Source organism: Macrobrachium rosenbergii, chromosome 55 (assembly GCF_040412425.1).
Source record: "Macrobrachium rosenbergii isolate ZJJX-2024 chromosome 55, ASM4041242v1, whole genome shotgun sequence".
Classification (NCBI taxonomy): domain Eukaryota; kingdom Metazoa; phylum Arthropoda; class Malacostraca; order Decapoda; family Palaemonidae; genus Macrobrachium; species Macrobrachium rosenbergii.
Window position 1 is genome coordinate 58,481,985 of NC_089795.1, and position 267,500 is coordinate 58,749,484.

Consider the following 267,500-nt stretch of genomic DNA (forward strand, 5'->3'; position numbering starts at 1 on the left):
ACTCCTCTGACACAACGGCCAGGCCACACTGAAGGAAGAGATATTATCCCAACTGCTGGCTTTGACCGCTTCATTTGCATGGAGAAAAATAAGAGCGGAGTGAATCTGAAGGAGAGCTGTAAGTTACAAGGCTTCAGGTTCAGGTATTTAGAATGTGCGCACTAGTTGTGCAATACAGTCAGCGCCTACTGGAAGCGTGTTAGTTAATATCAACTTGCATTTACCATTTACCTTGACCTGGGAATAATTTCTCTTCTCACCTCAAAGTCATCTCTACTGGGTTATCAGAATTCAGCGCACCTTTGATTATACTTTGTTTGGGAACATCTCTCTCCTTACTTATTTATTTCACCAGAGAGTTTTGCTATACTCGTATATTTTGCAACACAAACAAACTAACAATCAATTTTTCGAAATATCAGTACACTTGCTGTCCAAGGCTTGTTTCCATTATAAATCCTCTTTGTATACTAGCCTTTTAACTCGTTCTATACCATTCATATTTTCAGCATCATTTTCCAAATATGGTCAAACTCTTTATAGTTTTGTCTCACGATAATGCATTGGTTTAATCTTAGGATATTTTAATTCAGTCTTAACTTCACTCATAATCCGTTTAGCTTAACATTGTGATTTTCAATAAACATCAGAGAGGAAAGCACCAGAAGGATAAATGCTGAGAGAAACAACAATGCGATTGTCAATAAGCATCAGAGAGGAAAGCACCAGAAGGATAAATGCTAAAAGAAACAACATTGTGATTGTCAATAAACATCAGAGGAAAGCACCAGAAGGATAAATGCTAAGAGAAAAACAACATTGTGTTTTGTCAATAAACATCAGAGAGGAAAGCACCAGAAGGATAAATGATAAAAGAAACAACATTGTGATTGTCAATAAACATCAGAGAGGAAAGCACCAGAAGGATAAATGATAAAAGAAACAACATTGTGATTGTCAATAAGCATCAGAGAGGAAAGCACCAGAAGGATAAATGCTAAAAGAAACAACATTGTGATTGTCAATAAACATCAGAGAGGAAAGCACCAGAAGGATAAATGCTAAAAGAAACAACATTGTGATTGTCAATAAACATCAGAGAGGAAAGAGCCAGAAGGATAAATGCTAAGAGAAACAACATTGTGATTGTCAATAAACATCAGAGAGGAAAGAGCCAGAAGGATAAATGCTAAGAGAAACAACATTGTGTTGGTCAATAAACATCAGAGAGGAAAGCACCAGAAGGATAAATGATAAAAGAAACAACATCGTGATTGTCAATAAACATCAGAGAGGAAAGCACCAGAAGGATAAATGATAAAAGAAACAACATTGTGATTGTCAATAAGCATCAGAGATGAAAGCACCAGAAGGATAAATGATAAAAGAAACAACAATGCGATTGTCAATAAGCATTAGAGAGGAAAGCACCAGAAGGATAAATGCTAAAAGAAACAACATTGTGATTGTCAATAAACATCAGAGAGGAAAGCACCAGAAGGATAAATGCTAAGAGAAACAACATTGTGTTTGTCAATAAACATCAGAGAGGAAAGCACCAGAAGGATAAATGCTAAAAGAAACAACATTGTGATTGTCAATAAACATCAAAGAGAAAGCACCAGAAGGGATAAATGATAAAAGAAACAACATTGTGATTGTCCAATAAGCATCAGAGGAAAGCACCAGAAGGATAAATGCTAAAGAAACAACATTGTGATTGTCAATAAACATCAGAGGAAAGCACAAGAAGGATAAATGCTAAAAGAAACAACATTGTGATTGTCAATAAACATCAGAGAGGAAGCACAGAAGGATAAAATGCTAAAAGAACAACATTGTGATTGTCAATAAGCATCAGGAGAGGAAAGCACCAGAAGGATAAATGATAAAAGAAACAACATTGTGATTGTCAATAAGCATCAGAGAGGAAAGCACCAGAAGGATAAATGCTAAAAGAAACAACATTGTGATTGTCAATAAACATCAGAGAGGAAAGCACCAGAAGGATAAATGCTAAAAGAAACAACATTATGATTGTCAATAAACATCAGAGAGGAAAGCACCAGAAGGGATAAATGATAAAAGAAAACAACATTGTGATTGTCAATAAGCATCAGAGAGGAAAGCACCAGAAGGATAAATGATAAAAGAAACAGCATTGTGATTGTCAATAAACATCAGAGAGGAAAGCACCAGAAGGATAAATGATAAAAGAAACTACATTGTGATTGTCAATAAGCATCAGAGAGGAAAGCACCAGAAGGATAAATGCTAAAAGAAACAACATTGTGATTGTCAATAAACATCAGAGAGGAAAGCACCAGAAGGATAAATGCTAAGAGAAACAACATTGTGTTTGTCAATAAACATCAGAGAGGAAAGCACCAGAAGGATAAATGATAAAAGAAACAACATTGTGATTATCAATAAACATCAGAGAGGAAAGCACCAGACGGATAAATGCTAAAAGAAACAACATTGTGATTGTCAATAAGCATCAGAGAGGAAAGCACCAGAAGGATAAATGCTAAAAGAAACAACATTGTGATTGTCAATAAACATCAGAGAGGAAAGCACCAGAAGGATAAATGCTAAAAGAAACAACATTGTGATTGTCAATAAACATCAGAGAGGAAAGCACCAGAAGGATAAATGCTAAAAGAAACAACATTGTGATTGTCAATAAACATCAGAGAGGAAAGCACCAGAAGGATAAATGCTAAAAGAAACAACATTGTGATTGTCAATAAACATCAGAGAGGAAAGCACCAGAAGGATAAATGATAAAAGAAACAACACGACAACATTCTTTGTTACCGCAATCGACAACAAATTGAAACTCTGACTGAAAAATCAAAATGAAGGCATGGAAATAATAATAAACTGCGAATGAAAACAAAAATGGACCTAAAATGACAGGTACAATAAAAAGGACAGATTAACTTCCAAAAAAGGGACTTCAACCCAAAATCACCTTACGTAAGCCAAGCCCAATTATGTTCAGTGGAGGAGAAACTGTAATATGACAAGAAATGTGAAAGGGTTATGTTAACATTACTTAATGATATTTGTAACAAGATGACAGCAAACAAGGATAATCAATCACACAGTGAGTAACTACCTAATACCGAACATGAACCACTGACTTAACTCTGCTAAAATATCAATCATTTTCTTTGCCAACGTTCACCTAGTCACCTCGTCTTCCTCACATCTGCATCCACTTTCGCATAAGAATTTCAATCACGTCGTTTCAAATCGTGGGCCATCGCTATGTATAATGCATCAAGCACTGTTCGTGATGCGAATCACTGTGCTCTACTCTTACACAACTCTGTAATCACAGGTTTCAGTGCATTTCACCAAGTTTTTAGAATAACGATAAGTAAATCTTCCTCATTAAATAGTAATAATGGCTAAAAAAACAGAAATCTGCTTTGAAAATGAAAGTAGTTTCAATCCGGCACTTGAATATTTATAAAATCTTGTTTTCATACTTTAAATGAAGATTGAAAATATCTAAACAAACATTATCAAGCAAGAATTTCTATCTTGTAAACAGTTAAAGTATTCTGAATGGTACCGATCTGTTATGCTCCTTTTTTTAATATCATTTCACCACGAGCAGTCATTTGCATGTCTTATGTGTATGTTGCTAGCGTCTTGTGCTGCAAAATGTATGTACATCCAAAGTAATCTTCGAAGGTGATCTCAGTTTCGATATGTGCCTAACCCCCAAAGGGGATGGCAAACTTGCGCAGGACAAGTCTGAGAATATATTGGCTCCTCTCATGAAAAATTTAGACCACGACCCAACTGGGCCTCAACCGCCAGTTAGACAAGATTTCTTAGCAAACGATAATGCAAATAACTTCAAGTTGATAATGTTAACAGGCCTGAAAATCACTGATGATGATACATAGTCCGTAACAGACAGTGTCACTCCTGGCTATAGTATATTTTACCAATGGCAATCGGATAGTGACTACAGGTTTTAGGCAACGCTTTTAAAGATGGACCTCATGCCTGACCCAGGTTATTAGCCAATGCGGGTAAGAAGGCGGTTCTTCAGAAACCAAAAGGCCGGGCCTCCCGCATATTGGCGGCTCCTTTCCCAACCAACGGCAGCGGCTGTTTTGCAGGCCTAAGATAACTCTCTCCGTGAAGAGAGTTATCTTAGTCCTTAGGCCGTCTTTATTTTGGGTCTTGCGTTAGGCTTCTTGAGTGTCATCGCCGGTGTGAGCACCCAGGTTCTTCCTCTGGACCGATTCCCTTTATTTCCTTTAGCTGTTATCAGGAATTTTTACTTGTTCTTATAAGACATTAAGTCGCTGTTTGTAACGTCGAAAATTAGAAAATATAAAAATGTAAATAAATTTCCCAGAAGCATGAATATGAGAGCCTGAAAAAAAGTTGTATGTGTGTATATATATATATATATATATATATATATATATATATATATATATATATATATATATATATATATCTCTCTATATATACTGCGTACAGAGAGTTTAAGTATTTATAATTTTAAAACAACAAAGATGGGACGCACACACGTATGAAAATGCTCTCAACTAAATGGATCATAATATCAACAGGAAATATTTCCGCTATTTCACAGAATCTCTTTTTCATTTTTGTTTTCAGTCAACTTTTGTCTCTAGTGGATTTTGTTGCAGCACTCGATTTGTTTGAGTTCCAGCACACTAAAAAACAGACAAATGAATAAATAAAAACCTAAAAGTTTTTGAATTTTATTCTCACTGCTAAACTCTGACCTTCACACTATTGAAAGATAAAAACTGAATTCTTATGAACTGAGTTTCTGGAATTTCAGCGATGCTACATTTTTTTTCTCTCTTTTATTCCCGTCTTCTTTTTACTTCGATTTCTTATCGTCACCCTGAGTCACCTTCATAAGTCATCTTCGTTCGTGATGCCAACTTTATTTTGAAATGATTGATTTTACCATTGATGACGGCCACCTTAAATATATTTTGTTGCCATGACCTCCCGCTTCCATACGTTGTTAGGGAAACTGCGCAATTTACCATGCGCAGTGACCTTACACTGAGAAACTGGATCAAGGTTTTGGTAATTACTCTGGCGAGATTGCTAACTGTTTTTTTTTTTTTAAGAACAATTGAATAAACTCAAACTATTTTCCGATCTTTCCTAGATAGTGATCCCCACGGGTTTTAACCTGGTATACATTCCACCTTTGCGGTGTGTTTAGTACAAGCCTATTGGGGATGACCATAAAAACATAAACGAAAGACTGTAAATATCAAAAAGATAATGACCCCAAAGAAATATTGGCCCTAGATAACGGCCACCGAACTTTGCTGGGGGTCGCTATTTTCCTCTACTGTTTCGAACTACTATAACAGTTGTTTGCAACACAGATGCCACGTTTAATATATGACTCCCGCTATCAATCATCTCTGCATGTCACTTTTCCACATTACAGCTGTCCTCAAACACTCTTATTGAACTCTCTGTTGATGCACAAAAGTCATACGCTCTCTAACGATAAAACTACGGTTTTCCAGGGAGACACAAGACACACGCAAGAAGCCTTTTGGCCACCAATAACTTGAACGGATAGTCAAGTTTTGAGGTGGTTTTCTCCGAAGTTTGGCAACCCTGGACTTGGCAATAATTTCAGAACATTAATGACAAACAGAAAGCACGCCACAGACTGAAGAATTAGAAATTGTTCATTAATTTCATTTATTACTTGTAATAAGATTCCAGTTGATGTGAGCACCAACTATTAGCAAGTTTCAGTTACGTTTTAGACAATTCTTCTATAAGAAAACAACTTTGCTCTTCCATATACTGGTCTTCAAATGTTGCTTTCTCTACACTTCTATATCTAAGCATTGTTACATTTATGCTAGTTTTCATTATATATATATATATATATATATATATATATATATATATATATATATATAAACACATACCCCACTTATTCGCAGCTCAATATTCACGGCTTCAGTTATTCGCTAATTTTTCTGTCACGTATTTTTCAATAAGTCGCGGGAAACTGGGTAATTCGCGTATTTTTTCGTAGAGTAGTATTCACCGATTCCTGTATTTTCAGGTTATTTTCGTGACTAAATACATTTTTATATGATGAAAAATTATTTACTAATTTTCAAATAATAATAATAATAATAATAATATAATATAATAATAATAATAATAATCATAATAATAACAATGATATGATAATCATAATAATGTACCTGTAATAATACAGGAAATAGGTACCAGTTTTCAAATAATAATAATAATAATAATAATAATAATAATAATAATAATAATACCGTACCTGTAATAATAATATTAATAAGATAAAATAATATAAGATGAAATAATAACTCAGAAAGAGCGAGATTGATGTGGAAAGAAACAGGTTTCTAAGCTTTGACTGATAATAAACCGGTTTTCTCCCCTCCATACCATAGGAGGGACCTCTTTATAGTACTCGACCTCCCTATAGGAACCTTCCCAGTAGCCGCTCAGAAATGATACGTACTGAAATGATACTGAAGTGATATACTGAAATATTAAAATGATGTTAAAGTGATATTGAAATTGTTTAAAAATTATAATAAATAATACAATGACTGCCGCAAAAAATCGGGCATTTGTAGTAAGAAAGTTACAATGGTAGCCTCTTTTAGTTAAGTTAATTCATTGTTGGAATATTACAGTTCACAATGAATAAACACGATCTCGTTTAACTTTCCTCTTCTAAAAAAGAGAAATTCAACAGTAGTTTTAACAATGGATAACTAAGAAATAATTTAATTAACATTTGCAACGAGAAATATAAAGAAAGTATCCTATTACGACGCCACGACATTTAACTTGTCAATTGTTAAATAGTTAAATCAAATCAGTTTTAGTGATGGTTTTTAAAATATTTGTTTCGATTAACTTTCATCATTTTTACTTCAGTTCATAAACAATGATTCTAACATAAGTGAGTAAATATCATAAAAAAATCAACTATCAACGGGGGAAAGATTCATTATTCTTATATTGTAAACAAAAATTCCTTTGAAACTTCTCACTTTTATAGATTCAGATTGAAGTTTTATTTCCCACTGTGCGATGTAAATGTTTATGTAACTTTTTTTTTTTGTCTTTTGTTCCACTTTTTGTTGTGGTGTATGTTTACCACTCTCTTTTACTTTTTTCAGATATTCGTTTTTTTATCGTTATATTCTTAATGTATTCATTTTTATCCTATCATTTATATAAATTCTTTAATAAAAGTGAATCCAGAAAGCTATACAAAGGGTAAACACTTTGAAACTTGAAAATTCCAATGTCTGGTCTACTCTATTCCTGCATTTTGAATTATCTAATGTCTTTCTATATTGTAATTGTAAATAATGTAAGCTCAATCCTTTCAATAAAATAAATAACCAACAAAAAGAAGCCAAGTCAAAGGATTTCTGACAAAAATTGTTATTTGCATCAAGGCTTCCGCAGGAGTATTTCACAGAGTGACTGTAGTTTCATTGGTGTGTAGTTTCAAACTGTCAGACATAATGATAATAATAGATTGGTTATTGAATAAAAATAAGTCTTTATTTTAATGGGTTTTCGGAATTCTGTGTCTTTACGGCTAATGGTTCGTTTCAAAACCAAAGTAGCCGTTACATATTACCTTCTTTCCTCTTCTGAAATTGTGATCATCATGCTTGGGATTTAGATGTCCCACAAACAATTTCATGTTTGCTACCTTAATTAAATTAAACCTCCGCCATAGTCAAAACCGAATCGCGAATAGTCTGCATCGTTAAGATTTCCTTTTAATGCCTTATAAAAGCTCTGAAAGCTCTTGAATTAACGTTATTACTGAGGATTTGATGAAATTACTGTTCCCCTGAATTTTGTCCTTTGTTTTAAAGAAAAAATGATTAAGCAACGCTATCTGTTGTCCATGGATATAATATTTCATATATTATCTCGCTACTCGGAATTATGAAGCCGTTTCCACGCGTGTGTCGAAACTGTTTATCTCTCTTTGAACGCTCATTTGTCTGTCTGTTTAGTTTCTCGTCTCATTACGCTGCATCCTGCATGATAAACTGCATCGCGTTTGAAAAGCTTTTTCCGCGTAGGTGTTCACCACAATAGTCTTCTGGCTTATCTGCTTGAAAACCTTTGACATTTGCCCACACGCTTTATTTACGGGAACTTTGATTTTTGACTTTTGTTTACTATAATATTTATTCAATACTATTTCTGTCAGCGAGAAGTGAGGGAGTCATCATTGCATCAGTGTTTGACCTGACTGCAGGAAGTCTCTGAGAACCATTAACAAGGTTTAATTAAATCGTTGGAGACTTGATGAAATAAAGACCTTCTGACTTTATTTGTTGTTTTCGTAAATGGAAAAGATACCTCCTGCAGAAGAAAATGAAATTTGATTCTAAGAAGAATCTGCCACATCCAGTAAATGGTATTTTTTAAGTTTTCATTTATGTCTCTCGCGATAACAGTCTATTCACCGGATTTCTGATTCCGCGTACTAGTCTTCGATTTCCAGTGTAAATGTTTATATGCTAATCACTTCATTGGTTAAGTAACTTACGTAAAGAATGTCTAGTTGTAGATTTGATAGTATTGTTTCGGTTTTCTTTATCGGTTCTTTAAGTAAATTCAGTTATATATAATTTATTCATACAATAAGAGCAAGTATTCGTGAAGTGTATTTCAAAGTATATCTTGAAAAGCAGTCTGTTCTACAGTCACTAAAAGCAATTCATAACATTTCTATGCACATACATACATACATACAGACACACGCATAGATACATACATACACACATACTTATACATAGAAATATATATATATATATATATATATATATATATATATATATATATAATTATTATCCTTTGTACACGATTCATTTATCACACATAACCACAGGTGAAAAATAAGAAGCAGGGTGTAGATCCTGACCGGTTTTCGACTTTATTTCCAATAGCTTGAAATAAAGTCGAAACCATTACGTTTCTTATTTTCACCTGTATTATGTGATATATATATATATATATATATATATATATATATATATATATTTTTTTTTTTTTTTCATTAGTAACGGAAGTTTTTGTTAGTGTTTGCATTATTAGTATATATCTTAACACTTCCAATATAGAGGCGTGGACGTGACTGCATATTGGTGGACAACAGCTTCTTAGATTTGGGCTGTGACAAAGTAAATAACAAGAAAAAAAATAGATATGTGTGCTTTGCAGATTATTCGTTGCTTGCTAATAAAGCATAATTGTCTTTTTGAAACTCTCTCTCTCTCGCTTTCTTTCTCTCTCTCTGTATATATGTATATATATGTATATGTTGTATGTATATATATATATATATATATATATATATATATATATATATATATATATATATATATATACATACACAACATATACATATATATATACGCATATACAGGGAGAGAGAGAGAGAGAGAGAGAGAGGAGAGAAGAAAGAAAGAGAGAGAGAGAGAGAGAGAGAGTTTCAAAGATAAATGTATAAGCTGTTAGCAGAAGCAATGAATAATCTGAAAACTTTACCTCTATTTTTTTGTCTTTTACTTTGTTGCAACAAATGTTGATGTACTTGCAATGTAGATTAAAGTAAATTGCCTATGCAAGAAGTGATAAGATATATACTAATAATGCAAACACTAACAAAAACTTCTGTTACTAATGAATATATATATATATATATATATATATATATATATACATACATATGTTGTATGTATATATGTATATATATATATATATATATATATATATATATATATATTATTTATAAATATGTATATATGTAAGTATACATATATATAGATGTAATACATGTATATATATTATATATAGGCGTATATATACATATATATCTATATATATGTATATATGTACAGATATATAAATATATATATATATATATATATATATATATATAGAGAGAGAGAGAGAGAGAGAGAGAGAGAGAGAGAGAGAGAGAGAGAGAGAGAGAGAGAGGATGCTAACGAATTAAAAATAATACTCACTGTGTTAATGTTCTTACTCTAACGTTAATTGAAATGAGACCATTGCACTTAAAGATATTTGGAAATAATTGGAAAAGTTTAAACCTGTTTAAAGATTGCACATAACTGTTATCTTCTTATGCGGAACAGATATGGCAATAATTATCTTATGCCAATCAATAGAGATATAAATACTTAGGGAATATAAATCAATTCTAAAATAGAGAACTCCTAACCTTACCCATTCCTTTCAGGCTTTTCAGATTCTTTTGTAGTTGGAAAAAAAAAAACAGTTAATAAACACAAGAGATAACTTAATTGCCTGCGAAGAGTACCCTGTGTTTTGTTATAAAAACCTGCCGTGCTGATGCGATCGAGCGAGGAATAACATCTGAAGTATGAACAATATGCCTGAACAGATTGCGAGCAAAAATACACATGTATCTGGGCGTCTCTGTGTATCACGTAATATCTGAGTGCAGCTCTTTATATCATGGTATTCAAGAGTGTATGTTCATGTTTACATATTCTATTTGTGGGAGATCAGCAGAATTAAACAGACTGCACGGATTTCGTGGTTTACACGGAGTGAGTAAAGCAACTTCATCCTGTAAGAAATCTTCCTTCCTTTTTTTTTTTTTTTTTTTTTTTGTAAACTTGGAAGGGCAGATTAAATTTCGCTGTTCTTGTGGATTTGTGTCGAATAGCCAGTACAGCCTTTTGAAGACTTGATACCTCAAGTTTGGGTTGCGGGGCTCGCTAATGAAGGTGTATGCATGCATATTTAGCAGGGCTGAGAGGCCACAATAAAACACTTCAAGCGAAGTTTGGGAACCCGCAGCGCTAACAAGAGAAGTTTCGATGAATACAAGGGCGGGTAAAGTTTTATCAAGTGGTTTTGGGAACTGGGATGTAATTAATAAATTCAAATTTAGTGTGAGAAATGGAGGTAATACAACTGTCTTGATGCAATGATTAAGGATGATGTTGTAAAAAAATAGACGGTGGATAAAACGAAATAAGACTGTTAAAGAGTGAAACCTATATATTGAAAAGAAGTATCAGCCTTAATTGCAGTAATCTGACGAATAATACAGTTAAGAAATACTGTGTAAATTAATAACACGAAGCAAAATCCTGAAAATGATAATATATACACACACACACATATATATATATATATATACATATATGCAATGAAATGAAAAAAATATAACGTCAATATATTTCGAAGGTTCTCGATAGCATATACGGATTTTAAGTACTCGTTTAATATTCTTGCTCACCAAATATACACCGAATATGGAGGAAGTGTACACACGCGCATACACAAACACACACGCAATTTTTTATTTACTTAATATGCTACATATATATATATATATCTATATATATGTATATACATATATATATGCACATATCTTACAGCATATAAGTAAACACACAAATATGCAAATTGTAGTTATTTCTTAAGATTTTATGGTTTCAAAAGAGAACGAAGAATTAGGACACTTACAGAACACTAACTGGCAATAATGAGTACATTTAGAGCCCTTTTACTTCAGTAGGGGTGAAAAGCATTAGTAAGAATAGCTGGATGTATATCTGATCGTTATAAACATGAGCATGTGAAAAGTTAAGTATACCTTAGTTTTACCAGACCACTGAGCTGATTAACAGCTCTCCTAGGGCTGGCCCGAAGGATTAGACTTATTTTACGTGGCTAAGAACCAATTGGTTACCTAGCAACGGGACCTACAGCTTATTGTGGAATCCGAACCACATTATACCGGGGAATGAATTTCTATCACCAGAAATAAATTCCTCTAATTCTTCATTAGTCTGTCGGAGACTCGAACTCGGGCCTAGCGAGAGCTAGCCGAGAACTCTACCGACTCGCCCAACGAGGAACTACATGAGCATGTGGAGGGACTAAAGAGCGTCACGATAAGCAGGTGCGAACAGACAGAAGTACCTGGTTATATATGGATACACTATTGAAGGGTTTCGATGTGTCAGCCATATTTTTCTTATGGCAGTAAACATCAGATTTGCATACGGATGTTCAAGAATGAAGGTTAAAGAAGGTCGTGAAGGGAGAGGAAGATGAAGAATTTTTTTTATTGCGAGGACATGTTTGCTGAAAATAATTAGACAAAGTATAACAAAACGTTTAAAGTTCCAAGTGCAGTTAGATATAAGAATAAGGTTAAGGCAAAATACAATGAGTAATGAGAAATTCTAATGAAAATGTTATTTATCTTGCAATTAGGCGTGTATATGTGACAATGTAATAAATAAATAAGTGCTAGAAAATGGACATTGTAAGATACAAAATCAATACAATCAATGCAGGATGGTAGAGTGCTTGTATGGCCGATAAGTGCCATTGAAGGAGATGCAAGGCTAAGAGAACTAGATATTACCAAAATAGCTAAAGATTTGTGGCAACGGTAAAAACTGTGTTGGTAATAACGCATAGCTAAGAAGGCGATGTGCTCTAGAATAGTCAAAGCGATGCCAAGCGACTGTGATCTATATTTGAAGGGATTGGTTGATTTCAAGGTAATATGAAATCAAATTGCGTATTACGATTTTTATCGTGTTTTTCTTTTATAATTTGTCAATCTTATAAAACAAAACATGAAGAAGGAAGGTGACCAGACGTGAGAAGAAAGATGATGAGTTACGCAAGGATATCTACCTTGGTGTAACAGATGCATGAAATGGTGTCAAATAGTGCAAATGGCAGAAGAGTGATGGCATGTTGGGGAAGTTTCTCAAGAGTAAAAGGACTTCTGTGCTGTTGATTATGTAACAGAAGTGAGAGGGGCAAAAAAAAAAAAAAGTAAAAGAATAAGTTTTTATTTTATGTAAAAGATCTTCATTTGGAATAAGATGGTTTTGGTACCGAATACAGTGTGTTAAGACAAAATTTCGTTCCTGTGATAAGAGAAAATCTATATAAAAGAATACGGTGATGATGTGACTATGGATTTTTTTTCATCTAGGTCAGCAATAGGAGGAGGTATTTTTCAAGACGATTTTCTCATGTATATAAAGGTGAAAGTTCAGGCTGGCTGGGAATTCTAGTAACGGCAGTCACTGACAATAAACTGAAGTTAACTGGGTAAAAGGATGATAGGGAATATATACAAAAGTGCATCGCAATTTATGGAAGAGTGGCCGAGTGTGAGAATACTGACCTTTGTGTAAACGATGGGTTCATGCAGAACGAATGAAAAACGACGAGGTAATTCAAAATAAATATGAGAGGAAAGCTTTCGAGAACGGGAGGAGAGGAAGATCAAGGAAGCTGCGAATCAAATGGCCAGAGCAGTGTTCGTATGAAATGAGTTTATTATCCAGGAAATTAATGTCCCTTTCAATACGAACTCTTAAAAAATCTACACTAAGTAGGATGAAGCCAAGACTGGTAAAGCGGTTTTCAAGCTGTGGCCGTTTCGTTCCGTTCTCTGCGTTGGAATAAACACTGTGTTAGAAGAGGAAGAAGGCAAAAACTTGTTTTCAGTTTGAGAGGATCGATCTTTCACTGACAGAAATTGGAAGTTTTTCACAAATTATGGTTACTCACATGTTCACATCCGGAACTTCGATGAAAGCATAATCCCTGAGAATGAAGTAGAACCTACCGAATTTTTAGATGCAAGGACGAAAGAAAATTTCTAGAAGAGGATGCTTTAGCCCAGAACTACACTTAAACTAAGATATACTGAACTTTAACTACATTTACATGGTTGCGATACAAAGAAAAGGTGTATGTAGGTCTTTGCATTATGCGATAGGAGGATGGGTATTACCTTAATATTTGGGGATAGAAATTGCTTTCACACGAAGTTACGGTATAATTAAAGAGGTCGATTTCTGATAATGAGGATACCGTTTAGTCATCTGAGACACTTATGAAGGTGTGGAATTATGTCATACGTCCTTTTCCTCTTTGTAATTCTTACCATTTTTGCAGGGAAGGGTACAGAAGTAGATAAAGCATGACAGAAAAGGCAGGAGACAGATGAACTATTTGGGTGCAGAATCATACCCATTCATACGTACATATAGTGTGCTTTTGTAAACAAGCAATTCACTGTATCTGGAATTTAGGGCGTTGCGTAACATTTGTGTTCCGGCAAGTTGATCTCGCGGTGCTACCTGCCACAAGTAACTGAAAAGTAGGGGAAATTTCCGTGGAGTTTTGCCCGTTCCTTCTCGCTACTGCTTTTGTTGTTGTTGGTACTGTCGTTATTCCTATTGAGGTTTGTGGCTGCTGTTGTTTCTGAGGTTGTTCTTTGCATTACAATCACGAATTCATCTAACCTGCAATGCGCGGATCCGTGGGGAAGAATGAACTCCTTGTCCGAAACCTTTCACGCAGCTAATGCGTCACAGGCGAGTCGGCAATTACGGGTTCTGTTGGTAATTGGTTCCTTTAATTGGGGATTCATCGCTAATTGCGGCTAATGTTACATCCTTAACTAACACATAAAAGAAAAACACAGACTCTGTCTATATGTCAAAAGTGAAAGTAGTAAGTTTGTTGTCGGACATTAACTTCGTGAATTTGGATATTTTCATTTCCCACTTGGGTAGGCATCGTTCGTTCGTTCTAGATCCACTGGCCTTATGCCAGCACGGCCTAGGTAGAGATCAAATGTGTTTGAAGTCTAACAGTTTTGAGATTCGATGTGTCCGAAATCCATATACACATTTATATTTTTTTTCATTCTGGTTGATTACGCATTGTGTTTAATGACAAGGAAACTGGCTCTCTCTCTCTCTCTCTCTCTCTCTCTCTCTCTCTCTCTCTCTCTCTCTCTCTCTCTCTCTCTATATATATATATATATATATATATATATATATGTGTGTGTGTGTGTGTGTGTGTGTGTGTATAGATATATATATATATAATATATATATATATATATATATATATATATATATATATATATATATATTTATATATATATACACACACACACATATACATATATGTGTGTTTGTGTGTGTGTATGTGTTTGTGTCTGGCAGTCAGTAATTATCCCCGTCCGACAGCCTCCCCCATAGAAAACCATACATAGCCATTCCTTCCAGAACGAGATATAGAAAACTCATTTCTGCTCCTGTTGTTCCCCATGAACTTTTGCATCCTACGAGGATCGTTCCCTCTGACGTCATCCGAAAAGGGTGAAAAATGACCCAGATTCCTTGCACTGACTGCTTTGCTCTTTATCACCGTATGATCTTTATTACGGGAATATCAACATGCCTGATGAATCTTTTTCGTTAATCGTTCTCTTTTAAGAAGAAATTTTCAAACATGGGAATATCCGCATCAATTTTGAAAATCCCGATCCCCTTATTGCGTTAATATCAACCTTTCTTTTCTTCTTACGTAGTGTAATATTCTTGTTTATAATTGCGCGCTTGTCTTCCTTAAAAATACTAACTTCCTTTTTTTTTGTTCGTTTAGTATTAACACAAAGCCAGATCAACAAAATCATACCATCATTCACATGCATCGGTGGAATAACATAGCATTCAACATGTTATTCTTAAGTTAAATGGCGTTTAACTGTTCTGACATCTATCTATTCATTAAAAACTGATAGAAAGTATTACATATTCCATCACCTGAAATTTTTTTCGAATTAGTTTGATATTATGTTGTAGTGATTGTTTGCCAACAAAAACAGATCATTGTTTTTACAGTATGTGTAAACTTTCTGCATTGCATGTAGTGCTATCTGCTAATTGATGTTAGTTCTAGAATGCGTGATTGGTTTCAGCTTTGCTTAAGCAGCAAAACAAAAACTTCATATGCGTCATTCCATTAATTTGACCGAGGGTCATTCCATTAATTTGACCGAGGTTATCCTGATTCAGATTTGTTTTATGACTTTGTGTGCCTGAAACAACATTTTTAAACTTGAGGTCAGGGTAAGAAAACCTTTCCAAGAGATGCTGATATTACTAACCTCTTCTGTTTCATTTGTGGTTTTTCTGCAGACAGTTGCAATGCGAAATTACCTCCTGCAATGTTTTTCATGGTGACGCCTCGATGTTTGTGCAACTGTTAGCTAATAATCTTTGTGATTATAGAATACGTATGTAGGGAAGCGACGATTTTTACATTTGTTTTGATAAAAATTCTTTGTCTAAGAATTGCATAGCTCTAAGCCAACGGTTTACAAATGAAGCCTCCATTAGGTTGGTAATCGCAAGAAAGTTGTATAACCGGAATCCCACTCAACTGCTTCGTATCTCAACGGTGATAAGAAGGCTTTTCGGTACGAGGGGAATTTTCTTTAATTATCGTCATCATCCATCTCTTAATTTCAAAAAGAACTGGAACCAAAGTTTCTTCCAAAAGTTTTATATGGAAAATGTTATCCATGGTGTTAAAGGCACTTATAACGCTGTCTGGCAACTCGCATGTTGAAATGGCAGCCCCAGCACTGGAGGTCGGCTGGCTCGCTGGCTCAGCAGTGGCTCGCGAACAGTTGTTAAGGGGAGATTCCCTCCAAAAGTGAGTCTCCGGCCGTCCTTATCTAAAGTGTTAGTTTAGGGAAGAATAATCATACAATACTAAGAAATGAATTTTCAAGCGCTGACTGTCAACGGAATAGTGTAAAGATGAACCACGGAGGAGTTTAAGTAGACAATAAGTGTGAGTGAAGTGATCACCATATCGAGAAGGTTGCTTCACCGTTGTCGTCGGGGTCCCCACGAGCCCTCAAGTTGTGCGTAGTGCAGTGGAGAGAGAGAGAGAATACTTACTTACGTGGGTCTGGGAACCCTCCCTCTTTATGATGTATCTTCCAGTGCCTAATTGCTACAATGAAGTGTCTTCCATGTGGTGTATTCCAGCAAATTTTAATCAAATGAAAATCGTGCCGGAGAACGGCGGGCTGGAAGAAGGTGCTTCTCCATAAAAAGTGACTCTCTTGCAGGACCAGTGCCAGGGATATGAAGTTGCTCCGACCCATCCAGATTTCTTGGAAAGAACTATTTTAGTCTGCTCGTGATAAGAAAAGTCTCTCTCTCTCTCTCTCTCTCTCTCTCTCTCTCTCTCTCTCTCTCTCTCTCTCTCTCTCATATATTATATACATATATATATATATATTATATGTATATATATACATATACATATATATGCTTTACAGTATTCCCGGTCCTATATCAAGATAAATTTCAATCTTCTCTCCCCTTTGGGTTCATGTAGGTAGGTCTAACCTTATTTTGTTTATTCGTAATCTCTCTCTCTCTCTCTCTCTCTCTCTCTCTCTCTCTCTCTCTCTCTCTCGCTGATTCACAAACATGTAGATGTCAGCCGGCAGGGATCAGCTAATGATGGTATCTGGTAATGCTCTGCTACTGGTGCGTGGGCGTTTTGTATCGTCTCCATATTTTTTTTTTCCTGCTGTGCTTTATGGCTGGACAAACGTATTCCATTGAAAGCAGAGGTGTTACGGTTGCAATTATTGGTTACATAACGGTTAAGTGATCTGCGCCATCATATATTCATAAAATGCAAATCTGGGTAATGTTCACTAGACATCAAGTTACCAGTTGCAGAAGGAAATGAAAATACCATTGTAGTCATTTTGTAAAACTAAGGCTCGATTGTCACATTTGAAAGATTTGTGCATTTGTCAGTTTTAGACACCCGACAGCCTCTCTCTCTCTCTCTCTCTCTCTCTCTCTCTCTCTCTCTCTCTCTCTCTTTTTGTCAATTCCCAACCACCTGCACCAAGATCTCAAAGTCTGTCCTATATATGTTTGGAAAAATTGTACATGACTACCGATCTTGCATTGAAGCGATAAAATGGTGAATAACCATTAATATTAAAAATAATTGAATTAAAAAGAATCATTACGATTCACATACATGAGAAATATGATGCCCGTAAGAGGACTTGGTTTGTCTTCATCTACATACGGTGTCTCTGCGCATGACAACTATAGTGACGCACATTTCGATTCCGCTCGAGTTAGCGTTATAAGAAAATTAGATATTTTGAACGAAGTCTGATTTTTCTTTTGCTCATTCTCCACTGTTGTAGTTGCCTTCTTCATCCACCTTTGCTCCATGTAGTTTAAAGAAAATTATTCAGCCTGCCATAGTACTGGGCTTGTCTGAATAACTAATGACCCCATGACAGCCTTTCTCTGCCCTAGAGATATACCTGCGTGATTGAAATTCGTGATGATTATGCTTTTCTAATCTAAATTCCTTTTGATGTAAGTTCAACGTGACAATTTGGAAATTATATTGCTTTGAAGTTGGGAATATTGTCGGCATATTAGCTAGTTGCTTATTGTTACGGAGATGACTAAACTTACATTCATAGTCATTTTATTGTCGTGGCGGTAGGTCTTTAATCGCATGGTCTTAGCAGTTTCTACTTATTTTCATGATGTTGAATAAACTGCCTTTCTATCATTCCCAAGAGTGGACTCTGGCAGATGAGACTAGTGAAAATATGACAGTGGTTTTATTGCTTGTGCCCCTGAAGACCATAAACATAACCAGTCACTTTGGTAACGAAGCTGAACGCTCCTTATAAACCGACAGTATGTACTGATAGGTTATTATTAAATCATAAAAAAAAATCGGATTAGAAGTGTTTCAACTACCGGTATTTCTCAAAAGTCAAATTTTGGTTATGGTATCCAGTGGCCTTTGTGTTTGCTCAGTTGCATCGAAGGTCAGTTGTATCTGATCTCATCTGCCATTAAAAAACTCGGAGGATTATTTAACTCCACTCCATTTCACCAGCTTTCAGTATGTTTGTTTCCTGCACTCATTAAAAATTCCTTAAGGTCAGAACTTTATCTTTAAATTTTCATCTTCCTTTCATTTATTATTCGGTGTTGTTACCGAGAGGAAACTTTGACGAGGTCTGGATAACTCTTGTGTCTTAATATTTCAGTGTTATATACGCCCTTGTTTACTTCATACGGAAAAATATATTCTTCATAGAAAGGAATTTATTTGTGATTATTTTTCGTTTTTCCAAGATTAAATATTTGCTAACGCGTCATTCAACAATATATTGAACGCAGCTCGTTTGATCTGTGCCCCTGCCCTCACCTCATGCCAGAATCTCTCTCTCCCTCTGCTTGCCACTGGATGGCTTCTTTATCAGTTTTCTGAATTCATCATTTCGGTCACTTATTGTAGATTCTAGAAGTATCCCTCCTCCTCCTCCTCCTCCTCCTCCTCCTCCTCCTCCTCCTCCTCCTCCTCCTCTCAGGCTGGTTTGTAACACCCTTCATGACACCTCCTCCCACATTTATTGTATGGACGGTCCTTTTGCTGTCAAGCTTTGGAATGCTCTTGATTCTCGGATTTTCCCAGCAAGAAACCTTCCTTCCAGTGGGAGTTTAGGTCAGTTGGTTCTTCCAAGGTAAAAAGAGGCTGTCATGTGTTTTCATTTCTTTCTTGTTTCCTGCGAGCGTGGGCTGGAAAGAACCATTGCATTGCCTATCACGTGATGATTCCGGATGGTGTCACTTATTGGTTTCTGCATGACTTTTGGAATGAAGTTGCTACCGCCATGCCCTTTTCCACCGTGGTTGCAGCTCACCATAATCAACTAACTGCGAAGTACACAGTACAATGCCGAGGAATCAAACTTGGCCCTGCTGAGCCTCCCTAATTGCTTTCACCCAATAGATTTATGCAGTATTTCAAATTTTCTTTCAGTTGCGTTCACAGGATGCCTTCGATAGTTAGGAATAGATTTCAGTAATGTTATTATTTTTTTTATAAATTTACATATAAACCCCTTGAAGGAAGGACGTAGATTATCTGTAATGAGGCCAAGGAGGTTATGATAAAATTTAATCAAAATTGTCCATACACATAGATTGAAGACATTTCGTTGCTAGGCTGAGTTAAATTTCCGTGTATCGAATGATGTTATTATGTAATTGTGTAATGTTAATTGCACAAAAACTATAAGTTTTTTAAGCTTTCCGACCTTTTATGTTAGGCCTTACAGTAATCGCTGGAACTGGCTCCCATCACTCAGTGTTTTGACAAATCTATTCACTCTTTTTAACATCGCTTGCGAATAAATTCATTATTAGATATATCTCTATTTTGCACCCGTCTCCCCCACCAAGTTCATTTTTCCTTGTCTTCGCTCGCAGCATATTTCTGCATTGCAATAGACTTCAGGTAACATTAACTTTCTCAGTTACCGATGTCATGCTGTTCAAACTTTTTTTTTTTTTCTGCGTATGTTCCCAGTCGGTTTTCAGGGGAAAGAGGGATGCGAATAGGAAAATTTATACGTTAAATCTCTTTATTGATGTAGTTATATATATATTTTTTTTGAGGGGGGGGGCGGGTTGGGCCGTTTCCTCGAAAGCCAAAATAAAACATTGTAAATTCTAGAAGGACTTCTTTTATAAAATAGTAGTGAGGAAATCCTCACTGGAATGCTAGCGTAAAATTGTAACTCAAAAGAATATTGAATAGTCTGATTGTCAGTGGAACGCGATTGATTTTGTTCTTGATAATGTTAACGTTATTGCACCCTGGTCAAGTGATGAAACCCTCAACACAAAGTATATACCTCATAATGAAACAGTTTTGTAAACTTTGTTTTGAGCCAGTACACCTTCAACGGGAGAAATTGCCGATGGAAATTCACACTGAAACAGAAATAAAATGGAGAGCCGAAATAGACGAAACAGAAATAAAGTGGAAAGCCGAAATAGACTTGTAGCTACTATAAAGTAATGGTGTTGAATAATCCACGAAGCTTCAGTTGCTGTTCTTTTGGAACAAGCAGAAACGCCGTAAACTTCACATAGTTTCCATGGAATGGAATGCCCATAGGTAACAAAAAAAAAAAAAAAAAAAACTAGGAGAACGCTTGTAAATGAACAACAAACAAGTAAAGTGTGGTTAACAAATAAATTTTACATGCACAGGCAATGTCATCAGCTAACCCAAAAATATCCCAGGTGTTCTTGAAATTATTTTAAAGATACAGAAAAGAAAGACTCAAGATAAATTCAGGTATACTGCGTGGCGCCTTGGCAGAATGTCTTTGCTGATATTCAGCAATAGCGACACCAGATAACTTAACAAAGCAATCAGTGTTCAACAAAAGCCGGTAGAGACAGCTCGATATAGTGGTGCCGGTCCATGATGCCAGGCGAGAAAAGCTTTCCAGAATTCCACATCAACTGGAGCTGGAAATATAAAGCTATGTAAAGACATTTTTGCAGGGACAGTGGAATGCCGAGGAAAAAAAATGGCCAAAAATAAACATTGTCCGGACCTTTTTCATTGCTGGAAGAGGTATTCACTCACGGGGTCCCCCGAAAGAAAAATATTGTTTTTACTAAAAGTTTAAGTGAAAGTTGATGTTTCTAATGGCACTATATATTTCGTTACTTGACACTTCCATGAATGAGAGGGCGATATAGAGAAGACAGTATCTACATAGAGAAGAAAAAGTAATGTCTCTAATGGCGAGAGAGGCCATTTCTTTTATCTGTAAAAGGATTAGAACAGAGTTGTACATATTTTATTAAGGGAAATGGTTTAATACGTCTTAGACGAAAATTCTCAGATCAGTAAAATATTTTAGATATTTTGCCTAAGATCCCAAGTAGTGTGTACGGGGATGAAATGGCGCACTATACCTAGCAGGAATCGAATGCAAGAATGATGAGGCTTCCATGTAGGTATTTGAAACCGTTTTCAGGAAGGATGCTATTTTTGTTTATACTGGGGAAAGTCATTGCGACTTCGCAGGGATTCAGTATCTTTTCCCATGTTTTCCTCAAAAGCCAGTCATTCGAAAAGAGGAACGACTTATTAGTGAATGGATGTAATTAATATGACAATTGTTCGGTTTCCAGAGCCTTTTACAGCATTCAGAGAAACAAATAATGATGCCAAAAATATAACTCTGGCAGACCTTAATACTAGTAAAAAGGTCTCGACAAATCTTGATTTCCACTTCCTGCAACTGGCAAGAACGTGATCATTAAGGCTTTCTTTTCACTTATTTATTTAGGCTGCTACTCTTTTTCCTTTCTGTTATATCCTTATGAGACATGTTTTGTCATATGTTGTTCGTTATAGTCATATATACATATATATATACATGTATATATATTATATATATATATATATATATATATATATATATATATATATATATATATATATATATATATATATGAGAGAGAGAGAGAGAGAGAGGAGCGAGAAAGGGGTCGTAAGCATACTTCGTTAAGGGCACAAGGCAGCTTATTTCATCATGTTTATCGTCAAAGTTATTTTGTAGTGTAGTCTCATTGTTAAGGTGTAATTTTGTATGTGTTTGTTACATTACACAGCATAGACGTATGGGCATTTTGGATCACGTGATTATTTGCACGCGAGTTTTTTTTATGATACCTATAACTGTATTTTTCAGGGGCCCGACTCTTTTATTCATTATTCTTCGAATAAGTATCGACGTTTGGCTTCCGCCCCGTCGGCCTTTTCAGTGAGAAAAACAGTGAAAAGCTGAAAAGGATCCCTCCCTCCGGAGGAATCTCCCAGTGTCCGTCCTTTCGGTGCCACAGTCAGCGTATGAGGTTAAGGGGAAATCCCGTGATTTGGCTCTCTCTCCTTTCGCCCATCTCCATTGCATAACCCCCTTATGGGGGATCGTGCTGTCAGTGCACCTCATGCGGTGCGCTGTAGGCATTACTTACGGTTCTTTGCAGCGTCCCTTCGGCCCCTGGCTGCAGCCCCTTTCATTCCTTGTACTGTGCCTCCGTTCAATTTTTGTTTTTCCATATTACTTTCCACCTCTCCTGACAATTGATTCGTAATCTAACTGAGAGGTTTTCCACCTGTTACACCATTCAAACCTTTTTACTGTCAGTTGCCGTTTCATCGCTTTGGCCTAAATTCTCTATGTATTCTATTCGTCGCATTAACGTGCTTTTATTTCTGACAGTCCCTCTTCCAAGCGCAATTTCAAGCCCTGCAAATGAAATGCGCAATCAGTGGTATACCCTCTATTACAATGAAAGTATTTCTTACTCCCAGAAAGAGTGCTGTAACATTACTGAAATTTTCTAGATCTTTCCATACAAGCTGGTAAGCATTCTTTGAACCCGCGTCTTTGCAGTTAATTACGACTACATTTGTGCGATTTCTTCTCGGAAATAATACTTAGTGATTTCCAGTAAAGCTATGTAAGACTGTTCCGAACCCATACCTATGCAGCATAGCACGCCATTTCTTGGAGGACTCGATCAATTCTTGTAAATGATTGGCGGGTATTTTAATACTTTTATTAAATTGTTAGTTTTGTTTAGTTTTTTTTTTTTTAGTTTTCTTTAAAAGAAAACTATTGAGGTGGCTATTTTTCTGTTCGCCCTCAGATCTCAAAAACTACTGAGGCTAGAGGGCTGCAAATTGATCATCCACCCTCTAATCATCAAACATTCCAAATTGCAGCCCTCTAGCTCCAGTAGTTTTGATTTGATTTAAGGTTAAAGTTAGCCATAATCGTACGTCTTGCACCGCCACCGCCAGCTCGTGGCTGAAAGTTTCATACAGCATTATACATTGTACAGAAAACTCGATCGCGCCGAAGAAACTTCGGAGCATTTTGTACTTGTTGTTCTGTGATTTAGCTTTTGCATGGTGCTTTGGTACTTAGGTCTATCATTGTAGACCTATTGCTTTTTGCCTGGGGTCTATGGTGCAACCGGGTATTTTACAATAAACAAAGGGTTTTTTATCTTCAGTCATCGCAGCCTTCCATTTGATCCGCCTTAAAATTTTTGGGTAATTCCATTCAAATCTTCTGTGGATGATGGAATAGGTGATACTAATTTTAATTTTAGAGATAGCATGATGCCACAGTGGAAGGAAAGGTGAAATATTTTAATAGCTTGTTGCTCATTTAGCCTATTCAGTCATTTGATTTATTTTCCTTTTGAAAATATGCAAGTAGTTTTACAATGGAATTGATCTTTGAAACATTAGAATCCAACTTATGAGATTTAAGGTAATGACCTTTTAGAATTAATGCTTAGGTATAAGATCACATGAATAATAATAATAAAAATAATAATAATAATAATTATTATTATTATTATTATTATTATTATTATTATTATTATTATTATTATTATTAACTTGGGATCTCAAAATTAAATCATCCAGTTTTCCATTTATAGATATCTATTTTATTTTTATTTTAATACCAGTTGAATAAATAAGATTCCTTATTCATATAGGGAAAATTAATTGTCTTCATCATAACCGATTATTCGCAACAACAAAATGCGAGTTTGAATTTGAAGGAAATGTACATTTGAACTAATACATTTATGATAATTATGCTTCATTAAAAGTCGATCATGACCAAATACTGCTTATATGTTAAATTGGATAAAAACATATACATTTATCTTAGCCAAGAAGATTGAGTAGATCCATTAACACCCATTTCTTGCTTTATTAAAATAAATTATTTGTGTTCCTAATGCATATTGTTTATATGAAAAAAACAACTCATAAAATGCCCAATGATATAGCAGCAGGTACTGATTGAGTTTTTTCTATTTCAGTTTGCATAGAATAACTATTCAATTGTCATGAATCAGTGTGCATGAATTATTCGGCAAATAAATATCTCGGTAGCATGGCTGGAACGTTATGAATTTCGACGAAAAGTAAGTTTCAAAATCTTGATGGGGGTCACTAACGGGCAAGGCATCTTTTCCTCATTGACACTTTTGCCAAGTTGATTCATTTTTACTGCTATGAAAAACACGACCGATGCGAAAGTGTTCCAGTGCCGCTTCAAAGATGTCAAACGCACAGTCCAGTGCATGTATTGGTTACGGACAATTTAGCTGCATAAATAATACATTTTGATTTACGGTTACTGTACATTGCCACGCAAACGGCCTGGGTGTGATAGTATGTCTGTTTGTTTTATTGCTGGTTTATATTCAACACGGCTTTATTTTTAGTTATTTTATGGTTTTGTTCCAGCACATGTGCTCTGCATCTATATTGACACTGAGGAAAAAACTGGATAAAAACAAATGGTTTTGTCATATCTTTTAAACTGCATTTTTCCTTGATTTCTTTCATCGCTGTTTTGTCAGTGCTGTCTTCGATTTTCGTTTATTTTTTTATTGAGACAAATAAAACTTAAATTATTTAATTGCAAATAATGTCAGTTTATAGTTTTCATAGATTTACGCACTAGATTACCTTTTGCTCTGTTATTTAATTAAGGATTTAGAAAGAGGGAGTTTTAAATATTCGTAGGATGCTTTTAAACATGCCATATAATTTTACTAGGAGTCGGGGCATTAGTAATAGCAATTGCAAACAATAAGAATTTGTGAATGATCCCTTATTTAATCAGTTCTTCATCTGAGATCACTTGAGATCTGCCGCTGCATTTATTCGCCTGAACACTAAACAAAAGTCTTGTGGTAAACCTGTCAGACGCAGTTACACAGCCATGTTTTATGAGTTACCATAGCCAGATACTGTAGTGGAGAAGCCCCTTGGGAGGGTTGCGCCATCAGTGCACCTCACGCGGTGCGCCGTAGGCATTACTTCAGGTTCTTTGCAGCGTCCATTCGGCCCCTAGCTGCAAGCCCTTTCATTCCTATTACTGTGCTTCGATGCTTATTCTCTTTCTTGCATCTTGTTTTACTGTCCTCCGTTCATACTTTCTTTCTTCCATCTTACTGTCCACCCTCTCCTAACAGTTGATTCATAGTGCAACTGCGAGGTTTTCCTCTTGTTACGCCTTTCAGACCTTTTCACTGTCAGTTTACGTTTCAGCGCTGAATGGCCTTAGGCTAGTTGTCCCGTTGCTTGGCATGTATGCCTAAAATCTATGAATCAGTCAATCAATAAACCTCTTTACTGTCAATTCCGTTTCAGCGCTGAATGACCTCACAGGTTCCAGCGCTTGGCCTTTGGCCTAAATTCCATATTCTATTCTCTCAGTTACCGGTACTGCCCAAATTTTCAACTCTTCTGGGTGAGTTGGTCTCCCGGTACTGTTTACTGTGAGGATGAATTGTTTATTTATATTTTGAGGAAGTTATCCTCCTTGTTTTCTTTTCTTATTTCTCGATCTTTGTGAAATCAAGTGACAAATTTCTTTTGTTATTTTCTTATCATGGCCAAAAATAGTCGTTGAGATAAAACTAGTTCTTTTTTTTTTTTTTTTTTTTTTTTTAATTGCTTGGGCCCATCCGGGAACCCAGTTGACTAGTAAAACTGCCTGAGACTCAAACAACGCTGTTGCAGTTGACCTTAGTAATTGGAAGTACTTTCTACCGGGTGTTCCTGTCACACGCACATGCACAGTATGACAATCCAGTCTTGACAGAAACTAATAGCATTGAAAGTACTGTATAACCCTTGTAAACCAGTCTCTTTTTTTTACTTATTTACATAAAGTCTTAGGAAGTCAGTTATATTATGTAAACATCGCCGATGACTTTGTCATCGTAACGCCAAATTACTCTGCATAACCTGTTTAATTAAGGAATCAGTTTCCAAGTACTCGTCATTACGTCATTATAACCCGTTTCAGAAGAATATTATGAAATGCAGTTTGTTAAATGTATTCATGAGGCTGCAGATGAGAACAGACCGCCGCAAGAACATCACCAGGCCTTAAGCCGATCTTATTTCTTCATCTTTCCTCTTTTTTTTTTTCACCTTCCCTTTGGTCATGTGATACCCGGGTGCTGATATATCTAATAGATTCTCTTTTCAATCTCAGAGTGATGCTCCTGCTAGACTCGCCTTTCAGTCATTACTTCCAATGTGGTGTTTTGATTATCTCCTTTTTTTATTTTGTTTTATTTAGGGAAGGATTAGCCTAACTCGGGATTGGTTTTTGACCATCACGCCGTTGAATATCGTATTCTGGATGTGTAAGCATTGTAATAACTCCGAATAACAGTGTGATTTTTTTATAATTTTTAACTTATTGTAACCGCTACATTGACGTTATATGGGACACGACATACCAAAGCTGGCATAGTGATATCGGTCAGATTGCCAGGTCAAGGAGAGCTACAGTGCACGTGTTCAGAGGACCTGTCGGATGTTTAGGCATGGTCATTTTGCGGAAAGACCCCATTTTTCTTTCTAATTTGGTCCCGTTTATTTTTAGGCATAGGTTGACCATCGTCACCTGGGCATTACAAAAGACAGTGTGTTCATTGATAGTATGAGCTCTTGTTTCTGAACTTAATTTTGCAAAGGATTCTTATAGCCGCTTTGAGATTGCTTATGAAGTATTCTATGTCACCTGTTTTTTTTTATTACTGTTAGTTCTTCGATTTTTTTTTGTTTTTTTTTTTTCGTTGCTTTCAGTGTTTTCTGTCGTCGCTGTGTAGGTAGAGGGCGGTCCTTTTTTTGTGGGTAACTAAATGCACAAATCCAGGCCAGTCCCGAGAAAGAGAGTTTGGTAAATTGCAGTAGAAGCTCCGTTAGTCTGCTGTTCATACAGAAGAGTAGGAAGATTATAGGAACCTCAAGGGTAACCACGGTAGTGTAACTCATGATGCATCATAAGTACTTCGAAATGAAATTTTATTTTCTTGTTTTCATGTTATAATTTGTTGCGGAAGGTCAGGTTCTTACTTTTTAACACATGCTTACAAAATTACGCATGAAAAGCTATCAGCCGCTGGTTAATTGTTCACGGAAGCATTTTGTGTTCCCACGGCCAACCGTCAATTGAAAACTGTAAACTCATGTATCTCTCTCTCTCTCTCTGTTCTCTCTCGTCTGCAGTACTCCTTGTTCCTTATTTTGTTTATAAACACTGTAGAGTTTTCTACTATATTTGTCACATTTACCTATGACATCTTACGATTATGGGTATTTACTAAAAAGTTCATTGGAGCTTTTTAGGTATGAGGAACTACCACTGACGTTCTAGTTTGATGAATAACTTACGTTTGTTTGCGAGTTTGTCTGTGTCTCGAATTATCTATACTTATATGCTGCTATGTATATGTGTGTGTGTGTGTGTGGGTGCGTATACTGACGTTGTCTTGTCATCATCGACAAATATTGCTGCGATTCATATTCTAAGAAGTCGAACTTTTAATTACCTCTACCAATCGCTAATTAAGTTGATAATAAAACCGGATCTCCTTTATAATAACTTTCCGGAATCACAAATGAACTAAACAGATATCTACTTTATCCTATTAGCAGACGTTGATGCAGTTGTTTTCTGTCATTAGATATTTTGTTCGAAAAAGAAAACTTCCTCATGGCACGCGAACTAACGTAGTTGACTGTAGCATGCTGTTTAGTGCCAGGCCATTTTATTAAACCCTTACTAGTAACTAGTGTTGAGGCCCCAGCAAGTTGCATTTTTTAGTAATATCCTATCTTTTCGATTTCTCTTCTTTTTGTTTTTATGTAATTTTTCTTTCTAAGCTTCTTTGATATGAAGTAATCCATTAAATTAGGTAGATATCAAGTAATATCGTATCTGAGTGATTTCTCTATTATATTTTTGTCATTTCTGTTACTTTAGCTTCTTTGGTATGATATGACCTTTAAATTACGAAGATATTAAATTCGTCTCCTTCATTAGTTTTGTTTGACATGTTATTGCAGTGAAATTTTCATACCAGAGCGCCTATGCACGAAAAAAAATGGACTTCAGTCGAGTTAAGGTTAATCTACTTATTCTGCTCTTCTCCAATCATAAGGTCGGGATTCCACCACAATCACTTTCCCTTGGCACCTACAGTCTCTCTCTCTCTCTCTCTCTCTCTCTCTGCTAGACTGTCGTCGACTAGACACGCTGGGTGATAGAGAAGAAATCAAAAATGCCCCTGGATAGAATCGGACGATTCCAGGAAGTTCGCACGTCGTTATTTGGTAACGGCATGATTCATTGGTGTACCCAAATAACATTGGCAGACTCAAAAAACAAAACTGAAAAAAAAAGAAGCTCTAGATGGATGCAGCATCCGGGTCTGGCCCAAAACAAACGACAACAGAGAGAGAGAGAGAGCGAGCACCGTCTGACTCTCAGGTCACACTGGCTGGCGCCCTTTGAAGGCGTATTATTGCACAAGATTCTGACGTCACCGAATTGTTAAAATGTGAATAATGCAACGGATATTTATTGTATAATGGAGCCATCACAGATGGCTCTGTTTGGCTAAATGCGTGTCGACATTTGTCAATTGGATCGTTGATGAAGGAGTCATTGTCTGCTCCTCTTCGCTTCTCGGGCTGGGATCCTCGTGGAAAATAGGCTCACTCTTTTTTTAGTTCTTTCCATACAAACACAAACACACACATGCGGGCATAACGCTTATATTCGATTTTGCTCTTAAATGTTCATAGCTCAAACTATTTATAAGAGAGCTAGGTAAAAATACATTGCCTATATAGGGGGTATTTTTTTCATTATAGCACGAACTGATTAATTCCTCTTTGTAAGTTGTATACGATCTTCGATGAAATTTTGTAAGCTCCATTGTTTATTTCAGGTAAATGTTTTTCAGCAAGTTATAGTACAAATTCACAAGAAGTGTGAATATAGCTATATATATATATATATATATATATATATATATATATATATATATATTATATATATATGGCGCGTATATACATACATACATACATATATATAATGTGTGTGTGCGCGTGTTTGTTGCTGTTCTGGTAGTCGGACTGGCGTGACTCAGTGGCAGCTGAGCTCTCAACATTACAACCATGGTTCCCACCCGGCCTGACACCACCTGTCGACCCGACTATTAATGGGTACCAGCGGCAGGTGGGAATCAAAAAGAATGCGTGAGACTATATAGTATACACATGTCTGCAAACTTCCTGAGAAAAATAAGTATGGGAAAAATTTATTTATAATTATATATATATATATATATATATATATATATATATATATATATGTATGTGTATATATATATGAGAGAGAGAGAGAGACGTGCACATCAAATATCCAAGTTCTGGTTATTTTTATTGAATACTTATGGCATTCCTCACAAGAACAGCGATAGAAGTGTTGTTTGCTAGATTTACAGTTTTCTAATTTCTATTTATTTCCACACCATGTCAAGTATATTTGTTACGCTTCCTTTTATTTTGTGATGGACTGATGACTACACCCAGCCAGATTTCGGTCATTATTTAACTGTATATTTGTAGAATATTTGAAGATAGTCGAATAAACATTTAAAAGCTGGCATCACGAACTCAGAACAGTTCAATGATTTTAAGCGACTTGCTAACCTCCGCAGTTGGGGCCAATGACTCTTCTCTTGTACGTCAGCAGAATGTATGATACTTGAACAGGTCATATCATTAGTGTATATGATCGCAAGTACAAGTGTTTCTGGTACTATGCCCTCGCATTTATTATCCATTAACGATGACTGTTTTTTCTCCGCATCGTTTCTGAAGTAAATTTAGTCTGTATATTTAATAGTGAACACCAGACGTTAAACATAACTTCGTACTTGCATTTTGTGTTTATGTGAGTGGCAATCAACAACTTCTGATTTGTGAAATGGACAAGTTTTAGTTAGCTGTAGGTGTTCGGTTAATTCGTTCAATTCTGCAACCAGGTACCTACCACTGAGGTGGCTGAACTGATACAGGGAACCCTAAGTGCCTTTGTTTTTAGTTTGCGAATAACAATGTATACCGACAATAAAAATCATTCGCCGTGGAACTGCCTGCCTAGAAAGTATCCACTTGAATCAAGAATTCTGTTAACTCGGCACAGAAACTGCAAGCTCAAAACGTTTCGCTATGTACTTTATCAGGTCGGAATACCAATTGACGAAAGGCCACAAAGCTTCCGTACAGTTAGGCTACGAGGCTGACGAGAATCCGCAAGTGCAGTGAGAAGGGAAACAGAACTTAAAAAAGAAAGAAGGAACTGTTGACGATGCGTCGTGGTCGTCTTCGTGCATGATGTGAAGAGAGTGTATTGGAGAGTCGAATGGCTAATGTGCGTGCGGAGGTGTGGGCTGAGGGGCGGAGCCGGCGGTTGTGTGCCGACCCTGCTAGCTTGCTGGGGGGTGTTGACTGACGGGGGCCCCCGCTCGTGTGGGTAAGCGGGAGGTAAGAGGCTCCTTTCGGGGGTACGCACAAATGGGTATGAGACGTTTTGCCAGGGCCCTGCTAGGTTATTGACTTCGTTTGTTCCAGAATAAATGTATTGTCGATGTTCGGTGAACGGTAGTAGCTCAGTAATTGTGAAGTGTTATTATTACTCAGAGTGTTAGTTTATGTTGTTGAGAAGACCTAATCACAAATTATTAGTGAATATACTTTTGTCCAGGTTATCAAGAACTACAGGTCTGATTTTATTACTTTTCTATCATTTTTGCGTTAAATCACCAGAGTGTTATTATTGCGAAGTATGATTTTTGTTACTATACTATCACTGCATTTATTGCCTCAATTTATTTGGTCAGAAAGATTAGTTTCGAAAGTTTTCTTAAATACTGTCAACTTACTGAAGTAATTTTTTATTTGTTTTGTGGAGCTATGTGTTGAATTGCTTCGATGTTAGAAATAACGGTTATTTTGAATGTATAGCACAGAGCCATTGGAATTGCTGAAAATAGATTTGCTAATCAATCTTTTCCATGGAACCAATTATCCTGTGGATGCACAGGAGGGTGATTCCCGTCAGCCCCAAAGAAAGGGGTACCTCCCATATTTAGTCACTGCCCTCAAAAGGGGTCTCCAGCCCTTCAATAGAGAAATTTGCCTTAGAAACCGCGCGTTAGGCGTGTTATAAGACGCTGCCATTTCCTCAAGGCATTGGTGGCCTGGTTGCTTCTCTGCTTGTTACCACAGCGCTAACAGAAAGTCATAGACTAGCTTGACAATAAATAATATGATTGGATATTAACGTAGAGGCTGAAGTTGCTGTGATATTTAAACTTATAGTTTCGTGTAATATTTTAGGATCCTATGACTGTATGAAAATTTTTTCATAGGGCATTTGAATGGGCCATTTGGCTTTCAAATTACTCTGCATTTATATACTTGGTTGCTGAAACGTGCTTCACATTTTATTGCAGGCTAAGTTACCCACTGAATTCGTATGTGCAGTTCACTTATGTTGTTAGGAGAGCCCATTTTATCTTGAAGGCGGTTTATGTGCGAAGTATTGAAAGCTACATAATCGCGTACTAGCTACATCCTCTTTTTCCTAAACATGTTTGCTAAGCATGTTCGTCTCCGTAGGGGGTTAATGCCATCAGTGCACCTCACGTGGTGCACTGTAGGCATTACTTAAGGGTCTTTGTAGTGTCCCTTGAGCCCCTAGCTGCAACCTCTCTCATTTCTTTTGCTGTACCTCCGTTCATATTCTTTTTCTTCCATCTGACTTTCCACCCTCTAAACATTGTTTCATAGTGCACCTGCGAGGTTTTCCTCCTGTTACACCTTTAAAACCTTCTTACTATCAATTTCCCTTTCAGCGCTGAATGACATGATAGGTCCCGGCGCTTGGCCTTAGGCCTAAATTCTATATTCTGTTCTAAACATTTTTGCCTCTGTTTGCAAGAAAAGGGAACTATAAATTTTACTAACATTTACTTTTGAAAAAAATAACAACGATTATAAGAGTAAGTATCTAAAAATAACGTCATTATTCTTTCACATGCAGTGAAGAAACCCAGGGCAAAGAATAGCAATAGAATTACAATTGCTTGTCACACGTTAACTCCAATGTCGAGTTAAGCAATACGTCTTATTTTCGCTAAGGTCTGATTTATTTAGTGTGCCTGAACCTTGAATGATCCTTGTGTTGTTTTGGTACTTTGCGATTTTACGAAATGGTAATGCACTAGATTTGCCTTTTTATTTAACGCATCTGAATAAGAAACGACTAACTATTCCTTTTCGTATTTTCTTACAATCTTGTAGCATCAAATGAACAGTGTTTTTGATTAAATCAATTTAAACTCAAGTGCTTGGCGCTTTTCAAGTTGAGCGGGTGTCCTTGCAAAAGGGTTCAGAGGTACTGTGAGGTTCTCAGACACAGTTGTAAGAGCTGTGCATAGATTTTAATGATCCTTATCCTTATCATTTTGTCATTGTCCACCGATTAGGGTGAATCGAAAAGAAATAGTTTTTAACTATTTGCATATTGCTTGGAGCGATATGGTGCATAACAAGCTTTGTTCGAAATACAACTTTGCTTATTTTTTTTCTTACAGTTGAGTATATATATATATTGCAAGATTTTAGTGTCCAATACTAACTGTTAATGCCTTGATATTTAATTCGAATATATTTTCACGGATAATATACAGTCAAAAGTATGGCTACAGTAAAGAAAAATTCCAGTCTATACCACAAGATAAATGTCTTACCACTGTCGTCCGCCACTTTTTCACTTGGAATGAAGAAGACATTCTTTTACTATATCCAGAATACAAGATTTCTTCCTCAGCTTCAGCGTTGACTGATGAAGATGTCTCGTGCCTTAGCGTTTGTCTCTATTCTCGGAGCGAGGAAGGGAGAGTCAAGAAGTCGAAGCATTTTCTCGCGCAGTGATTTAGTTAGCATTAAAGAGATGTTGGAAAGGTGCCTTGGTTATCAGTGACATCGATATTGACGTCATTGCAGGGGAACGGGAAACTAAAACCATATGTTGGTATTAGAGCGTCCACTTACATTTCGTCCTAACAAGGCCGGGATTGCTGCATGCGGAAAGTGCGTAAGGGCTATGTATGGAAATTGCGCCAGTAATTTGCAAGTACAGTAGATCAGTATAATCTGATTGTCATAGAATTACTCACTGTAGGGAGGTAATGCCGTCAGTGCACCTCATGCGGTGCACTGTAGTCATTACTTAAGGTTCTTTGCAGCGTTCCTTCGACCCCTAGCTGCAACCCCCTCTCGTTCGTTTTACTGTACCTACTTTCATATTCCCTTTTTTCCATCTTACTTTCCACCCTCTCCTAACAATTGATTTATAGTTCAGCTGCGAGGTTTTCCTCCTGTTACACCTTTCAAAACTTTTACTGTCAGTTTCCGTTTCAGCGCTGAATGACCTCATAGGTCCCAGTGCTTGGTCTTTGGCCCAAATTGTATATTCAATTAATAGAACTACTTCTTTCTAGTAGATTTAATACCATAGTTTCTTAACCTGCAATTCTAAAAGCTGAATTAACAAAACTGGAAAGAAATCTTCAAAAAGTGTATCCGATAAAAAATCCTACCACTAAATCGTCACTTCTTGCCGCTGTCCCAAGGGAGTCGACGTCGAAATTAATGCTTATGTAGATTGATTCCAACTTCTTTCAGGGGAGATTTGGAAGTGTTTCAAGGACAAGCGGAAATAAAAGGCTTTTTCTCTAATTTAGATACTGGAGTTAAAGAGGCAATTAATTGTAATTCTTTTACCATTAACAGTCAGAAGTTTCATCACTGCATCTGCGAGGATAATTCCGTTATTCATTAGAATGTTATTAATTATTATTATTATTATTATTATTATTATTATTATTATTATTAAACCGGCGTCTGTGCTCTGTAGAAATAAGGCTAATTATTCCCGCTATTGTTGACAATATGATTAATATGTGCATAAATGCTTTTTTATTTTCTATATCAAATGTATGTGTCTATGCTTTATGTTTTTGACACAAGATTCTTTCTTTTATTTTGTTTATCGGTCACTGATGCTTATAAATTATTGCATCTCCTCACAGAGGGGTGGACACTTAGTGATCTTCAACGCATTTATAGGCAGGGAAATATATATAGTGTCTTTTAACCTTGGGCTCTCTCTCTCTCTCTCTTAGGAGAGTGTATATATATATATATATCATGATGTGTGTACACACATCTAAATATATATATGTATGTACGAGTATATCTATATATACGAGTATATTATGCAGTCACTCACAATCTCACCCCCGCTCGTAAATTTTACTGCATTGTATATTATAGGAATAGAAGCTTTTCCTATGAGCTCTCAGCCATATAATATAATATGCAAATTACTTACCAGTCAAGGACGTTATTTAGGTAGGGATTATTTTTTCATGATCCATGGGGAGAGCTACTATTATAATTTCACTAGTTATGGATACTGGAAATACCTTTTTGGTGTTTTGAAGTGGATATACTTGTCTATGTATGTGTGAGAGAGAGAGAGAGAGAGAGAGAGAGAGAGAGAGAGAGAGAGAGAGAGAGAGAGAGAGAATATGCTGTTGGAGAATAGGAGTAACAGGTAATGCGTGATACTGAAGGCACACGATTCATCCGCTGAATCTTTTTCTTCGCACCTCTTACTAACATTTCAATTGGTTGTGCGATGTAGATTTTTCGTTCAAATTGAAATTTTGCTGCAAGTTAATCTTAATATGAACATGCAAACCCTCAGCCAAATTCCCTCTCATCGTCGTTTCCTGCCTTCCACCCATTGGTTGAGAGATAGAATCAAGGGCTGATTTGGTCCTCATTGGCGCACACTTTTCTTTTGCAAGAGTTGATATCCGGTTAAGCCTGATTCCACAGCCTCTCTCTCTCTCTCTCTCTCTCTCTGTCTCTCTCTCTCTCTCTCTCACCAATGAATTATACCTACTTGTCTTCTTAAGAGGATGGCGGCGTCTGCTGTTATTGAATTATGAGGCCTAATGCCCTTCCTATATGGGTTGAATAGTAAGTACTTGCCCACATCCTCTGGTGAATAAAGACTGACTGCAGTTGATAACGACATAGAATTCCTAGGAAGGGATTTTTTGACGAAAGGAATTCGGAATGATCTTGTCGGGTGCCTGGAATTTTTTTGTTTCACGAGAAAAATATTAGATTTCAATCCCCTCTCGCTCTTCGTAGGAAAAGAAAGGGGGTGGGAGGGTATAGGAGGGGGAGGAGGAGGTATCGCGAGAAATGAGAAACCGGTTATTAAGAAGAGCTGCGTCGACTGTCAACCTGTTAGGCTTAGGGAAAGGTAATGAAAACTCTCCTTCCGTCTTGGCTGGTGACCAAGTAGACCTCAAGTAGATACGGCCTTTTGTTGATATTGTTATCGTCAGGAGATCGATAAGGGACGTGGAAGGGGAGGCGAGATGGAAGCATGTAGGGCTAACACCACTCATCTCAACCCCTCTTCCACCTCCCCTCCTCTCCCCTCTCCTCCATCCACCAGTTCCTCCATCAACAACATTCTTTTGAAGGCCTATAACCATAAATATGAAGGAATTTCTAGGCAGGCCTGCCAGCCGAGCCCTTCGTGCACACGTCACTTTCGTCACGGAAACGAAATTTAGTTCAGGCCAAATTACCCTTTTACCGTTTTTGTATACGCAATGTCAATCCCTTTTTTGTATACTCGTTGATATTTTTAAATGTTCTTCTAAGGTTATGTATGGATTGTTGCAACTCAGGTTTTATCGGGAGAGTCGATTATTATTTTTGTTTAAGTGTAAATTAGTGCGATTGTGAAAATATCACCTTTTAATCCAATATCGAGAGAAATGAAACCTAATTGGTTTTATTTGTTTCATTTTATTATTATTATTTCGTTTTGCTAAAACGATGTCATCGTATTTTGATTGTTATAGTTTTCTTTAATAAAAGGCGTTTCCCTACAATGAAAAAGATTTAGCCTATCCTGTCTTTTAAAAGATGAACACATTGACAAAAATAAATAAATTGATGAATAAATAAATAGATAAACATCTTTGCTACTTCATTTACATGGGGTAAAATTATTACAACGTAATATTTGATTAAACAACTATGTTTTTTTTTCTCTTTTGGACAATTAATGACATGTCTCTTTAAAGTTAAGATTTTGCCACATTTTCAGAGAATGTATAGAATAATATTTTTTATCCACGTCGTACAATTAGGAGGCCTATTCAAACGGCTGGCTATTCCTAACATCTTCGCTTTGAGGGTTACTTTTAGGCCTAAAATTCATTGTGCCTGCCATATGTGTGCTTATTTTAGGAAAGGGAATTCGAGGAAGGATGAGCTTTATTTGGTCGACTGTGATGGATAGAAATGTATCTCGAATTTTTGTTGGGAAATGTGCAAACTTCCAATTGTCACGAGATGCAAAAGAAAGCTTGATGTTTGATAGGGCTCTCTATCTGCCTCTTTAGCTTAGAGTGTGTACGCGACGTGTTTGTGTGCGTTGTTTTAAGATTTCTTCTTAAATCTGTAACAATTCGGCGAGGAAATCTTAAGCACGAAACAGTTCTTTCACAGTTTCTTTTCTGAGTTGACATCTTTAGACAGCGTTATCTCGTCTCGGGTAAATACACAGTAATGTTAGATATAGCAAAGGATGGGCTACCATTTGGCAAAACTGGGCTGTACCGTACGGCATTGTGGGTAGAATAATGGAGTATGATGTTGAAAGTTATGTCTACCGTGCATGGACGGGCAGATCTACAACCTGCTTATAGCGAACGAGTGGCGATTGGACTAGGCTGCACCCTAGTCTCTTCACTCGCATAGATTAACATATTTTAAATCCACCAGCGTGGAACCCTAAACGTTGGTAGGCTGTACTTTACAGCCGTCTCCGGGTATAGTAATCGGTCTGCTTATGAGATGGCTGTAATGTGGTGCCATGCTAGCTAGAGCTGATGTTTGGCCGCTATCGATTATGTGTGCGTTGGAGGCGGTTGGTTGGTGTGCAAGTAACCTGTCTCCTGTACAGTACATATTCCTTCGGTGGTTTGCTTCGTCTTATATCTTTTTCTGTCTCTCTTTCTCTGTCCCTTTACTTGTCTTATGACCAATGGAGATATCCTGGTAAGGGATGATTAATTGCTTCTTAAGACTAGCCTAAGAGGTTTTGGCAAGGATGTGGAGGTTACTTAGAAATGTAGGTTACAGCTGTTATTTTTTCTCCTTTTGATAATCCATTTGCGTCTTTTTTCATATGATTCTTTATTACTGTACGTCACCTATTGGTTCCTGCCGAGGAGTACCTTCCAATTCCTTTGCTTTAGTCCCTGCGAGGTTTGGGTACGTTTTCAGTCGTATTCCCTCTTTCGCGCATCCTGCTCTGCACATGTACAGCCATTCACCCAAGGATGAAGAATGAACCGCGCCATTTCTTAATCGTATATATATATATATATATATATATATATATATATATATATATATATATATATATATATATATATATGTGTATATTATATATTATATGTATGTATATATATAAATATCGAATGACTGACATTTCTTCACGTAATAACTAACCATAGAAGACACATAACCATAGTTTTGAGAAGGTGCCTTCTACAATAATAAAAGAAGACGCCAAATATTGATAGAGGTGTTCCTAGATACATTATTAACCATGATACCCGGCTGAATGTCGAAGACTGTCCAAGAATAACTGCGACTTCCATATCCTCGCGTAAAAATTGTCTCTAGCTACACGTAATAATGTCGTGATCAGGTGAATGGGGAAATTTGAACCCGTTCTCGAACAAATGTTTTAGTGCTGGAATCGGTTTTTTTTGTATTTTCCAGTTGTTTTTTTTAATATTGTTTCTTTTTCTGCCCTTACATTACAAGAAATAGATAACAGCAATGAATAGCAGTCTTTGTCATCGATGGTGATGCAGCATTCCCTAGAGGTTTCTTCACTGAGCACAACCGATGCCATAAATTGCGTGTTTTGATGATTAACTTGATTCTAGGTTATCATTTGTGACGTGACCCTAGAATGCGCAGGTTATTCGTTTTGATTGAGGTGGATCTCATTTTTGCCTGGGGAATACCAGTCTTTCATTTTTTCTGCCGTATTTTCATTTAATAATAAATGTGACCTGCGATATTTGCTTGAACGGTGCTACGGTAGTGGGTTTTTAAATCGTTGTATGTAAAATTGGAAGGTAAATGATCATTGGCATCGTTGCCATGTTAGAAGATTTTCTTGTTCTGAATACGATATATGATTGTGTGAGATACCCAACCAGGTCGACGACATTTTTGGCATGTGGATAAACTCGTCACAAGTTTTGCTAATGAGGTGCTCAAGCAAAATATGTCGAGTGATAGTTTCTTAAAGTAATATGGCACTGGCTAGTTTAAATTCCCTTTTGATCATGTGACATGAAGTATTTACATCGGCCATGTAAGAATGCTGAAAAATTTTCTTAAAACAGTAACATGATTGGAATGTTGAAGTGAAATATATTTCCCTTTCGTAATTAATGTAGATGTGGTGTCTATTACTACAATGCGATCTTTTATGCATTGTAAGCAGTTTCTTTAGGATTCGTTTCAATCTCTCTCCCCCTTTGTCTCTGAGTTCCTTTAGTAATTTTATTGTAGACTTAACGTTTCGTAAACTGCAGCGTATAGTCTTTTCTCTCTGTATTCTTGAATGATAATTTTGCCTTGCGTGTTCAGCAGAGCGCGATGGAAATTGAAATGAAAAATTTTTTAGGAATCATGATTAGGATGGACGTCCTCCCGCAACAATAGGTTATTGTTGTCAGAAATGAAAGTCAACGGTTATTTTGAGCCCGCTGTGAAATGCCATTGGCCTAAAGAGAAAAGAGGGATCGGTGAAATAGCTCCGTTTCTTTCTCTGGCGATATTCATTAGTATTATTTAGTAGTTTAACGAGACATCTGCGTACTGGCGCAAGGGAAAAGTAAAGAAGTTGGACAAAGCGGGGAAGGAACTAATGCAATGTGAAATTGTGAGAGATCTAGCCGGAGAGACGTTGCAAAGAGTTTCAGGTGTTGTTAACAGTTCGCCAGGCAGAGATCACTGTTGGCCAAAACCTCCTACTGGGTCTTTCTCGAATCCCTTCGGTTTTCGCAGTGAACTTCTTACGTGGTGAACTCTCTCTCTCTCTCTCTGGGCGTAATATTACGCGACACAGTGCATAGAACTTATGTACCAATCATTAGTATCTCTCTCTTACTCCATTAGTATGGGAACTTATGCAATATTAACATGAAGTATATAGTAGAACTTATGCACCATCTCTCTCTCTCTCCATTAGTATGGGCGTGTAATATTACTCCATGAAGTATATAGTAGAACTTATGCACCATCTCTCTCTCTCTCTCTCTCTCTCTCTCTCTCTCTCTCTCTCTCTCTCTCTCTCTCTGCACCAGTATGGTCGTACACTATATTACGCCATGCAGTGTAAGGGAACCTAAGCACCAACCCCTCTCTCTCTGTGTGTGTGTGTGTGTGTGTGTGTGTGTGTGTGCGTGCGTGCGTGCGTATGGGTTTGCAGTATTAAGCCATGCACTCTATTGAACTTATACGTCAACACTTTAACCCCTCTCTCTCTCTCTCTCTGATTCATGCATTATGTCAAACACACGGCATTTATGTAACCATAATCCTCTACAGTAGATTTTCAACTTTTTTTTTTGACCTTTATACCATCCATGTAGCCTATATGACGTGCATTAAGCTTTTGATATGTTTTATAGACCTATAAAAATGCCATCTTGATCTTCGTCGTTGGTACTGGCCGTGGGCTTTTTGCTTTAAATAGCAACTAAAGCTGAATAACTGTCTTTCTAGGCGAAAGGTCCGAATTGACGCTCTTCAGTTCCCAGCCTACATTGTGCTCGAAAATAACTGATAATGATGGAATGGTGATAAATGGCGTCCGCTGAAGATGATAGGAGTGTAGATGGAGATTGCTGATTGTGACAGAATAGTGATTAGGGAGTGGTGTTGACGATGATTACGTGATGAGTTCATGTCGTTGGTCATGGGTGTATGATGAATGGAGTCTGTTGTCGAGGATAGGATGGAGAATGCAGTTTAGTCATACTAGGATGGAGGATGGTTACTGGAGTTTGCTGATGATTTGGGGGATTTGTTGAGTTCGCTGACAGTAATACGCAAGCCATCTCCCTCAATCTCTTTCTCTAAGAATAATAATTTCTCTATTATTATAAGAACTGTTCGTAGTAGTAAGCTCTTTTATTTCACTGAAAAGTTCTGCCGAGAAATATCTTGTGCAATTGTTGTTTTAAACATTAATAGCTTCGGTAGGGTTACGTAGTTCGAATCAATGTTAAGTTGTGATGTCTTGCCTTCAATGAGAAACATTTTATGAAATAATCCTTAGTAACTGTTAAAGGCGAACTCTCCGGCGTTTGGTGTTAGACATACTTTTCCCAAATGAATGCTGAGAGAGAGAGAGAGAGAGAGAGAGAGAGAGAGAGAGAGAGAGAGAGAGAGAGAGAGAGAGACTCTATCTGTTCGATAAACAAAAGCATTTTTAACAGACATCTGCCTTTCGACTACTTCAGCCTTGACATTTCTTAGATTATTATGTATTTTGCTCATCGTCGGATGTGCTCTGTTGCCTTTAACATTGATCACTTACGTTGAATCGTAACTGTAATTCGGTATTTTATTATTTACTCGTTAATTTTCACTTCACATTGTCTGAAACACAAAAAAATATATACATATACAAATAATCGTATAAATACTCGTGTTTTTATATATTCAGGCACAAAATTGAATTTAACATTAGTTGAAAATTAAAAGGTCGATGAAACTGTAAATTATTGAGATTCGTAACTTTACTGATAAATATATTTTTTAATAACTTTTGAAATATTAGTGATCAGGAACGTGGTAATAGTAAGACAATTATTACGCGCATATGTTCACAACCTATTAGGATAACTAGCATGGTTCATTGACCTAGACACCAATCACAAAGAAATTAATAAATACATAAAATGGAATTATATATCTTAATATACATATATATAGATAGATACATACATGCATGATATATAAAGTATATATATATATATATATATATAGGCTATATATATTGTGTATATGTGTATATGATATATATATATATATATTTACATTGTTTGTTCATCTTGAATAATTGTGGGTGCGCTAATATATATATATATATATATATATATATATATATATATATATATATATATATATATATATATATATATATGCTATATATACTAGGCTATATATATTGTGTATATGTGTATAAAATATATATATTATATATACATGTGTGTTTGTTCATCTTGAATAATTGTGGGTGCGCTAATTGCACTTGCGAATGTTGCATAAATGTTGTTAGCAATATGTCAAAATACCTGCGAAGGAAGACTGTGTTTATTCACCTTGAAGCTGTACCAGAGGAAAAAGTGCGACTGATTCCCCGACGTCAAGTAGGCTAATGAGAAGCAAGATTGACAATACCCTCATACAGTGAAATGAGGTCCTCTTTGTCTGTTCGACCTACGACGCTAGTGAGAGCACGGCTGTGCTCATACCTTTTTCTTGTTTCCATTATTTGTTTTACGTTTGAATGCTTCTCTTTTCATTCTTTTTAGGCTTATTCCTTTTGCGTTCTCTGATGATCAATATTAAGCCACCCGTCTGTTTTCCTTGCAGATTAAGCGGCTTAGTTATTGCTTAAAATTGTTTTAATGATAAATAATCTTTTAGAGGTTGTAGGGTTGGGCACAGTGGAAATCACGCATCGTGTACAATTATATCTCCGGTTTCATCTGAAACTTTTGATAATGCCGTGGCCTTTCCCTTTGGAGCTCATCTTCATTATTTCGGAATATTTTTTGTTTTAAAGCAAATGCTAGATTTGTTTTTCTTTACTGTGGACGTTTTCAGAATGTCCAAGTAATTCGGCTAAGTCAGTGGTGACTTTAAAAAGCACTCTGAAGTACTTTTCAGTGCAGCAGTGTACGGTACTTTTTTTTTTTTTTCTGTCCGACCAATCCAGAATTTTTGCTTTGTCATACAGGATGCAGTACCGATTTACCTTTCACTGCCTTTTTTGCAATCCATTAGATAATGATGATGTATTTATCTTGCTGTTGAGATCGGTCATATCCCTATCAGTTAGGTAACTCTACATTCAGTTACGTGCAAATTGTCATTTTCCTCACACTTAAAAGTAAAAAAAAAAAAAAAGAAACTTGCTCACCCAAGAAAGGTAACTTTATATGAAAAGGTAGTCATTTTTGTAACAATTTTCTTCATGTGGAAGAAATTGAAAATCCTGTGTGTATATACATATCTTGTGTATAGATAGAAAGAAAGATTGTGGTTTTTAAAAGGGTTTATTTTCTGTTTCTTGTAATTTAATTTTATTTTGTCATCACTTTCGGTCATACTTTTTACAAGAAGCGAGGTATTACAGGTTACTGTTTAATAAATTTTATACAGGAATAGGACCATATGAGGAAAATTTTATTCAGTCTTTACTTTCGCTCATTAATAGGGGGACTATGAGTTTGTCATTAGGGCTTTGCATTGTGACTAATAGCACCTGGTGAGCCATTTATTCAGAAAGATTATAAGATTGCTTTTATTATTTTGATATTTTTAACGAGTATTTTGTTTCTCCGTAATTACTTGTCTCTCTTGAACGTTTTGTAGTCTCTGACTGTGATGAATAAAGCCAGCGCGTCTTTGGCGCCGTCTTCTGAATTGGAGCTTTTCCTTGTAGAAGGTGGCTGGTTTTTACTAAAGCCTCAATTCCCTTGCAGGTATTACAATATAAGTTTTGTGTGCATACAAGACTTAATTTAGTTTTTTGGACGCTGCACAAGACCACTGGAAAATTAATCTACCTTAAAGTGTCAATAGTGTCTGGAACCAGTATTGTGTTTTTGGTGGAATAGAAAAAATAGAGAAAATATTAAAAAGAAAATAAAGTGAATTGTGAAGCAAGCAAGGAGCACTTCAAGCTTTATCCGGGTCACCACAAGTCTTTGGATCTTAAGCATAGAGTTTTCCATCATCTATTGGAAGAAGGTAAGTAACAGCAGTTGAGTGCATGACATTTCGCTAGTTATTATTATTATTATTATTATTATTATTATTATTATTATTATTATTATTATTATTATTATTATTTCTTTTATATAGATCCCATTCTGGTAAAAAAGTTATCAGTACATTCTGTGTATATTTTTGTCATATGTTTACGATACCATTTGTGTGTTTTCTTATGTTAGTTGTCAAAGAAAGGAATATCCTTTATCGTAATTCACAAGTGTCATTTTTCGATTGTGCTCTTATTTTTTTTACCATGTCCTATTCACGCCGAATTGTGCATGCACTGAAGAATGAACAAACAACAGCTAAACCAGTTCTTTCTCTCTTATTATTTTTATTATTATTTCTGAACAGAATTTAGGAATTGCATTAAACAGACAACACTTCGAATAAGAACTTGGCAATTTTGCTCACGTATTTATATGAGTACGGTATGTAGTTCGTAATGGTGATTATAATAGCAAACGTAAAGTCGAATATGTCGAGTATGGTCTGGTCTGTCAATATACAGTAAATCATGAACTTTCCTGCATCTTAGCAATAAATCCCTTGATCTTATATCCTTTGGAACCAAGCGGTTTGAAATCGACATTGTGATTCGCAAAGCCAACTGTTGACAGGGAAGCAACAAAGCATATGAGCTCACAAGGTTAGCCTGATAATAACTTGGAATAAGAATTGTTATTTCCCTTATTTTTATGTTGTTTTTTTTTCCTGATTGTAACGTGTTGCCTTGCGGTATTCTCTCTAGAGCACTAATGCAGTGAACAGTTTTGCTCCATGTGCAGTTTGGATTCGGTTGAACTGCAGTAATAGATTATTTGATGGAGTGCGTAGTAGCAGTAGCAGTAGGGAGAGAATTAAGATGAACAATAGCAGAAGAGAAAAACAGCAGGCTAGACCCACTTGCTATTGTCACGACCACTGAAGGTGTTAGACCGCAGTCGAACATTAAAATGAGCAACGCGAAGTCTCTAGAAACGGAGAATCATGTTCTGAACACAGAATCATTTAGGCGACTCAGGCGTTCAAGGTTATGTATATTACGTCTTTGCTTGTCTTTTTTTTTTTTTTTCTTTCTCTTTGAGGAGACAGAAATATCGCACCGTTAGGTTTTTATTAAACGTGTGTGTACATAACAATAAGGTGTATTACTTGAGGCTGATGAGAGCGTTTGTTGAGAACCACTCCAGTAGTGTTTTATATTTGCCAAGTTGCTTCATGAATCGTTTATTTACGTTTAATCATCATGTCCATAAAACGTGACAGATGTAATATACAGCAGACAAAATTATGGTTCTTTAGAGGGTGGGCACTGCCGAAATGTTTTAACCCGCCCTTGGGATTGGGTCGTACGCCTACATCTGTGCTGTATTCCTTGAAATACTACTCTTCAGAAACGCATGAAAACATTCTCAGTTGTTGAAAAATTTAGAATATTTATGCAACGAAGCGTCACTGATTTTATTTCTACTGTTCTTGTGTAAGCTGTGTCTAAACGATTTGGATGTATGTGCATATGGGGAATGCGATCAAGGTGCAAGAAAGACTTAGCTCGAGGCAGCGCCGTGTATCAAATATCTGATGGTCCTTCACCCATGTTCAGAGGCTGGTAGCCCACATTGGATCGACAGAATGTTTTATACTTCTCTCTCTCTCTCTCTCTCTCTCTCTCTCTCTCTCTCTCTCTCTCTCTCTCTCTCTCTCTCTCACGTAAATCGACGACATTTCATATCTTCTTATGCTGGCATGAAACACTCTATGGCGGAGAAAAATAATAAAAAAAAAAACTAATAAAAAACTAAACAGGTCATGAGCCACGAATACAGCAGATACTGGAGCCGGCGCGGCGCTGCGGTTTACAAGAGTGGTAGCGATAGATTTGGAGGTTGGATGAAGGGGAGGGTTGAAGGCTGTTTGCTGGTGGGGCTGGGGTTTCAGGGGGTAGTAGTGTCTTGAGGTTCAGTTAGCCGGGGCCCCTTGTTGCACCGGATACACTCGAAGTGATAAGGTTCCCTTGTTGAGCCCACGGAGAGTCGTCGTGACCTGCCTGTCCAAAGTGGAAGAGCGTCGCTTGATGGAATATTTTAGAGGAAGGCCTTATCTCCGTTCTCCTACGCCTGGTCATAAGGTTCAGGGAGGAGACGAAGCAGTAGGAAAGGCTCATGCGTCCGAGGCTTGCCTCCAGAGAGAGTGGCCATAATAGATAGTACGTTAATATCAATCTCAAGTAACTCGGTACTTAAGGAGTGATAATATTTGTTTTTTTTTTTTTATATCTGTTTCAAGTAATTCATATTACGTAAGGAGTGTTAATATTTTTTATATATAAAAAAACGAGGGTGGGAGAATAAAATTTCTTTGGAGGAGGAAATTAAATGAAAAGTATAAGATCAATTTCAAGATGAAGGCTAATCAAAATGCGGTGTTCATTAAAAGGGGAGAGTAATGATGCGGAAGAAGGGAAAGACAAACCGGGGGAATTCAAGAAATTTACCGAGAATAAAGGAAGAATACAGAAGAACGTGGATTGAAGGGTAATAAAGAAGACTGAGAAACGGAATGAAAATCTGGGAAGTTATAGAGATAAGCTATTTTTACATTACACGAATTTGGAAATTTTTCTTTTCACGTGGCAGCCATCCCTGCGAAAACCGAAAAAGTATATACTATCATAAAGTCATTTGGACAGACACAACAAGAAGTGCAGAATATTCTACACAGAAAAATAATGTTTGCACGATGTCTAGACAAAGCTTCCCCTTTCTATGGGCGTGCCCCTGCTTACACTGTGGGTGGAGCATTGGGCCCAAGCAACAGTGTGGGTATAGGCTAAGCCTCCGAGTGAAGAGCCCTAAACCCAGCATTGCCGACACCGCCATCGTCATAATTATGTGGGTTAGAACGCCTGTCAGGGTACCGCTAAAAGAAAAAAAGAATGTCCGATTGTTCAGTCATCATAAACATCCATGTTCCAGGAACGAGTTTGTGGCCTTCCATCCCTTACCATAAGGTCGACGAGACCTCGGTGTTCGCTGATGTTTTCGCTCCAATGGCGTCGTTTCTCTGCGTTTCCCTTTCTTGCTATCCAGTTTATTACTACATTTGCGAAGGCAAGGAGCGAGTGTATTTTTCTTTATTTTTTTTTTTTTTCAAATTAAGAGGAACAAAGAGTTTGCCTAATGAATGCATATGGGCATTGTGCTTGGTGCAAAAGAGCAAATGAATACGAAAGCTTGTGTTTTGCTCTGCACAAAACGAGATTTAATTTTTAAGAATTCTAATTGTGATATTCACATCTCATAAGGTTTAGCTTTTATATTTTGTTGCACAGAAGAAGAAGAATAAGAAAAGTGGAAATTCGATTTGATCACCCTACATTACAATCAGTCTAATGTTTTAAATTTGTTGCTCAGACAATGAAACCGGCCAAGAATTTAGTGGTTATATATATATATATATATATATATATATATATATATATATATTATATATATATATATACATATATATATATTATACTGTATATATATTAATTATATATATATTATATATATATACATATATATTACACACAAACGCATACATAAGTGTAAGTGTGCAGTGGATTATCGCAAAGTCTATTGAGTGTTATGCATGAACCAATCTTGTTTAATCTAGTTGCCGTTAATCGATTTTGTGATGTCGATGAAGTGTTCATTTTATTACTCGTCATTGTTAGTTAATTTGGTAAGCATGTCTCGTATTATCTGCGTAAGCGGTGAATTTTTATTACCGTTTACGCAATTACGGTTCCAGAAGGGAACCAATCATGTATGATTTTGACCTGCGGTCTCACGAATGGTTACATGCGCGGTGATCATCAGTGCGTTAATACCTCGGTTCTCCAGCGTCATCACGAAACCCACGTGTCTTGCTTTTGGCCGAACCACCCCCAAATTTCTTCCTTGCAATATGTTGCCCATTTCACAAGACGCCGGATGTCGCCTTTTCTCTGGGCTGAATTCACCGCCTGTGCTCCGCGCGCATGCTGTCTCCCCCTGGTTTACGCATGACCATGATTACTTCTGGAAGAGTCCTCTGGCTTTGCCATCCCCCCATTTATGTCAGCATTAAACGTAAACACAATCAATCAATATATATATATATATATATATATATATATATATACTCGTGTATATATATATAGATATATATATATATATATATTTGTGCGTCAGTATAGCCTATTTGTTTGTCTGTAGCCTATATAATTTTTATGGCCAGAATGACCTCTTGAAGTTATAAATATCTGGTGAAGGTGACTGTATATATGTGTAATATATATATATATATATGTGTGTGTGTGTGTGTAATATATATATATATATATATATATATATATATAATAAATATGTTGTGTGTGTGCATATGTGTGTATGTTTGCGCGCGTGCATGTGTGTCTGTGCAAGTGCGATTGTATCTGCATTTGTAAATAGCTACCTAAATCAAAGCGGACACCGCATAGAAAATTTTGTGTACATAGACCTCTCTCTCTCTCCTCTCTCTCTCTCTCTCTCTCTCTCTCTCTCTCTCTCTCTCTCTCATATCACATTTGCTGGAGTAAGCAAACCCTGGCACAAAGGCTGCATTCCCCCTCGTCAAAAGTAGGAGTCGCTTACCCGCTTTGAACTGAGCTTCATTATATAGGTGAAAGCAGAAGGCAAGCAGCCGAAAATGAACTGTTTTCCGAGTATTCCATATTAATTTTAGTTCACCGTCTAGTTTTTTTTATAATCAATCTCAGTTTCAGGGTGTTGGTATCTGTTTGTCCACTGAGATAAGTTTAAACCACTGAATTACAAGAGAAGTTGAGCTATTATGTTTTGGATATTTGAATAAATAATGGCAAGTTTTATCAACAATATTTCAGAAATTTAAAATTCAAAAGCTTGAACTTGCTGCTGATAATTCTATAAGTGACCTGCCAACTTACTTTAGAGTGAAATTGATAATTTTTACATACTTTTTTGTTTCGTTTCCGCATTGAAATCAGCTTATTTTCTTATATGCTCATGCACAATATTTGTTATTAAACCATTAAGCTTTTTTACATTTCACTGTTGATTCTCCATTTGCTCATGCACAATATTTGTTATTAAACCATTAAGCTTTTTTACATTTCACTGTTGATTCTCCATTCGTTGCTATTTGGTTTCCTATTTCTAGCATGCCACATTCCTTGCCATGCCTCAGTTAATGATTTCTCGCTGTCATGTAAATTTGTTATATTGTCAGAGGAGAATACGGCCTGTCGATTTCTCTCTCTTTTACTTCCTTACGTCCACGCCATCTCATTATCCGCGGCCGAATACAATAGCAATCAAGACTCGAGAACCCTAATAATGTATCGGAGATGACTCGGCGGTTTAGTCCTTACATTCTAGCTTCTCGCCTCCTTGCCTCATCTCTGCTGGAGTGGGAGGTTGTGGAACTAGGTTTAATGTAATAATAAATGATAATGCTAATGATAAAAGTAGAGTATGTATTCAGTGATCAAATCAAGTAGAAAGATTAGTAATACGTTGCAGTAGTCTCATAGATAGAGCCTAAGAAATTTACCAAGGACGAATATCATACTCCTGAAGTTCATTATCAGAAGTTTATTTACACTTGAGAAAGGAGAGACAAAATGAAACGGTAAACGTAGAAAGGATCGGTTTGGACATTGATTTATTTCCTGTATAAAGATTTACCAAGGGTACTGTCATGATTGTACCTTTAAAAACATGCCACCGTACACCGGACTTGATATAGGCCTAGCTGTATCTGTGGGGAGGATGTTGTCGCTTTTAATTAATTTTTTTTTTATAATGAGCCCGTTACAAAGGTAATATAGTATTTATCTGACCGCATCTCCTCAAAAAACTTTAAAAAGATGGTACGGTGGTTACTAAGGAGCAATTAGTAGTAATGTTAGGGTGCTATGCTAAGTTATTTTCCTTATAACGAATAGGTAAGGGTGATGCTGTAGTGATATAATGAATGAAGTTTTTATATGTGGTACTGAAAAAGGTTTTAGTGAGCTAGGACGAATGAAGTTCTTCATTGTGATCAATGTTGTGGTGTTTTGAAAAGAAGACTTCATTCTATATCAGCGAGAAGGGTATTAGGGTCCTGTATTAAAGGAAGATTTTATCGGGATCAGTAAAACATGTTATGACGTTATTTCTCAAGAAGCTCTTTACTGGTATGTAAAACGAAACAAATATTCATTAGGGTCAGTGGGAATGCTGTGTTGACGGAAATTATTTACTGGGAGACAGTGAGAAGAAGGATTTTGTGGTGCTTTGTTAAATGAGGCTTTGATTAGTGAGTTCGGTGTGCAGAATACCGGCTGTATCAAATAGAATGATTGATGAGAATAATGCCACAGTCCTAAGCGAATGGTGTTTTTATTTAGTGGGGATCCGTGACAATGGTTTCATAGTGCCATGTGGAATAAGGCTTCAGTGTGTAGGGCTAATGAAAATGATGTTATTGATTGTTATGGTACTGCGTTAGGCTTAAGTGGTATAAGACTAATGAGAATGAAGTTATTGATGTTGTGGTACTGCGTTAGGCTTAAGTGGTATGGGACTAATGAGAATGATGTTACTGATTTCATGGTACTGCATTAGGCTTAGTGCTATAGGACCAAAATGAGAATGATATTATTGATGTTATGGTACTGCGTTAGGCTTAAGTGTTATAGGGCTAATGAGAATTATCATATTGATGTAATGCTACTGCGTTAGGCTTAAGTGCTATAGGACTAATGAGAATGATCTTCTTGATGGAATGGTACTGCGTTAGGCTTAAGTGCTATAGGACTAATGAGAATGATCTTCTTGATGGAATGGTACTGCGTTAGGCTTAATTGCTATAGGGCTATTGAGAATAATGTTACTGATGTCATGGTACTGCGTTAGGCTTAGTGCTATAGGACTAATGAGAATGATGTTATTGATGTTATGGGACTGCGTTAGGCTTAAGTGCTATAGGACTGACGAGAATGGTCTTATTGATGTAATGGTACTGCGTTAGGCTAAGTGCTATAGGACTAATGAGAATGAACTTATTGACGTAATGTTACTGGGTTAGGCTTAAGTGCTATAGGACTAATGAGAATGATGTTATTGATGTTATGGTACTGCGTTAAGTGCTATAGAACTAATGAGAATGGTCTTATTGACGTCATGGTACTGCGTTAGTCTTAAGTGCTATAGGACTAATGAGAGTGATGTTATGGTGATGTGTTGATTGAAGCATTGTAATGGGAAACACCGAGGAGGATGTTTTGGTGCTCTGTTGAACGACCCTCTTGATAACGATCAGCGAGAAGGATGCCATGATGTCCTAGTTCCGAACGCTTGTAAGTCGTCGTGTTTGTGTAGGTCTTTGTAAAATAATTATCTTGGAGTCCTTTATAGCCGTAGCCATTCTCTGTGACGTAACTGCCTGTATATGGGACACCTTTGGAACGTAGTGATGATCAAAAAGTTGTCTTTCCTTTTTGCAGATGTTCTCGTTAGTAAAAGAGCGCGATTTGTGTTTTTTTACTATTTTTGTGAGGTGTTTCTATGAGATGACAATGGGCTTTATTATGCGATTTTTTTTATCTGAACACTGATTTTTATATAGAAATGAAATGTAAAATACAGGAGTACCGTATTTTTGAGTATGGTGAAAACATTACGAGAGAGAGAGAGGCATTTGCTTCACCACTGACATAAAAGGCATCCGTTAAGAGAAACTGGAAAGGGATGAATGAATTATGTTTTGGAATTATGGCTTAACTGGTTTTTATTTATGGGAATACGAGATTTCTTTTGTACGTTCATTAACGATATGTAAGCAAGACACTAAAAGGAGGGAAGGGAGGATGGACGTAGAGGTCAACAGAATAACTGCTTCATTTGAAATACCGGCATACGAATCAAACAGCCTAACTTCAATGGAACATTAAAACAAGATACTATTTAATTTAGGTTTTCTTTCTTGCCATCACAGTTGTCATATGAAGTCATTTCATATAAGAAAACATGTCTTCATTTCTGCTGTCTGCATCATGCAACAAAAAGACACTTTTTATAACTTTGTGACTTTAAGCTATTAGACATCAGATTCAGCCATGATACTCTTCTGAACAATGCATCGTCTCAAACAACCGAAATTCTTGACAGTGCGCAGGCGCGGGGAAGCCACAAGGTCGGCTGTATAGCCTTGCATCCGTTATGAGCAGCCGCAGTGGATAACTTAAGAAGCGATACATTTTTATTATTGACATCGTACCTTGTATAGCGTCCGTTATGGAATAGTCCAGTACGCCAGTCACCTTGATTACTTTTGGGTGACTGTTCCAGATGTTTAGTCCTTCTCTCTCTCTCTCTCTCTCTCTCTCTCTCTCTCTCTCTCTCTCTCTCTCTCTCTCTCTCTCTCTCTCTCTGGTTTCTTGATGTTTCATGTTAGTGTGTCCCTTTGGACTAGAGTTGTTGAATTGTCAGGAAGCGGAATTTGCCTTCAGCCTACGTATGCCACGAGTGCTAACTTAAGAGAACAATATTTCTGTTATGAATCAGCTCAGCCATTTTTGTTAGGCTTTTACGCATGTCATGAGTTTTGGATGTGTTTATGTGCGTGTGCGCGCGCGTGTGTGTATAAAAATGTTTTTCTGTGTGTGAGTGCACAAGCTACAACGGCGATGAGCGGAACAGATGGGCAAGTTCACCTGTGAAGGATTAACCTTGTGATGACAAGGTAGTAAATCTACCTGCAGGTGAAATTATTTTCTTTATTCTATGTTTGTTTCTTTGCTATTGGTACTGTTATAGTGGTGATGCTGGTCTATGTTATGGACACCATGTAGTTTTTTTTTTTAATATTAACGTCTTTGTTATTACTACAAGTACGCACTTCTCTCCTCATACCATTACCATGGTCAGTATTGCATTTATATGTTATGGGAGGAAGATCTTGGTTGTGAAACTGACTGGGAACTGTCAATAAATGTGAGTTTATTTTGCAAGTTTCCATCTAACAGTGACGATTTATATATACATATGGTATATATATATATATATATATATTATATATATATATATATATATATATATATATATATATATATATACGCTTTAATTATTGATGGTGGTGATATCGACATTGTCTTTCTTAATTATTCTAACTCATAATTATTCTGTCTTAATTTTGTCTTAAATTTAAATTCTTAATTATTCTGTCTTAAATTTAAATAGACATTTTAGTCTACTTGTTGTGAAAGAGTCAAGCATCACTTATCGCATCCGTCTGTTTTGTAGGAAACATTACTATTTGTAACATTATTTTTTTTTCCTAATTTCAGTCCTATTCTGATTCTTACCACGAAGTAAGACCTTTGTCAAGTTCTTCATCAATTCTGGCCGGAGTTCGTAAACACTGACAGCGCTTAAGAAACAGAAGATTCTACTTGGGTTGTGATTATTCATCCTAAGCACATACTCTCTCTCTCTCTCTCTCTCTCTCTCTCTCTCTCTCTCTCTCTCTCTCTCTCTCTCTCTCTCACACACACACACACACACACAGGCATACATACATAAACTCACACACACACGCGAACATACATACATACATGCATATACATATATTTATATACTGTATATAATATATATAGGCCTATATATATATGCATGTATTTATGTATGTATATGTCTGTATGTATGTGATTGTGTGTATTAAGAGAGAGAGAGAGAGAGAAGAAGAAAGGACTAATCGATACCAATTATCTAATTGCTAAAGCTGGGTGAGTCTCCAGTTCCATACTAATACGGCGCTATTTTCCTCCGGGTAGAGATGAAGGGGATCTTACTTTCTCAGTATGAATTTAATTTTTTTAGGGAAATGTTAACTAGAGGGAAATCTTGTCGATTTGTACCATTTATTAAAGCTCTCTTTGCTCTTACCCTCTTGTTATTTTCCTGTTCAGCCAACTGCTTTTTCTTGACATAGTCAATTGTTTCTCTTCCCATTTCTTTCTTTTTTCTTTTCATCCTCGGGCTTGGATCAGAAAAGGTAATTTGTCATCACTTTCCAATGGTCTCTGCACTTAGAATAGTAGCGTAATTCCCAAAGAAAGAGACAAGCTTAAGTCGACTCAGGTGGAAAGTGGTACAAGTCAGAATAATTGAGTAAGGTCCCTGTGTTGGTGTGAAGAGTCAGGAGTTCCTCACCAAATTTCCAACTCCTCTTCACATTTTACCACACTTAGGGATCGTGTTAGCATAAGGCCGGCTTTATCTAAACTAGCCTACCTGTGGCATTGTGACAGCGTGACACCTCCACACAATGTGGATGTTGACGTACTGTTTTTGAGACAAAAGTTAAGTACATCTTAGCTTAACCAGACCACTGAGCTGATTAACAGCTCTCCTAGGGCTGGCCCGAAGGATTAGATTTATTTTACGTGGCTAAGAACCAACTGGTTACCTAGCAACGGGACCAACAGCTTATTGTGGAATCCGAACCACATTATGACGAGAAATGAATTTCTATCACCAGAAATAAATTCCTCCAATTCTTCATTGGCTGGTTGGATTGTCGAACGCGGGGCCAGCAGCGTGCTAGCCGAGAGCTCTACCCACCCTCCAATGAAGAACTTGTTTTTGAGACAGACTCTGGTCCAATGGTGTAGTGTTCAGTGTCGTGACGTGCCACGCAGATGTCGCGGGTTCGCATCTCACCCAGGGCGATGAAAAATCACTGGCTCTGTATCATGATCAGTTACTGCTGCAATGTGGGGTCTGCGGTGGGAGGCTGAAACCAGCATTCTTTGAAAGCTTGAATTTCAAGTCAGTGGACCTTTGTGCTAGATCCATGTTAATAGATTTCATCTACTGAAATAATAATAATAATAATATAATAATAATAATAATGGGATAACGGACGTTTCGTATTGAAATAAAGGCCATGCAGAATCAAACCGACATTTTGCATACAAGGAAACCACCATTTTGAGCAATATTGCCTGACAGAGGAAGATCATAGTCGCTTTCCATTTTACAATTCCACGTTTTCTAAAATGCTGCTGTTTGCAGAGTATATTCCCTTCTGTCGTAAAGAAATACAGAATTATCGATATTTTGCTCACTCCGTAGGTCATATATTCACCACGTTTTTACTGATTGAGTTTTTATTTGATTATCTAGCAAATGAAATGATTGATTAGTTATTTTCAAGTAATATTGTCGGTACTTATTTATTAAGCTGCATTTTTAAATTTACTTGCTTACATGAAGTCATATGGCTTTAATGTGTGGTGTCAGAAGATCGTAATTAATGATAATGCAAAATGTGACGGGTCTGGAAAATAAACCTGAATGAAAATATAGCTGCAAACAATAACAAATAAATGTTTCACACAACGTAACCTTTACTGCGATCCTTTTTGACATGAATCACTCTCTTACTAGAGCGTTGTATCAAGCCGTTTTTTGTAAGTTTAAATAACGTTGCAAGATTTTGGCTTTCATTTAATATACTTAAATGCGATGAGATTTTCTTCACACACTTATCTGTTTAGACAGGAATGAATCTTTTCGATTTATATTGAGATAGGATGATAAATACCAGTTGTTCAAGAGAAAATTATGCATTCGACGAAGTACACAAGAAACTATAATAGAAACAAGTAAAAAATGCGCCGAAGTTGCTACGGCGCATGGAGGTTTTCTTTACAGCCGCTACAGCTTATAATCAAGGCCCACCGAAAATAGATCTATTTTTCGTTGGTCTCGGTATAATGCTGTGTGGGCCGCGGCCCATGAAACGTTAACCACGGCTCGGTGGTGGCCTACCCTATATCGTTGCCGGAATCACGATTATGACTAACTTTAACCTTAAATAAATAAGCCAGGCTACAGGGCTGCAATTTGGTATGTTGGATGATTGGAGGGTGGATGATCAACATACCAATTTGCAGCCCTCTAGCCTCAGTAATTTTTAAGCTCTGAGGGCGGACAGAAAAAAGTGCGGACGGACAAACAAAGCTGGCACAATAGATTTCTTTTACAGAAAACTAAAAGTCATATATCTAGATCAGTGGTTCTCAACCAGGGGGGAAATCCCCCTGGGGCGGGGGGATTTCAGAGTTTCGGAGTGGGTTGGGAATTGTGACCACAGATTGGCAGGCTCAGATTGGCTCTAGGACCACATAAAACGCAGTGTGCATCGATCCCGCGCTATCGAATTTTAGTATTATATACATATTATTTGGAATGCACCTTTTGAGGCAGACAATTTTGGAAAGGGGGGGAGAATGACATTCTGACGTATGGTGAAAGGGGGCATGGGCCAAAAACGGTTGAGAACCACTTATCTAGATGATGCAGCAAAAACACGCCCGTGCGTATACACTGAACTCTCTCTGTCAAAGAATGCTGGTGTAGCTTTGATAAGACTTCGCAGGGTTAATTTTTATATATGGATATGGTCAGAGTCTGAGCGCGCGTGCGCTGAATTTTAAGTAAGGCGAGGAAGGTAAAAAGCTCTTGAGAGTGGGTTAATGGCCAAGAGAAGAGGGGGTGGCCTTTCTACGAGAAGAAGGTTTGATAGGTGTGGATGGAGTTGCCTCATGATTATATTACTTGGAAAACGATGCTGTGTAATATTTGTATGGGTAATGCTTTTTTTATATGTTTTCCGTGTTTATGTAAACAGGTTGAATTACACATCAAAACAGAACTTGCTGATAAATATATGTACACGAGGAGAATTTTGCAGACCAATAACATAGCCTACACGCACACACTCACACACTGTATCCACCCGTGTTCACAAGAGCCACGATTCTGGCCGGAAAACCCTTGAATTCTCTGAAATCAGAAGCAAAAAAATATTGTAACAGGTGATAGTATAAATATCAAAGTAGTATTTCAAGATTTTAACATATTTTCAGTAAAAAAAATGTGAAATAAACATTGATCATCTGTAAAAAACAGTTCTTTTTAAAGTTCGTTACTTTGAATTGCGTCGCATAGAGAAACAACCGAAACGGCAAAAGGTTTGAAAGAAGGATGTGTTACTTACGTTGCAGAACACTTTTGAATGAAGTTCTCGAAACGAACGTACAAGAATAGTTACTTCTAAGAATGTAGGAAGAACGATCAGAGCAATGTTTATTTTTACGTCAGTTCAGTTACACTTTCACACATGTGCCATCCTGACTGCATCTTAATTGATTTCAGTACGAGTGTTTTTTTTTTAATCATGAATTCTATATTGCAAAGAAATTATTTGTAAACATAGAGCTCTCTTAATTAAGTCAGCTGTATCATGGCTTAATCAATTTCGATACAGTCGGTCAGGAGGCATCAGAATCGAGGCAAAATAACTTGCTGACAATTATGCAGATTTTCAGTGTGGCCTTGAGGCAAGAATATACTATATTTTAATGTTTGATCACTATATAATGTAAGAATTCACCAAATGTGGCGTATTTTTTTTCCTTTATGTTTTTCCCACAGTCAAAATGGTCAAGTTCTATAGGCATAGTGATGGAAAAGAGACAAGTTTTGTGCAGGATAGATAATGGAAAACAGGGTAGATAATCCCCAACAATGCTAATGTGAGTAGAAAATATGTAGAACATAAAAACGTAAGGCCCTCTGTTCTTTATTAGGTATGTCTATTTCGATGCTACTTCAAAAGTACAATTTCTAATGAAATATTTTAAAAAATAATTAAAGGTTGAAGCAGAACGCCATATTGTAAAGATAATTGATTATGTCAAGATATATCTAACAGAGGGTTCATCTTAATAAGTGTTTCGGCACTCTGAAGAAATTTATTGGGCTCAGAACTGTCAAATGGGATGAGGTACTTTGTCCTTGAATCTCTCTCTCTCTCTCTCTCTCTCTCTCTCTCCATACAGGAATGTGATCCTTTTATTTTCGTTAACCCAATTCCCCAAAGGAATGAGGGTCCAATTTTTTTTTTATTATTTCTTGCAAGTCATTGAGTTGCTTATTAAATTCAGTGGCCAAGACTGGTGTGTGTGTGTGTGTTAAAGGAAAAATTTGAAATGTAGGAAAGTTTGCAAAATTACAGCACTTTGATTTTCATTAGTTTGGAAGATTGAAATGTACCGCAGTTAGTAATGAAGTGGGGAAATAAAAAACAAAAGGAAAAAAACATGAAGTAAAGCATCTTCAGGAAAAACCTCTAGCAATTTCAGGTCGTGAGAACTTGCTAGAAAAAAAGAAGGAAATAAAATAGGAAGTCGAGGTTTGAAATAAAAAGCGAATGTGCTACAAGGCACACACGTCCGCGCCAGGCCATACCCTAATGAACTACACAAAGAATGAGGAGTGAGAGAAGCAAATTTCGAATGAATGAAGACTCCGAGGCAAGCCAGGACTCCGCCAGTGTCGCTCCTGGATGTAAAGCCATAGCGAAATGATTACAGATAAAAAGAAAAAATAAAATAAAGAAGGAACATTTCATTCCGCACCCATAGTCCACCTTGTACGAGTACATCCATCCGGAGTGTCATCATCATCATTCTCCTCCCCCTTCCTTCCCATCCCCTTGCTGTCTCCCCCCCCCCCTCTCTCTCTCTCTACCCCGAAGACTCCCTCCTTTTGTGCCGGGAAAGCCCAAGTTGGACGTATGCATTGCTCGTTCTCAGAACTAGGCCGAGGGAACTCATGAGCGAACCGACGACGAGCGAGTTGGTGGCAGCGTCGGTGGTGGGTTGGGTTACGGGAACCCGTTTTTTATCATCCCGTGTTTTGTTTTCTCTCTTTCTGTTCGCTTGTTTTCTGGGCACAGTCGAAGACGTTTTCATTGCGAGGCAAATTGCAGTTCAGCTGTCCGTCGCTTTTCTTGCTAGTTGCTGCTCTGGTATGTTAGTCAACTGCAGCATTGTGTATTATGATGACTTTGCCTCTGAAATGATTAACTTCTGAATCGGAAGATTTCGTTGGAACACCCATTTAATCTGCTTTCTAGCATACTTTTATTAATAATAATTAATTTGATGATTTCAGAGACATCCGTATTTCGCAAAATACAGTATCATGTATAAACAATTTAATTAAGTTATGTGAGTAGTTTAGTTAATGTAGTTAAGTGATGTCAGACTTCTAAAAAAGTGATTGACCGAGACGTTTTCCTTCATCCTGAAAGTAGCCATTAACCCGCAGCATTCGAACGTCTCAAAGGAATAGACTTCGGGCCTTAAGTGTTAGATGCCGAGCACATAACTTAATATCATAACTGCTAATTAAGAGTTTAAATTAGTTTCATTTGCTTGGCTGCCTTATTTAAGAGGAATGTCAGGCTGTTATGATCGTGCTAGTGCCAGACTGTTTAATTTATGGTCTGTTTCAGAAGAGGGATTCAGATTATATAATTCATGGCAGATTTTCAGGCAATCTTACACATATCAGCGTCAGATTGCTTAATTTGAAGTGTAAATACATCGCTTTTATAAAAATATATATATTTGTATGTGAGGAAACATAACCCGATGACAAAAAATTTAAATTAGATAAAAAATTGCCAAAAGCTTGTCTGAGAATGTCATCTGTTGCAAAAAAAAAAAAAAAATACCAGCGCCATCTGAAAGTGTGACGTCAGATCATGAATATAGAAAAATAAGAAAAAAAAGTGACATGGCTTCCTGCTGCAGAAAAAAAGTATTTGTCTTGATAAATTCACTGATTCTTATGAATACGCATTTATTTCTAAATTTATAGATGTCATGTGCTAAGTTGGCAGTGTCCAGGTGTTTTTGGGCAGTGGGCCCTACCAATAAAGGCAATGGATAAAAAGTGAACCAAATGTATACAGTGGACAAAATGAACCCAGTACCAGCAGACTAAACGTACCCCAAGTACCAGATGTACCTAATGAACATTATTTACCCAAAATGTAAAAAATTTACCCAGTTAACTAGATGTACCAAGAATACAGTATGTACTTAATGAACAAGATATACCCAATATACCAAATTTATCTTGAAGACAAAATATAATCAATGGAAAAAATACAAAATGTACTCCGTGGATAAATAATAAAAAATTTACCCGATGGAAACAAATTCAGAATGTACTCAACGGAAAAACATAGAAAAAGTACTCGATGGAAAAGCACAGACAATGTACTCAGCGGAAAAATGTACTCAACAAAAAACACACAAAATGTACTCAACAAAAAACATACAAAATGTACTCAACAAAAAAACATACAAAATGTACTCAACAAAAAAAAAACATACAAAATGTACTCAACGGAAAAACATACCAAATACACCTACCAAAATACAAATAATGGGGAGAAAATATAAGCATTTGGTACACTGGCTATATTCTGTCTAATTGGGGCCCAGAGGAGCCTGGCTAAAGGACTTGTCAAAGCCATCGTCATCTCCCTTCCATTATTATTTCATCTACATAAGGACCTTCATTTCATCTACAGTACGTATAGTACTTCCTTAATTCCCCTTACAATATCATTTCTCTCGCAATCCTACCATGTGACTCCAAGTATTCATCTGAAAGCTTTCTTGTCAAATGGACAAAATCATTGGGCTACGCTTTCATTGTAACAAATGACTTATGTTCTTATAGCATAATAATAGAGTAGTACATAACATTACATTCGTATACAGCCTCAGTTCATTTCATTATCAGATCTTATTCAACCTGCTCATTGCTTGATTTTCCATTTTAGTCCTGCACTAAATTGCAACTCAAAAAGGCGTATATTAGGTGCCGTTTTCCTAACTATTTAAAAGAATTGATTTCATTAATCCTTCTCCATCTAGGCTAATGGCATATCAACCCTTAGTGCATACTTTATCTTCACAATTCCTGTTTTCTTTGCATTCACCTCATGGCTCATCTCTCTAGATATACGATGCATTCTATCAAACAAGCTCTGTAAAGCCATTCTAAGGCTGTCCACTTACTATCGTTACTCCGATCTGAACTTTTTATTTCATCTCTGATCACATTTTTTTGCTGTAAAACCCATGAGGTCAAACGGCAAATGCTACATAGCATTTCTCTGTAACATTGTGCTGTTTATTGCAAATCCACGTGATAAGACTCCACCAATATTTATTTTTCCATCTGTTCCTTTCATGTACTGTACACTTTCAGTTCGCTATATTTGTATCCATTGTGCTTTTCAGCAGGTAACATCACCTTAAAAACAGGGTTAGAGACTCAGGACATTACGTAATACTTCAGGTTCGGAAATATCCACCGATTCATCAGATATCAGTGGATATCGACTCTCTTTTCAATGTAGCCTCAGATATACCTTCTCTTTCTCTGAGGTAAGTCATGTTGAATGTTTCATTTTTTTACTTTCATATACTGACGTCACGCTAGCAGATGGCGCTAGTGTGTTTTTCCGACTGCCTATTGCATTAAAATAGGCAAATAGATTAAGAACTGACGCAAGAGAATGTGTTTAGACTGTGGATATATATTTATTAAGCTGAAGCACTCTGTAAAAGGCGTGGTACTCTAGATGCAATGTGATTGCCTTAGAAGTATTTTAGGAGTCGATATGCTTTATTAAATCGGCAAATATGTACAAAATAAAGACAATGGGTGTGTCTTCATCATTTTCAGTGGACGCTAACAGATAGGAAAGTGTGTTAGTGGAACTATCTCTAGTGGAAAATAATGGAAACGGACATGGTTCACGCGGAGAAGAATGGCTATGTTTATGTCTATGGTTATGTCCCTAGAGGAAAGTAATGACAATGAGCATGTCTCTGTAACAAAGAAAAAAAAATGTCTGCTGATCTGGATAGATTTTCTCGCAGTCAGATGGAACGGCGCCAGAAGGGAAGAGATTTCCGTTCCTCAGTTTCTCAGCAAACCTTTAGGAATGTGATCACTAGCACTATTTCTTTTTCTTGACCCCAGTTGATGGTAGCACATATTCACAGCTGGTTCGACTACTGGGCGGTAGGAGGGATCAAACCACAGATTGCACGTGAGAGGCCAGTACTCTGCTTTTGGCCATATGCCGGCGGCCACCATGTATCTGAATAAATAGCTACAGTATTCGTAAATTGTGTAGAAGTATAATTGCCCGTGAATCCCCCCCCCCCTTTTTTTCATAGTATTGTGGCGCTGTGTGGTGCATGGAAATGTCTGAAGCAAGCAGACAACTCTCATTTTCCAGATAATATACGTTCCTTGGTGTGCTGTACATTTAAACACACAATGACTTCCCTGTTCTACAAGCCCTCCCCCCTCAACCATCTCCAACCATCCCCTCCCCCTCTCCATCCTCTCGACCTTCCCTTCACGTTCCCCCGGCGGCATAATTGAAGGCAAAAGAGGAAGGAATCATAATTCGTGTTTTATAGGAGGAGAAATTGGGGTTATTTTAACCCTTCCTCTCCCATAATAATTGGAAGTATTAAGAGAGTTTTCCACGTAGCATAGTGAGGCGAAGAGGGAAGGATGCCCTGCGATTAAGCAAACATCAATGTTGTCTTTGTAAACAAAGGTAGGTGGAACACACATACACACACACACACACACAGAGAGAGAGAATCTTTTGAACCCTTCATGAAAGATAAAAGGGGGGGGAAATGAATGGTTAGAAATACTTGTCCACTGCCTAAGTAAAAAGTGGAACAAAGGAATATCCTTGTCGTTGAACTTTCGCCTCTGTTTACTTAGAAGTCTTATTTAGGGGTTATATAGTTTTTTCCAGGTTGCTACATAATATGCATGTAGGAATTTTCAGGTTATATTATTCGTTCAAAGAACAAAGTTCATCGTATTGAACAATCTGGAGACAACTCTATTCAAACGATAAATGTCCAAATTATATTCAGTAAGTTCAGAAACATCTGGAATACTACAGTACATACAAGGTGCGTCTTTTGATTTAAAGTTCTGTCTTATACTCTCTCCCTTCTTCCTTCAAGGCATAGGTTTTGTCTGTTATGTTTGGTTCTTGTACGATTAAAGAAATCCCGGTATTGGGCGTTATCTGCAGTTCATACTTCCAGTTGCACGGCGAGAGTTAACAAGGGGGATCCTGACTCCACCAGATAAGACAAGAATGAAAAATATGAACAGCTTTAAGGGTAATCAAACTAGCAGCTTGATTGTGACGCGAAGGTTTAAACCATGTGTATAGTATGTGCTGCGTTGAATGAATATTTATCAGAACACCAAAGAATGCCATTATGTTCGCAATTTTTGGTGTAAATATCTAGTTCAGTGCTCATTGCTTCATTCTGGTGAATATTTACTAGAAAATTATATTCGCCGTTAGCCAGGTTCTAACTCTCTGGGTTGTTTTTATCTATTTCAAGTCAGGCTTCATAATAATAATAATAATAATAATAATAATAATAATAATAATAATGTATGTTACTTTGCAGCTTCATGATGTTGAAAGAAACCTTGCCTGCACGTGCGAAATTTCCCTGGAAACCCTATCTAAAATTTTACTTCTATTCCAAGGAAAAGCACATATAAAGCTCCTGTTGTTGTTATTGCTGTTGTTGGTAATATCTGACGGTTTTTTTCTCTTACATCCGTATTTCAGTTTTGTTGTGACCACAGAGTTAAATGTCCGAGAAAGCCTTACTGGGTCGAGACAACTTTTAGAATTTATACATTCCACTTTTTGGAAATGCTTCTCTCTCTCTCTCTCTCTCTCTCTCTCTCTCTCTCTCTCTCTCTCTCTCTCTCTCTCTCTCTCTCTCTCTCTCTCTCTCTCTCTCTCTCTCTCTCTCTCTCTCTCTCTCTCTCTCTCCTGATGGTCAGTTTCAAGTACACTTCCTCTTCCTGTTGAATGGGTAATTAAGTGTAATTTCCCGTAGACGTAATTGTGATTAATTGCAACGTGTTCAGTATTCAAGAATGATGAAACGCGTAAGTCCCTCCCCCGCCCCCAACCTCGCCCCCAGCATGACCGTAGTCATTATTATTCTGTTTTGTTCCTGCGGAACCGCATGCTCTGATGGGCATTCCCTGAATCCAAAAACTTCCGTGGAAATTAGGAGTTAGAACAGAGGGAACTGCAACCTAAAGAGGGCATTGTTTTTCGTTTGACTCGGCTGCCTGGTGCTGCTAGAGAGCTAGTTACTTGCCTCAAATGAGGTAGTTCTTAGGAAAGTTCATCGAAATTTGAAGTGCCGACAGAAAAACAAATCAGAAATATGACAGGTAGAGGAAATCTATGGAGAAGATACATAGGTAAATGGTAATAGTAATATGTAGCAGTATGCTTTTTTCCGTATCAGTGATACATTTTACACAGAAAAAAAGTATAAAATGACGTATAACAATACAGACATATAAGAATACATAAAAAAAACATCAGAAAGCGTATGTTGTTCAATTAAATAATAACATTGAATAGCAGATAGATAGATAGATAGGTAGAACAACACTTATTGAGCTATGAGCAACTGACAGAGAAACGCAAACACTGGAAATAACTGACAGTCTTCAGGACTGAATGAAGCGTGTTCTGACCGCAACTTCATGTTTGAAAGCGGAGCGCAGTTCTATGTAACGGTACAGACATTTAGGAAGAAAGAATATCTCGAAATCCTATCGTACATATTACGATATTTTTTATCTGCTCGCAAGACTTCGTATTTTGAATAAATGAAGGATTTTAGCAGTTTTGATATTGCTTTAATTTTCTTTCTCTCAAACCCTGTCTCTCTCTCTCTCAAGAGTAACGTGAATGTTAAAGGACATTTCATTAATTTTAATACCAAAGGGCCCTTATTTTGTGAAACAAACATGAGTCCTGTTGTTCATCGACTATCTGTGTTGGGATGTCCAGTTTGAATCGATGATTCATGTAAGCTGGTCTTCCATTTTATTTTTCTTAGAAATTGCTCATTTGTGCGACTTGGCGTTTGTTCTCCTGGAAACTTTTATTTTAGCTAGAATTTTTAAAATGCATATACAGTATTCGTATTGATAAGCAGCTTACATATTGCAAATAATGATTGCGTCAAACCGCTGGCACTGTGATCTTTGGCACCCTGTTAAATATTGCAGTAAAGTGATGGATTTTTCACTTCCTTAGTTAAATAGTGAAGATTTCATTGTTAGGTGATAAGAAAGATTCGGAATTTCAGGTGAGACGTAACTGACTGTACATGCTCATCATTGTTAAGCGTCCAACATGAACAGATTTTATCTAAAGCGGTAAATAGAGAAGTAGAAAAAGTATAGTGAAATCAGCTCCATCGCCTTCATGTTTGAATGAGATTAAGCAGTAATGCGAAAGGTTAACAAGTCGGCCGATTCGCTACGGCGTTATTTTAAACCCTGGCCAAAGAGCGGGACTCATAATTCTCTCGGAGATTCGACTTTCCAATCTCAAATCGATTCCATCCCCATGGACTGATGTACCATTATAGATTGCTGTGCAGTGTAAGGTGAAGGACTGTCTACCTGACGTAGGGTCATGTAAATTTGATGACTGGTCTTGCTCAGACTCAGACTTTCTCTTGGGCGCGTTGTTGAACATATGGACACAGCTACGAGTTAAAGGTTACTTGCAAACTTTTCGCAATCCATATTGCTGATGGGGAATAATTGTTCGTTCATGTTTATCATTTTCAATTTGTGTGTGTGTGAATGTTCGTGCATATGTGCAAGCTTTTCGCGTCTGAATCCTTTCCCTAACCATTCATGAAGCCCTCCGTGTCTACTACAACTTTATCGCTTATTTGCCTTGCTGTGTTGCCTTTTTTTTTTTTTTATTTATTATTTTTTTGTCCTCTGACACTTTGACGCGTCTTTGTTTTCCCAAAAGGACGATCCCTGACACCTGGGCGATCTTGAAGGAGATTGGCAGTACTGGTCGTCAAGTTTGCTTATCAGGGATGGATGAGCTATGTTAGGATTCCTTGATCTTAGACGTCATCTTTAGAGAGACTTTGGAGGGAGGAGTACTTGACTGATGGGGCTGATTTAGGGTGGGGTAATAATTTACGTGATCCGTAATTTTTTGTGTTTGTGTTTTACTTTAATAATAATACAGCGTAAACGGTTAACTGGGACTTCATGGGAAATAGTCAGGTCGGGAGGATTTGTGTGTGTGTGGGTGTGTGTGTGTGTGTGTGTGTGTGTTTTTTTTTTTTTTTCATTTCTTGTGGATATTGTTTCAGAATCTTGATAGCCGCTATTTTCTGAAAACGCAGTATATTGAATATTGCAGTTATTGTACATTTCATTTGCAATGGACAATAAATGAGCTTAGCTGCGGCAAAATAAAAGAGAGTGCAGACGTACAAAGTTACGTGCCGCAAGACCGTTAGAATATTAAATTCTAATTTTCATAGTCAGGGAAATGAAAACTTTTGGTTTGACAAATCCCAAGAAAGTATATGTTGTTAAGAATTGGCACGCCCTGAAAACTTTTAATGCTGACGTTTATTGGTAATGCGTTTGAATTCAAATATGAATTTATATAAGGAAATGTCGACTCTGGAAGGCGGCTATGGGAGACACCGTGGGAAATGAAGACAAAAACTGTAAATGACAAGAAGCTAATCAAACCATACAGCAAAGTCAGCAGATTAGCAATAGAGTCTAAAAAGACTACGTGAATCATCACAGTAAAGACACTGTATGTGATGAAAAACAAGCCCTTTAATGTAAACGCACAAAGTAAGCGAGAAGAAAGCGAAATAAAGTAAAAATAGGAGAAAGGAAGAAAGCGTCGGGATATGACGGACCGAGAGGTGTTCTCGAGTGCAGCTGGGATTGAAAAGAAGACGCTCTCCGAGTGGAAGGGCTTTTTTGGTCACCGGGGGAAGGAGAGGGGTTTGTGGTTTCTTTGGGGGGGGGAGTTGAGGGTATGGAGGGATGAAACAAGTGGATCGAGTACAGAAGAGGAGGAGGAGGAGGAATGAGGAAGAAGAGGAGGAGGAGGAGGAGGAGGAGGAGGAGGAGGAGAACCCACAAAGGAAAAACTGGATACAATGGAAATGGACGCCGTTAAGGGAAAGGCACCACCAGATAACAGCGTTGAATGAAAAGAGACAGAGAGACAGACAGAGATCATATTGCAATTCCGAGCTTAAGCAGCGCTTCTTTAATGAGAAGATAAGAGTCCCCCACCCTCTCTCTCTCTCTCTCTCTCTCTCTCTCTCTCTCTCTCTCTCTCTCTCTCTCTGGAAAAGAATTCGTCGCCGGAAATCCTGCTCGCATATATCGAAAAAACAGGCGAAAAAGAGGAAATGGAAGTAGATGAAGCTGGTGGAGTGGATTTCGAAGGGAGAGTTTCGGGGGAGAGAAAACACTCGATAGAAACTCCCCTTAAGGATTGATACGTGGTCAAGTAGTGTGCTTCAGCTCACCAATATTTCACTCCCGTGTGTTTACCGGGATTTTTGTTTCGCTTCGATTTTTATGCTCTGGCGAACTCGCCTCTCTATGACGTCCGTTGACTTTAGATATGCGCTATTAATGGCTTCTGTAAATCATTTTACGACGTAACTCGATCAATATTATTTGGCTACGGTATCACCTGGCTGTCTACCGGACACAAGCTCAGATGTCGACTGTTTTAGTTTTCCTTAAAAGAAAACTATTGTGGCGGCTTTGCAATGCCCTTCCGCACTTTTTCTGTCCGCCCTCAGGTCCTAAAAACTACTGAGGCTAGAGGACATTTTGATCATCCACCCTCCAATCACCAAACATACCAAATTGCGGCCCTCTAGCCTCATTACTTTTCATTTTATTCAAGGTTAAAGTTAGCCATAATCGTGCGTGTGGCAGCGATATAGGACAGGCCACCACCGGGTCGTGGTTAAAGTTTCATGGGGCGCGGCTCATACAGCTTTATAGCGAGACCACCGAAAGATAGATCTGTTTTCGGTGGCCTTGATTATACGCTGTATAGAAAACTCGATTGCGCCGAAGAAACTTTGGCGCATTTTTTTACTTGTTTATATTTGTTTTTAATTAGGTATGGTAAATTTTACGGTTAATATTCGTACCAAGTTCTTCATACTACACATTGTCAGTATCCTTAACAGTGACCAGTTTTACACTTGGCTCGTTTACACGAAAACAACAAAAACGTTATGTACAGATCGCAACCAGTGTCGCCGTAGTTTCTTCCAGAACAGGGTAGAGTTTCCTGTGTCCTGCCACATAATTAAATTGACTAAAAATCCATAGTTTTTTTTCAAACACTCAAATTTCACTTCTAAGACTTCACTTTTAGGTTAGGTGAGGTTCATGGTTGTTATATCAGATCTTTGATGCCTTTTCGTCCCCATGTTAGTGAAAGATGTCTGACGCTAATATAAGATTTCTGTGCTCGCGTGTACAGTTGAAAGAAGGGTTTGCAGACCAAAATCCTTTCCTCATGAATATAGGAATAATGAATATTATTGTTGTTCTTTTGAGAAGTAACGGAATATTCCATAATACATTACTCTGAGATAATATGCACAGATGAGTACGGGTTTACCTCCAGTTATTAGCGGTAGTATATAAAAGGTCATTCGTAAGTGCAAAAACAAACGAAAGCCTGTTTTTAGTTTTCTGTGAAAGAAAACTATTGAGATGACTATTTGTCTGTGACCGCACTTTTTCTGTCCGCCCTCAAATCTTAAAAACTACTGAGGCTAGAGGGCTGCAAATTGGTATGTTGATCATCCACCCTCCAATCATCAAACATACCAAATTGCAGCCCTCTAGCCTCAGTACTTTTTATTTCGTCCGTCTGTCACCGTTAAAGGTGCCAACAACACAGGCCACCACCGGACCTTGGCTAAAAGTCTCATGGGCCGCTGCTGAGAGTTTCATGGGTCGTGGCTGAAAGTTTCATGCAGCATTATACGCTTTACAGAAAACTCGATTGCGCCGAAGAAACTTCGGCGCATTATTTACTTGTTTTCTTGTAGGAAAAGCTTTAGATTTAATTTGAATATGACATCCTTGTGCACTACGACAATCAACAGGATATATATTGTTTTAGGAAGAGGCTGTGAGACTGCACTCTTAGGAAAAGTAAAAACACTTTCTTGAAGCTTTCGTTGAGTAGTTATACAGGTATACAACTACCCGTACTGTAGAGATACACCGACAAAATATGAATAAGGCTCGTTAAGAGAAAAACGGAGACCGATATTTATCTCTCTCTCTCTCTCTCTCTCTCTCTCTCTCTCTCTCTCTCTCTCTCTCTCTCTCTCTCTCTCCAATGTGGCAATCCCATTTATATCTGTGGATGAATACTCACATACCCTTACAAGCAAAGTATTATTACAAAAGCAAGTAGGTTTGTGCATCTGACTTACTGCAGAAATCCGGCCGCTTAAGAGTCGTCACTTATGCAAAAATAACAAAGTAACTAAGAGGATTAAAAACGTATGTAATACTTTGCTGTATAAATAACGCAAATCATGATAGTCACTTCAAATGATATGTTGCGGGAATGTGATATATATAAAACATGCGTAATAAGAGACATTCAGGAACTGCTATCGTATTTTGAATTAATGTCCTGACGGCTTTTAAATGCTAGTAACTGTCCCTGCTGGATATCGCCTGATTCTTCTTCTTCTTCTTCTTCTTCTTCTTCTTCTTCTTCTTCTTCTTCTTATTATTATTATTATTATTATTATTATTATTATTATTATTATCTCAGTCATTCTATTCGATTGGGTGGTATTTATAGTATGGGGTTCCGGGTTGCATCCTGCCTCCCTAGGAGTCCATCACTTTTCTCACTATGTGCGCTGTTTCTAATAGCACGCTCTTTTACATGAGTCCCATGTAAGCTTCGGCATCAAGTTGTTCCAAGTTCTTTCCAGGGATCTTGGGATCAAAGCCTGAATGTTCCCGATTGCGGGTACAATTTCCCCTGGCATATCCCAGCGTCACTTTTTTTTTATTTCTATTTTTTCAGGTCTTGATACTTATCAAAGGGTTATTATTATTATTATTATTATTATTATTATTATTATTATTATTATTATATTATTATTATTATTATTATTATTATTATTATTATTATTATTATGCCGGTAGTAATAATAGCGGAAACCTTTTTGTAAATCATCGATTCGCTTTTCATATCCAGAATTATAGCTAAGCCAAGAAAATAGATGAAAAATTTAATGAAGTATAGCCTGATGGACATCCATAAAATCCAGTTTGATAGGAAGATCAATATATCGATGATGTGGAATAACAAGCATCGCGTAATAATGCGAAAGACATATACCAAATTAAAATTCTCTTTAAAATAGTTTGTATGCGAGGAAAATTTTGGAACCACGAATTAACTGGTCACAAAGAGTATGTTTAACGTCCTTGGGAATGTAACATTAGTCTCTATCAGTATCTTACATTCCAGTTTCTTTTTTTTTCACTATGGTAAGTTGTTGATTACTCCTTTCATTTTTCATCTTTTTTTTTTCTTATTTATTTACTTAGGGTTTCTATTCTGTAGACCGTTGCTTCGCAAGTTGTAGGCTTTCTAGATGTCTTTATTGAAGGGTTTTTCGCTTTAAATAATAATAATAATAATAATAATAATAATAATAATAATAGTAATAATAATAATATGCACCTTATATTGACATAGATGATAAAGCTAACTCTCTCTCTCTCTCTCTCTCTCTCTCTCTCTACTGTGTTAAAATAAACTATTCATGTCGAGTAACCTTCATGGTAAACTATCTGTAGCTGAGATCAGCCCACGGCCTTAAGGCATCTATTTATATCTGTTTCCATTAGTCACTCGTGTGTAGTGTTTCAGAGTAGATTTTCTTGTCAAAAATGAACTCGCACTATCAAAACGATAACAGTTCTTGTGATATATATATATATATATATATATATATATATATATATATATATATATATATATATATATATATATATATATATACTAATATATATATATACTGTATATATATAAATATTGTAATAGTGTGTTTTGCAGAGAAAAATAGGAGTAATTATAAGTATATATATATATATATATATATATATATATATATTATATATATATATATATATATATATATATATACACATACATGTATGTATGCATGTGTGTGTGCATGAGACTGGTGACTTTTTTCTTAGTTATGGTTTCTTATCATGTTAAAAGGTTCTTTATGTCAGAACCTTTTCACAGCAAAATTTGATTTGCATGAACTGTTTAATTTTAAGAATCGAGTCGAGGTCAATTACTATTTCCTATTCAGGGAATATTCCACTATTGTCTAGTTTATTTGAAGTATGTTATTAATGACTCTCTCTCTCTCTCTCTCTCTCTCTCTCTCTCTCTCTCTCTCTCTCTCTCATCCCTAGATGCTCTTTACATTCTAGAGGGCAGGTTTGTTTTCAAGTCGGCAATTTTCCGTATTCGTCTGTCCGTCAGCTGTTTGTAGCCACAGAACCTCAACAAAGAGTTTAAACTTCGCTTGTCGACGTTACATTTCGTAGAATATTAAATAGTGTATACGTTCATTGGTATGTCTCTCTGTGGTATGTCTCTCTATAGGATCATTTTTTTTTTTTTTTTAGTATACAAGGACTGTTACTAATACCAACATCCTTACTGTGTACGCCAAGGGGGTGCATGAGATTTTGCTTAGCTATTTTTTTTTTTATTTGTGTAAACTATAAAGTCCATGTCTAAAAACACATGTAATTTCTTTTTATCCACATCTACGTGCTACCGATACATTATTGCCCAATATCTCCATTTTCTCATTGAGAACTAATGAACTTGTTATCGTTGGCTGTTCTGCGCTGATTAAGATCCAATTTCAGTACTTGAGACTTCGCGCCTAAGAAAACAGACTGTGGAATGTTTCATAGACAGTTGATGAGGATGGTAATAACTATTTGGATTTGCTCTTCTGAGCAACTTTGGAATTCCGAAAGCACTATAGAGATTAGGAATAATTAATAAGTCGTAGATCGGCTGAAGTTAGTTATTTCGGAATGTAGCTCGAGGCTTTTGTTCAGCATTTATTGTTTCTTGTTGAGCCTTTAAATTCTTTGGCAATGACTTTACTGAAAGAGGAACTGAGAGACCTTGGGCTTGCTACACGTGTCACCTATTATTTGTCCTATATACTTAGCCTTAATAGATGTTATATATATTATACTTCATATATATATATATATATATATATATATATATATATATATATATATATATATATGTATAAATTATGCAAGAAGAATATATATATATATATATATATATATGTATATATATATATATATATATATATATATATATATATATATATATATATATATATATATAGACTATATGTCATTCGTCTCATGCAAGAAGAAAGAAGACAGAGTGACACAGTGAACTTCTTGTATCATGACAGACTTTGAATGTGATCAAAGTACATTAGAAACAACAATGTAATATGCGGTTAGTTATACTTTATGGTTTACACAAATAAGCTCGGTTGTTATCCGTTATACAAAAGGGAAAACATCATGACGAAGCCTTTCGTAACGGAGTGGGTTAAAGCCTTTGATGGCAGCCTGAAGAATTACGAAAAAGGAAGTCTGAATTGTTCATAAATGTGAATAATTAGTTGTATCATCAGTGCCTGACTTTTGGGTCTCTTGGCTGCCTTTATCGTTTCTGCTTTTAGATCAGGAAGTCCAAGAGCCTTGCACTTGCGCGTTCTTTGGCAAACGGTTGTAAAGAGAGAGAGAGAGAGAGAGAGAGAGAGAGAGAGAGAGAGAGAGAGAGTTAACTGAGAGAGAGAGAGTCGTCTTTGAAATGTCTGCTTTTGAGGAGAATATATATTCATAATTGGGTGATGTTGCAATCAACCGTCCTTTTTCTCGTCGCAAATTATACTTTTGCGCTGAAATTTCACTGCATAATTATATATATATATATATATATATATATATATATATATATATATATATATATATATATATATATATATATATATATATATATATAATTGCGTGTAATTTTTGTGTGTGTGTGTGTGTGCCAAATTGGTGGAATTCAAAACATTTGTGCCTCCCTGCGTGGATATGTAAAAGCTTACGTTTAGATAGCAGCAAAATACAAATGCTGTGTTCTGTGCGAGATACGCATGCGTGGGCTCACGGTGCCAGCGCTCCAAATCCCATTACAACAGATGTTGATGTCCTGGCTGAAGACCGATTCAAGGAAACCGATGAGTGACTAATGCCACTCCTTTCCTCAGGCTGAGATGGCATCTTTATATGTTCCTTATCCCAGACTAACAGTTAAGAAAGAATTTTCTCAATGCCAAAACATGGATGCAATAGTGCTCTCTCTCTCTCTCCTCTCTCTCTCTCTCTCTCTCTCTCTCTCTCTCTCTCTGTGGGTTACTTGCGCGCTCGCTTACAAATACACATAGTGCTTTCATCGCGTGTTCGCTAACGTGGTGGTTAAAAAGTATACCTTAGTTTAACCAGACCACTGAGCTGATTAACAGCTCTCCTAGGGCTGGCTCGAAGGATTAGACTTATTTTACTTGGCGAAGAACCAACTGGTTACCTAGCAACGGGACCTACAGCTTATTGTGGAATCCGAACCACATTATAACGAGAAATTAATTTCTATTACCAGAAATAAATTCCTCTAATTCTTCATTGGCCGGTCGGAGACTCGAACTCGGGCCTAGCAGAGTGCTAGTCGAGAACTCTACCAATTCCTTTAACGAGGAACTGCTAATGTGGTGGTGGAAATGGCAGTTTTGTGGCCGCATGCCAAACATTTTAATGACCCCCTTCATAGTGGTTGGATAGACAGACAGTCTATCGTCAGTAAGAGACTTCTGTTAGGCTCGTTACAAATAGTTGTCATACACAGGGAAACGTTCAGATGATGTAATTTTCTAACAGAGAAGTCGAGTTCCTACCATGAAGTTTTAAACTATAAAAAGAGAATAGGGAAGAACAGCTAATATGATACATAGTTAAAGTTTCCCAGTTCATGTTTACAATTCGACCACCCTGAAGTTTAAATAGATGTTGTTCAGAGGTTGTGCCCGACTCCTGTGGAAATGGTCAGTATGTAAACATTTTTTTCACAAGTAGTTGAACAACTGCGCTATGCGACATTCTGTATATCTGGATCAAGTAAAGGAAAATGTTTACCTTTTTTCTTTAATGCGATGTTGAATTCTCGTTTTATTACGCCAGCCGTACTACATAGTGCATCTTGTTATGTACACAATAGGAGAGCAAGTGAAGAGATTCGAGCTATCAGTGGTGAGATCTGAACTCGCGCTCGATGTGGTGTTACGGAGGTCAAGTTATATGTACAACATTATTATTGTTCGTATGAGGGATGCCCCCTAGAAGAAACAAGGCAGCAGTTACCACACTTCTTCTTCTTCTTCTTCTTCTTCTTCTTCTTCTTCACACTCAGCCTTAACCTGCTGAACCAAGAATTAATCCCCGTGCAAAAAATCCCCCCAGCATTTTGCACTTCGTATGCCTACACATCGGGGAGAGAGAGAGAGAGAGAGAGAGAGAGAGAGAGAGAGAGAGAGAGAGAGATAAAAGTTCGTCACACGGCAACCGTCGTTAACACTTGGTGCATAACAGTTAATGAATGTATCGGATTTCCAGGAGAGAAGCTCCAAATCGCGTTCCCGAGAAGGGCCACCGACATATTATGCAGCTGTGGCGGAGAAATGTCGCCATGAATGAGAGCAGCGGATGCTACTCTTTGCCTGCTGCCTGATGACGTCACACATGACGTCACCGAAGTTAAGCCGGACTGAGGGAAGGGGATCAGCGGTAGATCATGACGTCACTCTCTCTCTCTCTCTCTCTCTCTCTCTCTCTCTCTCTCTCTCTCTTCAAGTAAATCTAAGTTAAGCTTTTTTCTCATGCAGTTTTCTCTCTCTCTCTCTCTCTCTCTCTCTCTCTCTCTCTCTCTCTCTCTCTCTCTCTCTCTCTCTCTCCAAGCAAATCAAGTGAAGCTCTTTTGCTCATACAGTTTCCCTCTCTCTCTCTCTCTCTCTCTCTCTCTCTCTCTCTCCAAGCAATTCAAGTGAAGCTCTTTGCTCATACAGTTCTCTCTCTCTCTCTCTCTCTCTCTCTCTCTCTCTCTCTCTCTCTCTCTCTCGGAATGTTTTCTTGCCTTTGCCCTCCACCATTTATGCTTCAACTCTCGCTATCCCCTGATTGTTGTAGCGGAGACGAAATCGATATCTTAGGGAGTCCTGCCTCTGTACCTCGAGAGAGAGAGAGAGAGAGAGAGAGAGCCAGCCTACCCGGCCTTGCCGTGTACATAGACAAGACACCACCACCATGGCTACCGCCGTCCTCATAAGCGGCGGAGGAAGTGTATCTCCCTCGTCATCGGCAGGTCGATATGAGGCGCTGTTTCGCTATGAGGGATGTGCCGGAGATGAGGGTTTTGATCTTTTTTTTATTGTCTCATTTATAATCAAGTGGGTTATTGTGATACCGGTCACTGGGCTTTGTTTATGTAGGTCTAACATACTTAGTAAGCACGTCGGCTTTAACTCGCTGACAGAGAGAGAGAGAGAGAGAGAGAGAGAACATGACTGCGTTTGGTGTTTTGTCAAGTGCCGTGGTTAGGAGGCGGCCTTGATTTTCAGATGTTGATGGCTGTGTTGTTGTTGCTATTGTTGTTGCTGCTACTTGTGTTGTTTTGCCCTTGACCCATTTCCATGTTGTCCATAGCAAGATTTCAATCACTAGTACGCTTCAGAATTGCCCTTTTTCACTGACAGTCCGTGTTCTTGACGGTAATACCAACAAAATATAATTATTCTGTCACCTGAGAACAAATAGAGCATCGTCTGCATTTTGTTTCCTCTAGAAGGTACCCTTGAAAGAGCAATGCTTTGTAATGTGATCCAGTTTCATATGGATCTCCAGACCTTCAAACTGTAATGTAGCCTCATTGTACAACACAACTTGTGACATCAGGGACGGAAATTTGCATTGCATATACGGGGAGGCTGCAGGTTGTCACTGCACCCAACTACGCTCCTGCAAGGCTATTGTTGCTAGGATTGTGGTCGTCAAAATGAGACAGACAGACGGACAGACAGACAGACAGACAGATAGACAGACAGACACAGACAGAGAGACCGCGGTAAGCACGAGTAAAAGACTCGTCACCTGACAAAGGGAAGAAGACAAAACCGTCGAAATGAAGGCTTTTTGTTGCAGATGGAGATGTTTGTTGATATAAGGGCGACCTGAGAGATAGACGTAGAGGTAAAAAAAAAAATAGAGTAAACAGAGCCCAAGGCGGTTTTTCTGGTGAACTGTTCTGGAACCCCGTACACGATCTGCCTTAACATATAGTTTGCCGCCATTAAATTATGTGTCTTCTTAATCCTCTGACATCTCTATTATAAGGTTGCCCCATTCCCGGAGTGCGCGGACTTCCATTGTATTCCTTTCAATTGTTTATAGATACGGCATCTGTTTGTGCAAGTACCTGAGTGTATGTGGCGAAAGAGGCAGCCATCTATTCATACATCGAGGTAACATTCCAATTTTTCTGTTTAATTTCAGATAGCTCTCTCTCTCTCTCTCTCTCTCTCTCTCTCTCTCTCTCTCTCTCTCTCTCTCTCTCTCTCTCTGAATATATATATATATGTATATATATATATATATATATATATATATATATATATATATATATATATATATATATATATATATATATATATATACAGTATATATGTATGTATGTATTATATATATATATATATATATATATATATATATATATATATATTTATTTATTACTATATATATATCAATATATATATATATGTGTGTGTGTGTGTCCGGATGTCGTCCGCAAGAGTTTCTTTTGAAAATTATTGGGGGGCCGATGTCCGGTAATGAGGTTTAGGATGCGTTTGGTAGAGGCACGTCCTCGGTACATCGGCCCTCAGTGGAGTTTTGGAAGTGGCCTTGTAACGTTGCATTCTGCGAACTCCTCCAAATTCTCGATGTCATGTGCTTGCATATGTGAGCGACCCAGGACGTCTTTCGAATGCAAATAATGGACTTATGAGACCATCTACGTCTATTGCTTTTGGTGCCGTTCCTCTTACAACATGACTTGCAGTCAAATTGAAGGACGCGTACATATTTCTCCGTTAGGTTAATCTTGCCACATGTCAGCAGAGGTTTTATTTACTCTAACCTAGTCCTTATGTTGTTGGAGAGCCTTTGTTCTTGAATGCTGTGTTTAAAGTAGTAGCTGTCTCTATAGCTTAGTAAAATAGTTTAATTATTTGTGAGTATGCGCTTCACACAGGGATTACCCCAAGTAAAGGTCATAAGGGAAAATTTATTTTCTTGTTGTTGAAGAAACAATATTTTAAGAGCTACACATGAAACGGGGGGCAAACGTTATCTTATTCTGCTTAGTTATAAGAAATCACGTGGAAAGACAAATGTTTGGCTTATTATTTTTATATAATAATAAGCCCAACATTTGGGAGCAAAACTAGTGGCGAACTGAGCAGACCTTTTGAATGAGTGATCATATTACGATAAACCAATTGGACAAGCTTTTCATGTGTCGTAAAGTGTCACAAATATGGAGAGTTCTTGAAATTTGGAATGAAAAGCAGAATAGCAGTGGAAAAATACATAAGAAAATACATACCAATGTCGTTACCAATCTCGGAGCGACAAGCCAAAAACAAAATGAAATTAAACACGTTTAATTTGTGTTACGTAAATGTGAGAGAGAGAGAGAGAGAGAGAGAGAGAGAGAGAGAGAGAGAGAGAGAGAGAGAGAGAGAGAAGAAATTGTTAGCTCTAACGATTTTTCGTAACAGTACGAAAAAAAGAGAATAATAAGCAAAGAATGCTTTCGAGTATGGTTTTTGTTACATGATGCAATGCTTGTCTGGTATTGTATTGAGAGTCTTAGGGCTCGGGGAGAGTGCTTGAAGAGGCTGCTGAATCTAGGAAAACTTCTCGATACATCGGTTGGGGACGAGAGGTACTCCCAAGCATCAGCCGTTGCATTGTGATGAAGCCCCGACGATATTCTTTGTCTGGGGCGTAGTAAGGGATGTAAAATATCTGGGAACTTTAATGACCCTTTAAAAAATCATAACTAATTGTTAGACCATTTCTCGTGTTCTTTATTGTGCGGCTGTGACGGGAATTTCTTTAGCGCATTATTTGCTCTTTAAAATAACTAAATTAGTAGTCTTTAAAACACCATCGAAATTTTCGTAATCATATTAAATAAATTAGGCGCTTGCAGATTTCCCGTCGCTTGCAAAATCTGTGCACCATTAATTTTTGTATAAGATGAATGGCTGTTCTTTAAATAATTCCACTAATAATTGAATAGGATAAATTTTCAAGGCCAATGGCGGGCAAATGGGTATGGCGAAGTGTTGAGGTGTGACAGGGCTGGGTAGAGTAGACCCCACCCGCAGGGTCACAGAGTGTAACGCTAGTATGACTGGTGGTCTGATGGCGCAATTGTGGGATGCAACGAGATCAGAAGCTCTCAGCGTTTCGAAATCCTCTAAGGCCACGTCTCTCTCTCTCTCTCTCTCTCTCTCTCTCTCTCCAAGCCACCCAAACAGATGAGATACTTCAGCTATAATCCCATACTCCTACGCTATCCTATCCCATGTTTCTCCATCCCTCGGCTTGGTCGTCGTCGCTTGTTTATGCACAAGCTTTGACAAATAGAACTTGATTGTCTTTTCATGCGTATCTCCACTCAATGCCCATTTCTTTCCTGCAGGCGTCTGCGTCGGTTATCGCTCTTTATTTTCTCTTAATACTCCCGTCTCTCCTTCTTTCTCTTAACACTCAGTCCTTTCTCTTAACTCTCCCTGCTTTTCTTCTTTCTCTGAACACACCCTTCTTTTCTCTTTCAAATCCTCTTTCGTTCCTATACGTTCTCACATGTCACCCGGCCTTGTCGTCGTACTTCATATAACCCTCGACCGAATAAATAAAATGGATAAGGTCTTGGTCCCTCTTTTTTAGTCTCGGAAAGAAAAAGGATATCCATTTCACAGTTGATGCCTTTCAGTACAGAGATGGCAGTGGTAGCCACTTCTGTATTCAGCGTGGTTTGCTTTTTAATTCCCGAAGTGGAGAAGTTCTTTTATTTTAATTGAATGATCTGTTTTTTCGCCTCTCTCTCTCTCTCTCTCTCTCTCTCTCTCTCTCTCTCTCTCTCTCTCTCTCTCTGATGAAGCAGTGTTCGGAACATTGCATTATACTTGTGCTGTTAATTACCTCGTCTTGATTAATTGGCTTGAGAGTCCTGCTGTGCTAATTGGCGAAAGAGTTACAGTTTTTTTAGTGAAATGATCACAGGAGTAAAGCATCTAGAAATCTGAAGAATCTCTCAGTCAGAACCTACTGAACGCCCGCGTAAAGGAAAATAAGCAGCCTGAAGAATTCATAATTTGAGTTCGATGCTCAGCTATCGATATATCTTTTATGAAATTCATATCTTTCTCAAATACTCTTGTAGGAATCATTCGTGTTTCCTTTACCGGGAAAGTAATATCCCAAGACTTTTTGATCCCATGAGTCTCTTTGTTATGGAAATGCAGACCATAATCGCCTACCTCAATAATAATGGTATACTATTCCTCTTATGGTCCGGTAGTATAGTGGTTAGTGTCGTGGAATGCCACTCAGATCCCCCAGGGCGATGAAAAACCACTGGCTCTGTATCATGATCAGTTACTGCTGCAGTGTGGGGTCTGCGGTGGGAGGTTGAAACCAACATTCTTTGGAAGCTTAAATTTCAAGTCAGTGGCCCCTGTGTGCTTGTCCCTTGTGAATAGTTTTAATCTATTGGAATAATAATAATAAAAAAAATAAAAAATAATAATAATGATAATAATACCGTACTAATATTTGCAAAAACCTGTAGGAAAATGTTTTTTTTTTTTTTTTTTTTAGATTTTCTATTTTTTAGGCTTTCCTTTTGTTGTATTCATTAAGGGAGATGATGTATGGTTTATATTGCTACAGTATTCTTTAGTAGAATGTGATAATTCTCGGAAAATGTTCCCTCCCTTTTCCTCCCGTACCCTAGACTCAGTGTCACCTTATTCAAATGCTTGTCATTCCATTTTTAAGTCACCATAAGAGGTCAGGAACATTTAGAAATTTACGTGAGGTCCCATAACCTGAAGGTAAGAATTCTTATATATATATATATATATATATATATATATATATATATATATATATATATATATATATATATATATGTATATATGTATATATATATATATATATATGTATATATATATATATATATATATATATGTATATATATATATATATATATATATATATATATATATATATATATATACATATATATATATATATATATATATATATACATATATATATATATACATATATATATATATATATATATATATATATATAAATATATGTATACACACACATACATATTATATTATATATATATATATATATATATATATATATATATATAATTTGTGTGTATATGTGTATGCATATACGTACTTGTGGGCTCTGCTGAATGCAGTGCCCAAAGGTCCACACCAGGCCTCTTAATCTTTCACCTTAACCGGACTATAAAACCGCACTTATAGTCCTCCTGTAGGTAAGGATCTAAACCACCAACCATGCGACTGTGCATGCAAGCACTGATGTACTGAGGTCATTCAACTATATTTCAAAATAATACGTGTAACCTCATCGTTATCCTGTTGACACAATTTTACCTTTTAGATCCAAGAGGCGATTATACTAGATAAAGCAGAAGTTATCATTGAATGCATGTCAAGGTCAGTCACTAACAGGAAAACGGCTTTTGAAAATTCGCTTTTGAAATGCGTTGGTAATAAACGAAAGAATCACCGGAACTGGATCCATGCACAAGCGAGCAAAATGAGAAAGAAACAAAAGCAATTGGACGATAATTCTCTTGATGTTACTGGAAACATAAGCATAATAACATGTTTGCTGTAGGCACTGTGATGGTCGTCAGACCGTTTCTGAATGTAAGTTTGTTACGGAAAAGTGGTTTGTGATCTTAGCAAGAAGGATGAGAATGTTTGTTCACTTAGGTCGCAACTCGCTTTCAGTATTTCTTTGAAATGAATAATTTGTTCATTTTTATACCTACAAACATTGTGATCCAGACGATTCGCAAATGACTATTCTTTCATTCCTATTATGAAGTACCAATCGGATTATTAAACCGGTAATGAACTGGACCTTACGAGCCAATTAACGGCAGACCTCAAGGCATAATTTTTTGTTATTCCTTCCTTGAAACCATATCATTATATTTCTCAGTTGCATTGGAATTCGTACCGATCCAACTTGCATTTAATTACGGTATTTGCAGTAATCATTATTTATGGTAGCAGTATTCGAGCTGATATATAAAATGCTTAAAGTTAAAGACCAAAATTCAGAATGTTTGTGCACAAACGCCTGGACAGCAGTGATACCAAAGTAGCGGAAAGTAAACATACTTCCTTTCTTCCTGTTGTTTGTCATACCGGGTGTTTTGCAAGCGTATTCATGTATTTCAGGAAACAGAACGAGGGGAATATGGGGAACGAAAACAATTTTTGATAGATTTTTGTATTTTACTCTACATTTGTAAAGTGTCGCGTAAAGGGTGTGTGATGATGATTTCATTATCATTTTTGGGGGTGATCACAGCTAACAAGGTAAGAATTATTCGCATATTCCTGCGGCCCTTCCACGTTCTGTAGAAAAGTTGTAAGGGAATTACAAGTACATTTTTAATTCATGAAATTACACATACATACATACATTACAGGCGCCTATGTAAACACCAAGGCGAACTGCTTTAAAAATATATATATATATATATATATATATATATATATATATATATATATATATGATTTATATATGTATATATATTCATGTATGTATAAATACTTATGTATGTATATATATATATATATATATATATATATATATATATAATATACATATACACATACATATTTACACACACACACACACACACACACACACACTTGTACTTCTCATGTTCTTATGCTCATATATGTATGCTTTAGTTTCGAGTGAATATTAACTGCTCACGTTCAGTCATATGTATCACAATGTTTACATAATCAGCATTAATTTGAATGCTGATGGAATTGACTGCTCGCGTCCAGTATGTTCATCAAATATACAAGGAAATTTCTTGCTAATTGAGTTTATGATGCCTCGTTAAAGTGAATGAATGTAAGATGAAATGTTCTTAATAAATGTAACTCAAATTCAGCAAATTGTTATGTCTCCCTATAAACATCCAGCGCGAAAATTAAAGATAATCTGTTTCTATATATGAAGCTGCCACATAAGGTTTGAACCCAAGTTATATTAAGTAGTCTGCTTGTTAATAGACTCACGAAATGTAGATTCATGGAAAATCTTGCAAAATATACCAGAGTGTACAAGAAGAAGATGAAATAAAGTTCACACTAACTTAATCTTGAAGCTGGTGAAGCATAACAATAAATCAGTATAGAATCTTATCCAATACATGAGTAAGATATGCGCCGAAGTTTCTTCAGCCTCAATCGACCCCTTTCTGTACAGCGTATAATGCTATGAAACTCTCAGCCATGGGCCCATGAAACTCTCAGCCGCGGACCATGAAACTTTCAGCCACGGCCCGGCGGTGGCCTGTGATGGGTGCCAGACGCACGATCATTACTAAATTTAACCTTAAATAAAATATAAACTACTGAGGCTACAGGGCTGCAATTTGGTAAGTTCGGTGATTGGAGGGTGGGTGATCAACATTCCAATATGCAGCCCTCTAGCCTTAGTAGTTTTTAAGATCTGAGGGCGGACAGAAAAAGTGCGGACGGACAGATAGAGCCATCTCAATAGTTTTCTTTTACAGAAAACTAAAAATAAAATCTTGTATCTGAAGTGGTCTGACACACTTAATAGAGATATGGACCTTGAAGGCTACACAACTCATTTTTTCAGCACTGCTGCTGTCAGTTAGGTTAGCGAATATATTAAATTTTCTGTATTTTTATGATGGAGAAAAGCCCTCTGTAGGTTATAAGCATAACGCAGGGGTTACTTTGTTAGTAACTAATACAGTGTAAGATTCCGTGTTTTTTTATAAGACTCAAATCAAGAATTCAAAAGTGAGCCGAGTCTCATGCTTATTGCTGTGTGTGTGCTTGGCCACTTTCAGCCTTGAAAGACTTCGGCGTTCAATAACTAGGCAAGAAAAAAATGGGTGGGTCGTGATGGAATTTGTTTCTCGCCCACCATGCTTTTATCGTAAGCCCCGTCGGGAGGCAGTGCTGTCAGTCCACCTCATGCAGTGCACTGTAGGCAATACTTAAGGTTCTTTGCAGCGTCCCTTCGGACCCTACTTAAACCTCTTTCATTTCTCTTGCTGTACCTCCGTTCATATTCGCTTTCTTCCATCTTACTTTCCACTCTCTCCTGACAGTCATTTCATAGTGCAACTGCGAGGTTTTCCTCCTGTTACACCTTTCAAACCTTTTACTGTCAGTTTTTGTTTCAGCGCTGAATGACCTCATAGGTCCCAGCACTTGGCCTTTGGCCAAAATTCTATATTCCATTCCATTCCATTCATCGTAAGGTTTTATGAAATATTTGAGTTGCAGTGCAGGAAGGTAGGAACTGTTCGCGTTTTCATGTGTCCACAAAATATAGAACCTGCCTGAGACGAGAACGGAGCCATGATTGATGCTGTAATAATTGCCATTGGTTATAGACATTTTATTGTACAGCCTTACCACTAGTATAACTAAAGTCTGGTGCTGTTAAAATTGTTTGTTATTGCTCAGCGCACGAGAAAGTTGTGAAACTGTACATAACATGGATTATGATGAGTAGTTGAGGATATTAATAGAAAACATATTCTAATATTTAAAGCATACATATTGGGATTTCATATTTATTTGCCTTGTTCTTTCATTTTTGCTGAACACGAGCTGTTGTTTTTGCCAGATATTTAAAATTGTATATTATCTGCATAAATATTATTTTTAGTATAGTAAAGACAGAAATAATAGTTATCATCATTATTGTTCATGGGAAAAAAGTTTTCGTCCATCCGCGTAAGCTAAGTAAATTACAGTTATTTACAGAACGTTTGTATTTCCGGTTATCTTTAGTACTTAAGTTTACACCAGTATACGAATGTTTTTTTTGGTGGAAATGCATTTACAGTTTGAATTTTAATGGACCTCATTAATATTGCCTCAAGTCAGCTTTAAGGGCATTGAAGTTCAGTATTTATATAATGTCATGAAAAAATATTATGATGTAAAATAATATTTTTTTTTCGTCAACAAAACTGTTGGACCAGTCTGTGAGATGTGCCCGTGAGGGAGAGGCAAGTATTCTTATGATAAAAAAAATCAGTTAATAAATCTAGATTTCAGGCATCTGCCGAAAAACTACAATGCCAAATGCAATTATTTTCTGTTGCTCCGTATTATTATTATTATTATTATTATTATTATTATTATTATTAACAAAAATAGTTATAGCAAAAAGAATAGATTTCTGTTATTGCTAATAATAATAATAATAATAATAATAATAATAATAATAATAATAATAATAATAATAATAATAATAATAATAATAATAATAATAATAATAATAATAATTCGGGATAAACGAGTCGAATTTCCCTTGACATTACAATTTTTTTACCGGTATCTGAAAATTTAATTTGTTTTTTCTTAAAATGTCTTTGCATGACTAATGACGTTAAAAAAATAGACGCTCGCTGTTCTATCGGGGAAACCCTCCTTCCTTTGACGCGGCATCAGTTTTACCATTAACACGAACTGAGAAATTTCCCTCCTTTCTAGCTTTCCATCGTGTTGGGTGTAGAACAGTGGTTTTCAACAAGGGGGGAATTCCCCCTGGGGGGAATTTCAGAGTTTCAGGGAGGGGGGGGGAGGAATTGTTCAATGTTCAATCGCTATTAGATTTGTAAAACTACAGTATAAAATTTGTATGTACATAAAGGTTATGTGCTAATATGGAAGAAAATAAGGATTTTTAGTATCATATGCATATTATTTGGAATGCACCTTTTGGAAAGGGGTTGGGGGGCGACTGGGGAAGACATTCTGACATATGGTGAAAGAGTGCATGGGCCAAAAAAGTTTCAGAACACTGGTCTAGAAGATCACGATAATCCCGCCAACATTTCCCTAGTCGGCTCTGGATCCAAAATACTGTTAATCTGCGTAAATTGTCCTTATTCGGGCTTCCTGGTCATTGAGAATTATATCCAAGCCTTGGCTAAGTCTGGCGCCACTGAAGTTTTTTTTTTTTTTTTTGTGGGGGACGGGGGGTAGAATCTCCTCGCTTGCAGTGTCTTGGCAGAATCCCCAAAATCAGACGACTGCTTTGAAAGCTTTCGGCAAGCACCGGCCGAACAGTAAAAGCGCAATTCAGCTAATTCATATATGTGTTGAAATGATTTAAGATAGTGACTTTTCAATTTCTTCTCGTACTTTGTATGAGTGTATGACATATTTATTCTCCCATATTATCTTTTACATTTGAGTGTTATCTATACCAAACCGAGTGACTAGCCGGAATGTTGTGTAGACTAGAACGGAATCGTTTACGCAGGGAAACGTGAGGTACGTGAACACAAATGCTGTTCTTGATAATTATCTGGCCTTTCTTGATAGTCAGGACGGCAACAGACGTGATTCAGGGGCCGAAAATTACCTGTTTTCTCAATAAAGAAGTGCGGTATTAAATGCAGCGAAGTTATTTTGAGGTTTTTGCTCTCTCGACTGTTGAAGCATGGCCGTCTGTGTATACTCGTATGTTTGTGTATGTGCGTGCGCGCGCGCGCGGGTGGAAAGCAACTTGGTACATTCCACTGGGCAAAACTGTGCTGTGTTGGCAGACAGAAGCTAACACTACCTATCCAGATGATTGGTGATTTTTTCCTACATTCAGTATAGGAAGAATTAGATTGGTAGCAGCTTCTGTTTATTTCCTTCTTGGAAAATTTCAGGAAATTAAACATATAGATCATTGTATGATCGTCATTAATATTTTGTGATGAGGAAGCAATGCCATTCAGAAAATATTACTATGCTCATGATTCAACACATTCAGTTGTTATTCGAGTAATTGTGTCAAACTTTGATTCAACAAGACTTGTCCACCTTTCAGAATATTTCTTCTCTCTCTCTCTCTCCTCTCTCTCTCTCTCTCTCTCTCTCTCTCTCTCTCAACCATTTAGAAGCATTAGCATTATTCAGCTTTCTCGAGGAAGCTTTGAGTCACCGTTTAAGGATGGCTATGGGAGAATAACCAAGGCGATTAAGTGATTACAACCTATGGCCGTTTTATTTCATGTATTCTTTCACCATCTAAAATAGAGCTCTTGCTGACATCAGTCCAGCTCGTTCTAAAACGAACAAATATTTTTTGTTCGTTTCCCTTGGTCAGTTAGGTTGATTAGTATGTGTACCAATTTATTTTCTCAACCGTAGTAAAACTCGTGCTTCAGTAGCTGTGAGAGAGAGAGAGAGAGAGAGAGAGAGAGAGAGAGTGACATTTTCACATCAGATAAGATCCAAGCCAAGTCTTCAAAGGATGTGAGTCACGTCATGTAGTTTCGTGTTCTTTTACTGTCATGGTTATGTGTTTTAGGCTTAATTTGTTTCAGAGGACAACTGACTCAGCAGCATGCAATATCTTTTTTGTAAGTGGTGCATTCCGCTTGCTCCGTCAATTCTTAAATGTTCATTATAAGAATGGTTTATGAATACGGAGAAGTGCCTCTGATTTTTGTTAATCGTTTTTGTAAGTCATAAGGGGAGTATGATTCTTTGATGATGCGGTTGTTGATGAGAATTATGGTAATGATGGTGGTGAAGATTAACCAGGCGAACGCTTTCTTGGCAGTTCCGGAGGTATGAGAGACAACGATATGCTTGCATGAGTGTTATGCTTGGTCATCCTTAGCTGTAAAGCTAAAGCCACGCTTAAACATTGGTTTTAAGATGACGTTACGACTGCACCGAATTTGTTTGGTAGTTAGAAATGTCGTGCACTGGACTTTTCCTACAGCAAGTACTAGATTGCAGGACATTCTCCGTAAAGGCGTCGTAGAATTGAGTTAATGGTCCTAACAATGAAGTGCAGCCTCTGAACACCCCCTCAAGAAGATTCTTTCTAAACAGAAAGTGTACCTAAACATTTCTTAAGTGAAAGAATACCGGGACTATCTGTAGAAAAAGAACAGCTGGACATCTCTTTGGGATAAAGGACCCTTTCTATACATTCCTTATATTGAATTGAAATATAGAATTTAGGCCAAAGACCAATCACTGGATCTATGAAGTCATTCAGCGCTGAAACGGAATTTGACAGTAAAAGGTTTGAAAGGTGTAACAGGAGGAAAACCTCGAAGTTGCACTATGAATCAATTGTTAGGAGAGTGTGGAAAGTAAGATGGAAGAAAGAATATGAACGGAGGTACAGTGAAAGGAACGAAAGGGGTTGCAGCTTGGGGCCGAAGGCACGCTGCAAAGAACCTTAAGTAATGCCTACTGTGCACCGCACGAGGTGCACTGACGGCACTAACCCCCTAAAGGGCACATTCCTTATAAGAAAGGGTACTTTCTAAACATGTCTATCAAAGAAGGCACAATAAAGGAAGGCTTCACTGAGCCTTGAATCTAGACAGACTTTCGTGCTGCCTTGTTCGAAATGGGAAACTGGAACTTTCGGAAATGTCCCAGTGGTAGCTATGTTTACACAGATTTAGTAAATATTCGAGAGAAATAATTTTTTCCATGGAATGATTACCGCCTAAAAGGATTTATAGACCTCAATATTTCATATCAGGTAGAATCTTGGCTCGAAATTACCTTAATTTTTCTAGTAGTTTTAATAGGGAGAAAGATATCTTGAGAATTGAAAATGACTTACATTTCCAGTTTGTAAGTAGTAATAAGTAAATTAATAATTTTTCCTACCATCAGTGTGTATTTTTATGGTACAACTAGTGCACTAAATGATGCTTATAGGAAAAACGTGAAATGTTAATTATTGCCGTTCTGAAGTAATGTTTATAAATATGTAGATTCTGATATCTTTTATAAAGCTTCTGATGAGCTCTTTTGTTCCTGTGTCGTATAGGGATAAATGAAATGCCCAGATATGTTATTACCCCCCCTTATGACTACTCTTTTTCATCGTGTTTATCACATCGAATCCCACACTTCTCACCCCCCTTCCTCCACTTTCGTCCTTTCCCCAGCATCACTCGGTCCCTGTCCGTCTCCCACCTCTCTCATCCTAGGCCAGCTACTGAATGTTGGCAAAAAAATAAATATCGCATCTTTGACGGAAGTTATATAAATAGACAAGCTTGTGGCGACGTCGATATCCCTAAGGCTTATTTTAAGAAGATTCGACTCTCCTCCACGATGTTCGTCCTCTGTACTGGTAATTAAAACGGGCTGCAACTGGTAATTATGGCAGGTATGAACGCTAGTGACCCCGTGTCCTTTCGTTGGTCGTATTGATACAGCAGCTCTTACTTAGTTTGTCGGCAGCAGCAGAAAGGTTAACAGAGTGTATGTGAGTGGAAGCTGGATTTCTTGCTCCCCACACTGCAATGTAACTCGAGCAGATAAGGTAAATATAAAAGGATGCGAAGTATTCCTTAATTTTGGACGTATGAGCATGTTAAAGAAGCTAAGATGAAATGCATAGGATTATTAAATTCGAAAATACACGACTCGTCACATCTACTTATATATATGTGTGTGTGTGTGTATAAATTTTATATATGTATGTATAAATATATATATAATATATATATATGTATATATCTATATATATTTTTATATATAATGTATATATATAAATATATATGCATGTATAAAAATATTATATATATATATATATATATATATATATATATATATATATATATATATATATATATATATATATATATATATATATATATATATATATATATATTTATTTATTTGTTATCAATCTCCCTGAAAGAAGTACATCTACCTTCTAACACTGAATCAAAGGGAATCCTTTTTCCGTTGTTGCGACATACACAGTACTAAAGTTTCGTCAGCGGTGTATCATTCCTGAGCATAGATATCACCGGCCCTCTGCTTTGAGTGGTAGAAACTGTTCCATCAAACTAGATTCTATCATTCTTACCACGTGATCAAACCAGTTCAGAATATTCTGATCCGTCTCCTCACTCAGTTGACGTTTGACCACATTTTCAAGCAACATTTCTCATCCATCCAACCCACACGCGTGTTTGTATGGTTTCTTTGTCATTTATATACTTATGAATTTACAAATATGACTCTACAAATATAGTTTGATACCCTGTTCACAATACCTTGGGAATAGTATGCACTCAAGGGGAATTATAATTGACAAGGGAAAGCATTTTGCAATCTTGGTTATACAGTCTTTTCACCAACTTACCGTTTTTCGTTCTTTCCGGACAGTAAGCCTTCTCAAAACACCGATCCATTCTGTCAGCTATATTAACTTCTGTTCCATTTCCAAGTATCCTTACATTTTTCACCCTCTCAATTCTTCTTACCCCATAAGAACTATGTAACCTGTTCATGTCAAGTACCTCTACCTTTTTCTTTCATTTGCATTCAACAACCACGTTTGACTTCCATAAAAGATTGTACTAGCAACTCACACAGCTTCCATAAACACTTATCCCAGCTGTTCGCCCACACCCTGTAACTTCCATGCTTCACCTGTTCTGTGAATCACTTCATCTCTCATCCTATCATCCTCTGTAAGACTTACTCACAAGTACCTATGCAAATCAATCTCTTCCATTCCTTCAATATGTCCACTGCTTGATCTCTATGGTTACATGCATCCCCGTAACTTGACTTGCTCACAGTTGCTGCCAACTTCTGGAAACACTTTCAAGCTCAATAGTTTTGAAGTTTGTCATTATTAACACATTAGTCATCAGTAAAGATATTAAGTAACCATTGAAACATAACACATCTTTGTCTCAGGCTCAATTTTACAGCAAACTACTTTATTGTGTACATTTTGTAATGCAAGATTGGGTTTCAATGGGAAAATTCCGTCCCTTTCAAGAGCTTGTCTTATACAACATAGATCTCAACAGTTTCCACATTACTTCTTATTTTGCTCTAACCAAAGCTATTTCTAGGAGTTCCAGAATTTCTTCTATGCCCATATATGCCCATTGTAGATTTTTCTCTTCACTTTTAAACTTTCACATAGCGGTTTCATAAGATGCACTCGATCCACGCGCCATTTTCCCTGTCTAAACCCGCACTGCTCTTCCCCTATCAATCCTTCTGTCGTCTATACTACTTTATAAATCAAAATTCTACTAAACATCTGCTTTGGTATTTTAGGTAATGTTAATTCCATATAATTTTTGTACAGTCGTCTTTATAATCTTGACCTTTAAACAGCGGAATAATTATTCCTTTTGCCCATTTCTTTAGAAGCTTTCCCCTAACTGAGACATATCTTAAATTCCTGTTCGCACACTCAGTGATACTATCACCTGTTAATTGCCTTCCTTGTGTCCTCAACAGACACTCCCACGTGAATTTCCAAACTGACACAAACATTTTCCCTTCCTACGTCAATCAACCCTGCGTCTCTTTTGGGGTCTATACTAGCGTAAAACGAAATCGCCTATCTAATTCCCTTTTTAGGGCAAATGCATAGAGAGGTACTGTGCATTCCACCATTCATTTTATGAACGCAACTTATAATTACTAAAATTCGTCGATTTTCCATCATAATTCCAAGGAATTTTGTCATGTTATTTTCAGTGGGAATAGACATTCGATTGTTGATGAAAGGCAATATGGCGTTTAATTTATTATTTTTCTATTTTTTCCTGTGGCAAAGCATTCAATGCAGTTCTACCTCTGGCACACAACCCCCGGCCAGCCCCGCTTTTCCCCTAGCACCCAGCGCGGCCCCGGGCTGCCCCGAGACGGCTGGCGCCAAAAATAGTTTGTTTACGTCAGTTGGCGCGATTCCTCCTCCCTCGTCTCCATCTATTGGGGGAGGATTTTGTCCGGGGATGGGGAGCTAGACCCTGAGTAGTAGTTGTTGGAGGAATGAACACCGTTACCTCTTCTCTCAGAAATTGCCTTCTATATCAATGCCCGCCCGTAATCCTCATGTCAAGCTAGTGGTCAAGCATAGGCATATATTATCAGGCTGAACAAATGTCATCGATTTATAAGCAGTGAATTAGGTAGGGTTTTCTTATCTGCCTGTATTTTCCCGTCTTTTGCAGACACACAGGCTCATATATATATATATATATATATATATATATATATATATATATATATATATATATATATATATATATATACATATACTGTATATGTATGTGTGTGTGTGAATAGATAGATAGATTTTATATAAATGATATATATATATATATATATATATATATATATATATATATATATATATATATATATATATATATATATATATATGTGTGTGTGTGTGTGTGTGTGTGTGTATATAGGCATAGGCAAAGCTATGGATATAACTATTAATTATGGTTCACAAAATTCTAGGATTTAGCGAAGAGTGTACGTGCAGTTATTTGATTTATGGTAAACATTTTCAAGCACAGAAATGGTTACTTTTTTGTTTTTCTTTGTGCAGGCGACCTTTCTGTATGGAGTTTTGTCCATGAATGAAACAAAATGACAGCTAAATTTCTATTGATCGTCTTTCACTGTGTTGCCTTTGAGTGAATTAATTGCATAATTTTGCACGTTTTCCCTGGTCAGTAACCTAGTTGATGCAACAATAGAATGTGTGCATGTTAGGTAAGTTATTCAGAGGTTTATTGATTCATGACTCTCAAAGTAAGATGTATCAGTGCAGACATACAGTCTCTCTCTCTCTCTCTCTCTCTCTCTCTCTCTCTCTCTCTCTCTCTCTCTCTCTCTCTCTCTCTCTCTCTCCGAGATACAGAGGTGACCTTTCAAGTCTTTATGACCCAGTTTCAGGTTTTTTTTTTACCATAAAAACATAGCAGGTCGTACATCCCTTATGGTCATTAAAACGAAATGAATGTTGACATTAACAATATAGTGGACGCTACTTTTCAGTAACAATTAATGTTTTGTTCATTTTCAGACGAGTACTAGAACTTTGCATTTTAAAACTTGATACCTAAATGGCGTTCAACTTTATGTCATTCCAGCGTGTGATGAAAGCTAAAATAGCTATCACTACTTAGCTAAGTGGGATTTCATTCCTCAGTATATGTATATGTATATATGTATATATATATATATATATATATATATATATATATATATATATATATATATATATATATATTATTATATATATATATACATATATAAATGTTTGTAATATATATATATATATATATATATATATATATATATACATATATAAATATTTTTGTAATATATATATATATATATATATATATATATATATATATATATATATATATGTATATATCTTAAACCCGTTTTCCTTTTATTTCCAACCAACGTCAGTTAGTAAAAGTGAGCAGAATACGTCGTGAAATCAGTTTCGAGTCTATCAAACTAAAGTGTCCCATGGTGCTAATCAGTCTCGATCTGCTGACTGCCAAAAGGAAAATTATGTATTTTTACTACGCTAAGAAAGGGTCGTGAAATTTATGTGTTTGTTTTTTTTTATTATTCGATATTATTTACCTTATACATGTGATTGTGTGACCCGAATGTAAGTGAGAGAGACGTTTCAGCGGCATTTTGTAATCTTTGCTCGTTAATTGTTTATGTGATTTAATTGACAATTTATGTATGATCTTGTATTGATATTATTCACTATAAAATTTGTGTTAGTGTGAATATATGATTTTGCAGGACAATACTACAGATTTTAGAATGGTCAATTTTTTTTTTGTTGGGTGGACTGAAACTAAATTTTTAGTTTTCTGTAAAAGAAAACTATTAGATGACTATTTTTGTCTGTCCGCCTTCAGATCTGAAAAACTACCGAGGCTAGAGGGCCGAAATTGGTATGTTGATCATCCACCCTCCAATCATCAAACATACGAAGTTGCAGCCCTCTAGCCTCAGTAGTTGTTATTTTATTTAAGGTTACAGTTAGCCTCGATCGTACGTCTGGCAACGTTACAGGACAGGCCACCACCGGGTCGTGGTTAAAGATTCATGAGCCGCGGCTCATACAGCATTATACGCTGTACAGAAAACTCGATTGCGCCGAAGAAACTTCGGCGCCTTTTTTACTTGTTTCTTTCTGCTACGGATTGAATTTTGCGATTTTCGAAGAAATAGCCTTAGTTGTAATTGACTATACAACTAGCCTCTGAAATTGAATGACGTTTGGCTTTATGCTAGGGTTAAATTTGTGGTTTAAGGGGAGCATTTCTCTTTTGTTTTTGAAACGGTTCGAATTAGGGGTTTCGGAGAACCCGACATTTATGCTTTAAAAGCACTGGGGTTTTAGGCTGCCTAAAAGACTAATACTGGGTCTTTGGCAGGGCTGTTGTTCTTTGGACTTTGGCTCCATTTTGAGAGTTTGGAAATACTGAACTTTGGTTTTTAGGAAACCCCTAACTTCGCGATGCCTTATGTTAGTCTTAGTTTTGTTCACAGTGTAGGCTATGTCTATTTTTATATTTTCGATAAAAATACATGTATGAATGCTTATGCAAGAAATATTCAATCGTGACTTTTGATTCATTTTACCTCTTCGAATCGGGATTATTATTATTATTATTATTATTATTATTATTATTATTATTATTATTATTATTATTATTATTATTATTATGGGTGGGAAGTAGACCCATTTAGTTCCTCGTTGGGGAGTCGGTAGAGTTCTCGGCTAGCACTCTGCTAGGCCCAAGTTCGAGTCTCCGACCGGCCAATGAAGAATTAGAGGAATTTATTTCTGGTGATAGAAATTCATTTCTCGGTATAATGTGGTTCGGATTCCACAATAAGCTGTAGGTCCCGTTGCTAGGTAACCAATTGGTTCTTAGCCACGTAATATAAGTCTAATCCTTCGGGCCAGCCCTAGGAGAGCTGTTAATCAGCTCAGTGGTCTAGTTAAACTAAGGGATACTTAACTTTTTAACTCACTTAACAATTTCGGTTAAATGAAATGGCAACATCAGTCGGATTGATTCTGCATTGAGTCTTTTCAGCTCTGCGTACAATTCAGTGTTATGGTTAGACGCAAACTGACCAGTGATCATAGTATGGCTGGAAGAAATGATTTTGTGGAACATTATAGAGTTGAAGCGAAAAGAATTATACGTTGAACTGAAAAGACTCGATATAATGTCAGTTCGACTGATGGTGCCATGTTATTTAACAGTATATTGTGTAATAAAAATTCACAGTTATATAGTAAACTACATTACTATGTATTTTTAACGTTAACACTGATGAGGATCACCGGTCAGGTGTTCGAAAGTATTCGCTTGTATATATTGTACATAGTAACACAGTTGAATATATAATTGTGGATTTTTATTACACAGATTGTTTTTCACTAGATTGTGAATTTCTTAGCTAACAGTTTATTATTATTTTGATTATTATTATTTTTTTCCTGTAGTATAACCATACCCAGTGGATTTGGACACTAGATTCAAGAGTTTCACAAATGAATCTTCAAACATTTCAGATTGGTGCGTCATGCAGTAACTGTTAGGTGGTTAATATCCAAAATGAGACTGCGAGGTTTGTTGGGTCTCATATTCGCTCAATAAAGAATAAGTCAAATCCTTTGGTGACTTTTCTGTGGAATGAACGTGGAGTTTAATTTTTCCCCTTCAATGAGGCTGTGCTTTTGGAGTCAAGAAAGAAGACAGTATCGATTGTAAATAAGAGAATAGCAGTTTTCAGTAGATTAGGCAGTGCCGATGACTAAGTCAGTCAGTCCAGTAGTCTGTTAGTGAAACTCGAATAAGCGAGTGTGTGTGTGTGTGTGTGTATGTGTATCAGAATGTTCATGCGATTGTTGTATGTTGGACTGTTTGTGCTTGCGTGCGTTTGGCAGCTTCGTGACAGGCGATCGTGGCAATGGCAGCCTTGCTGTCTTCGACTGAACTCCCTCGTCCGCACGACATCTGATGTATCGACATCGGTCGAGGGCTGCCTCTGCTCCATGGACCTTCTTCGGAGGTGGAGGAGAACTTCCGAGAGACGAGATTTCGAACATTTCTTACAAGAACTATTGATTTGTTCTATTATCACTCTTTCGCTCCATGCTTGGGCTCTCTCTCTCTCTCTCTCTCTCTCTCTCTCTCTCTCTCTCTCTCTGGAGGAGCTTCACTTGGTAGTTTACTCGAAGCCTTCTTTTCCTCTATTGTGAAGTAGGTGACAGTCAGGAGACGTTTCCTCTTGTTATTCTTATTATTTTGCGGTTATGGATGATTCCTTTTTTTCATTTTAGGAATTATACTTGAGAATTAGATTTTCAATATGCATTTTGTTGAAGGAATAATATTAAGACACATTTGATAGGTAAATGTACACAGCAGCTGGTGTTGGTCGTGAATCAGACGAGAAAACCAATACCGTCATAAAACATTTTCCTAACTGACTCTATCAAACGGATCCACCCTGTACTACGCCTTTCTGCTATTTTCCCCGCAGGTATTGACAAAAAAGATAAAAAAAAAAATGCGACGAAGTTTCTTTGGCGCAATCGGGTTTTCTGTACAGTGTTTAATGGTGTATGAAACTCAGCCACGCCCCATTGAACTCTCAGCCGCGGCCCATGAAACTTTCAGCCACATCCCGATGGTGGCCTATGTATGGGTGCCAGACGCACGATGATGGCTAACTTTAACCTTAAATCAAATGAAAACTATTGAGTCTAGAGGGCTGAAATTTGGTATGTTTGATGATTTGAGGGTGGATGATCAACATACCAATTTGCAGCCGTCTAGCCTCAGCAGTTTTCCAGATTGAGGGCGGACGGACAGACAAAAAGTCATCTCAATAGTTTTCTTTTACAGAAAACTAAAAAAGACTTGGGAACAGGTAAATCTTTTACCTGTGATAAGGTGGACGGGAATGGTAATTCCATACTCATCTTTATCTTAGGAGTGAAGGGAGAAATAAAATTGGTAGGGAAAGGTGAGGTTCCTAAGACAGAAGCTGTGAGAGCGTACCTCACATTTTTCAGATCACCGAAGTTAATTCAAGAACAGCTATCACACTGGGAATTATCCTATCCTGCTTTCACGTAATTGATTCAGTGGGCACCATAATTCATGTAATTTTGATAATTTATATGATACATGTGGATCATCATAGAAGTTTTGTACTCTCATTCTCACCAGGCAAAAACCTTTCCCGTGTGCTCTGCTTATGATGTCGAGGTTTAAGAAAGAAATTAAAAGATCCGATCTAAAATGGGTATACAATATGTATATATGGAACCATGTATGAATGTTTGCTTGGTAAGTGCGTTCCAGAAACATTGAAACTCAAGTTCTATCTGTGAGTATGATAAAATAAGAAAATAGATCGCGTGCAGTAGACCGACGAATAGACAGACTGGCAGACAAATGAGAATACAGAGGAGAAAGCAGACAAAGGAGAGTAAATCCAAGTTGAACTATGAGACAAGATGATGTGCCAGTGTTCAAACTTCTGTCGTCACAAGAAAACTGACATGGACCTTAAAATGCCCATTCAAGTCGACAGGAAAGGGAGACGGAATAGTAGACGATGTCTTGTGTCCGTCCATTTTGAGTTATCTTGCCATCTCGAGAAACCGTAAACTTGAATTATTTTGGAATTTCTTGGAAACTGAGCGACAAACTCGAGAATTCCGAGGAGAACTCGAGCGCTCCTCGGAACTTAATGAAGCACATCAGTACTTTGAGGTTTTCTTCTCGTCACCTCGTAGTTTTCCCGCAGTTGCTTCACATACGTTAACGAGTGTGCCCAGCTTGCATTGTACTTTCTCCTGCAGTTTAGGGCATCCTGCAGTTTAGTTTGCCCTTCAGTTTTCGCTCTCCCTTGATTGAAACTCCCAAGTGATACTGGAGTGTAGAATTTTCGTACGTAATTATTTCCTCGTAGCTTGGAAAATAACAGGTGTTTTAGTACGTTTGGAGGAGATTACAGGTGTATGCATATCCAGTAAGTATGTGCCCTCAGACTCGGGAATAAATTGATTGATGTATAGATACAACGTGTGAGTGTATACTGGAGTGTATAACGCAAGTGTATTGTCACTATATTGTACCAGTGAAAAAAACTTGGTGGGAAATACTCATTTCCAGTATAGTTCGTTGTTATTCGAATTTGTGGCATTCGTTCTGATTTAACTTCTCTTCATAGTCTGCTAAATATACAGAAAAACTATTTGAGAAGTAAAGTCCTGTGTGATGATAATCTGCTTCGCCCTCCCGAGCGAGAAAGCTGCTAAAGAAGAGTAGGTTTCACGTCGCGTGTTCAACGGACGATGCAATATGACATAAAACGAAGCACTGGCGACCACCAGTAAGGTCACACTAATACTTGGAAGTGAGATGCCAATTTGCCTTTTCGCTGGGTCCGAATAGACATCTTTCTTATTAAGAAATGAGATAATACCAGTTAATCTATAATATTATTAGGTTAATATCATTTTGCACTTGGTTTTATTGCATTAAGTGTTCCCTTGTTACAAATATGAGCTAACTATTTATAATTCTGGCAACGGCACTCGCCTATTTTCGTGCGTCACGAGCAGTCAGGAAAGGTTGCAGGACGTTGTTTTTTGTTTTCTCTGAAGGTGTTTACATTTGACTATGGAGGAAATATGGTGATGAAATATAAGTTTTTGTTCTCAGAGAGTAGCACATTAAGCACAGCCATTGCTTACATTGAGTTCCATTTAGTATATTCCTTTACCGTAATTAATACGAACTAAAAATTTACTCTGGCAACTTTCTCCGATCGATGATTTCTAAGGAATTGTTCAGAAGGTTCGTAGAATTATGAGACCCAAATTTCTAAGCATAAGGCTTCAGCATCTATGCGAATCGCGGTGTGACGTCATTATTAACTAGGAAAATCATGCAGGAACGAGAAATAGCTCTTGAAATACTACCTTACCCCAAAACTATCAATAGTTGATAGTCTTCATCAGGTATAAACCACATACAAACATGCAAACGCACACATACACAGCTAAATGCAAGTAGTTCATTTATAGGTGCTGCTCCTTGGGCCTTTCACCTTATATGGCAATTCATTTACCACCGGTCATATATCAATGAAATAGCATTCCACAGACACCTGAGCTACGAAGTTTTCCACTTAACAACGCAAGCATTATTCACCGTCTGAAATTTGCCGATTTACCTCTGCCTTCCTTTCGATGGCAACACTGCAATGGCGCCTACTTGGCCACACTTTTACGTCGGTGGAGGGGGAGGGGAAGGTCCTGATATCTCAGACGATTGCTTACAAACCTGTTTAGCTCAGCTCAAACAGAAGAGCAGTGAACGATGTACAAAATCATTACTTCAACCTGGTGTTGGTTTGTCTTGCTACCTGAAATCCTCAGACAGTAGACCTGAATATATTACTTTTTAATAAGTCTACAGAAGTTCAGTACCAACAATACCTACGGATCATCCAATGCAGTCAACTTCAGCTAAGTGGAAACTCTCTCTCTCTCTCTCTCTCTCTCTCTCTCTCTCTCTCTCTCTCTCTCTCTCTCTCTCCTTATCTATTAAATACTATATATATATATATATATATATATATATATATATATAAATTATGTACAATATATACATACACATATATATATATATATATATATATATATATATATATATATATATATATATATATATATATATATATATATATATATATATATATATTATGTGTGTGTGTGTGGGTGGGTATGCTAAATTTTTTGTGGAAATCCCCAGAACTAGATTTTAAATTTTCGTGCCATGTTGATAATAAGAAAGTCGATGTTCATGCGCTGATAAGAAGGGAAGACGAACCAATTGTAAACCTCTTCTTTTTTTTCATGAATTGTTGTTGCTTCGTGACAGATATTGCACATATGTCTGTATTTTATCATAATATTTTCTTGGACTATCCAGAAACTTGATAGAAATGAAGACGTAAAAGATCGTTACCATTCGAATCATTAATATTAAGCCTTCGATATTACCATTTTCGTGTAATTGAGATGAATCAGGGGAGGCTATTTGAAAATTGCAACCTTGCATTATATCCGTGACAGTGGTAAAAAAAGTGATAACCGTTGGTAGCGACATGACTGCAGTAAGTAGAACAAATACTGCAATTAAAAACTAGCGATTGCATCAGTCAAGACCGTCCGAAAGAGTGCTCTTACGATGCTCAGTACTAAAACAAATCACTCCGCAATATTGAGTCGTTGGATGGGGCAAAGAACGACGTTGCTGATTCCCGAAATGGATTAGTTAGTCAGGAAAGATGTGATCTGTATCCAGTAGGAACTAAAAATAACTGGTGAAGTCAGGTTGCTGGGAAGAACTTTCCATTTATTCGGAAGAAGATAGTAGTCTGTTTGTTCATGCTGTGTTTATTTTCAGGTTAATTTTGTGAATAATTCACTGAAGAGTAATAGGAATTAAATTTAACCCCCCCACTCTCTCTCTCTCTCTCTCTTTATTGATCTATAAACAGGCAGACATAAAGCACAAGATTAGTAAATGGATTCTGCTTGGAGAATTTTGTACAATTGTCATTAATTATAACGCCCATGACCGTATCCTGTGAATAATGCAATGACTGAGAGTGCGTTTTGTTCTTTCAATTTTTTATGCTAAGAAAATTCAGTCTCTTCCACACCCCCCCCCCCTCTCTCAACTCTCAGCCTCCAAAAATAATGTCCTTCCCCATTACCTCGAGAGGTCAGGGAAAGACTGATTAACTTGCTTTTGTAATTTTTAGATTGTGTAGTTGATGTTCGCTACATATATAATTCGAGTCTGCATAGCTGCCCAAAAAAAGCCATTTACTTATATCCCATTTCAAGTGTTCGTTTATTTATTTAACTCATTTCTGAATGTTACTGATTTATTTTAGTTAATTTTAAAATGTTAATTAAATCATTGGATCTTTCCTAGATAGTGACCCCAAGGGTTTTAACCTGGTATTTATCCACCTTTGCGGCGTGTTTAGTACAAGCCCGTTGGTGATTACCGTAAAAACATAAACGAAAGACTGTAAATATCATAAAGATAATGACCCCCAAGAAATATTAGTCCTAGATAACGACAACCGAAAACCCTTGGGGTCACTATTTAGGAAAGATCCCCCTTTTCAAGTGTTCATTTTTTTATTTCACTCATTTCGGAATGTTATTGATTTACTTTAGTTAACTATAAAATGTTAATTAATTCATTGATTAATTAATTAGTCTATTTATTTATTTATTTATCATTTGCGTTTGGCATCATTAATAAGGAAATAGGTGGCCGGTAATCAAATCACAGGAAAAAAAGCACAGAAAAAAGTCACAATTTTGGCTAGGGAAAAAATTCACAGGAGAAAAGTCACATTAATTTATGGTGGCCGGTAATCAGTAGGCTAGGTTGGGTTGGGTTAGGTCAGGTTAGGTTAAGTTAGGTTAAGTTGGGTTAGGTTAGGATAGGTTACTTTTTTTGGTGACTTTATTACCGGCCACCATAAATTATTGTGACTTTTTTTCCTGTGACTTTTTAAGCTGGATTCAGGAAATATGGCGGCAAGCATCGCGTGTATGTCATGCTTGTATGGAGGTCTCTCTCTCTCTCTCTCTCTCTCTCTCTCTCCTCTTCATTCTCTCCTCGTGTTGTTCTCCTTCAGGGTATTTGTTAAGCAACCGAGGCGTTCCCTTTGACGATGTCAAGTCATTCCTTTGTTTTGCAAGTCATGGGTGGACTAGAGTCTACGACATTTTTTGGGCCTTTTGTTTTTATGCGGTCAATTCATTCCGTCTCTCAGTTCTGTTAAGCCTTAAAATATTTGCGACGGGTTGATATCTCTGTCACGATACCATTAGTGTGTTTATTCTAACCTTTTCTTTCCCGTAATTATTCTCGAACTAATATGGATATATATATATATATATATATATATATATATATATATATATGTGTGTGTGTGTGTGTATACATATTTTATATATATATGCATATATACATAGTGTGTGTATGTGTACTTTATACATATTTGGTGTGATTGTGAGACGCTTGTGATGAACGTTTTGGTATTTTCCCTAATAAAGCTAGGGGACCCAGAATCGACTCCTAGTCGGTAACGGACAAAAAAAATACTTAGCGGCTTTGTTGACTGAAGCAGTGAGTTAGGTATCTTAAGGCTAGACCTTTAAGACTTTAAGTCTGAAGTGTTTGTTTTTTGTAGTGTGTTTTTCCTTACATACCTGTTAGAATACATTATTATGAAATCTAGTGTCCCCAACAGGGAAATCTCTCATATCACATCTCAGTTAATATATTTTATAAAGTTAGTACATCATGTACGGATAGAATGTGATATATTTGTATGCATTCGGTTATATTTTCATGCTACTTTTATATTTATGTACAGTTTTAAGTATGATTGTGCTACATACGCACATGTTCTTAAGATCACGTGTGTTTATGATACTGTAACATTGAAGAGTCAGTTGTAACAGTGACCTTGGTGATAGAACATCACTTGAACACCTGTTCCCTCCGAAGGTTATAAATACGGTATGTAGCTGTTCTTGCTATTGTTGGAATACGGAAAAGTATTTATAGCGCCGTTTGAGAGAGAGAGAGGAGAGAGAGAGAGAGAGAGAGAGAGAGAGAGAGAGAGAGATTCTTAAAGGATTAAGTATCTGTTTCATTAGGAGCTTTGCTTCGAGTTGATAGAAATTTCCCCCGTTTTCGTCAGGGATGGAAAACATTGACTACTGATTGATTCATAGTAGGACAGTGAAGATCATCGACAGTACGATATTCGTAATCAAACTTATTTGTGTTAGCCAGCAGTGTCATTTTATTTCAAATTCCTGAGACGATTGTTATTCAAGGTGATATTTATGTTACCCTCCATATATTTTGAAGTAAACGCCTCCTTTTAGTTTTCTGTAAAAGAAAACTATTGAGATGGCCATTTGTCTGTCCGTCCGCACTTTTCTGTCTGCCCTCAGATCTTAAAAACTACTGAGGCTAGAGGGCTGCAAATTGGTATGTTGATCATCCACCTTCCAATCATCAAACATACCAAACTGCAGCCCTCTAGCCTCAGGAGTTTTTATTTTATTTAAGGTTAAATTTAGCTATGAACGTGCGTCTGGCACCGCTATAGGTGCCAACAACACAGGCCACTACTGGGCCGTGGCTGAAAGTTTCATATAGTATTATACGCTGTACAGAAAACTCGATTGCGCCGAAGAAACTTCGGCGCATTTGTTACTCGTTTGCATAAGGCTTAAATAGCTGAACTAGAGCGCACAATGGTATCATTTATTAATTTTTCATTGCATAGTAATAAACGCACTGGCTTATCGCCTCTGATGCTGTGAAGATCTGTCGAGTAGCACATGAAAGTGCCTTTGACCAGTGACGTTGGATGTTGGAGGTGGCTGTAGCCATCAAGGGTTGCATTATTGAAGGTCCTTCGGTCGGAGTGTGATCTCAGGAAGTTAAACTCTGCTCTCTTTCGATAAGAGAACGTCTCAGATGATTCCCAAGGACACTCATGACGCGTCCACTTCCTCTCATTAGAGGCTGAAATTTCAATTATTTCTGAGCAAGAGACGTCTTAATAGGAACTGGCACTGATGAAACAGAACGGGAACTGGGAAGACAGAGAAAGAAGGAAAGGAAAGCGAAGGAATAGAATGAAACTTAACGAAGCATAGAATGAGAGTAAGAATGACATGGAGCGGGGCCGGGGGGTTGGGGAAGAGGCAGAGTGAGGAAGCGTGTTTGTCTAGACTGGACGATCTAGTGAGAGCCTTGAAGGTGTTAGAATAGAATAGAACGATGTTTAATGACTGACAAAAAGCTCATTCTTTCATAGTGTCGGAGAGTCAAAAACCAGGTCAAGTGAAACTCGGATAACGAAGACTGTAGGAGGCTGAAGTCGCTGCGATAGATCTTGTTCCTTCAGCAACAGAGCTTTGTTCGTGTATCCTCTGTGCATCGAAGGGTTCATTGGGCAATTAGCGGTAGGCGAAAAGGAACCATGAACTGTTATTCTGCTTTTATAACGCTTGTAATTTTTTTTTTTTTATACCAAACTGATCATGTAAATGTTATGTTATCGTAGCCATGGTTTGAAAGCTGTGTGTATCGATGTCGGTGATATGGTAATGATATGGTATAAATTCTGATTTTGTTACCGTTTTTTAATAACTTTGAACACTTGGCAAGATGAGAATGGCAGGCAGGCAGATAGACGGACTGCGAAATAAATGAGAAAATTGAAGTACAGAAGAAAGAATAAGCTGCAAAGGCATCGAGCAACATTTTTATTACATGTGCCACTGAAAGATTATACGTATTGGTGGGGAAGTGGTCGAACCAGCTCTCAGGAAATACTGATTACTTATCCAAAAGGATGTAGGTAGAGCAGCTTGCAAATCAGTGAAGCGGGGGACGTTGCGACATGTCTGTGTACTGTATTCTCTCTCACACCCTTCTTTTTCTTTCTTTTTCTGTCATGTTCATCTTCTCCAGTGATGATTCCAAAGTCAGGGCGTGATAATAAGGTTATACATATAAAGCGAGCTGTTAAAAGCGTGCCAGATCTCGGAGCTGAAGTAGAAAGGGAACGAATATTTGATATTTTATTTGGAGGGTACGAAGAGGCTTGGGAAAATTTAGGATACGAAGTAAAATAACTTTTCCATGAAGTTTACGTCTGGGTGACTTCATTTTTTTTATTGCATGTCTGGGATAATTCAGTTTCTAATCTTTTTTTTATTTACGTGTGATTGACTCCTGTAGTTTATTGTAGTTTTATTACGTTTTTTTTTATTTAAATACAGGAGTGACAGTGGGAGCTGGATCATTTATTCGATTGTGCTTTTAGGATGCGTGGGATAGAACAGAACTATAAGTTAACCAGGTGAAGGAGATGAGGACACTTCTCGTAAGAAGGAAAGGACAGGACAGCAGTAAATACGATAAAGGAGCAATGAGTTAGATAGATCCTTCTGTTCTAATCAATTATGGCAGCTGTATACACGAGCAAGACAGATCCTGTGTCTATTACGTACACTGAAGTTCAAACCAAACCATATGGTCAATTTTGGCCATATTAGCTTAAAGCGTTATGCCGCGTTAGTCACAAAATTTGTTGAGTGATATATTTTGTGAAGTTTTGAAAAGGTATTTAGAGTAGATTGTTGATTTTGCTATATCTGTCTAGCCTTTGCATGTAACATATCCATTTTAGGAAAAAAAAAAAGATATAAGCATGTATTATTTTCATTATTCAGAAGACGAAACCTATTCATATGTATTATATATATAATATATATATTTGTCTATACATACGTGTATTATATATAACTATATATATATATATATATATATATATATATATATATATATATATATATATATATATATATATATGTATGTATGTATTATACACGTGTATTTTATCATTTTAACTTTCCTTACGATAAGAACTGCAAATTCCTATTCATATGAATAAAAAAGAGTGAATTTCCTTTCTCTCTCTCTCTCTCTCTCTCTCTCTCTCTCTCTCTCTCTCTATATATATATATATATATATATATATATATATATATATATATATATATGAATATAAGAAGGTCCATAAAACACTATTTAAACGTTGAAACCTTATATTTCAGGCAGTTGCTTCTGTGCCTGTTCACTGGTAGAATATGGACAGGTGGAAAGTTACAATGGTATATATATACAAAAACATAAAGGTGTAGCCTTAGGCCTCCCGATGGTATGGAAGTGGCGTTTCTTAGAGTCATTAACTGGTGGGGGCGGGTTGGTTTTCAAAGTAGCTGTCCGTACAAAAGAAAGATGCTGGAATCTGCTGTCATCAATCAAACCAACAATATGAACCTGTCGGAGGACATTGGAAATCGGACGGGCATCGACTTTTGTAATCCTCAAACCCCTCTGAAGAAGATGACCCAAGAAACGCGACCGCCAGATCCATCGCCAAACGGGAGCTAATGAGGCCAAAAACCACTAGGGAATTTGGTCATTCTCCTCTTTCTTAAGAAACGCCACCTCCATACCATCAGGCCTAAATTACACCTTTATGTTTTTGTATATATACCATTGTAACTTTCCACCTGTCCATATTCTGTGTAGAAGCAAGTGCCCGAAATATGGTTTCAACGTTTAAATAGAAATTTTATGGGCCTTCTTATATTCATATTACATAATAATTATTACAAGAAAAGACATTCATATATATATATATATATATATATATATATATATATATATATATATATATATATATATATATATAATTAACTATCATTTTCATAACTATCATTTCATCTTCTAGCCCCTGATACAAGTGAGGCTTGTTTATAAAGAAAAATCTCTCTCTCTCTCTCTCTCTCTCTCTCTCTCTCTCTCTCTCTCTCTCTCTCTCTCTCTCTCTCTCTCTCTCTCTCTCTCTCTCTTCCCCTTCCTTACCAAACAAATAACTGGCTATGTCATACACATGAAAACAATTCTAATAAAATTTTGCCCTCTCTCTCTCGCTTTCGTGTTGACTAGCATTTTTTCTTTGCAGTTATTCTCAGCAAACATAGGCCTAGGCCTAATTCCAATTTTATCAGTCTTAACCGGTGAACATGGTTTATTTGCATTAGGAATCGAATGGAAGATATTACATACTGTATATGGTGTTTAATTGCTAGAATTATCCTTATAAACCCATGGTTGATTCACTTATGTAAAATGCTCTCCTCTCAGTGTCTCTCCATCTCTACCTCTGTCGAAAATAACTGTCCCACTTCCTTTGCCCGACAAATAATAGGACCATTTCATGCACATAAAAACAATTTCAGTAAAATGTTCGTGTGTCTCTCTCTCGTGTTGACTGGTATATCCCCTTTGCAGTTATTCTTAATTACACATAGGTCTAGGCCTAATTTCAATCTTATCACTTAACCAGTCAAATATGGTTTACTTGTATTAGGAACCGAATGGAAGATATATTTGTGCACTTTAATTGATATAAGTATTCATATAAGTCGATAGTTAATATATTTAGCCACAATTTTAAATGTAACAGGTAGATTGAACCAACTAGAGTCAAGATGTTAAATACCTGAATCAACAGTGACTATCATGCAGAGGTAAACGTTGGTTCGGTCTGGCTTCATCCTTCAATTTTTTTGCATTTGCGGGGCAGTAGGTAAGCAGTTCATGCTTAAGGTTTTTTCTTGCATAATCGCTTTGTTGAAAATGAACCGAACACACACTTGCGTTTTCAGTGTTTACATGGTCACTTCTGCAGATGTTAGTCCACTAACTACACATTTCGGGATCTTTAGGGAAACGGCAAAAGCTAACCTTTTCACTCTAAACGTTGTCCCTCTCTGTGTTACAGCGTCCATAAATAGCACATATCACCATGGTAATAACGTACTAGATTCCAAAAACCTAAAGAATGATCAGAAATTCGTGAAAACTCCTGTCTACCCGTTGCCGTACGCAAGGGGAAGAAGGTACTAGCTTGCTTAGCGGCTACCGAATCGGGGCACCTTGTGACGTCATGCGCGGGAGAGTTAAAAAACCGACCTCTGCGTAACTCACCTTATCTTCCTAGGCCCGGTATTCACGTTCAGGTTTACATGTCAGTTCACCCACAACTGTTCGACGGATGAGAGTCCACATGAAAGTAATAGAACTGTCAGTCGGACATTCAACCCGAGGTCATCGTTCTCGCCTTGCTTTCGTCGTGGTAACATTATGTGGCACCGGTGGCTGATAAGGAGTTGGAGCTATATAGACTAGCTGCTGTGGCAATTCACTTCATAATGAGTAAGAAACGAAATAGCGTAAAAGTGTTCCAAATATTGCTTATTAAAGAGAGGTGTCTATTCTCATACAGTATTAGTGAATAAGTTTGAATTACAATCCGGGGGTTGGTTCATTTGTTTATGAAATGGACCGTGAAGCCTAGTACCATCTTTCATAAAAAGGCAGGACACTTGCCTAGACCTATACCAAACTATGTATCACATGGAGGTATATTTTTTATTATATGATTTGCACTCAGAACGGCCTAGAAATAGTGCTGCAGGCTCTAACAATGAAATATTCTTGTCGGAGGGGCTGAGATCCTTCCCAGGCGAAATACAGCAGCGAACTGTCGTAAAATCGTTGCTTACCCGTCCACACATGCAATCAACTGTCAGTCGGTCGGAAGAACTTTAGGTAATTCCATCAGTTCATCCGTTCTGGTGAGTGGACAGACTCCGCCCATAAACGGTAGTCTACAGGTAAATTTTAACGCTAGATTCGATGAACTGACAGGTAAACCTGATCGCGAATACCCGGTTAATTAAATTACATCTTGGTTTAGACCATCTCGCTCTCTTTGTGGACTGACGTCGACGACTTAAGCTGAGGGGCTAATTTGATCACTCGAGTGTTTACATCTGCATTATGTATTATGATCATCATTATAGCCCAATCCAAGCCTTTTTCTTCTTAGATATTAACAGATAGACTTGTATGAGTGTTGTAAAGTAACCGTCTCCCTTTTCTTTGCAGGTGGTAACATGGACGAGAACACTTTGTAGGGAAAGGAGTTGGCAGGGGAGGTATAGGTCCCTCCTCCCACCATCCCAGTCCGCCTACTCCAGTTTCCTGTTTCCTCGTGGCGTGCTGGTGAGCCGATCCTGCTGAGCAAGCCATGGGGACCTCCTCCTGCATTGTTGGCCTGGTGACTGTCACGGTGCTCTGCCTGGCCTCGTTCGCCACCGCCGCCTCCCCTCCGTACAAATGCTTCTCCTACTTAGCCTCAAGCAACGCAAGTATGTCTGCCCAGGCGTTCGTTGGGATTGCACTGTTCGGGGGGGAGATGAACATGATGGGAAAATCGTTTGTTTAACCCTTAACGTATATTAATCTCTGTCTCATCACTAATGTCGAGGGACGTGTCTTCCTGAACTTACAGATTACTAACGTTTAGTTTGTTTGCTGGACTAGCGGGTGTTAACTAATATGTGATTAACATGAAATAAGCTTGAAATGTAGACTGATGTATTCGTAGAACGCAGAATATTAATGAAAGGCTTCTCGAAAGTTATGTATGTGTGTGTGTGTCTGTATGTATATGTAAAAATATATGCACACCAGCGCACATACATACCGATAAAAACCCATGCACATATATAAATGTTTATACTCTTATACCCGCCAAAAGCGTAACTCAAACGCATGCATTGAGCATTGATGTACATAGCATGTATGACTGGGAGGCGTTTTTTCGATGATAAAATCATCTTAAAGGCCCCACCACCCTTTTGGAGGGGCTCACAAGGAAATCAGTTGAATCCAAGTAATATTACTTATTCCTTTCCCTTATTGCTTACGTAATTAAAGGTGTACTTGCAATGATTCGCCCTCCATTTCTTATAACATAAGAGGGTGGTGGGGCGCAAGGATGCGTAAAATGAATGTAACATCTTCATATTACGGCAGGATTCTTATAACAGCAAAGTCTTAAAGAACTTACTGGTTCATGGCAGACGTTTGCTCATCTATATCACAAATGTGGGTTAACGTGAATTTGTGTAAGTCAGGTTTTTCTCATTATGTGGTACCGATTTGCTTAAAATAATAAGGGTTTTATCCCCCTGAAACTGTAGCGTTAGCACATAGTGGTTCAGTTAGGTTTAGATGAAATAAACAAATGGCTAGGCTTATGGTAGGGTTGAGGTGAATAACTACATTGGACTTGACCTATGTCGTCTTCGTTTGCTTTATATATATGTTATATATATATATATATATATATATATATATATATATATATATATATATCTATATATATATATATATATATATATACATAAATCTATATATATAAATATATATAGATTATATATATTTATATATATGTATGTATATATGTATATATAATATATATAAATATATATAATTATGTATATATATTCATAGATTTATATATACATAAATCTATATATATAAATACATATAGATTATATATGTTTATATATATGTATGTATGTATATATATAATATATATGCATATATATAAATATATATTCATAGATTTATATATATATATATATATATATATATATATATATATATATATATATATATATATATATATATATGTAAATATATCTTTTGTGATTTCCACTCGTTTTGTCGCAAGAGGTGGGACGCAGAAAAAAGCTTCTGTAACAAGTAGATAATGCTTTGAGCTTTATATTTAATTTTTCACGTAGAGGTCACCGGAATTTTGATCACCAAGTCTTCATAATGTGCTTAAGTCACTTTTTCTTTGTTGTTTTAGTTTTTAAGAATCTTCGCTAAGATTTATAGATATATATTTTTTCAGAGTCTCTCATTTTCCATCATTTGCTGTTGTGGCTTGTAAAATCTCAAAAGCTTCATAAATGCAATGGCTATTTTTGCTTGCCAGAGAGAGAGAGAGAGAGAGAGAGAGAGAGAGAGATTATGTATCTACTCTTGTGCTGTTATATGTATGTATGTATTTATATGTATTTCTTTGTGTAAGTATGTTTGTATGTATGTATGTATGATGTTGAAGTCCTGTTACAGTTTTGCAATATATACCCCTATACACATAGATCTCACTATTAGCGTCGCCATAATAAATGAAGGTTACTGACCTACAGATTTGTGTTTACATAAAATGTTTATTGTAAGTAGAAATTCAAGAGTTTTGTATATTGGGGATAGTTATAAGAGATAGATATATATATATATATATATATATATATATATATATATATATGTATATATTATATATGTACCTGTATATATATTACAGTATATATATAATATATATATACTATATATTTATATTATATATATAAAATATATATAGATTATATGTATATATACAGTATATATATTGCATGTATGTATACACGTATTAAATACAAGTTTAGTGCTTAAAACTTATCACATTCATATTTGATCGTAAGTCCCACGTTAAGATATTGCTGAATGTTTAGGCACAGAATGTTAGCAACCATTTCTTAAGAACTGGATATATATTTTTATATAAGTGTAATCTATGTATTACGTGAAAACAGTTTTGATATATTTGCTACATTGAGACCTAAGATGTTTAAACATTCTTTAGTGAAGGGTATTGGTATAACAGCTTCTTACGTAAAATGTCGATTTTACTGCTTTCATTGGAAAATAAACTCTCTGTAGTCCCTAGAAACAGCCGAGAACGATTCCGTACTTGACAGAAATTTTATTCACTTTCATTGTGCCACTGTTCGCTGGGGGGGCGGAATCCATATATTCTCCTCAGATCTGTGTGCATTTGCCTTCATTGACTAGCAGTATACTGTTTTTTCGCACATACAGAAAAAAAATACACTTCGTAACGTAAAATGATAATCAGAAAACAAATGTAACTTTCTTTTGTCTCGTCAAAAAAGAAAAGAAATAGAAAATAAGTGGAAAGCGCTTTCAAAGTTGTTGGTTGATATGTCTTTCCTCAGTTCCTTATTTCTCCCTTTTTCAAATGACCGTTAAAGTCTAGATCCCATGAAATTGTGAGTTTTTTTTCGCGTAGTAGAGACATTTTACGTTCATATCATCGCCCAAAGTCCTCTATTACCTTTAAAGTCCGTTGGCCCAACTTCGTACCGAGGCTGTAAACAATGTGCCAGTCATATCTTACCGTAAGTTCATTACTAAGCGCCTCGACGCTCCTAACATGGGACTGTCGAACAAAGCTTGCTCTTCACTTTGTTAGCCACATCTAATACGTAGATTTTTTATGTTTATATGTAAACATACTATGAATGCTTATGTATTTGTGTGTGCGCGTATGTGAGTTTGTGTATGCGTGTGTATGGTAGCGTGTTGCGATCGGCCTCCAAGCACTGCAGAATTTTCGTCATTGGCTCCGTAGAAAGCACTTAAATGTTTTAGCTCTATGGACGTCTTAGAGCTAAAATGAGGCAGAAATGTCAAAAAAGCTCCACAACCTGTGTAAGTTTTGTCATGCTGAAGTTTATTGTAACGATAAGTAATCATTCTAGTGTAATAGTTGTAAGTGTATAAGAAAAGTGATTAGATAATTGTTGATATCTCACGTGATTTTGCTTATTTGACAGAATATTGCTTTAGAGCAAGATTTTTTTTCCTTTAGCTATGCATGCGAATTTTATTTTTTCGTATTTTTTCACATTGGCTTTTGCTGTTGTTGATGGTCTCCTTTTGTCATGCGCTCTCGGCTGCTGTTATGTCATGACAGAAAGAAAAAAAAAAAGAATATCCTATCCTTATTTCCTCACACATTTTTCTTGCTTCACATTTTAGGGTGCTGGTCTTAGAAAGGATGATATAATTTATATATATATAAAAACATGATAGTTGGTGCTGGATCATTTGCTTTCGTTGGGTGGATGGGAGTAGAGGGACAAGACGCGCAGTCTGTTACAAGTCCAATTGCCGAGGATTACCTTAGAGTGACCGGATCTTAAATGTTCTACAAAATGATTGTGCTTTAGATGTTTCTGTGTTCTGTTATGATTATTATTATTATGATTATTATTATTATTGTTAATTATTATTGATCATGAAGTGACGTGTACTTCTCTGTCACTTCAAGAGAGGTATGAAGAGGTGGATCCGAAATGAGCAGTGTTATATTTATAGACTGCAGTGAGTGTGTGCATCTAGGAAAAGAAAAACAAAGGACGTGGTTATTTAGCAGAAGGGCCTTCAGCCGATTCTCACTACCAAAAGGATAAAAGTTTTTTCCTTTCCATTTGGAGACTCTTAAATGAAAATTTTTTTGGAAAATCTAAAGTTCCCATTGTCATCCAAAACATGACTTTTATGACCACTGAACTACTGCTTGGTAATAATTCTTTCAGGACCCAAGATTAAACTTTTAAGAACAGGATGTCTCACCACCAAAATAAAATAAAAAAAAAATAAAAAAAAATAAAAGTTTTAAACGACGATGGGAACATCTGTTTTTCAAAGAACTTCTGTGTTGTCAAGGATACGTCATTTTGTTCCAAATTGCAACGAGTCTCTTATGGAATGAATCCTCGATAGTCTGAGTACACTATAAGCAACTGGTTCAAATTTGTTCTGTGTTCGCAGTGCTGTGAATAAGGTTTTATTTTGATGATTTTCCTTTTGGTTGCTAAGCACGTTTTCCAAGTTTGATGCGAAATTAAATTCTGTAAAAAAATCTTTTTACTTCGGTGTGTCCAGACAATTAACATTAAACATTATGTACAATTTCGTAGGAATTACCGTAATGGAAAGTTATCAACACACTTGATTGGTTATTGTTTCCTTGACTGATTGGCTTCTCTTGATTGGTTCGCATTTGCTCGCAAGCGTTCCAGAGATTATTTTAATTTTCTGCGTCATGATCATTTTAGCTTCGAAAATTAACTAAGCTGTGAAACGTGTATTAAAAATGAGAATGGTGCTATGTTTTAACAGGCCACCCTTGGTATAAATTCAGTGTTGCACAGTTGTTATGTCAGCCAAAAGCAAGGTATTCTTCGATGTGTGATACTTCAGTAGCGCCTAAGAAAAACAACACAGCTTTTCCTAGATGTACAGAGCTGGAAAGATGATTGACTCAGTGAGAGATCGGATTCTTATGTACAAATTGCATCCTGTTATAGTGTGCATTGGCTTTCATTAGATATTTGTGTATGTTGGGGTGCTTATGAATGTTAGTTATCTCATTAGTTAGTTAGAGGCTAATTAGACTAAACCACTTCTTCATTTGATTTTCTTTAAAACCTGTTTGTTTACTAATCAGTGGATGACTTTTATTTATTGTAATATTTTACCAAACTCAATTGGAATTTTTTTGATGTTAATCATGTTAAAAATCACTTGGAAATCTGAGTAAAAAGTAATCATTTAAATTTAAAATGTTTTAATTTTTTATCATTGCAGTGATAAAATGAGTGTAAATGAGTCTTGTAGATAGGAGCACCAGGTTCAGTTTTCATTAATATATCTGAAAGATATTGTATTATGGTTTCAGGAAGTATTAAATAGAGGTAGAAACTGGTTGCCTATGAAAAGTGAATGAGATCCAGTTGTCAATTCATTAATTACCACATATTTCTGAAAAGTTATATTCATTTTAGCAGGTGAACATGTTTTACTTACAGTGAACTTAACAACAAGGGCATGAACATTCTTGCAAGTTTTTATGGCCTCATGGCAATTCATGAAGAAAATGAAGGAACTGAATCTGACATTTGAATACTCTTGACGGTAATTTTTATTTAGACATAAAAATTATGAATTATCTCCATGACATCTGCTAAGTTTCCAGTGTGTTATCACCAGTAATTCATGGAATCCTAGTTTCACTTGCATTTTCAATATTGTTTATGTTATGAACTCAAGTACTCTTTATAATAGTATGGTTTCCGATCCTAATGAAAGAGATCCGTGACACCTTGCTGTTGCAAAGTTATTTTACGTACGAGAATCGACATGCGGTAGCATAAATTCACCTGGTCACGGTATTAAATATTTCCCAGTCTCATGAATCCATTTAGAATATAAATGTTTTTTCCGTCATTTTTATGGAGTTTGAAAATCTATGGCTCTAAGCAACGTAATGTTTTCAGAAATTAACCAGAGAAAGGCTCAGAATCGTAGGCATTTCCGGTAGAAGAGCGTACAATCTGTAAAGTGCTTTTGCCATCGGGAAACGTAAGCGTTGTAAACAGATTTTTGTCACCTTTTGAGAAACAGATCCATGTGCCAAGCTTTAATATTTTTTTTAAAGCTAATTACTGATTTGAAAAAGGCAATTAATTAAAAGTCATATATAGAAATTAGTTTACAAGGAAGAGATTTTTGGCCCCGTCTTTAATGAAAATGAGTTGAATAATGCTGCAGTTTGTATGTGAATATGCAGCCGCCGCAAATCTAGTGTTCCTCATTGGATCAGTTCTTTTATTTTCATCACATGCCGTCAGTGGAAACGTTGCTTTGCGGAGGTTGTTTATAATGATGCATATTCATGTTTCACCTGTGGGTACCTAATTGCTGGTAATTGACTATGAAGAAACATGTTCACCTAATTAAAACCGTGTTCTTCGAACACATAACCATTCCTTAACATTACAGACGTCCAGGATACAAAATAAATGTCTGTATATACTCTCAGTCTTATAGAGTTTCCCAGCCATCTTTTTCTCTTTGTCGCCTTCCTTTATTTCACCTTTTCCTCTGACTTCTTTCTTTTACCGGTTATATCGTTTTTTCACCTCTCTCTTAATATCATGAACTAAAAATCTTCTCTTTGTGGCCCATACTTTTCTGACAGTATCACCAACCCAAGTGTTACTTTTGACAATTTAATTTCCTGGTTGATTTTTTTTTTTTTTTTATAATTGGACGTGTGGCAAAACCATGTGCTGTAATCCGTTGTCAAATCTGTACCCTTTAGGAGTATTTACTCTGTGTTTATCCTCCTTGTAACATTCTGTGTATCCCTCCTGTAATACTCTGTAGTCTTCGCTTTTTACCTATTACACATGTACATTACACATTCCATCATATGGCTTCTAGCAGCGTATGTGAAACTCAAACACACTTCACCTACTTATCAAAATTAATTTTGCTTTTTTCTCTTATTTACGAAAATTCTACGATTTTTAGTCAACATCCGGACTCCCAAAACATTATTAACCTAATGCATTTTTCGCTGTATGGATTTTCTTGTTTCACGTCTCTCTGGAAAATTTCCTGTGCAAAACTATATTTACACTCCAGAAAATTTCTCCCGCTCAGCAACACAATCATCCTAAGGCTGTTATACCTCAGCTTTTAAAAAATCAATGGCCTTGAGCTGTCGTCAAAAGAAAAAAAAACAAGTAAAAAATGCACCGAAGAAAAGGTTTTCTTTACATCGTATAATGCTGTATGAAACTCTCAGCTGCGGCCCATGAAACTTTCAGTCACGGCCCGGCGGTGGCCTGTGTTGTTGGCACCTTTAGGGGTGCCAGACGCACGATCATGGCTAACTTTAACCTTAAATAAAATAAAAATTACTGAGACTACAGGGCTGCAGTTTGGTATATTTGATGATTGGAGGGTGGATGATCAACTTACCAATTTGCAGCCATCTACCCTCGGTAGTTTTTAAGATCTAAGGGTGGACAGAAAAAGTGCGGACGAACAGACAAATAGCCATCTCAATAGCTTTCTTTCACAGAAAACTAAAAAGTATGAGAAAAAGAGGGAAGAAAATTGAGAGTGAGGCTGTCTCTTCCCATTGCTATGCCATGTGGCACGTGTCTCTACTAATTTCTCTCGACTTATCAAGCAAGAACACAAACAAAGACCATTAATACATTCCGCATTATCTTTAGCTTTGAACAAAGCGAAGCTGTTTCCAATCATGATATTAAGAACTGAGGTGAATTAATTTGATAAATTTCCTCGGTGCAATTTTCCTTGTCACTGGATTAGATTCGTGAGAGTTCGGGCAGTGCAAATGGTTCACTTCTAAACTTTATGATACAGTGATTCGTAATTATCACAACTGCTGTGCGTTTTCCAGAGATGATCGAGAACTTGATGAGAACTGAATGGTCGAGAACTTGATCAGAACTGAATGGTCGAGAACTTGATCAGAACTGAATGATCGAGAACTTATCAGAACTGAATGATCGAGAACTTGATCAGAACTGAATGATCGAGAACTTGATCAGAACTGAATGATCGAGAACTTGATCAGAGCTGAATGATCGAGAAATTGATCAAAACAGAATGATTGAGAACTTGATCAGAACTGAATAATCGAGAACTTGGTAAGAACAGATTGATCGAGAACTTGACCAGAACTGAATGATCGAGAACTTGACCAGAACTGATTCGCTCCAAAAAGATGCGTCCTTGGGTCACAGGAATGAGACTGTCGGATGGCGTTATGATCGAAGAGAAATTGGCATTGCATTATTTAGGCGAAGAATTCTTGTCATAAGGGCTTTGAATCTTGATCTGTCTCGACCCACGAATGTGAAATGCTCAGTCACGAGTGTCTGTGAATTGTATGAATAGAAATTAATTGTAAAGTAAATTTGAATCGTGAGAGTTGATTTTCATTCGTCACTGGCTTCAGATTTTAAGGATTAACATTCTGTCAAAAGGGAATGCAGCTTTGCTGATGACGCATTGGATTATAAGAAGTCATACTGCTCGTAGTAAACGTCCGAATATTTTATAAAAAAAAAAACTTAAATTATAATAAATTATATTATAATTGCGATCATTATTAGTAAAGAATTTATATCTGCCTGAATAATCTTCAATCATTTATATTCATGTGGATCGAAATTCAGTCCTGAAATGTATTTTCAGTGTCAGAGATGTTCAGAGCTTTTACGGTGGAAAATTATCTTGAATCTTCGCAAATATCCGGTCCATACGAATGACCTTGAATCATGAAGGACAGCCAGTATAAATAACCTTGGACCATGAAAAATACCAATCTGCATGGATGACCTCATGCCATGAAGGAGTGCTAGTCTTCATAAATGACCTTTTCTTATGAATGACCTTGATTCGTGAAGGGCTGCCAGCGTTTATAAATGATCTTGAATCATTACACGATATGTCTTCATGAATGACCTTGACTAATGAAGGATGTCACGTGTTTATAAATAACACTGATTCACAAAAACACACCAATCTTCATGAATTAACTTGAATTATTGATGCTTTCCGATATTTATAAATGACTAGAATCAAGAAAAGACGCCATTCTTTATGAAAGACCTGGATTCACAAGAAATACTCATCTTCAAAAGAGACAGAAATACAAGCTTGTAAAAAGCTCTTGATGCATAAATAATACCAATCTTAATGAATGAAGACAGATACATTCACGAGGAATTGATTACAACCACAAGTATTGGTGTTTCAATTGATGGTGTAAGGTCTAGAATTGTGAAGATATATTCATTCATGGCAAGTTATTGTGAGTGCTGGTGGCTTATTTTCATTGAACAATAATGACCTTTATAAATAAGAAATAACGTTTGGATATGAAAAATATTTCATTTTTAGAAATAGTAATCTTCAATTATATAAAACTTTTTAAAGCCACTGAATTTTATTTAAATGAAAAGAAAACGGTTATGCGGAAGGATTTCCACTTAAGGGAAATTCTTTAAAATCATAGGACTTGTCAAGAAGGAATGTGCGTGCAAAATAAATTGTGCCGAATGATGAGAACTGACTTCTGTTCCCGGAATTGGCAACAGACGTTTGGCTAAATAACAAGAACAAACCTTCAGCAGAGAGGAGGAAAATTCAGTCAAATGATTGAAAGTCCAATCAAGAGAGCTTTTCAGTAGATGAGTGTTAGGAAAGGTCTTTAATAACGAGGCTGACTTCATTCGCGAAAATTTATTACAAATACTAACTTCCCTGTTAATAAGAGAACTGGTGTAGATCAAAAATTGTTCTAATTGATGTAGACTAGTGATATAGTAACTATGAGAACCGATGCCAGTTCAAAAGTTGTAGTTCTGAATAATTTCATCAAGAGTGCATTTAATCAAGAGTTTTGTTGCACATCAAAGTATTGTTCCAAGTGATAAAGACTAATAATTTATTAAGAGAAATGACGTTTAGCCATGAGAACCTATGCCCAGTCAAAAGTTCTAAATGATAAGAACTAATATTTTATCAAGAGAAATGGTATTCAATCAAGAAAACTGATGAAGATAAAAGTTGTAGTTCCAAGTGGTAAAGACTAATCATTTATTAAGAGAAATCACGTTTAGCCATGAGAACCTATGCCCAGTCAAAAGTTCTAAATGATAAGAACTAATATTTTATCAAGAGAAATGGCATTCAATCAAGAAAACTGATGAAGATAAAAGTTTTAGTTCCAAGTGATAATGATTTATCAAGAAAAATGGTATGGAACCGTGAAAACTGATGCCAATCAAAAGTCGTGGTTGTAGAGGATAAAAACTATTGTTTTATCAATGATGATCACAATGACACTTGACAATGAGAGCTGAGTTTTAGAGGCTGTACTGAAAGCAAATTCCAGTGTTTACAATAAGCACGAAAGTTATGCCTTCTTTCCTTGCTCTCTTTGCTTTTATTGCCTAAAACAGTTTGTCGGTGTAGAATCGATTTTTTCCCCGTGATACTGGGTCATCTTTATTTTACTACACTTTTTTCCGGTTATCTCCTTTACTCTAACTCATTATGGTCTACCCTTGTTACCTCCATCTATTTATCTGCTTATCTATCTCTGATTTTTTCCAATCAGTGCAAAAATAAATCTGACCTGAAAATGTTAACAATTAAAATTTCTTTTCTATACACCTCAACATCTTTTTCTCCTGCCAGTAATTCTGGTTCCATGGTGACACCAACATTAAATGCCAGTCTTTCTCTTATGCAAGCTGTTTCCAGGTTTATACCATTCACATAATTGTCTGCGCCCACTTTCCCCATTTAGCCCAACCCATAATAGCCAGGCGAAGGAAAATTTTAGAGACAACTTAAAATATAACTTTCCCAGAATTGTCATAACTTTCTCATTAAAGTTATTATGATTTTGCCTCAGTTGACTTCGGCCTTGTTTCATAATATTTACTTAAAAGTGTAGTTTTTTTTTTTTATCATTACTAGTTTTCTCTGGAATTTTCCTTTATTTCTGATAGGTTGTGACTTGTCTACTGAAGCATTCCCATCTGTCCTCCTTTGCTACTGTTTCTATAACTCTTATTCCATAACTCTTGTAGAGTCTTTGCCCTCAAACCTCTTATGACAAGCGTCCTTTCAGTACACTGCAACAGAACCCTTTTTGTATAACCTTAAGCAGATCAGCCACCCACAGGCAACAGTTTTCCCATTTATACCTGTGAGAATGCAACAGACTTCTTTGCAACACCTTACACATGTCTGTTCATTCAAGCTTGCCATAGTGTTCCATATATGACACAGTTCCCCTTTGCCATGAACCTTCACGCAAGTGTCCCCCCCTTACCTTTGTTGTTCCCGCTGTTGAGCAGATAGAAGCCATGACAAAAGTGAAACCGGACAACCGGGGGAGGCTGCGAAATGTCCTGGGGAGCTCTGCACAGGTAAGGTTTTGTTTGTTTGTCCTCTTCTTCTTCTTCTTCTTCTTCTTCTTCGTTCATTTATATATTATTCTTTTTCAAGTATTTCATTGCTGTTTAGTATATTACCAAATCGACTCGGATTTCAATGTTTCAAAAGCCAAGGACGGAAAGGTAGGACCCTCCAGTGAAAATGTAATAGATTAATGGCGATTTCAGGTCAGGTGTCGTTCAAAGGGCCTTTCACGGCGTAGCCTCTGGCCTTTGGCTCAGTTCCACGGTAATTCAGTGTTTGTTTATTTATTCAGCCAAGTTCGTAGTCACGTTTACTATGAATTAAGAAATTTCAGATCTGCTTATAATTCTGTAGTTTATCATATAAATGAGAAAAATATTTGTTGGTTGCATTTTATTTCTAAGGTGATCCGTATATCTCGATATATATATATATATATATATATATATATATATATATATATATATATATATATATATATATATATATATATATGTATATGTATATATTCAAACTGTTACGCCCTGACCTGGATGAAACTAAAGGGTAGACTGGTTAAGTGTTAAGATGAAGCAAAGGACATTAGTCTCCTGTGAGTGCTCTTCCGTTCAGAGGTGTACTTTTGGTTTATTTATAAAATTTTCTTTGTAGGAGAAAATGCCCCATTTCATCACTTTATATTAGTCCGTCAGCTGTGAAAAACATCGTTTTTTTGATAAATAATTTATGGTTCTCAGCAAAAATGGTTATTTGCAAAAATTTCATTGTCCCATGTGTATACCTGATGTTTTGGGTCACGATCTTTTTTTTTTCTTCTTTTTGTTAAGAAAAAAATTAATGGATAACAGCTCTCCCATAGTTATAACTTAAGTAAAACAGATTATCACGTATGAATAACTACGTACGATAACAAAGCAAATTGCTTTTCCTTATAGTAGCAAATCCGGTGAGCATTTCTAGGTGTAACAAGTAATTGAGAAAATTCTCCAGAGATTAGACTTGCTGTGACTTTATGAGATAAGAAGATCCACAAGTATGTCGCAGTGTGTCTTTGTTACCCCTTATATTTCCCCAAGTTTCAATCTTCAGAATATTATGCCTAACGGAAAAGTTACCAGTTATTTGTGTCGTGGGATGTGAATATTCTTTTGAGCATTATATGTTCCACATTTTTACGGCACCGTGATTTCGTATTTTAGACATAGTACGGTAAAGGAAATTTTTTGTTTTTGCGTATTTTTTTTATTTATTTGTCCCTCCGTCGATTCTTACGCTGATTGAGAATTGCCCGGGGATGTTTAGTTAAGGATGTCAGTTTGTGGAAAGGAAACAGCAGGCTTTTTATACAGATTATTATTATTATTATTATTATTATTATTATTATTATTATTATTATTATTATTATTATTATTATTATTGTTGTTGTTGTTGTTTGACAAAGATTAGAGTAAACATTGCAAAAAAAAATAATAATAAATAAATTCTGTTAATAAACATGCATTTTGTGTTCTTGAGGAAAAGTCTGGAGAGGTCTGACCTCATTAATTTTCAGGTTTACGAAGAGGGAACCGAAGGATTTGAAGAATATTTCAAGAGCAACATATCGCAAACGAAATGTTTCGGGACATCTCATCTTTTTTCCTGTGCGAATATTACTTTTTCGGTTGCTCGGTTTTTTTCTCGCTTTTTTTATTTTTGTCTTCTTTATTAGAGGACGTCTCGAGATTTAATGCATAGACTGAAATTCAGCTGGTGGCTGTAATACTTTCATTGCGGGCACGCTGCAGGGTATTGATTGTTAGATAACAAACAGATTTGTTGATATGTAAAATTTTAGACTCTGATGATATTATACCCCTTCAGGACGTAAGTCTGCAAAGGCGGGTTTCCAATTATGCCCAAGGTAGTAGGTGGGGCTTTTGAAATTGTATAACTATAAAAATAATAATATTAGTCTTTTTGCACTTTATAACTAAATAAAAACCGTATACATATGTAAAATAAGCTACTTTTCAGTGTAAATTTAAAACTCCATACAGCATAACATTGAATCTCTTTAGCGGAACCAATTTCGGTGCAAATCTTACCTCAATGTCGCGATTTTATTATTTTTTTTTTAAATTAAGTACCTCTTCAAAATACAAAAGAATAGCCTCTTGGTGTTTTGCCAGTTCCTATAATGTTAAAATGCTTTTGAAATTATAGCATGAGAATTTGAATAACAAACACGAGATAAGAGGGGGTATGTTTTACCGCCCTTCCACGATAACCATAGGCATGGCGACGCCAATTAATTAGATCAGTCAATCAATTTTATTCTTCTTTATCTTAAGCGGCCCAAAGGGACAATTTTTAAATTTTTTGTGTTTTGAAGGAGAGTTTCTTTACTGATCAATAATTTATTTGTTGTACGAGTTACGAGTAGCCAAATGGATTTGGTGTTACCGCACGTTATTTTGACTTTTTCATTCCCCATGTTTTTTAGGAAGGCACATATTGGTGAATCTGTGATTTTTATTTTTATTTTTCTATAGTTAAGGAAATTTTTTTGCGTAGACATTATGTCAGGCTTTCATATCAGATATTTTATTCCTCACAACTTGTACTTGTGGAATTATTTCACCGTCAGTTGCCTGAAGTACATTCTGGTCGTTGCTGCAATATTGTGAAGCTGTTGCAATTATTAGGTACTATGGTGAGGACTGTTCCTTGAAAGGTCATTCTTATGTAGAGATCAAAACAACTTTTTAGAGTATTTGACCTTAAAAGGCGGGTACAAGCAGCCACATATAAGGTTTCGATGCTTTGCAGAAGCAAGAAACTCGTACGACAGTCGTAATTATGTATGTTGTAAACACTTCAGCATGTCGACTCGACTCTTGCGCACTGACAATTAGACGTTAAGAATATTGATGCCATGATCAGACTTATTTATTTCGTTTGTGACATTTAATATTTGCATTAAATGGATCAAAATAATGAAGACGATACGTTTCGTTGGCCATGCATTGTGTGAAAGTACTTAAATATTTGATATAATTAAGATTTGATAAGAAACGAAATGTATTTTAAAACTACTCACAACAAAATTTTTTGGGGATTTATATGTTGATGTTCTAACTAAACTTGGCTGCATTTAACCTTGTATTCTAAAACTTGTTCTGGATATTATATCCAACTGGCTTAAGGATAACAAGGTTTTGTCCGCTTGCGCTTTTTTGTCATGAGAAAGTTGTGGTGTCTTGAAGCAACCACTTGCATTATTGTGACTTGTATATCCAGATTTATCTAGATATAGGTCTCTGCTGATACTTTGGAATTAACAACGAATGATTTAATCTGTGCTGAAGCTAATGGCAGGAAATCTCACTCTTTCAGCTATAGAGCCTACTGGTGACATCATCAGGCAAGTTGGAGACTCGTACGAAGCCTATTGCCTCTTCGACTCGAATTACGTCAATGCTTCCGACGTCTCCTTCGGGTACAGAAGCGGCGACAAGTTCAACAAGTTTCCTCACCAGGTAAGGATGATATTTAATTTGATGATATTTAATTCCTGTACTTGTAACAAATAGTATAATTTGCGATTTTCTCATGTTTGTTTGTTTTGTGATTTATGCCAGTTCGAATTGCTATACCGGTCGCTTTTTACACAGTAAAGGTCAAATTATACTCTCTCTCTCTCTCTCTCTCTCTCTCTCTCTCTCTCTCTCTCTCTCTCTCTCTCTCTCTCTCTCTCAAACATTTTTTTTTAGAAAGTGTTACATTATATTGTAAATTACATACTTTTTCATTTGTACTCCAAAAAGAATTTTCAAGTAAATCGAAGGAGAGAAACCTCCGTACTTAAGAAGCAGATTACATTCTGCTAATTGCTTTTTCTGAAATACTGTAACAGTTCCGTAATCTATAAATTTATTGGCCTGTGTTATGCCTTCTTCCGTTCGTAATATGCTATAATAAATGCGGAAAAATTATTTGGATATGGAAAATGATATTTAAAGTGAAATTGATTGAAAACTCCCTTTTTCTTTTAATCGAAATCTACAGGTAATTTATCTGAATGTAGCACAGGCATGCCTCATTTCATAATCAATATTAATGGTGTCTTTCCGGTGCTTTCTGTTTCAAGTATTTTAACAAATGTTTCGGATAGGTCCCCTTTACAACTTACGTTTATGTGAAAGCTGCTCTTCCATAGAACGGAATGTTTATTTTATGAGAAAATCGCTTCGTTTGCCTAGTTTGTGTGTTTCCAAACTAGGAAACACAAATATAGAAAATCAAGGAAAAGATCGAATATTTTTGGTAGCATATATAAACCCAGGTTATGAGTGAGTTTGAGAAGCTATTCATCATTGTTTTTAACATTGAAGTTGCCATAAGAAAGTTTCCTCCGTTTTATTTCATCATCTCAACAATTTTCAAGAGTTTGGTTATTTTTTGACAATCTGACTTAATTAATAACCAAGCGTCATTTCCTAGAAATTTATAATCTAAATAGAATTTGTATTCAGATGTAACATTTGTTGAGGTACCTAGTTGGCTGGAGGCACGTTCACTTGTCCTCGTGTAGAGTAGCTCATCAACAGTTCTCTGATTATCTGTTGTTAACTTATTCATATGTGCAGTTGATTTGCTCGCATCAAACTTAAATCGATATGATTTTGGATTCATGTATTGTCATAATGTTAATGTTTCTGTACTTGAACTATATTTTATGTAAGCCTGTAGAAGGATTAAGAAATGACCATACTCTTGAAATATCATTTCAAATGAACCTTTAATTTTTATTCACAATGTAATGAGATTGGTTTTCCTTTAGGTTGTCAATGCATCAGCCATCAAAATAAATGTGAAGACGGAATCACCTGAGAACTACGATTTATGGTGTGCTCTGAGAGAGAAGTATCACCTTTGTTCAAGAATCGTCAAAGTTGGATGTGAGTTGGAAACTTTTGTCACTAGATGTGTTTGCTATATGATGGAATATCCCTCAGTTCTTACATTTTTTCCACAGAAGCTGTAGCCTTTCCCATGTCGAAGGACCTGGTAGGTAGGAATTAATTTGCATCAGTGAGAAAATATTGTGACCCTTTTCAGACCCTCCTCAAGATGTGCAGAACTTCACTTGCCTGTCTAAAAACTGGAGTAACCTCAATTGCAGCTGGACGGTTCCTTACAATCCCGTGAAAGTGCTGTATTCTGTCACGTACGTTATCCCAGGCTTCAGAGAGCAAAGGTACGCTTATGCTAACGCCATGCTAAAAAAAGGAGGGTATTTCATATTCTCTTTTCCAAGGAGTGTTGACTAGAACTGTGTTTTATGGATTAACCACTTTTATGAACACCACTATTTCAAGGCATAGTTTTGGTGTCTCGTACTTTAACCCTTTTGTATGTGTTGTATATATTTTCAATGTTTTACTTGTGTGTCTTTGTAAAATTCACTAAAATTCTGTACAGTTCGAATACAGCTTACCTGTACAATAATTTTCCATGATGATTTATTGCACTAGTTATTTTGATTTAGCTTTCTCTGCATTCATATCAGTGATTGCCCATTCCTCTTACAACTTGAAAGTTACATATTCTTGTTGATTAGCTGCAGCTTGTAAAGTGAACTCAGTTTTTCATATAATATTTTTCTATTGAAATACTAATATATTAAGAAGTTTATAGCAGAAATATGAGAGGCTGTTGCTTTTAGTTTTGTGTTGTGTTAGTGTAGTACTTTCTATAGTTTTGTAGATGATAGATCTTTAGTTGATATTATGTAGTTGCTTTTAATGTAGACATTTACCGAACTCCAACTTTTTCATTCTAGCAGTTTTACTACAGTGAACTTTGGGGCAAAATCCTTCAGTTGGTGCTCCCTTCATGCAATGATATTCCATTAACGAAGTGTTTACGTTTTTTTAAGATTTAACTCCTCATACCTGAAAAAAGGAGGTTAATCACCGTTATAAACCACTGTTCGCCACTCACGTGCTTTAATGCTAAGCAAGCAGTTGAAAAACATGGAATGATAAATGCTACCTTTTAATCATAAGGATAATACAAAGTAAGGCTCAGGAGTTCCAGATATTTTTGACGGACTGTTACCTTGTGAATGAGGGCTAAGGTAACAGGAATGTTCGAAATTTTACCATCCGGCATAATCTAAAGTTCTAAAACTGAGAAGTAACATTGCAGAGATTTTTAACATGGACGTGAATGTCTCTTAAAAAGTGTGCACGAAGTCTTGCATCAGTTGCTTATGATGATATAAAAATTTTGCCTTGTATTGCTTGACAGTTAGTATCACTTAGTTTTCTGTGTTTGGTGAGACGTTTGTAGTCCATACATCCAGTTTATTTTTATGTTTTCGTCTTGCTATCGCCTATAACTGACAGCCATATTTCCCCCCGTTGCTCGATAGAGTATCCGGAAATAGAAATCCATAGAAATGATTCCTTTTTTTAGGCTCTCAAAAAAGGCATAATTTTTGCAGTTTACGTTTCCAAGTTTTCGAAGGAATTATAATTCCTTTCTGGCCATTTAAGGAAATGTTTATTTGTTTTAAATGAACGGAAAGTGAAAGGTACACGTTCCTTTCTTAAATCTCGCGTAATGCATAAGTTAAATTGAGGAATACAAATTCTATTTTGTTTGTTAACTGAGTACCAAAGACATCTGTTACTTTCATGACAAATTTGCGTTTTAATTAATGCAGAATTGGCCATTCAAAAATCTTTTACCACTTCGGTATGAACTTGATAATCTGAACATTGTCGTTGTTTGCACTTGAAATATGCATCCCATGAGTATATGAACGTTAGGCATATGCCGTAGGACAGCAATGTTAAAATTACATCTGTAACTTGAAACCTATACCTACAGTATTATAGTTGATTAAAGTTTCCATTATTATAGTGTCACAGTCTCAGGGCTACCAGAATTTAGGGGCATTATAATTTATTAATGTATTCAACATATGCATTAGATGTCAACCATCTCTCGTTAACAGAAAATACTTAAAATCAAATAAGATGTGCCATCTTACGAGAGGTTATACAGTTCGAGAAATGTTACCATCTCTTCCATGATCGTATAATTTTAGTTATATTTACCATTCATACTCATAACACCATTTTGTTTAAAACATTATTAAGTCAGAAGTTTTAAACAGTCCTGAAGTTTTTTGAAACTACTGAAGTTTTTTGTAACATAGTTTGAAGCTTTTGTGGATGTGGTAATAATGGAAGAAACTTACGATATTTAATAGTAATCAAACGTGCACGTTCAGCAAAAAAATTTATGAACAAAGGTTCTATAACCTACACTCATCAAAGAATTTGAGTGCATTTCATATGGCAACAGGCTTTACAGAATATTTGTTTTGCTTCAAATGCTTAAAATATTAATGTCAAAGAAATGTAGCTTCAGTTTAGTTTTTTGATGGTATCAGAATTGATGGTGGGCCACCAAACAAAAATTTTCTTAACATTTATTATTTGTTATAGATGATGAAGACGAAAAATTACAGTTTACCAGTATTGCCAGGTTTTTTAAAATTTCTGTGAGTAAAACAGCTTTTCATTTTCATTCTGGAAAAAGAAAAATAATACTACTGTGCATCGTTTAACAACAGTCATTGAAAAATTATCTTTTTCAATTTCCTCTGGTCAATCCATAAATCAAACCTTTTACTTTTTGATGCCATTTTTGTCTATCTGGATTAAAAGACCAACTTCTGTGCCCATTTTGAAATAACCAGAAAAATGGTTATTTGACGGATAAGCTTTCCTCAAATGCCATCCTCCCACCTTGTTTCTCTTGATCTGTGTTGTATGGGCACCTATGCAGAGCTCTTCTTCTGACCAAGGTTTATCAGTCCTGTGCTATCCCTTTTATCTCTTTTATTAACACTGTCCATAATGATGGTATTTGAGGTTTAGTACCTCTGCCAAGGAAGCTGAGAGAAGGTTATAGTTTTATTCATATCTGTGTCTTAGGGAATCACAAAACGACCAGACAGTTGGTTTCATGGAAAATATCTAATTTTGTATTGCACTAGCTGATTTGCATCTTACATTGACATCTCCTGACGAAGAAGTTATCGTCAAAAAGAAGTGTGAGACCTTGATATTTTAACAATGGTAAAAGGAGGTAGGAACATAGTTCATGCTGCCTCTCCCGGTAAAAAGAGTTAAGGTTACAGTTCACAGGTACTTTACACTCCGGGTGACTCCAGAAAAAGCCTGTGCTGTGTTTATAATGTAGATAAGAGGAATTGAGGAGCAATTCATTTTTTCTTTCTAGCAAGAAAGTATCCAAACCGAGCCTTTTCTGTTAATGAGAAGGCTACGTTAGTGTTAGCAGAAAACTGGATTTCCCCTCCCTAAACAAGAAGAATTGTGTTCTAGCTTTTGTCAATCCCATGACTTTTTGAGACTGAACAAATGGCCATGCAAGACACAGAACATACTGAAGAGAGCTATCCATGGGTTTTCAGCTTTAAACAGGTTAGGAGCCATGCTCAGAATTAAATTCTGTATCTCTTTCAGTAATTAGTAGGCAGAAGAACATTTTTTGCAGAAAGTTTTCCAAAGATTGCCAGGATTCTAACATTTCATTTACCTAATACTCTGTTTAGGGCTTCGTCATTTACTACAGAACTGTTAATGCCTCGTAAAGACAATATACTTAAAAAATTATTGGTGGTAACGAATGGCCAGTACATCTCTGAATGCTATATGAGGGCAAATAGCTTTAATGTGAGGTAATGCAATGTTAGCTGAATACTTTCGAAGTCAAAAATACACAAAATCAGTGAGACTACGTTGGATTGTTTGGAAGATCTCTTTAGCAGGAGAGAAAGAGAGAGAGGGGTAGGGATCTCAATAACGCCGTGACTGATTCTGGGATGATATACAAGTCTTGCAATTACTTTGTTCATTTTGCAAAGATCTGTGTATGTCTCGAGGAGGGAAATTCATGAACCCATGTGCAATAGTATAAGGTTTAGGTAAAGCAATCTCTGGGTCTATAATTGCACTCAACATCTAGCTCATGTACTTCTTTCCATCATCTTGCTAGCTAAAGGACTGATATTCTGATTCATTTCTGGGCTGAACTGGATCACTGTGTATTTCTTCCCTTCCAACTGATAAGATACTTATATCTCGAAAAGCTAACCACAATTTCGATAGAAATCTTGGTGCCTTTGCAAACATATTTTGAAGGATTTTTATAGCTTAAGATCGGCTCTAAAATTATCCCTTTTCTGCCCAAACACTAAAAATTAACTTCAGTCTAGAAGAATTTAATCCATTCAGCAGGGAGAGAACCTTTCCTCTTATTTTGTTTTTTTGCAAACTCTCTTAGTTAGCCTTGCCAAGAGGAGGGTTTCCTTATGTTTTTAGACATTGGGTAATTGTTATCAGTGGCAGAAGAAGTTATTCTGTGTCAGATGCTAAATGCTAAAAATTTGAGAGTGTAAAGGGATAGAGAGAAAAGCTATATTATAAAAAAATTTAAAATTACGGAGGAGAGAGAGAGAGAGAGAGAGAGAGAGAGAGAGAGAGAGAGAGAGAGAGAGAGAGAGAGAGAGAAAGGTATTTTTAGAATGATTAATATGTAAGAATTTTTGTGTTTGAGACAGCATAATTGTCTGACCATTTCTATGGGCAACGCTTGAGGCAGATTAAACTGATATAACTATATAGGCCTAACACTAGAAACAGGCAGCCATAAACAGAGACCAAATATTCAAAATTGCCAGGTAAATTTTCAGTCTATATCTGCTTCACTGATTGATAGCCCAGATTAATACATGTGTTCCGTTTGAGCTTTGAAAAATATTCCTGTTAGTGTTTACATAATTCAGGAGAGCATTTTTACTTTATGGTCTGCCAGTGGGGGTCACTCTCACGCAAAGGTGACCTTCAAGAGGAATCTTTCCATCTGTAGTCATTTCAGCTTGTTTTTGCCATAAGGCAAGCCATGCATTCTCATGGACCCATTCTTTGGTCGAAAGAGATCTGTGTGTGCAGATTTTAGGAAGTATTCAGTAGGACAAACAGACAGATGGAATAATTAATAATAATTCTGAATACTTTTATAACTCCTAGATCTGTGTTGCTTTAAATTTGGTTGCACGTTTTGCACGTCAAAGGGGCTGATTTTCCAACCTCTCCCCCGTTAGGCAACGGCCTGTCGACAAGCCGCAGATATAATAAAACACCTTACATAATAGAGTAATATACAGATGCCAGTCATACAGACGACCTGTTTGTGCCCACATAAAACCCCTATATCTCGTATAGTAATCACTATTGCCATACGTGACAAGGGATGATAACTAATTAAGGATGTTTCATATACAGGAAATAAGAAAAAATATTTGAAACTAGCAGCAGTGAAGAATTTATAATTATGTAAATAGGATATAGGTAAAAGCTCATTAGTCTGGACTGGAAGTGATAGCTCTAACATTATTATTTGTGTTGTTCTTCATGTGAGAAAGATAGAGACGAAAGGAAAAATGTGTATATGTGTGAGTGTATGCTTGTGTGTGGGTGAGTTTCTTAATGTAATATCTGAAAATACCTCTCTCTCTCTGAAATGATAGCCAATGGTGGCGTGGACAAAGGCTAAGTACGAGGTGCTAGCTTCTCCTGACATTTTGTTTTGATCACATTTTCACTTGTTGGTATGGCCTGTGAAGTTTCTAAGTCGTTTAAAATTCCTCCTCCAGCTGCCAACCGTCAAAAAGTGATCAGAGGAAACGGGCATGACTGTGTGTGTGTGTTTATATATATATATTATATATATATATAGAATATATATATATATATATATATATATATATATATATATATATATATATATGTATATTAGGTATAATGTGTATATATATATATATATATATATATATATATATATAATAATATATATATATATATATATATATTGTATGTATACAATACACTCTATAAGCTGTTATACTATGGAATGTCATTCATGAGAAGATGATTAAAAAAACTAGGGCATTCATATGTTTTACTGTACATCCATTTCACAGCATGGTTTTCAAATTTAAAAGGACTTGATAGTTGATTTGTTGTAATTTTACATTAGAATTCATTAACTTTTACATATGTAAAATAGCGCCTGAATATGCATCTTGCCTCAAATACTGAATCTTTTTCATTTGCATGTTGCATGGCTTGTTGCTTGGTTGCACAAGAGCGAAGTAGCCTCAGTTTTTTGTTATTTTTATAAGCACAGTATAATGTAACCAATTGATAATATAGGCATTGTATATTCATTTATCTCCAGTTTAGGCCACGTAACAATGTATTGCTCCATGGTTTATTGTATAAATGTTGCACTGGCAGCTGAGTATTATGACTAGCAGTTGCTTTATTCATTCATGTTTTTTGTGTTGCTTACTTAAAATAATTTGCTGTAATTTACTGCTTTACTGCTAAAATACTCAGCTTGAACTAGCATATAATGTCATGAATTTGCTGCTAAACATTTTCAAACTGGTCGAGTTTAGTTTTCTGTTAACACAATGAAGTATCTGACTACTTCATTGTACTTGCAAACCATTACGAAATCCTTCAGAGGAGTCAGAAAGAGTATTTGGTGTGGAAGTCTCCAGTTTTCCAAATTCAAGACAAAAAATGTTGGAATTCTCTATACTAGGAATTGCTGTTTGCAAGTCGTCTTTCTGCATATCCACACAGAAGCAGATTTCTGTTTGGTGTATTTTGCTTTGATAGTCTTCTCATAACTTCAGCAGCAAGGTAAAGGTAAACATTTACCTTTAAAAGAGAGTTGATTTTCTCAATGCAAACATCCTTTTTGTGTATAGAGTTTTGAAATAATCAGCACTGTTTTGAAGATTTAAAATACCTGTATAGTTTTTCTAAAGATGAAAGAGTTTAAAGCAGTACTTTTATATCTCATAAAGTATTTCTACATATAGTAAGTATACAATGCCTTATGTTTATTAATGAGGTTACTTACTTACAATATATTGTAATGTGACACCATGTGTCTAGAAATATATTTAATCATTTATTTAAATTGATCTTGCTTCTATTTTCTCAAAATAGTGATTTTGGTTTTTTTTTTATTTATTTTATCATGGCTTATATGAAAATATAATTTTTTTTATCTTAATGTTTTCAGGGGAGTAAGTCACCATGTCAAGGAAATGCAGATGGAGTCATTTCTTTCTTAAAGGCTCAGTTTTTGGAGTCAGATTGTTTGTAGATAATTATCACTACAATGGGATTTCAGGCTTCACCTTTTTATTAGGATCCCAGAGCAAATCATGTGGAAATGAATATTACGTTTTCTGAGCAACGTAATAGTTGGGATGCATTTGAGCAGGTCATAGTTGAGTACATTACGCATGATGACAGGTGGTCAAGTAAGAATTATGTAGTGCTACTAATAAGTATTACACATGCAACTAAACCAGCTGTTGGGATGTGAACAGACATTATGTATGGTTTCTTGCAGTAATAACTGGTATAGTTTCTAATGTGGCAGTGCCTTTTATTCTAATCAGAATAACTCAGTTTTAAGCCTCAAGTGTCTTCACTGTACTTTACCTTTTTATTCTCTACAGAGGAGCATGTACCTTTTGAGAGGTGGGTAATTCTTGTATTGAACTTAAAGAACCAAATTCATTTACTCACTATTATTTAAAGATACAAGTTATTTATTCATGAAGTATATGAAATACTTCCAAATGTGAATAATACAGTAAACTTAATGTAAAAATGTTCATTAAAAGCATTTGATCCTTGGATTCATAATGGAATCAGGACTTTGTTATTGATATGGTATATAAGAAAGGTGATAGGTTCTCCAGAAATACAGTAGTGTTCACTTTCAACTTTAGATATGGTTCTTTGAGAGGTATAAATTCAATATGCCCTCTTAAGTGGTCTAGAGAGCTACAGCATTATCATAGTATTGGTAATCTGCATGATTATCCAGGGACTGAAATAAGGTAATGTATTGCAGTATTTATTTCACTGCATCGGTAATGTAATTATGTAACAGACGTAATGAAGCTTTAAAAACTAACAAAATTAACATCAGGTAATGGTAAAATGACGTGATTACCGGGTAATCAGTTTAGGAACTATTAAAAAACATCCTTGTCATTATCATTTACCTTTGCAACCTCGATTATAAAGTGAACATATAAATTTTCATTGGTAATCTATGATGTAAGTCGTAGAAGGTCTGATTTGAAATATAATCTAGATAGAAAATGAAAACCTGTGAATTTTCCGTTGAGTAAAAAATGAAAACCAGTGAATTTTCCATAAACATATGGTAATGGTAGAATATTAATGCAGGATTATACAAGGATGAGAAGTGCTTTTCTCAAAGAAGTTACTGTATGTGGTAGCGTGATAGTTACTATAAGGAAAACAAAGGAATTTATTTTACTCTACTATATTTTATATTGTCTTTATTGTAATCTTCAATAATGTACATTTAAAAATAAATAAATGTAGAATCTGCTAGCTCCATAAAACTTTGATTGTAAGTCATGGCAAGAAAATTTTGTTATAAAGCCAAAATCAGTGATGATAATGGAGAAATGACCAAGTCAGGTGACAAGAATGAAAATAATAAATTTCTAGATAAGTTAATTAAAGTTATTTTTGGGTAGCCAAAGATTTTTCAAGAAATATCTGGTACAATATTTCTTTTGCGGAGGATAAAATAGGCAAGAAAAAATATTGATGAAGTAGTATTCTATGAAGCAAATGTTAGAAAAGGAAATTTATATAAAACAGCAAAAGTTAGAAAATAAATTTATATACAATATTAAAGGTTGGCATGAGCAAGGTTTAAATCTTACAGTTAGTTTGGTTTATTTCTGTCACAGTCAATCTACTTGAGAAGCATTAATCCCGGGGTCCAAGAAAGTGCTAACAAGACGAATTTTAATAAAAATTTTACGTACAGATTTCCATTTATAGCATGCGTATGTAATGCACACGCAAACAGACTTGATTATGTACAGGTTTACCTTTGTTACGCCTAGAAGCTGCTGCTTTTTCTAGCATATTTAATCAAATTAATTATATTTGCAGTTGTGAGTTTGTCCCATGTAAATGCTTTACATGCTTTGAATTGGCCTTGATTTGTTGATCAAGTTAGGTCATGTATATCTAAATGCTATGGTAACTAAGAATGATAAACATGGAGAAAAATTCATTGGGTCCAGGTTTGTTGAATTCTTAGGGCTATTTATTACAAGAAAATAGCTTTTAAGGTTGATTTCACTATTATTCACTGAGTCAACGTTTTCAAGGCGAGCGTTAGTGTTACGAAAGATCTGTTAGGTGATCTAGTGTAATTGCACCTTTCTTGTAAACAGCTAGCCCTTAATGAGTTTTCATAGAATGGAGACGTCTCTTAATAAGGCCTGTATATGATGGTTGTGTATGTGAAACTGGGTAAAAAGTTGTGCTCAACCAATAGGAGTGGTTTGTCTTACCAAAAAGTCAAAATGTTGTTCTACGAAAGGGAGAGGGAAGACTGCCTTTGTTCTTTTTGAAAATACATTGTTTTATTTATTTTGTTTGCCTAATTACCATTGCTTATATTTGTTTTTAAAATGCACAATTTTACTTTCTCCTTTTACTTAGTGAAATTAAGTAAAACATATGTTTTATATCATAAAACATAAATGTTCCGATTTTCTCGTTTTGCTGAATAAATTTACAATATGTTTTCTAAGCCTCTGAAATGATATTACAGTTAATTATGCAGATGCAAAGATTTGTCCAAAGATGCTTTAGATTCCAGTGTGTTTCATAAATGCTGAATTTTTTTATTACTCTATCATATTCTACAATACATCAACATTTTTCTGTGCACAGTTTAATGAAAAAGAGTCGAAGTAAAATGGGAAAGTACAGTAATGGCAGCAGTTTAGTGACAGTATTTTAGTTGTCATAAGTAGAGTTACTCCTACCGTAATATTACTGCTAATATTATCATCATCAATTCATTTATATTGTTTACTGTTTTTCAGTCTTGCAGTCTTAAGTAGCCCAGTTATACTACATTCGACAGGTTTTGGGTGGTGAAATTAGAAAGCGTTTGTAATAATCGAAGGTATTTGACTACTTTAGTATTTATCCAGGCATATAAAATGTATTATTATATTAGTATTTATAGTAGGAAAAGTCAGCTCATAGATTTATGTTGCAAAATTTGTTAGTGAAATCATACCTTAATGAAATCATACCCTCGACATCCAAATGAATAACATAATATTTGCAGTGATGTTTAATAACAATATTTGCAGTGCCTGTACTACATTATTATTTAGTTGAGTGAGGTACTGGAAGATTTATACTATTAAAAGATGAACAGTAGATTTTGGATAACCAATCATTTTAGAATACGTCCATGTAGCCTACCTTAATTTCTATAAGACTAGTTAGGTAAGAAATCACTTACAGCTTATGAAATGAGTTTTAGCATAATGAAAACTGCTGTTAGATGAAATATATATGATACTGCATATCAAAACCCTGTAGAATATTGTTTAAATTTAGAAGAGTTTTGATAGTAAAACTTAACACGCAGATAAAATGAGATTAGTTGCAGTGTGCTTCCCGTTTAAAACTTTCTAGAAAAACTCTTTAATAAACCAGTATGTACATTTTTGGGTTTTCTCTCAGAAAACTAAAACTGGCATGGTGACCTGAATAGAGTTGGAAAGTTGCAGAGAGAGAGAGAGAGAGAAGTAAATGATTGATCTTTAGGTCATGTAAAATTTTATAGTTTATGTGTGTGTTGTTAACAGTTAAAGGAAATCTGGATGTAAATTTCATGAATAAAAAAGTCCACATTAATGGTATAAATTATGGAAAAGCTTAAGCATTATTTTTGTAAAAATAAGAGGGCTTTTAAGAGGAAATTTTCAGCTTTTATGTTAATTTATTTGTCAAGAACATTTCCAAAATGTGATATGAATGACTATGGAGTGTGAATATACCTGAAGAAAAAAAGATTAATTTTTTATCAAGTTACTTTATCAGACTAATGATTGATTACTAAAGGGTCATAAAACTTTGGTGACATTTGATTGACTGGAATATACATGAAGAAGAGAAGATTTGATTTTTTTTTATATTTTACTTCATCCTTCTCTGATTAATGGTTGGCCAACAAAGGATTATAAAGCTTTAATGTGGACTTTTTATTTAACTTATTGTTAGTAAGGAGTTAGAAAATAAGGCTTTCTTTTAATGTACATATTCTTGTCATATAGCTAAAATTGAGATTTCATTAAAATAGCATGTAATAATGTAGTTTTAATATTCTGTTAAGATATATCTTGGTAGGCTAACGGAAGAAAACATAACTATTAAAGTAAAAACTTCAGCTCATGTCAGTGCTTTATGGAGAAGAATTTCAAGTCATGGCCAGTGCTTAAAGGATATTTTCAGTTCAGATTTTTATATAAATAAATTTTATAAGTGTCAGCATCTGACTGAAACTCTTTGCTATGTTACCCATTATTGTAATTGCTATATGTGAATAATGCTGTTACTGGATGTATCCTCCTACTAGAGCAAGAATAGCAAGGATAAAGGATGATGGACCGCAATCCTCTTTCAGTTTGGATAGTAGTCACTCCTTACAGCAGTGGTATAACTTTACAGTCTATTCCAGCAATGCTCTTGGAAATAAATCTGAAGACTTCCATATCAATCAGTGGGAAAAAGGTTTGTTGACATGTTACCGTTTTTGGTAAAGAGAGTGAGATACACTGTACTGTGATAAACATTTTTTGTCATCATACAGTGTATGTCATCTTATTTTTCACTTATATTAAGTCAGATTTATTCGGCTCAATTTGGTAGCTCAGTCAGTTCATGGACATCTGCATCCGCTAACGAACATAAATAGCTAATGAGGTACGTATGGAAATATTTTATAGAGTAATTTGCAGCTATGCTTATTTTTCATGATTGCGGGTATATCACCCCTGATGGACCTTGTAATTTGGCTCTGAGTGCTGTAGTAAGTAATAATGATCTAGAAAACAAAGGCTTCAGAAAATGTAATATAACTTTCCAATGATTTCCACAGATTTTTTGATTGCCTGCCTCTGATGTTGTTTTCCTAATATTTCTGGACTATCTTAATCTCTATCACAATTTTATTAGTAAGATTTGCTTGCATGGTACCATGATTATGTTAATTTTTTATGATTACCACATAAAACATAATCATGCATGTTTCCTCAAGTTTAATACTCAGATTTTATTATAGACATACTCTGACAACATAAGTAATACAATTTTCAGTCCATTTGCCTAGAAAAACTTGCTTTACTCAGCAAATTAATTTAGGATAAAGAAAACCTGGAAAACATACAGAGGCACAAGGAAGGTAAACATAGGTCTTCTTAATTTCCGCACATGCTTCCATCTGTTCTTCCCATGGTGATTGTTCTTGATCAAATGTCAGTGTGGAATTAACGTGATTGATGTTCCTTTCTCCAACAGTGAATGTCCTCGTAAAACTCACTACGAGACATCGTGTTTCTGGGACAAAAACTTATTTGATCTTAATGTAAAAGATGAAATCGTCATGCACTTTAATGCAACAAATAAGCTTAAAGAGGATGGTGTCATATTCGAATACGTTGTCAACATCCCAGAGAGTGGTGAGTTAAATTATATTTTTGTCATTTCTAAACTGAAATTAGCTGGAATGTTATAGTTAATGTGCCCCTAGTAAAGCTAGTGAAAGGTAAGCTTATGCATCATTGTATAAAGTCCTTAGTTTTTATATTATGTACAAAAGGAATTTTAACCCTTAAGTATTATTACAACTGTTCTCCAAACTTGGAGAGTAAGTGAAACTGTATTGTGTAGCAAAAAATGAAGCCATATATTTCAAGTATATTTTAATTGCACCTTTGTATTTACAGTAACTACAGATGCAGATGGGTTAATCTTCCTTTTTCTACAGATTGCATGTAATAATACTTTTGCCTATAGATTTAGAATTCAGTATGTTGTACAGCATGTATACCATCTAAATCTGATAGTTTACTATTTGCCAGTGTTTTTATGACCCAGCTCCTCCACCACTTGTTAATTTCATATCTCTTCTTTTTCCCTATAATATTAGTGCTGTAGAAAGTCTTCATAGTTATCCTATTGTGCCTTTGAAGTTACATATCATGTACTTGAAGATAACAAAATATGCATTATACCCTACTTACTTCAGTTAATAATCCCTCACTCAGCTGAAAATGTTTTGTTAGTGGAGTATGCCACATAGTTACATTTATAACTGATCATGCTGGTCATATTTTATAAATTACCAAGGTTATTTTCCATTGGTCTCCTTGTATTGAAATGATATGTATAAAAGAGAAACTGGACCAGGTGATTCAACTGTCTTTTCAGATTCTTGTGTTGAAACGCAGCATAATGCCTTTGTACATGTTGTTATATTGAATTCAGAATTACTTTTCTTTATGCAGTGTGCCCAAAGTAAAATTACACACAGTAGTTTTATTGCACTGTAATCTTTCAGAACATGGTATGTGATTTATGTACAACAGATGCTTGAGAAATCTACCTATACAGACTGTAGCTTTTTTGATTTATCGAAAAGTCTGACTTCAAACTAATTACCAATAAACCCCTTCCTGTTTAACACAAAACAACTATAATAACTTTGTTTTCTTGTAAGACTGATAAAACTAAAATATATTGTAAAAACAATAAATATACCAATATAAATGATAAGAATAAAACATTTGTAAAAACAATAAACATAACTATATGAAATAATTAAACTTCATTTTACTAATTAGAACATAATGGAAATACTACTGGAAGGGGTTAGTTGCATTTAGCAGATGCCACTATGATGACATAAAGCAAAGCAATTCAGTTTAAATTACAATAAAATTGGCGGGGCTATTCAACACAGTTCAGTAACTGAATAAATGACCAATTCTTTGCCGTTCCTTTCCCAGTGTGTATGCAAGACTTGTACTTTTAACCCAGTGCAGACTGACTTCTACCAAAAACTGACTCACTGAACTTATGTAATTTGTCATATATGCTAAAAAAACATTCTTGCTATTTGATGGCTGTTAAAGTAAGTCTAAGAATGACATAAGTGAGTTAGACTACTGTATTAACAATCATTTGTGTTTCATTGACTCTGGGGACGATTTCCATGGTAATTACATTTGGTTTTAGTGGGTCATGTGTTAGCTGTAATGTAATAGATGTTGCATACTTTCTTCCCTCATGATACTGACTTGCTGTTTCAGTTAACTAACTCAAAGCCAAAGACATAATATTCTCTTATTTCTAAGGTGCCCATATGGAAGTGTAAGCCACTGCTCTGCAAATGCCTTGTTTTTGTAGATGCAGATGAGAACAAGTCTTGAAATATGAATTAGATATTAACGTTGGTTAAGTAGTTGAGCGAGGCTGCCATCACATGTCCATTCCCTTCACTGTCACAAAAGTTGAATATTATTTTGCCTGGTCATATTGTAAATGAAATTTCTCCAGTGCTGTTTGGCAACCTTTTCCAAATGTCTCAGGCAGTCTTAAGCCACTTCTTCCCCTTTAAACCTCTTGAGGGCATGTTTTCCCCGGAGCCAAAAAAAGACCTGTGTGACATGGAAACTCATGACTTACTCAGGGGCTTTTCAGTAACCATACATAGAATTGGCACTTTTTTACTAAAGATATACATAAAAAAAGTTAAGTATATCTTAGTTTAACCAGACCACTGAGCTGGTTAACAGCTCTCCTAGGGCTGGCCCGAAGGATTAGACTTATTTTTACGTAGCTAAGAACCAACTGGTTACCTAGCAACGGGACCTACAGCTTATTGTGGAATCCGAACCACATTATGACGAGAAATGAATTTCTATCACCAGAAATAAATTCCTCTAATTCTTCATTGGCGGCTCAGAGAGTCGATAAACATATACATGATGCATAGTGTAAAGTGAGAACTTATCTTAGGTGTTTTTCTTGGGAGTTATTGTACTTTGTGCATTGCAAGCTGTGTTTTTTTTTTTGTGATAACTAATGCAGTATGTAAGAAATAAGGAGTGAAGGAAAGAGACAGTAGCTTTTTGACAAAGATGAAGATAGAAAGAGAGATAGAGAAATGTTATACTGAACATGGGAAGAAGACAACAATGGCAAGGAAAGGCAGTAATGAAACAATCTGCTAATATTGCAGAAGCTATACAGTACTTGTTTCCATGTGACATTTTGTTCTTTTGTTTGAGCCTCTCATTTGCTTCCTGTTGAGGTAGACTGAGCTAGTATTTCACAACAAGAAACAAGAAATACAGTACTGGCATTTTAACAAGAAAATCTTTGATGGCTAGGTTTTTAGATAAAACATTTGGCAACAGGAATAATTTTACATTTGGAGTACCCTCCCTAAGCACTAGTTAGCTTTACACTTACACATATGTTTCATAACTGTGGGGGTTGGGTCTTAAGTCCCTAGCCATTTTTGCAATAAAATTTGGATGTGAATTAGCTAAAGTATATTATGTAACCACTGCAACTGTGCCAAGACCTGATTCACCCTTAACTCTGTTTTGAATTTTTTTGTTTGTCACCTCTCAATACTGGAAGAGGGCATAAGCTGCATACCAGAAGAACCAGCATTACTTTCAAAGTGGGCGTTTAGTTACCAAATACATTTGCAATATACCTTGACAATTTACCATCTTGGAAATGACTGGCCCACTATGAAAAATGGATGTGCAGTGTTATCCAGGACCACTTGATTAATTACTGATTACAGTATGTGACTCAGGATAGGATCTTCACCATACTGTAATCACAAAATAAGATATTAATAGAATAGTGATCTTTATATGTGAATCATTACAGTTGTTTTGAAATGCTTAGTATTTTACTTGATGCACAGAATTCTAAAGTAGCAATACTGAAGTGAAAATTTGAAAATTTGCTTTCTGAGTATGGCAGCACTTCATATGCTCATCTTAGAAAGTTTGTTATAATGAAAGTATAGAATGAAAAACCTGTGACAACTGAAGCAGAACTTGACAGTTTTTGGCAGCTGAAATCTATAAAGAAAGTTTGTGACAGCTGGAGAGAGACCATTAAGATTTTGGGAGCTTAAGGCAAGTTTGCTTTATGGAATTAAATCCAATAAAGAAGTATACCATTTTGAAGTATTGTGTGGTAAAGTGATATATTTTAGTGCTAGGTTGCTTTTCATTTCAATGGTACTGTGCTTGGTAAGGATTAAAAGCACATAAAAACATTGTGTGGTTTAAGAGCTTTGGTGTGACAATTTTTCCTTTCAATAATTTGCCTTACAATGTAACTAGAGTGGTGATGGACCCTTTAAACCACCTTAGTCATGGGCTAAAGTAGGTTTTGTAAAGCATGCATATCCTATTATCTTCTATTATACATTCTCTATTTTCACATCCAACAATGTGATTAACATTAACAGAACCGTGATATCAGTATTAGACATTCTTTATTTACACTTTTTTAAAAGTGGTCAGTACTTCTTGCAGTTAGATTATTGATATTTCTCCAGTTTAGCATGTTTACACAGTCTTATAAAGGTACACAAGCTGTTATAACAGATTGTGTGTACACTATTACTGTAAAGTCTATACTGTTCAGTATTGTATGCAGTACAAAGTCACTTAACCCTTTGAGATTTACTTATTTTTCATGATAAAAGTATACCTTAGTTTAACCAGACCACTAAGCTGATTAATAGCTCTCCTAGGGCTGGCCCGAAGGATTAGACTTATTTTACTTGGCTAAGAACCAATTGGTAGAATGTTGTGATTACTATCACTTTGAAATCAAATAATGTATTTTTGTAGTATCTTTGCAATTTTAAACAGTAAAGCTATATAAAGTAGTAAGAATAAACCATAGAAATTACCCATAAACATGAGGTTCTTAATTTTTTTATGATTACATGCAAACGTCTAAAAAAATAATACAATTCTTTTTGTATTATGAAAAATCACATTTATTTTATATATATATATATATATATATATATATATATATATATATATATATATATATATATATATATATATATATATATATATATATATATATACGTATATATGTATTACTGTTATATACAGTATGTGTGTATTACTGCTATTTTTGACAGTTATTACATTAAAAGCAATAGGAAGAATAAGGAAAAATAGAAAATAATTATAATTTTGATTTTTTACTGTTTTAATGATAATTCTTTTTGAACACCTCTAATGATATGGCCAAATAATCCCCCATAACTCTTCGGATGTCATTCCAAAGACTCCAATATCAAAATATTTATTACATGTTTTTGGATAATTTCATTAAAATAACAAGATATGAACTTAAATAACATCTTTTGATGTCGTCAAATCTCCAAGGGTTAATAGGGATTTACTCATTAAGTGATGTAACAGAACATAGGTTGCATTTTTAGTAGATGCTATTATGAAAATAAATTTTCAACAATTTATATATTGTATTACCTTTTGCACTGTTGTTTGCATGTTTTGTGTTTAAATTATCATCTATCGAGATTTTTTTTTACAGCAGGTGTCCCATTCAGCATAGACATTAATAAATATTGTAAAACTGAATGTTCCTCAGTAATTTCTTAATTCATGTGAATCATTAAATTCTCTTACAAATAATTTTATATATTTAGATTTCCTAAAAGTTATAGTTTGCAAAAACTCTAACGCTTCTGGAAAAATATATTTATTTATTCTTCTCTTAAACATCATTTCCAGCATACTTAACTAGTGGTGATGAAAACGATGTTAATTTCAGGTACACATACATACACACACATACATTTGATATAACTTAATTCTTTACTTTTTTGAACAGAAGAGTATTGATATAATGTTATCACATGAAGAATATTATTTGATTAGTATCTGAAACTTCATTCAAACCTCAATATTTTCAACATCTTCAATTTATCTTTTTTCTTTCGGATCATCAGTAGCTAGATAAGATGGGGACCTTTCCTGTGTCACTGATGTTTGGTCATGCTCATTGCTGGACCTCCTAGAATCCTTTGTTATTGATCTTGAAATCTCTTAGACTGTAAATTTACTCTTCCTTCATATGGGCTTCTAGATCTTTATTTACTGTCTTATATCTACATGACAAGGCAACAACTCCAAACCCTTTGTGTAATGGTCTTCATCAGATCTCTGTTCTTACACACACTCTCCTTTTTATCAGTGACTAAAGATTACTCCCAGAAATTTTGCTCCCCTTTTAACACAATTCATTTCTTATTACCTAATGTTTAAATATATGGTTTTTAATCCCTTTGGTATTTACTGTTAAATCCATTAAAGCTTTCTAACATTATCTTGCTTTTCCTGTTTTCTTTTATCATATCACATTACTTTTCAGACTGAATTCCAGAGATGTTTGAAATACCTAAATAAAGAGCTGATCATATCTGACCCACTTGCATTAAGAGCATTTGATTTATATATATATATATATATATATATATATATATATATATATATATATATATATATATATATATATATATATATATATATATATATACATACTAATATATATAAATTTTATATATGTATAATATATATATATATATATATATATATATATATATATATATATATATATATATATATATATATATATATATATATATATATATATATGTGTGTGTGTGTGTGTGTGTGTGTGTGTGTATATGTATATACATATATATATGTGTGTGTGCTGAGTATAAAAAGTGTCTGTGTGTATGTTGTAAACAAACATATTGGTGTATGTTGATAGACTGGATTTATTTTAAATCTTTATCCATCCTATAAACTATTCTGTCTAACAAAGTCTGTTACAAGTGTGCAATATTTTTATAAAATTTATTTATAATTTACAAAAATTTTAATTATAAGAATGAATGCATTAATGGTATCCATAATATTGCAGCTTCATCAATCTATGTAATGTACTGTGATGAGAATGTTACTTGAAGGAATGAATCCAATGGATACATGCAGTCAGTTCATATGGCAATCAAACTTATTTCTTTAGCATGTAACTAGAATAAATTTTATAAACAGACTTACTTTCTTTTGTAGTCTTTACTTCTGCAATTGATTATGAACAAATCTATTTATTTCTTTCCCAGTTTGCTTTCTGACACCAATCACACAAGAATTGACTTTATTTCTACTGGCAGCGTTCATAATCCCTATACTGTATCTGTATTCTGTACTGTGTATACAGTATATATACTGTACAGTACATACATACATACATACATATAGCATATATATATATATATATATATATATATATATATATATATATATATATATATATATATATATATGTGTGTGTGTGTATTATTATTAATGCTTTTTATGCTTGTTTTAATCATTAAAATTTTTTAATTGATATAAGTAGATGTTCAATATTCTCAATTTGTGCAAAATTAATCATTCAACTTTAGTTTTCATTGACCATCAAGCTTATCTTGCTTAGATATTTTTCAATACATTAATTTTAAAACTTTCTTATGTGTTGTTATTTTATTCAGTTTCATGACTCATGTAATGTTAGAGAATAACTATTTCACAATAGTGGTACTTGATATTCTGTGTTGCTAAACACTTGCTGTATGTTTTTATCCATAGTCCTCCCAGATCCTGTGGAAAAGTTGACAGCTCTTGTGGATGGTTCACACAATGTTACCCTAACTTGGATACTTCCTCATCCAATGGATACATTTGGTCGTGTTTTATGTGAAGCTGCCTACAGACAGCGCCTTGATGGTGATGTCTTGGAAGATGTTCCATGGAAGGTGGTAAGTATGAGATAAAAAAGTTCTCCTGAATGTTGTGCTCATCACTTAGGCTTTTGCCATGAATCCAGATTCAGTCTTTTAGGGCTAAGAATATCAAGCGAAGTACTTACCTTTTGTAATCGCTTTTTACTACGTAAGTGTGAGATTTTATGAAAACAGAGGTACTTTTTTCAGTTAACATGATCCACACATTAGAAGATTAGTACATTGTACAGTACTGTACATAGTTTATATTTTAGTCACTTTCTGTGAAAGTTCCAATAATTCTCACATTGTGTAAGTCAGCAGTTGTATAGATCTTTTAAAAAAAAGGAATGTTTAAATTTGTAATCAGGTCATATAAAGGTGATACTAATACTGTATATGTTTACTGTATTGACTGCCTGTTCTGTCTGACAGTCTTAATCATATTGTGTACAATTTTTCCTGACTTTGAATTTAGTTTTATATGTTATGTATACTTTATTGCTATCATTTTCTTATTATTTAATGGAAAAAGTATCCAGAATTATTATTTAATTGAAACTGATAAATGTAGTACTGTATAACATTTCTGTTAGGCAAAAATGTCACTGAAGACAATTTTTGTCACTGCTCTTTTGAGCGTAAGGGAAGGAGTCCTCTTCTTACTATGTGGCCTCATGATGCCTATCTGGTCATGTCTTCCCACATATAATTTTTGTATATTGACACTACAGGTGAGTGGCAAACTTTTTTTTCATTTAGTGCCAAGCTTTAGAGTTTTCTTCTTGCTCTTAGCTTTAAAGTTTTCTTCTTGTGCTTGTTTTTCTAGACTTAAAATTTTCTTCTTTAAGAGGCAAGGCAAGCACAGGTACCCCCTTTGTAGATAAGCCCCATGTTCCTCTTACTTTTCCTTTTTCCGGTATTATTGGATGCCCTTCCCACTTGATTCTGGTTTTTCTTAAAACAGTCTTTAAGTACAATTCAGCATACAGTATCTAGAATGTCTAAGTCAGTTCCTTAGGGCTTGACACAATTTTTCTAGGTAAATATCATTTCTACTGTTTTGGATTTTTTTTTATTTCTAACTCCTATTAAATGCTCTAAAAACTCGGCCATAGCTTGCTTTTGGCTGGGATTTGAAAGGGTCTGACCAGGCAGAACGAGGTCCTGGACATTGTAGATCATTGACTGAGGCAATAAACCAGGTAGGTTCACAGCCAGGACTAGCATTGAGCCAGACCCAGGCCAAGAAATCCACCTTCGAGTCAATAGCAAGTAGTGTTCAAATGCATTTACCTGAACAGCTCCTGTGATCATGGATGAGAGACTTGATATAATCCTCATCATATCATAGTGGCTCTAGTCTCATGAGTTCACTCGTAATCAGTGTCTTGATTTTCCCCCTCATCTCTTAAAGTGTCTTAACAATGGATATCCATAAAATCTGATAAACATTCACTTGAAGGTATGTAAAATTCAGGCTAAGAAATCCAAGAGTGATGAAAGAATTAGCCTTTTTGCAGTTATTTATAACCCAAAAAATCTCATCAGCCACAAGAAAGGGCCTTCCCGGAATGTCTGCCTTTATTGTAGCCTCTGCTTGCTCGTAAGAACCAAGTAAAATTTCGACCTGTCAGCCATAGCCTGAACTATTAGGAAGAAAAAACTTAATCAGCCACAGGAAAGGGCTTTCTCAGGATATCAGCCTTTGTTATAGTCTCTACTTGCTTTTAATAACCAAGTGAAATCTTCAGCTGTCATTTACAGCCAGAACTAATAGGGAGGCTGAAAAGACTCACTTGGAAAGGTTATCAGCTCCTCATGTACTTCAGATTTCCGGCTTCAGGATATTGATGCCTCCACTGTTACTTGGTTGATGAAACTATTTTTAGGTAACTTATAGGAAACTATAAAAACCACTAATGTGTAAAAGTTCAGTCCTAATCTGGGTGGAAACACAGAACAGTGTGAAGAAGGTAAACATGGCTACCATTTGATCTGCATTGAACAAGCTAAATGTATTTTACTTTGGTGAAGTGTCTAGGCATTAGTGAGGCTACATGCTCTCCAGACAACATTATCTTTTTTAATGATGTTAAGGAAATTCCAGTCTCATCTTCTCTTCTATGTGCTTATTGCATCTAGCCAGCCTTATCAAATAAAGTATACCTTGTTTTACAGACCACTGAGGCTGATTAACAGCTCTCCCAGGGCTGGGCTCCAAGGATAAACTTATTTTACGTGGCTAAGAACCAATTTGGTTACTTAGCAACGGACCTACGGCTGTGTGAATCAACTACATATAGCGAGAAATGAATTTCTATCACCAGAAACAAATTCTCTAACTCTTCATCAGCCAGTCTGGGGAATTGAACTACGTACATCATGACAGTTCTGAAGCTCAACCGGACTGGTTGCCAATGAAGGCTAGCCAGCCTTATCAGAGGTTAAAAATATATATATACTGTAAGGTTACCTTATATATATATATATACAGTGCATCCTTGACTTACAGCAGGGGATCCGTTCTAGTGCCATGCTGGAAGGAGATTTCCACCGTAAGTCGATTTTTCACCGTTATCAGTGGTTTAACGCATTTTACCCACCGTGAATTTGAGTTTTTTGGCGCCGTATCTTTTTTGATGATGCATCGTTACAACGCATTAAATTAATCGTTAACTTGATACCTGTTCTTGCCATTAGCGCCGTCAGTGGCCCTGATGGCACCATAACTGGCGCCATAACTTGGTGCAACATACAAGTTACAGCACTGTAAAATGCTGTTAACAGCGCTGAAAAAGAGCCATAAGATCGAATTGCCATAAGTCAAGGACACACTGTATATATGTGTTTGATGCTACGAATGTACCTTTGGATACTTACTTGATTCTGGGCGGCAACAGATAATCGCAGGTAGTTTTTACATTATCAAGAAATCTGCTGTATTTTATTAAACATCTGACTAAAATGAATGATTAAAGCAACTGTGTAGTCAAATAAATCAAGGAAAATACTGTGGCTTACAGCCTTCTTCATGTGAGGGAAGATTACATAAACTCAAGGGTTCTCTTAATTAATTATATTTACATAATAAACAGAGATTAGAAGAATGACGCAACTACTGGGCAGGTAATAATAAGGGGCCTACAATGAATGAATCCTAACACAGAGAAGTATTCTATCTGATGATGTCTTCATAACAGGAAACATCACAGAGGGGGAGAAGTGGGGTAGCATGCAGCCACTGCACATGGATAGAGCCAGTGGTTTTTCCACAGCTGAGGCCTATCTGCAATATATGCAAAGACAGTTACAGTACTTGTAAGAACAATGAGACTAATGGGAACTGGAGGGACTGTACAAATGGTGCCAAATAACTCAGTTCAACACTAAATGCATAATTATGTTAACACAAATTACTGAAAGGCGATCGCACAATGGAAATAGGAAAATAATTCAGACAGAGAAATAACAGGAGATCGGGTGACTGACTAGTAAACCTTATTCTCTGGTACATTACCTTCATCAAGATGACGATGTCCTGCCGTTCAATATGGCAACCATAACTCTGGAAGAGGGAATTAGGGGATGCCACTGCAAAAGTATACTGGATTTCAAACTCGGTCCAACACGTGGAGGGCAAGGGACAGCAAAAGGTAAGGACATCTGTCCCAGGAGTTCTGAGCATTTCTCTACAACTGCAGTTGCATCATGTATTAATAATCTCAGGGGATTATGCCTGGGCATCAGATAGATGGTGCAAAAGGTCAGTCTTTCATCCTGTTTTCTATATCGAGCGCATGGCATCCAGTCAGACCTTATGAGAGTTTATCATGACTTCGGCGATGCGGCGTCAACTTTCTCTTTTCTGACCTCTCCCTTACCATTGTCTGGCCTTCGTCAGAAGGCATCTTCGGGATGGTCACTAGGGAAACAAGGCCTTAGGCAGTCATTTTTGAAACAGAGAGAAGGGATTAAAAGTTTAACCATTTTGGAATGAATGAGAAAGTTTATGAAGGGGGTGAATGAACCCACAGTTCTAGCAGTTAAAACAATTGAAGTGGAATTTTATTTCTTTTCATGTTCACGTTTGCAGATGTAAAACTGGTGAGGTTGTTGGAAAGATAGTTTCATTTGTCACAGAGTGTTATATATATATATATATATATATATATATATAGCATGATATATATATATATATATATATATATATATATATATATATATATATATATATATATATATATATATATATATATATACACAAGAGCAGTCCCTGGTTGTCAGTGGGGTCATTTGTTGGTGATCAGTTCTAGACACTTGTTTTATGTGAAAATTTCCAATTTCACTTATCACACCGGTAATCCAGGTACAGTACTCACTACATACCTAATAGAGGTGTCGATCTCAGTTATCACAATGATAAGTGCCTTCAAAATCGCCAATTTTTTTAAAAGGCGATTTTCATCATCATCACATTGTCAGAACGGAACCTGTACCAATAACCGGGACTTCATTTATATATATATATATATATATATATATATATATATATATATATATATATATATATATATATATATATATATATATATATTGAAAACCACAATGACTTCTTGAACTTTTGAGTTTTCTCAGATACATAAGTTAGAAGTTCTTGAATCCAGGGAATAGCAGATTAATTTCTCTCTTCCTGAGTGACTTAAACCCATTCTCAAGTAAGAGTGAGATCATAGTGAATACACGATGTGCAAAAAAGAACAATGAAAGTTAAAGACCATTTACTGTATATCTATCTATCTATCTATATATGTGTATGTATACATACTTTCATTTTGAATTGAATTTTAATCTTTGCTCATTATCTCATTCCAGGTTATTAGCTGGAAAAGTGGAACCAGACAGATGGAGTCCAGGAGACACAATAGAACAATTAATAATCTCCTTCCATACATACAGTATGATTTCCGTGTTCATGATTCATACTGGTTTGGTGAGTAAGACTACGCACATGGTCTGAAGCTGCTATTCTTACAAAGAGAACTTACCCATCAAGTAAAGCTTTAATGGATATTGAAGAAGTCTAGTGAGAAATGGATTATTGTTAAGCGCATATCACTAGAAGAATTGAGTACCATGTATTTATTCTGATTGATGTGGAAGTGTGAAGAGACTTTTTATTATAGATACTTTTACTCATTATCTACTATTTTAGATCCAACAGTAGCACCCAAGACAACTAGTGGAATATTTGAAGTAGAGGGAGAACACTTTCATACTGGACATATATATCTTATGGCAAATTGTTGACCCACTCACTACTATAACGGGCATAACTACATTACAATAGCATCAAAGCGATATGATGACAAAAGCAACAGGTGTGTATTTGTCTGCTTTAGTATGTTTACTATCTAATGTCCCTGTGTAGCTATTCATTGCAAGTAAAATGTATAAGAGCAGTAATTTGACTTCTGAAAACACATTTAGAATATTACCAGTTCAAAAATACTTCTCTTAATAAGTATTCAACATGAATCCTAAACTTGATGTACATTTTATAATTGAACGTTATCTTTTTATTTATTATGTAGAAAAATGAATTTCAGTTCAAATAAAATGAAAATAAAGTAGAGAAATAGAAACATTTCTTATGTAAATAAGTAATAATGTGTGTTGCTAGTGGTCCTTCCTTAGGGTAATGCTTCTGTCCGATATTGCAGATTTTCATCTATCACAAGCTGATGTAGGCAGCACTGACCAGACTTCTTGATGTTTTAGAAAATGCTAGTATAACATTTTATGATAGTTTAGAATGGGCAGAAGAACATTTTTATGTACACTAGTCTGAATTACTTCATGTTCCACTCCCATGCTTTTTTGTTAATGGATTGATAAAGAGGTGAAAACTAGAGTTATTTTACTAAAAATCTGGTAATAAAGGAAGACATGATCCCACATGACTAAGAATTTGCTGTAGATTTTATTAACACAGATATTATCACTTGATATCTTTATAATTAGAAATAAATGTCCTAAGATCTATTGATCATAAAAAAGATTGGATGCAAAGAAAGTGCTTGTCATCACCCTACATACAGTCATTCATAGATAAGTCCACTCTATAAGTTCAGGAATGGAACAGCTATAAGAAATGGAGAATATTTTCAGAATAATGATTAATTTAATGAGTTACTTTACCATGTTATTTATCTTATTGGCTGTTATCTAGATTATTTGCTTTCCTTTGTTATTTCTTTTTATACTTCATTACATACTTCTTTATTTTCCTTCTCTGTCGTGGGCTGCTTTCACTGATGTGACTGTTTGGCTTCTATTGTTCTAGTTTTCCAGCGAGGGTTGCAGCTTGTCTTGTAATGATAATAATGACATTATTTTCTTTCTCAGCAGTTGCATGTTGAAGTCAACACTGAATTGTTGAGAAGAACATTGAATACATTAACCTAACTGCTTTCCATCATAACATAACACATATGTTCTTGAGAATGAATTGTCAGTTATTGTTATTGATTTTTGTTTGTTTCCAGGCTGATTGCAAAAGATTCTGCAGAGGTTGATATTAAGGAGTCTTATGCAAAATTCAGTAATATGGAAAAAGATCTAACCTACAGGTGGGTTTGTAATGGTGTTTTGTTTTATATAGTAAATGCTTTACAGCAAAGTAAATTATTCTTTTCATCACTGACGAGATACTTGATGTACTCCAGATGACTGGAGCTCTTTGTTTGATTCATTAATCTACAGGGATATACTTGGTTTGGTTTTCGTTATAATAATAATAATAATAATAATAATAATAATAATGAATATTTGAAGAACACTTACTTTCTATAAAAATGGGGATATATTAGAACCATTTTTATTGACTGTGAATTTTGAAATACTGTCAAAGATACACTTAAAATCTACAAGCATTACAACCAGTTTAAGGATACTCAAGAAAATCCTAATTTACCCTCAGTAATAATAATAATAATAATAATAATAATAATAATAATAATATATTTTTTAATTCATACAGTTGAGTCTAGGCCCTTAATTAGTTTATATATTAGCCTGTACTTATTAAGAAAGTACAACATTTGAAACAAAAATCATTTTGTAAATAGAAACATCATTTTGTAAACAGAAACAGAGACAAAGATATTCTTAAAAGAAGTGTTAGACCTCTTTAGTAAGTATTCTGTTGCTATGGGAAGCCATATACCCTCTATGTGCATGCAGAGCACTACCTGCCATCATAATTCTCACCTGGCCAAAACTAGAGTTTCCAACTGGTGGGATTGTTATTAGGGAATTCTTAGGGAAGAAAGAAATGATTTTGACTGGTGATATAAGAAAAGTTAGTTATAGAAATTCTAATGTCCTGAATCTATTTATTGCCATTGCTGTACAAATTTTCCCTTGGTAGATTGAATGGGGTTCAGTTTTATGATCTGCCAAAATTGTAGCACAAAGGCATAATCTTGTGGTCAGGGCAGTTACTCTTCATCATATTCATAATATGAATAAATAAATTACAAAGATTTCAAAATGCTTATCTCCTGTTTGCCAAGTGAAACTTACGTCTTAGGTTCTTATGCCTACTTTATAGCCCATTATTCATGCTTTAGGGATGATAACACTACACGATTGATCAGAATAGAAGTTATATACAATACACTGTCAAAGACCTTAACACATACATGCTGATAGAGTAGTTACCAGCAGTGATTTTCTAACCACTTTCCAATGCCAAAGGCTGTCACCTTAATAATCCGATTTTTAATGGTTAGACAGCAAACCAAAATGCAATAAATTTTCCCTTAATATGGCTATCTATAAATATGGAAAGATGTTTTTAATTTCGAGTAAGACCAAGTTGTGAAGAATAAATGGAAAGTAAAAAAAGAGCTAAATATATAAGATCTTCCTGTAGCAGCTGCATACATATTTAGCTCAGAGATCTAGTGAGATTTCTCTTTTTCAAAATGATTTGTCTTTGCCAACCATCTCTAATGATATTTATAACATAATAGAGATCTGTCCTTGTTTGAGTCTGCATATTTTTTTTTATAAACATATTGGTATTATGATTTTGGGATAATTTGGAATTATTACAAGCAATCTATTAGTTATTTGATTTATACATGAGATTTGCCATGAAATGTCTGGTTTATATCAGTATTGTTATGCTGCATGTAGAGCATTATTTGTTGTTGTATATCTTTCCTGTCGTAAATAATACCATATTTCTTGTTTGTGCTTACTTCATTACAGATTTGAAATCATACCTGTGAATGATGAAGGCCCTCCTCTGAACGCCAATGTAAGAGCTATTGTAATGGTTCCAGGAAAAGCAGAGTTGCTTACACAACCCACTTTCTTTAAAGTTATAGCATACAGTGAAGCCAATAAAACAGTATATAGCATGAAGTGGCGTGTTGATGATGCAGAAGCCCAGGGTGTTGAGACTGTTACACTTTACTGGTGCAAAAAGATCAAATATGAAGAGCGATGCCAGGTAAGTAAAATTGCTAAATACCATAATGGGTTATGACGCAAATGTAAGGAATAAGTTGTTAATTTTTGAACTGTTTGTTTCATCTCCTTTCTTATATTTATCAGTTAGAAGTACAGTTCTTGTCATACTATACAGTATAAGCAAATTCACCGTATGAATAAATTGTGGGATGTGTCTTTGGAGGTATGACTTATTCCCCCCCCCTTTTTTTTTTTCAGGATAAGCTGGAATGGGAAATAATTGAAGATCCAGGCTTGAATGTAAAGAACATAACTCACTTAGATGAAACAGCTCTCTACATGTTTGGCATTTCTGTGAATTCAGCACATTCATCCAGTGGCATTAAATGGCTAACTTGCATAGCCAGTTTTGGAAACCACCCACCACCTCTGGAGCATTTTGCAGTCTCAGAAGTGTAAGTCCTCTTTAAATTTTTAAAGGAAATCCTATCAAATAACTATTCAAATAATTCAAGTTGCACAGTAAACTAGTCATAAGAATCAAGCGTGTTTCATAATCCACCCAGGAGTTTTGGAAACAGATAAAGAATGATAATTTTCATATGTACTGTACTGACAATAGCTCAGAATAAAGTACAAGGTTGCATATATTATAAACAAAATATAGAGAACACACTTTCTGACAACACTTTCCAGTACTGTGTGATCATTTTCTGTTTTCATACACTTAGAAATAGGTAATGCATAGTGCTAGTAAATCGTAACGTGGGAGAGACTGAAAGATGCTGCACTGTCCACCAAATGAAAATCATAGAAATAAATAAAGTGATCATAATTGCAATGTCAGTAATCAGTAAACATTTATTAACCATGAAAAATAACAAGGTAATTAATGAAAGTGTATATACTATGTTTTAAAGAGTATCAAAAGTCAAATACTGTATTGGATTCGGATTTTATTATTTAAACTTTAACTTGATTTGAAACATTTCTTTCCCACAAACTAAAATAGGATATCTGATTACCTAGTTGTCAGAGCAAAGAACTCATATTTTACTGTTCAAAATACCATAGTTTTAATATCAACATTGTTTACTTTAGTTTTTGTGCCAAGGTAAAGCACTTGTTCGTAAAACTTTAAGAATTCTCAAAGTCTACCTTGTATATTTAAAACCTAATGAAATTAAGATGTCAATAAATTGAGATTGTTTGAAACCAAAATCATAATGGCATTGCCTTTCAGCCAGTTCATTTTATACGTAATGCACTTTGATAATAAGTCTCAGAGTACTTACCGTACATGCATACATCCTCCTTTGGCTCACTTGAGTTTTCCACTTCTGAAAGTTCATGTCAGTTTACAGTACTTAAGTAGGTCTTAGTATTACAGTGTTGCCTAGGAATTCATTGGGAAGATTTCAGTTTTATGTAGAAAGTGCACAATCATGCAGCAACAATTTTTTTAAAAACTCTTTCTTGCTCAATAAATTTTATCACCCTTTTCAGAACATCAACGGAGGTGTACCTGGAGTGGAGTCTTGACTGCAAAGCAAAAGCAGCAGAGCCTATTGGTTTCAACATTTCATACTGTGCTGTAGCTGGAGATGCACAGAAATGCCCTGTAGATGCTGGTAAGTCATCTTTAATTAAGGGTCGTAGATGATTTCCATACCAAAGATACACTCCAGCAGCTGCATTCCAAGATGTATTAGTACAGTAGTGGTTATTACATTTCTTTTAGATAAGTTTGTTTGCACTGACAGTATTTTGGAAACTCAAATTCCTTCTTACCTTGAAATGAATAGTAAATATACATTAAGATCGGTATTGCATAGCCAAGTTATTCTGACAATGATTGTCACAGTGCATTTTGGAAGTGGCATTTGCAAAGAGAAAGTATATTACTTCATTAGTATCAAAAGAACTCTGTATAGATTTCATTATTTGTCATTACTTAGTTGTACACAAAGTGGTTTCCAGATATGATTTTTCTTACAATGTAATTGGTGTGCTTAATCTTTAAGAGCAAAAACAGTTAGTATACTATTCAATGTATTTACCAATCTATGTGCGTAAACCAAAGTACAGGATTCAAACTGTATTTTATGCAAGTGTAATATGACACAGACCACCATTTAGAGAAGTGCTCTCTTGCTCATTTAAAATATCACTTTTTAATGGGTTGCACAAAGGCAGTAACTGCAGTTGGAGTATATCTTTACAATACATCATCAAAGTCACATGAATTATAACACCTTGTCCTTTATTTTTATTTAATTATTTTTCTGAATCTTAGAAAATCTTAAAATTAAAAGTCAGAAGTTCTCATCTTTCTAACACAATAGATCCACCTCTCTGTATAGTCTCCAGCAATGCATCTTGCCTAGAAAACATCATATATAAGACTTATTACTCAGCTTCTGAAGAAGCAGTCCTTCAGTAATATTACTTCATGAAGTAAAACCACTGTACTTCACACCTCAGAAAAAGTGCAAATGATTATTACTCCTGCAACTAATGATGCCCACACTTCCCTTGATACATAAAAAGGTTCTTTTGTTAACAGCTAAGGCTGTAGTCCCCATGTGATTTTCATTTCTTTTAACTCTTTCTTATGTGGTCCCACTCTTACAAGTCTTACCTTACTCCAGGGTATCACCCTTGATGACTACTTTTTCCCTGAGCCTCTTCTCTGTGTTCACGCACATTTACCTAATATGTCCAACGAATAATGAAGAAATATGAGCATCCTAAAGTATTTAATGCCATAAGTTAGCATTTTGAAACATTGAATGTATTCTAGTCACCAGTGCAAGTACTAATTTTATGAAACTCTAGTCATTCCTGAAAGGCCAAAAAGAGGTCAGTAATCTGCAATTGCCGTCTGCCCCAATAACTATTGTGTATTAGTGAAATAATAATTTATATGTCTCCTTATGATCACATAAAAAAATCTTGAAAATAGTTTTATGTTGTTTCATTGATTCAATTCATCAGTGCACATGTAATCTTCTCTCTCCCTACACACCAACTCTTGTTGCTACTTGTGAGTGAAAAGTTATAGCACTAATGAATAGAGGTTGGGGTTTTCCTGACTAAAGCAGTCTTGCTCAGTAACTATCTCTGTAGCTGAGTCCTTTTAAATTCTGCAATTGGTTAAGCCTAATCAGGGTGGCAAAAATGGAAATTGTAAGGCAATTGGTTATTTTTGTGAGGAATTGAAAGTACATACAAATGTTCTAATATATTTTTTTTATCTTTCAGAAAAATCCTATGAATCAATAAATGATGAAACTGCATTGCAGCATGTTGTGCGTAATCTTCATCCATATACAAAGTACATCTTCAATATTGCCATATTAACACAGATTGGCCTTAGCAAATGGAGTAAATCAGTGCATGTGGAAACTGAACCAGACAGTAAGTTGTATTTTGTATGTCTGTTAGCAAGAATTTTTATTTGTATTTTTGTTATTTGGGTTTGACAGTTATAGTAATTGTTTTAATGCTGCTGTTGCAAAATTCAGCCTTAAAACTTCTTCCTGTAAGGTTAGTATTCAAAAAAGATGAGACAGTTTATAGTGGAAAAAATTTATGCTATGATGACAGATATTACTTGGTAAAGTTCAATTGTATTCCCTACTTACATTGTGTTATTGTATATGATTTTAATTCTTTAATTTTATTCCTATTTTAGAGCCAAGTGGTCCACCTCAAGACTTCAGAGTGATTGAGTCCGGTCAGTCGTGGATATTGCTTTCATGGAAACTTCCCATGTCTTCGGAAAGGAATGGCAAGATCACCAAATATAAGTTGTCTTGGGAATCTTCATATGGTCCAAAAGAAGAAAGTGTTAGTGCCAGCAGCTCATCAGAAATTACTGAGGTAAGCATTATTGCTCCATTATCTCTACAAAGTTTTTCAAAGAAAGTGAAGTAGAAAAATCTAGTTGTATGAACAAAGGAATGAAAATTTTGCCAATGCTTTTTTCTAAGAAATAGATTGTTCTCATATGCAAACTCAGATTTTCTGTAAATTCAGTGATGCGCAAGTGGAGGATATCCGATGTTAGGCTTTAAAACTCCAGGAATTTGCAATGTTTTCTTTCAAGTTTCACATACTGAGCTGTCATCTACCTCTTCACTGGTCCCTTCTTCCTCTTATCTACCTGTTTCCCCTCTGTGTGTACAGGAGAGTACCATTGCTTTCTCCTGAATTCACCTTTTTTTGTTCTTTTTCCTGTATGTGAAGTTAAGTGAATATAGTCCCAGGGCATAAAAGTGGTGATGCTGGTAAATCTGATAAGCCCAAAAAAATCACAAAGTCCTTGCTGTAAATCAGAAAATTAAAAATTCCAGTTCTCTAAGTAATGAAAAAAAAAAGTTAGATTCTTAAGAGGCTAGAATGCATGACAAGAATGAATCATTCGTTAGTGAATATTGAAAGAAGAAAAATGCATCTTAAGAGCCCTTCTCTGGATGTGGTTCACTGCTGGAATTCATTAACCATTGCAGGTGCATTAACATTTATAAACTTTAAAGTGGCTGCATTGCAACCAATATTGAGTGTATCCAGTATAAACTCCCTTTTTTTTATAGTAAGAGAGAGTTATAGATAGAGAGGGGGAGTCAGCCATCACTTTAGTATTTGTTTAAGTTACAGTAATGTATATTTTATTTTGCTTTTTACTTTTCTTATGTCTAGATGTTCTTGATATAAAAGAGAAATCATCATATGCATCTATATTCAGAATCCATATTGTACATATACTGCACTATATGGTACTGTATTTTATTCTGTGCTTTCAAGCTCTCTTTTGTAAGTTCATACATACATGAACAGGTATAATATAAATATATCGTATATAAGTATTGACTGTATGAGTTAGTACAGTAATGTCTAGGATGACAGTAGGCAGGAATCAACAATTTAACATTCTGTTTTATTCATTTCCAGTATAAAGTGACTGAGTTAGATCCTTTCACCAAGTATAACTTCAAAGTTACTGCCTGCACTGAAATCAAGTATACTGATGTGTTATGTGGAAACTATTCTTCTGAGGCTGGGAGCAGAACAAAGATTGGAGGTAAGAGCTGTAGGGAAACAAATGTTATTGGTGGGAATATGAATCTTGTATTTTACTAGATACTTTTTTGTCCCAGTTTCTCATTTCAAAAAATCTAATCTTTATTACCATCTTATTTATAATAAATAATGATTATGTTAATTTACTGGAAAATGGAAGGAGGTAAAAACTAATTTTTTCATTAGAAATCTTTAGAATTATTGTACAGTACATCATCATAAAACATCTGTACACTTAAGAAAAGGAGAGAGAGAGAGTGTGTTCGAGGATTGGAATATGATTGTATGTTGTAACGCGCTGACTACAGAAAGAACTGAAAACCACAAATTTCAGACATTTTGAAGAGTAGCCATTGTTCCGAATGGTTCAGTGCATAAGTCATAGGTTTTTGGTTTTTTTTATATTCTGCTAATATACCTATATTCTCAGTAAATGGAGAGAGAGAGAGAAACATCAAGCTAAATTTATGTATGGAAAATTAAATGAGCAGTAAAATTAAATTAAATGAGCAGTAAAAGTGTGGCTTTAATTAGGTAGGCTGCAGAAAAGAGATGAGAACTATGTGTTAATTGGCCAATGTTTACTTTTCATTTATTTTGTTGCATTTTATGTATACTTGTTTGCTACAGTAAGTTCATAGTATTTCAAAATTGTTTTCTTTCCTTTTAGCTCCTTCAAAAGTCGATGATATTTCACAAGTGGATGAATATGTGAAGTGGGAACATGAGTGCTCCAATGGACCAGCATGTTTTTATCAGCTTTTGTACACTGTAAACTCTACAGAACATATTCATGAAACAGAGGAAAGTAAGTATAGCGATGATACTCGTGTTTACCTATATATGTTATATGTTATTTGAGTGTACAATTTAGATTGTATTGTTTTACTCTTTGTTCAGACTGAAATTTTTTTGTGAATGATAAAGAATTTGGGGTGTTATTTATATTGCTGGTGATCTGTGTCAAGATCAGACATAAAATTGGCGTCTGTCATGTTCTCCTTATTGTGTGATAAACCCTTGTTCTACTTTGTACAGAAACCTTCACACAAGCTTATTATGTATACAGATGACATTATTTTCATTGCATTGATCCCACCTTCTTAGCATAGACTTGATGTTTACATCTTGACAAAGATTGAGTTAATGTTAGTGCTTGATGCAATAATGGGAGATGAAGTTAAACTCTTGCAAAACTCGAAATATTATTGTTGGCTGGTCCAAGACATTGTATTCCCTCCCCTGCATAGATCTTTTCATTAACTGTTTCTTTAACAACAAATGACTTTTATTAAAATGAGGGTATCATTCTTGTTTCAGATTTAGTTTTGAGAAATATATCTGGTCTATCCCTTCTTTAATTCCACGAAAAATTAATATACTGTGAAAATTTTCCAAGAGTTTTAAGAGACCCATGTTTCCTGAGAAAAAATTGTAATTATTTTATTTTTCCATGTTTTGAATATTGTTCCTGAATGTTGTTCCTGTTTAGTCTTCATCAACAGACTTGCATCTTAATTTGTTGAGCAAAATATTATTACTAGCGCTGTCATTCAATCAGCTAGTTGCGCAAGGTGCAATAAGATATTTTATAATTGTGATCATCTTCATTTGCGTCTTCCAAGTCTATAGTACCATCCATCACACACAACTAGATAGTATGCAATTAATTCAAACAGTCTTTTATTCTTTGAGGTCAAGCACCACACAGCTCCCCATAAGTTTTATTCCTTTGCTACCAGATTGTGGAATTGATCTTCCTAATCCTGTGGTTGAGTTGTTGCTCTTATCAAAACAAAATTATAAATATCGTTATTACCTATTGTCATATAGAAAATTACCCTGCGTACTGTTTTAACTTAGTGTACATTCATTTGTACCGTTATTTACCCTACATATATAGTGCAAATTTCTGCTTCTATGTACCAGCTGTCAGAATTCAAGAGCTCAGAATTCAGTTTTCTCACCTTTTCACAAATGATGGCCTCAGAAACACTATCCCCAGCTAACTTTTTCATTTATCCATATTAGCAACAATTTCTCAACCTCTTCAATTTTCTGAAACCTTCGTTTTGCAATAAATTTCACTCCCTTAGTAACATCAGCTTCTTTGATGACCTTTTTATGTTTCATTTTAAGAAACTGTAGTTTTGGATACTGTATATAAAATTCCCTACCCAGATTAGTGATGCTAACACCATTTTCATTGCATGCTATGAGTTTCTTTTTTAACTTGGTCTTTTTCTGTCTGCTAGTCTTTTTGGTTTGCTACCATCTCTAACCTTCTTAGGCCACATAATGACTTATTTCCATTAGAATCAGCAAAAAATAAAGCACACAGAGAAGTAAGAGACTGTTAACCAGAGTTGTGCACTGACCAAGAGCTATGGATAAACTGCCAATTTATGCTTTCTTTCAGCTGGAAACCATACACATTGATGTGCTTAATCCTATACATGTTCTAGCTGGTCATGTTTGTGTGTCCGAAAGCCAAGTAAAATTAATAAAAACAGTTATTTTTGACTCAGACAAAATGTCCAGAAACTGAACTGTACAAGTTGAACTTTAATCAGAGAACTTATTTTGTGATGGAATTTTTTAGGATTCAAATGTTATTAAATAGACTTGGTTCCCCATACTTATGCTAACCTATAAGTTTTAGAAAACCATGTTTATAACTTTCTTTTGTTCATATGATAATCAAAATTTACACAGCTGTTAAAAATGTATTAATCTTCAATTTCAGATGCAGCTTCTATTAACATCAGGGAACTCAATATTACGTGTACAAAAAAAGAAAAAGATATAACCATCAAGTTGCGTGCAGTTACTTACAACGAGTCTGAGCAGAAACTGTTTGGCCCATGGAAGGAGGAGAGTGTCACATGCTATTTAACAGGTAGTTACAGTCCTGATCATGTTCCTCGCACAACCGAAAAGATTCAGATCATATTAGTTCACCTTCCACAGAACAATCAGTATAACACAGTTATAAATCTTTTAAAAATTCCAGTTACTGGCAGTTCTCTTTTGTCATATATGAACCGTAATAAAGATTTTAAAGTCTCAGGGGATCAAAGGGGCCATAATACTGGGAGGGTAACGATGGGAAGTCAAAAGTTTGAAAGTGAGGAGAAAAATGTAAATGCCAAGGGTGAGGATCATAATGGTGAAAATTATGCTAGTAATACTAATATAGGGAGGGAAAGAAGTAAAAAACATTCAGGGGTGATGGAGTTGAACGTTTCTTCAAATTCTCATTTAGCAGGCAGTAGCATCAGGTACCTTACAAAACAAGAAAAAGATTTGGCTCATGACCATGATAGTGAAGTAGATACTCTGATACTGAATGCAGAACCTAAGGAAATGAATTTAGAAATGAGAAATGTTTCTTCCCCTCCAAGTAACACTTATATACAACTTAGACATAATGAATATACCAAACCTAGTACATATCCTTTCCCTAACAAAATAACTCATAAATTAACTCATAAACTGAGTTGCCCCCTCCTGAATCTAATGAAATCTCCAGGATCTGAAGTTCGAATTAATGCAACTGATGCTAAATTCGAATTCAGCATCAAAGGTACAGGAAGTCCTTACAGCATAATGAAAGCACTGTACCAACATTCTGCTCAATTCAGCAAACCAGATAGGGCTCTAGCTGGTTCTGATGAATTTGTACCTAATAGTGGCAGAATATTTGTGTCTCATCAGTCAGTTTCTGAGGGAGACATAAGGACAACAAAGAGAGATGAAAGGAATGTGTTATCTTCAAGTGGTAGGCCTCTTAGTATTCAACAAACTCCAGCTGTTTTGCAAGAAAGAAGAGAATCTGAGCAATTATTAGAATTAATTAAGTCTGAACCACTAATAGAGAAGGATAATTTTACAAATATAGTACTTTCAGTATCTGAAAACAAAACCGTGGCAGATAGTGATACTTTAGAATTCAATGTAAGCAAAGTTATTGAGGCAAAAGAAGAACCAGCTAATTTACAAGTGATCAACCAAGAAAACATTACAAGGGAAGGTTTAGAAAATAGATCATTGCCTATTTTGGAAAAGGAATCCTCTGTCATTTTAACAGAAATACCCCCTGAAGACACCCCAGTGATGGAGCTTGTTGGAGTAACATCTGATGGAAATCTGCTCAACATTTTGAATGGAAGTTTGAAAGTTCAATTGCAGGATGATAGTCCTGAAAATGAAAGGGACTTAACATGGCCAGCAGAACAGCCACAGTATGGCTCATCACTTATATACCGTATAATTGGGTCTTTCAATGGCAACATTCATGAAATTTCTCACAAGATGAGTAAACAAATGAGAGAAGACATTCCACTGGTTACCAGTTTAGGTGATGATCATGTTCAGTTCAGTCGGAGGCAATCTCAACGTGGTTCAGGTCTGACATCTGACGAGTTCCAAAGAGTGTCTGCTGCAGACAATTCATATTCTGATGTCCAAGAAAAAACTGTTAACAAAGCAGAGAATATGAACTTGAAGCCTAGTTGTCCTTTTGTAGATCTTATAAAATCCGAAGGAGTGAATGTACAGTTAGTAAGCCCAGGAGATGGCAAAATTGAATTTAGTATTAAAGGTAATGGGAACTTTTATGATCTTCTTGAAACATTGTATGACCCAGAGTCAAAAAGCCATAGTATGAAAAGAATAAATGGAAATGATGAGGTACCAGTGATGGAAAGAATTCAAGAAATTACCTTTGACAAAAGTTTACCACAAATGTTGTACCAAACTCCAGGTGATGGAAGGGAACTTAATCAAAAGCATTTTGAAATTCCCTCTTTTGTTGATATCACCACTGAACAGTCATTAGAACACCATCCTCAGCCAGACCTTTCGTATACTGCTTCATCGACTGATTTAGAGGTTCCAGTGACTTCAGGCAGCAGTAATCTTCTCTCTGCTTCACAGTCTCTATTGCCATCGGGTTTAGTTAGTGAAACATCAACTGAACACTCTGAAGTCACAAAGTATGCATAAAAATGTTTCTTGTAGAGCAGTTTCCTGTGTTTTTGCTTGAATACTAGCTCTCCAGTTTTACACTTGACCTTACCTAAATGTAAGAGGTGAGCCTGGCAATCCTAGATATTGGTAACTGTTGGTTATTGAACTGTGGTTACGTTAACATTTTTTGAGTAACTTAGTAATATGTATTAAATAATTTGCTTCACAATTTTATAGAGTGCTGATATTTCTTGCCCTAACTGTTTATCACCATTTTTCTGTAGTCATTATTTCACTTAAGAGTCCAAATGTTTTTGGTTTGCTAATTACTCATGATTATAAGATTATTACTTTTCTTATTTATCTCAGGTATTTTTTCATACTTACACTTTTATCAAGACTACAGTAGTCTGTGTTAGTTTTACAGCTTTAGTAATAATCACATCTGTGCTTTTTCTAGTGACTCAGAGGATATGTCCTAGTTCTGGCTAGTATGTATTATAGAGGCCCATGTCTTCTCTAGGATTCTGGAAGACTAGTATTTAAAAGGCACTAAAATTTAGGACTCATACAAATGACGAGTAGTCTCTCTTTAAATTACCATAATTTTCTGAGCGATTTAAGCAAGCACTGGAGATGTAGGTATCTAAATGGGTGAAATAATCAACATTCTTACATATAAAGTACTGTGCATCTCCTTTCCTATTTTCTCAGCTCGCTTTGTGGTTATGAACTACTGTGATGCCACATTTTTTTTTGTGGTGATCTCAGTTATTTTCCTTTACATATGGAAGATGTTTTCAGGTGAACTGAATTATTGCATAACCACCATTGTATCTGTAATAATCTTACAGTCCCAGGCAATGATTGGAAATGTGCCAAGGGTGGCAATATTCATGACATTAGCAGCACTAGTTTTCAGCTTGAGAATGTGTTATCCTAGACACAGGATTAAGTTTGCTGTTTCGTATTTGTGGGCCAAAGCTGTTGTCTGGTGTGTGGCAGGTGCTATATGTTCTGTTTGTGGAGAGATTTTTACTTGGTATAAATTATTCACAGTATAAAAGATACCAACAGTAGATTTTAACAAACTTGGAGTTACAGGTGATTTCAAACCCTGGTAGAGTGATCATTATATACCTGATGACCATGAAACAGCCCAGGTTGATCGTCGCAGGTGATTTACCCTCAGTTGATCTGTGCATGTTATTTTACAATGAATCTTTTCTTTCAACTGATTTCTCTAGCTCTTAGCAGTGCATATCAGATTGAAGAAAGTCTAAACACTATTTGAATAACTGCTGAAAAACAAGACACTTTTATGAATTGGATAAGAGACATCACAGACAAGACAATACGGTAGAGTAAACCAAACACTGCAGCATTGAGTCAATAGCAGAATTTCTCAAGGAAAACACACCCAGCCTTACAACATCTGGCGTTATACTGGATACTTCTGTAATATATTATTTCTACTAGATAGAGAATATAGCATGTTAGCAAAGGCAGGGCGAATCCAGCATAAATCAGAGGACAAAGAAAGTCCTTTGTTACACTACTGTAAGGGAATCCATATAGATTTCAAACTCAGCATTAGAATTAAGTGTTGACACCTGTATCCTATCTAGTTGTTGCTGATGGAGATAAAGTACTCTTGGTTCAAGAAATGCAGGGATATATTTTGATATCATTAGCCTTACAGTATTTCTGTATGGTTCAAATGGGAAAGGATGTTTGGCATCAGCCATTTGGGTTCCTAGGAAGACTGTTTTGACTAAAGACATCTAAGCTTACTGCATTGAATCTCTGCCTTACTCAACAACAGCATCCTTAACCAGAATATCAAAAGTAAAAATATCAGACAAAAATTGTTTATGATTAAAGTACAATAGTATGACCGTTTTGCTTGAAACCACTGATTAATTGACCAGTTGCAACCCATATTGTGCATAAGCTGAGGAAAACACTGTTGGACCATAACAAGATGTGTTCAGGAAATTCACTGGATGAAATGAATGAGGTAAATAAATAACAGAAGGGCCATCACGTGTAAGCATACCATGCATGAAATTTCAAGTAAAAATGTAAAATTCATAAAAACCCACCAAACAGTCAGACAACATGTTACTGTGAAGCTGTAACTTTTATTGTAGCAGCAAACCAAACAAATGGAAAGTTACACAATACTGTAATGGCCAACAAAGAACTGATTCATGCAAAAATTAAATCTCTCTCAGCCTTGAAAGGTGGCTTAATATTCCAAGCCCTCCCAATAACAGAAACCTAAAAAGAACATGGAAACAAAGTGAACAGCGTGCCAGTGCAATATGTAGTTACTTTAATGAACTGTAAAACTAAGGTAGAAAGCATGGACACAAATGAAGAGGAATTCAGAAAATGATGGCATTACAATAATAAAGCGCAAATGGCATTCTTGGGAACATCTAAGATATTGAGGAATTTCACTCTCATCAGCTACATTGAGGTATGAGGAGTAAAGTGAAGCACTATGCAGGAGTCAAGGCATGGACAGTTGATGTGACTTGGTAGACTCTTATGTAGAAATAAGACAAATTTATGATTAATGGGGTTTTAGTAAACAACCAGGAATTATTAAAGTGTATGTTTGGCAAAGCTCTCAAGACAAACTTGGAGATGGAGATCATACCAATTTTCCAAGAAAAAGTGATTTACTGAAGCCAGTCATCATTAGATTCCCAACCACCAGCCTGATTTCTCAGCTTAGAAAAACACCATGTGTGCTGTTAGCTATGAAGATGAAAATCCAACAGTAGTGATGTTGTGGTACCATCTCTATTGTTTTAATGAGGCTATCCTCAGGGAATGCTTGGCTGATCAATGTACAGTTAGGTCACATTGAATTTTTTCAACCAGTGACATGAAGAGTTAATTCTTTATATTGCCATACACAGCAAATAATAAGGGTAGGAAATTGTTTCCTCTGGTAAGATGGGGTATAAACATGAGGATGAGGAAGTTGGAATCACCTCAGAAATCCAGAATTACTAGATTTCATCAGTGACCCTCCTTTTCCAAGAGCGGCACTTGGCCTAAACAAAAGGCAAAACAAGATATTATCAAGTGTGTGTCTACCTTCTTAAGGTCTTTTAGTAGACAAGCTCTTAGAAGAGCCCAGCACTGGATATAAGAATAGCTGAAATCAGAATCAAGGTCACTAACCTTCTTGATTTTTCATTGGCTCAAGGAGTGACACCAAAAATTATTTTGTTGTTTGGAATAGACTATGAAGATATTCTGATAGGCAATACCAAGGTTTTGTATTTTGCTTCTTATAGTCCAGGAGGATACAGAAGGATCAAGTTGTGTTACTGATGACATGAGTCCTCACAATTGAATTTTACTTCATTACGTCAGATGAGGATATTTCCTAACTTCCATTGACTTGAAAATCCCCATTTCAGCATTACAGCTTAAAATGAGTAGCTTTGAAGAATCTTACTTTTTGTAAAGTTCTTTGCTTCAACAAGTTAACACCCATCAGTTCTTTGTTATGGTGATGAGAACTAGTACGGTCCCACTTTCTGAAACCTGGGTTTTCATGGTTTATCTGAGACCTGTAATGTTTGCTATTCACATGTGATGTTCTTTGGCTTTTGATCAACAGTGCAAAGTTTACTAAGACATTTTCACTAATTTTCTTACACTCTGTGTTAAGGAAGAAAGAGTTGAGATTGCCTTCTCTATATATTTGCAGTTTTGAACCACTTTTTTCAGCTGAGCAAATTCTTTTAAGCTACAGGTTTTTAAATGATAGTTTTCAATATGTTTTTAGTCATCCTTGGAAAAACTTGTGCTTCAAGGTATATCACGTGAAGTACTTCATCTTGAATTTCCAGAGGATTAGTCTGACAAAAAATAACTACCATGATGGAAAAGCTAAAAGAATATTAACAAGCTGAATGGCTTCATTCATCTACTGATAGATGACTAGAACTATGGACATTCATAAACATCTGAGGTTGTGAACAAGAATCAGTGGAACTCAGAGAAAACAATACTTTTGTCAAACTCCTAGAATGATAGACGATTAGTTTCTCTACAGGTTGGAGATCTCCCAGTACCTAATGAAACTTGAAGTGCTCAAAATGATATTTTTTGTGTATAAATTTGATTTTGCATTCCACACAAAACCTTCATATTTTCTTTAGGACAAGGGGAATGTTTTGTCATTATTTCTTAGGTTCATATCAGGTAAGAGCATTGGCATAGCCACTCTGGTTCCCAGCCCAAGTGATTCCAGAAAGTGGTTTTTTCTCAAGACCATATACTCTCAGATCTGCAAAAACTAAGGTGTTTCATAAAATGGCCACAGCCAGGAACTCAAAATTGCAGGTTTACTCGTTGACCCTTGTGTAGTCATGTCACTATACAAAACTGTAAATTTTTAAGACACCCAGAGTCTTGATAATATTGACTGATTAACTATTACTCAAGAGTGTTTAAAGATGGCTCATGTTTTTACTTCATGGCTCCTGCTTTGTATGATAATATATACAGTTATGGGAACACAAGTTCTGTAGGCATGATACTAGGAGATCCAGTATAAATTTCTCTTTTATTAACTGAAGAATCCCATTCAAGGTATCTTAATACCATACTGATGAGACAAATAGTCATTTGATCAGTTATTCCAAAGTCACTTGTTTCTTCATCACCTTTACCTCTTAATCATGTTCATGCTTCAGACTTCTTTAGGCCGTGATCGTCATCTGAATGCATGTTGAACCAGTTATGACAGTTTAACTACCTGGATTATTTACAAGTCATTTATGAGACTTTGAGGCACTATTTTCAGTGATTTTCAGCTTTTCAAGTTCTCTTGTTTAGTACTAATATTCCTCTTTACATTGACACCAACATGATTATCATAGCAAAGGTAATAACTTCACAGACAGCATACAAAGTAAATAGATTATCACAGCTCGGGTGCTGGGACAGCCAAGACTTGCAAACGACTTTTGACGGAAAGAATGAATAAGTTTAGCCATGATCCTTTCTCAGTACTTTTTTTAGCAATTTTAGGGCTCCGAGCATATCTAACCACACAGTTTAACACTGCTCTTGCAATGGAAGCATGATTTATAGTCAGTGAGTCGATGATCCTTCCAATTAGGGTACCCTCACCCATACGCAGTTAGCTACTGCAAGGATAACCATAGAAGTTACTTTAAATTTGGATGTTCCATGTCACCTCTTACATCAGAATAAGGCCTATATAAAAACTGACTTTTATGTCAGGATACAACAACCGTTGTGTAATGGATTTCAAAAATGTTTAGCCTCCTTTTCTTGTTTGGAGCTTAGAACTAACAGAAAGAAAATGAAGAACCTTTGGAACTTACTATCACCTAGACATTTGGTAGGTGAGTTAGTAAGGAAATGAGGGAGCCAAATGATTGCATCCTCTTCTATTTATTTATTAAAACTTTTTCTGATAGTTATTTTTGCCCAGTAAACTTCTAGTTAATACTTGAATGATGTGTCTTCTATGCTGGTATGAAGTAATAATGTGTCTTCTATGCTGGTATGAAGTCCATCTCTTGGCAAATAGATCTGTTGATTTAATATTTAGTGAGACTCTATTATTTACGAATTACATCTTTTACCATAGATCAGATTTTGAAAATAGTCTGTGTTGGGAAATGGCAGAGAATAGTGGATGGAGATATTATACTTAGTATGATAAAAATACAAATTTCAAACCCATTTGAACCAGATATGGGGGCAATAACATAATATTTAGATACTGCACATGAAACGTTGTATGCTTGTACACACTTTTAATGTTCAACAAACTCTGATAATAATTTTCATATAAAAGACAGTTCCTATATTCTGATAATACAATATTCTGAAGACATTTGAATGGCTTTGATCTGAATAAAGATTCGTTTCCAAGTAACTATCAAGGAATTTTCAAAGTGTAAATAAACAAAACTAATTGATTTTATAGTTAACCCTGAATTGTTTCAGTCTGACTAAAAATAATTTAATTATGCCTCTCCTTTGTATTCTTTGAATATTGTTTCTCCCAATATCCTGGCAGTCAGTAATGTAAATGGTAGAATAAGAATCTATAGTAATGAATGACTACAGCAGAAATATATTAATTGCAGTCCAGTGTCCTGTACAAACACAAAATGATTTTTGGGGAATGTATTCTTAAGTGAGATGTCTCTGGATTATAAGAAAGTAGACAAATCTTCCAAAAGTAGCGAGCCAGGTAAAACATTGAGTTTCAAATACACGTTGCAGATCATAGTAAGGTGTTATTATTTTCAAATTTGAACCTTGCACATGTAGAAAAGTGTAATGTTGGATAAGTTATTTTCGTGATGCTGGGAATTAGTTACATTTTGAGTTTGTTATGAACTTCTCAGGAACTGGAAATTTGGTTTTGAAGATCTCTGTAATTCAATTATAGTACAATCAACCTTTGTTTTTAGGAGGGACAAAATGGCAAAGGATTTTTTTTTTCAGAACTACAACAACAAAACGCCACCATATATTCACTGAGTTGCTTCTTTTAAATTTTTTAGGGGGTTATAAATGATGATATATTAAACGGTTGTTCGTTAATATGTAAGTTTCTATATGGGCCAAATTTTCTACTGGAATTCAAAACGAATAAGCCAAGTAGTAATCTATAAAGGTGATTTGGGACTCTGGAATTTTAATTCCTATAGCTGTGGTACTTTGGAAATGGGTGTCTTGGTGTATTATTACAAGATCCTGTAAATAGCAACAATTTTGAAGTGTACAGTATTTAAATAATTTAAACTTGCTTTATGAGAGGAATTTAGTATGCTTGTGAAAGAGAAACCAACATTTTCTGACTGATATAATTTCAGGGGAATTTACAATCAAAATATTATTTATAGACGGAATTCTTATATATCTCTTAAATACAAAAAATAATACTGGTATTTAAAGCCATTTAAAGGGCAATAGCTCTACTGAAACCAAAACGATAATGTAAAAGGTCATTAGTTAAGATGGGCAGTCATCTAGCTGAATACTATAGTTCAGCCTAACGACAGTTTTGAAACAGTATGACAAAAATTTATAAAGAAAATTCTGCTGAACTTATAACAAAATTTAGTTATTTCTTAGCTAATCAGATTAGTTACTGAATCCATCATTCTCTTCGTTGTCAGATTCATAGTACATTTTACTCACACCTTGTAAAACATTTTATGTGCACAGAAAACGGGAAATAAGTTGACCTTTTAGAATGCTAATTGGTCATAAGGAAATAGTATTTTTTTAAACCCGCGAAAGGAATGCTCTGGAGCTGTTAAGTTGATGTATATTTATTGTGTTTTACGAGAAACAGCTAAAATATTAAAACTGGTGCCCCTCCTGATGCAAATTGTTGTTTTAACTTCTTCATTTCATTATCTTTTTATGCTTTTTTGGATTTTTGTCCCCTTAAAACCTTCTAATTTGGTAGACTTTGAATTTCCAAAACACCAGTTTCATAGCTTTGTTTACAAGCACCCTGCATGGGAACAAAAGATCTGCCATTCAAAAATTACAAACAATCTGGAATAGAATGAATGAAGCTGGAAGGATGTAGTAACATAGTTGTCTTCCGTACATATAACATGATTATTATTTTTTTTTTTGTACGATACTCATAACTGAGTTATTACTTTGGAGGCTAATAGGCTATTTACAACCAGAGTTTCAAATTAAATTTGCGAGTGCCCTTTCATTTTGTTACTCGAATGGGGAAAGAGTGAATTTTGAATCATTCCTTCTTGATGGAATTGTTGGATAAAAGCAGCCTTTGGGCGAAAAGAAAGTTTTACTAGAGAAGAGATTCATGCCATCATCTTGTTTAAAACCAGTGTAAACTTATCTTAATCGGATTCAAGGTAAAATACTGATTGTTCTGGGATTGTTGCAAAATGTATTTTCAAATATTCCTGTTGTGTGTTTTGAAAAGGGACCAGCAAATGCATTTATTTTCTTGCCGCCGATACTGTGTAACTGAGGAAAAACGGTTTTTTTTTCCTTACCGGAATGGTTAGTAATGAAAAATTTTACATGTAACAAGAAAATTATGGTCTGGACGTTTTCTTTCCTCGGGAAATAGTCGTGAGTATGCCCATCTCCTTTTTGAAATTCTTCATAATAAATTATGTAATGGAATCACATTTTAATCAAGTATAGATTAGGTTACAACACATTATCATGATCAGACGAAACAACTTTATCAGTTTTGGAATGAGTCGGGCACTCAACTGTAGATCATGTGTCATCATTTAAGACTGTGGAAGTGGATGTAGATGTAGAAGTAATATTAAGGATTAACACCCTCAGTCTCCTTGCCCTTTGATGCACCAATTTCAGTCAAATTATTCTCTGAGTGATGTTACATTTTGGATTTTTATTAGATAAAAGTCACAGGTGTATATAAGCTTATTGTTTAGCTATGTACTTTGTCAGTAGCCCAAAAGGGTTAACAGGGAATAGCTCTGGAGGAAGCTTCGGGTTATAGATGTTTTCTCCCTGTCTCTTTTGCTGTGCATTTGTGTGGTATTTCAATCCTTTAGAGAAGTAGATTAATAGGTGTTTTGGCGCTAATATCTTCGATGTTATAATAGAGGCTTCGACATAATAGCAATTTCAAGGGAGTTTTTAGGGATTTTGCAAATAGCGTAGTTACAGGGTAAAGTTATGAAATTTAGTAATGGTAAGCTTACATGGAAATACAGTAACAAAGTATCCAGAATATTTTGATGGTTTAGACTATACATTAAGAAATGTAATATTTTTAGTGTACAAATTTTTCTGTAATTTAAAATATATTTAAATGGAAGGCATGTGGAAACCGATGTTTCATTTTGTTGCTTGGTATGTTTTGTAGTATTTCTTTTGATAAAACATTAGTTTCACACCAAAAAGTTGAATTAGATATGTTGATGAACCGATTATGTGGCATCAATACACAAGTAGCCATCATTGACATTTTCAAAATATCTAATAAGTTCACAATAACTCTGCTGATTACATATATTATGACATTTCACTCATAATTTTGAATTGTATTCCTTTCAAATATAGATTGAAAAGTTCTGGCGATCTAAGGAGAATACTAGAACACCCAATGATCAGAGCTGTAACAGCACTGATGGGTATAAGCTCCACTCAGGAGCATTAGATAACCCTGTGTGAGATGTATAAAAACTTCTCAGAACACTGCTGTCCGTCTGTGAAATTTGAAAAGCTATTGTAGAAGCTATCTGTAAATAGAAATTGGAGACTTGATATTTGGCCATTACATTGTACATCGGGACATGGCAGTTTAAGCAAAGAGAAGGCTTACAAACAAATGAAGTGGAATTTCTCTTCGTGCGCCTCTGTTCTGAGGAATGTGCTCATTGTTTCAAATAAAAAAAGTCAATACTTCCATGAACTAAACTGGAACATCTGAATATATATGTCTAGTATTTTTTTATCTTATTGAAGAGAAAAGAAATAATGTGGTATGTCCTCCTCAAGCTAAAAATGAAGTGATATACAGTAGATTATTCAGGAAGTACTAATCAAAAGCACCTTGTTTACCAGTCCTGATGTAAGTTGTGGAAAGAGGATGCTTTCTTCTTTTAAATTTTGTTATCTGTGCAAGGTGTGCCATATTTTTTTAATGGAAATGGGGGCTTTTTAAGAGAAAACAGGCTCCCCATGCATCTTCTGCTAAAAGAAGATATTTTAACTTCCATCGAACCTTTACCCCTGTCCTGTTCACTTTCCTGTTGTTTACTTAAGGACCTATGTCTGAAAAGAATATGGTTACAATTAGGAATCTCAAGTAAAATCTTGTTAGGATTCTGATTAATTTTATTGGTAAAGTGTCATGAACAGTTTACAAACACTTACAGTAAATATAATGCAGAATGATTCCAAGTACTTCTTGTTCATCTGCAAATAATTCAGTACAATAATGCAGGCGTAAATCTATTGGAAGACATTGAATTACTGGCAAAGGCTATAATGCAACTCAAAGTTGTACAGATAAGTAATGAAGCTATTATGGATCGTAGTACCTTTTCTTACACATACAGTGGACTGATGATTTATCTGGAAGGTAGTTAAATTATACACAAGGCATTATACTCTTGAAGCACTTTATTTAGAAGAGGTGTATAAATAGTCTCCATAGTTCCTCAGTGTTAAAAATGAGGAATAATTTCCTGAAATCAATTAAACAGTCGTCAGTTAACATGGAGTTTGTTTTAACAGTCGCCATATGCATCTGAGATTTCTATCACTTTTTTAAGATTGATGAGGACAAAGAATGGCAGATATTGGGATAAATAGTTGGTTTTCACATAATTTCAAGTGAACTGGAAATATTTCTGAGGATGGTAGATCTTAAAAAGAACAGACATTTTAACCTGAAATTATGCTTATTCATGGATACCGTCATAGTGTCCCTAAAAAGCACTTATATAGTTCTTTTATAGAATATAACACTGTGCAGATTAACTACCAATGCAATATAGGCCTGGGCAGTTCACCATATGTTTTATTTTATTGTAAGTCACCCAGTACCCAGTCGGATACTGAAATCATCATGTTGTACTGGGCAGTTGATAAAAGTAAAGTCATTTGCATAAGCAAAATAAGAATTTTACGCTGTGTCTTGTTTGAAATCTATGCCCTGTGGAAATTAAATTATTTTGGCTCTATAACCTGAAGTTTCTGCTTTGAAGCAAATTACAATCTGACAACTTTCTTCAGTAATCACACAGCAGAGTGGCAGTCGCTTGAAACATACTCAGTACAATTCAAATTTATACGCGTTCATGTACCGTCTAGCTATGCATTCCTCTATAATTGGCTTTATAATAGCAAAAATATTGCATCTATTCTAAATTTAATATGATATAAACTCATAGAAATCACATGTACAGAACACAAAGTTGTCCTTCACTCGTAGAAGCTATTTACACGATGGCAGGATTAGAAGCATTATCAGTAGACCAGCTTTTGTTTGATAATCTTCAGTTCTATGACACTAGAAAACTCTTTCAAATAGCTACAGTGCGCCTACACTTAGGAGGCCTTCCAGTGGCTTAGTTCTCATGGGATAGTGAAATTCAGTCATACCAGTAACTTTAATATCAGTACGTTACCGTATAGTATTTGTATTTCAATGAGTATTTACGTGATACTAAAATATAAATACCATAAGGTATACTACTTAACATTTACCACGACAACTGACCTCTGATCATGATATGTTGTAGAGATATGTTTGATATTTTGTGTAGTGAAGGCTGTGATTCCATTGCATGCTTTCTTGATTAAGTTTAAGTTGGCAGTACCAAGTGATGCTTTTGTTTACCTGTACCTTGAGTGTAGAAAATCACTTGATTATATGAAACCTATATTTTAGTAATATACAGTACATCTCATTTAAGGTAAGTAATGTAACAGTTTTGTATATTTGTTGTAGTTCATTCACATGAGTATTACAATAATGTACACACATTAAAATGTTAAGATATTCATACCTTATATGACACAAAGTCCAAACTATTTTGTAATTCATATAAGCATACACCGTTAACCGTGACCAAAGTGATTAATTTCTTTTAATGTTGAATTTAATTTTACGTATATTTTTAACTCAGCGTTAAATATCACATATAAGATGTAATTTATATATATATATATATATATATATATATATATATATATATATATATATATATATATATATATGATATTAAATTCACAAATAACCCATCGATATCGAGTTCTCTTTACTTTGGGAATAACTTACACTCTTGGGGAATCAAATATGATAAGTCCTCATACCCTGACACGGAATCGAGCCTACGCCTTTTTGGGTTATAAGTGACAGTGACCATGACCATTCACTTCACCCAATGGGCATGAGGATCGAATCATGGTCAAGGTAGGAGGACTTATCAGATAACTCTCTTTATTCTATTTATACGTCGTTGAGGCTTAGTATTTGAAAGCAAGAAACATCATGTGTAATATATATATATATATATATATATATATATATATATATATATATATATATATATATACACGTGTGTGTATCTTATGAGCTGAAAGATCCCACAAATGAAATTTACATATTACAGTAATTCGAAAACTTGAAATCACTCGGGCGTTGTTAGCGATGCATGCTTAATAATCGTTTTCCATGATAACAACTAATTTGAGAACTCTCCCTGCTGCGATGCCACCCTTGGTGGGATTCAATGTTTTTCATTACTTCCTGTTGGCTGACGGTATTGCAGAGCTCCACAAGATGTGTGATGTCTGTAGATAAATTGTGAATTAGTCTCGAGACGTTGTGTCCTTTTCCACGAGATGGTTACGTCACCTGTTTATTTAGCAGCGTCCATTTCCTAATGTTTACGAGAAGAGCAATGCCATTTTCATAGAGGTAGTAATATTTTTAAATCCCTTTGCTCAACGTTTTCACAAATGAGAAAGTCACAAAAATATTTGTTCGTCACTTTGAAGTAATATTTATGCGGGGAGTGTTTTGATTATTGGTAATGTCAGCACTTTTTAAAGTTTTCTAGTAACCAAAAGCACTACATGTGTATTCGATTTAGGATTCACTTATAGTATTTGGTAACGTTTAAAGTTCGACAACAAATGGGATGGAATGAACTCCACCAGTCACTCAGGGAGCAGCGGGTCTCGGCGTGGGCGATACGCACAGCGAGCCCTCCCAATCCCGACTGTCGGGCATAGTGCTATGCGGCTCCAGCCTTCCACCACCTCACCACCAGCGTCCTTTATCTCCTTAACTCCTCCCCTGAGGTTTCCCTCCCTTTTACAGTTCGTCCTAAACACAGTTAGTACGAATGTCCCCTCCCCCCTCCCTTTCCCTCGTGTTTGCTTTCTCCCCATGCAATCTCTCTCTCTCTCTCTCTCTCTCTCTCTCTCTCTGTCTCAATAGCGCATATGAGCCCAACAATTTCTGTCATTATTGTTCTGCGAATGCACGCAACAAGAGTAGTTTCCATTACCGTAGGAGGGCTGGAGGAAGGGTCTCGGTGCATTTAAGAGTTCCCAAGACATTCTGCGAATTTTAATATTTTGGCAAATCAGTTTCTGGAAAAGAGAGAACTGTAAAGAAGATTGCTGCCGGCCACCTGGAAACGCCTATTTAGTTACGTAATTAATTTTGGAAACTCATATACGCCCTAAGAGTTTAAAGATGAGTGTTTTTCGCCCTGTAATTAGTAATGACTTTGCGAAATTGAAGTTTATTTGTTTATTATTGCGTGAGTAGTTTTCTGTGAAGTCTTTTCTTCCACTGCATCCGCAGTAGTTGCATTGGGGACATTCAAATCTTAGAGTTACTCCTAGACTGATGCAGGTCCATCCTTTTCATTTTTATGGTTCACTGCGTCCTACGCCTCCCGTTGCTTTCTTTGATATCACATAGTGATGGAGGGGGAGGCGGTCTTTGTTCCCAACTGGGGGTCGGCCCTGTCAGACACTTATTGTACTGTTTACCTGCGTTATGATGCTTCACCTCGCCAGGATAAGAGGTACAATTCAGTTCCATGTAACTTTTGCCCCCGGAGAGGCTTCCCTCCTGCTGTGTGTTGTTATTGTTCATCTTATTCACTGTCGTGTGAGAGGATCTAAGGTTACTATCATAAGCCACTTATCTCATGAGGGTCCATATCCTCTCGGTCGATGATTCGTTCATTTCGACTTACTGATGCATATGATAATGCACTCACTGTGTGCATAATATATAATGTGTGCGCTTGTGTTGTATGCGTGTTTTATGAATATAAACTCATACGTGGGGGCCTGCATAGCATGATATTTGATTTTTGCGAGGGATTTTGATCAAATTATTCAGACGTGTTGCCTTCCGTAATGCGGTTTCTGATTTGGCAGTCTGATTTCCTGTTTTTTTTTTTTTTTTTTTTTTTTTATTAAGTCACTTTTAACGGTTCAGGGGCCTTTTCTGCCAAAGTTATTATCACTTAATCAGTACGTGATGGCCAAATAAAAAACGATAAGACACTGGCAGTCATTTTCTTAACATTAAAAAGAGTTTCCCTGTGCGACGTATGTTATGGAATTTTTTTTTTTACTAGTATTAGGCACCATCCCAAGCATATTTTCGGAATCCTCTACTGACGCGTTTGAAAGTTCATAGGCATTGAGAGAGTTTGGTGTACGGAAGGATCAATCTGCCGAGTTTCTTACTCATTTAACTGACCACTATTCTTAGTCGGAGCTCTTTCAGTGCATTTTACACATTCTGTGTTGTTCCACAACACTTGTTTTCTGCCAACTTGTTCTTATAGTTTCTTCGGCTTTTTCGTTAAACTACAGTGTTATTATGCATAATGTTTTCTTTTGCTTGTTAGTCTTCCTCTGTAACATACTTTTCTTGACTCTTCCTGTCTCGAGATACAAGTGCGGATTTGCACATTATGCATTGTCATACCTGATAAAAAACAGCTAAATGCTCTCAGTAAGAATTCCCTCTTCAGCATCTTCCCGTAATGCTTGTTCTTACTTTTCTTATGAGCAACTACTGCGGCTCATGTAGGATTTGCTTGTCCATGTATGAAATGCTTACATTTTGGAAAAGGCTCTCAGTTACTACCCTGTTTGCTATTCGTAATTTCTCTTTTAATCTCAAATTTTGGAGACTAGATCTTAATTATTTATGTTTTACTATGCACGCTGCATTGTCGAAGAGCTAGTCTGGAAATAGATAGCATGGTTAGTCTACGCTAATCCGAAATGAGCAGTAAGCTAACTGGTTTGTAAGTTAGATTACATAATCAGTTTTTCCTGCTAATTCCATATCAGTGTTACTCAAGGAATGTTATGTTCTTTTTTCGGTCAGTGGAATTCGTTCGGTTAAGTTCATTTCCTCTTATGTCAGTGGGTAAACCATCCTAGCTTCATGCAACGAGTAACGTTAGCCGCTCATTCATATAGCTGCATAAATAAATTCGGGCGCTAATCTTGCCTAGGAGGTTGCGTAGCGACGCCTTCAGCAGCGGCGGGGGTCACGGAGCTCTCGGAGCTGTTTCCTAGAAGAGATTGTTTGTGGAATTCAGTCTGCGACTTTTTTTTTTTTCTTCTTCTTCTTCTTCTTCTTCTTCTTCTTCAGCCTTGCTATTACTGGCCTTTCTTTCTGAGTCCCCCATTTTTTACAGTCGAAGAAATCATAGGGTCCGTAACCTTTCTGATAGCCCGACGTGGTTGTTATAAAGCTCAGTAATAAGCAATAATGGCTGTGGAATGCTGCAATTATCATAGCGGCCATGTGAGCTGAATGATACTTCTCTCTCTCTCTCTCTCTCTCTCTCTCTCTCTCTGTCTCTCTCTCTCTCTCTCTCTCTCTCTCTCTCTCTCTGTCTTGCGGGTTGTTGTTTTCAATCTATTGTTTTCCTTCTGTTTTGTTGCTGGACAATAGTAAAAATTACTCGATGAAGAATTCTGCACTCCACGGAGGGTACATTATTTAAAAATTATTCTTACTTTGATTCGTTAGTTGCCTTATTAGAACACTTTGTATTGAATGTTTATTGGCAGACGTTAAACACTATTATATATGATACTTCTGTGATGTGTTAACCGTGCATTATTCTTGAAATTTGATTTTGAATGAACCTTCTCACAACATTACTGTTGTGTATTATAACAGATTAATGTCGTCAAATATATATATATATATATATATATATATATATATATATATATATATATATATATATATATATATATATATATATATTTATATAAGTATAATATATATTTGTTTGTGTATTCGCTAGTTAACTGTAACATTTCCGAGATAAGCAAATGTTTAAATTATTGTAGTCGGACTGATTTTGAAAAGAAACAATATTCCCGTAAATGTTTTGAAGTTCTGAAGTTAGGTAATCTATTACTCGAGCGAATTCAGTGACAAAAAATCCCGACGGAACAGACAAATAATGATGAAATGTAGAGTAAGAAGAAAGAAAGCCTTTTGTTTATCTCGGAAGAATGCATCCGGTCCTTCCACCCCTGGCAACCATAAGTTCCGACGTCAGAGAGTAGGGGATATATTACAAAGACGTTTTTCCTTGAAGCTTCCGTGAATGTGGAAGCGAAAGAAAGTTACTATATTGCGCTGAGAGTCTGCGAGAGAAAGGGAAATCATATTGAAAGATTAATGAATTCCCTGAAATTTTCGGGGATCGAGTAGATTTTACGGAAACGAGACCAGGGGAGGGTTGGAGAGCATCACATATTCTCTATTGACAGAATGGCTGAGGGTTTTTGGCTGTTCCCTCTTTTTACGTCTTGCGTTTCATTTATTTCTCTCTCTCTCTCTCTTCTCTCTCTCTCTTCTCTCTCTCTCTCTCTCTCTCTCTCTCTTCACTTTATATATATATATATATATATATATATATATATATATATATATATATATATATATATATATATATATATATATATATATATATATATATATATTATTTTTGTGGAAGAGTATGCTGTCATGTAACTTTACCCATAATTTCATAGTCAGTAGTTTCCGTGTTTCCACTGAAGACTGCATTGGAGAGAGAAAGAGAGAGAGAGGGAGCGAGAGAGAGAGACGTCCGTATTATTAATTTATTAAACAATAAGTTCTATGAACGCTGTTTGTAGATCCACAATCCATGGTCCATCATTCAAATTCATGTTAGTTTTCATTTTCACTTACGACGTTCATAAGATTGATTTCCTTAAAAGTTGCCGATGGTGCACTTTAATTTATTCTTTGCGTAATATTTTCATAACTGAAAAAACGGTTTCTTTCAGAAAAATACTTCAGTGAATGGCACGCGGGAGCTTTGTGACGACCACTGTTGTATTATGCGGAACATGATAAAAGTAATTTCTTGTATTCTGGCGATTTATATAAGGGCTATAAATTAATTTCTTGTATTCTTGGGTGTTATGTAAGGGGCTATACGGAAGAAAGTACAGTACACACAGCCGGTATTTTTCAGCCGGAGCATTTTTTGTCGGTGAAATTCCAGACCATTTTCGAAGAATCGAGTACTTCGACGAAGTTTCGCTTTCTCTCGTCTTTTCCCGGGATGTTCGTTTTTTCGCGGAATGAGCATAAAGCCGCTATTAACAGCACCTGCAACATCGAGCATGACCGATGAATTCCAAAGGCCTTCTCTAGAGAGCTGTGCTGCTACATAGTGCAATGATCTTTCAATAGATGTCTGCAGTAGCTCAGCCTCCACCCATTCTCTCTCTCTCTCTCTCTCTCTCTCTCTCTCTCTCTGGTAATAAATATTCCTGCAACACCTGCATATGACGGGAATAAAGTCCCCTCTCCCACAAGCGAAGGGGAAAAAAGTGATGATTATGTAGTCGATGAGAGGCCCTTATTCCCCGAAATTTCTGCCATCACCCGTTTCGGTTTTATGGATCGTTTGGTGCCTTGCTGTCCTTTATTCCTCAAAAAAGGGGGTGCGAAGAGGAAGTTGTACTCGTTTTACTTATTTCTTTATTTATTTATTCTAGTTATGTACTGCTGTATATCCTTATATCCTGTTTACCGGTGGTCAGCCCCACAAGCAGAAATGCGGTATCGCCGTTATCACTCTGAAACTTAGATTAAGGAAGAGTATTTATAGGGTAAAGTACAGATTAAGGAAGAGTATTTATAAGGTAAAGTAAAGTTAAAGAACAGTATTGATAGGGTAAAGTCAATTTTGGGAGAACGAAGAGGTTGGGAAAGGGAGGGGGACAGAGGTCTTGTGCGCAACTGACGAAGGGAAGCGGTTCCGTGTAATCTCACGTTGTCGTAATCGGTCCGTCGAAACTTCGTATGAAACTTCTTATCAATCATGATAAAACCACAGTTCAGTGCATCAGTTATGTGAGGAATAACAGGGGTCATTCGACAAATATTGTAATATACAATCTTATTAAAGCACTGGGACTTTTGGGTAAAAGCAGTAACATAGTTGATAACCCGCCACATCCTGCTAATATTTGTTTGTTGTCCTGGCTGAGAGAGAGAGAGAGAGAGAGAGATTTATACATGTTAAGTGATGGCGTAAGAGAATGTTATTGGAAATTGATGAACTCGAGAGCAAATAGTTGATGATAACCAACGAAGGTTTTGATGTTATGCTTTGGAAAGGCTTGACTTCATCAGAAATATAGCCTTCCAGGTATTTCACGAGATTACATTAAAATGTTTAGATGAGTGCCTGAAAACTGATTGCCTAGATTTGTTTCTTTAATGTTTGTTTCATGGCAGGAAGCCGATGTTTAGTCTATAGTATTTTAACGTCAGTTTATACGTTCTCTTTATTTCGTTTGTTGTTCGCGTTTTTCATTCCTGGTGTGAAGATTTAACGAGCAAAACTTATTTATGGCGATTTAGCGAAGTAACTTCTTTACTTACTGGGCGCAGAATTTCCTTTTGGTTTCAGATGCAGAGTAACAGGTCTTTGATATTTCCGTGACAATAAACTCACTTAAACAAAGATTGTTCATGTTTATGAAATGAGAAGAATAATATAATTAGTTTATTTAGTTTTTTGTGACCTGTGAAATTTGCTTGTTAGTATGGACTTGCATGTGCGGAAAACGATGCATCTGTACCATCATGTAGCGGTAAATTTTTTTTTTTTTTTTTTTTTTTGTAAAATCTATTACTTCTAAAAGACATTTTAGTACTTGAGTATAAACCATGGCGATTTCAGCAGTACATGGACATTTTTCATGTTTTCCTTAGTAAGTATAGTTTGAGTATGTTCTCTCTCTCTCTCTCTCTCTCTCTCTCTCTCTCTCTCTCTCTCTCTCTCTCTCTCTCTCTCTCTCAACTGAAGATACATGAAGGACATAGACGTAGATTATTTAGGCAATATCTATCGTTGCGCCATAAATTTATTGTTCCGGTCTCGGTTGTAGAGTCAAGTGCGTTCCCAGAACTTACCTCCGTGAGTGATGTTCAAGTACGCACGTATTATGTCTGCCTCCTCAGTACGAAGTTGATGAGCTAATATCACAGCTACTAAGAAACTATGAACTCAATGATTATTTATATATATATATATATATATATATATATATATATATATATATATATATATCTGTATGTATGTATGTATGTATGTATATATATATATATATATATATATATATATATATATATATATATATATATATATATGTTTGTATGTATGTATATATATATATATATATATATATATATATATATTTAAAAATCACAGTAGATATGGTAATCAACATATATATATACATACATACATACAGATACACATACATACATACATACATACATACATACATACATACATACATACATATATATATATACATACACATATATATATATGTATGTATATGTATACATACATATATATGTATATATATAGATGTATATATATATATATATATGTATGTATGTATATCAGAGTGAATACGGCAGTGAACTTTGTATTGTCTTTTCTCTGAAGCTACCCCATGGTTGGGGAAGCGACTTTATGTGCCCAGTGCCTAAATGCTCACCTCACCAGCGAGTAGAATCGAGTTCAATCCTCGACCAAGACGAACTAGAATTTTATGCGGTTCTGGTAAGCACTCTGCTGACCTAACATTTTGAGTTAGGTACCTGATAACAGAGGTACTGTCCTATCGAGAAAAAGACGCTGAAAACGCAAAAGATCACACCTTTGGAACCTAGCCGTTACACGGGAAAAGGCGTTGTATCATATGTACACACACACACAAATATATATACATATATATATATATATATATATATATATATATATATATATATATATATATATATTATATAATATCACACACACATAACAATACTCCAAAATCCTACAATTGGCCCATTTCGTGATTAGAGATCATGTGATTAACAAGATGGATTTCCGAAGAAAGAGCGCAATGAAATGCGAACTTTGGCTCGGTTATACTCTCCTGAGTAGAGTACACGCAAAATATAAATACGTACTGCATGCAAACACACATACATATATATGTGTATGTGTGTTTGCATGTAGTACGTATTTATATTTTGTGTGTACTAGCGTGTATTCTACTCAGGAGAGTGTAACCGAGCCAAAGTTCGCAATTCATCGTGCTTTTTCTTCTGAAATCTATCTTAAATTTAGTCGTATGACTCTAAACACGAATGTAATAATTGTAGGATTTCGTGAGTACTGTTATACGCGTAGTTACTGAAGAATAGTTTTTGGCGGTCTGTGCGGCATCCACATGTGAGAACACCATCCTGATTGTACTGAAGCTAAAGAATTCAGAGATCTATAAGTCCCAAAGAAAGGAAGGGTCCTCCGACCGCTATTTCAGTCCATTAACGAAGCCCGTTCTTAAGCTTAATACCGTAAAGAGGTTGAAGCCATTCTGCGAACTCGCGGGACGCCCAATTCCCCGAAAGAATTCCAAGGTCGGATGTACTGAATCGCGATTGGTCGCTTCCAAGTTTCTGCAGTTCTTCTGATTTACGCTCTCTCTCTCTCTCTCTCTCTCTCTCTCTCTCTCTCGCTGATTATTCTCCTTTTTATTTTACGGGTAATAGAACTCTTTGTTACTACTCTTGGTTTGTTGCCCTTTCTTGTCTCTTAGTTTGTGATCAAAGGTAGGTTTGATGAATGATGGTGATCGTCGATTTGCTCTACATATTCGATAGTTTCTCCAGAGGAAATTCATATCGACTTGGATGTCTTGGATTTCATGGTACCCGACAACAGCTCCAAAGCGGCAAAGGTGTTTTGCTTTTTGTGACACCAGCAGAGGGTAACTTCGGCAGATCCGTAGAGATAAGATGCTGTCATTTTTCGTGAGGTGTGAATTTAACTGCCAGAATAACATATTTGATGATAATGGGTACAGGATAATAAGTCATGTGTCACACGAATATTCTGTATTAATACAGGAAACCGTTAGTTATTTGTTTAGTTTCTGTTTATTTGCAGTCGTTCATATAGCGTCTAAGATTGTGTGCGTGTTTGAGAGAGAGAGAGAGAAAGAGAGCGGGGGCTTTGGGGTAGTGATCGGGGGAAAGGCAGCAATGGCTCATTTACTTATTATAAAAGGTCAGAATAGTAGTAATAATCTGGTAGCTCGTTTTGTTGGCCATCGGTCCTCGTGACAGCGCCACGAGTGAAGCCATCTGATCAACAGTAGTACTTGGTAGATGATATTGTACGTATAGCCCATTGTCTACTGACTTCTGTGCCATTTCTCGGGGAATTCTAGACAGCTTTTTGGTTCTTTGCATTCGGAGTCAAAATCGAAGTTTGGCATAAAATTGCTTCGGTAGAGGAAACACCTTCTAGAATCAGTTAGAACACAGTTAATCGTTGTTATACTTTGAACTGGATTTACCGATCAAAGCATGAGAGTCTTTGCGAGTTTGTGTATACACACATTATATGTGTGAGATGGTTTAACTTTTTTAAGGACAGTTATATATGTGTGTGAGTCTACCTTTTCTAGTAATGTTTACGAGTATTTGTGATTTGCTGCTCCTGTGTGATATAGATAGAATGCAAATCTTGAGAGGTGTCTTTTGTCTGATGTTACACTTTGTGTGTTACATTGGTAACTAGTATTTCGTTTTCATTGCTGGAACATGATGCTTTTCATGTGGTACTAGACCCATCAGAAGATTGTGTTAAGTTTAATTTCAGTCTTTCGTCAAAGTGTTCAGTAAAGCTATATCATTTATCACGAGTAAAGCAAGGAAGCGTAGAAATACCTAAGATTGAAACGGACCAGCAGTTACTATAAACCTTTAGAAATGAGACTCGTGTCCAGGGGAGGCTTAGCCGTATGGGATGTTTCGATGCCTGATTTTGAGTGTGCCGATGTGCTGAGGGCTTAGATCTCAGTGGTTGTAGAGTTAGCTGTGGTATAGAAACGTAACAGGCATGTTCGAGCTCTAAAATGTTGTTTACTAAGCCAAGACAAACATTTAGTTAACAGTTTTAAGAAAGTTGGCAAGCAAATTTTTTGCATGTATTTTTTAAATGTAAAAAGAGTGTTACGTGTTATTGTTTATTTATTTGTTTAAGACCTAAGCGAAGACAAACATTTAGATACATTTCAAGAAAGTTGACAAGCAAATTTCTGCATGTATTTTTTAAATGTAAAAAGAGTGTCACATCTTATTTTTTTATTTGTTTAAGAAGTTCACGAGTTTCTTCCCTTTACTTTGCGATTGTATCTTAAATAATTCCAGCGGTTAATTCGCTCCATAAGTATTTATGTCTTAATAATGTCTTGCTTGCACAGAAAAGAGAACGTAGAAGTTTACGTTATTAAGTAAATACACATTTATTCACCTGAATATAGCGTCGGACACACACACACACACACACACACACACACACACACACACACACACACACATATATATATATATATATATATATATATATATATATATATAATTTTTTGTTTACTAGAGATTACACAATTTAATAGATAGGCAGACTGGCAGATGTTAGGTTTCTCAGGAAATCCCAGAACCAGGGGCAGAAAATGAAAAATATAAATGAATATGGGATATCGGTATTTACAGTAGAATCTGAGCTAGAAAAAACAGCATGCATTAAAGATAGGATGAAAAAGTCAAATATAGGTAACCCTATGCGGTATATTCCTGTCGACTTCATTTCCTTTTGATGTACTTTGTTTGACGTGTAAAGCATATTTACTCTCTTATATATAAACGAAAGAGGGAGGGAATCCGAAGTACTTGGTAAAGCATTCTGTTTGGGATGCTTAATTTATGAAATGGTTAAAAGGGGAAAAATCCTCACTTCCGTGAAAATACATGTTCTGAGAAGCACCGCTGGGCCTTCTTTTCCTTGTTTATTTCAAGGGAATTTCTCTCTCTCTCTCTCTCTCTCTCTCTCTCTCTCTCTCTCTCTCTCTCTCTCTCTCTCTCTCTCTCTCTCTCTCTCTCTCTCTCTCAGAAGAGAAATGGAGCGTCCGGTTATTAGCAACGTTATTTTATGAATACTGGAAAACGCGTTGGGGATTCTGTTATCAAAGATTGCGTCTGGAAGTTGCCAGATCTTGTTTCCAAACTTCACAGACTCCGTTCCCTGAGGGATTTCGGCCTTATAACAAGAAATCGAAAATCTGCATTCTGAGAGTTATTCAAGGAAAGGGGTGTTAGGTAAATCTCAGTTTTCCCCTTTTCTGGGTAAGACGACGTGAATATTTTTTAAAACTAGTTCTTTTTTCAGTATATGTATGTAGAACCTATTAGTTAGTTTTGCCAGATAATATGTATTTGCAATAGTATCAAGTTTAATATTTCCTTTTGCGAAGAAGGGAAGGGATGTTAGCGCCCTAGCAGCTTGTAACTGAGACTCATCAGTAAATTAGAATCAATTGCATCAGATTGAATGGCTTCTAGTGAAGGGATTATAGCCATTAGAGAATTCCTTTCAGTGTCCTCACTCCCCATTGGAATGTAGGCACCAAGTGCATGTTTCCCACTTGTCTTGAGTGTTGCTTTGCATTATTCATCATAATTCTCTCTTTTTTTTTTTTCCCTTGATGTCATGCCATGTGGCAACATCACCGCCTTCTCTCTTAAAGACATGGTGTTTATTGAACGGTTAACTAGAATAATAATATTCTTAGGATTGGTATTTTGGAGCTTTCCTAGATAGTGACCCCCCAGGGGTTTTCGGGGGTCGTTATCTAGGACTAATATTTCTTGGGGGTCATTATCTTTATGATATTTACAGTCTTTTATTTATGTTTTTACGGTAATCCCCAATGGGCTTGTACTAAACACACACAGATGGAAACATGCCGGGTTAAAACTCTTGGGAGTCACTATCTAGGAAGGATCCGGTATATTACTTTCAAATATCTGCATTGAATTACTTCACACACACACACACACACACACACACACACACACACACACACGCACGCACGCACGCACGCACTTGGGAAAAGAATCTTCAGTCTTTTCTGTCCTACATTTTGCCTCAGTTGTAATACTGAGTAGTGCATCTAGTTTGTTGTGTGATTCTCATTGCATAAATCTAATTATGACAGAGCACCTTATACAATCGACAGTTTGTAAAGCAAAGGTGAAATGCTAGTAACTTGGATGAAAACTCCCCCAATGCGAGCTCTGATTACCAGTCTCTTCAAATGGAGCTGATATTTAAAACAGCAATGATAAATTGTCCTCCGGTGACATGGGAGAAACATTTATTATGGGATTTATTATCATTCAGTATCAACCTCAGTAAAATCTTGTCATACACCGTGAATTAGCTTAGGGGGGTGCACTTGCTACCTACGAGGAGTGAAAAATCTCCTCTTTTGCCCTTGTTCCGAACTACTATATTCAGAATTCCGTATTGACGTTGTTAACGCAAATATAATGAGAATAAGCTTTAGGACAAGAGTAAATTATGATAAGCTTTACTACAACGGGCTATAAATATCTGGATTCTAATGGACAGACAATGCTAGGGTGGTACTGAAGCAGAGTACGAGAAATCGAACTCACTTGCACGGTTGAGGACGCAGGAAAGAAGAAAATGGCCGAACTTGCAAGACCACCGTTATTGTGATGCGGGTGATCACCACAAGGCGCTATTTCTTTTGTTGGCGGCTATCTTGTTTCTCCGAGCTTCACAATGGGAAGGATTTCATGGAATTTACTTTTGTAAGGCCCAAGTGGAACGGCCGGGGACATTATGATGTTACAAGCTGGGGAAGTCTTCCCCTCCCAGCATTCTTTTGTAGATTTCGGAGTGAAAATTTTCTGTTTTTTGAATTTCTTAATCAGAGGCACTTTACTCATGAAGAGTAATATTTTCTTTGGGACTTGTCCAGTGGTATTTCCAAAGAAAGAGCTGGAACAGAGCTTTACAATGCTTTTGGTAGCTGTCGCCGCAGTGTTGAGGTACTTATGTTTGTTGTCACTGGTCATTTGCATATTTTATTGACAAATGTTTGAAAAATGCAACGTCAGAAATGTTAAGTAAAGTTCTAGCACCCACTGTGGGGCTGCTTTTGGTTATATTGCTAGGCCATTGTATCTTAGCACTCTCCTTCCTCTAGTCATACTGACGCTGAAGTGAAAAATATGTTTTAATAACTTTGCGAAGCACAACACGCTTCAGTTTTTAGACATCGTGCCATAAAATGTCCTTTGTGCTGCAAGATGTTTCATCGGTTGATGTGGAGCTGTGTTAATTTCATCCTATAATTCTCAGTGTGTGTTATAAGAAAACTTAAACGAATAGTGCTCTCTCTCTCTCTCTCTCTCTCTCTCTCTCTCTCTCTCTCTCTCTCTCTCTCTCTCTCTCTCTCTCTCTCTCTCTTGATAGATGAGGTTGAATTATCCTAAATTAAATTCGTACGCATGTAGTCTGTTAAAATCATTTGCTTTTCCGCGAAACACGCCGGACCTTTGATGTTTCTGATTATATGCTCCGAAAAAAGTCGGTGACATAATCATTAAAGCTAGTTTTGTTTTGATAGAAAATAATCAATGTAAGATACTGGAATGGAGAGGAAGCGTACCTACAAAAAGTAATACTACGCAGACAAACTGCAATGTGAGGATGCCGCCAGATTTTTACTTTGATGATGCAACTGCTTTCGAGTTTTGTCTGAATCAGAATAATTTTGCAATAGCAAGCACTGTTACGAATTTTATTATTATCATTATTATTATTGTTATTATTATTTTGTGTTATACAGAGGGCACACCTCCTAGCATGTGTTATCCAATTGGCCCTTTTTACGAAGTCAGCAAGCGGATTGGTGGACGTAGTTTGTTAGGGAGGAGCTGCTGTTGTTAATGCTCTGCAATTGGCTCTTCTGGGAACAGTTGTATTTTGATTGGTCATAATGGCAAGCTGGGCGGTGCGATCGCCTTTTTTTTATTTCAAAGAAGGAGAAAAAGGGGGTGGGGGGGTTGAGGAATTGCCAACAATAGAGTCAGCGTGAATTGCAAATACATGTTTATTACAGATGTGTGTGTGTGTGTGTGTAAAGAGAGCGAGAAAGGGGTCTTGGCGTCCTTGGCAGAATTGTACACTTCCGAAATTCTATTTTAAACAATGGTATACTGTACATCCTATCCTTGGATTTCGCAAGAACTACGAACGCTGTGATAAAAGACATTAACAGAAAGTAACAGAATTGATGACAATGTTAGCGAGGTTTCTGAAGAACTAAGTTCCGTTTTCATTGACTTTCACGCCGACAGTAATGGAATTCTTTTACCTACTTACTTCCTTTTGTCTGAATTAACTAACGGAAGATTTCGTTGTAGAGGGTCGTAACATTGTAAAATGTCGTATGATAGTATCTCTCTCTCTCTCTCTCTCTCTCTCTCTCTCTCTCTCTCTCATCGGAAGTTCGTTGTCGCCGCCAAATTTAACTCTGCCTCCGGCGGATCCTGTCAATTCATCCATCTTGATCAAAGCTGAAACTTGCCCGACTTTGTCGGACTCAATTCCGCCTGGGAATTTTGCGTTATCGTTTTGCCCCCTTTTTCCAGTCATGACAAATTAAGCCCCGAGAGTAGACATATATTTTGAGGTACATAGGACTGTGTACCTCCCCCCCCCCGCCAACACCCACAAGCACACACACATTAACTATATATACGATTGAATAAGAACCAACATTAACTATATATACGATTGAATAAGATCCTTTTTATATTTATGTGCACAGGGTTTTGAGGAGTTTGACTAAAGCCACTTCAAAAGTCGTCCCCGCCCCTCCCCTCCTCGTGGTCTGGTGCCTAGAACTGGTGGCGCTCTTCCCCTTGCCTTGTCCTAAACCACTTAGCATAGTTGACCCACAAAGGACCCCCGATGAAATTCTCTTGAATTAATGCCGGGCTTCCTGCTGTGATTTGCCCCGTACACTATTTGATGATCCGGTAACAGCTGGAACGAGGGCGGCCATTCATCCGATTCCTGGTATCCCATCTGCCGGTTTTTATGGAGGATGGCGTGTTGTCATAGGCGCATTTGTATGGCCTGTTACCAGATGGCTGGGCCTCTCTCTCTCTCTCTCTCTCTCTCTCTCTCTCTCTCTCTCTCTCTCTCTGTCTGAATGAAGGCTTCAGTTATTCAACAGGAAAAGGTCATCATTAAGTAAGCGTATTCGAAGGTGTGGCCACTGCGTTCGATTTTTAAACATTGATGTTAGATAGCACGCATGAGGTCCTGGCAGATTTATAGCGACAGCTGCAACTTCCGTCATTAAGGTCGTTCGCTTCTGTGACAGCTATCTTTTTTTTTTTTTTTTTTTTTTTTTTTTTCTAGTTGATATGGGATAAGATTTTAATGACGTGCACTGCTCGCCATTTTTTTGTCAAGATAGCTGTCTGAAGCAAACAGGCATCAGACCATATATACATATACACACAAACGCGCGAGCGCGCGCGCACGCACACACACACATATATATAGTAAGATAGATAGATGAATAGAGAGATAGATAGATAGATAGATAAATAGGGACATTGAAATGATCTGCAATACATAAAGAATCGTAGAGCAGAATACACGGCATAATGACCTTTCAGAGCTTGCTAATTTAAGATTTCCACGTAAATTCTGCTCAAATTCCGGCCTTAGCCGCAGCGAGGGAGGGGAGCGAGAAAAGAGGGAGGGCGAAGGCATATTTGTGTGTGTGACCACCATCACTATGATTTCCATTTTACTCGGAATTTTCTTATAAAAACAGCGAGAAAAGAATAAGTTGTTATCACGCAAACCGTGCGACAAAGAGGGCGCACACGCACGCACGCACAGGGACTACGAAAGTGTATCGAGGCAAGTGGGTGTGTTGTTGCAATGCCTGTCATAACCCGCTTTTGAAAAATGCTCTCAAGGACTGTCGTGAAAACTATGTCGTTCATCTGTTTCATTATTATTCTAGCCTCGGAAGATAAAGTTCAGTGAGGCCCCGCATCAGCCTCCTGGCGATGTAGGTCGAATAAGCTGCGCCTCTCGTTTCAGACCCCCTTTGCAGTTTTCATGTGGAATGGGATTAGCGTGGTCGTGAATATCGTGAAAAGTGATGCTTTCTTTGTTTGTGTTTATACAAATATTGACCTATAAAATATATGTTTGCGTAACTTAATGTCTTTCCCTGCGGGCCATTGGAACCCTTTCCTCTCCTTCTTTTTGTTGCTCTTGTAAAGTCAAAAGTTTTTGAGTTCCCTATATAATTATTCCATTCGATTTGTTCTTGTTTACTGAAACTTAAGCTTCGCTTTTTTTTCTTATTCATGTGTGTCTCTGATGTTAAGAGGAACTTTCTCACTCGCGCCCCGTCCCTCCGATGTAGAAGAAATGAAGAAATCGAAACTGAGATCAGAAATATCATATGCATCAGAATAGTATCGGTAATAACTTTAATTTCTATAAATGTTATGGAACTATTTCGCTGTCTAAGCCTTCGATTGCTCTTTTTGCACGGGATACTTTCAAAATTGGTCTTAATGGCACAGTCAGGCTTACATGATGAAATAAGTTTACCAACATGGCAGCCTGCAAAATAGTGACTTTCATATTTGGCAATTAGTATCAACTGGATAATGCAATTGTTGCTGTTGTAGACGAGGCAGAACGTATGCAAATTCGGGCTTTTTCTCTGGTCTGTAAGTAAACTAGATGCTTTTCATTATCTAGTAGAACAGAGAAAGATGGGTTCATAAATAGGTATAGAAAAGTGAATGATCAATGCATATTTTTCCTCATTTCAAATTTGAAAGCAATAAAATTGATAGTACCATTGTTCTATGTCAGTGAAACATTTATTTTATTACGTATTTTTTATAAGTACATTTAATTTTTTTTTTTTTATGTAGACCAAAATCCATTGAACATCCTTTATCATTAAAAAAAACACGCTGTCTTAGTTTTCTTTCAGAAAGAAAGAGATCCCTAAAGAACCAGGTGTTTTGGAAATATATTTAACTTTTTTAAGAGGAAATACAGTGATTTATCTTTCTACTTTCCCGAATACCTTTTAGGGGAAAAGGGCGAGAATGAGGTAGTTGTGGCCTTCGAGAAGTTTTAATTCCAAAACAGATCTCAAGCGACCTCTGCTGTCACTTCAGTAATGTTACTTTCGCAAACAGTCTTTGGAATATTGTGTGCTCGTATAATTTGAATATCTGCCTTTTTGTAAATTAATTTTCCTCAGATCGTTCACTTTATTTAGAAGACTGGCTGAAAAGAAGGCATCCCAACTAAGGTTTTGGTTTGCGATTTCATTGGCTTCCTTCTTTTTCTTGAGGGATTATGTTGCATGGAAAAGATAGGAGGGTTCTACTATTTTCCCTTCATTAAGGGGATGCACAAAGAGAGAGAGAGAGAGAGAGTGAGTTTTTGTGGGGGGGCGGCTGGGAGTGGGGAAGGCAGAGGCACTGAGAAGTAAGAAGGACAGGGGCAGCTTCATTGGATAGGATTACCTCCGAAAGAGCTCCCGAGAATTCATCTTAGCGGCTTGAATGTCGTTTCCTTGAATGATGACAAAAAGCGCACAGGGGTTTTTAGAAAGGGTTGGTTGGGGCTTGGCGAAGGAGAAACATAATAAAGCCGTCAGGATGACATCATGGCCACATACAATGGAGACGTTCTCGAGACCCCAATCTCTTTCTTTGGTTCCTATCACCTTTCATCCCAGTGCCCAGCGTACTTTTCTTTCCATCCGTGTTCCTCTTTGTAACTATTCCCTCTCAATCCAGGGCCTGGCAGGTGCCCCTGACAGTTTCTCCCCCTCCCCCTTTTTTTTAGGAGCTTTGACTTTCCGTTTCTCGGATCTTTTGCCTCCCACCGAGATCAAGATAAGTGTGGAGGGTGTTGAGGAAAGAGATAGAGAAGGGAGGTTTTCATTGTTAGCACTGTTTGCCTATTCACGGTAGGCATCCAGTGTCCAAGAACTCCCGCGTTTCTTGGATCCTTCCCCCCTCAACAATGAACAATGAAGACGATGGCGTCGGCTGTGTTTGTTGATTCTGAGGGCAAAATGTTGGCCATTCTTGGGATCCGCAGAGGAGGGAGGGGGATTTCTTCACCTGAAGGGGGCTGTGCGCACCACCGCCGTCTGTTGTTATGAGCTGTTGCGCATCGCATCGCGCCTTTGTTTGCGACTGCGTTTTCTCAGCATTTACCTGCGCCTTTGTTCGCGAGTTCTTGGAGTTCCGATAGCTCTCCAATGCCATCGTCGCTCCATGGTGGTCGCCTTTTTTTTCTTTTTTTTTCTGTTTTTTAATGTCAACTGTTATCCTTACATCCTCGTCAATATCTAATCCATTCGTATATACTGTATATGCATGCACATATATTTGATATATATATATATATATATATATATATATATATATATATATATATATATATATATATATATATATATATATATATATATATATAGTATAGTATATATATACACGAATGAACTAATATCGACGAGGATGTAAAGATAACAGCTGACATCCACAATAATTAATATATATATATATATATATATATATATATATATATATATATATATATATATATATATATATATATATATGTATATACATATACTGTATATACATATATATTTATTATATAGATAATCTCCTTCATCTACCATTCAAGGGACGACTCATTGATGAAGCCAAAGTCAATTTTCGGTGCCGTAGTGACAATTTATAAGTACGAGACTTATTAGCACATTAGTCTTCTAGTGAATTGTTTAACACATCTGTAATATAATCTGTTATTTCGTTTTCAACCCCACCTCCCTTTATTCTCACTATCGAACTATTTCTGTAAAGCTGATTCGTTACTAAATTATTTATACTGTTGTTCAACATCGTTGAAACAATACTTTAATATGTGTTAATAGCTTTATAATACATTAATTTAGCTTTGCACAACATTTAAAACATCAAGAATGCTTGACAGTATTCTCTTCGATATGTCAGTCTGTTGTTTAAATTTTTTCCTAGAATTTGTGAAACGAGAGATTACCGGAATTTCTGTTGTTGAGGTTTGAATTGGGAGAATTTTTGGAAAATATTTTGCCTCTTATTGTACGGTTAATTTGTTTTGTTAATAGTAATCCCGTCTCTCTCCTTCTGCATTTCCTATTTCTCTCTCTCTCTCTCTCTCTCTCTCTCTCTCTCTCTCTCTCTCTCTCTCTCTCTCTCTCTCTCTCTCTCTCTCTCAGTAAAATATGCTGATTGGACCAGCTTTTAAAATATAAACAATCACGTATTGTTTGTTTATTTTTGGTGTCTAGTTACTGTATAGCAGGCTTCTTAATATGGAAATATCGTAACAGTTACAAATATCACTTGTGTTTTGTCTGGTCCTCTTGTCCTTGATGGGCAGAAGTAAAGTGATTGACCTCTCTCTCTCTCTCTCTCTCTCTCTCTCTCTCTCTCTCTCTCTCTCTCTCTCTCTCTCTCTCTCTCTCTCTCTCTCATATAAATATATATATATATATATATATATATATATATATATATATATATATATATATATATATATGTGTGTGTGTGTGTGTGTGTATGTATGTATGTATGTTTATATATATGTATATATATATATATGTGTTTATGTGTGTGTGTGTTTGCGCTCATGTTCTCTTGTTTGAGAGAGCTGAAGAAAGGTACTGTGCATTTGTTTTTGCCTTTTAGCTCTTTCGTGTTCTTTATTACTACAAGTAAGAAGTTCGTGTGCCGAATGTACTGTAGAAAAAAAGGTCAGGCCTGACGTTACTTGAAATTATGCATGGAAACCTTTGTGATTAAGATTCGCAGCCAGCAACCTGGATGATGTTCTTTCTAGGTGTCTTCCTGATTGACTAAATATCGTTTTGTTGATGCCCAAGCCAGGGCGGCTTTGATCCGCTGCAGACAATAGGTTGCGTGCCCTTTGAAGATATTGATCAAAGCTCTCCCTTATTCTCAGTTGTCAAAGGAGAGAAAACATTCAACCTCGAAGTAAACGCCCATTGTCAATAAATATCTCTGATTAGGCGTTGCTAGGCTCTCTCTCTCTCTCTCTCTCTCTCTCTCTCTCTCTCTCTCTCTCTCTCTCTCTCTCTCTAAATCATTATAATCCTGATATCAAAAATGCCGGAAACAGAGGACGCTAAGTAATTCACGGAATTATTTACATACCGCTATTAAACATCTGCCAGACTTCCACGAACGGACGTAATCTGTAGAACAATTTTCTTCTATTTCGTGCGGTATTCTCATAGAATATTGTAATATAAACATATACGCTTCTATGCAAGTGATAGATATTTATATTTTATATGCATGTGTGCGTGTGTGTGTATATGTGCATTCTTTGTCCCATGAAAGCTTCAATTCTCTGAAGTTCTTCTCTGTTGTATGACTGTCAGTGGCTTTTGATTTTAACGCCTGGTTGGAGGTTGACAGCAAACTGAACCATATGCTAATTTATAGCGCTCCGATGAGTGGTTGATGAGCCTGGATGGATAGGGGAGCCTGCTGAATTTCTGACTTAAGGGGGCAATCGTTTAATAGTAAGGGGCTGGGGCAGACCGTGTTGCCTTTTTATACTTGCCTTTCAAGGGAGACACGAGACTGGCCCTATAGTCCCTCCCGCTCAGAAATTAAAGAAAGGATTCGTTGGATGTGCAGATACCATGAAAGAAAAAAAACAATCATCTCGGTAACAAAAACAATTTTTCCTTGTCTGTAAGGAGAGTGAAATAGCTGACCCAGTGAAAGCAGAGGGATCTTTCAGTCGGTTTCTGCGTCGCTATACTGCAAACTACTGTATATAGTGGTATGATAACTTAATATTAAGCTTTCGAGGACCTGACAGGGACTCTGCCACAAATGGTCTCGTAAACTTACAGTCTTTGTGGAAACGTAGGCCTACCACATTCGAGAAATCAGTCCTGAGTGTGGGATAAAGTGCTTTGGACCCATTTCGTATAAAATTCATTGCTCCTGTTTTCGGTCTGGGCAATGACTATGTACTTCGTTATTAGTTAATTGCTTTGGGCTGTGCCTCGGGGTAGAGGGGCATGGGAATAGCAGTCACCTCCAGCATGTATGCTGAGAACCGGAGCACAAACAGTCTTTGACGCAAATCTTTACAAGAAGTCTTTTAATATAGTATGTTTAAGAGAATCCTGTAGCAACAGTCATCGTTACAATGATTTTTTAGCTGATGAATTAAGGGTAAACAAATGTGCAGAAAGCTTATACAACAGCAGCAGTTACATATACCTACAATGAAGCTTCATCGGCAGCTTGTCGTCCCTCGGCTTACAAACAATGTCACACACTTTCTGCGCGCTCTTGTATGCTTCCTGGGTTTCTGAGACATTTCCGTTCCCCATTTTCTCCACTCATCTAGCCAAAGATTCTTCTGTCTCCTCATCCGGCCTCATTAAAACTTCCTGATTAAAGATACTTTTCCGTGAGTGCTCATTTCATCTTCATATCCCCATATTTGTAAACACCTCAACTGATGTTGCTTCTCTCTACAAAATAACCTCTGATACCATACATCCTCAACACTCTTCAACTGCATCTTTATCCGTTGTATCATAAGCTTTCGGCAAGTCTTTGATCTGTAACTGTGAATGTATGTGTATATATATATATATATATATATATATATATATATATATATATATATATATATATATATATATATATATATATATATATATATATATATATATATATATATATATATATATATATATATATATATATATATATATATAATGTTTCTGTGTTGTAGTACTCTATGTCTAGTTCCCAGTATTTTACATGGCAAAAATCTGTAAATGAATTACAACTATAATAAGACTGCTCTATAACCACAAACCACCGACAAAGCAGAGCAATCCATTCCCAACACAAAGATTTCGTAAAAAAAATCGAGGCATAACTGTTTGCATAAGAACGCTAACCAAGAAACGCATGATCAAACAAACAGGCAGAGAAGGTCAGACAAACAAATCGAGCAGAAAACATAACCATCATCACCTTGGCTGAGGTAATAGTTGTATCTGTTTGGGCAGTTCCTTATTTTTAAGAAATTATTTTTAGATAGTTCCTTATTTTAAGAAATTATTTCCACATAATTCTGTCTTTTAAGAAATTATTTTTAGATAATTCCTTGTTTTATAAAAATTACTTTCAGACCTTCCGTATTTTAAGAAATTATTTTTAGGCAATTCCTTTCTTAAGAAATCATATTGAGACAATTCCTTCTTTTAAGAAGTTATTTATAAGTTATTCTTTTAAGAAATGAATCTAGAAATCTGAAACGCGACAGGCGTCATTCACTATCGTACACCGTGCAATGACTGACCTCGCTCACTTTCTTCTCCCTTTCTGCAGGTGTCCCCTGGTGGATCGTCGTGACCATTGTCGCTGTCGCCAGCCTTATTGTCATCATTATTCTCGTTGTCGGTCGGTACAGTTGGGAGTAAGTATCATTGGCACTAGTTTTAATGCATTCTTTTCATCTAAGTATAACAAGACCTTCATTATTTCCATCGTCTATCAGCGTCGTCTGATTGAATTCTTCATTGTAACCGGTTAAAATCTCCTGTTGAAATTACAATTTTTGACAAGAACATTTACCCATGTTGAGGTTTTATATAAATTCATACTGATGTTTATTTTCATTGCTAGAAGTGTGTATCATTTTAAGACAGTTCACTGACATATTACGTTTAGAGTCATCTGCAGTATCTTTCAGAGTCAGGTTTATGAAGGTTTATGACTTATTTTGCTCGCAAACTTGCTAATGTAAATTTGTTTCCGTTTCTCTTACTAATTACTACGCTGAGTCAATGGATACTGTAGAGAAGTTTATTGACCAGAATCTTACTGCGGTCTGAATTCGAGCAAATAGCTCATCTTCATAGCTTTCAAAGATTTTATCATTAGCTCAGTAAATAGTGCAAGGCTGTTTATGTATAAGTTAGACATGTACAAGTTTAAATAGAGTTTGATTTCAGAAAACACTATAAGCAAATTGTGAAGCTTTTGGTGTTCTATTGCATCTTGATAGTGTTCTTAAAACGAGTTTCCAGTCCGTTGATATATTGATATTCCTTAAGAAGCTTACAGTGGTATTTTAATTTTTTCTGTGATATGTCGGCTATATAGTAAAACTGTATGGCAATGGTATATATATGTAACACAGTGAATCAGGAATTTTCTGCGCAGGTTTGAATATGGCCATACAGAATTAGCTGTGGTTTGTGTAGGTAAATATTTAAGGGTAGAAACCATATGGCCACATTTCCGGGAGTGCGCATACAGCAGCTCTCTTAGGAACATAAGCAGCAGAATCAGGAACTTAATCTACCCTCGATATGTTCCCAATAGAGTTAATAATGACCAAGTTTTGTTTAAATTGTTTGTGAGGAGAACTTTGGACAACAGGGAAGAGAGGCCCCTAGACTATTCGAAATTAGGATATGTGTTCTCATGTTTTCATTTGCTGTTATCCTTTGGTTTTGATACTTGTGCCTTTTAGTTTTCTGTTTGAAAGAGAGAGAGAGAATATAACCGCAGAAAGATGATAAAATATATATTGTTAAAATTTCTGGATTTTGGTGGATTACTTCTGTGCGATAAGTGTGTATATTTGTTAAAATTTGGATGTTTCATTCCCAGTCAGGAAAAAGAGTTCATATCTTAATGTTAATGCTTTGAACCATGACTAGCAGCAGAGAAAAAGATCATTCTTAACAGCATTATTAAAAGACTGCTTTTACCCTTTTATCTGAACGTATTCAAGTAACAACCAGAAAACTTGTTTGCACCAGAGGTTTGAAGGTTGTCGATTGAGTCAAAGAGTTTATATCATTTCCTTCTTCTGCAGCGTACATTGAAATGTAAATGCTCTACTACTCTATAATTGTCATCGTAGTACTCAGCTTTCTGTGTAGGAAAAAAAGGTCAGCATCAGTAAGTTCGACCTTTCCCCCCGACGTCTGGCCCCCAAACCTCCTATGTCCCAATGGCATCGCGGGCCCAGCTCAGGTTACGGTCTTGCTTTTAACTTTGCTGTTGTACCCGGAAGCTATTAGACATGACATGCTCCGAAAATAGAACCACGAGATAGGAACACGAGCATATGAAAAGGATATTTGGTTTTGTCGAGATTTTAAAGGAAATATCACCCCGCGGTATTGTCAGATGACGTGTAATAATTAGCCAAGCAGTTTGTAGTCAAGCAGGTTTTTTCTCTGTCAGTGCTCTAACAATTACCTTTTTCTTTTCCTTCTTATCTTGCAGTATGATCAAACAGTTCCTCGTGGAGTTGAAGCTGAAGCCAGTTCTACCTCCCGGATTCGTAAGTGTCAACAGTCAGACAAAAACACGTTCCATGGTAGTTGTTGGATGTTTGCAAATGACAAAAATCCCGATTATCGGGCTCTTACGCAAGAAGCTTGCCACTTAATGTAACAATTCAAACTTAGCAAAGGTTGTTATTCGTATTTGGGTATATGTCTGTGGTGTACCAGTGAAATTCATGGCCTCACTGACTCATTTTTTTTTTTTTAAATACTCATTGTGTTGGCCCGGCATGTTGACCTCATTTGGAGGAACAAAATATTTTCTATTACCCAACACTAGAGTAATCTTGTTTTGTTTCATCTGCCGGGACGGGCTTTCGAAACATAACTTTCTTTTTATTGAGCTTCATGTTTTCATGAGATACTTTCAACAAGGTCTGTTTTTTTCTCGTACAGGAGGACACGGAACCTCGTCCTCGTTCTAAAAACAGCTGCTATAAAGAGATCTGGACTCCAGCCCGCGATAGCATCAGCCACGAAAAGCAGAAAGCACCAAGTTCGGGATTGCAGGACGAAACTACAGAGCCAGAATGCGAAGATGTAAGTTTTTCCATTTTTTCTGAATTACTATTTTAGTGTACCTTATGGTTTGGACTTTACGATATCTATATGCCTTTATTGTAGAGAGAGAGAGAGAGAGAGGAAATAAGAAAATCCAATGGTAGAACATACGCTGTTCCTCAATTAGAAGACCCGGTCTATTGCTATACACTAATATATAAGTAGAATACATAATCTTCATATATGTATAGGCCTACATGTATTTATAGAGTATATGTTAGTATTTACGCACTCTCTAATGTCATTGCACTCATTCATATATATATATATATATATATATATATATATATATATATATATATATATATATATATATATATTATATATACATTATATATATATATATATATATATATATATATATATATATATATATATATATATATATATATATATCAAGAATGTCCAGAAATCCATAGCTCGACGAAAATTTTGATCTTGTTTTCAGAAAAACTACTTACATGAGATTGGAAGTCAATTACCTAAGTTTCCTGTTATTTTACACAAATTAGTTTCAATAAGAACGCTGATATGCGAATCAGACTTTTTTTTGGCAGAATAAACTGCATATATTCGATAAAAATAATGTGAGAATTCTACCGTCTCCGTTAGATTACGTAGAAGGACACTTTGAGATGAATATAGTTATGTTAAAATTTTGTCTCCACTGGAAGAGTATACCAGCATGTGTTACCTGCATCTTTGTTCATATATTAGAGAGGATTTATTCATATATTTTATGTGTGCTTGATGTCTTCTCCAATCAGTTACTTTCCAGAAAACTTAGTTCTATGAATGATTAGTGTTCGTTATGTTCTTTGTATTCGGCAGTCTCTGATTAGTTTGTGACTGGCGGTCTCACTGTTTTGTTTTTCTTTGTTTGTGAGTGTGCTTTGACTGTATTAGCGAGTTACTTCAATTGTAATCATAATTTCTTGCATCAGGCACTCTAGATATTTCCTTGGTCTCCTTTTTTAAAATTTTTATTTGTCTTTTGTTCATCTCTTGATGTTTGCATTCGTTTTAGTGACTCATGAACATGGATTGCGAAAGGATTGAAATTCTCCTTCAGTGTTTTGTAGCTTTTTTCCTGTTTTGGATTAAGAGTCATATTTGATTTATGACTTGTGCAACTGTAGTCTTTTGTGTTTTGTCTTTTTTTATTCATGATTCTGGTACTTAAGGCAATGTTAGGTTACACGAATCTTTGTTTGATCTCTCTTTCATACGTAGGTGGATTTATTGTTTTTTGAGTAAATGTAATTTCCTTGCAAACTTGATGTTTACAGTCAGCATTTATTTTAAATGGTATTTATTACAGACTGGTAAGGCTGGCATATCAAGGTCCTCTTTGTGTAAATGTTTATATTATATATGAAACGATGTCACAAGGAATTTCCTCTTCTTTGAAATAATTGGTTCCATCTGAAACGTTGTTGCCTTAAGTACATATTATCTATTTCGTAGATATTTTTCATACGAATTCACATAAATGAGCACAGAGAGTATTGCATTTGAATAAGGAAAAAAATGCTTGTGTTAAGTGAAAGCATTTTATTTATTGCAAATTGCATTATGATCTTTTCTATCTTTTTTTTTCTCATATGGAAGACAATTCTTGTAAGTTTTTCTTGGAGTGTATATACCATCACATTTTCAGCTTAGCATGCAAAGGGCCCTCTGGTGTGGGCTTTGCCAAGAGTTACTCACCACAACTACTATTTTCACTTATTGTATGACTTGCCTTGTTCCAATCTTGGTCTTATTTTTGCAACGACTGCACAAAAATCACTTATCCACGTACAAGATTTTATTTATATTTGTGTTTCAAACATAATCAACCTATCTTTATTATACATTTATAAATGGAAAAAAATATCTCGCACCCTGGAGCTACAAATCTCTGCACACTCCTAGCTGCTTGGGCATGAAACACCATTTAGAAAAGTATTCCTTCTCCATAATTTGTTAAAACTTTGTTTGTTTATGACAAATATTGTGTTCACGAATGGTATAACTGATTCCTGAACAACATACCTTAGAACATTATAAGCAGTGTCACATTATTAATATAGGTGCAAGTGGAACGAAGTCCTAATGATAAGAAAAATTTATGGTACAGTATTTATAAGCCAAATGGCTATGCTGCAATCTTTAATGACGTGGGGTTCGTGCATTCGGTCACAGTCAGCTTTAAAAACAGGATAAGTTCTGTAAATATTGCACTTTCTGCATGCCGGGTATATTTTGTTTGTAAAAAAGCTGTACGTGGCTCCAGAGAAATTGAACCCAATTAAGGATGCAATCACATTTTTAGATATACTTGCAATAGATATGAACACATTTTTTTTATTCAAGGAAAATAACCAGGCTTCTGATTGCAATAAAGTTATTCAGTAGTATATGAACTTCCCTCGTTTCCACTGAAGCCATTACTGTGGTTCACTCTGGAAAAACGATATTCGTTTGCCAGTTGATGCCCGCTTTGTATATCATTCATGCAAAAGGGATTCATGTCTTTCAATGTTAACCCGTAATATCTTGCAGTTGATTCCTCCGGGAGGAGAGCGCACCCAACGAAATCTGTCAGGTGACTCGGGGACATCCGAGACGGATCCAGGTGACTCTTCAGGGTGTTCAACGGGCGGTGAGTCAGACTCGTCGTCAGCTACTGATCGGCATCATCCGTCATCTGATTCTGGCACAGTGCAGGAGGTAAGGACGTCGTTTATTTCGTATCAGGAAATGAGTTCGTAATTTACAACCAGTAATTGGAAGCTCTACAGCAGTGGTTCTCAACCGGGGTTGGAGGGGGGAGAATTCTCCAGAGGTGAAATTCAAAGTTTCAAGGGGGGGGGGAGGAATTGTGACCACAGATTGGCAGGCTCAAACTGGCTCTAGGACCACACAAAATGCAGTATCCATCGGTCCGCACTGCTGAGAGGTCACGCTGGGCTTTCTCTCCGCTAGCTTGTGTGTGTTAGTGTTTTGTTGCATATTGTTTAGAATGCGCCTTTTGAGGGAAACATTTTAGAGAAGGGGGAGGGGGGGGGATGACATCCTGACATATGGTGAAAGGGTGCATGGGCCAAAAAAGGTTGAGAACTGCAGCTCTATAGTGTATACATATCTAATTTTTGTCCTGCGAATTAATGAGAGCTGGTTTCATTTTCACGTTAGTCAGATGAATATTGTTTGGATACTTCTTTTCATATAAAGTATTAAAATTTAAGGAGAATTTTCGAATGATTTGATAATTGAAATTTTAAGCGGAAATTCATCATACTGTTTATACTCCTATTAGATAACCGTATAATGACCAACTTTCGGTGTTTTGAGAATATTTAGTAAATTACACACATTTGCGACTCTCAGTTATTCATAGTTTCTCATGAATCCATCCCTGGTTAATATAAATCATACCTATATTAACCTGTCAGACTGTAAAAGATTTACTAAAATTATTCCGTAATTAAAGGACGAGTGCATTTTCAGCATAATAAACGGCAGTAACTGGTATTAACTCGATTAGCAATTGTTGTAATTACAAATGGTTTGATAAACTTTCTTTTATCTATTTCGAGAAAAAATCTTAAGATTATTGTATTGAGAAACTTTCACCAACAAACACTTGAAAACTCACCTGAACGCATATTGTTAATTTTAGTTTAAAATTTTTAGTTATGGTAAACATTTCAATTGTTAACGTTTTTATTTTCCAGAATCTTTTGAAATTATATGAGAGTTAGAGGTAAGATTCTTGACGTGCAAGTAGCAATCAGAAAAGATACACATTAAATGCACCTGTCCTCTTAGATAAGATTGCTGTGTAATTCAGCTGCCTCGCTAAAATATTCTAATTTGAAAAGTGAAATTTAGGTCTTTCCATGAGCAATTTTGTACATACTGTGCTCTCTATAACTGAGCAGTGGAAAGGTATTACCTGATAATTATTGCCTAGCCTGAAATTTAAGTATGGTATAACAACTCTTTTGTTACTGAGTGTTATTTTTTAATTGGTTCGAAAATTTAATCTTTGTGTATCTGTTGACTTACTGTTCAAACACTACATTCATTTACAGGAAACAGGATTCCATCTGGATAGAAGTAAATGGGTAGGATCTGGCTCACTGCGACTCCGTACACCTGGACCACCGTATGTTCGTCAAGGACTGCCGGATGGGGTAAATTATTTCTAAATATTTAATTTTTATGTTATAATTAGTTAAATATATGTTTTTCACATATGTAATTATAACCTGTAATTACACTACTTTTTCACCATTCCCTATCCTTTGACTATTAGGTAAATTACCATTAATGCCATGCTATGCTTGGTTTTCGTCTTATGTTAATATTACTGTTTCAGATGAACGCGGGATATGTATCAGCAAGTTCCGTACCGAACTTAGCTGTGGGAATGTCAGATGGAAGTATGTCCTTACATCCATTTACTCCAAATGGAGCATTAGGCACCCTTCCTGAAATGCCTTTAGGAGCTCGGACATCCACAGGATACATCAGCATGCCAGATGCAGATGCAGATACTATTAGCCTAGATGTGCTTAATAATCTTACTCTACCCCATGAAGGAAGACAAGCTGGATTCCCTGCATATTCTCGCCACAACTTCCCGTATAAAAAGACAACACCTGAAATGTCTCCCTATATTAAAACCGGATCTTTACCGTGGTTAAATACTGGGTATGTAGCTGTTGCTCAGGCTGAAGGTGGAAGGCCAGTAACTACTCCTCCAGCTAGAGGGTATGTTGCTGTGAGTGATGCTATGGGTGTCATGAAGAGGCAACCTTCCCTACCATCCTTGCCTACAGGTTTTACAAAATCTGTAACTACACCCGATGAAGATTTACCACCAGGTGCTTATTGCAGGGTTGGTTCTCGTAGTTCACCAGGCCCTCCTCTTGGAGCTTCTGCAGGATATGTTGGTCTTACACAGGCATTACCTGTACAAGCTTCACATAATCCTGTAACAACTGCATCGCCTACAAATAAGGCCCCGTATGTAACATGTGCAATAGCAGAATCTTTGGTTTCTCCTAGTAGTAGTCCAGAAAAGGTTAAAGGGGCGTACGTATCTGTGGGAGATTTTTCTGGAACACGTTGGGCTCACCCAGTTATACAACGCGACACTGGTGAAGAAGGCCGAGAGGTTGCTTCTGCACCCGTGGAAAGCTCCCGAGGCCGTCCTTCCGTTCCAACTCGGCCAAGCACTTCAGACGCAACAGTAAATCATAATCGGGGAGGAAGCCGATGGCCACCTTTAGCCCCATCACTTTCAAAACAAAGTTCTGGATATGTATCCCAAGAAACATTAACATTTCATGATCCTGTGGTCATGTCTCCTAAGAGGCTTTTAGCCCAGAGTCACGAGCCGCATTCAGTTGTGTTGTCAGCGAATCATAAAGCGTCCATGGTGTGAGATATATGTCATGATAATAAGGATATTAATTTTATAAACTTTCTGTTGTCGTGAAATTTTTTTACATCGTAGTCGATGGCTCTTTTGAGGTTTGATATGTGGGAACCATAGTTCTCCAGAGACTTTACAGTAACCTCTGTGAGTCATTTATGTGACAAGTGATGTAATAAAGAAAATTATCCAATGTCTGAAGAATTTTTTGTGAAAGAAGCTGTACTGAAACACCTAAGGTGTGTGTTGCTGTTTGTTTACGATGTGAGTACAGTTGTAAACAGTTCTGATGGAGTGGTTTAACCAGTGTTTGTGTTTCATTCTCTTTTGTAAGTGTTGGGTGGACATTGCTGTGAAAACTTCAGCTGTGCTGATGAGGACCCAGTTAAAATTTATGTGGTACACCTTTAGAAAGTACAAAGACTTGCCCTTGGTAGTTGATATACAGTGCTGAAATAAGCTAATTGTGAATAAAGGTGTTTTGATTTTTATGAATATTCCCTTTTGTAAGGGAAATTGACTCATGTGTTTTGCATATGCGACTTTAAGCATTCTGACTTTCAGTGTGGTGACGGAAATAGGAACTGCAAAGTTTATTTTTTAACTTTATAAATGAATTGCATTGCTTCAGTTACAAAAATTAAAATACTATTTTGCAAAAGTTGAAACTAAATCTGTGTTATTGTTAAAATTGAACAGAAAACTAAGATTATATTTGAATAATAAGATTATATTAAACAAGGTATCAAACAACGATGTATTATTAAATTTGATTTCCATAACTTTAAGTGTATAGATCACAAATAGAAATGCATTGCCTCTTCGACTCCACTTGTGATGATGTTTCAGAATAAGCCATACGTATTTTGATTACTGTACAGTATTTGGAATAAACTGTTGGAAGTTATTGGCCATAAAAAAAATATTGTAAACCAATTATTTATTTATTTATCAAGTCAAACTAAAATCATGCTTCCTTCCTTTGTTAGCAGAATAGTAGTTCAGGATAAACCACCATCGCCACCACCACCACTATCCAGAATGACAAGTGTGTAAAGAAATTTGGGACTTAGCTCTTGATTAGGATGCAAATTCCTAAGCAAGTTGCTCATTCCCAGCTGAGTGCCAAGTAGATTTTTTTCTGTGGTAAGAGTTCCAGACAATTCCTAATGCTCAATATGTCTCAGTTCCAATACTCAGTTTGCATCTCTAGGGGGAATTCTGGAGCTGTTGCTTCATATTTAATATTATGTTATAGCTACTGTACATGTGCAGATAAGGAGAAAGATCGGTGTACTGTTATATCGGAATCTCTTGTAAAAGTTTATTCTGTAAGGTTGTTTAAAACCAAGTGTCCCCATTTTATCTTTTTCCAATATTATCATGTGAAACCTATGCAGAAAAAATTAAATACTCTCTGTGACATAATAAGAGAAAGGTTTTCAGCACATTTTGAGATGTGTTAATCGTGAAAAATAAGTGGTATTGTGGTAGACTCGGTAATAGTGGGGATGGATATTCTGTTATGTTTTAGAATGTTTATTGCATGTGCTGTACTTGTTATCCGTTCATGTATGTCAAACTTACCGCCCATGACTTCTCTCTAAAACAGTTAAATGTTCATGCACCATCATAGCTTGTTTCTCCATGCACGTCCATAAAATCAAAAAGTGTCCAACCCAGCTAATATTGTAACTTTGGTATACTGTACACACAGGTCAGCCACTGTACTCCATGCAGCATTGAATCTGGCAGCATTGTTTATGACAATGTAGTATAGGTTTCATCATGATTCCTCAGACTGGTCAGTCATAAGGACCATAGAATTTTGTATCTCATCGTATGCCATTGCTATGGGAATGTAATCCTCATATGTAATAAAGGACTTGGCAATACATTAGTATGCCTTAGTCCACAGAAGGAGCCAGCATTTTGTACTGCTGTACAACATGAATGTCTGCTCAAGGTCAAGTGTCCTAAGTGTGTTGTGTGTTTGCGAGAGAGTGTGTCTCCCAGTTACAAGATTTTAGAAGAATTTATATGAAATGTACGTTTTTGTTATAACAGGTATAGTCATGTTGGTAGAGTGAGAAATAATTGTTCTTTAAGCTGTCGCAGTATTAATAAATAAGGTTATTGTTTTGGTTTTATCAAGTATTCAAAAGTGTCCAGGATAGTCTTCAAGACTGTCTTTAGTAATTTTGATTTGGAATTTGTCTTCATTTCTGAAATACATAGTGTTATGTAAATTTTGTTTTATGGTAGGAAGTTATACTGTCTTTGCAGAAAGGAATTTTGTCCAGAAACCAAAAATCTCAATTATTTTTACAGGCAAATTAGGATCTGTTATTAGGTACAAATGAATTTTAATGTTTTATTATGCATTACCAACTATTTGGTCACTATATAATTCTTGTTTTATTTTTAGAATGGTATTATATTTTTATTTGGCTGTAAATATTCCTGATAGAAAATATAATTGGAAGGTAAATCTAAGTAATAAGAATATTTGGCTTTATAAGAAAAGGAATTATTTCAAAATTATAATTTAAAATTTATCAAGTGATAATGGAGTGGAATAATAGCTGACATATGTGCAGGGAAGAATGTATTTTAGGTAATAATTCATTATATGAAAGTACATTCTAATCATAAACATGAAATATATGAGATTATGTCTTCTCTCCTTGTTTTTGAAAAATGAACACAGACCTAGAGTGTTACTTTGCAAATCATGTTGAATCTAGTCCCTTAATTATACTGTATTCTTGTACAAATTGAAGTTAAAAATAAATTTTCATTTATATAATTAACACAGTCAGCAGTCATGAGTCTCCTCATTTTACTTGTGTTTTTACTATCCAATATTTTTCTCACACAGAGCCGTTCCCCGTCTGGGCAGTATTCTGTAGGTACTATTGTGATACATGTGAGGTCACATGTATAAAAATTAATAGAGATTTATGTTGCGCAAATATCTCTGTAGAAAGTAATCTGAAAATCCTGCTTAACAGATATATAAGCATTCTGTTGGATTTTATTATATATTTTCTTGCTCAGTGTAAATGTTTCAAAAGACTGATGTGTAACGAAAAGGATACGAATAAAAAATGGAATACTATATTTGCCTAGTGATCATGACTACTGACTGTGTTATTTGAAGTCTGTTCTCCAATTTGTAATGGTAGGACAGAATAGATATATAAAAAATTAATGGTATGAAAGAGATGATGCAAAGGTAACTCATGAAAGTATTTCCTATATAGAATGTTATTGTCTTCTGTTTTCATGGCTTTCTCAAGAGTTCTACTCTTACTTTAATGCAATATCTCAGAAGCTGCGTTCCACTGACTGTAAGCATAAGGACAAGAGACATTGCCACTGCTCATTTAAGATTACTGTTTATTCATCTCTTTATTTATGTGTGTACATAAATATATGAGTTAGTGAAATGACCATTTCCATTTTAGCTGGAGAAATTAGAGGTCATGTTCATAATAGAACTATCATTTAATATACATTGCTGTACACAGGAATGTAAACTTTTTTAACAGTGTAATAAAAAGAGATTTTGAAAATCTCTTGTCCAAGCTGCTGTGCCGTCATAAATCACTTTCTAGGCATTTCTGATTAGCATGTCAAACCTAACAAATAATTCAAGGTGACTCCTCCCAAAATAGAATATATATATATATATATATATATATATATATATATATATATATATATATATATATATATATATATATATATATATATATATATATGAATGTATATATGTATGTATATAGAGTGTGTGCGTGTGAGCATGTGTATATATATGCATGTATGCATATACAGAATGTTGTGAAAATGTAATATAGATAATGCCTACAGACTATATATATATATATATATATATATATATATATATATATATATATATATATATATATATATATATATATATATACATATATATATATACATAGATGCACACAATACAGATGGCCCTTAACTTACATGCAATTGTCATATACCCTTTGGAATCCCAGAAATTTCCAAAATGCAAAGTTTGAATGTGCCAGGTGTTTGCAACAGTAACGTAAAGAATAGGTAAGAATAATTTCAGACTGATACATAAAAGCATTAGAATTATCTGTGTTACAATAACTGCATTGCAGTGAGGTGTTATATAACCACGACCTAAAACCAGAACTATAATATGCCCTTTTAACTACTGTAGATGTTCCATCTTATAATTAAGTGTTTTATAACCACAACTTCAGATTTAGATCATATTAATACATACCAGAGAATGTCAGGCTTACCTAGTCAGACTCGGAGAGAAAGAGAAATAGAGAATGAAATTATAATAATCACTGTTATATAAAGCCGAGTGCCAGGCTTACTTACTTAGTTAAATTCAAGTGTGAGATTGTTGATGTTGCTTACGCTTTTCATGCTATAATGGTTGTGTGACTTTTGAACGCATATCTGCCTCTTTTTTATTACATCTTCCTTAAATGAAACAGTGTGACAACAGTTGAATTTTTAGCCAATAATTATTGTTTGGTCTAGTAATACAGTATGAAAGATCTACAAAAGATTTATAGTTCATACTACATATAGGAGGATGTGCATAGGTTATTTATACATATGCAAATACTCTATATTACAGTGATTACACCATTTTATATAAAGTATTTGAATTTGTTTGACTTATTTAAATGATAAGTCGTGGAATAAGATCATCGTGTAAGTTAAGGGCCAACTTTATACTAATATATATATATATATATATATATATATATATATATATATATATATATATATATATATATATATATATATATATATATATATATATATATATATATATATTGTATGTGTGCATGTTTAGATACTGCCAGTGCTATTGCATATGCCTGTTCTAGTATATACACAATGTGTATATATTTACATATGCAGTGTCAAGAATATTTGCAAGCATATACGCATATATATATACATATAAACACACATGCACCCAGTATACATGTATATACAATACAGAATATATACATATACATGTATATATACATGTATACATATATATATATATATATGTATGTGTATATGTATATTATATATATATATATATATATATATATATATATATATATATATATATATATATATATATATATATTATATATATATTTACAATATATATATATATGTATATATATAATTGTTATTATAATGTTTATATAGTGTACATAGATTCATAATTAGGCTCATGTTAATGTGTGCAGAACAGTTCATACAATATTTGTATTGATTTTATGTGGAAATGTGTAAGTAAGAATGTATGTTGAATAGTGAAGCTAATTTTTCTCTTAGGTTGATGATCATTAGCTTGAGTCTAACATGTTCATCCCACCCTCTCCTGTGTCTTCCTTTACCTTCTTCCCACTGATTATTAATCCATTGGGAACGATAATAATATATACAAGTTAAACCTGGTGACTCCATCAGGGTACTTGCTGGTCTCTACCAATTCTATTTTGAACGTTATGTGCCCCTTGTCAAGAGAAATCTGATTTTTTAAAATTATGTTTTCAATACTTGTTTTCAGTATATGCTTTGTAAACTGTATGTCAGTATTGATGCCAGCTTTTTTCATGACACTATTCGGTTTCCTTTTTTTAAGCTAGAAATTCATTGCATTTTCCCTCTTTATAAATCATGCTATAGATATCCAGTGTAGACATCAGCCTGTTGGACATGAATATGTTGCATATTTGTAACATAAACCTAGTGCTAAATTGTAATTACTACAGTATAAAAAGTGAAGGATGGATGTACAAAATAAACATATTTTATCGGATTTTTTTTTTCTTTTCTTTCCCGCAAATGCGTAAGACTTCGTGCTTGATTTCAAGTCACCAAAGATTTTTCAAATGACTTTAAATGGAAATCGTTTGAATGTTATGTCCACTATGTAAAAAAATGTTAATTTTTAAAGTCAACATTGATGCATGCCCCTTTCAGCCATGTTGGTACCGATTGATATTGCGGTTGTCTGATATCGAAACATGGTTATTTAATCTTGAAAAATGTAGAATTATACAAACACTTGAACTCCACGTAGATAGGTTTATCCCTGCCAAGGTAGAGACGACGGTCAACCTTATGATCTATGATAAGGATCGGAGGACTGCCCAGTACCTCGTCAAGAATAGCCTTATCGTCAGCAGCGATCGCATGAAGAGGAGAGGAGTCATCTACCAAATACTGTGCCCGGAGAATGGATTGCTATCATTCTTACACTGGGATGGCAACGACTCTCCTTTTTTTTAGAGGATTGCCGTCCAGCTGCATGAGGGGGCGGTGTACCAACATTGCACGAGGGAACACGGCAACGCTCTACAATGCCAGCAGACCGTAAGGAATACAGGAATCCTCGACCTCCGCTATAAGGAGGCCCTCGCCATTCTGTGGTGGAAACCTACGTTAAATATTACTCAAGGAGAAACTCTCTTTCTGTCAACCGCCGTCAGGAGAACAACGAGGCGCCCCCCTGAGACAACGACACAGCCGCCCTCCTCTTGGACCCACGAGCAGAGCCCCCCAGCGCCAACCAATCGAGGCTCACGTCGTTTAGTTAGACATGCAGCCATTAGGAGAGCTCCCGGGAATATGACCGACCAATGAAAAATCGCCCCCCTTCTTTTGTAAACCCATTTTCGGGTCTAATCACCCGCTGTATGTACCTCTGGTGACATTCAAATCATGTTCAGCGGTAGAACGACTACCAAAGCACCGGATAATAATTGAAGTTCGGACAGTTGCTGTATAATTTATCTGCTGAAACGAAGAAATTTATACACCAAGTTGAAAAGGTAAAATATAAGCTCAACGGCATACAGACTGCCATTCTTTTCAACAAAGTTTGCCACAAAGAGGGGTCCCCTTCCAAAATTATAATAATAATATTATTAATAATAATAAAACTTCGATGGAGTCAGATGTAAACCATAAGAATATTATGAAACATAGTACCGTAATCATATTTTAACATAAGCAGTAACAGCGGAATAAGGCCAGTTGTCTATTATCTTGCTTGTTTATATCTTGACGAAGGTTAGGTTTAACGACGTCTTCCGTGTTATGCTGCCAAAATATAATGTCAACATTTGGAGTTTATTGTCTGTTTATGCAGCTACAAATCTTTACATATGCTGTTATCATGAGGGCAAGTTCAGTAGACAGGGTTAGTGATTTTAAATGTCATGAAATGTCACTGAAGGATGCCTGACATTCACTTTCGATACTCATTTCACTCGAGTCACGAGGCAGATTTTATTAGTTCCCTCGTCTACATAACGGAATAGAACCCACTGTCTTTGTTAAAGCCTACCACTGTTGAGCTTTGTTCAGACTATCAGCTGAAATTGCAAAGAATATCTAGAGAATCGCGTTAAGCTAAAATTTCAGCTACGGAAAGAATAAGAAAAACAAAGTTCAGCTGAAGTCTTTCAACCTCAGCAAGATGCGCATTACTCTATGCCTCGTGAGTTTGTTGGTGCTCCTTTCTTACGGCCCGTGTCAGTGCACAAGCTTTCTTGATCTGATCCTACCTACGCTCACCACTCACTTTGTCAAGTGAGTATCAATGGGCTGTTTCGTTTGATTTTTTGGTAAATTTTACAAATTTCTTTTTGAAAACATCAAGCATAACTTTTGTATCCAAATAGTAATTATATCAAACAGTTACATATAAAAGTTAGTCTTTGGTCTTAGTATTTTAATCAAAAACACTATAAAGTAGTTCTGTTTTAAAACTCAGGTTATGGAGACAAGGAGATCTGGAACTTCTAGGAAAATACTGCACTTACAACATGAGACCATTTTTTAAGAACTGGAAATTGTATTACTCTGCAAGCGTCATTTGTCCAGGATGGACTCAGATCCGAGGCTCAGGTAAGAGAAGGCGTGGTCTTATAATGAAACATTTCTGTGCTGGAATGGTACCCAGTCTCTATATATGATCAGTTTTGACTTTTAGACACAGTCGTTAAAATAGGATAATTTTCTGTAAAGCCCCAGTGCATAATAAATTCGTATTATGTTGCTCATATTCAATAAATGTACTTAGAAGACAGCTTCCTACCAGTTTCTATTTAGCCCTTATAACTTAAGTACTTTGGTAGGTTTTCTTCCATAGTTACTCAGTCTAAATACTGAAATTCCCCGTAGGGGGTTAGTGCCGTCAGTGCACCTCAATGTGGTGCACTGTAGTCATTACTTAAAGTTCTTTGCAGCTTCCCTTCGGCCCCTAGCTGCAACCTCTCTCATTCCTTTTAATGTACCTCCGTTTATATTCTCTTTCTTCCATATTCCTTTCCACCCTTTTCTAACACTTGACTCATAGTGCAACGGTGAGGTTTTCCTCCTGTTACACCTTTCAAACCTTTTTGCTGCCAATTTCCATTTCTGCGCTGAATGACCCCATAGGTCCCAGTGTTTGGCCTTTGGCCTAAATCCTATATTCTATTCTAAATGTTGTAATTGGAAATACATCGAAGGATTATTGAACTACAAAAAAGAGGGTGTTTCAAGTAATTTTGTTAAGGACGAATACAAGTTTCTCACACGGAAGCAAAGCTGGTAATCGAATTTTCGGAAAGACTGTCTGGTTTGGTGTAATAATGTGTCTAATACAAGGATGCCTTATGTCTCAGTGGGTGCTTGGTGCTTAAATGTAAAGAGAGAGGAACGAGTACGTCAGAGGAAGGACAGGAGATAATGAGGCAAATTTGAAAGATAAGAAAGAGGTAGGAGCAAGGTCTTTCGGGTCGTTATATCGCCAGAATTTTCTAGTATGATTCTTTAGTGCATTAAATTTTAAACTTTTAAACCATCCAGGAAAGCTAGGGGCTTGTTGAGAGATGTACGTAGGGGATGAAAACGGCGAAGACTTTGTAAAAAAAGAAGGGTTAGAATAAAGGCGCTAACAAGCATGAGAGTGTGCTCAAAATGTACAGGGTTTGACATACTGTAAGAGAGATGTTGCTGTGAGGGTTCCCTGTACAATGTTCATCTTCAACGCAGAAAAAGCAGAACGGTTAATTCTTCATTTTCTTCTGTAACACAAAACCTTACATATACACACGAACACATAAAATGCACTTCTTTCCAAGAAAATGTGTTTATTGCCCAACCCAATTTGTTTATCTGGCAAAAGTATGTAACAATCCATTTTCAAGAATACGAGACATCAAATAGAAACCATAATAATTTATTAATAATTTCAGAACCAGTAATCATATTATGCTAAACCGTGCTGATTTTTTTTTTTTTTTTTTTGTATCTTTACAAACAGCAAAGGCCAGCAGTATGACGGCAGTCCTCAATCAAGCAATAGAGGATTTTCTCACTAAAGCCCTGAAGGCCGGAGTCGTCAAGAAAGAAGAAGCTCGAACTTATTATGGAAAGTGAAAATCATCTAACCTGTAAAAAGTCCCTGAATTTGCGAAGTCATCGAGATGAGGAAAAGAAGTGGAAGGGAAATGCATACTGCTACAGTCAAGGCAGCGAGCGGTTGGTTACAAACGGAAATCCTTAATCTAAGCACAATTGCTGTTAATACTTCGGTATATTAAAGAGTCGTGACAGTGGGATATCTTTTATTCCAACTGTTAATCCAATTATTGTTAAATTGGCTATTATAGACACTTTGTCACTAATGCTCTAGGCCAGTCAATAGGTTGAATAAAGAAAAAAATCATGATAAGTCGCAGTAAGTTTTATTTTCTTGTAACAGGAAGTTTTATTTTCTTGTAACAGGAAGTTTTATTTTCTTGTAACAGGAAGTTTTATTTTCTTGTAACAGGAAGTTTTATTTTCTTGTAACAGGGTACCTAACAACACTAATTTTGCACCCAGGATTTGGCCGCCATCTTGGAACAATGTCAGCCAAAAACAGTACTTTCAAAATATCTCGCTTTGGACTCACTTTAGAGGGAAATGTGTGGATACATAAAATAATTTAAATAGAATTCTCTACAAAACATCTTCTATGCATATTTTTGTGTGTTTTACAATTTTGTTGCTAGAAGTGCGAAAATATTTATCATATCAAGATCATCTTTATTCCACTGAAATAAACGTTACCTAGCGTTAAGCGACCAGGACTTTATGTTGTTTTAGTTTCAAAGAAAACTGTATTTGCTTGTAAATGGGTCTTCCTAGTTTACTGTACTGCTTTAGAAATTCTACATACCCGGCTATCTCTGGCTCTCATCTTTTATTGTTTTAAACAAAGGTGTTTCCACTATATCAAGATCCAGTATCCTTTTGAAATTGCTACTAGCATCACATGTTACTCTGCGCTGGTAATGATTTCTCTTTATGCTTATGAAGGAAGGAAAACTGAAATACAAAAAGATGAAATGAGACACTCGACGACGAAGCAAGGAAAGCGACATTCTTATGAAAATTATGGAGAGCATTACATTCAAGGGTTGCACAGTTTTTGAAAAACAATAGCTCAGTTTTTTACACACTAGAGCAAATTTTGATTCGTAGATGGGCAATTTTTTTATAGTGGTTAAAAAGCATTTTTATTATGAACTCAAAACAATTGAACCAATATATAGCAAACTTTGAAATGTAACAACTTTCTAATGATTTACATTAGGAAGTAAATCTTCATTCCACACAAAAGATAATAAAAACTCACTTAATATCCAATAAAACAAAAACGGTTTTGAAAAGAGAAAAAAAAAAAATTTTGTGGCGTTTAAAAGTTACTTCGAAAAAGCATAGAACATTTTATAAGTTTGAAAGAAACACGTTTGCTATTTCTAATGTTAGCCCGTCTTTCTTTTTCAAGGGAAGTGTATTCAAAGGAGCAAACTTCGCGTTACGAAGTTATCACATATTTCAAATAAAAGATCATTAACCGTTATCGGTCCTCTAGATCACTCTAAGGTCTAGGTTACTTCCCGGAGCTTGAACATTGAGAAATTTACCGGCATGGAAAGATTTTTTTTTTTTTTAATGCCTGCCTTATACACAAGCAATTCATATAAAACAGATCTCACAAAAAAGGTTAAAAACTTTCATCATACAGGTGAGACTAGAAACTTCTGGCAAAACAAACTGTCATTTCTACAGACTAAATTTTTAGGTACATTTCCAAAGTGCATAATTTTTTTTACCAGGTTTTTCACTCAAAGTTGTAAGAAAATAATCACTCGAGGCTCTGCATCGTAGGAACTTTCAAAATATCTTATAAAATTGCTATTGCCGTTATTTGGAACTGTATCGAAATTCTAGATAAGAAATTCGAGACTTGTGATTCGAGATTTGAGACTCGAGATTGGTGATTCGACATTCGATCTTTGAGATCTGCGATACGAGATTTGTGATTCAAGACTCGAAATTCGGGATTCTCTCTCTCTCTCTCTCTCTCTCTCTCTCTCTCTCTCTCTCTCTCTCTCTCTCTCTCTCTCTCTATATATATATATATATATATATATATATATATATATATATATATATAAATAATCAACACACAATCACGTGTGGAACAGAAATAAATTTCTGACTCACACCTTGTCTTTCAATTGCAAGACCTGGGTATGTATGCATTCAGTTACATCGTGCCAAATCCTCTGAATGATTGATTTAACAGATATGGCATCGCAACAAATAAGGTCATTGACAAACGAAAAATACATGAGTAAAATCACCTTCTTGTTTACAACAGAAAATGACAAGAAATTACTATAGGTCTAAGCTTGGAGGAATGAGATTCACAATTCTCAGTCTTACAGTTTGGTGAAATAAAGATGAAAATTCTCTGAGAGAGAGAGAGAGAGAGAGGGGGCGGGGGACGCTGGGGGACTACTGGAGCGGAAGTTGAATTATTTAAAATTTACTAGATTTTAAAAAATCGAGCGGGAATTCTGTGACAGAGAGAGGGAGAGAGAGAGAGAGAGCGCTGCAATGTTATAACTTTGTTTATTAAATCACAAGTTTAGTCTTCCTGACTCGCATGTAAAATAAAAAAAAAAAGATTAAGGAGCAACCTAGGCCTACTGCATTTTTTGCTTCGGTAAATCTGCTGCTGCTGCTGAGAGAGAGAGAGAGAGAGAGAGAGAGAGAGAGAGAGAGAGAGAGAGAGAGAGAGAAAATGTGTGCGCGCCAGAACTGGGCATTTGTTTATAGCAGGTATTCAATTTAGCCTTTATACACAGGAAGAATGAAATCTAAATTTCCCCTCTATGTTAGACGCACACACAACGCATCCGAAACCTTTCATGACTACGAAAAATTATTTTATATATATTTTGCGTAGTTATCGAACATCCAAGATGTCTGAAATCATCATAAAACTATAATCTTCATTATAAATTACATAATTACTTTTTGATTTCGAAATCGTGAAAAAATACGAGAAATGAATAATGTTTTTTAAAAAATTATTTGAATCCTTTGCAAGGATTCGAATGCAGGCGACACCCGAGTGCTTAATGTCTTCGGTTTTAACCGCCAATATTTACTTCGAATGGATTATTATTATTATTATTATTATTATTATTATTATTATTATTATTATTATTATTATTATTACTGTAGGAGTGGCAACTGAGAGAGAGAGAGAGAGAGAGAGAGAGAGAGAGGGGGGGGGCCAAGCATCCCAGTTGATCACGTGACCCTCGTCACCCTCCTACGAACGTTGTCGTCGTCAGTGTGTCTCAAGACGTGGGCCAGAACAAACGCAAGAACCCATTCTCCGGCTCTCGCAACACGAGGGGACGTGCTTGATGGTGTAAAGTATTAAATGACTTTACTGTTTTATTATATATATATGTATATATAAATTTATATAAATATAATTTATATTTCATAACTGTCGTCTTCTTAACTCTGATTTTGTAGAACCAACTGGAGCAAAAACTTTAGTAAAAATGAGTAAGCTTTATTTATTGGCCCGCTGGTCATGGAATGCCACTCAGATGTCGCGGGTTCGCGTCTTCCCCCGGGCGATGAAAATCACTGGCTCTGCATCATGATCAGTCACGTCTGCAGTGGGAGGTTGAAACCAACGTTCTTTGGTAGCTTGAATTTCAAGTCAATGGGCTCTGTGTGTTTGTTCCATATAAATAGGTTTCATCTACTGAAATAATGATAATAATATTTAAAGCTTGAGTCTAATACAAAGCTAATTAAACTGACTTACTAAAGCTTCAAGAGAGAGGGAGGGAGAGAGAAGCCTGGAGAGGCAACTGGTTGATTTTTCGAAATAAATCACGCGGGAAAATTCTGTTTCTGGAGGGAGAGAGACAGACAGAAAGAAAATCTTCGTGACCAAGTGAGTTACAACGGCCAACGAATATAAACTGAAAATGGAAAAGTCAACCTTATAGCTACGGAAATAAAGGTGTAAATTCTCTGATATAGAGAATAATAGTGATTATGGACCTATTTTCTCTTTGTTTTTATGATTTTTACAAAATTTACTCCATAATATTTCTTTAATTTATAATATATGTCAATTACTTTTAAATTTTTTTCTCTACTTTGACGATTTTTACAAAATTGAAACCATAATTTTACGTTAATTTATAATATATGTCAATTACATTTACGTATCTTTATACATTGCCATCTCAAATATTCTGACCGTTTTTTTTTCAAATTTCCTTTATTTAACAGATGCCAACACTGGTTAGCGTAAAATATGCTAACTATGCATTGGCAACACTGCTCTCTCTCTCTCTCTCTCTCTCTCTCTCTGCACCTTTCGCTATCTCTCTCTCACACACTCTCTCTCTACACCTTTCGCTATCTCTCTCTCTCTCTCTCTCTCTCTCTCTGCACCTTTCGCTATCTCTCTCTCACACACTCTCTCTACACCTTTCGCTATCTCTCTCTCTCTCTCTCTCTCTCTCTCTCTGTGTGTGTGTAAGTATGTAGCAATCCAAAACATACGACATTCTCTCTCTCTCTCTCTCTCTTTGTGTATGTAGCAGTCCACATTCTCTCTCTCTCTCTCTCTCTCTCGTTGTGTGAGTATGTAGCACTCCACATTCTCTCTTTCTCTCTATAACACCTTTCACTCTTTTCCTGCAGTGAATTCACTGAGACACTGAATTCGCAATTACAGTGAATTACTGTGACAATGAGTTCACAATAACAGTGAATTCAGTATGACAATAAATTCACAATGTCAGTGGATTCACTATCATTGTGAATTAATTTTCACAGTTAATTCAATGTTAAAGTGAATTCACTGTCACAGAATTTAATATCATGGTGAATTCATTGTCACAATGAATTCACTGTCATTGTGATTTCACTGTGGTAATAAATTCACTGTGACAATGAATTCACAATAACATTGAATTCACTGTGGTAATGAATTAACTGCAACATTGAATTTACTGAGAAACTGATTTCATAATGATAGTAAATTCACTGTCACATTGAATTCAGTGTGACAATGAATTCACAATGTCAGTGAATTCAATGTTATAGTGAATTTGTCACAGTGAATTCATCATAGTGAAATTCAATGTTACAGTGAATTTATTGTCACAGCTAATTCATTGTCACAGTGAATTCATTATCATCATGAATTCACTGTAGAAAGAAAGAGAGTGAAAGGTGTAGAGAGAGACAGAAAGTTGTAGAGGAAGAGAGAGAAAGGTGTAGAGGGAGAGAGAAAAGGTGTAGAGAGGGAAAGAGAGAAAGGGTAGAGAGAGTGCAAATATAAAAACTAAATACTTAAGTAACTTAACGGTAACTGCGTCACTTTCAAAGGTGTAAAATCCTTCATTAATATAACAAATGAAGTTATGTTTACTTTATATCCCAAAAAATCAATAAAATATAGCAAAAAGAAAAATATAATATAAATAATAACGGTTATAGTTGTTATTAATTACTTGACAAATAACAGTTCATTACATAATTTCGGCATTTTTAGATGCTATTTAAGTTATGACGAAATATTATCGCTAAATTATTCTTGATTATTTTGAGATAGTTGTCTTAATATTTTCATTATTTTTCAAAGGTAATTGTTAACCTCTCTCTGTCTCTCTCTTCTCGTCTCTGTTTGTGCCTCTCTCTTACTCTCTCTATCTCTCTCACTCTTTCTCCCCACCCCCTTCTCTCTCTCTCTCTCCAATTTCACTTCATTTCAAGTCTTACATTTCCACTTCCACTACACTCTACTTTAGTTTTTCCTGTTCGTTTTTTCCCCTCCACTTCATTTTTTTTCACTTCATTGTATTCTTCCTAAATTTTTTCTCCACTTCATTTTTCCACTTTCTCTTCATTTTTCCATTTCATTTTATTCCTCCCACTTCATTTTATTCTGACTACTTCATTTTATTCCTTCCACTTCGTTTTTCCTCCCACTTCATGCTTTTACCGCCATTCATTTTTCTCCACTTGCACTTCATTTTCATCCACTTCCATTTCCTTTTATTCTTCCCATTTTATTTTTCCACTTGATTTTATTCTTCCCACTCCATTTTTACCCACTCCCACTTCATTTTTTCCCACTTCCACGTCACCATAAATCAGTTTTCATTCAATTTTCGTTCTTATCCCTTCAGATATTCGTCTGCTGTCTTGGTTACCAAAACAGTCAGAGCAGAAAACATCGGAAATTATTTATTTTCCTGTGAAATACAGTTATATGCATTATAAAATTAGTATTTGTGTATATGCATATATAAAAATCCTTTAAAAATAAAAATGTACATTATTTTTTAGGTTTTTAACATAAAAGACAATAGTCTTTTCAAGAAAATTCCCAGCAGACGACTATTTTTAAGGTAAACGTGTCTAAATCAAAAATATGGTAATGAGATTAAATATATAAGATATATGATATTTTCATATAAATAAATGAACTTTTGTTAATTTTAGATTTAATATGGATTAGATTGAGAGATTTTTGGATTAAATTATCATATATCAAAAGTCTTTAAGTTACGTGAATTTTTAAGTTGCTACTAGTTATTTTATTTATATATTTTATAAATAATTCCAATAATTTTCACTAATTACTCTTAATTACTAATGAGACTTAGATAATTTCATTATTCATATTTAATATTAAACAGATAGATATCTTATAAATAAAACTTTAAATCATATACAATATTCTGTATAATTACAAGATACTGCCGGTTATTATTTATTATTTAGTCCAGTTTCCCATTCAATGGCTCTTTGAAATATTTTACAAGACCACTCTACACAATCTCGCAAAAATATCTTATTTTTTTTATAAAATCTACTTTTTAAATTATTATTTTTTTATAAATGCTTTATTTGATTTGGTTTTATGCTCATAAATTGTGTAGTTGTTGAATTTCTTAATATAATTTTGTGTTTTCTTTAAACTTTCTGTCAAGTTTCAAAGTAACACATTCTGTTTGTTTTACCAAACCTCCATAGGAAAATACCTTTTACATTTCTTTTTTCTAATCAAAACATTCCATTAATGGTGGATTTTTATATTTGTAAATATTATATTTTGATAATTTATTTATAGAGTATTTAAGATCTCGAAATAAATATTTTTATATGCAAACTATTTAAAATTAGACAATAGTTTTACGCTATAAGAGGCTAGAAATTTAATAGTTGCTTTAAAATGTTTATAAAATAGATTTATTTTAGCTTATTTTGTGGAAACAAAGAATAATCTTTAGAACCAAAGCAAAGGAGAATGTGTTTATAATCTGTTTAATATATTAAATCTTTCAAATTCGTTGCTATTTACGTAAAATCGAAGGTTAATGTTTATGTAAACAAATAAAGTTGTCAGATACTATTATTATTTCGATTTTTTTAGTCAATTTAGTTACTTCAACTGTCAATAGATGTCCATAGCGGCGCCGGTACCGTAAGTTTCTTAAAAATGCAAGCCTAAAGTTAATTACGAAGAATATTAATTTTAAACATATGATACTGAACATAAATAGAATATGAACATTAAATTTAATATAACATTTTGATGAAAATGATTCAATTATATTCTATAAATTGTTTTGTGATTTAATATATTTTTAGATTTTTATTTTAGGCTCGTTCTCGCTCTCCACTTTGATGTAAACAAACCATTCATGGATTTGTAAGATGAAGTACCCTTAGTCTGCTCTGCTTTCCTCATTGCAGTAACGTCCTTGTACTGATCTGTTGTAGGTGTCGCCCATTACATTTTAAATTTTTAATATCATCAACACAATTCAAAGTGTCATATAAACATGTAAGTATCCTAGAAATTTGTAAAGTGTCCGCCAGACTGTCACCACTAGGGTATTCCCTTAAGAGGCTCTAAGGGTATTAGAGGGTGACCTGACCCATACATTAGCCAGGGATGGGTATTGAGGGTAAATCCTTACCATAAATATAAATCTGGGTAGTTTGCTAGCCTTTCCCATGCTTAGTGTTACTTTGGGGGGTCCAAGTAAGGTCAGGTTAAGTCAGGACATGGCATTCTAGGGAAGGTTAGGTTTGTTGTAGTCAGCGGAGCCTGTGTCTGTCTTTTTCAACTGGCCCTTGGGCTAAACAATATAGAAAAGGGTGTATAGAATGCAGTACAGGTGAGATAATTTATAAAATGACCGAGATATTGAGAAATTTGCTGTCTTTTCATGTTTTTGCATTCATCCCCAATGGGCTGGTTCTAAACATGGCAGAAACTCTGTGGGATTCTGTGTTTAGTACTAATCCTTCAGGGATGAACGTGACAATAACTCGATCAGTTTCTCAACTTATCTCACCTGTGATGCATTCTATACACTCTTTTTACATAGGCCTATTGATTAGCCTAAAAATTTTATTCATAGATGATATCATTGTGTGGCTATCTCCATTATATTTATTTACCAAGGTTATTTTTTATTTAGCCCATGAATCTTAGCTTTTTGAAAAAAGGCTTTGGATTTTCCATCCAATTTTGCCTGACTATACCAACTGTGAGGTTACATCCATGTGTTGAAAACTATTATTGGTTATGTACTATATGCAAAATCTCAAGGCTTGTATAGTATATGTATTCTGAAACTGCACAGCTGGCTGGTAGGGTTAGGTTAGTACTAATGTAAACTATTTACATGGTTATAGCAGTGGTGCAATAGTTGTGTTATATTTTCAGCAATAAAATTTATTTTTTAAAACTTGAAGATACCGGTGCTTGTTACTCGAGCGTTTAAGCGTTTTTAAATGCCGCCACCAGTTACTGATGTACTTGATTAATATTGTATCTTAGGAACTGTATTTATAAAAGTTAAAGTGTGTCGATCCTTTTGAAGCTTTAACGACTGTCTTGTGGGTGGTATGATATCTGTATTATGTCTCGTGCAACTGGTTAGGTAAGATTCTGTTACCTACAGTGCAATACCCTGTAGGGAAGTAGTGCTGTCAGTCTACAGGCATTACATTCAGGTTCTTTGCAGCGTCCTTTCCGTGGCCCCTGGCTGCAGCACCTTTCATCCCTTTTGTAGTACCTCAGTTCATATTCTCTGTCTTCCTTCTTACTTTCCACCTTCTCCCAACAATTGCTACATTATGCAACTTCTAGGTTTTCCCCCTGTTACACCTTTAAAACATTTTTACTTTCAATTTCCCATTCAGACTTGAATGACCTCATAGGTCCAAACTCTTGGCCTTAGGCCTAAATTGTATATTAAGTTATTATATATTCCATCCCACAGTGCAGTAAAACACGTAAAATACATGTTAAGTCTTTTCTTATAAATATTCATGACGGCCTTTGTACTGTGGCTGGCACTTGGTATCAGATTCATTGCAGGATAAGAACTGGGTCTATCTGCTTCAGCATTCAGTTATTGCTAAACAGTGATGACTTCCATTGTCTCTCACTCTCTCTGCCATGAAATGGAATGTTAATTGTAACACTTCAACTTAATGGGCCTCATTAGTGGACTTATGTACTTACGGGTACCACATTACATTTATTTTTCCCTATGCTGCCATTTCAGACATACATTAGATACATCTCTTAAAGTGCATGTCGGGTGTAAAGTACAGGTGGCTTGGTTTTAGGAATTATATAGGATCTTTGTTACTGCATGGACCTTGCTACTTATCAGAAATGCCAGATCCCCAAAGTGTCTGTTAAATTCAGGTACTACTGTGTTTTGTATAATCAAAAGCTAAGGTTGTTGAGGTTATGTCTCGCCAGATGTAGGAATGAGATAAGGGGTGGTCCTGACTTGTCCTCAGTTGCAGCAGTTGTAGACATAAAAATGTTCATGCCCTCAAATAGCTCTGATTCTGTTACATGAGAACCAGATTACATATTCCATTGATTTAGATTAAATTTTTTAAATGAACCTTACCTCTCCATTATATAGCTTTTACTTCCATGCAGCAGTTGTTCAACAGACTGAAAAAAGGTGAGAATACTCGGTTTTCTATAAATATCTGTTTCTGTCCATCTACTTCCCCCACCCCCCACCAGGGGAACGATAGGTACAAATACCCGTAGCTGGTCAGTCTACTTATCTATGCTCGGTTTTCTGCTAATGACTTGGATTGTAAATTTACTTGAATTTTTCCTTGGATATGGATGGTAATGATAGAAAAAGGATCTGTAAGGTAAGAGGTTGCCATATTAGGCTTTATTCTAGTTCCACTGATCCTCATGACATGTGTTCAATGTCGAGGAAAAGAGTGTAATGTGAATGACTGCTGTCAAGTATGTGAATGGTGGTCAAATGAATTTATGGTAAAATTGGTGAAACATTGTAAACGAAGAGAGGCTGATTGTTTGAAAACGTAGAAAAAGAAGCAAGAGGTTAGCCTCCTAAGGCTAGTGCTAAGTGAGTGTATGATTGTCTCCTTTCCCCTTTTATTAACTTTGTTAGGACCTCTTCTTCTCTTCATTCTGTTGCTCCTACTAGAGCTTCCCAATCGATTCAGGACGTAAGATTTGATGGAACTGAGTCAGGTATTAAGATTTAAAGGGCTCGATAAATCAGTTAGCTGAAGTTTCACATAATATTTATGGGCGTTTTCCTCTTTGGGGTCTCAGTTGGTTTCGGGTAATTCGCCCGTGTTAGAGGAAGAGTCAGTGTCTCCACTCCTGAATAGACATGTCCTTGGCATGTCCTGTCATGTTTCCTCACTGCCTGGAGCAAAAGGGAACTGGGACATGTCAGGGAGCAGTGCGGATCTGTGCCCATTGTCCCCTTCCTCTGGTCAACCTGATGGCAGTGCCGGTATCAGACTTCGTTTACCAAAGGATCGCTTGGGTAAAGTAAAGAGATGAGGGGGGGACCTGACTGCCATCCTGAAGAAGTTGTTGAAGAGGAGATCGAAGAAGAGGTCCCATAAGATGTCATTGTCATCATCTTCTTCGTCTTCATCTTCGACTTTGTCGTCTGCTGCGTCCTTCCCTTCTTCCTAGGCTCGTCATCCGAAGAAGAAGAAAAAGGCTGCTTCTCCCTCTCCCTCCCAACGAAGTCCTGCACCAGGACTCATAAGTGGCTGTCTCCCTTTACAGGGAAGGCAAAGGGATCTCTCGTTAGCTCTTTCTGGCCCTTGGGCTCGGGATCTGGGTCACGTACCCCGGCAGGGTCTCGTGTCTCGGGAGCCTCGGGCGTGCTGGTCTCCCAGGCCCGCATTCCTGATACCAGTTCAAAGAAGTCCACTTCTAAGATTGGTACTGTGCCTGTCTCTTCTCAAGTTTCTTCAGACACTCAGGAGGAGACTGCTCCCGATGATTGTTCTGTACAAGATTCGGGAATATCGGGTGCTCAACTGAGCCGAGTCACTCAGTGCCTGGGATTCTGCGGAATCTCGGGCACCCCAAACCAGCACTGGAGAGCCAGCTCGCCGGTCTGGTTCAGGCACAGATCAAGAGAAAGGGCCAAAACATGCATTTGTTTCATCACTTCCTGTCAGCACTGCTCCAAGTGCTTGGCCAGGTTCCCAACCTGGTGTCTTGGACCCAAGGGTCTGAGCACTCAGGGATGCATAGAGGAGGTCCCGTGTTCAGTCTTCTTCAAGGGAGGTTTTGGCCTAGAAGACTGGGGCACATTGTGAAGTCAGTGCAAGTTCACACAAAGCAGCTCCCGAGCACTTGACTCCGGCCAGCCCCCCGATCACGTTCGCAGGATCGGCCTAGCTCACTGGAGAATGGTGCTTGGGTGAACCTCTCCGCTCTCCTTGGGACAGCGCTTCACTGAGCCATAAACGCTCTCCTAGACCTGTGCTGCCGTCACCATCTGGTTGGTGGCCGCCCACGACCTGCCTCTCCTGCTAGTTCTGCTGGCAGGACAGTTAATAGTGCTCAGTCCCCTTCACCTGTCCCCTCAACCTCCTGGGGTTTTACTGGGAGGTGTGAGTTGGACAGGAGGAACTCCAGTGAGAGTGCTTCTCCTTAGGGTTCAGCTGTGAGGGCCTACTCCCCAGGCTTGGTTCTCGGATCGGCTCTGTTGTATGCCCAAGTAGTTGAGGAGGGATCCTAGGGGTCTGTCGAGGTTCTCCCTCCTGCAAGGGGAGTAGCTCGGGAGGACTGCACCCTGGAAGGATTCAAGGGTCCTCTTCCTCAGGGGGCGGACACCCCTGAGATACAAAGGACCTTTTCAGAAATCATCGTGCTGATTTGTCAGCACAATGATCTCAGGGAAGGGGCTGCGGCCTCTTCTGTGGATTGTCCTTCACGCCTTGAATCCTTTTGGGGTCCCAACAAGGAACCCAAGGCTTCGGTGGGGCTGCTGTGGTCCTCGCTTGCATAGGGGGTACTCGACCAGGTGAATAACCTTGTCTCTGGGCAAGAGAATTCACTTCGGTCGAACTGCTCAGACAAGCTCCTTCCCCCTCCTCTGCCTTGACAGAAGCATTTCTACACGCCCTTGGAGGGTTCTTTGCCAACTAAGCAGGTTGACCCAGTCCTTGCTGTGAAAGGGGTTTCCCTTTCGCAGCAAGAGGCAGCGGACCTGGAAGCCACCTCTATGGTGGCTCTCGAGGCAGTCTCCTGGTTAGCTCTCCTTCCTCTAGCAAGGGGAGGAAGGAGACTCTGACAGTAAGACAAACCCAATGCTCATATTTGCCTTACTGTCACCGACTTTTGGATTCATCCTAACCTAATTTTGTATGAGGTTACATTTCCCTCACTCATTTGAAAAGACCTAGAAGTCTGACAATTGATCATGCAGTTCCTATACTCCAATCAATATGTCAGAGGCATGGTACTCTTCATCACTGTATCGACCAGGAAGAGAATCCTAGGTGTGGCAAACTCCAGTCAGTTCAGAGACTCACTCAGATTCCTCCCTCCAACAAGTAAGTCTTCCTAATGTAAAGACCGATGGTTTGTATATTTTGTAGGAACAAATCACAAATTTCTAAAGTAATTTGTATTTTTCCTGCCTATACAAACTTGAGGTCCTTTACATTGCATTTCATGCCCACATCATGCCACCCCTCAAACTGATACCTGGGCCAGAAGGCAAATTGGAATGTTGACATCCGGGCGGGCGGGACTCCCGCTTACCAGACAGCAGTTAACTGCCTAACCACCTTGTTTGAAAGTTTAACGGCTGTTTCCAGCTTTGCTGAAAGTAATTCCTAATGTAAAGGACCTCAGGTTTGTATAGTTAGGAAAAATACAAATTACTTTAAAAATGTGTGATTTTCTTGTGTTTCTCGGGGTTCATTGGCTATGCAAGAAGTGTGCACTGCACAGTCGGCTACGCTCATTTCTCCTGTGCCTAGTGTAGTTTTGCGCCTTTCGCCACAGCACCATGAGTCCTTGCATCTCTCTACTGTCCAGTCTGCCTCTATGAAGGTTTCTCCTTCTGTTGGTCAGAACGCAAGGCTCCACTCTTGTTCTTCTTTACATCTATCCCCTGCACGTGCTTCCCCTATGCGGCTTTCACCTGCGCTTGTATCACCTATGTGACTATTGCCTGTACTGATAGTGCGTGTGCTACCAAAGACTATACGGCATTCGACAGCACATGCTTCACCTATGCGGCCAGCACCTGTGCTACCTTTGGCTTTACGGCTCCCACCTGTGCACCTAGTGCCTGCTATGCACTCTTGTTCTGTTAATCTTCACTGCTCAGACTCCCAGAGAGACATTGGTTGTGCTTCAGGTTCTCAGACTCTGACTAGCAGTGATGTTGCTCAGTTTCCGCCTTTGGATTCTTCTTCTCCACTTAGAAATCCTCCAGCTAAGTGCGCTAGTGTTTCAGCACCTCTTCCAGTTACAGGAGTTTAGGCCCATAATTAAGGGATTGCAGTTTCGGCTGTAGTTTCCCCTGTGGCTCAGGAATTGGCTTGGTGTCGCAAGTTGCATCCTGATCAGAACTTAGATTTGTTTATTGAACTGGGAAATGTTCAAGAACCAAGACATATGCCTTTCAAGTCGGAGAAAGCTGTTTTGTTGGCGGCGGCTAAGGAGGAGATGCTACCTAGGGGAGAAGTTGTTAGAGAGTTAGCTTTGAATCAACCAACTACTACTTTTCTGTCTTTGCTTGCAGAGGTCACGGCCCAGGTTAGAAAAGTTATTGTCGGCCTAGACTCAGTGGTCAAGCCCCCTTCTTTTTCTTCACTAACCTCCACTAACCTTAATTTCTGTGCCTGGTCCCGAGTTAGTGCCATTGCTGGTTTTCCTTGTTGTTGGAGGTACAGGATGTGGGGTCTTCTATGGGTGATGTAATGGGCTCTGGTGCAGAACCTAATGAAGAGACAAACACAACTTCTTCTTTTAAGAAATTATTGGTTTTATGTAAGGAGAAGTTCCCGAATTATTTTGCGAAAGTGAATAAGCCTGACATGTTTTCATGTAGGAATGAAAACCCGGGCCAGTCATTTTTTTCTCCTTTTGTACCTCAGTTCACTAAGGCTGTTTTAGGTAGATTCAAGGCTGTTGGACATATCTTGGATCAGAAATCCTCATCCATGAATGCTTCCCCTTTTCTGCCACTATATTTGGGTAAAATGAGAGCTAATTCATACTCTACTGGTCTTTTTCCTAGACTTGAGGTAGCTTTGGGGAAGGATTCGGCTTTCCTCTTTTGGATCCGTTGAAAAAGAGAACAGCCAGCAAAAGGAATATAGTGTCTTCTCAAGTGGAATTGAATTCGCTTGTCAAAGCTATGTTTAGAACCTTGGAGATCCTCTCGTTCATGGATATGTCTGTTCAGATAATTTAAGCATATGTTCTTAATTCTGTTTATTATAAATTTCCATTGGGCCAACATCATGTAGAATGGAGTTTAAGAAAATTGTTTTGTGATTTTGTATTTATATAAACCCTGCACTGTTTTATATCTGTTTGTAGTACTACCTTGTATTCATAGCAAACTATGTCTTTGGAAATATATGTAACTGCAGTATGCCTTCATCAATCTTTACTTATATTTCAGGTTGGTCTGTTCAAGTTACACAGACTTGCCACTTGCATTTGACAATGAAGAATGTTTTACAAGTCAGTAGAGGTGACAAAATATGTTCCCTGGTTTACGCTACCGGTCTCAAATGAAGGCTTCAAGAAGAAGCCTTATTCCAATGAAAAGCCCCTATACATAGTAAGCGAACTTTTAAATTGGTTTTATTGTATGCAGAATCATCTTACACTATACAGTGTTGGTTTTGTAGTGTAATTATGGAAATGCATGCACAGTAGTTTATTTATGTTTTCTCAGCTTGATACTGACTGAAAATACTGTATGATTCTAAAACCAATTTGCTTATCATGTTCTAGTGCATAAGATTAATAATACCTGCTTTCTCAAAAAGAAACTCATTGGTATATTCTTATTTAGGGTAGAATATCCTAACTACGGAGAAAGTTGAGAATTCAATTGTAATTTCAGGAACTGAAAATATGCTCTTAATACAGTTACAGTTTTCTAATTGAGAAAGTTCAGAATTCAGTCAGAGTTTCATTTACTGAAAACTTCAGTATTTTGTCAGTGGAATATTTTCGGTCTTTCATGTTATTAGTGTTGTTTTCTGTAAAAAAAAAAAAAAAGTTGAGATGGCTGTTTGTCTGTCAGCCCACACTTTTTCTGTCCGCCCTCAGATCTTAAAATCTACTGAGGTTAGATGGCTGCAAATTGGTATGTAGATCATCCACCCTCCAGTCATCAAACATACCAAATTGCAGTTTTGGAGCCTCAGTAGTTTTTATTTTATTTATAATTAAAGTTAGCCATAATCGTGCATCTGGCACTGCTGTAGATCCCAACAACACAGGGCCTCACCAGACCGTGGCTGAAAGTTTCGTGGATGGTAGCTTAGAGTTTCATAGGCCATGGCTGAGAGTTTCATACAGCATTATACGCTGTACAGAAAACTCTATTGTGCCGAAGAAACTTTGGTGCATTTTTTACTTGTTCATTTATTCCTCCACAGTATACAATCCATTGGTCTTTACATAAGGAATATGCTTCAGCGCAGCTGGAAACAGCCATTTAACTTTTAAACAGGCTGGTTAGGTAGTTAATTACCACCCGACTGGTGGGAGTCCCGCCCGCCCAGACAGTAAGCATTCACTTTGCTTTCAGCCATTGTGTGATGAAGAGCTGTGTCTCTACTCTCTGCCCTGCTTGCCATTTCACTTTGTTTTTCTTTTATTATCCTGGTGGGGTTGTTCTGTGTTTGTTTGTGGAATACAGTGGGTCCCCACTAGTTCGCAGATCAGCAATCACTCCTTCAGTTAATCACTGATTTTTTTTTCTGTGTAATGGGGAATGATTGCTGGCAAAAAGCAGCTGTCGGGTCTGTGGACTCAAGAGGAACAGCAGATACATATCAGTCTTTTGGAACCATTGGTAATATGGAAAGGACTGCAGTAGCTGGAGGACCTAGTATGCAATCGAATGGTGGCGGTCTTTTCGGACAACACCACATCGCTGGCGTACCTGAAGCACCAAGGGGGAGACAAAGTCAGAGTCTCTCTTATGGTCAAAGAGCAAGAACATCACCTTACTGCCTCAGTTTGTTCCTGGGAGAATGAACGTTCTAGCAGATGTTTTCAGTCGCAAGGATCAAGTAATAGCGATGAAGTGGGCCTTACATCCAGAGGTGTGCAACAAGTTGTGGAAACTGTGGGGGGTCTCCCTTCATAGACCTGTTTGCAACCAGGTGGAATCATTGTCTGCTGGTGTTTTGTTCACCTGTTCAAGATCCTCTGGCTTGGGCGGTAGATGCCATGTTATTAGAATGGTTATGTCTAGACTGTTATGCTTTTTTCCCCCTTTGCCATGATCCAAAAGTCATCAGCTAGCTAGACAATTCTGTTAACTGTCACATGACCTTGAGTACCCCTTGGTGGACAAGGCAGGTCTGGTTTCCAGACTTAATTCAGTGCTTAATAGATTTGCCCAGACTTCCTGTCAGGAAGAATCTCCTGAAGCAACCGTCTCCTGCGAGTTCAAGGCTTCTCAAGAGCTTGTAGGAAGGCCAAGAGGGATTCAACAAATTAGATCTACCAACACCAGTGGTCTGTGTATAGGTCCTGGTGTTGAGGTAAGGGGTTTTCCAGCGCCGGTACCTCTATGAACAACATCATTAAGTTTCTGTTATTTCTCAGGTATAAGAAAAAGTTCTCAGTAGCAGCCATTAAAGGCTATAAGGCCATGCTGGCTTCTGTTCTTAGACATGTAGGCTTGCATCTCTCTGAGGGCAAAGATATCAAAGATGTCATTAGAGGTTTTCAGGAGGAGGTTCCCAGGTGTCTGGTGCTCTCTTTGTCTTGGAACCTAGATGTCATTCTGAGGTTCCCTCTTTATCTTGGAACCTAGATGTTGTTCCAAGGTTTATCTTGTTACCACCTTTTGAACCTTTGGAACAGGCCTCATTGAGAGAACTTTCAATAAAATCTCTCTTCTTGGTGGTCTCGGCCATACAGCTAAGAGGATGAGTGAAATATAAGCTTTGTCTTTTAGGGTAGGTTTTGCTAAGGACAAGGCATTTCTTTCCTTTCTGCCTTTGTTTTGGGCAAAGAATGATTTTAGGGGTAAACCCTTGCTTAGGACAGTGTCCATACCCAGTTTGGAATCATTGGCACCCAATGAGCTAGATTCCCTTTTGGGTCCTGTGAGGGCTTTGAGGGTTTATCTGAATTGCACTTGAGACATCAGGGCTAATGTAAAGAATCTCTTTTGTAGTTTCTAGAAGCCAGACCTTCCAATGAGTTAAAGTGCAATGTCTTTTTCGTTAGGTCTGTGGTGAAGGACTTTCATGCAAAATTGGATCATGATGTGTTATCTACCTCAAAGGTAAAGCCACATGACATTCGAGCAGTGGCTAATGAATCATGAATCTTTTTGTACTGGTTCTGTGCAAGTGCTGGACATTCGCTTGTTATGTGGTTTATGGTCTTGTCTTTCATATTGCACTTCCTGCATATGGGCGAGATGTTATTTCCACCTATTGTTCTTTGGACATATTTAGTTCTAGGGCCCAATCTTGTGCCACTGTCATCATTCCTTCTGTTCCCTTCTTGAGTTATCCCCTCTGTAGCCATTGCCATGTTACGTTGCTGGCCAGTTCTTTACAGTAGTTTGTCTCATGTACAGTCCGTGCATTGGTTTGCTGTGCAGTTCCTCTGTTCTGTTTTTCATTCTCCTGTCTCTGTTTTATTTCTGGGTCTAAATTTACTTTTATCAGTCCTTCTTCCCATGAATTCATTAGCCACTCGTCTTCACTGGTTTTCAGGTATTGCCCCAGTGCTCTGCCCTTGATGTTGACGCAGTCTTCTCTGCTTATTAGGCCTCTCCGTCCTTCCTTTCATGTTATGTATAGTCTGTCTGTATTTGGTCTTGGGTGCATAGTGCTTTGTATATTGTCATGTGTTTCCTAGTTTTCTGGTCTAGGCTGCGGAGCTCAGCCTTCATCCACTCCACTACTCCCGCACTATATCTGATTACTGGTACGGCCCATGTGTTATTGCTTTCATCATGTTTCCAGCATTGAGTTTTGACTTGAGTATCGCCTTAAGTCTCTGCCTATACATATTCTTTCTTGATCGCATCCTTCATTGCTTGGTGTTTTATATCCTCTCCTTCTATTATTCCCAGGTATTATTATTATTATTATTATTATTATTATTATTATTATTATTATTATTGGGGGATGGCTGTACAGCAAATTTATCTTATATAGTGTCTTTCTATCCTCCTTATGGTTTCTTTTTCAGGCTCAGCGATGTTAGTCAGTAACTGGGCCAGTTACTAACATCGCTGAGGCTGAAAAGCGAATCATAAGGAGGATAGAAAAGACACTATATAAGATAAATTCGCATAATACAGCCATCCTTTTTAATAAGACCTGTTTAAAAGAGGGTCTATTCCCTTCATATTATTATTATTATTTAGAATATATACTCCTATTCATATGGAACAAGCCTACAGGGGCCATTGACTTGAAACTCATTTGAAAGAAGTTACAGAAAATTATAGGAAATACAGAAAGAAGAGATCTATTATAAGAAAAAATGATGAATTAATAGATAAAAAAATAAAAATATAAGTAGATTATTAAAATACAAGGTAAATTGTTTTATGATAGTACTGTATTGCATCTTTGCTTGAACTTTTGAGGTTCTAATTGCAAACCACAATAGATCAGATTTGATGTTTTGGGTAGTTAGTATTGGTTTGAGGAAATGACAGGTTACTGGTGTCGTGAGTTAATAAATTTACCTCTGTTGTGCAAGTTATGCACAGAATCTATTTGTTTGCCATGCCATGTACAACTTAGACATGGTGTCATTGTATGGATAACTGGAAACTGAACCTTCTCAAGAATAACATGAATACTAAGAATGCACAGTATATGAAACAAATTAATGTATTGTATATGTACCACATTTTACCAAGTGGTTATTTTTCAGTATTGTGTAGATATTGTATATGTTGTCCATTCCTGTCAGTGTCATCTAGACTGATGCTTCAGAGTCGGTTCCTTCTTTCATGGGGTTAGGTATGAAATGGGGTTTCTGCTGACTTGTGTCTTGTGTGAATTCATATGTGGTCTACCTTGTCATGTGTAATCTCGATTTGATGTGCCTTCCTATTGGTCTGTGTCCTATTGTTTCCATTTCCACTGTTTTTCCAACTGTCAATCTTTGAAATCCATATAGTAAATGTGGTACTGGATTATTTTCAGTACAGTATTATCTAGATATAAGGCATTGAGTTCCATTCTTGATGCTGATGTATGGACTTATACTGGGCACCCAACTGTCCAAGAATGTCTCGTCACAGTATAACACAATTGAGCTTCCCCAGCAAGATGTTATCAGCAGAAGGTATTGCTCTGTGTGAAGGAACCATGGACTCAGGACTAAAATGAATGCTTCTGTGCCCACACTGTCTACTTATCTTGCAGCCATGCAATATACATCTCATATTTTGTCAACTCTGTAGTGATGAAGTGGACTGTTTTAACCATATTTAGGTCATTTCATGTGACCAGAGAATGAAATTCAGTCTCCTGAGTAAGTATATCCCCATCCCAAGGTGGGGACACCATTACATCCCACATCACAAACATCACATTAAACTTTTTAAAGCTCCCAGCAGGTCATAATTGTTAGCTGAGGTCTTTTCCCAATTTTCCTGTCTTCACTGTCAACTCTGAATAAAGTCAGCATATGTTGTCATTTCTGTATTGTCATATTGTCAGGATATGTGATTTGGCAATCCTCAGTCTCATACATTTTGAATTGGAGAATAAAGATTGAGAAAGGTATTGTGTGTATTTGAGACTCAAGTTTCTCTTTTGGGGGGAGGAGGTTTCTCCCAAACTTAGATAGTAGCTAACTATAGTTAGGGCTAAGGAGACCAAGGCTTCATTACTTGTGAACAGTACACCTGAATTTTGTTAGCTTTTGCAAGAGATTGGTAATGAAACTTCCAGACCAGATCGCTTCAAATACAGTAATGTTTAGGTGTGATGCCATGCAATTTTGTCTTTTCACGCCAAATGTTTTGCTAGAACATTTCATTCCTGTGTGATTTGGGTGACAAAAATCTTTTAAACCCATCTGGCAAGATCTGGAGCTGTGTGAAAGAGAAGACATTTTTCCAAGAGAACACTGAAAAAGAGGTAAGAGTTGCATGCAAATAATATGCAGGTGACACATCACATCCAGTGGATGATGAACTCAACATGGATACCAGCTCTAGTCATAATAGGAGCCAAGGAGATAATTAGTCAATTATTTCAAGTTGATGAATTCCTGAATAGTTGAGTCCCTACTGGTGGACTCCAGGTATACAAAATGGAACATAATGCAATCTGAAACTAGCTTGGATCCCAGTAAGTTTGGCAAAACTTACTGGCTGATTAAGAAGAATATTTGATCAAGGTAGTAATGATGTAATCTTTAATAAGTTGTGAAATCAGGACTGTTATATAGCAATGGTTTGTAACTATGAAATTTGAAAATGGTTTAAATAATTTAAGTATGTTCTTAATTCTGTTTATTATAAATTTCCATCGGGCCAACATCATGTAGAATGGAGTTTAAGAAAATTGTTTTGTGATTTTGTATTTATATAAACCCTGCACAACAGTATTCAATGATACATCATAAAAATCATGTCATGTTATTAAAAATTCCTATCTATCAAACCTCAAAAAAAATTAACAAGATAAAAAAAATTCTTGAGAGAGAATTATAAATGTTATTTACCTTTTGAGAGAGATAATCAGAAAAGTCTTATATCTTTTGAGAGAGATTATTTAAAAATACATTCACTGAGAGAGAGAAAGTTTTTAGAGAATTAATTTTCCACTAACGTATTTTCTGTTGCCGTCCTCCAGTCTTAATCTGTTGTGGTTCTGTTTGACTGCTGCCTTTTTATCACTTTTGCGACCAACAGAATTGTTCGCTCTCTGTAGACATGTTGTTCGCTTGTAGACGCTCCGGATACCGATGGCTGTAGACACTGTGTTCACTTGTAGATGTTCACTGCTTTCGCTGTAGATGTTCAGATGTTCACTGTTTTCGCTGTTATGATTCACTTCGTCATTTGTTATGCTTTGTCGTTCTGTTTCAGCTGTAGACGTAGTGGGATGCTTGAAATTCTGGTGTGCGTCCTTCACACTTGCAATTTTCGTCTTCTGTTTGGATCCGCTTCAACTGCCACCATTTATGTCATGTCATTATCCTTTCTTTCTGTTAATGTCTGCTATTCATTACCAAGTTAAGAAGATTACTTTTCTTTATAGATGTTCATCGTTCTGGCTTTGTTATGTAGTAGTGTGTTTTAGTCCCAGGAGGCTTGAAGAAGACGCCGTGTAGTTTTCTTTACTTCATTATCACAATAATAAAGTTACAGTAAGTTTACAAAATGAATTGCAGTGCAAGATTACAGTAAGTGTCAAATGTGAGCCTTTCTTATATCAACCCACAATTGGTGAGGCTTACAACCTCACTCCCTTTCTTCTCTCTGCTTCTCTGCTGCTCCCCCTCAGAACTGGACTTGATAAGGATTTCTGGAAGTCCATGTCCAGCCCCTTCGTAGGCGGGAATCTTGTTTTCTGTCCCACCTTTGTAGATGCCTAATTGGTTCAGGCTAATCTAAAGACGTCCCTTTTTGGGTGGATTTTTGGAAGTCACACCGCCTCCAAAGGAGGTGCTTGCACGTCGCTGGAAGTTGTGGATTCCGGTGGCTGTTTACCCAATTAGGCCATGAATTCCTTGTGATTTCCAGTTCGATTAAATGCAGCCATAATGACTCCATCACCATGACACAGTCATAACACGTACCTGAGTTTGGCTTTTGTAATCACAACACAGGTTTAGCTTTTCTGGCACTGTTTTACAAATCCTTTATGCTTTCCAGTTTGGCCTTGTCATCTCGATATAGCCAAAACACAAATGTTGTTTTGCTATTCTCTCTCTCTCTCTCTCTCTCTCTCTCTCTCTCTCTCTCTCTCTTTCTCTCTTTGTTCGTTTCTTCTAATCTCTCTCTCCATCTTTCTCTAACTATCAATGTCTAACAATGGAAGGTTTCTCTCTCTTTCTCTCTTTTGCTATGTTAATTAACATTTAGAATATTCAGAACTCCTAGTTATCACTACACTATGTCTTTGGAAATATATGTAACCTCAGTGTGCCTTCATCAATCTTTACTTATATTTCAGGTTGGTCTATTCAAGTTACACAGACTTGCCACTTGCTTTTGACAATGAAGATAACATATTACCAGTCAACAGAGATGACAAATATGTTCCCTGGTTAGGCTACTGGTCCCAGTGATGCTTGGTTGTCAAAATAAAGGCTTCACGAAGAAGCCTTATTCCAATGAAAAGCCCCTATACATAGTAAGTGAATTTTTAAATTGATTTTATTGTATGCTGAATTTTCTTACACTGTACACGGTTGCTTTTGTAGTGCAATTATGGAAATGCATGTACAGTAGTTTATTTTGTGATTTCTCATCTTGATGCTGACTGAAAATACTGTATGATTCTAAAACCAATTTGTTTATCATGTTCTAGTGCCTAAAGTATAAATGCTGATGTGTATATTTGAGATACAAGACCATTACTTTCACCAATAAGATTAACACTTCTGAAAAAAAGAAACTCATTGATATGTTCTTATTTAGGGTAGAATATCCTAACTACGGAGAAAGTTCAGAATTCAGTTGTAATTTCAGGCACTGAAAATATACTCTTAATGCAGTTACAGTTTTCTAATTATTGAGAAAGTTCAGAATTCAGTCGAAGTTTCATGCACTGGAAACTTACAGTTATTTTGTCAGTGGTATATTTTCAGTCTTGCATGTCATTCGTTTTTAGTTTTCTGTAAATGAAGAATTTTGAGATGGCTATTTGTCTGTCAGTCCACACTTTTTCTGTCCACCCTCAGATCTTAAAATCTACTGAGGCTAGATGGCTGCAAATTGGTATGTTGATCATCCACCCTCCAATCATCAAATATATCAAAGTGCAGTCCTGTAGCCTCAGAAGTTTTTATTTTATTTAAGGTTAAAGTTAGCCATGATCATGTATCTGGCACCACTGTAGGTGTCAACAACACAGGCCACCACCAGGCCGTGGCTGAAAGTTTCATGGGCCACAGCTGAGAGTTTCATACAGCATTATATGCTATACAGATAACTCTATTGTGCTGAAGAAACTTCGGTTCATTTTTTACCTGTTCATTTATTCCTACACAATATAGAAACCATTGGTCTATACATAAGGAATATGCCTCAGCGCAGCCGGAAACGGCTGTTTAACTTTTAAACAGGCTGGTTAGGTAGTTAACTACCACCCAACTGGTGGGAGTCCCACCCACCCAGACGGTAAGCATTCACTTTTCTTTCAGCCACTGCGCAATAAAGAGCTGTTTCTCTATTCTCTGCCCATCTTGCTGTTTCACTTTGTTTTTCTTCTGTTATCCTGATGGGATTGTTCTGTGTTTGTTTGTGGAATACAGTGGGTCCCTGCTAGATCATGGATCAGCAATCGCACCTTCAGTTAATTACATTATTGCAATACACTCCCTGAACACCTGAATTAGCCCTGGTCACCTACCAGCCCGAACTACATCCCCATAACTTATTACCCACTAAGTAGGTAATTAACTGGGTTTTAAGAATAGTATATCTAAGGTCTGGCCTAGCAAAACTGTATCCCCTCTATGGCTCCTATGATTTTAAAATTTCCCCCCACCCCTTGGATGGTTGGTGAGATTAGTTTGAAAACAACTGCTTCCCGCTCGACTTTCTCACACAAGAAATCTGTATTCTTCCTAGCTTTGAATAGAAAATTAATTCTGTTCTACTAAAAGGCAAGAAAGAGAGGTCGAACAACAAATATTTATAATATACAGTATATATATATATATATATATATATATATATATATATATATATATATAATATATATATATATATATATATATATATATATATATATATATATTTATAATTGCTTTATTCATTAAAGTAATGCAGGCACTGGTACTGTTTTTGGAGTTAACCTGCTAGTTCAAAGGGTCAAAAGTGTTTGTCTGCATGATACTGGAAACTATCCATGTATGTATTAAGATTTGCCCCCCGGGGAAAATATGCTGCGGGCACCCATGTCCATCTCGCCTCGAAGTCTACTGGGGACCAAAAAAGGAACCAAAGGTTACTATAGGTTTGCCATGGTCCACGCTTACCGAAGGGGTCCTGGAACAAGTAAACTCTGGTATCTGGGATAGGCTACTTCCTCCTCCTGTGCCTCGATAGAAGAAGTACTACACGCCCTCAGATGAGTCTCGGCCAACAAAACAGGTTGACCCAGACTTGGTTCTCTTAGGTCTGACACTGGAGCACCTTCGTGCGGAGAGTATTACCCTCACACAGCAAGAGGCAGCGAGCCTGGGATCTACTGCCATGGCAGCATTCCAAGCAATCTCTTGGCTGGACCTGTGGTCTTTCACAGTGTCCAAGGTCGCCTCTTCCTCAGGTTCCATAACCCCAGAGGAGGATTCCACCTTTAGGAGACTGTGCCAGTCTGGAGGTAGGGCTATTACCTACCTGGCCCAGCAGATGGGGAACCTGTGGGCGAACTTGGTGTTGATGAGGAGGGATGCTGTCCTGAATCGGCTTTCCAAGTTTGTTGGCCCTGAGTCGGCATTGGCTCTAAGGAATGGACTATTGCTGGGGTCTACCTCCCTCTTTCCTCGAGAGCAGAGAGATGCGATGGGACAACTGTGAGTCCAAGACTTACAACTGGCTTGTGCACCAGGCAGTGGCCAAGACTTCTGGGTCTTCACGTGCCACTGCAGCCCAACCCTCGGGAAAATCCAGCTTTCTTCTGTTCCTGCCAAGAAAGGCGTGCAGTCGCGCCCCTTTCAACCCCCTTTCCAGTCTGGAAAAGAGGCCAGGGGCAAGGAGAAGAGAGGAGGAAGCTAGGGGTGGCATTTCCCTCCACACGCTGCTGTTGGTGGGGGTTGCTTGTCGAGCCATTGGACAACATGGCAGCAATGCAGAGCCCAAACCTGGGTAGTAGAAGACCTTCAGGAGGGCTGTCTGCTCCCCTTCGAGTCTCGACCACCCCTCACCAACAATCTGGTCCATTTCCAAACTTATGTTCCTGGATCACTGAAAGACCTCGCCCTTCGAGCCGAGGTAGTGATGCTGAAGAAGGTGCTGTGGGAGTCGTGATGAATCAGTCTCCAGGGTTTTAAAGTCAAGTCTTTCTCCTAGAGAAAGCTTCGGGGGGTTGGGGACCAATCACAGATCTCTTTCCCTTGAACCAATTTGTTCTCCAGACTTGGTTCATGATGGAAACAACATGGTCAGTGCTCACAGCCATCAGGGAGTACGACTTCGTGCTTACGGTGGACCTGAAGGATGCGTATTTTCAAATACACATCCATCCATCCTCACACAAGTATCTATGCTTTGTCCTTGGGGAGCTGGTACTCCAGTCCAGGACACTGTTTTGGGCTCTCAGCCACTCCCCAGCTGTTCACGCGAGTGTTCACCCTCATGTCAGCTTGGACCCATTCATACGGGATACGTCTGTTGAGGTATCTCGACAGTTGGGTAGATCTGGTGAGCTCTCAATTGCAGTTGCTCCAGGACAGAGATCGCCTGTTCAAGTTGCTGAAACCTGAGGATTTTGGTAAATCTCAGGAAGTCTGATCTCACTACCAAGCAGAGGATAAAGTACTTGGGCATGCTGATAGATATGGCAACAGCAAGAGTCTTCCTCTCAGACTCACGTATCAGCAAGTTCAGAAAGACAGTGCAGTTGTTCCTCTCTTAACAGGAGAAACCAGGTCGGCAGTGGCAAGTCGCTCTTGGTCACCTGTCGTCATTAGAGAAGTTGGTCTCTCACAGGCAACTTCACCTTCATTCCCTTAAGTGGAGGAGTTCTTGTCTCCAGCATGGGACTCCCTGTCCCTTCCCATTCCTCTCTTGGAGGAGGTGAGACAGGACTTAGCCTGGTGGCTAGACAACAGGAGCCTTATAATAGGAGTGTCTGCACACTCCCCCTCCCGAGATGCTTCTGTTCTCAGATGTTTTGAACAAGGGATGAGGTGCACACCTGTAGGAGTTGCTGATTTCAGATGTGTGGAGGCAAAATGACAAGCACCTTCACATCAGTACCCTGGAGCTCAAGACAGCCTTCCTGGTTCTTCAAGAGTTTCAGGATCGAGTGATGGGGCACTCTGTGGTGCTGATGAACGACAACACCACAGTATTGGCATGTGTCAACAAGCAGGGGGCCTAGTGTCTCTTCCTCTACACCTGTTGGCAGTGCAGGTACACGAGTGGTCAGTAGCAAACTCAGTAGAGCTGTCAGCCAGATACATCCAGGCAAGAGGAATGTAGTGGCAGACAAGCTGAGTCTCAAGCGTCAGGTGATAGGGACTGAGTGGTTCCTTCACATAGACATCATGAAAAGGCTATTCGACTTATGGGGTCTTCCATCCATCGACCTGTTTGCCACTCAGCACAACAGAAAACTTCAAGTGTTTTGTTCTGTTGTGCCAGACCCATGGGCCACTGCAGAGGACACCTTCCAACATCCATGGGACAATCTGGAGGCAGACTCCTTCCCTCCATTTTGTCTGATTCACAGGGTGATCAACAGGGCAATGATCACCCCAAATCTCAGAATGACCCTAGTAGCTCCCAAGTGGCCACATGCCATATGGTATCCAGACCTGCTAGCTCTACTTTCCTAGGCAGCGAGAGAAATTCCCCCTTGGCACAACCCTCTGTGTCAACCGCACGAAGAACGGTATCACCAGTCAGTTGAGTCCCTGTTACTTCACAGCTGGAGCAGAGGATTTTCTCGCCGCATAGAGACAGAGGTGTCTGGATCCTTCGTCAATCCTCTGCAGCGGTGTACCGGGAAAATGGGCCATCTCTCTGGTCGGAGCTACTATTCAGCAGGTAGGGAACTTCCTTGTCTTCCTTCATCTCAGCTGTGAAGGGCTATAGGGCTGCCCTGGGCCTAGTCCTATGCCTGAAGGGCATGAATATATCCTCCTTGCTGGAGATTTCCTTGCTGATGAAAAGCTTCGAAAGGTCTTACCCTCCCAGGGAACTCAGGCTCCCTGAGTGGGATGTGACTCGTTCTTAAGAGTCTGACTCATGCACTGTACAAGCCTTTACTAGAGCCATCAGACAGGGATCTGACTCTCAAGACCGTTTTTGTGCTTCCCCTGGCATCAGCAAAGAGAGTAGGTGAACTTTGCAGGATAGGTGAACTTTGCGGACTTTCCTTTGACGTTAAACAATCGAGGGGATGGGGATCAGTTACGCTCAATTTCGTCCTGCATTTCGTAGCTAAGACTCAGAATCCATGACACCAGATTCAAGTTCTCTACTATCCCCTCCCTGGAGGACTTTATTGCTAATGATCCAGACGAGATGCTACTCTGTCCGTTAGAATGCTGCAGTACTACCTTAAGAGGACTCAGCCTGAGTGTCAACGAATCTTTATTAATACTGTACTGGCTCGACCATGAAAGAGGTGTTGAAAAACTCTATCTCTTTCTGGCTTCGTGAGACTATCAAACAGGCATACTCTGCAACTAGCGAGAACATCAGTAGGTTCCGAGCAAGAGCTCATGAAGTCAGGGCATTGGTTTGTCCCTTGTATTCAGGAAGAATCTGTAGGTTCCTCAGGTACTGAAGGCTGGGGTGTGGTTGCGCGAGACCACCTTCACATCCAACTACCTTTGGGACATTGCCCAAAAAGTCCTTGGACACTTTTTCCTTGGGTCCTGTGGTGGCTGCTTAACAAGTTGTGTAACTTACCGGCTCCTGTAAGAGGACAGGTAGCATCTCGCCTAAGGTGTTTGGTTGCGAAAGAGAGAGTGTGTGTATGTGTGAGTGACTGGCCTCCCCTCCCTTCCTCTTTCATCAACCTTCCTTTCCCTGCGGGCAGAGGGTAGGTTGTGAGCCGTCACATGCTAGAACTGGTGTTGATGCAGGTGAGTTTTACAATCGAGTATCCATTCTATTATGTATCTGTATAATATAGATGTATAGGAGCAAGCCTTGCTCTCTCTCTAGCAAGGGGAGAAAGGGTCTGACAATAAAACAAATCCAGTGCTTATACAGTGCATTATTGTCTCCGACATTTAAATTCAACCTAGCCCCTTTTCGAATGATGTTGGTTTCACACCCATTCATTCGAAAAGGCCCAGAAGTCTGGCGGCTCAACATTCAGTGTCCATACTTCATTGAATATTTCAGAGGCACAGTCCTCTTCCTTGATCTACTTGATCAGGGAGAAACCATGGTGTGGTGAGCTACCAGTCAGTTCAGAGACCTACTCAGATTTATCCCTCCAAGGAAGTAAGTCGTCCTTATGTAAAGGCCAATGGTTTGTGTATTTTGTATGAACAAATGGCAAATTTTAAAAGTAATTTGTATTTTTCCTGACTATACAAACCTGAGGTATTTACAGTTAAATGCCCACCTTATGCCACCCTTCATTCTGATACCTGGGCTGAAAGGCAAAGTGAATGCTTACCGTCACGGTGAGCGGGACTCCACCAGTCAGGCGGTAGTTAACTACCTAACCACCTTGTTTAAAAGTTAAGCGGCCGTTTCCAGCTGCACTGAAGCATATTTCCTTTATTATTATTATTATTATTATTGAGAACATGAACCCTATTCATTTAATATCTTGAATAACATTCGTGTGTAAGGACGGTATAGAGTGACATGCTGGCTGGGTGTTGACTGGTTTATTATGGTTCCACTGAAAATGAATGTACAGAATCTTCAAAGTTGTTATTAGTGGTGCGAGCCACAGCAGCTTCTACACACAGACAGGGGAAAACAGAGGTAATGATTCGGACATCTGTGTTCGTCGGGCAGACAAACAGATGGCCAGAAACATAATAAACGTACAGTGATAAACATATCAATGGAAGGCCATGAAATTCCCACATATGGCCAATTGCACGAGATTCGAGACAGATTAATGAATACAATGCAGTAACAATAACCTGTGAAATGGTGAGACGTTTGGCGTCTTCACAAACAGAAACATACATACTGTTTGATACAGAAGATTCGTGGAACATTATGAGTACATGATTGGGAATGCTTGCAGGGCAATGCAAGTATTGGTGATTGTAAATAAATCGAGACAACAATGGTTAGGAGAAACAGACGGAAATATTGCACGAAGTTGCGTTCTCGAGAGAAACGATGTTCTTGTTCCCTCTTTGTCTGGGTCCTCCGAAGATATGGCGACGACTCTCACACGTGCTCAAAAGAGACCGCCATCAGTGCGATGGGTCTCTTACAATACTCCCAAAGCAAAGGCGTCCAGTGCGGAAATCGTCTTGCTGACAACTGAAATGGATGCGAAGGGCTTGGGCTTGGGCTTGGGGTGGGTAGGAGGCTGAAGGGCGGCACCAGCCGGCAGGAACTCGAGGATGGTAGCGGGTTGAAAGATGACGTCCACTGACATTGGATGGTCCTTCGTTGGTCAGGTCGTCCGGTACGAGTTCGGGGGCTGGCAGGAACTTGAGGACGGTAGCAGGTTGAAGGATGATGTTGGCTGACGTTGGCTGGTCCTTCGTTGGCCAGGTCGTCCAGTACGAGTTCGGGGGCTGTGGCAGGCTGCTTGGAGGAGGCGTCCAGGGTTCCTGTGGTGGGGTGGGTCATCTCAGAGGGTCGGACATCTACCGAGAGCTCGGGAACAGCGGGAAGCGGGGAGGCGGCGAAGGGTCTGTTGGCGCATGGGTCGTCATCTTGGGTCGGCCGTCTGCCATCGGCTCCTTTGTGTCACTCCGGGGTCACCAGTGTAAGGACGGTATAGAGTGACATGCTGGCTGGGTGTTGACTGGTTTATTGGTGGTTCCTTACTGAATAAATATACATATGGCCAATTGCATGAGATTCGAGACAGATTAATGAATACAATGCAATAGCATAAAATATGTGAAATGGCGAGACGTTTTGCGTCTTCACAAACAGAAACATACATACAGTTTTATACAGAAGATTCGGTGGAACATTATGAGTACATGATTAGAATGCTTGCATGGCAATGCAAGTGGTGGTGATTGTACATAAATCAAGACAACAATGGTTAGGGAGAAACTGACGGAAATACTGTATGGTAGAAATTGTGTTCCTTCAGAGAAAACAGGATGTTCTTGTTCCCTCTTTGTCTGGGTCCCTCCGAAGATATGAAGCACACACGCACACACACGTGTACTCGAAAGAGACCGCCATCGGTGCGATGGGTCTCTTACACGTGTATTTGTTTGTGAACAGACAACCACAAATGAATGTTGATATGTAAATTAAATTAGACAGATCCAAAATTAATTTTTAAGACAATTGAATCATTTTAATTTTTACAATAAGTTTTAGTTGCTAAGTAAATTCACTGACACATAAATATCCAAAATTAATTTTTTGACAAAAATAATTTTCAATTTTACAGTAATTATTCCTTGACAAATTAAACTTAATCATATATGATTATTAAAAGTTGAATATGACCAATTTTTTTTTTAGCTGGTGTTAGCAGAAATTCTGACATCATGACAGGATTTGAACCTGTTCCCTTAATATCAGAAAAGGATAACGGTAACCACCTGACCGTGAAAAAGGTTTTAAGGCTGTTCCTGCTCTTAGGTACTTATATCTGTAGAATTCAGATACATTTAATAGCACTGGTACAGATTCGTCCCTCACCATCCTGTCCAAGAGTCTAACCATTCATTGCTGTTTAGGCTGAAACTACTGGTCACTTTGACTAGTTGCGGTATGTATATTCCATGTGAGGGTTCGAATCCTGCTCAGACACCAGAAATTCTTCATTTGGTTCTTTATTTGGATCTCAGGTTTTGTTGTGACAAGTGCATCCAGAGTGTGTGAAGAAATCAAGAAGTAAGAGGGGATTGTGTTTGTTACAGTTATGTACACAACACACACACACACACACATACATATTTAGTACCTACCTCTCATATGAGTATATATATATATATATATATATATATATATATATATATATATATATATATCAATATATATCATATAAAACAAGGAAAACAGATTGTTAACACTTACTCTTTGAAAATGTTGGTAGCATTGTCCTTCCTCTCTCTCACAAGCAGCTCTGGCATCTCTCTCTCTCTCTCTCTCTCTCTCTCTCTCTCTCTCTCTCTCGTGAAACTAAATGCTCTATATCTAATGTGTGTAAATCAAACTTGGTTTACAAAAATAATTTATTCTGCAAACTAACAAGTCAGGTTAAAAATGTGATATGATAATAGAAAGTTACTGAACCATTTCCCAAACCCATTAACCAGTCATAAAATAAAAAATAAAGTATGGGATTAATTCCCATCTCCCATTGAGTCACTGGGTATTTTTCCATTCTAACTTTACATGTCTCTTTATCACCAATTCTCTTAAGTGGCCAAGTTCCTGTGCATGACTTTGCATGGCTAACTTTGGCTGTCCATGGCTTCCATAAGCACTTGCATGAAACATCTGTAGAGAGAGAGAGAAACATCTCTTGTTAGACTTAGTCTGTGACACTCCATAACACCACAAAATAAATTATAAGAAATGATAACAAAATGATAGGCCACTAAATGTGAAGTTATTGTTCGTTTTCAACTCTCACCCTTCCAGCAAAGGATTTGGTCCCAGAGAAAGTCCTTCTCACTCAGCTCCTTCAAATCGAAATGTATGACTTTTTCACAGAAGTGCTCAACCTTACCCTACAAACTGCTTTACATTTCACACAAACCTACGAACGTCTTTTCCATGAAACACCCGTATCCAGATCTTAACTGGACAAAGCTTCTCGAACATTTGAGACAAAATGCTGACGGCACTTCCGCCCACGGTTGTCTCCAAGTCTTCACGGTGATTTTGCCTTAGCATAGGATGCTGAGTTTGCAGATGATTGGCCTTACAAATACCATCCACCTGTATATTCGCTGATTATCGCAAAAACACTACATGTCACATATTTATGAACTCATGGAATCATATATATATTAGCTGACCAATCCGGCGCTGCCCGGGAAAACTGAATGGCAACCAATAAACTCTCTCTCTCTCTCTCTCTCTCTCTCTTGTTAAGATAGTTGCTTCAGTTACATTGCCCAGCATTTTTGACATTTTATATTTCACCCATTCTCACCCCCATTCCTATTGGACTAAAATTGGACTTAAAGGGCATCGGGAGTGTTACTATTCATCCCAGCAGCCTTGGAAACTATGACTTAGACACTAATATCTGTAATTTTTGACATTTTATTTTTCACCCCCTCACAACCCCCCGCTCCCTTTCTATTCGGGGCTAAACTTGGACTTAAAGACATTGGGAGTGTCACCATTCATCTCAGCGTTTTCGTTATTTTTACATGTCACCCCTTTCCCTCCCCCACCCCTTTGGTGCTAGTGGTGTCTTACCCCCCACAGTATTCTTTCCCAGATAGTAAGTCATATATATATATATATATATATATATATATATATATATATATATATATATATATATATATATATATATATATATATATATGGGTGTGTGTGTATGAAAGCTATATGAGTATGTTTGTGTGTTGATAACAAGATCAAAATAACGTATGATAATGTGAGTAAACAGCGATGTATTCAAGAACATACTTGTTACACTTGTATGGGCACAAACTGACTATGGGACGCGATCTTGAAATGTATATCAATTGGGCCTACAACCGGTAATAGTAGTAGTAGTAGGAGGGTAAGATAACATGTAAAACCAGGTATTTATACACCCATAATTATTACTATTTTTATTATTATATTGTTATTATGATAAAAACGGTTTCTTTAAAGTTACATTGTAAGTTGTTTTGTCGGTGTTTCAACGAGACCATCTCCCGATAACCCTCCGATTAAATCCTGAAAATGTTGTGCTTCAGTTTTGGGGACCAATGTGGATACCAGGGCGATCCCTAATAGGACACTGATGAACCCTGTAAGAATTATAATGATAATGTTAACACTGAATAAGGAGTAGTAACTGTTGATTTAACCAGCCAGTACAATTATTGAAATTCTCATCTTCTTTAATCATGAAATGTCAAATCCTCTTCCTTCTAAATCTCGCTCTATCCAAACTGTCAGTCAAATCCATCAGAGAAGAAAATGACACATGTCATCAGTTGTAGAAGTATGTCGTGATAACACTAAAATGTTGAAAGCGTTTGTATTTTGAACTATAAGTATGAAGATACAATGTTAGCAAGTTTTCAGTAAGTAAATACAATACGTTCAACGGTGAAGCAGACGGGAAAATTTGAGTTCAAAGCATCAGGAGATAGCCTGACCAAGTCAGAAGTGAAACCGCACATAACTGTTCTCACATTTCTTTATATTTTCCGACCTCCAAACCAGTTTCCATGGCGTGAATTCTTTTGTTATTTCAAGTAAAATCTCACGGTATTTTTTCTCTGTGGTTATTTTATTTTTGTAAAGTGTTTTAAAGGACACAATAGTTAATTTTTGTCTACTTGCTATAATATTGTTGTAGGAAAATAAGAGACTTGATCGAGGGAAAATCCGTGACTACTGCATAAAAAGTTGAAGGGGTTGTCTGATCTTTCCAGGAACTCAAAACATATTACACAATATCCTTTCTTCATTTAGGGGATGGAAACAGCTCACAATACTAAAAAAAAAAAAAGGGACGATAATATTCTCGTGCAATACGCTCTTCATTGCAATGCCAATTAACATTGGCACTGTATAAAGAAAAATGCACCATTTGGAAATGCTTTAGTAGGACAAGGCAAACTATAATAACATACTAGCTTGAGTGACTTCACTTTCTTGGAAGATAACAACTTATATATCAGTATTGGAAGAGATATTCGAGGTATTTTCTTGACTGGGTTTTCGAAGTTTTGTGATGATAACAAGTGAATGAAGTTACAAGCTTAGCAGTCAGCGGTTATGGTGGAGATAGGTTGAAATCAGTTCTAGATCCTGAACCTCGATTCGACAAGAATGAGTATTGCAGAATCGATATCAACTTATAAATAACTCTTCAGAGTATTGTTTCTTCGTAGTTTTTCATTATTATCATTGTTTACAGATTACAGCTACTGTGGTAGGGGATGAATGAGTTTTGCACATAGGTGGACGGTACCAAATTGTAACCCCCCCCGTGTAAGCTAATTCCAGATTACAATGAATTCGCTATTAAATGATATTTGCGGCTTAGTAATGTGAAAATAAGAAATTACGTGCGTATAAGTGACAAAAATTCTAACACACACACATACTTATGTGTATATTATATATATATATATATATATTATATATATATATATATATATATATATATATATATATATATATATATATATATATATATATATATATATTTACTAACAGGACTTCATTAAAACTGGATGGTATCTAGTGGAGATATTTATTCAGGAAAAGTTACAAGCTTTCCAGGACTAACCGTTTTCATTTTCAAGTATCCATAGAATGACCGGACACGTATCCAGCTGTATTTATATGTGTATGGGGGAGTGGATTAAAGCCCTGTTTTTTCCAATTGCGTATGCTGGCTTCTTTAGTCCTTTGATTATCCTCCTTCTCCTGTGTGGCCCTGCCCTTGTGACCTTGGCCTTTCTCTACCTGCGGCTTCTTCCAGGTGTGCGTTGTTCAAGTGGTCTCTTGTGTTTTCGTGTGTCGTTTCTATTATAGAGCATATGATTTTTCTTGATAGGTTGTCTTCAAATCCGTTTCCAGTATTGCCTGCCATTACATTGTTTGCGCAAGATATGAAGGCATTTTCTACGATCAGTCTTGCCATTTTGTTAGTGTTCCTGTATAAAAAATTCATATTCTCCCAGTCTATTTTGTGGTCTTTTTCCCAACAGCGATTGGCAACTGCGGACGACTGATTGTAGTGCCTTTTGTTTCGTTTATGTTGTTTTCCCTGTTCTTTGCAGGATTCGTCGCTTTCGCCGAAGTAACGCTCTTCACAGTCTAGGCACACTGCCATGTATAACCCCCCTTACCTCTCCCCCCTCTACCGACTCTTTGTTTCTAACTATTTTATTCCTAATGGTGTTTTTGTAACTGCCTATCAGTTTGAAATTGTCTGGCTTCCTGTTGATGGGTGTACAGTAATAGTGTTGATGTCCGGAACTGTAATTATATTCTTCCCTTTCAAATGTTCATTTTCTATTCCTCCCCTCAAGCTCTGTGTTGGCTGAGTCGGTAGAGCTGCGGACTGTCACTCGATGGGCCGGATTTCAATTCCCCCGGCCGGCTAACGAAAAGTTAGAGGAATTTATTTCTGGTGATAGAAATTCATTTCTCGCTATAATGTGGTTCGGATTCCACAATAAGCAGTAGGTCCCGTTGCTAAGTAACCAAATGGTTCTTAGCCACGTAAAATAAAGTTTAATCCTTCGGGCCAGCCCTAGGAGAGCTGTTAATCAGCTCAGTGGTCTGGTAAAACTAAGGTATACTTTAACTTTATTCCTCCCCTCTCCCCAAAATAGTTTTTTCTTGCCTTAATGTGTGCCCATTCCCACCAGTACTTAGGGTATCCTAATCTCCTAAAACTCTCCCTCGGGTATTCCAGCTCTTCATCTAAGAATTCGGGACTCTAAATCCTATAAGCCATGATGGCCAACCCTGCCATTACTCCCATTTTAATTTCTTTCCCATGACTGGAGAACATATGTATGTATGAATTGGCGTGTCTTCTTTCTGTGTAGCGTGAATTTTAAATTTGCCACGTCCCTCTTTACCAGTGCACCCAAGAAAGTAATTTCTCCCTCCTCCTCTTCTTCTGTGGTGAACTTGATTTGGTCATTTAGTTTATATATGTTTTCAAGGAACTTCTGTAGTTCTTCCATTTCTCCCTTATAAACAATCAGGATATCATCCACGTATCTTACCCGTAAATAATCAGGATATCATCCACGTATCTTACCCATTTGATGATATTTAGGCTCCTTTTATTTAATTTACCCACCTCTTCCGTTTGAAACCATTCCATAAAAATGTTAGCTAAGATCGGCGGAACCCGTAGCCACGCCATTTTTTCCCGTATGTAATGGTTTTCCCCCCACTTAAACACATTGAAGCTGAGTGCCGCTGTCAGCAGTTTTATAAAAACGTCATGATGTAGGTCACACGTGTAAAACTCTTCCTCCTTATTCTGTTTTGTTACTTCCATCGTCTTTTTTGACTGATACGTTGGTAAACAGGGAAGTTACATCCAAACTCGCAAGTTTACAATCTTTTACGTTAATTTTAGATAGTTCATCTACGAGGTTCATGTCATGTTTTAGGTGCCCTTCAGATACTAAAACCACCCATTTACTCATTATGTTGGAAAGAAATCTCTCCAGCCTCCTCTGCGGTGATCTCGTCGTTGCTACGAACGATCGGTCTTAACGGGCACCCTTTCTTATGGATCTTTGGACTACCATAGATGTATGGGATCTCTGGGCTTTCCCCTGATTTTACTCTGTGTTCTAATTCTTCTGATTTTCTTGCTCTTCATCCGTAATTCTTCCAATTCGATCTTTTTCTTCCTTACGTCTTCCTTCAAGATCTCTTCCATAAAAACAGGAAACGGATCTCTCTCTCTCTCTCTCTCTCTCTCTCTCTCTCTCTCTCTCTCTCTCTCTCTCTCTCTCTCTCTCTCTCTCTCTCTCTCGTATCTTATTATCCAGCGATTTCGGCGCCACACAATCTGCTATGCATTTCTTAAGGAACCGGATTGCGTGGCACCGAAAATCGCTGGATAAGATACACACACACACACACACACACACAGTTATATATATATATATATATATATATATATATATATATATATATATATATATATATATATATATATATATATATATATATATATATATATATAATAGAGAATCTAAGATTCGTGGCTATTGAAGAAGGAAAATGTAATTAATGACAGATTTTGGATGCAATGTAAGTTGCGAAAAAGAAAAGATTCATTCAAGGGAATTCAGATCTTAGAAATCTGAAATAAACTTTAGGAATCTTTCAAATTCTTCTTCTCCATCTAGAAAACAAAAAAAATGAGGCTTGGGTGAGGGTTTTCCACTTTTTCCTTACGATGAAAACCTGTTTGGTTACATTGATGACGTCATCTAGGCATAATCTTGGTTGGTGTAACATGATAAAGTAATTGCTGAATAACTCCCACATATCCGATCAAAACTCTGGTAATTTAGTATTTTCTTACAGCATAGATTTTATGCATGCGTATATGTAAAGCGACACACACAAACGCACACTAACAAACTCTCTCTATACACACAAACACACACACACATTATTTATATATATATATATATATATATATATATATATATATATATATATATATATATATATATATATATATATATATATATATATATATATACACAATATATATATATACATTATATATATAATATAATGTATACATATATATGTATTATATATAATAATATTTATACGTACCTACTGTATATATGTTATGTATAATCACGTTTGTGTAAATATTTATCATAGCTAGGAAAATACAAAAGATCTTGAAGAAAACCTTCCATTAAACTTGAAATGGGAAAGTTTACATAAAGTTTTGGAGCAAAATATTTGAACAGATTATGAAGGTCAAAGGATCAGACAACCTTTAGTTGTTGTGTAAAATAATGAAGTATGATTGCTACTGCGAATCCCAAGAACAGCAATGGCGTTTCCTGTTTACGAAAAGGTCTCTTTTGATATGAGTTGACATTTCTAAAACGTGGTTTTTTGACAGTAAGGATAGCGTTACCAGGAGTCATACCTGCATGAGCTACATTCTTAAAGATTTGCTTCAGTAGCTATATAATAAAGAAATTTATGCACTTCACCAGAACTTTTTCACTCATTTCTGTACTCCTGCAATCTAACTGACACACACACACATACTCGCACACACTCACACACACACACACACGCATACCTACACACACACATACACACTCATATGTATATGTATAACACAAATAAATATATGCATATATATATATACATATACAATATGTATATAATATATATATCTTCAACTAGGTATTCTGTTAGTTCCTCGCTGGGTGAGCGGGTTCCGTTCTCAGCTACCACTCTGTTGGTCGCGAGTTCGAATCTCCGACCGGCCAGTGAAGAACAAGAGGAATTTGTTTCTGGTGATAGAAATTCATTTCTCGCTATAATGTGGTTCGGGTTCCACAATAAGCTGTAGGTCCCGTTGCTAGGTAACCAATTGGTTCTTAGCCACGTAAAAATAAATCTAATCCTCCGGGCCAGCCGTAGGAGAGCTGTTTATCAGCTCAGTGGTCTGGTTAAACTAAGATATGCTTAACTTTTTTACTGTGTACTGTGCTGTCTGTCCCCTTTAACCAGTTATTGCTGTGCTGTCTGTCCCCTTTAACCAGGTATTACTGTGCTATTTGTTCCTTTCATCCAGGTATTACTGTGGTGACTGTCCCTTTTATCCAGATATTACTGGGGTGACTGTCCCTTTTATCCAGTCATTACTGTGCTGTCTGTCCCCTTTATCCAGGTATTACTTTGGTGACTCTCTTTTATCTAGGTATTAATGTGGTAACTGTCCCTTTTATCCAAGTATTACTGTGCTGTCTGTCACCTTTAACCAGTTATTACTGTGGTGACTGTTCCTTTTATCCAGATATTACTTTAGTGGCTGTCCCTTTTATCCAGATATTACTGTGGTGACTGTCCCTTTTATCCAGATATTATTGTTGTGACTGAAAAGCATTTTCAGTAATATATTTCTGTGATCTCAAGTACATGATGAGGTAGGATAAAATCGTAGAGTTATTTACCACATAAGTTACAAAGGGAAGGGGGAAGGGGAAGTGGGTAAAGGTTTGAAACTTACCCTGTTATCTAAGGTGGGTCAAATGATTGCCACGTGCCAAATTTTGTCTCGATCGGTCAAGCGGTTTATATTTGTATAGCGCACAAACATACAAACTTGCATACAAACTAATGCACAAACACACAAACATTCACTTTTATATATGAGATTATATATACAGTATATATATACATATATACATACACATATATATTTATATATTATATGTATGTATGTATGTATGTATGTATACAGAGTCGTCCTACAGTTTCCTCCCATAGAAAGAGCGGTCTCTCTGGTGGTTGGTAGGGATTAAGTAGTCTTTGTACCAGCAAGGGGCATACAGCCGTCCTCTGGACTCTAACATACCAACAGACGAAAAGGGGATGTTGCTACCCTAATCGGCCTTTTAATCATGGTGAAACTCCCACTTATATCTAGCTACCCAGTGCCTAATACACTTGAGTCAACAGATTTACCTGGTAGGTCAACAGATTTACCTGGTTTGTTAACTTAGCACTCTCGCCAAGAAGTTGGACCTGGGTCCTGTCGTTTCATATGCGAAGATGCTACCGATAGTAGGATGTTCTTTCGAACTAGAAAAAACGATATGAAGTGGTTTACGACTTTAGATGTCGATGTACTGTTGATGACTCTCCTATAACTAGTTTAGTGTTAAAACTACAAGAAATTTTTGTTTGCTCCTTATGACATTTTTCTCGAAATCAGCTGTCACAAGATTATTATGGTTTGCACTTGCAATGGATGGATGGGTAGATAAATCATAAATGTATTATTAAATCTGAATATAGACTTTCAGACTTTCGTAGTTTATGATAATACAAGGCTGAGAGGCTGTGGCAGAAGTAGGCCCATAATTGAGTTGAAAGTATTGTTTGCATTCAGCTGCCTTCTTTTGTGTGGCATCATTACAAATTTCACTGGGCTAGGAAGGGTAATCTATAAGGTTAGTGCAGGATTCTAAATCTGCCCTACACTGGAGTACAACTTCATCTATACAAGACTTCGGCTCTTCCACAGATCCCTTGATGTAAACGTTTGCCTCGCCAAGAGGTGTAGTTCCTCAAAACGTGTAGAGCCCGTATTCTAGTTAGAGGCGCCTTTAACTCTCTACTCTGATGTTTTTTAGATATGAGGACTCTCAAGACCTGGCTATGGTGGAGTTTCTTAGAGCCATATTGGGTTACGTCATGAGCCTTTAAGTTTGTAATAAAGGAAACAGGTCATAGGGCAGAACCTTGTTACCATGACGGTTAGAAAATGGTGGCGGAGTCACTACCAGAGGACACCTTAATGTTATCAAAGCTTGGGTTCTTTTTCTGACTACCTGTGGAACTTTTTTTAAGAAGGTCTAGCATATTGTCCATCCCTCATCCCTGAGCCAAGATGATTATCCTTCCTGGTGGCTGCCTGCTAAAAAAAAAAGACTCAGGATCTTATAAGGCGACAACATGGAGGATTACAAAAGGAATAAGTGGTGCCCTGATATCTGTGGGAGTCTTCTGACTCTACAGATATCGGAGGAACTTAATCCTCAGGGAGCAATATATATATATATATATATATATATATATATATATATATATATATATATATATATATATATATATATATATATATATGTACACACAGACACACATATATACAGTATATATATGTATATATATATATCTATATATATATATATATATGTATATGTATATATATATTTATATATATACATATGCATACGTACATACATACTGTATATATTACAACAGTAGTGCCTTTTGCTTATACTTGCCTAAATGAATAGACAGGTTTTTCGGTAAAAGAGCGAACTTTTTCTTCTGATTTTTGGACATTTCATTTAATCTTCAACTGATAGGCACAGAGATAGTTACTGTAGCCTAAATAGATAGCCAGAAAGCTAATGATAGATTATATCACGGTTCCTCGTACTGTAGAATAACCAAAGCTAAAGTGAGGAGAAGAAGAAAATATTAATGGAAGCGGTGCTGTGAACCGGATTTGCGTTTCAGCTCTTACTTTCTCTTAGTCTCCGCTAGTGAGTGACCTCTTCGCCCTTCTTCATAAGAACGTCTGAGCATTTTTACTGTACCATGGTTTATTTCCGTAATGCCCTTTCAGTTTAAATTTCTATCTAGATTTGCAGATGAAGATATATAACGTAAGTATCTCGTTTTTTAGAGCATCTTCATATAATTGAAGTTTGCCTTTTAATCGTTTTGGACTCTCGGAATATTCTCTCAGATAACAGAAGCTCCATGAAACCGATGAAAACAAATGATCGTGGGAACATGAACACAAAACAGACCAGTAGGTAATTTTATTTAAAAACAGTCTCATGTTGAATACCACTTTTGGTGAGGACACCGAGACGAGCGGGCTCTATAACAAGTTCAACTCGTGGGTAGAGGCAGGTTATAAGTGAATTCCTGTTTCCAGGAAGTAAATGTAATGAAGTATGTATATCCAGTGGCCTCTTGATTGTGCCGTTGAGTAACATTCAGAAAGGGAAGCATCTGGATTAATATATGAGAAATGAAACCTGATGATCGTCTTATGAAGAGAGGAATATTCTTGGAGGAAGCTGGACAACTTTTTTCTATTTAGAGTTAAGCCAGACCCTTGCTTGCTCCTCAGTTACGATGCCGGACTGGAAGGCTTTCCTGACGAAGTCTTGGGTTGTTTTGGTAACGACGCCAGATCGGCTGCGAGTCTCAGCTGTTGGGGTGATTAAAAATGTTGTTTAAGTTGAAAACGATATTTCTCAAGGCCTAATAGTAGTGATTATTTGCTGGCAGTTAGCAATAACAACGTCAGATTCTAATTATCATCATCGTATAATCATGTGGTAATGACAATTATATGACACGATCAGCAGCAGTAATAACAATAAAATAATGATAATTATATATATAATATATATATATATATATATATATATATATATATATATATATATATATATATATATATATATATATATATATAGATATCTATGAATATAAATGTCTCACTTCCTCTGATAGTAGTCCATCCTGGGCACCACATCCGGCCCTTGAAGTAGAGCTCAAACCGTTTGATTTTAGGATTAACGCTGTACTGACACGTGTTTTAAAATACTCATTTTGTCCACCCAGAGACTGTCATGAAGAGAGAAAGCACCAACGAATTAGGGAACACGCAAGAATGCATATCTCTAGAGCAGTGGTTCTCAACTTTTTCTGGCCCATGTACCCTTTTGCCCTGTCAGAATGTCATTCTCCCCTTTCCAAATTTGTCTGCCTCAAAAGATGCATTCCAAATAATATACATATAATACTAAAAATCCTTGGTCACAATCCGCCCCTGAAACTCTGAAGTTAAGTATACCTTAGTTTAACCAGACCACTGAGCTGATTAACAGCTCTCCAAGGGCTGGCCCAAAGGATTAGACTTATTTTACGTGGCTAAGAACCAGTTGGTTACCTAGCAGCGGGACCAAAAATAAATTCCTCTAATTCTTCATTGGCCGGTCGAGAATCAAACACGGACCATGTGAGTGCTTTGACGTACCCGTCCAATGAAGAACCCTGAAACTCTGAAATTTGCCTGAGGGAATATATATATACATACATATATATATATATATATATATAGGTATATATATATATATATATATATATATATATATATATATATATTATAGTGTGTGTGTGTGTGTGTGTGTACGATTTTGTTATAATCAGCAGTGTAATCAATATGAATCATAATGGGTTATAACAAAATCAGCACGACTCTTTGTGGTTGTGTTTTCAATATCACGTCACATTATAATAACGTAGACAGTAGTTACAAAAATACCCGGTGCGGTAACAGGAATCAGAAACGATGAGTTTTGAGTCATTGATCACGCATGTTCTCTAGTATAATCTGCTTTCTTCAACGAATTAAGCCACTGCAAACGTAATAAATTACAACCGAATGATCTACCAGGTTTATTGCTCCATAGTGGTGACGAAAGTCTTTAAAAAATACTAAATAACTTCAGGCGGAAATTTGTTGCACATGTAAGACCCACTCAGAGCCTAGAAGCAACACTAATGAACAAATCAGAAAAAAAAAATCCCAGTCATTTCAGTCACCTACCCAGCGATCTTTTCGGCAACAGCAGCCGCCACAACTTCCCAACCCTGAGCTTCACAAGTGGGAAGTAACGATGACGTCATCACCCCAACCATCACGACGCTGAAGACGACAGACAGTTTCATTTTCTGAAAAAGAGAAATTGTCAAGTCTGTGCACTTGTAATGACTATATATGTCATGTTATTTCGATTTTATTAAGAGTATAGTTTTGGGCTACATGCACATGGGATTTATATGTTTTGAAATCTGAACGTGAATTATAACACGGCATTCTGAGGCCTATGTCAGTAGAAAAAAAAAAAAAAACACTAAACACTCAAAGTAAGAACTGTTCACCACTGACTTGTGAAGTGAAATATTTTACTGTACCTACCGGTCAATACGTAAGTTCACAGTGCAAGAATACTGATAAACTGATCTCGTGTTTCCGAGACAGACCTGAGAAGTGAGTGCACCGCAGTCAAGACTCGACTCAAGTTCAACTCGTCTTCCCTTACTTATATGTGGCCGACGACAACTGGCAATTCCCGGGCTGCGGCAAAACCAATGTGCGTAACAAGAACGGTTTCATTCGCAGAATTCTTCTCTTTCTCTCGTGAAGATGTTTTGAAAACTTGAAGATTCTCTTACATCCGTCATAGTAGGATGGAAGCAGACCGGGAAATTGTGCAGTAACAGAACTCAATACTGGGGAATCCAGAAAATGCGTCCTTGCATCCCGAAAGAAAATTAAAGGAATTTTCCGTGTTTTTTGTTTTCGATTTCATGACTTATTAATTTATTGTTATGCCATTCATGGTTAACGCTGGGATTCCCAGTCCTCCCTTCCAATTAGAAAATCACTCAAACCCTGCATCTCAAGCATTGGTCTTGGTAGTTGTGACGCTAGTTAACTTAAACTCAATCAGCGAAACAATAGCAACAGATTTTTTGCTTATAGTATTGGAAGCTTTTGTTTTTCCTTTTTTATTCTTAGTAATCAACCCTTTTTTAAATATGTTAACAGATAAGTAATAACTATTTTTTTTTAATTCCAAATCATTCATTTTCAGTGCTATGCTAGGACAACAATAACAGGAATAAGAATTGTATGGAGTGCGGACATTTTGAAGATACTCAAAACGGACGGTCATTTCGGACTCATATATAAAATAAATATTCTGTCAAATAATTATATAAGAATGTTGATAATATTTAGGAGTAATTATCGGTAACAGTTACGAATGTCCAGACGCTGGCAGCTCAATACAAAATCAGATACTTGGTAATGATAATTCATCATCCTGTGTTTTGGGGTCTAGCTTATCCAAAGAAGGAATGATTGTTTATTATCAGTGACTCACTGGTAATGATTTTCTTGAATACTATTTATAAGAGCACGGAGAGAGATGTTTATGCTAATAAGGTTATTAATACGACCTGACTTTTATGGGATACTTGGTGGGGTGCGTATCGCTTCTTGCAGTTATGTATAGCTTAATTAGTTGGCCAAGCCGAATCTTTTCGACCATGGTCATTACTTATTGCAACGTAGAGGCTGAGTTCCTACTACTAAAGTACACTCAAGAGGAATTTCTTTATATATATATATATATATATATATATATATATATATATATATATATATATATATATATATATATATATGTGTGTGTGTGTGTTGTATTTATTATTAGGATAGAAAGCCTACTTGCCAGAACCGCAAAAATAGCCCTGAGTGAACTGTTTGTTTAGCTCTATTGGGAAACTTACGACTTTAATAAAAAATTAATAGTTTCTTAATTTTTCATATAATGTATGTTATATTTACTTGATGAATTATTTTTGTAATTTGGCGTATATAGAATAAACATACAACATCCAAAGTTCTTAAATAACTCAAGTAATGTAATGCATGATGCAAAACTTATGTGTTGAAAACCGTGAGCGACTTGACAGAGAGGTCTATGTACACTGAATCCAATAGAAAACAAGTAAAAAATGCGCCGAAGATTCTTTGGCGCAAGCAAGTTTTCTGTACAGCGTATAATGCTGTATAAAACTCTAAGCTACGACCGGACCAGGCAGCGCTCAGTTGCTCCCAGATGCGGTCAAGTGAAGGTGTGTCGGCGACGCCTCCGGAAAGCGCTGCCAGACGCACGATCCGTGACTAACCTTAACCTTAAATAAAATAAAATCTACCGTCTGGCACGATCCGTGACTAACCTTAACCTTAAATAAAACAAAATCTACCGAGGCTAGAGGGCTGCAATTTGGTACGTTTGATGATTGGAGGTTGGATGATCAACATGCCAATTTGCATGCCTCTAGCCTCTGTAGTTTTGAAGATCTCAGGGCGGACAGAACAATTGCTGACGGACAGGCAAATAGCCATCTCAGTAGTTTTCATTTACAGAAAACTAAAAACCCATAAAATTTGCATTCCTAATAACAGTGGTAATATAACAGCGTCAGTGAAATCCAAAAACTGACCTGCTTTGGTACGTCTATCCATCGACGAAAATAAGGTATTGAAGTTCGATGTCTTTGTGGCTTATTTGCATGGCATTTCGAGAATTATTCAAAACAAAACAAAAAAATAGCGTAATAAGAATATATTAAACAATTAGGAAAAACTTTGGAAAGAAGGATATTCTGACTCGGCGAGTCTTCGAAATAAAATCCTTTACGTCAATAATATGAAGGTTATCTGAGCACTCATCGCACTTGTTTCAAATGAGGATTATAACACTAGCCAATAACAGGAAATTTATATGCTTATAGGAATACTGAACATTGATTCAGTGCTTAGATTAATAAAATTTTGTCACATGAATAACTATAGGTGGGAGGTGTGATAACAAAGGTCTGTGCCATGTCTTCTGATTAATTTTCAATGTGTGGGGAATTATCATGACGGGAACAGGTAGCTTGTATGTTAACCCTATTTACATTCTGACCACTTACGCCTTTTTTCTCTCTGATTACGAATTCTCCATTCAAACTTTTTCACTGAATCAGTAACAAATACAGTGTTATCAGCACATCTAATTTCGTTAACATTTTGACCACCCACATGTTTCCCTCATTATAAATTCTTAGATATGCAGACGAACTCTACTAATTATTGAATCAGTGGAAAAGGTAGCATAGAGGATTTTTGATACAGAAGCTGTTCGTGGTTAGATTAAGGGGGAAAAGGTTGTGCTGGTTGTTAGAATATTAACAAAATTAGGCATGCGCTGATTCAGTTTTGATTCAGAGGAAAGGCTTAAATGGAGAATTTATAATGAAGTAAACAAGGCGTGGGTGGTCAGAATCCACGAAATCAACCATGCAGACGAAACTGTAATCGTTATTGAATCATTGTAAAAGTTTGCATAGAGGATTTATGAGGGGAAACAAGTGCTGATGGTCAGAATGTCAACAAAATTAGGGATGTCCAAGACACCTGGAAAAGCTTGTGAGGAAAATTTGTCACAAGAGAAACACAAGGTGTGGGTATTCAAAATGCCAGCACTAATCAGATGAGCATATGACACTGTACTTGTCCTGTAGGAAAGCTTGCTTTGAGGTCTATAGTGACAGGAGTAGGTTTTTATGGTCAGCAGAAAACATTGCAATGGTTAGGGGTTCAATCCAAATGGTAGCACTCAGAATTTATAATGAGGAGCACAGGTGTGAGTGCTCAGAAAGTCAACGAAATTAGATAAGCAATTAACATCGTTCTGTGTGATGCAGTGGCGCATGAAAAATTGGACTTGATTTGTTGCCTTCGAAGTCTTTATATGGAAGTCATATTTAGATTTGGAAAGCCAAGAGAGCATTTTTCGAAATAAAAAAAATAAGATTAAAAAATAGCAATATATCGATTGACATTTTTGGTCTTTGTTGGTGAGAGGATGTGCGTCATGGACTGTTAGCAAGACAATGGGATAGATACTAGAGGCGGGAAATACGGTGGTGTGGAGTGCTTTTTGTGCCATGGATGGTAAGCGTAGCACATGAGAGAATTTAGAAAGAATAGACACAGCGATGGGAATATTAAAGCAATTCAGAAAATAGCTTATTTTGGGGGGACGGAGGAAGAAGGCCGGGTTTCGAGAGCTTATGTTGGGCTGTAGAAATGTGGAGAGGAGAGAAACAATCTACATGGATGGAATAAGGCGAAGGACGGCTTGAAGAGATAAGCAGCAGAACTGATGCAGTTAACATGAGATAGAATATAGCGGAAGCTTGATTGCCATCGTCATGGTAATCACGTTACGTTGAATAAAACTCTCTGTAGGTTATAGCTCGACAAATAAAAACAAAAAGTAAATCATGACCGTACATCAATATCAACGAGAATTTATCAAGTACAACGACTGTCAGACATAATGAATGATTAATTTGCATTGATTAGAACTTATCTGTTGGTGTAATATCACGTTTTATATTTTAATATCCGTTTCAAGCCACTCCTTATGACGACATAAACGGGCTCCCCTATCCGGTTCACGCTGGTGGAAGTCCCCCCAAAATTCCAAAGTAGATTTTTTTTTTTACTATAGATACTAGGCAAAGTCACTGTTATAACGGAAACGTAAAAGATAAATAAATGAAAACAAATAAACAGATCCGAGTGACAAAAGTTTCGTCACATAAAATTAAAGTTCGAATATACTATTTCTATTTTGGATAGCTTGATCACGTCACCTTCACTTCCTTTGTTTTTCTAATGTTTAACATCTCTCAGTAGGTTAAGAGTATTCAGCTTTCAAAATGACACGCAAATGAGTATCCTAGCGTGAATTCTAATTTTACGCAGACCGATCACGGAATTTCATTGATAAACAAGTTCTTGGTGGTCACAGAAGTTTTAATATTTTGTTCGTTACACTTTAATCTATTTTAGCAGGTATAATCAGCATTAAGGTTTATATTTCGTTGGAAGGATAGTTCACGGTATTAAAGAGTTAAAATTTTCAATACTTTATTTTGGCGAATATTTTTTTTACAATAAAGCATAGAAATGTTCTTATTCTGTTAATTAAAACTCGTTGTTATGACGTTTTATCTTTGGTATTTTGGTTTTTTATTACACCTCGGAAAATTTAAATTATTCAGCTTTAAAATGGTGCCAAAATAAATATCCTAGCATGAAAATTAATTTTACATAGAACCGTTCTAAGAGAAACCTCTATTAGCCAAAAAGTGGTCGAGAGATAGATGCAACAAGGAGACAGACACACACTTGTGTGTGCATATATAATACACACACACACACACACACACACACATATATATATATATATATATATATATATATATATATATATATATATATATATATATATATATATATATATATATATATATATATATATATATACTGTATGTATATAAGTGACGGTAACCAAGGAAATGTCAGTGAGTTGAGTTTAGATTTTTAAGGATATTTCGAAAGAGACAACCAAAATAAAATAAATTTTACCAGCAATTTTTAAGATATAAATGATTGGTTAAGAAGCTTCAAAAGCCTATATTATGATCATGGGATTTTCATATTTAATATTAGAAAATAAGACTCTCAAATTCTATATTGGGTGTAATAAGGCTTCTTAGTATGTGTATTGAAGGTATGGACCTGTCTAGGAAGGTTAATGATGTTCGACGACTATTTGTAGGAAAGGAGCTCTAAATTTAAGGAAGTTTTACAGAGCATTGTGAAGTAAAGTAAAATGTAATGATCAGGAGAGTTCCTAGAAAAGCCTTATGCTTTCTTTAAGGCCCGGAAATTGCTGAAATCTTTAAGGCCGCGTCGAAAAATGTGTTTTAGGGGTGAAGAAGCTTCCAGAAGAACTTCGAGAACTGTATATTTTTTTCATAAAATTGTATGTGAATTGTTCCGCCGTTTCATATCGTCCAACTAAATGATTTCCACCTTACTCCTAAGCTCCTTATTTTGTAGGAATTATTTTTTTCACATTGTTCCTTATTATGAAAGAGAATACTAAAAATAGAAAATGAGTACATTAATAATTTTGTAAGACTCCAAATATGTAGATCATGATTTTGCAAGTTTTGCGCATTTTGAAAATATTTAGTGTCAAACACTAAAGATAATTCATACTCGTACGCAGTGAATGTTAATGCTTATCGTAAGTTAGAAACCATTCATCCCCTCCGTAATCTAGGTATCTGGTATTTTTCGAACCTGAAAAAATGGACTTGGTTCCTATAAAAGACTATTCTGTAAAAACCAAGAATCTGAATAAACCCTAAAGGCTGAAAGGGACTCCGTGGAGGTTTTGATTATGGGAGGCGTTAATGATATTCATCAGTCCAGAGGAAAATATTAAGTATTATGAATAAATCCTTGCTTACTAACCAAATCCAAGTTAGGCTAGAGTAAATTCTAAATTTACTGGCAAGGTTTTCATCGATTAGGGACTAATGACAAAAGTAAAATTAGAAATGAACAAACGCACTTCAGCAAACTTCTCATGAGTTTTCATTAATCAACTTGTTATATATAATGAAATGGAACATGATTTTGCGTCCAGTCTATTAATATTTCTGTCAGCTTACATCTTACCTGCATATATGCTTGTATGCATATAATATGAACCCCTCTCTCTCTCTCTCTCTCTCTCTCTCTCTCTCTCTCTCTCTCTCTCTCTCTCTCTCTCTCTCTCTCTCAAAACTTACGGGATGTTGATAACAGCAAAGCTTCCATTAAGATGGCGACAGGACCGGATGTTTGCCTTTAATAGTAATGCCAATGTCACCTCCAGATTATTTGTCAAACGACATGCAAAACGCGATAGAGTTACTTTTACTTAATGCTCCTCCTCTCTCTCTCTCTCTCTCTCTCTCTCTCTCTCTCTCTCTCTCTCTCTCTCTCTCTCTCTCTCTCTCTCTCTCTCTCCTAGTTCAGTTAAAGTACTGGGAAAAGAAAAGAAATTCATGTGGCATCTACTTATCTACTTAAAAATTATCGGGAAAAAGATTTACACATAAAACTATGCATGCAAATATGTATATATAGATAGTTAAATATGTATATATAGATAGATAAATATATAGATAGATAAAATATACACATTTATATATATGTATATATAAAATACACACATATATATATAAATATATGTATATATATATATATATATTATAAAATCCACATCAGAAGGTGAGTGAAAGCCGGGACTTCGAACAAGTACTTTCGTAGTTTATTCGACATTTTCAAGTTCACACTGAATACAAAAGAAGTTGGCAGAGCCTTATATATAAAAACAGAAGGGGGGGACAGGGTTACAGTTTGTTAATCTGGCAGCATGGTCTTTAAACAAAAAAGACAGGACACAGGATCAAGGGATAATCCAGGGTGGAGAGTAACATTCCTGGTGGACGTAGCTTCAATAAACATAGTTTCTAGCAGATTCCTTTTCCAATGTTCGTTGACCTTGTAGATTATCGTTGACTTATCCCAGTTCATCACATGGCCTATCAGACCATGCAATGAACTGGGATAAGTCAACGACAACAAGATCAGTGACCGATGAAAATCTGCTAGACTCTCTGCTGGCTTCATCCCACCAGGAATGTTTCTCCACCCAGATATCTGATCACTTGTCTGTCATTTGTTTAAAGAACATGCTCCCAATTAACAGGCTGTAACCCTGCCCCCTTCTGTTTTGTATATAAGGCTCTGCTCTTTGTATTCAATAGTGAAAAAAGAATAAAAAGTATATCTTACTTTAACCAGACCACTGAGCTGATTAACTTGGCTCTCCTAGGGCTGGCCGAAGGATTAGATTTATTTTACGTGGCTAGAACCAATTGGTTACCTAGCAGCAGGACCTGCTTATTGTGGAATCCGAACCACATTATGGCGAGAAATGAATTTCTATCACCAGAAACAAATACTACGAAAGTACTTGTTCAAAGTCCTGGCTTACACTCACCTTCTGATGTGGATTTTATAATATTCTCAAGCACAAGTCCATGTTGCATTGGATTATATATATATATGTTGTAGTCAACATGCGTAATCAGTCATTACGCATAATGACTGAAATTTCAGTCATCACGCGTAATGCATGGGGACATTTGATCCCAGGAGCTAGTACTAAACACGGCGAAAAGTGGAGTCACCTACACTGTTTAAGCGGGTTCACTAATCTGAGGAGTCAGCTATTTCATATGTTTAGTACTAGCTCCTGGGGATCAAATATCCTAAGTGCATTACGCGTGATGACTGAAAATTTCAGTCATTCACGCATAATGATTAATTCAGCGTGTTGACTATAACATATATATATATATATATATATATATATATATATATATATATATATATATATATATATATATATGTGTGTGTGTGTGTGTGTGTATGTGTATACACACATTGTTTATGTGCTTGTTATTTCTAAATTACTATCTTAGTTTGGTTTATGCAGTTCTATTTTCCTAAATTTTACAGATACTATAAAGAATTGCTACCGGATTGATAGTTCAGATATGTTGCCACGGATTTTTCAGTCCTAAAATCTTGTCAGTGTTTTAAAAAAATAAAATTTTGTCTTAAGTTTCGTAAATCTTTAACTTTTACAAAAATAATGATGTGTAAAATATTATATATTCAGCAGACGTCAAATGTTATAATACATCACGTAATGCTAAGACATTTTAATATATCCTACTGTTCTTAAATTATGTAATAGATTCCAAGATTCTAAGGTGCCATCGTAACTTCTGTATTTCTGTATATTGAGAAAGTCACCTGTAAAATACAACGAAAACCACATGAAGTCCCGGTCACGGTGTGGGTATTTGGTCCTACCAATCGTTATTTGCTGAAAAGAACACTGGGATTGGGAAGAAACATTCCCATTCCTGCCAGAGTCATCAAGTTATTATTATTATTATTATTATTATTATTATTATTATTATTATTATTATTATTATTATTATTATTATTATTATTATTATTATTATTATTATTATT

General features: G+C 36.4%; 3 protein-coding genes and 1 long non-coding RNA gene across 4 annotated transcripts; 3 read left to right on the forward strand and 1 right to left on the reverse strand.

The window, feature by feature from the left end:
- The first annotated feature begins 16,578 nt into the window (after positions 1–16,578).
- On the forward strand, positions 16,579–208,248 carry LOC136835818 (cytokine receptor-like). The gene is given in 28 exon segments (XM_067099671.1): positions 16,579–16,636; positions 43,696–43,963; positions 107,948–108,210; positions 119,467–119,538; positions 122,909–123,051; positions 124,356–124,473; positions 124,634–124,742; positions 137,089–137,249; positions 144,294–144,463; positions 149,303–149,420; positions 149,643–149,707; positions 149,709–149,744; positions 149,747–149,808; positions 150,976–151,059; positions 152,708–152,951; positions 153,170–153,366; positions 154,418–154,542; positions 156,176–156,331; positions 156,609–156,796; positions 157,868–157,997; positions 158,667–158,804; positions 160,743–160,895; positions 197,487–197,574; positions 199,401–199,458; positions 199,859–200,002; positions 202,571–202,738; positions 204,106–204,207; positions 204,393–208,248. Coding segments are annotated over 26 exon segments (4,221 nt in total). The 5' UTR covers positions 16,579–16,636; positions 43,696–43,963; positions 107,948–108,089; the 3' UTR covers positions 205,464–208,248.
- Positions 208,249–212,754: 4,506 nt separating this feature from the next.
- Positions 212,755–215,220, forward strand: LOC136835294 (anti-lipopolysaccharide factor-like). The gene is made up of 3 exons (XM_067098610.1): positions 212,755–213,083; positions 213,268–213,401; positions 214,804–215,220. The coding sequence occupies exons 1-3, from the start codon at positions 212,971–212,973 to the stop codon at positions 214,917–214,919; spliced, it is 363 nt and encodes a 120-aa protein (XP_066954711.1). The 5' UTR covers positions 212,755–212,970; the 3' UTR covers positions 214,920–215,220.
- A 7,341-nt stretch (positions 215,221–222,561) lies between these two features.
- On the forward strand, positions 222,562–260,084 carry LOC136835298 (uncharacterized). Its single transcript, XR_010852093.1, has 4 exons — positions 222,562–222,720; positions 229,859–230,020; positions 237,597–237,776; positions 259,576–260,084. It is a non-coding gene; the product is annotated as an uncharacterized lncRNA (long non-coding RNA).
- LOC136835297 (anti-lipopolysaccharide factor-like) lies at positions 256,705–259,054 on the reverse strand. The gene is given in 6 exon segments (XM_067098614.1): positions 256,705–257,112; positions 257,212–257,219; positions 257,414–257,511; positions 257,513–257,539; positions 258,525–258,649; positions 258,897–259,054. Coding segments are annotated over 5 exon segments (369 nt in total). The 5' UTR covers positions 258,647–258,649; positions 258,897–259,054; the 3' UTR covers positions 256,705–256,998.
- Positions 260,085–267,500: the final 7,416 nt, after the last annotated feature.

Coding starts and splice junctions, on each gene's coding strand:
- LOC136835294 (XM_067098610.1), top strand. CDS start 212,971: ATGCGCATTACTCTATGCCTCGTGAGTTTGTTGGTGCTCCTTTCTTAC. Junction 213,084..213,267: donor CTCACCACTCACTTTGTCAA/GTGAGTATCAAT, acceptor TTTAAAACTCAG/GTTATGGAGACAAGGAGATC. Junction 213,402..214,803: donor GACTCAGATCCGAGGCTCAG/GTAAGAGAAGGC, acceptor CTTTACAAACAG/CAAAGGCCAGCAGTATGACG.